Source organism: Phaethon aethereus (assembly GCF_964289735.1).
Source record: "Phaethon aethereus genome assembly, chromosome: 25".
Lineage (NCBI taxonomy): Eukaryota > Metazoa > Chordata > Aves > Phaethontiformes > Phaethontidae > Phaethon > Phaethon aethereus.
In genome coordinates, this window is record NC_138601.1 from 4,991,345 (window position 1) to 5,255,682 (window position 264,338).

Consider the following 264,338-nt stretch of genomic DNA (forward strand, 5'->3'; position numbering starts at 1 on the left):
TAGAAGACCACAGTTCTTTCTATCTAGAAAGGAAACACATCAGCCCAGAGGCTGAGACTTCCTATCGAAACAGGTAAATGAAAAAGGCCAAAGGATATTTTCAGATGAGGTAGAGGAAGAAACCAGCTCACACACTATTTTTTCCTTATGTGTGGTAATTGCCTTGACATTAAAAACTGGAAGGGAGGGTCTTGGTTTGCAAAGGAACACAAAAGAGAAAGCTGAACTTCTGATTTAAATGCTGGTAGGCCTTGTATGATTTTGGAGTACTTTAGGAGACTCGAGGCCTTGCTATTCAAATTGGTCTCAGAGCTGTCAGAGTGGAAGACCCTCCATAAGGTCCATAAGGACCTCATGAATTAAGAACTCATCAACTTACAAAACCAGTGGCAAACCTGTCCTTTCCACTGTTGTCTTTAGCAGCCTCAGAGAGCAAGATCAGGGCTCACTTTACTAAATGTGGGTGTTTGTAACAACATCACTTCTGTCTGGGCTGGCTTCTCTTTCTAATCACTGGAACTGTAGTGAATACAGAGAGCGGAATCCAGGGCACCATCCATCTCTTTCTGGAGAAGGTCATGTCTGGTCAGGTGAATCACCCTCTAGATTTCACTGACTGTATTGATGAGATCTCTGCCGACTGTAAAGAGTTTCTGGACAACCAGCTTAGATGAAGATGGCTACAACCAAGGCAGTGTTTCCTCCTTGGAAACTGGAATGCCCCAATTCTTGGTGCAAATTGGCAATACCTGATCAAGCACAAACTCACACGAGGAGAAAGCACAGTGGACAACCCAGAAACAATGACTGTATCAAAACTGTTTTATCTTACAGGGGAGTGGTGAGAGGGTATAGAACTATCTCAGGCATAGGGAAATGAGACTGACTTAAATTCACCTTTTCCTCCTCCCCTTCCGTCCATGCAGAAGTGGACAAACTGATACCCAGACGAGGCCAATCAAGATCCTGGTACTAAACCATGAGTCAGCTAAGTCTGTCATGATTTGCACAGGTGTCTTACAAAGGCAGAGCAGGGAAGATCTGGGAGATCGTGTGCTGCTAATGGCATCTAGACCAATGCAGAACTGGTCCCCATAGTAAATTCCCTACTTTTTTTCCCAGTCAGCTTCATAGTATGTCTCATAAGTCTGTGTTTAAAAAAGATCACACGTTAGTGTTTTATCTCTGGTATGTGCTACCCCATGTTTTCCCCATTCACAGCGTATTAGCCTCACACAGGTGGGGAGAAAGCAAAATAAACATTATCAAACAAGGGCATCAAATATTTAGTGTAGAGGTTTCTGAGTGCTTCAGGATGAGTGGGACTGTTTAGATATCAGATGTTCTTCTGCCAGGTCAAATGAACCACTGCTGAGTAATGGCTAAGTTCCCCCAACCACCTTTGGCCATCAGTGCATTATCACCCCTGCCCTTTAACTTTCTGTCCAGAGCAAGAATCACTTTCTTAATCCAGCATCTCAGCCTAAAGCTGTTTCAGCTGAGACAGGGGATTGTTTACAGAAGGTGCTGGCTCCCTCCTCTCCACCTGGTTTCTGTCTGGGCCACACTGTTAGGGATGAGGGCAATACATCATTTATCTTGGCTTCATTTCACAGGCAGGTCCTGCTGTCATTGTGCTGTTGGTGTCTGGAGGTGCAGCATCCTGATAAGCACACTCTGCTCTCCAGTGGGTGAGTAGCTGCCCAGCAGTCAGCAGATGATCTGTGCTTTGCTTGATACCCCCCGGTGTACAGAGTGCTGCAGGACATGGGATCCAGCTGGCAGGGGCTAACAGGAGTTTATGCAAAAGGGTCAAGTGGTTCTTGTGTTCAAGGGACCAACAGATACTAAATAGGGGGAATTTCTGCCCCCCTGCCCCCGGAAAAAGGCTAGAGAATGATGGGAAATTGTTCATGTCTCGAGGCTGATTTAAACTCTGGCATAACCCCAATAGAAGGTATTGTCTGCTTTTTCAGGGCTTAGGGTTTCAAAAGCAAATGGATAAGCATATGGGTCAACTTTCTAACATGGACATTTGAAGCGACTGCTCTTTGACGCAGTCCAGGTAAGAAACACTGTCCATACCCGATAATAGAGAAAAGGAGGGAGAGAGAAAGGAAATGTTCAGACACAGAGTTTTGTAAAGTTTATAAACCTTCATGCTGAATGGTATAAACTAACCTCTAACTAATGGGTGTCAGGGAGAAAGTTTCCTTGTGGGTAGGTGATTTGACAATTGCATTTGCAGAGGTTTCTTGTACCTTCCAGTACAGCAGCTGGTGCTGTGTCTCCTGGAGAGAGTCTCAAACCAGAAGAAACAATGGTCTGATCCAGTTCCAGTTTTATGACACTGTAAATCCTGTACATCACTTCAGACAAATTGTTTGCTCTTTTCTGTGCTTGTCATAAGAAAGCCTGTGAACGGATGGTGGTGGAAAAACTGAATTTAAACCGAACATTTGTTCTGTGGGACATTGTCCAGGGTGTTGCATGAATTTTCAGCCATGCAGTTAGATGCTGGCCTCAGATACACCTATTTTAAATTACTGGGAGTTCACTGTTTGTTATGGGGCATGGGCGGCAGCACTACGTACAAGCGACAATTATCCAAAGCCGATACATGGATTGGAATGAGGTGGAGAGGATGTGATATCTTTTTAGCAATAAAACCCACTCATGCTTTAGGACTCAGCCATCTGCATTTTTTCACTCTTTGACAGCATTTTTACCTGTGCAACCCTCATTCACCATTGTGAAAACATGTAACATGCAGGTCACATAGAAAGGACAAGGCAGCAGGAGACTAGGCTCAATAACTTTAAAATGGTCTATTTTAAATCACACATGCCCGCTTCTCTCATCATATTGATTTCCCTTTTCTCAACAAGTGCTCTTGGCTGCTGAGAAGCTGGCTGAAGCATTGAAATCTCTGAGTAACTAATATATTGTGTCAGTTTGCAGCATTTCATAGAGAGAAAAATGGCAAATCAGGAAAGCAAGCCCAGACTGTTTGCTTAGATTGAAAAAAAGAAGCCGTGTCAGTAGGATGACAAACATGGTCATCTTTCTATCCCAAAAATGCAGGCTCATCTTGTTCATAAAGATGAATGTTATGATTTCAACCAGCTGTTGGGTCACTTCACAAATCATTGAACAGTTGGGCACAGTCTATCAGGCTTCAGTTGTATGAAGGGGCAGAGCAGGATTTACTAGAGTTAAGAGAGCTGGAAAGAAGAAGAGCTGGATCAGAGAAGAGTTACTGGTGTGAAGAAGGACTGCTGATAGCTGGCAGACTTGACTGTAGACACAGGTGGAGAGAGCAGAGAGTTCTGCAGAAAAAGGTCATTGGCATTGTCAGATCCGGGGTGGTGAGATGACTGGAGAGGCTGGGATTGCCACAGGTTCAGCTGCAGCCACCGTGGCAGTTGCAGGGAAAACCTGAGAGCCACCAGAGTAGCAGTCACAAAGGAAGGGCTGCACAGTATTCTCGCATGGCTACAGGCAAAGAACAAAGTATTCTGACAGCTAAAGAGGTGGAGTTTTGTGGAGGTTAAATCTTCTCATTTCTATTTTTAGTGTGAGTTCATTTTTCCAAGTCAAAAACATAAGTTAAAAGATTAAAAAAATAATTTATCTACAGGACAGTTTGGTCCACCTGCTACTCTATCTTTAGTGCCTGCTTATTCCTTCTGTGGCATACCTAAAGAGGGAAAAGCAACAGGGCGATCATGTATTGGTTTAGGATTTTAAATTGTTGCCTATCATAGTAATAGCTGAATGCCTTTTACATACGAACAAGCAGCAATAGCAAATTGACCAGCAGATTTTACCAGAGGGACTCATCTTTGCTAACTTTAGATGCTTACAATGTGTATGTTTTCGCCCAAACTAGCCATCCAGTCTCCTTTTATAGCTGGTGGAGAGCAATTGGCACTTTGCCTGCACAGTTCAGCTACACTCTGGCTCAGGAGGAGATGAGCCACACCTTAAAAGTGCTTGCTTCCCTTGAGTTGTTCTAAAGAAAGCATGAACCACCAGCTCAGAGGCAGACATCTACCACATCCATGATGACTCACCTGTAGTATTATTCATATTGCTCCCTGTATGGATGTACCAGTCTGCCTAAGGCAATATTTTAGAAGTTACTATAAGGCTTTAAATATTTTCTGATTTTCCCTGGATGAAGTTTTGGGTGAAAAAGGAGATTTTCTTTCACAACTGGGATGATTTGCCTTACACTACCAAAGCTTTTGGAAGGAGGAGCAGCATCTCCCAGAAATGGCCAGCTTCAGAGTTTGGGTGAGTGCCTCTGAAAATCTACCCCTTTCCACACTAACACTACAGCATGCTGACAACATTGAGAATTTGTTTTCTGAACACCTGATTTTGCAGACAAGATGCAGATAAACAGCAACAGCTCCTCTTAATGAACACAGCAGCATCTCCAGATAAACTGTCACCACTTATGTCGTGTCCAGCTTCAGTATCACTAGGGAGGAAACGCCTCAAAGCTTGTAAAAACACATTCCCCTCTTACCCTCCCTTTCCCAAAGTTAGAAACCATGGAAGTAGTTCTCTATGATGTTTTTTGAACAAAGTAGAGATGAAGAGGTTGCTGTTGCTTCCACCTAATCTATCCGTGTACAATTAGGATGCACAATATTCTAAATTATTACAGTTTCTAGAAGTGTAGGTTGGCTCTAAGGTTAACCAAATAGTTTACAGTTCCTGGTGTACCACTCTGTGGGACTCCTGGACATCAGACTGTATACATAAGGTGTTATGTTTGGAAGTTTACTATTATAAGCATCTGCAAAGAGAACTGTTATGCCTCAAGTGAATTAGACATTTTTAAATCAAACCACAGAAATCTGAGAGCAGTATGTGTAAAAATGTGCTTGAATCACTGCCTCCACACAAGAAAAAACAAGCTGGGGTTGAAAACACCATGCATCCTACATTGCCTCCTGCTTCATGAGTCTCAGAGCTTGAAGTTGCTACTGTCACAGCTGCTGTTTCACCATAGATCAAAGGGAAAGAAGAAAATCCTAAACCTGGTCTTTGGGTGATAAGTTAATGCTGTGCAAAATAGGAAATATTCTGGACTAAACATCTTCTTGCTCTTCTGTGCTTGAACATAAGGTCCTGGACTCAGGAAAACAGCTTCTAGATGCTATCACAGCACACATTAACAATCAGGATAATCAGGAATCTGGAGGCAGAGTCTGTGGCTGTCACAAGGGCTATTGGTGACAGAATTTGACATTTATATCAGACTTATACAGATAAGTTAATATCAGGGGTTTTGGACTACAATCAAGAAAGGTAAGCTAACTATATTGATAATCCTCATCTGCCTGGAGAGACTGGCAGTCTGATTTTCATTCCTGCCAAGGTCCCTTTACATAAATTGCTTTCGCACACACGTTAGAGGCACTTTTTTCCAAGCCAGAGAATTGTAAAGGCAGTTTCATGTAAATGAGAATCAGGCCATCAGTATGAACATTATCCATGTCTGCAAATGTTTGCCAAGCTTCAGTCCCTCTATAACATCTGCTGAGGAGAAAAAATTCGTGAGCCTCAGCAGTTAAGGTTTTGGGGTTTTTTAAAAGCCACATCAAGGTCCTGGTAAGCTGTGTGGTGACTGTTAAGCTTATTGACAATGAGTGCATTTCTTTGCACAACATCACAAGGAAATGTGAAATGGAGCAGAGATTAAAGCACGGGTGGATTTTGAAAAATGTAGACTGGTTTAATGCGACCAGGTGGAGACTGTCCAGTGCTTGGAGCTTTTCTAGGCCCCTTTGTTAAACATCTCAGTCTTTCCACTTCTTCTTTGAAAAGAAACTGTTCCCCATTATTCTCTGTGGTTTACAAGAGGTTGTTGGAACTGAGCCAATTTATATGAGCTTAGAACCTAGTTAATTTAACTGCAGTTTTCTCAGCAACGTTGTGACACGCACCTGAGATTCACGCAGTTTTATAGGCTCTGAAGATCCATCGAAAAGCTATATGTACCTTTGTTAGTCTTTTATCTCCTCTTTACATGATTTCCTACTCATTCTGTTTCTTCCTTTTGCCTCTGCTGCATTTATGTTGGTCTGTAGCCAGAGCTCCTGGCTCCTCCATTCACGGCTAAGTTTAGATGCCCAGAAAAACACACTTGAAAGAGGAGGAACATGCCCCACAGCCATAGTAGGTTTACCACCCATCTAGAAAGAAATCTAGGGCCTGTTTTAGCAGGATTTTTCGCAGGCAGGTTGATCATTTCCTTTTCTTGCCTCCATCCAAATGTCTGTCAGACTAACCTAGGCCCCTATCCACAGTTCTTTGACATTCCCCCCCCAGCAATAAGTGTTTGGAGATCCAGGGAGGTAGGTATACTGTTAATGCTGCTACCAACAGAGTGCCATTCTCTGGTCTTGTAGCATATACCCATATATGTTCTCCCACTCCAAGTCACCAGGCCATCTTGGAGACCCTGGTTTAACTGGACAGCTGGCAAGTCTTGACTGCTGCATCATTTTTGGCATTTACTTCCACCTGCCCATGTGCTGTCACTGTGTGGAGCCATGGTAACCATGGAAAGGGACCCTTGGAAGGTGGTATCTAAGGCAGGACTCCACTCAGGTGGTTTTTTTGTGACTATTGCAGGCAAAATTGCCCTCTTCCCTGTTCCAATAGCTAGGGCCAGAGCCCCTCCTGTTGTGTCCCTTCTGATTGTCTGGGTATCTGTATCACACAAGGGGGTAGAATCCATGTTTGAGTTTATTGTGCTCAGATGCCCATGAAAAGCAGGCTTAGACTGACAATGTTGCCCTCCTCTGCTGTAAGAATAGTGTTCAGTCTGTGATTTGGTTTCAGAATGAAAGAACCAGTCATCTTTTCAGATTGCACAGACCTATAATCCAGGATCCTAAAATTCAACCACCACGGATTTTGTCAGTACTTTTCTGAGAATCCAAAGGCCTCAGTCACGTTTTGCACTGTACCCCACCTTCGTACACAGACAAAATGAGATTCCAGGCTTGGCAAGAGGTTAGAGAACAGTCCAGAGCTTTTCTGAGTGTGCATGGTGTTTGAGTTCAAATGCTGTTCACTTCTGCCTGCAGAGACTGCATGGCTGTCAACAACCTCTCGGCAGGAATCTTGCCTCACTCTGGAGAAAGGGGATGCTGGGTCCTTGGCACAAACCAGCCCATGAGCTCTGCAGGAATCAAAGCAACTCGGCTAATGAGAAAGAACACCAGTAAATCTCTGGATGTGTTGAGTGAGACAGCAAAAAGAGGCATTCAATGAAATCAGAAAAATGTCTATCATGGTGGCTGAGGATGTGTCAGTCAGTCTGCTGGGTGTCTCTGCCCTTTGCAAATTCTCAGTGAAGATGCCTTCTAATGGCTTTAAATTCAGAAATTGCAATGAGGCAATGGGCTAGGATTTCGAACACTTCGAGTCTTTCAAGGATGAAGTCATTTCCCCTCCCCCTTCCCCAAATGCACATATGCCTCATCACAGTTATTTCTCTGGAAGATTTTTTCCTTTTGGATATACCATCTTTCCAAACTTGGGAGGAAAAAAAAAAACAAACCAAAGAAAAAAAGCAGGAGACATTTCAGAGGTGAAACTGGCCAGCTGGCAGTTGATTTATGAAGTGCTGAAAAGCATCTTTGGAGCTGTCATTTATCTTAAAGCTCTCAATCTAAATAAACAAAGAGCCCCCCTTCCTAATTATAGTTACAGTAGAAACAACCCCAAAGCCTAATAGCTGGCATCACAAAACAGCACCCTTCAGACATCCAGCCCACAGATGCACCCTAGTGGACCAGCACTTCCAGCCTTTCCTGGATCCAGCTAACCTGGCCCTTCTCTGCCTCGCCTTCCGAAAGGGAAATCAGATTAAAAGCAACAGGGAAACCAAATCAAAAGCAACAGAGCCATCTCAGTCCTGCTGAGGAATTGCAGATCCACAGCATGCTGGCAAAGAAAACTTGCCTGGTCACTGGCATTAGATCCTACCCAAACAGCAAAGGTGCTCCCCATGACTTTGTTTTTAATGTTGACTGATGATACTTTTTTCCTGGTATTTTGCTGCATTTACCAGCCTAAGGGATCTTATCCTCCTGTTTCAGCTAAGAAAGGATAATAAGTCTTTTGTAATTCCTTGTTGTCCTATAGGGTTCGGGCTTTGTTTTAGTTTTCCATCACGCTGAAGTCTATACAGATGGAGTAAAAATCCACATTAGAAGGAGCTTTACCTACTGTGTAGGAATAAACAGGATATGGAAACATCTTGGCAGCTGATGACTCAGTGGCAGAAAAACTCCAGCTGTATGGGCCTCAGCACCAATCTACACAGACACATAGAGCAGAAACCACTCTTTCAAAATTCCTTCCAGGACCTGATTTTCCTGATTTTTCCTTGTAGCAAGAGTTCACAGTAGGAACTGGATTCTCTTCTCAGCTATTGCAAATAATCAGAATTCCACTGAAGGACACAAAATTCCCCCAGCCTGGGGGATGAAGGCATACCAGGATAGAAATATGCCATTATAAAAACAGTGTAATAAAACAATTCTACCGTGTCCACACTCTTCATCCCTCTACCTTCTCTACTGCCATTTTTCTTATATTCCCTGCCACACTGCTAGCATTGGAAAGCTCTTTCTCACATGACACTGGTCATAAATAATGTTTACTTAACCACCTTCGTCAGCAAATACCAGGTTATGCAAAGATAAAATGCAATCAGAAGATAAGAGAAAGACCAGTCCTGGTTTTCTCTGGTAGATTTCAGAAATGTTATCAGCGTTTTTATGATTTTATAATTGGAAATGTAGGGCCAGGCAAAGTGAATTGCCCATAACTATCTAGCAAGCTGACCTGCAAATAAAATTCAGATCTGCTGAGTCCCAGCCAAGTGCCCTATCCCTTAGGCTGCACTGTCAACACAGCTTGCTTCTAAAGTGTTAATATAGTAAATATTAAAAACACTTGAAAATACAAAATTAGATAATTTTGTAATAAACCACCTCTCCCTGAATAGCTTGAGCAAACCTTTTCAATTTGGATAGCTAAGGTGACAGAGAACTTGAACACCAGTTGAATGCAGCTGGCTGCGCTTAGAGAATCAACGTGAAAGGAATGAGGCCAGAAACTATGGGTGACCAGAAAAATTTTACATCAGCAGAACAAGTGCCCAGAAGAGCAATAATGGAGAAGCATATGAAGCTGCTCTTGAACTCTTCTCATCAAGAGCACGCTAATTCAAATTAAAGACAGGCTGGATCTAATTCCCAACTGTCTGAATCACCTTAGTGCCAATATCCCTAATCCTCCTCTGTCAGGAACAGTCCCCAAATCATGCTGGCAAAAGCCAACAGATATTCACAGCAGAGAGGTCAAGAATAGAAGAGGTCATAGATATTATATTTTCTTCCTGGGTAAGGAGAAACTGTTTCAGGGGCTTAGCCACAGCCACAAGGATGCTTACAGGGAGGTCCAACTCCCAGGAGCAAGTGTTGGAAGAAAGGCTTCCTCTTGTCTCTTGTATTAGGGTCACTGTCAACCAGTAGTTCTTGTGGCACTACCAGGAGGGATTCTAGACTGTCAGTTCTTTCAGTTCTTCTTTCAAGGGAATTAAATGTACTATTAAATTAGACCTTTCTTAAGGCAGAAAGGTTGCTGTCACTGGGGGAGGGGATCAGTGACAGTGCCACTTTCATAGCATTGGATAATGGATAAAAAAATCCAAAATCACTAGACTGTCATGGTTATAGTATTACTACTGTCTGTATAATACAAACAGGCCTGAGATTCCCTCTCACACGCTGGAGAGTTAGAGTTACCTTCCATCTTCCCCAAGAGCAGAAAACAATGCATTAGCAAACCTACATTCTGAGTGAAAATATTCGACAGCATCACTTTAACCTCTCAAAGCAGCTGCATATTTCTCTGTTCCTGCTCAGTTTGAACACATTCTTATCCATGTCTCTCAGATCTGCTTTCAGGGAGAGCAAGAGCAGCCTTTCCTCCCTCATATCTTTCTCTACACCCAGCATCCCACCCTGTAATCTCAGTTTCTCCAAACTGCATGAGATTAAACACTTTGGTCTATCAGCATTGCTAAGACCCTCCATACCTTTGATCAATTTATAGCTCTTCTTTGTACCTTCTCCAGAATTTGTAAATCAGATAACTCCTCATATCTAACAGATAAGTGAGTGAGTCCAGATGCACCAGACTCACCAAGAAAGCATAGGAGATAATGTTAGGGATTCCACATGCATGAAATCTGGATCCTTGTCTAGTGGAAGATACCAGTGTTTTGGGACTTGTTAATTGTTGTTTTTTAAACACAGCATCCTATATCAGATTATTTTCGACCAGAAGCCACAATTGAATGTCTGAAGGAAAAATAAAGGGAAGGAGAGAAGAGAGACAGACATGAGAATGAGGAATGGGAGGTATTTAATGGAGATAGGATAAATTGAAGTTGTCACTCTTCTGAGAGGGATTTATTGCACAACTTGCTTCAGAATACATGGAACTCTGTAAGTATTGAATTGCACCTGCTCATTGTGGGTGCAAAATTGTGGAAGAGAGAAAGGAAAGGAAAGGGGAAAGAAAAAGAAAGGAAAGGAAAGGGGAAAGAAAAAGAAAGGAAAGGAAAGGGGAAAGAAAAAGAAAGGAAAGGAAAGGGGAAAGAAAAAGAAAGAGAGAGAAGACTGAAAGGCAAGACTTATTCTGTTCTGCAAAGTCATTCTGGACTTTTTTGATTGCTTCAGTCTGTTACGGTTTTTGCACCAATTCAGCCTACCTATTTCTGCTTACAGGAAGAGAAAGAACTGAATCTCTTCACCCAGAAGAAACAGAAGGAGGGAATTATCCTGGGCTCAATTGAAACTACAGCCAGCAGAAATTTGTGTCTGTTTTTTCCTCCAGCTGCGAGCCATCTGTAGTTATCCCTAATTTTTTTTTTAATCTGTAATAAATTGTTAGCTCCAAGGAGTGAGCACACTGCAAGGCAGAGAAACAGATTTTCAGGTTGCCATCAAGAAGTGGTTCAAATGGATCAAATGAGAAAGGAGGAAGCTGGCTACTCCTGACAGCCGTTGTAACAAGTCATATGGCAATGAGGCAGTGACATGTCATGTCCTGGTAGCAACGTGAGCTATGGGGAGGGGGGACAGGAAAAGAGATATATTTGAAAGCAGTTTGTGCAAGTCTGGAGCCAACAGACTCCAGGGAATGTGTATATACATGCAGGGTGTGAAGATGAGGGTGTAGGAGAAACATCTGCCTACTGGAAGGTTTTACATACTCCTCCTGGTGTCTACTTCTGGCTCCTGAAACAAATGGGATTGAATTCAGCTTCGTCACCTTAGTATGCCAGTGTTCTCATGTGGCCCTGATGGCCTGTTTCTTGGCTGTTGACACTAACAAGCAGACCTGGTGGAAATGAAGAGTTTGCACCAGTGTGAACATAAGAATTAATAACCAAACAATGGATTTGAAAGTAATTGGGTGAAATGATATCTCAGCTTTTAGCTACAGAGTAGATTCATGTTCCACTGGGCCTGTTTTACTGCCAGTCCAGCACAGCTCTGGGCATTTCTCAAGGCTGGCCGTGCTTGTTGGCTGTAGTGTAAGTCCTCAAGGTCATGCCTGAACCTCGGTTCTAAAGCTCACGGGAAGGGGAAAGCCCCGGGTAAGCAAGCATCCAGGTTCTCGTTCATGTAGTGCAAAGGGATCAGGTACATCAGATGAAGCCAACTGTCCCATAGCCTAGTCCATCAGCGGATAGTCTAAGGTCAGCTTTTTCCAAGTACAGTGCAGATCTCTGAGTCTGAGTGGAAGCTGGCCTAACAGATGGCTGTGTGGACAGAAAGCACGTGAGTCACATCTGCTCTCAAGCCCATCCTTCATTTCCCAGGAGAGACGGAGCCCTTCTGCCTCACCTTATCACCATATACCTTGTAAAGATGGAGAATGCTGAGTCTGTACGTCCTCCTTTGCATTACATGTCACATGGCCACAGACCTTTGTGCAGCGTGCTGACCCGGCAGCATCACACATTTGCATCACACAGGTGTAAACAGGACTACTAGAAATCAGGTCCTGCAGCTTTGCTTTGGTACCTGGAAGCAATGATACAGAGGAATGTAACACTGCTCCAAGGTATGGCCATCCTTGAAAATGGGCACTTTTTTCCAAGGGAATGCCAAGCATTTCTGAACCTGAAACCCTAGCAGCTTCCCTTTAGATCAAATGATTGCTGAGCATTTCCAGGAGGCTGACTCAGTAACTTTGTGAAATCACTAATGCCAAGCGCTCCTGTGTTGACAGGCAGAGGAATAGCAGTTTATGGTCTTCCTTGTTCACCAAAAGAAACCTTATCTCTGATCCTATAGTCACCCTGAACAAATGCAAGGCCTTTCTGGGGGAGATGTGTGTGTTGTGTTAATTGCATATTTTGCTGAGATGAAAGGTCTCAGCATCTCTCAGTAACTTCCTCTGCTTCCTTTTGTTCTCTAGAAGCGTCATTTTTTCCTTCCTAATATTTATTCATGAGGATTTTTGCTTTCAGAAGCTTCAGAGCAGCTGCTCCTGGTCTGATGGAATTCACTCAGCAGCAGAGATGTCTTTTCATCTGTTCAGTGCAGCCAGCTTCACCATCGACAAGCATCTGCTTCTCTGGACAGAACTCCAGCCTCAGCACCATTAATATGCATTTTACGGAGTGCAATGGAACACATGTGCAATCTGCAGGCTAAAGCATCCGCATAGTTTTGCACATATGCACACCTGCATGCAAAGGACATCTTGTCAAGACAAGATCTCGGTCTTCACAAGATGGAAGTGGTTTCATGAACCACATGACACATGAATATGGTACACACATGAATATATCCTAATACCGATATTCGGACTCTTGACTTTTTTTGGTATATGTTAAAACTGGCCAAGTTTATCTTTGGCGTCACTCCAAAGTCCAGATTTTTAAAGTAATTAGTCTGGTTGTGAGTTCAATTTTGATGACTCAATCTCTGAAAGTAGAAACAGGCTTCAGTTTTATCATGGCAAAGCAAAAAGTGCTTTACCTATATGGTCCTGGAAGAAACTTTTCTCGCAAGAAGGGACAGACTAGAAGTTCTGTTGTCATTACAGTTTTTGTAATGCAATAGGAGAAGATTCCGCCTTTTGTACTTTGGTGCTCATTTCAGCACACACCACTGAATTAATCTATACATCATGGATGTGCAGCTGATTTTGAACATGCAAAACATCTGGTCTCATGGGCACATCTGGCAGCTGGAGAACCAACCACCTGCTGTGCAAAGTGGTAGCTGCATGTAGGGAATGGGGATGTACCACTCAAAGAGGAGTGAGTGCACATGTAAACCAGAGGATGGATTCAGGGTCAGTATGTGCCATCTAAATACCTCACCATTTTCTGGAGATTTTAAGCACACTTCCTTAGCTCAAGTAAGCATAACTGTTGTAATTTCCTCACACATTAGACCTCCTAATTGAAAGTAGCCAAAGTTAGGAAATTCAGAGTTAACAAACAAAAAACTTTTCTGAATCTTCTGCACCCTCAGCCTGTTATCTTCGCTCATAGATGGAAGGTAACAGTACTTCCTGAGAAAAGTGAATTTTGCGGTTTCCAGGCACAAAAGAATGTGGGGGATGAGTTTGGAGGTGCCTTAGTATCAGTAGCCATGAATTCTTGATCCAGTATAATATATGACCTGTGTGAAACACAACTTTCTTTTGGTATGTCTCTAAATATCCCGAGACTTCTTTGACTTTATTTTAAGAATCTCAGCTCTGAAAATATAAAGGAAAAGGAAAAACAAAAAGAGAAAGAGAAAAGAAGAGTAAGACTGAAACATATGGAACAGGTTCTGCTCTGGGGCAGAGTTAGTCTCACAGAGATGAGTGAAACTGGTGTAATTGCTTCATTCTCCTCCCACTTTCCCCAATAACTTCAAGAGAGGAACCTCTAGGTAACAACTAGAGTAGGATGACTGTATCAGTTGCACCTTTCAGAAACACAACCCCCTGATAACTCTGATTCAGTTTTCTCACTGGTAATAAAAGGAAATAAAACTTGTCCCCCCTCCCAGAAATTGTAGAGGTCCCCAGGTGAGTCACACTGTGGAAGTCTGAATTACTGGTGTTTAATTACTTCAGTACTTCATTGGAGAATTTCAGTGGAGTCTGGAGAACCAGGATGGGAGGTCCCCAGATCCCTGCCAGCATGGAGATGTCTCCTAGGGGAATCCAGAGCTCCGCATCAACTACTTCCAAAAGGAAATCTGTGGAGCTGCAGGGCTTGCACTGGGGCAATGGCCAGAGTCTCTGCCTCGCCTGCCAGGCCTTCCATCTGGATGTGTCAGAGAGCACTGGGGAGCCACCGAGGCAGAGACAGATGCAGTGAAGAGGGAGCAATGTTTCACTAGTCTGTCAACATGTCATTAGGCTCTCATGAGGGAACATAGAGCAGAGGGGTGTAGGGAGGAGGGGGGCGATGACGAGGGGAGAGAGAAAGAAAAAGAAAGAGGGGCAGAGAAAATGACAGAGTACTGGAGAGATGGAGAGGTTGGTGCCAATGCCATGTAAATCACTGCCAAGGGGAGAGCTCCATCAAACACAAGGCCAGTACTATAAATCAGCCCATAATTAGGTGCAAAGAGAAAGCTTTAACATCCTCATCAAATTGATTAATACATCTCGTGGCTCAGGACAGATGTAGATGGTGTTTATGAACAACTGCAAAGCAGCCAAGGCTGTGTCTGGGGCAGGACGAAAAGGGGCTGGAGGGAGGAGTGATGGATCTGAAAACAGAAGCTCCCCTTCTCTTCATCACCACACTCTCCTGGGCAAGGGCTGAGGATCTCCCCTGCCTGCAAGCTTTGTGGAAATGAAGTAGTTAATGTTAGCACAGCATGAGGGCAAAGGAAAACCACTATTCTAGGGGCTCTTCCAAAACTATCAGTGTTAAGGGGCATCTTCCCGTTGATTTTAGTGCACTTTGGTTTAGATCGTTAATAAGCACGATTACAGGTAGTCTTGGGTGAAGAGAATAAAGAGCAAGCTGCTGGCTATGAGAAAACAGAGATGAAGGAACAGAAGATGAGAGGTCTGAACTCTGCTCACCTTCAACTCAGCAAATCTACCACTGATTTGAATGGGTCAAGAGTTCAGCCCAGATCGCACATCCTAGAGGGGAGGGTCAACAACAGAAAGTGCAAAAAAGGACAGGAAGCGTGTTCCCAAAACTGAGATCCTGATGTCAGTGGCGGCTGTGAGGCAAAGCAAAGCTAGAAATGAAGAGCTGCAAGCCACCCTCATGGCTCCTCATCCACATCTGTTCACAAACCGTCTTAAACAGAATCACAGAATCACAGAATCATTAAGGTTGGAAAAGACCTTTAAGATCATCAAGTCCAACCACCAACCCAACACCACCACGCCAACTAAACCATATCCTGAAGTGCCACGTCTACATGGTTTTTTGAGTACTTTCAGTGATGGTGACTCCACCACCTCCCTGGGCATCCTGTTCCAATGTTTGATCACTCTCCCAGTAAAGAAATTTTTCCTAATATCTAGTCTAGACCTCCCCTGGGGCAACTTGAGGCCATAAAGTTGTAATTTTTCAGTTTCTAGGAGTAAGGCCCTCCACTGAAGGAATATAGTTTTGGTAGTTGCCATGTGGTCAGCTTGAAAGTATTCAAAAATTTGGGGCAATGAATGTTATATGAATTCCATGCCATTATTATTCTCACTGTTGATGTATTTCAAATCCCAGTTTGTGGATTGCTATGAGTTGCTAATGCTCATATTAATTCATGATTACAAACAAGCACAGACAGTCCTTACCCCAAAGTGCTTACAATCAAAGGATAAGACAGACAGCAGGTGGATACAGAGAGATGGGAGAACCTGAGAAAATTATGAGATGATGTTGGTCAGCAGGGTAAGGCCACAGTGTCGGTGCACTTGCTGCCCAGATGTTGTCAAATGAGCCTGCAGAGTGCACAGGTGAGGTGGTCAAAAGCGCACGATGCAAACAATTTATCATGCAGCTCTGCAACTTAGCTGTTATTCATCACTTCTAGGTGTGTGTGCAGCATGCGTGCGTGGCCAGGGCATCTGAACACGGGGCAGGAAGAACAGCTCTGTGGAGAGCAAATTGCGGTAGAATCTCAAATCTGCAGCTTTTCTACCTGTTTTGCTGCAATAAATACAGCAATGTCCAGGTCTTAGACTGTTTTTTGTCACTTTGGCCACAAAACCCTTCATAAGGCATCACTCCTGCCTTTTTAACAAATGCAGAAACTGAGGCACAGAGAAAGTGACTTATCTGCCCACTATCATCCAGGTGATCAGGGCCAGAAGGTGAAATACATGCCAACTCTTTGGACCCCCTGCTCAGTGTTCTCCCACTCACCTTTCCCCCTAGACTACACTGCCTGGCATTCACAGACTATTCTGGGGTGCTGGGAGAGGGCCCTCAGCTTTCACGCTGGCTTGAGAGCAGGGATCCCCTACTCCTGCTGAGGAAGGCTGGTAAAAATTCTGGGATTTGCAAGTGAGGTGTCTATACTGGAGTGACAAGATACTTAACCTCTCAGCCGTTAGGAGTTACAGACGTGATGTGGTGTGCATGTGTCAGCAAATAATTCAGAGGTGAAGGGGTTACAAGAAACACAGCTCCTCCAGATCCCTCCCTTTGAGAAGACACAGGTTGGCTTGACTCTTATTCCAAAACACTTGCTTTAAGCCCCACATTGAGCTGCAGTGACTGTTTCATAGGACATATTAAATAAAAAATAAAAATCCTTCCATAGAAACAGCACAAGCCTTATTTACTGCCAAGAAGCACCCAAGAAAAGAACTCTTTACAGACAGGTTTTAAACACCACTGGTTCCAAGGACCTTTAACCTCTCTGTATTAATCCTGGCAGACAAAGACCTTGCCCATGCGTCATTATGGCAGAAGGATAAGGCCCCAACAGACATGACTTACAGGCTCCAAAAGCTACTCCCTGTGCTCACCAACAGACCACAGACTCCAGAGATCCCAGTAACAGCCATCCAGCCCCAAGGGATGAGCTACCAAAGGGATTTTGTCATCTTCTGTCTGCCTCAGAGAAGAGTTTCGAGGGAAATACAGTCTTAGCAATTATTCCAGCTCATGTCACCACCCACCAAACGTTATGAGCGAGCCTATGGAGAGAAGTACTGAAAACACTTTGTTTTTAAACTTAAGACTTCAGATTAAGAGGATGGTGCTCCATTTGGAGCTTGCTTGCTTGTTCTCTGCTCTTCTGCTGGAATTATATATTCTCAAAACACAGGAAACACAAAAAAGCAGAATATCCTTTTCAGCTGCGAAATCTCTCCCATCCACTTAGGCTCCCTGCCCACACTAAAGGATAAACATCTAATCCTTAGCTAGAGCAGTCATCCTTGCTGCAGAAAATAAATGCTTTGAAGGAAAAATAAATCAATGGAAATTAGCAAAGCTCAGGGTAAAAAATCCATGCCCTGCCAGTGTGATATTTGAGACATTTTTTTGCATGATTTAATGTCATATAATTACAGACACCAGTTCCCATTTTTTAATTGATTCTTTCCCTCCATTTATTAAAGTTTCTGATCACTGCTCCTCTTGTAGTCAGTTGCAAAAGGCTTTTAATTTAACAAGGACAGAATCTGTCCACACTGTAAACTCCATGGGCAGAGATGGTTTTTCCTCCTGTATATCCCAGTGCTTGTTGTTAACAGAGACCACTTTCTAATGGGAGTTCTTAAGTACTACTGCGATACATTCAAATGGCTATACTTCTTTTTTCTTTTAACACGTACATGTGCACTTAATGAAAAATAGCCTGTAAACATTATAGCCTGATTCCTCATGCTTGGGGAAATACCGAACAACTCTTTACAATCTGTAGACTTGCATTAGTAAAATAAGTAAAACCTTAAGGTGTCAGGTACATTGTTGGCTGACTGCACTATTGATTGCCATGGGAGTTTTACTTGAAATTAGGTCTAAATGGGAATTTTAGGATTTAACTCTATGTACATTCATACAGGATGATATAAAATTTACTCTTCAGGAATCAGACCTGGTTTTCTCACCTTTATCCTGATATTACTTGAGTTACTTTTGATTTTCAATTTTTAAAGTTATACAAGATCTGGGATTTAGAAACAGTTACTACCTCCTCAAAGCATAGCTTTGAAGTTGCTGCCAAATAAACTCTCCCACAGAGCAGACACTAAAGCTTCCTTTCTGTCCCAGTCATTGTATCGAATTCATTGGACATTGAAGCTTATGATGTTTCCCAGGTTAACTGACTTTACCAGTAACAGTTTTCAAACTTCATAATAAACAATAAAATCACGTGCCTAGGTCTCTCTCCCCAAACTCTGATTTCACTACAGAGTTTTCAGTCAAATTACTCCTCATTTATACCACATGAAGTCAGGCAGGAGGAAAAGTTTGCTTAAAAGAAGAAAGGGAGTGTTTGGATGTGAACCACAGGAGAGAATTTGCCATGTCCCATATGTCCATCCTACAGAGCTCTGGATGCAACTGGTGGTCAGGATCTCTGGTGGCCAGCTGGTTGAGCTGACTTAAACAGAGCTTCAGTCCATCATCTGAAGGCTCTACCTGCTCTAAGTCCATAGCACAACTGAGCCTGCCAATGCCCTCATGTTCCAAATCTTCCGTGTTAGTCACCCAAAAGATGACTAGCAATGTCCTGTTCCCCAAGACACGACCCCAGAAAAATAAAGGAGTTTAAACATTCAGAAGGCAAGTGAAAAGATTTCTCTGATGCTTTGGACAGCAAAGTCCAGTGACCAAGGGCCCCACTGTGGACTGTGCCCCAGCTGGAGTGACAGCACAACAGACAAGCCACTTTGTGTACCCTTCAGCCCTGTCAGGAAGCAGTTATTGATGAGTAAGGGCCATTCTTAAGGTCTCTGCTCCAGCCCCGTCCTTTGGCTCAGGCTCCATTGTAGGTCCAGCCCAGGGAACAGTTCACGAACCTTGATAAGTGGAAAAAAGAAAAAAAAAAAAAAAAAAAGCCTGTTTGTAGTGCAGGGAGAAGCCATTCCCAGTGGCTCTACTGGAGGAAGGCAAATGTGCATCATGCACAACAAGCCAGAGACATGAACTCCAAAAGCAAAGTACATGTTCAGCGATGCCACAGTTCTGGTATCTGTAAATATCTATGTGATCAGAACAGAAGGCTTGATCCTGCAAAGTGCTACTAGTCATCGTTTTTTGTCTGAACCCCCACTCCTGAATTCAATAGTATTCAATATTTTTTTTAATAACTCCAGCAGTGGAACAGAGCATATGTGCAGATGATTTCAAGATGGGGAAGAGGGACAGAGCTGCAAGCCCTTCAGAGAACAGAGTTTGAGTTCAGAAAGAGCAATAATCTGAAAATTCCAAACTTGTGAAGGAATAATCAACCATACAAATGTGAGCTGGGAAATAAGTGCCAAGAAAGCAGTTTTGCAGGAACAGATCTGGGACAATCATTGAGCCAAAACTGAAGAGGCATGAACAGAATTATGCTGGCCTGCATAAAAAGGATGTCAGATTTAAGATACACAAAGAAAACTCCTCACTCTCTTCAGCCCTAACAAGGGCCTCAGCTGGCCCAGTTTTGGACACCACAAGAGAATAGTTTAGAGGGAGAGTAACAAAATAATTTCAGATCTACAAAACATGACCCACATTGAGAGACCAAAAGTAGTGCCTGAGTGTAGGGAGGAGACTGAGGGGAGATTGATAAATCTTCAAGCATGTTAAAAGCTGCCACAAAAAGGAAGGTAATAAACCATGCTGCATGTTCACTAAGTATTTGACAAGGGGTAATGAGTTTAAACTGCACCAAGGGAGGTTTAGATTAGGCATTAGGGAAAACTTTCTGACAGTAAGGATGGTGCAGCACCAGCATGTACTGCCCGAGGGGGCTGTGGGATCCCCATCACTGGACGTTTTTAAATCTAAGAGGAGTTAAATGTCAGACTGAAGTAACTGTATCCATGTTTGAAGGACAGATTGGTTGATACAACTCTACCTTCTGTTTTTCTACAACTGTGGCTTCCAAGTGCCCTTGAGGTACATAAATGAAAACGTACATAGGCACAAACAAAGCAACATAAATTCTACCTGTTGTAAAAGCAGACAATATCAAGGCACTGAATTTGCCAGTGAAACTTTCAACAGTCATTTGCTTAATGTTTCTCTCAAACCCAGGTAATAAAAGTGGAGCAATTCCTTCAGCAGCTCAGAACCAGGCACCCTCACCCATGTGTTGCTCTCTTCAGTTTTTTTCCCTACTACCAAATCTTGTTGACTTAAACAATAATAAATCAAAGGGAATGGCTGCAGCTCATACAACACAGGCAAAATCACAAGCCTCTAACCTTCACCTTCAAGATTTCCCTACAAGGGTTTCAACATCTGGAGCCCATTCAGCTTGAAGTGATGACAATTTCTAATAAGCGTTAATGGGGGATCCTGCCCAGTCTATACTCTACGACTATAATTCAGTCTGTCTGTCCATCTGTCAGGGTTTATGACAGCCAGAGCTCACACACACAGGAACAAACTACAGCTACAGATTTCTTAATGAGCACATAATGAAGTCAACCTGCTTCATTTTTTTTCAGCTTGGCTGATCATTTCCACAGGGCAGACTTCTCTTTGGTCTACCAGCTCTTGGTGCCAGGAGCGTGTTGGGCTGCGGATGAGTTGATGGGGGCAAAAAGCCATAAATGGGAATCCTGGAAACACAAGGCTCTCGCACTTTTCCACAGGCAGCCCCCAAGCCCATGTAAATCATCAAGATGACTTTTGCTGCTTTTGGATCAGGCCCATAAGAAGGGGAACCATGGCACAGCCACATTCATTACCCTTGGGCTGATGAAACACCCCAGAAAGTGCAGGCAGAGCTGGAGAGAACACTTACCAAGCAACACTGCTCTCTGTTCCTGCATCTTGTGCTGTTTGAACTGCAAAGTCCCTCATCGCCTCCTCCAAGCATGTGCCCAGAGCAAAATCTCAGCATGGGAAGTTCCTGGCGAGCTGGCCATGGCTCCTTTCACCTCAGGCTGTGGCCATGCTGTCCCCGCACTGCAGGGAGCCTCACAGAGCCTAAGAGGCCTGGGCAGGGCAGGTGTCACAAAATGGTGGCCTAGGCCTTGCTCTCCAGAGCCAGCATTGTGCCACAGCCTGAGTCACCTCACAGTGAGGCAGCTGGAGTTGCCTCACAGTCAGCGTCACCACACCACTGGCGTTGCCTCACAGCTGGTGTCACCTCACTGCTGGTGTCGCCTTGGACCCCTCGTTGCCTCAGAGCCCGAGTTGCCTCACGGTCTGCATCGCCTCAGAGCCCAAGTCACCTCAGAGCCTGTCACAGCCTGTGTTGCCTCACAGCCCAAGTCGCCTCACAGCCTGCGTCGCCTCAGTCTGCGTCACCTCAGTCTGTGTCGCCTCACAGCCTGAGTTGCCTCACAGCCTGAATCACCTCATAGCCTGCGTCACCTCATAGCCTGCGTCACCTCAGCCTGTGTCGCCTCACAGCCCCCAAGTCGCCTCACAGTCCGTTGCCTCACAGCCTGTGTTGCCTTACAGCCTGCATCGCCTCAGCCTGCGTCGCCTCACACCCCGTCACCTCACAACCTGCGTTGCCTCACAGCCCAAGTCGTCAGACACCAAGTTGCCTCAGAGCCTGTGTCACCTCACAGCCTCATTACTTCACAGCCTCCTCACCTCACAGTCCGTGTCACCTCTCAGCCTGTCACCACACAGTCTGTGTCATCTCCCAGACTGTGTCTTCCAGCTTCCCCTCAGCTCCAGCCCAGCGCTGCTGGCCTCCGCTGCAGCAGTCCCCCCTGCGCTCCGTCTCTCACCACGGACCCAAGCACCACAACACCAGTGACATGACGGCCTGCTTTCTGCCTGGTAATTACACTTGGAAATAGCCCCACTGATCGTTTTAACAAAGAGCCTCCCACAGATGATGGTGTTTTCAGTCAGCTTGTAGGAATAACGTTGTCCTCCAGTGTCCTCCATTCGGGTACGTGAGGAGGCCTCAGGCGGGGAAGGTACCTCCTGTGGTACCATGGCCTTGCTGCTGTTGTGAGGCTCAGGAAAGCTTGGTGGCAGAGCTGAGAATTTCCACCACGCTAGGAGCCTTTGCCCTTCTTCTTTTGGGATTTTTCACACTGGTTTTGCTTGGTGTTTGAATTCGATCCCATTCATTCAACCCACCACCTGCTCAGGCAGCCTGATCTATGACTGTCTGAGTCAATGGAAAATTTCACTCTGATCTTGGTGGTTTAGGCTTAAGATAGTGGGCACTAAATCTGTTCTGATGGGGCTTAAAACTTTTTAAAAGTGCTTTGGCAGATTGAGAAACTGTCAAACTATTTGCTTCAGGCACAAAAAACCCCAGAACAAAATATCCCCTTACAGTTCAAACTGCAACTTGATACTTAATTTTGGTGTAGGTAATTTTTACCCTTTTATTAAGTAAAATGAAAGGAAACCTGAAAATGAAAAGAAATAACTCCCTCTGGATGAGAGTCCTGGGAAGCTGAGCTTCATCTTCGTCTGCTGTCCTGAGAGTAGGAGCGGTAAATGCTGCTGGGGGGCCCAGCAATGGCTGCTGCCCCCACATCCTCAGCAGAAGCGGTTGTAATCTGATGGGCAAAACCCCGAAATATCCCCTATTCTTGCAGCACATGTAGCTAGTACTTGTCTTCTCCATCATAGGCAAAGCAGTCAGCAAGGGCATGGGCATCCCTTACTGGGCCCATTTCACTGCTGTTCAAAGTACCCGTCCATTTTGTATAGGTCCTACTGCCAGACTTTGCTCATCAACTTTTGACACCATGAACAGGCAGAACAAATATCTGACCAAGTCTGACAGTTTTTGTGGTCCCAGAAAGCGCTGCTTTCCAACTTAGTGTCCTTCTGGTGAGGACTTGAGGTGTTTATTTCAGATATCTCTTGATGTCACATCTATAGCACAGGCAGGGCTGAGATACCAAGGTATCTTCAAACTACCCTAAGCTCACAAACCCACAGGGCACCTTGCTCTGCTCTTTGGTCCCACTACTGTGCATGTGGGTGCTATAGATATTTGCAAATCCATTCTACAAATCTCCATATTTGGTCTGTGAAATGGCCATTTAAAAGACTAGTTCTGCCTTTGGAAACATGGGGTCCCAATTCTACTCACACGACAATGAACACCCATTGAAGATCTCCACTTACATGAATACTAAAGCAAGCAAGATCTGAATTAAACCCCGTGTCCCTATGTTTTATCTCTATCTCCCTTTGAAAATGCTGTTGCTGTTCCTGAGTTTTCACTTGCTCAGTGAATCTCAGTGGCTCTAGATAAGGCTTCTCTCATTCCTGTTGAATAATCTCTTTTTATTCTGATTGCAGAGAGAAGAGATCTAGAGCGGCCTACTGGAATCCCTCAACCCACCTAACCAGATATCGAAGGCTGTTTATCAGCCCTAAGCCTGTCTGGCAGATGTAACAGAGCAAGGCTTTCTGCTTTTGAATTTAACTTACAGCACCTGAGCTAAGGAGTTCAACGGGAGTTTCTTTCCTGCCCAGTTAAAATGACAAATTGGTACATGAGTGTTTAATGAAAGATGCTGGAAACGTCCATGAAGATCAGAAAAATCACCTCTTGGAATTGACAGGCAGGCCATCTGCATTCCTGCGTTCCTATTAATTCCCTAACAATAAACGACAGGAGAGCCTAGAGGGTTAAAAGCTTAATTCAATCTCCTAGATTCCTTCCAGGGGCCTGTCTGCATATCGAATGAGAAAGACATTTATAAAACTGTTATTTGCACACTAGATTTTTCATATGGCTCCATGCACCAAATATCAATCACGCCCCTCTCAGCCATGGTGTCACCATGCATCACACAGCCCTGCAGAGACTAATGATGCGCCTGCCTGTGACATCTGCCACACAGATTGATGACATCACACCCACTGCACACCATGTGACTGCTGCCACAGCTCACATGGTTAAATTTGACCTGATTCAAGGTTTAATAATATTCCTCCCAAACTCTGACACTGAATTCAGGCCATTTTATTTACTGAATTATAAATAAACTCACACTCACATTTTGAGGAAGTTCAAAGCCAGGTTAGGATGTTATTTCACTACTGTCTTCACACTGATCATGGTTTCAGGGTAATTTCCATCAGTAAAATAGCAGTCCTCTTAATCACATCTTCTATAATCTCTGTATGGATCAGGCCTTGATGGAAGCTTAATTAAAACAACAGTCAAGCTCATTCTGTTACACACAAAGATTTGAGGAAGCCTCAGACACAGATTTTCTTCGCGCTTCAGTGAAGGATGACAGTCTCTCTGTTCTCTTTGCTATGTTTATCTGTTCTACTGAAACCATAAATTTGCAGGAAGCTGCAATGCTGAAAGTGCCTTCTTTTACTCCCTCTTCAGCCCTCCTTTCTCTTGCTCTATTACACACGGACACATGCACACATCCCTATCTGTGGGAACCCTTAGTTCTGTTTCTAGATAGAACTACTCTTCTAAATAGAACCCTGGTACTATTTACAGTCTAAAGTTTACAACATGGATCGAACTCTAATCTTAATATGAGAAATTACTTTTCCCCTTTCTTCTGTCTTGCTTATCAATTTTACTTTCCCACAGCTTGGACCAATGATGATTAAAGTCAATGTAATCCTTCTGTACACTCCAGTGGGCACTAGAACATGGTCAGAAAATAGCCAGGAGCTTTAAAATTTAGGTAATAGTTCCCCTAATGACATGATGATTTTATGAAGGGAGCTTTTGTCTATATGTGAAACTTATTCTGCAATAAAGTAAGGTGCAAATGTAAAGTAGAATATCTCACTGAAATAACTCATGTGTAGACAAGCGCTTACACAGTGGCATTAATTTCTGTGAAGAAGTGTTACAAGCATTGATCCTGCAGGCTCTTCTTGGATAGAGGAGAGAAGATTCATATTAAAGCATCTTGCCTGCCAGGGCTGGCCTTTAAAAAAGCACTCTCTGGTAGCATTAAGGATAAATACTTAAACCATGGAAAAACCTTTTATCCATTGCTGTATTAGTCAAACTGTCCCTCATGAGCAGGGAGCTTCAGCAGAAACCTGAGGACTTGGTTACTTGAGGAAAGATGGATGGAAGGAGTCTGCATATTTTAAATATTCAGCCAGCTGCAACGTGGTAAAGCTGCTGCTCAGAAGCCTGGTGTGCTCTGACTCGGTTTACTGACTGCAGTTTTATTACTGCTGCAATACAAGAAAGAGGGATGTAGCTATTCCTCTGAATGGAGGGTCCCCATATGCTTCTGCCCTTCTAAAACTATCAATTTTGTTTTGCTCTGCGTGTGTGTTCAGATTGCTTTCACTGCAGGAATCAGAAAAAGTCCTGCAAACCCAGAGGAGCAAGCTCTTCTCTCTAACGAAGGTTGCATGAGGGCAAGGATGGCCAGTCTGTAGCTCTTGAGCTACACACAGCTTTTCAGCACTTTAAGTGCTGCTCCTGAGTAAGATGACTTGCAGTGTGACCCCGGAATTGATGGCTAAGGTTGCCACAGCTCACAGGAAACTGTTAAGGCTGACACTGTTGCATTGCCTGGTTTCCAGGGAGCGCTGGAACACCTTTTATATCAACCCTTCCACCTCAGCCCTGTATAATGGTTAGGTTTACATGTATTGTCGGATCAACCAGGGAAAACCTTTTGCTGAAGTCAGAGTGCTGTGTAATAGGTTTTTACCAAGTCTTAGATTCTGAGTACTGGTGGAAAGATTCTTTCTCTGCTGGTATAAACAAATCTTTGACTTCTTTGGAAGGAAGGATTTCTGACAGAAGTTTTCCTTTCCTAATAACATGAGACTTGCATGACTAGATATCACTGCCAGATGGTCACCATTGTCAGTTCTCTCCAAGCCTGCTCACAGAGACTACAGTGGACCAGCTTCTGCAGCCAGCATTCCCCTGAGGGAGCATCATGACTACCTTCCTAATCAGCAAACTTCAACCCCTGGCCCAAATGATGGGCTACACGTGCTCAGCTGCCAAAGCTTTAAGTCTCCCGCAAAACTCAGACTCATGGCTGCAATTTTCTCAGCTGCTCTTCCACTGCAGCTTATTCACTGAAGATTTAGAGAATATTGTGCTGCTGTTTCTCAAGCAGTTGAGGTAATGCACAGCTGTGCATCTTAAAGCTTGGGAGGTAGCCATTAGCCTGAGGGCTGCCTCCACAGATTCACAGTCCCTTTTCCTAAAGTGCAAATTCAGATAGTTTCTAAGCTGTGATTGGCATAAGGGAATATAGAAATCAGCTTCATAAAGGCCTGTGCTAGCTAACGCTTCCCACTGGTGAGGAAGATGGATGATATCCTGTAGTGTTAACATGTGGAAAGTGCTAATATTTCATCCAATTGTTCAGTCTGTAAGAAGGTGAGACACAGGCCCAGAGCTTCCCACTCATGGACATCTTGAATAAAGCTTTTCTTAAATTATTTCCATTGGAACTAATTCTCCTGCCCCTTTTGTCAGTGGCCCATCCATCTCTCGTTGCAGCTCTGCACACTTACCAAAACGTCTGGGACACAGAATACAAAGTATTCAGAGGAAAAATAGTGAATGTTTCTAGGGCTGGAACCAGGCTGAGAACAGCTTAGGAAGTCTTTGATGAAATACTGTGTTAGAATTGTTTGTGCAGGTACGGCATCCTGCGATGATGCTTGACAAAACAGATTTTCCTCCAGATACCAATAGAATTACAGCAGACATTAATTTAATCAAAGTGTATTGTACCTGACCACCAGCTGGGCTACTTAGTGTGAAGTGATCCTGATTTACATGAGCAAAAGACCTACACTATTGAATGTTATGTGTATCTGCCTTTCATGGAAACACAAAGGAGGAGAGTAATTCTCGTCCCCCAAAATCTTCCCCTGAAGGGGTTGATTCCTCAGAGCTTCCTCCATCCTAAATCAAGTTTCAGCTGGATACTAACTACTATGAACCTCGGGACTTTGCCCTGAGTTAATAATAAGACATGAGACAACTGGATAGTGGCAAAAATATACAGACACTTCCATTGATGAGGACCAATCTTTGAGGTCAAATAGGAAAAATGGACTTCAAGAGGGAGGCTGAAGACAGAGGCAACATTGGCTCACAGGCTCTGTACGGCAAAAATATTGGCTTGGAAGCAGATGCATAATTAGAGAGGGAGAAAGGAGAAAGATCTGAAAGGAGAGAAACGATATCAGAAAATACGGATGATATAAAAGCAAAGGAAGGGCAGGTTTATGTAAATTATTGGTGACAAGAGCAGCCAAGCAACTAAGAATGATTCTTGAGGGAATGAAGAGACAGAAAACACAACGCCACAGACAGCTAACTGCTATCAGCAGGACTGGAAGGAACATCACAGGCTGGCAAGAGGCTGAGGATACTGTTTGGATCAAACAGGTGGGACACACACACTTTTCTCTGCATAGCTCTGGGAAAGCAGGTTTGGCTCACAGTACCTTTGGTATTTCGGCACTGTTGGTCTCACGCAGCTCCACGAGGGATCCTTTTCTGACCCTGAACATCCGCTGCCTTTCCATTGCCAGCCTTCTCCCACTGCCATTTCAATTCATCTCAATCCTGATTTCCAACACAGCTGTCATTGCAGGACTTGGGCTCCCCCTGACTCCTTGGAGGCTGCCAAGCACAGTGAATTGTGCAGCAAGTTCTGCTTTGTTTTTTATGATGTGGACAAATGTCTGCTAGAGACTGGCGACCGGAACAGCTGTCTTTCAGACCCAGCACCATTTAAGAACAGCACCTCTGTTACGCCTTCTCTAGGTCACATGGATCTTACTTGGTGCTTTGTGAGATTTATTCACTGACCTTTCCAGGTGCAAAACCAGGAAGGTGGCAGTAGGAAGGGAAGGGGAAATCAGCTCTGAAGCGGTTAATTTTACTGGCTCCAAAATTGATAAGTGGTGGTACGTCAGTCTGAAATGAACTTGCCTTGTTCAGTGGGGTTCTAAGACAGCGGAACTCAATCAGCAACGGGCCACATGGTTCAAAGCTGCAATTCATCCCACCGCGCCTCTGAAAAATGGGAGGTGACAGTTCATTTTGCCAGTGACAGTCTGTCGGTCTCGCTCACTGCTTCTCCCGTCGATTGCACTGCTGAGGTGAAGTGTGAGCTCTGAGACACCCTTGCTTTGTATTCCACTCAGCTGAACAGGACAATCCGAGGATCAAAGGTGGAAAAAACCTCCCCTAGCCCAACCCTATCCACTTCTATTTCTCCCTCCGTACTTTAAAAGGGCTTTTGCAAGCCAGATACCAATAGCCCAGGAAAGCCCTATTCCTCCCATTGGTTTCACCTCACTTGTTTGGGTTAACATTTGTCCCAAGCATGTATGCCTCTTACCATCAACACCTAGGTGTGCACAGAGCAATTCACATGACAAGCTGGCAACTCAGGCCCGCTGCTCTGAAATGCTAAACCTGCTGCACACAACGAGACAGGATAATATTTCAGGTGATGGGGTTCTCTCAGATGCACAGGATCCTGGCAGAGTTTCCATTCTCAGCCCATGCACAGTGTGGAAGCAGAGGAAGCAAAAGAGATAATAGAGACGACAGGCGAAGAGATTTCTGGTCCTGAGCTTTGTCTTTAGCAATCGATTAGTTCCTCTCAAAGAGCACTTGCGTGAATGTACTCAGCAAATTCCTCCCTGAGCACAGCGATGGCACTGGCACAACATGGCGTAGTGAACGTAAAGGACTGAAGAGTTGGTTGGTACCTGCTGCCAGTGTAAGGGAAGCACAAACTGGTAGTTAGGACACTTGCTCACATGCTGAAAATCTTGAATGCTTTCAAAGCATTCTCACAGCCAAGGATTCAAAGGCATAATTTCAAGGAATCTATGCATGCCACGTTAGCAGCCCAGTCAAATATGAGTTTGACTACATGTGAAAGTTAATCTGAAATTAAAGGCTATAAAGCTACAGTGGAATGCCATGAACTCTGGATGAACAAGTCCTTTAACTATTCTTTTGCAGTATCTGTCAAACTTGCTACGGTTGTGCTGCTCTGCAGATCTGACAGCATTCAGGGACTGACCCTGAATGCATGTGGCTCCTACTAGAGAGAAGCTTTTAACTTCTCTACACTGCAAATGCACAAATACACAGGAGAGAAAGCAGTAATTGCTATTTGACTTCCAAAGTCATCTGTGCAAACTGTTGACTCAGAAAATGGAGATCTGCAATACTATTACAAGCTGGGCTTAAAATATTCTTGGCTTAACTTAATAAGAGAGGAGACGCCAGTAATTAAAGCTTATTAAACACTGTGCATCACTAAAACAGCCTGGCACATGCAGCTGCTTTTATCTTTGAAGATGGGAACTATTCATTTCTTATGCATCTTAGAAGCAGATAAGCTGAGGCTTACAATGCAAGACAGATATACAGCCAGAAAAAGAAGAATAAAGAAAAGCATAAAGCTGAGAACTATTGGAAATACTCAACATACAGCACAGTTGGTAAATATCCAGTAAATATGTCATAAATAGCCAGAAATTCTGTGTCTCATAAAGTGCAACCTCAGCCCAGACCCTATAAACATTCAGCACGTGCCCTTCTTGTAAATCTTCAGTATAGTCAGTAAAACCCCCCGGGTACGTTCCCACAGAGCTCCTCTGCAGCACGTTTCATAAGAAATGCTCCTGCCCTACCGAAGAGCTGTCTGACTCCCAGACAGCAGCGAGGTACACTGCTCTGCTGTATTGCACTTGGCATGTAGGCACCGTGGAGACAGGCACATTACAATGCAATACCTGTGTATCCAGACGGAGAAGGAATGAGCGACCTGATAGATGTGGAGTGGAGGGGACGAAGCTATGCCTCCAACCTTCCACCTGCCCGGGCAGCAGGGATAGGGAGCTGAAATGAGAAGAGGCGGTGGGCAGCTGGAATGATATGAACGGGCTTTTGCAAAGCCTGGAGCAGAGGATGTTGGGCCATGCCAGGTCCCAGATGGAATTGCTCTGTCACTGCTTAAAAATTAAGGTGAGATGGCAGGTGTGCAAGAGGACTGGCCATAGGCAGCACCATCCCGAAGATAACAGGTTGTCTGTCAATGTGAGGAGCTTATGTACATGTTGGACCACAGAGCTCCCACTAACGGAGAAATTAAACTTGTCTCCACACAGCAGTCCCAGTGCTCTGATTACATTTACAGAGGTTGTGACCTGCATCCTGTCACCATGGAAACCTCTCCTGCTGCCGATGTACAGTCAGGTTGTTTCTGTGGGTGGCTGATATTTAAAGGTAGAGGCTATGGCGTTGTAATATCGAAAGCCAGGGCACCAAGTTTACGAGCAGCCGAGTGGCAAAATTCATTTCACTCCCTTTGACACCTTGTAGTCTCGACTGGCAATTCCAGGAGACGCTGAGAAGGTGGTAAAGAAAGAAGAGGGGAAAAGAAGAAAAGGAGAAGAAGAAAAGAGGAAAGGGAGGGGAGAAAGAGCATTCACTCATCTTTATCAAGCAATTCTCATGCATATGGAAGGTAATTTGTGTATTAAACTCATTATGAAACATAGCACTTTTCTGGATCCATCAAAATAGCCTTCCCCTTCCATTCCCCCCTTCCAAAACAGGCTTTGCATCCAGCCCACGTCTCTCCTGTGCCAAACATACCCTTACTCCTAGTGTGCCTTCATGTGAAATGATCTTTTAATTTCCTTCTACGTCTCTCTCTCCTATATATTTGGAACTGAATGTACCCTTGGTATAACTCCCTGACATTCTATGAAATCAGGGCTATTGCTCTGGAGATGGGTGGGGTCCTCGGTCCCCGACTGAGAAACTGGACTTCCTCCCACGCTGGGCTATGTATCTCAGCAGTTTCATCTTCTTGTTAGCTAACTTGCTGCGTGTGCGGTGCACCGGTGCACATGGATGTAAGTGGAAACCGCAGCATGCTGCTGTACAAGGGGAGTCCCCAGTGGCACTGTTACAAATACCAGCACAGAGAAAGAGCACGAGCAGGAGGACTCTGGGGCCAGGACTGATGCTCAGCACGGAGATGCCTGACAGTGTAGCTGACTACCATGTCAGCTTCTCACACAGGCGACAGACACTACCTGACAGGCAACTACTTAGCTTCCAATTTTCCCTGGTATAAAACTATTCTGTTAAGCAATGGAAGGCAGTGCAATGAAGGTAAATAAAACTGACACAGGACCCAGACGCTGCTCTCTCTCTGCTCCTCTCGCAGACGTGATTCTCTGATCGTTTGGTGGCAGACAGAGGAGAGCTGGGAGCTGGGGACTAGCTGATGGAGGCAGGATGAAAGGAGATAAAGTACAGGAGAAAAGCACTTGTGGTGATAAGGGCATGTGGCTGGGAACCAGAGCAGTGCCCCACAGAATGGGAAGTTTGTAGTTGAAACATTCATTGGGATCTGAAATGACCTTGCTTCAGTTCCAGATTCTTCCACGATTCTCTGTGTGATCTCAAGTGGGTCGGTTAAGGTAAGCTTCCCCTCCCTGAACATTAGTTTCTGCGAGTTCAGTTTGCAGGCAGTTAGCCAGGCTCTCTCCAGAGACAGCAGGGAGCGAGAGCTGGAGATGTAAATTTAACATATACGGTACAAAGGAAAGAACCATCATGATTATGACTGAACCAGCACGAGGCAGTGTCATGGATTTACCTAACCGGAAGGGTGTGACAAAATGTGAACTGTGGCAAGGAGAGTTGAATCAAGGGGGACAGACTCAAGAGCTAGAAGCAAGAAACAGCGTGATACATAGAGTGTACTTTGTGGTGTGAGGTGTCAGGGATGCTTCCAAGGAGCTGGACAGGCTGGGGACCAGTGCATCTAGCTGAATTTTCCACTAGACTCTCATCCCTGCATCCCTTAAGGTCCTACCTCTTTGTTTCCCTCTCTTGTCCCCTGCCTTATGCATGGACTGTAAGCTCTCTGGGGCATCTCTTAGCCCCTCTTGCCTATCCCAGCAGAAATCTGCACTATGAAAGGATTCAACAAAGCTATCATAGTACAAAGAATAAGAGTTTGCATACCAGCTCAGAGCCCCTGGAGCCCAGCTCAGTGTAAGAGATCCATTGTTTAGGCACCACAAGAGTGATTACTGTGAGTGCTGTAGACAGGGGATGCAGAGCCATGACTAAGAGATCAGTTGGTTCAGGAGGAGGTGAGAAAGAAAAGGCATCAGCTGGAATCCCAGATCAGCTTGCTCTGCGTTGGGTATCTGACCTTTGTAATGCTTTGATTTGAAATTGTAAACCCTTGTAATCCTGGTGGATTACATCTCCATAGCCTTTAATATGTGCATCCCCCAAAGCCATGCAAATGCGGAGTGAGAGAGAATGGGGCAGCGCAGCAGCACCACCGATGCAGGGTACTTCCCCACTGCCCTCTCTTTCACCTTGAATAATCTCCATTTGCGCTGGGGTAGAAGCGGAGAAACTGAGAGTGGGGGGTAAAAGTAGGGGGTTGCAGAAGTTTAGAGAAGCGAAATACAAAGTAGTAGATAATTACGTCAGAGGAGATAAGAGAAAAGTAGACAAGGAAAAGAGTGGGATGATCGGACACTTAGCTGGCTAAAGATCTCTAGTGTGAATAACCACTCCAAAAGGCACACACCATTGTTTAGACTAATCAGTGACTCTAAAGAAAGGCCGAACTTTTCACACAAGTTACCACCACCCTTTTCAAGCTGAAACGGAGGCAGCAGCGAGGCACTCTTACTGCCTGCCTGGATCTGTTTGGAAGTGATAAGGGGATGAAAGAGAGGAAGCCCTGCTGCAAGTGATGCATTGAAGCTGTATTTAGGAGGCCCAGGTTTGATTCCAAGCTCTTCTACAGACTTTGACCAAATCGCTGGAGTAGACTGGGTCCAGACAATGAGTTGTAATGTTTATCTTATCTAGGTTGTCTTACTGCAGTAGCGGCTAATGCTTCTCTGGTCTGGTTGCTCTACTCTGCCACGGGGACCTTGGTTAACTTTGCTGCGTAATTTCAGCTGTGAACATTCAGCAGGAAGCGAGTCAGAGCTGCAGGACTGCCAGGTGCTTCTTCATGGCTGGAACCATAGCTCAGCACGAGTGTTCATCGGAGTAGGGAATGGTAAGAGCTGTGGGTGAGAATGTCAGAAATGTGCTCCTTACCCAGAAACACAGGAGACCATCCACTTTTGAGATGGCAGCAAGCTCTGAGCACAGTTTGCTGGTGATCCAGTTCTAGATCTAGGCCATTGTCTGAGAAGCCCAGTTCAACACTCACTCCCAGAGCGCCTGTGCTGTGCCCGCATAGCATCCAGAGAGGCTGTACTTGCTCTTTCTGTACGCAGTCAAGCATGGACGGCCTCTACGGCCAGTGGAAGAAATGAGCCGCTCCGGAGGACGGTTCAGATTCTGGTGCAGTGAGGCTATGGAAGTGCCACCCTCTCTTTCTCCACTGCTGATGGACAGAGCCTGGCATGACACGGCTCCTAGTGCAGATGCTTTTGTTGTCTTGCCTTTTCCCGAGGCGGGAAGCACTAATTAGGGAAACTGTGCTATTTTCTTTTTAAAGTACCATTTCCGCTGTTTTCAGTTAGACAATTCATAAGCTTGGAGTTAATCACATACTTAAGTGCTTCACTGGACGAAGGCCAGAGTGCCCAGCACTTTGTAGAATTGCACCCTTGGAGGATACCCATTGCAGTAGGAGCTGCTAGAAGAGGACTCCGGTTTTATACTTTAAAATGAATTGAGCTAGTGGGAAGGGCACTGGGCTGAAACTCAGACGACATGGGCTCTGCTCCTCATTCTTGCACTGGCTCAAGGTGTTGTTTAGGCAAGACACTTCCTTTCCTTCAGCCTCGGTTTCCTCTTTCATGAAACGGGGATTGCATTTTTGCACTCGGAATGTTCTGAAATCTGCGCGTGACGAGTGTAAGAGCTAGGTGTTAGCGCTGTTAGTTCAAACATGTCTCCAGGGTTTCACCTTGAGAGCAGCTCTGCCATGTTTGAATTTGTCCTTTACTTAAGAGTGTTCAAAGCATCTGGCGGAAGGGAGCAACATAATAACAGCTGCGCAAAGGTTTGGGGTATTTTCAAGCCGAATTCTTTTGCATCTGCAAGTTTTATCCTTTAATTTCATAATGAATGAACTGTAGTAACACTTTGCGTTTATAAACTGTAGCATCATTCATTGGAAGATCTCAAAGCAGTTTACAAACATTCATTGATTGCTTGACAAGCATGAAATGGAAGGGTAACTGTTTTACAAAATGACAGGAATGAAACAATAAGCTCTTGAATTTAGGGAACACTTCTGCCTTCCAGTTCTTTTAGCAGATAAGATCGCCGACTAACGGTAGTCATTTTTGTGTTTAATTAATAATGTAATGCATCCAATATCCAAGCTCGCAGATAATGGGCTTGTAATACAGCCTAACATGCCTCCCATATCATTAAGTTTAACTGTCACACTAAATATCAGATTGTCACGCCGCCTTGTCAGTTTTTCTTTCTTTCTTTCTCATGAGTATGGAACAAGAGCAGCTGTGGGGAAGGAGAAGCTGAAGAGCTGAGATGATGCAGTGTGGCAGTAAAAAACCCTTGAGGGACAAAAATCATGGCTTATTCACCATCACAGCTTTGAAGGAACAGTGAGTCTGGGAACACTTGCAGCCAGCCCCTGGTGTTGTGTCCGTCACATTGCAGGGCTGCTTCCGAGACTGTCTGGATTTCTTTTTGCTATTTTTTAAAGGCAAAAAAGAATGAGTTTTTTCTTTTTTTAAGAACAATGGTTGCTTTCTAAGGATGATTTTTTTCCTTCTTCAACAATGAAATACCCTCAGTTACCTGGAATGGAATGTGTTTCAACTTGTAAATATTACTACATAGCATATTACATCGGACATACTACGTTGCAGTACTCTATATAATCATTTACATGGGCCCTGCACTCCCCTCTCCACTCCTTGGCTGTTTCTCCAGGATGTGCTGTGGCCCCTGAGGACATACTCTCCTTGCCAAGACAGGTCAAGCACCACAGGGAAGGCAGCCTGTCTAAGGACCCTGTTGACAGCCCGAAACACCCAAATTCCTACTTCCATGCAGCAGAACAACCAGAGTTCCGAGGCAAAATACTTCAGATGAATATTTTGGTCTTAAGTCAAACTAGCCTGAGTTTTAAATTTCTACCAAAATAATCAGTTTCTTTATGAAATTATTTTTGACCAAGTGATTGCTGTGCTGCTTGCAGTGCTGAGCTTTCATTCCCCAGGCCTCTGGCTCTCATTTTTCTTCATGAAGATTTATAGTAATTTCTCCCATATCACTGATTTCTTCATAAGAGAAAAGATCACTTCAGGGACCTACTTCTGTCTCCAGCTACCCTGTTTAACACCTCCAAATATTCCTATTTATGAACTAACATCTGGGTCAGTCTACATAGCATAGTTTGAAAGCCATTAAGACAGATGCCTGCATTTCATTAAGCAAGATTTGATAAGGTGGGTAGGGTTACAGGGCAAGATTACTATGGGAATTCAGTGAGTTTAAACCTTCACTCCAGTTAATAAAATCAAACAATACATCATAAAAGTGTCTGGAAATTGGCTCAATAATTGAAATAGAACTGTGTGATGGATGGAGATTTATGGATGCTAATGCAGAAGCAGAGCTACATTAGAACATCATAGCTGAGTCTCTTCTGAATCCAGACCAAGTCCAAGTCCAAATCTGCCTTTTGTGCTGGTTTTAGATAGGAGATTCTTTTCTAGAATGAAGAAAACCTCACAGAATGTCTGGTCCAGTTTTAATCTGAAATGTCACTGAACTGTCCACGAAATCTCAGGACCATCAAGTGTAATGTTGTGATTGATGTTTACACAGATGTCTCTGAACTAGCCTTAAACGGAGCTGTGGCAGCATGGATCTCAGGGCAGGTGAGCCAGCTATATAACACTAGTTTGGCAGACTGTACCAAAGCCAGGACTATATGACTGTCTGCATTCCTGTGCACGGGCGTCCGACACATGCTGCCATCACCACCTTCCACAGCGGTGTAGACATACTGTGTTGTTATTGTTATACTGAATAGTAAAATCAAGGGTAAATTTAGCCATTAGCCACCCAACATTTTTTAATCTCTCATCTTCATCCTGAACTGAAATATTCAAGGAGCTCTCATGTCATGTCCTTTGTGTCCACCAAGACTTTTCTCCAGGACTGATCTCTCCTTCCTCAATCCACTGCTTCACAGATCATGTGGACTTTTGTCTTAAATCTTTGTTCTCGCTCAGGAGCAGGCAGGAAGCTCTCTCTCTTCTAGAGAACTATGGATACTCCCTCAACTCCATCCTTCTCCCTCAGCCTTGATGGCAGCCCTTGGTCCTAGCTGTTTATAGGAAGTGTCCACTCTGCAGCCTTAATGAAGTGTGTGGCAGTCCTCCTCATTAAGACTCAGCATTGTCAATAAAAGAGTCATTAAAGTAGTTTGACGAGGATTGGGAGAAAGAGAAGAGGTGCTACAACACATCTACAGGGCAGAGGGCAGCTCCATCACACATTGTAACCAAACAGCAAGGGATCAATATCACCTTTGCATTAAACTGAAGCCCATCCGTCAGCCTGAGGAACAGCAGCCTCCACAGGAGCTCAGCTCACTGCTCATTTCTGGCTTCCTGTCTTTCTAATCTTTCCCTTTAACAGTGTCCTTCCCTTCCTGATGCTGGCCAGCTTTTGCCAGAGGCCACAGAAATGCTGCCTCAGAGCTGTGTCCTGCTTAGAATTCCAGTGGTGTTCCCCACATCTAGCTTCAGGATCACAAGCTTTCTGAGGAGATGCTGTTGGGGGACGCCTCTTCCATGTTGTCACCTCGCAGACCACCTCCACCCCACTGGTCACTGTAGGTACTCCCAGAGACAGACCTCCTTGCCACATGCCGCCTCCACAAGGGAATGCAGGAGTGCATGGACCAGTGGAAGCCATCACCCTGAAAGTGAGAGGATGTTTGTGAAAAAGAAACGTGTGCCCAGTGCTTCACTGGCTCACATCCATAGGATTACAGCGAAGGGCCATGTGGCAATCACAGATGAATCTGGACTCCAGACTGAGGCCTGGACTTGAACTTGGGCTTAACATACAGTCAAATGCTGCACAGGAAGAACGATGCAGGGGAGGAAACCTGGGCCTCTCCACTCCTGGGTTAAGACTCTGAGCTTCCTTCCTCCCTCTCAGCTAACAACTGCTCCGAGTCTGCCTTTCCCTCTCTGGGGTGCTGTGCACAAAGCACCGCTGTTGGCAATGGCAGTGTGGACCTGGAGAACCTGAACGCTAGCCCAAGCACCAACACTCTTGTTTATTTTCCCAGGGTCTTCTCTTGAGATGTTCTTGTGTTTCTCTTCTATACTTCACCTCGTCCGGTCAGACTATAAACTCTTTCAGGGGTTTATGTGTGCTAGTGGAACATTTCAGTGGGGTCCTACTGTAACTAGTGTGTTGGTGTGATGAAAAACAGTTACTATACATTCACAGATCCTCTAATAAATACATCTCAACACACCTGCTTGCTTCCAAGAAGCCTTCACAGAAGAGAAAACGCAGCATGTCTGGAAGGTAAATGAATCCCGAGTCTGGCAGTCTAAGCCAGGAGCAAGGTCCAGTCATTTAGTTTTGCTTTGGGACCGGATCTGTTTACCATAACTCAGAGCTGCTGACATATTTTTGTTTCTCTTTGGCTTCAGAAGCTGATGAACAGTAACCTGCAAGCCCTTGTGAAGCAGAGGTGCAGAATCAAATTATGAAGACAACCAAAGACCACTTAGCTTTAAAAAATGAAAGAGGCTTTATGAGCATTGTAACCAACTTCTAACTGAATGACTTAGTCACACGAAAAGATACATGAGCTGTTGGACAATGAAAATGACACAAGCATGTAAACTCTGGGATTACAGCGGAGCATTAGCATGGCATAGCTGATTAGTAAAGCAGGAGACATTATTCAAGCAGTCAGGTGCATTACCAGATTGGAAAGTTGCCTTTTTTCTGAGTTGTTGGTCACTGTCAGAGGCAGCAAATGACACCCAGTGGCCCAACAATTTGCCCTGGAACGGCAGGAGCTGTGATACAGAAATGGATGGACTAGCATCTGTTCTGAAAAAGCAAGAATTAGAGTCTGCTCTGAATTGGCAGGAGCTACAGTACCGGGAAGAGAGGACAAAAGGGCAAGTCAGCGCACTATCCAGGGATATTGAGCAAGATGAATAAAGGGGCTGGAAATGTACTTTCAGTGCTGCACCACCAGACTAGGTGAACAAATAACCTGATCCAGTTTAATGAAGCCTGTGATCCTCCACCTCCTTTGTGGAATGGGTGTCCCAGGGTCAGCGTGTGCCCGCACGAGCATGCACACATCCTTATCTTATCTAATTACTAGAAGTTTCAGATTAATTTCAGTGCAGCTGCTTGAAAGGGCTGTTATCAGCCAGGGCTTTGTGGTTTAACCTTGTTATCCTTTTGTTGTTAACCTTTCCGAATGGCAGCGAGGGGACGGCTGAGACCCTGATGTGCTGGAGGAGCAGGGAGGGGGCAGATGGGAACTGGCGAGTCCGCACCCCCCAGTTTTGTGCATTCAGCCCCAGTTCAGGCCGTGTGACAGGACAGCCGGCTGCTTACCTCCGCTGACAGGCGCTGGTACCCAGCCACACAGAACAGTCCGTAACAGGGACCCTGCCAACCTCTCCGCATCCTTTGATATTTCCGACAGCGCAGGAAAGGACTCTGACTCTCACGTTTTACCTTGCACCGCTCAGCTCCTCTCAGGCTGCCCTGCTTTGTTTCCATAGCTACACCCGATCGCATCTGGCTTCCTGTGAAATTGGATTTCAAAGCAAGACAAGCCTTCAAAGGAATTTGTCCATTTAACAGAATATCATTAGGAGAGAGCCTGTCTGCTGAACTTGGGACCTAAAATGATTAAGGTGGGGCTTTTATCATGTAGGGAGGCAGCTTTACATCTAGAGCCCATAAAGCTTGATGCTACATAACAATGATGCAGCGGAAGTCACCAGTCACTGCCGGACTCCCCCATCTCCTCCCCAGCTGACCACTAAACTAAATTGGTAACATATTCACACATTCAAAAATGAAAGTGGCAAGGAAAAAGGCAAGAAAAAAAAGGTTGTTTGCCTGGGAATCAGTCCTCCTGGCTCTAGCTGCAGCTGCGTGAGGTTGAGCGGAAGGTTTGGCTCGGTGCTCGGGTAATAGCACCTATGCTTCCATGGCAGCTGAGGCTCTATGCCTCAGTATTCCTCAGTAAAATGAATTTAATAATAACAACAGCTGCTGCATGGTCAACCTGGTCTTGACAAAATCTTCCTGTAGGGCCTGAGGGGAACACTCCAGGTGCTGGGTCCTGTCTCTGGCTGCTGGGACCATGGGATGGATGTGTGGTCCAAGAGCAACCAAGGTGCAGCTGTGCCAGCCTCCACACATGATGCTATTTTCAGTGCTTTATGATAACGTTAAGATCTGTAGCAACCAAAAATATCAACTGCAATACATCTCAGAAGTTGAGCAGAAAAGGTCTAGAGCTTTACTGATGCTGTAAACACTCCAACAGCAGGAAATTTGTTGGATGAAAACCCCATATACGCTTAAGCAGTGATCACACCCAAGGCAGCAAAGGAAGGCAAAACCACACAAAACACCTGCAAAACAAGTCACTGCTAGTTTGACACGAGGAAGAATTTCTTCCAGACCCTAATTATGATAAATCAGTTTAACTCTTGGGTAAGACTTACTGACTAGGTACCTTCTAGTTCACTCTTTACAACACCATGCTTTCAGACTATTATGTGAGCTACAGAAATGCAGAGAACGTGCGAGATGACCCTTTACTTTGCAGTTGCATGAACATTTCTTCCTCTGAGATTTGCATTGATCAGGTTTTATTGATCTTTCTGGCATATCTGAAGGCAGTTTCTTCCATCTAAGGGACCTAGTTCTTTCCTTTATAAACTCATTTTTAAAGTTAGTCAGTCTCAGAAAGCAGCTGCTTTTTATTTGTAGTCTGTAATGAACTGACTAGGATTTCTACACACAACTGTTTAAATATTTATCCCTAAACACCTCTAGGTGAGAACACATATACGGATCCATCTACTGTACACATCCACCTACACGCGCTGCCATTTCTTGCATACAATCAGAACCACTCAAATGTGTCAGGAGCCTCAGGCAGCTAACAGAGATTCACGTTTTGCTCCCATAGGAGACTCTCAATTTTCTAAATCCTGACTCATGAAACCCTACCTGACTAGCAGATGTAATGAGGAAGACTACTGCACTGTATATGCTTTCTAGCAAGGCAGTCTCCCTCTGAACTGCAGCAACATTTCCTGTGCTTTAAGACCTCTGCATCCACTGAAGAGCAATTTCTTGGGCATGTTGTCCTAAAATCAAGAACATGTTGCAGCGGTGTGGTCAATAGTGGGCGAGCCCACACAGCGGAGCACAAGGTAAAGGGGGAAGGACAGGAACTGAGTGGACTTGTTCAGAGTAGGAAACCTGGAAGGTCTGGATTGGCAATGTCAGATGTGAAGTCTGTCTCCAGGTTGTTCTGACATTACATGTGCGTGCAGAACACAGCCAAGTGACGCATCAGAAGTGGTGATGTGCTGCTTTTCCCAGATCTGGGAAGCAAGTGAGCCTCCCTAAGCAGGAGAGAAACCACACTGTCTTCTCTTCTTTGCGACTGGACGCCAACTGGCAGCTGCCACTTCAGCATTACTACGCGGAGAGACTCTACAGAGAGAACAGTGTCACGTCACTTCTCTGGTGAATCAGCTGCACACACTAAACCTGTTCATGGTCATGGTATCTTCACTTCTCCTCTAAAACCATCCCTTCTTGACAAGTGTTATTTATATGTGAGTTACTGAGGTGTTGTCCCCATGCACGAAACTGCATATGTCAACTAAAAAGTCCCCAAAAAACTTTTCAGCTGCTTTGGTTTTTTTCCCCCTTTCACTCCACAATGGAGACAATGGACTAGAGTTGCAGGCACAAACCCAAAACCAAAAACCACAAAGCACGATGCTTCATCTTATACCTATTCTTTTTCTGGTGTGTACCGGCCAGCTAAAAGCATAACAGAGTCTTTTCCCTTGTTTCACTCACAAGTCTTGGGAAGTGGGTCACAAAGCGTATTAGCAGCTGTTACATATGGCGGGGCACCTCTCTCATATATTTCCATTATTCCCGTATCTGAGCCTTTGCCAGTATAGCTCTTACATCACATATGTGAGATAAGCCTGAAACACAGGGTTTTTTATCCAAGGCCTGTCGCCAAATAGCTAAACCTTTATTCCATCCAGGTGAGCTGTAAGAATCTGGTTCTGCAATTATTTGGAAATATGCTCAGCCTCACGACATGGCATTGTCCCGCTGAAGCCAGTGGGTCTGTAGTGCAGTGTTTGTGTTTCTCAGCCTTTGCAGGCTGGGAGCCCAATACACGCTTCTTTTTTTCTTTTCCCTCACAGATTTTGCTTTGCCAGCTTGTGATAATTACTGTGGCAGGCTGGCGTGCCCAGAGCAGGAGGATAGCAAAGCAGCAAGAGAAGCAGTTTTAGGAGGCCTCTTTGGAGACTTGAGTGGTCCTTCCTCATCGCATTACGATACACCTTAGCACACAAACCTGGCTCTCCACTGTCAGGAGCTGTGTTGTGCCCCTGCTGAAAGCAGCAAGCACTAACCTTCGTGAAGCTATGTGGTTTTGTATTTGTGGCCGACAGAGCTGGATTGCATCCTTTTTTTGCCATCTCCAACATTTGCTATGTTGGGAAAATATAATTACAGTTCACATGCCAGGCACAAAATACCAGAAAAGTAAAAGTGGCAAGCATGTTCAAAATAACCTTTTCTATGTGCTATGATAATAAATATTTGTTTGATAGCAGGATATTGCAAAGTAAGAACTGGATTCTGTACACAACCTATGGGAAATCTTTGGATCTTTGGAATCATTGGTGAGCTTCAGATAAAGAAGATTGTCTTTGGATTTGTCAAATATTGAGCCTAAAATTTGTGAATGCAAGAATGAAAAATAATAGTGGTATCCTCATAGTCAGCTTGTGCTAATTCATTTATATAGGAGAGGAGCAGATGCAGGGCTGTGGGTTAATCTAATGCAATGCCATTTTTGTTTTGTAGAGTGCAGTTTGCATTTATTGCCTGTCATAAAGCAAGTGAAAGTGCGCAACCCTGTTATTTCTCCAGGCAAGGCATAGAAATATGAATGGCTATTACAATCTAGCCCCCTTCCCATGCAGGATGCAGGAAGAGGGGAAGTTTTATTGCAGAACAGCCAAGTACCCTTCTCTTCCCCCTGCGCATTAGAGGAGGGAGCCTGCCTTTGCCTGGCACAGCTCCAATCCCCTACTCCTGTTGTGCCGGGCACGGGCACAGGAGGTTAAATCAGTGGCCACAGGGTCTCGCAGTGCTCAGGGCTCTGCTCTGCTGGCAGCTGTGCTGAGTTGTGCCATAACGAGGGAGATGAACGCCCAAGTGCCGCTGGTTAAGGTGCCAGGGCAGAGCAGTTGCTGGGGTGGGTGGGGGTCAGGCTCCTTTGCAGCTCCTTGGCTGGGGTTCTGGCTCTCAGGAGCACGGAGGTGCTTGGGGTCCAGGGCAGTGAGGCATCCTGGCTGCCTGCAAGGAGGGAGGTTGAGCTGGCTGGGGCTGTAAGAGGAGGAGGAGGTGGTGGTGGCGGCGGCACCTGAGTGGAGCCGGGCAGTTCCTCCTACCCTTTTTTGGGGTGTCCCCACCCTCCCTGCATCCTTTGTCCCTGCCCCTGAGGGACAGGAGCAGTAGCAGCAGATTTGAGCCTTGTAGAAAGGAGGTGGCAGGTATGATGATCCCAGAGGAGATTCAGAGGCTCCTGGAAGGTAACCATGAATTCTGCCTTGCTTCCCTTCTGCTTTGTGGGGGAAATTTGCTGTGGTTATGGGGGAAGAAGCTGAGAAGCTTTCTGCACCTTGCTGTGCTGGGCCAGAGAAAGGAGTGGAAGGACTGTGGGAACTACTTCTTATCTAAGGTTGATGGTTTTGGGGTCCTCAGGTTATGCATGCCTTCCCTGTCTCTAACCCCAGTGAGAATGGAGGGGATGTGGCTGCCTGTCTTGGTGTTTTTGGGGCTGCCCTCCTGTTGCTGAGGAGCTGGTAGGTGGGTCCATGCCTGTGTTAGGGTTGGGGAAGCCCCCCGGTGGCTCCAGACCCGCTGTAAGGGGAAGAGAGAGTATGTAAGATGGAGGGGTGTCTTCTGGCGTGGTCAGAAGGTGTCCCTGCTGAGTGCTTTCATTAAGGTACCGAGCGGCTCCACGGGTGAGCCTCACTTGGGCGCAGCATGGGAGCGGGTACAAAGGGTAAAAGAAGCTCGTGTGCAGCAGCGAGCTCCCTCGGCGGGCGTTTGTTGTGGCTGTAAAGGTTGTGCAAGCGTTGCGTGCCGTGCTGGAGGTGCAGCGAGCAAGCTTGCTCGGTGGTGGTGGTGGGGCATCCTCAGGAAAGCTTCAACCCCACTGAGAAATGGGGTACAGCTGAGAGTAGTGCTGGCTTCGGGCCCCGCTTCTGCTTGATAATTTGAGTGTGACCTCATTTGAATGAGGTTGTGGCATCTGCGTGAACGAGCTGTGCGGAGAGCTGACAGCGTTTACTTCTGTGCGTGTGTAAGATGGCAGGTGGGAAGCTCCTGAAGTGGTTTTTCCTGGGTTTCTTCACAAACGCGAACTGTCACACCTCCCCTCGTTGAAGTGGTGGGTCAGCCAAGCAGAAACCACGCTACGCTCTTCCAGCAGAACGTGCTTCACAAACACCTTCTGCACAGACCTTCGCAACCGCCGCTGACCCCGTGGTGCGGCAGGCAAAGGCTCGGGGAGGGAAGCGCTGTGCAGAGGTGACTACGCTGTAACCCCCCCGTAAATAAAACTTCAGCAGCAGCGTTGCGGGCTGGTACGACGGCGTTAGCCCGCGTCGCAGGCGTGGGTGGGTGGGGGGGAAGGAGCCGTTAGCATCTCGGGGCTGGCCCCGTTGCCACAAGGCTTTGTGACCTTCCGTTTCCGACTGCGGCGGCTCGCGGCGGCACGCAGCCCTCGCCCCTGCCCCTCCGAGCCGCGGGGTAACTTCCAGTCCCGGGGTCTGTGGGTCCACGAGCGCGTGCGCAGCCTCCGAGCCTGTCAAAGCTCTCTTCCAAATGCTTTGTGTCTTCCCCCAGATGTAGGTGTAAATTTTCTCCTCTGTTTTTTAATCATGGGGGCTTCGGTGAAGTTCACCTTTCACGGTTTTGATGTGCAGCACTTTATTGCTCAGTGCTGACATTTTTGTAAACAACTCATTTCTGCACCTGCCACCTTCCTTTAACTTAGATTATTTTCTTGTTAGCTGACTGTTTTTAATTGAAGGCTTCAGATCTCCTTCTAAAGCACAGCCTTTGTTTGCTGACAGGTATAGCAGGCTATGAATGGAGATTAATTGCATGTCACATACCTCTGTATCAAACTTGCTGTGTCTTAACAATCTATACGGTCTTGAGGTCTTCCAGCGGCTGAGAAGGTTTCTACCTATGCAGGCTGGGAACGAAGGAGCTTCAGCTACCGCAGCGTTTGCAAACTGCACCGCCGTAAGAGTTCTTGTGTTTAAAATAAAAATTACACCTGGAGGAGGAAACACGTGCTGATGTACTAGTAAGGTTTGGCCCGTAGTGCGGGATTGTTTGCGGGATACACAAAAGCAGGTAGTTGATGGCTTGCTGGGAACGGCCGTGTTGCTGTCACCAAAGACATCTCTGAGGTCGCAGCGGTTGAAAGCCAACACAATATGGCTATTCTCTAAGCTGCAATCCTGCAACGCTTGCGAATGTTTGTTATTTTCTGTGTGTGAGTACATGTGGTTGCAGCAGTTATATTAATTCCAGTTGCGCCTTGCAAATAAGCAATCTAAGTTCTCATTAATGCTGTGTTGTCAGTTAATTGCACAGGGTTTCACTTTTAGCTCAGTCAGGTTCCTTTAAAAACTACTTTTGCTGAAGGGTATTTCATGTTTGTTTAGCACAAATCTCCTCTGAAGGCTGAAACAGTGGTTCTAAAAAATGTGATATATCTCTGACAAACCCAGGGCTTCTGGTTTTGTTTGTAGAGGCAAAGGCAGTCTGACAGTCTGATTATCTTCCCGTCATCCGCCTTGCTCAATCCTCTTCGTTTCGGGTGGTAGGTCTGGAAAGCCTGGCTGGGTTTTGGACAACAGGAGGGACGGGGCAGGTGCTGTGCTGGGAGACTGCACCCGCGCAGCCTGACAAAGCTGGTGGCTGCTGGTTGCACGGCCGGCAGCCTCACTGCTCTTTTAGAAATAAACAGCAAAATGCGGTGTTTTGTGAGGGCTAATGAGCCACGGTCACCATTGACATAGCATCATGAGTAGTTCTGGAATTTAAATATCAGGGACTCTGGGGTTGAGACCTGGGAGCTCTTCTCAGTTCCCCCGTTGCAGAGGGGAGAATGTCCCACTCAGTCCGTTGCAGGAGGATGGATGAAGATTTCTTCGGGTCTCAAGGTTTTCTCTGACTCAGCCACACAAAAGCAAGGAGGGGTCCTCTGAAAAATGTTGTTTCACCATTAAATCATTCTTTCTTGAGCTTGCGGAAAAGTCAAGAAACGCAGTGTGCGATAGTTCACGGCTTTTATTTTGACAAGCAGGAGAGGGGAAGATACAACTAACCTTCCAAATCCCTGGCTGTCTCAGGATGCATCTTCAAAATATTAATGCAGTCTCACAGAAGCTCAAGGTATCTGCATTCTCTGTGTTGATAGGTGTCCTAAACTTTTTTACAACTAATTTTTCCCAGCCAGCTGGGGTGATAAACTGCAGGAGGGATTGTGTGAAGCATCAAATAATTGTGATTCTGTGGGACTAGCTCCTCTGTGCATGGAGTGTAGGATTTCTCTTGGCAGCCTTCTGATGGCAGAGGAGTAGAAAAGAGCAAAAAAAAAAAAAGTGAATGTGTGTATGTGCATGGAGAGAGTACACATGGCATCTTAATACCTCTCAGCTCTGCTCATTGAGTGCTGATTAACTCCTAGAATTTAGTGCTGCCATTAAAAGGTTATTTACTACCTGGGCTTCAGTGGTTGTGACATAATTCTTATGATGTTGTGCATCTCCTGCAGGATTAAAGTGGATAACTGCAATTGCCTCTAGAAACTCCCCTGAAACACTTGATGAAATCTCAACTATTTTTTTTTCCCCCACTCTTACCTTTTTAGCTGCAGGAAATGAAAAGGAGAGTCCTGTAAACTTTCAGAGTGGATCGCAGAGAGCAATCTATAAACATCAAGAATATAATGTTACCGACAAGCAGTAAAACTAACATTAGGGTGATTTACTCTAGAGCTGCTTACATATTGCTCTTCCTGATCCACTTTGAGAGTTTATGGTTAGGCTTTCTTTTTCATTTCCTGGTGCTATAAACATAGTGGCTGGCTCTGAAAAGGGCTCTGCCTGGTTTGCAGAAGTGACCCTGGTTCTACTATAACTTATCCAGCAGCTGATCTGTGCTGACATCCCGGTAAGTAAATACCGTATTAGAGCTAATCGCATACTCACGGAGCTAATCTGCGCTTAAAAATGACAGAGGGATGCAGCTGATATTTGCACAAGTTCTGGGAGCAGTTTGTTTTTCGTGCTTGTTCTCTTTCACTGTGGAAGCACAGCCTGTACGTAGTTTCTCTTGCTGACCTGTTTCTACTGTGCTGTTTTTAATGCCCGTTTGTATATAATAAATTGTCCCCTTAGCCTCATCTGTTCTTAAGCAGCAAGCTCCTCGGAGCACAATACATCCTTTGTGCTTAGATATATGTACTTGGGTACTTTCTGTGTAATTTGTAAGTGGTGTAAGCCTCAGCATTGTTGGCTTGTCATAAGCTGGTACCGTACCTTAGATGTACGGTTAAAACTGAGTAGAGATGGACTGAAAAAGAAACTTAGCCTAAGGATTACAGGGTTGGCCTGGGCTTTAAAAAGCTTCACTCAGCTGCTCTGGCAAAGCCTTTGTGTTATCCCCGACAGGCCATCTAGGGCTAAATTACTAGCAGTGGACTTGATATTAATAGGCATTTTGGCCTGACACCTCTGCGCTCCTGGAGCTCCCAGAACCGCCGCTGGGTGCGGGCTTGGGAGCGACGCTGCGAATCGGCATTCCTGCCCGTCCGCTGGGCCGTGGCACCTCCGCATCCCCGCGCCAGCGGGTTGTGCCGGGATGCTTCGCTGCCTCGGAGCCGCGTGCGGGCTCGGAGCTCGGCCGCGGCCATGAAGCGGTGGCTGCAGGCGTGAGGCACAGCTGGCCCAGACCTGGCTCTTGTGGGTCAGGGGCCCTCCTGGTGGGACAGGCAGGGAGACGGGGGAAGGAGCTAGTGAGGCCCCGGAGGACTCTGCTTTTGGCTGAAATGTGCCTTATGGGCGAGTTCTCCCGTGGAAACTTGTGCTTTCAGCTGCGTGCATCGAGGAAGGAGAGCTGGACTCAGGGAGACAAGCGTTGTGCTCTGGTTTCACCGCTCCTTCCCGGGCTGCTGTGGGCAGGCTTGGGTCGCCCTGGTCCTGCCCATCTGTCGCTCTGAAGAGGAGGTGGGAAGAGGGCCCCGCTCCTGGGGGATGCCGAAGCATCAGCCTTGTTCTCCTCCATGTTCTTCCTCATGTTCCTTGCTTGAAAGAGCTCCTTTATTTTATATATATTCTCAAGCTGTAAGCCTTTTTTGAGTGTGTCACGAGCAGGCAACAAAAAGAAACGAGGGCTCATGATTTTAGCAGAAAAAGGTATTAATTTCTCTTGTGGCATTTTGATCTTGAAATGTGCTTGCAGGTGGAGGAGCTGCTTTTAAGGAGCTGCGCGGATTCCTGGGGTGTGCTAAACAGTGCTGGCTGCTGTACTGGCAGCTGAAGCATAAGGAGCTGAAAGTCTTGCGAGCAGGATATTAAACTGACATTAGTGTCACAGTATGGGGTGCAAGTTAAGGGTTGGAGAGGCCGGTACAACACCGCAGCTTTGAAGCCAATCTTTTCCCTGCTAGGGGAAACTAGCAGTACAAGGATGACGGTCTCCTATACAGAGCAGCGCGATTGGAACGGTTTTGTTTCCTATGGGACTTTTTCTTTTTGAGGTTTCTGTAGAGAACATAATTATTTACACAAATAGAAGACACTTAATCCTTTTATCTTCCAGTTCAGGTTGAATTTCTGCATATAGATGTGGTTTCCAGGTGAGAGAATACCATATTTACTTTTGTCTAGCTGTCTCTGAGCGAGCACGGGACGTAGTACTTCAGCAATAGCCTTGCGGGAGAGCCAATGTTGTGATACAAGTACGTGTAGGCTAGTGTGCAAGCATCCTGTTGTTCGGTGCTCGTCCTTTACAAAGATCATCCTTGTGAAAACCACAGGTTAGGGTCTCCTTGAAGTGTCAACGGGTATCTTGCACTGGTGTTTTGAACGTGCTTTGGATCCTCCTCTGAACGGGATAACTCCTTCTGTGTCCTTCCTTAATGCCAAAAGCTGTTCGCAGCAGATTTTCAGGGCTTGGGGCGGCAAAAAGGCAGGCGGAGTTGCACTGTAGTCCGATAGACTTATCCATGTTCCACCTTCCTCTTCCTTTTTTCTGCTTGGTGGTTTCTTTGCAGTTGCTTATTTGCCTTATACCGTTGCAACTAGAGAGAAGCTCTGTAATCGCATGCGATACTTAGATCCTCTTCTCTCCGCAATCAGTTCAATGTCTTACTTCTCCAAATGAAGTCTTCAGGTTGACTTGTGTCTCTAGATCAGACTGCTTGGTATGGGGCATCGAGGGCTTCCTAGTGCACTGCCAGGTCCAGGTTTCTTGGCCAAGAACATGTTAGTTTTAACCTGTAATTCTCTTTCTCAGATGCTGAAGTTTACCTGGCGGATGGACTGCAGAATGAAAACTTGAGTGCTAAAGCAAGGGAGCAGAGGGATGCAATTCTCTTTGGCTTCCAGCAAGTCAAAGCCAGGTTTGTGTTGTCTTCATTACTTCCTAGTGAAAGTGCTTCAGAATAGTGTCATGCCTTGGGGTACTGCATGCTGTATTCAACTAGCTGGACAATTGGCCCACGCTTTGAACGTTAATGGACATTCAGGGCTTGGAATAACGTGAGAGCGCACCGCACACTGGTTTGTACGCTCTCCTATTTAACTATGTAACTATACTTAACCATATAACTATTTAAGTTGTATGGTTGTCTGCAAAGCTGTCATCATTTGTGTTTGGAAGTTGTTTTGTGTTTCAAGGTAAAAAAGTATGTCTTGGGCTGTGTCTGTACAGCTCTTTGCAGATGGGTCTCTGATCCTGTCCTGTTCTTCCTTCTCCCTTGTGCTAGAGAGGATTTTGTGGAAAAAAGATCCATTATTTGATACTTAGGTGTGTGGGTAACGCAATGAAGTGAGCAAAGATTTGTGCTGCTGGCTTGCTGCTGAAAGTATCTGTTTCATGAGTGTCTCCTGAACTCAGATGTGCATCGCCTGGGCTTTGATACAGTGAAAAGCAATGAAGAGGATTTCTGGAGTTAAGAATCAGGTCTGAACTGGATTCCAAAATCTCATGTCTTTGGCACTGTTCAAGTCCTGCATGAGAACATGAGCCGCATCATTTGGATGTGTGAGTGAAGCAAACAAAGGTTGTTCTATTGTGCTAGGGGAAAATTGAGGAACATAAACAGAGAACAGGCTGCTGGAAGCTTAAATAAAACTTTCATCCTCAGCTGCATTGTATTTTTGGCTAGAAACATGATCCAGAGCTTGCTGTTAATGCTCTAGTTATAAGATATGAGTTGTGTCACTTGAAGTTAAGACCTGACAATAAAACTCAGGATGGCTGGCTGATCTAAGCATCCAGTTTAAATAAAACTACTGTTGAGTCCCTGAGAAGCAGAGAATTTTATCCTTTGGAAGGGCACAGCCAGAGTCTATTCCCTGCAGTCCCACTGAAGAACTTTGCAAGATGCCCTGCTGTATCTTAATCGATCTTTCCTGCTGGCTAATTAAGCATCAGTTTTACTCAGCAACTCGGGACTGTGTAACTATCAGCCTGGGTTGCCCTGAATAATTGAAACAAGCTGAACGCAGAAGATGGAAGCCTTTGGAAAATGGGACAGTAGCATATCTAATGGAAGAATTGTGTGTGTCTGTGTAACAGTGTGTGTAATATTGCAGAAGAAAGGGCTTGGTTGCATGTTTATAACAGACTGGTGTGGTTTCTCTGAAAAATTCCCACTCACTAGCAGGTATTGATCTTGGATGGAAAGAGTTAAGTAAGCAGAATTCTGAACCTGAAGTATGCAGACATCAAATCAAGATTTTTTCAACTGTCCTGAGAGCACCCAACTTTAAAAATGACAACTCTAGATCTTCATGTAAGGCAACTCTAGGTCTGTTTTTTAGTGAATTAAAAACAAATAGCGTGGAACTTGATGAATGTGAGGTACTTGGCAAACTTTGAAATACTAGACTGTTCTTGCTTCCTGAAGTAGGTGGTCCGTCTTCATGTGCCGTTAGAGTTGGGAACAGAGCTTGAGGAGAGGGGAAAGATGCTGCTACGACCATCATCCTGTGGACTTCTGGCTTCCCAGAGGTGGTGTGTGTCTTTGGTGACTTGCTCAAGAAGGAGCAGCCTTTAGGGTCTTGGGGCAAACACCGATTCTGTGACACAGAACTCAACCTTGGCTCTTAGCTCTTTCTCAGCTTAAGAACACAATTTAGGATAAAGCTTTTGGAACAAAACCATCTCAAACGAGCAGGAAATTTGATGAAGCAGCCTCTGCATCAGCAGAAGTGATATGCAAGTTCCTTCCGGATGCTGGGGTTCAGATGTGGGCCTCCGTCCTGTTGCTTATTGAAACAAATCGCAGGTACTTCTGGAGGGGAAAGTGAGACCCTGGAGCAAAGGCTACAGGCACTGCTGATTTCCTACCGGTGTTTTATTTCTCGGTGGCATTTGGAAAGGGTGAGAAGAACAGAGTACACAGATGTCCTTGCTCTGACCTGAGCCATTAACGCAATGATTTGCGGTGGGAGATTACTGTAACGATGACTGTATCTTTTTATTTGAGAGGATCTAAGCGGGTCTTGCTCTTGGGGATGAGGCGCGGGTTTGTCTCTTCGGGGAGCTTCCTGTGGCTTTTGCGGTGGGTGTTCAGGAAATCGTCAGCCGTCATCTTCAGGAAGCGCCTGCCTCCCCCGAGGCTCTGCCTTTCGCCTCTGCGGGGTGAAACACAACACGGCGTATAGGGTTGCATTATTTGGGTTCATAATGGACATAAGTAAACTGCTCAAGTGCTGGGGAGAGACACATGTGTCTCTGAAAGGGAAGAGCTTCATCTAGTATGATTATCCCGAGCCAGTCTCAATAACTGCTCCTGTAACTTGGCCGTCAGGTCTTTATATCGCTGCTCTCCCCGTGGCCTCATAACATTCCCCCACCAGGAGGTTCGCTGATGACTATAATGTGAACAAGTGGTTGGGCTTTATGTCTCCATGTGCTACCTGTGAGGATATATTGTTCCCGTCTCGCCGCAAGAAGTGCGGTAGGTAGGGAGCGGATTGTGTTTGCAGGTTGTAATTTTTTCCAAGGCAGTCTGGGGTGTTTTCGCTGGAGGAGCCGTGTCGGAGGCATTGCAGGCGGTGGCTGTGGGGAGGCTGTCACCGAACGGCTGAGTTATGAGTCCCCGTACTGTTTTACTTTCAGAATTCATTTGGTTATTTAAAGTGCACTGTTGTGTTGAAACAGTTCTCCTTTTTCTTTCTCTTTTTTTCCCCTCCCTACTGAGTCGGATCCAATTCCACTTTCTAATCTCTTATATGTAAATCCTGGCCTGGCAATTTTTTTTTTCTTAACCATCTCTTTGGTTTTGTTGATAATTTTTTTTTTTAATTGCTTTCTCTGATTGCTTTGCATAGCATCCAGGAAAAAAAAGCCACAGAACACAACTGGAGGCTTGGTCCCCAGGAATTATCTCTGTGAGGGATGAGGATCTCGCAGCACGGTAGCATGTACAGTTACCTGTGCCCTGACCGTAGGCTGAGGACTCTGCTCTAGCCCTGAATGGAAAAACAAAGTGTTTGTAACGGATAAAAATCGCTCAAAAAGCAGCTTTGGTTTGGGGGAGGGTAGGCAGAGGATGTGGTGCTGGGGCAGAGTTTTGCTTGTCTTCCAGAAGGTTGTCAGTCGCTTCTGTTTTAGGTCTGCTGGTGCTGAGGGTTTGATTCAAGTTGTTCCTTGGGAACGTCGCTGCTGTTTCTTGTGTCCTAACAAAGCTGGCTGCAGAGCTAGCAGCAGATGTCCGACACCTGGGATGAATCGGATACATGACTCCGTGCAGGAACACAAGCCCATTCTTGTCCTTTGGCAGGAGCAGTAACAAAAAAACCCCGTCTTCTTGCTGTTAAATGACCTCACCTCAGCGTTTCGACATTTACAATGGCAGGGGGTGAGATGGGGAGAATGGGATTTATTTAAAAATATGGAGATAAATAGTTCCTCCAACTCCTTGGAGTCAGCTAGTCATTTAAACTCCCTGTAGGAAGGCAAGTTTGCATTGATGGAAACAAATTCTAAGTATTTTTTTTTTTTCCCTGAGGCGAAATGTAATAGTGCTAAAAGGAGGGCAAGGCAGACCTGTTGTATATCAAAGCAGAAATGAAGAGAAAGGGTCTTAATTAATGTTGAGTTTCTCACATACACCCACTAGGAAATCCAAAATAGACACCAAAACTCTACCTTTAATTTGCTCTGCTGTGACTACAACACTGACATGAACCTGAGGCCCAGTTCCTGCTACTCGTAACTAATACACAAGGCCATTTTTTGACATTCCTACCAACAGTGGGAGCTGCAGCGTAGACCAGACTCTTCACCTCTGGATAACAAGCCCCAAAACCTCATTTTACTGCCTCATTGTCTGATCGTCCTTAAAGTTTATGTCAATATTCCCAATGCTGTTAGCATGCTATCACTGGGGAAAAGTCTGCATGTGGTCTTTTAGCTCTGCAACGAAACATCTTGCGTATCAGACATCTCCAGAGGATGTCCTGGCCTGCTAACGAGAGCCTGCCAAGGCCAAGGTCCTTCCCGGACCTCCACAGTCGCGGTGCTGCCAGGCTGGCGTCTGTGTGCAGCGTCACAAACGCAAGCCCTGTGGCCAGCAGTACGTTGGGATTCCCAGCCCGAGAAGTGGATTCGTGCTCCCTGCCTGGTTGGGTCATTTAGGTCTCTGCCATCAGCCTGGGATGAGGTTTTAGACGTCTAATTCTGCAGCGAAACGCCATGGCTGTCCTGCGTTTTCAACCAGAGGCTGGGCGCTGCCTCCGCGAGCCTTGCTCGTAATGCCGAGGTTCCGGAAAATAAATACAGCCTCTAGCTTAGAAATTGCTCACCCTCGGTGCAGAGACGCAGCATACAGAGCGGGTCCGAGCTGCTCCCAGTGCCTGGGATGTGTTTCCATGCTCTGTTCAGTCAGAGCAGCAGAAATACTCGTTTTTGGGGAAAAAAAACTTGGGTAACGCCCTCACCTAGCTCCTGCTGGGTGCTTTGCCGCGTCTGGCCCGACAGCGTTGCTGTCGGTAAGAAATCCCGCGCTTGCTGCTGAAGCAGGATGGTTTGACCCCAAACGGGCGCCTAAGGGTACAGGCGACACGGGGACCGCCTCTGGTTTGGGCGTCCTTGAGGTTGTGCTACGAATCTCAGCACGCTGTTGTAGCATGTGGCTCACGCACACTGTCACACACCAGTAAGCTACTGGTTCTGTTGGTTTACAGGTGTAGCTAAGCTCTAGCTATCGCGATACCAGGGGAACTTTGCCTAATTATCGGGTTGAACTTGACCCTTTCTGCGGCAAGGTATTACAGTAAGATTGTAAAACAATCGCTAATGGAAAAACTATCCAAAATTCCGTCTAAAACAATCTGTTTTGCCTGTTTTAATAAACTTCTAACCCTACTAACTACAATTATTACTTCAATTTTCAACCTTATTTTAAAGTTTTAAGATTGAAATGAAAGAAAATGCAATTTCAGGGTAATTTTGCTTGATTAGTGTTAAATGCACTGCCTATAATTCCTACCAATATTAAACTCATTATGCCGAATAACGTGTGATACCAAGATAAAAAGGAATTTAAGAATGTGACCTGATGGGCAGATAATTGAGCTCAGCACATTAATGCAGGGGCTGGACTATAGCCCCACCGCATTGCCCTTAATTAGGCAAAGTGCTGCTTTCCTCCTTCACATTCTTCAGAGCTGAAATTTATTCGCTCAGCAAGGAAATGATCTTGCTGAGCAGGATTTCACTCACACTTACTTTGGCCATTAAACACAGATTTGTTCTGCGAAAAATAAGAGCAAGTCCCCGGCCCTTCAGAAGTGCTTAGCCGTTTTTGGATTTGCTTTTTTTTTCTATCTTACAAAGGAGCTCCTCAAGTTGTTTTTTAGCTTCGTGCAGGGGAGACGTGGCCCTGCTGAGGGCGGGGGGGGCACTGCCTTGGGGACAGGAACGTGTGCGCTGCACCAGCTGGTGTTAATGGAGATCTAAAGCCTCCCACCACCTGGCACCAGTAAATCTGCACCTGGGTGTGTGTGAGCGCAGGCATTCCTGTAGTTTTCAACAGTCAAGTTTAATACTGAGCGTGGTGATTATTTCTTTTTAAAGTCTGGTAAAGTTTCTGTTAGGATGTTCCCAATTTATTCTGTAATCTCGGTGGGGGATTTTCTTTTTTTTAACTCCCCTCCTTTTGGGGAGTGCTGAGGAAGGAATTCTCCTGTGTTACTATATGGCATGGCAGGGGCACAAATTCAATTCAGCTGTTATCACATTCTACCTGCTTTTATACCTGGGGTGAATGTGGCCACTGGCTCTGCCAGTAATGCAGTTTGGTGCCTTCTGGGTTAGACTCCTTTCAGTAATTTGCATCATTTTCCATTCCAGCTGATAAAATTACCCCTGTTTCCCCATCCATTTCCTTGTGAATGCACTGTTAATCTGAAACCTGAGGACTGTAAATGATTGAAATTGTGTAACCAGAGTCTTTGCATAGCTGCTGCTGCTGCTTCTGTAACATTGAACCGAGAAATGCATTTGAAGTGGTTTGTAACCGACTTTGCTAATGGTGAGCTCCCCAGTCCCATTTTCATCTTTTTTTCTGCTTGCAATCTTGTACAGCATTGATTTTTTAAAAAAAATTTTTTGCAAACATTAAAAACCAACAAATACCGTGCACCAAACAAATTAGACTGTCTTGAAATATCTAATTTAATAACATCTGTGGTGATATTAGTGTTCTTAATTGGACAGGAAAATACAGGAAATTTGATTGAAACCTGACTTTATTTTATGGTTTCTGCTGAAATTGAGTCTGAGAGGAAAGTGGGGTTTAGACTTTTATAGACTTTAGAGCTGCAAAGAGACCATTATAACCATCAGGTTTGACCCCCTGCATAATACAGACCGTAAGATTTCAGACAGCAATTTTTGCTTCTGGCCCCAAATGGGTCTGGTTTGCCTCCTGCAGCTCTGGGACTTGCTGCAAGCAGTGGATGCTGGTCAGCAAACTCAAGCTGTGGATGGGAGGAGCGGGTGTCTTCATCGTGTATTTTACTGGATTTGTGTGACACGCACCCCCCAGCCCCTCAGTGCGACAGAGGACTGAGGCCGGGGGTAGATGTGCTGCTTGAGTTTTGTGTAAAGGTTGGAAATGTAGGAATAAAACCAGATTGCCTTAGTGCTCCAGGAAAACACAAGTCCTGCACTCGTACCAAAGGGCAAATCTAGACCTGGTGTGGCAGGAATAATGCTGACGTGGGGGGGGATTTCATCCTTGCATATTCCGGGGCTTAATCTGCCCTTCCTTTTGGAACAAGAAGGGGTGTTTCTGGGTTTCCCTGGTTTAACCAGTGCTGCTGAGGTGATAGGGGTGTTGAAGTAACTTCTTTGCTGATAGTCCTGCATCTGCAAGGAATGGAGTCCTGCCTAGTCAGGCCCGGCAGCATCACCGTCCTCAGGTGACTGCTGTTGAGTGAAAGAGCTATGAAGAGCAAACTCTGCTTTGATGAAGGTGAATCCGTCATACAGTCCGTCTAGGAAGGGTAGGATCTGGAGAACTTGCTTTCAAACCTCTCAGGTGCCTGGCTGGTGCTCTTGGGGTTGCTTCCAATCTTGCTTCTGTTACAAACCGGTGCAAGGATAAGATCCGTGATCAAGGTCTTGGTGTGTCCTGGAAGAACCTTTCACTTCTGACGACCAAGTCCTGGCTCTGTGGGAGGCAGCAGAAGGCTCCGGTCCTTACAGACTAGCCACCAAGAAATGTTAGTTCTGGCTCAGGGCTGTAAGGACAGTGGGTTCCCGCTGGGAACGAGGCTTTCTGGCAAACCTGCTGGCTCTGACTCGTCTCCCTTTCCAGCGTGACAATAAGCATTTTCTTCTACTCTTGGTAATTCGCCCACTGAGGTCTGTTTACACGGTTGAGTTGCAATTTTGATTAGGTCCAGTTGGAGACACCGCTACTAGGAGGCTGATGAATTAGAACTGGGATTTGCATGTTTTTCAGGAGCAAACAACATAAACATTTCCAGAAAAGCCAGCCCCTCCGCTTGAGTGCGTAACCTCAAAGGCTATACGATCATGAGAAATGGCTTGTGTTTTGAACAGAACAAATCTGTGGCTTCTTCCTGTCTAGCCCAAAATATGCACCGATGAGGTGAGAGAGGTGGGTGGTTCCTTGCGAACCATGTGGGGGAAATACTTTAACAAAAGACATCCGATAAGTATTGGCAGCGCAACACTCGTTCTTTGGCTTTGTAATGGAAATCAGATATTTTTGGGTTAGTTCCTTGCTTTACCTATTGCATCAAAATTCTCAGTCGATTCCTTTGTGAGCTCATTTGGCTGAAGCTAGTTAATCATTTGACAAGTTTTCCCCGTCTTCCTCCACTTTCTTAAGGTCTGATGTAGATTGGACCTTCCTATATGGCTAAAAACTCTGCTATGCTTTGCCTAAACTAGTTCCCTTCTTGGTGGATTCCACCCGCAGCTGGTGGACGGGAGGTTTTTTTAATCATGTGCTTAAAGGAACAGTTAAGACGTGACCAAATATATCAAATAAGGCCTCTGGTTTCTAACTTACACTGTCTGGCTCAAGAGGGGATGCGTATGGAGCAATTAAAATTTTTTTTTTTAATTACATGCTGTGAGAAATTATTGGACTGTAATTTTCAGGGTAAACCTCCTGCAAAGCTAAAGACCAAAACATTGTCTGACTGCCTGTTACCCACAGATCGGGCGCGTTAAAGGCGTAACACGCTTGTCAGTACTGTCTTAATTGGGAACAAAAATCAGAATTGGCCTCAAGCTCTGTACTTTGGAGAATGGCCCAAGATGACTAACCTGCTTCTGCTTGCTGGGTTCCTCCTCTGCTGCACAGAATCGTGCTTTTTTCTGACTCTCTAAGCATGCGCGTGACTTAGGGCTATAGATTATTTGAACTATAGCCCTATTTGCTACCTAGGTTGTTGCAGCAAAAATGGGTGTGTTGCCCACATAATTGCGTTTCTTGGGTAATGCAGGAACAAAAAAAGAATATTCTGGCCGCCTCTGAAAATTGTGAAAATATAATTAGCTGATTAACTAAGGCTGAAGTTACCTGCAGGAAGGGGTGGGGGAAGCATAGATGCTGAAAGTCGTGCTTACCCCCATCCTCCTAGACATGTACAAAGCATCAGGGGGAAAGAAAGAAATCCTATAAGTGAACATACTGAAAACACTGTGGCATCGTATGTGGGTGCCTTTTAAGCTCTCAAGATAAGTAATTTGTTCAAGATTTTCATGCAGTCAGTGGCAGATGAAGGAATTAGATCACTATTCTTTCATCTTCCGTAAGAACAAGACCATCTTCCCCCCACTCCCGATTAAATTTTAAACTAACTTTCATTCTCTGCTTAAGCCTTTCCAGAGTGAAAATGATCAAAGCATGAGATTAAAGACACATCCTGATCTGATGAGATTAGAATTTTTGACTGTTTCCTTATGCCCCCCCCCCAAAAAAAAGCAAGGCATCTTTTTGGTATTCCTTCCTCCCTCCCCCCCTTAAATTTAATCAGAGTGAAGCTAACATGGACTTGCTGGTCCAGTAGGAAATGGAACTCAATTGTACATTTTTTTTTTCAACCATTTTACTGTATTAAAAATGACAGAGGTTAGAAACAAAGCTCTTATACTTTTATTGAACTGGAATTAGAAGTGACAGAAAATCATTTTGGTCCTAGTGCAGTAAATGTTATCACTAAAACATGTTCAGGGGAGATTAGGACAGTCTCTCAAGCACAAGAGACAAAAGTTCACAAAACAAGAAGTGATTTTGCTGTCCTTGTCTCGCAGTCATCTGTTCAGGAGACAAAAGCATTTCAGCTCGCGGGGATGCTGGATTTGGGGGTTGGGGAAAAATGCTGGTACCTCTTGCAGAGAGGAGGTTGAGCACAGGGAGGGAAGGTTTCTCAAATCGAATGTTGACTAAAGTTTGAATTCTCAAAGCAAATGTTGAGTAGCTGCTAATGCTGACTGGAGACGAGGATGGAGCTGCTCTGACGGATGCCCTGACCTTGGGCAGACAGTGTCACTTCTCTGGGCTTCAGAGAGAAGACGTAGCTGCCGTAGGATGGATGGGAAAGAGCTCGTCGTGAAAATGGGGGACCACTGCCAAGAGCATCCAAAGGCCCCCAGAAATCTGCCGCCCTCTCTCGCTACAAGGCACAGTGGTGTGGCTCTTTCCAATATAATACAGCTGATATTTATCACCAAGCCCATTCTCCTGGGAAAGTTTCTTCTATCTGTGCACATTTTTTTTTTTTTGTTGAAAACAAACAAGTCAAATAAATATTATGCCCTTAATCAGAATTCTGTTGTTGTTTTCTAATTAATCTGTGTCAGTAGCTTGAATGTTTGTGTTAAATCATTTTCTTCATGAAAGCTTTTAATGAGGAAACAAATTGATTGGATTTTTACATACTGGATTCTTGCCACTAATGCCTATAGACCAACCCTTTGTTACACATCTTGCCTGTGAATGGGTCACTTTGTGGTTTATCCCCAATCCTTCATCTGTTTCCAAAACTTGCCAGTGCTAGTCCCTTATTAAAATGATGCAGATGTCAACCCAAGATGTGCTGAAGGTACAAGAGATGAAGAAATCACGGAGGATTTTTTTTTGCGTGGCCAAAAGCGGGCAGCGTGCGCACGGCCCTCTGCAATGCTGCTGCTGGAAGGTGTGAGATGAGGTGAATTAAGGCTGCAAAGCAAAAGGTCACGTAAACCTCTGCATCTGGGGAGACAGAGATCTGTTTTCAAGGAAGGAAGCTGTGAGCCTCTGAAACTCTTGAAGCGGAGGAGGTCTGGTTAGCAAAGGAGGCTCCGTGGGTAGCGGAGGATGTCGCGGGGGCCAGCTAGCATCCATAGGACTTGCAATTTCTCCTAAAGCTTCTTGAGCAAAATGTGTATGTTGACCATTCACCGGATTCCTGGCGGTACTTCTGGTATAATTCTCCCATCTGTCACTTATTCATCAGGCTGGAACAAATCATTAAGAAAATAATGTATGCTTATGTCTGTCTTTTTTTTTTTTTTTGTCTTTTAGGTACCACTTGGAATTTCTTCCCCGAGGTGAGTACAAGCCAGTGGGGAAGTAGAGGTGATTTCTCGTTGCTATGAGCTTGGGAAGCAGGGAAGGGTTGGATGTGTGCGGTACTTTCTATGCAAAGCCAACAGGGAGAAGAGCTTAAACTGAATATATAGCTGCATGTGGCAGTTCTTAAGGGTGGGAAGGGGCAAAGCTGCAGGGAGGACTGTGGCAGGAGTTGGAATTAGTGTTCTTTCTGGGCAGCAGAAGTCCATTTCTCCTTACCCTTGAGAGCAAATAATACAAAACTGCGTGGTGCTGACATAAACGTATCGTCTTGGACAAGCGCAGGATATTTTTCTGCAAAATTTCTGTCTCCAGAAAAGGCTTAAAGTTCAGAAAGGGCAGTATATTCCCATGAGCCATCGGAGCAAAGACTGTCGGGTAACCTTCAGCAAGCTTCCTCTGGTCTCATTGCTTCATGTTAACCCGAACTTGAAATTGAATCAACCTCCAGGTGTAGACAAATGGTCAGGCTGCAAATTTTTCAGGACCGTGACCATCTCTTGTTATGTCTGTTAACAAGCTGGGAGATTCTGATTGTGGCTTTGATCTTCATTTCCGCAATAATGTGGGTGATGATTTAAACTTTCCAGGGTGCCTGCAGGTCACAGGCCGTGTCAGTGGGTACTTCTGCATATTTGGGTCAATTGATGGATACGTATTTGCTCAGAGCTGACCTGGGGCTCCTTCGACTCTGTGTCGGGTCGGCAGAGCTCAGCTCCGATTCCTGATTTGGGGCGTTGGGCACAGCCAAGGCGTGTTGTTCGGTGGGTTCCTCCTTTTTCCTTAAACAAGGGTTGCAATACGTGAGCACCGACAGAAGGATCTGCCAGTGTTCAAACAAGATGGGAGCCGGGGCTGTAATAAAAATCCTTGCGAATGTTCCAACTCAGCTAATCCTTCATTTACTCCAGGAATAAATTCCAGTATGTTACCTCCTTGATCAGGGCCCACTTCCAGCACATCCTGTCTGTCTGGCAGCACAGAAATGTCAGAAATGCAGCAGCGTTGCAATTCCCACTAGAACAGTGTTATCACATTTTAATATGAGCCTCGGTGCAGCCTCGGTGCTTCTAATTGCTTTCAAACCATTGTTTTCATGCGTTTGGTTGATGAACCCAGCATCTGGCATCATTTGAGAAAGTACAACAGACAGCTGTGTTCAAAATTAAAAAAAAAAGAGTGAGAGAGGATTAGAACACATAAAAGGGCTCAAAATTAGATTTTTAAAAAAAATTTTAAAGTTCATACAATGTAAAGGGTAGAGGAGGGATGCTTTTGTTCTTTTGAAATATTCTTTATTCTTTTATAGAGTCAGAAGCCTAAATAATATTAGGAAGATTGGTTTGTAGCACTGTGTCCAGATTAGTAAATGAAGTGCCTAGCTCGCTTAAATGCCTGCTAGGAATTACTGTGCAAGCGTTTGGGTCTTCAGGTGTGTAGGTATCTCTAAATGTGTCCCTATGTCATCTTGGGAACTTAATACTATTCGGAAAAAATGTACTAAGGAAACAGGACAACCTGGGAGTGAAAACATGGGCTCGGACACCACCTTGAGAGCCTCACCTCGGTACCTTGCTTGGGGAAGGAGTGGTGGTGACGAGAACTTGATGCACGCTGAATGGACAAGAGCCAGAGAACTACAGTGTGGGGCTTGGTTCTGAAGAAAAAAATAAATGTCATGTGCCTGCACATATTGGTAGGAGGACTGCGAAAAACAGGTACAAATTAGCTGCCTAGCCGCACTGCCGGTGCATTTAAATAACAGGGTGATGTGTTAATGGCTTCTTCTAAGAAGGTTTGGGATTTTCTTTGTAATATCTAGTAAACAGCTTTTCTAAAGGGGGTAAGTACAACTTGTAACCATATCTGGTAAAGACAGTTGAGCTCCTTGAACTCAGAGCCATGCTGAAATCCTTCTGAAGACCAAAACCTCAGTGATTCCAGCTATCCCAACCTGTTCATGTATATGAACCAGGAGTCTAGGTCTTGTCTTGAGGATGAGTTGGGTAGACCAGTGCAGTTTCAGAAAGATGTAACTGAACGGAGCGTAAGACGCAGGATGAGTTGCTGTACCCAATTCATACGCACCAAGCAATGTTGTTGACTGTAGCATGTAGCTGCAAATTATTTTTGCCTTGTTCCTTAGGTGGTCTTTGAACAGAGCCCCAGGGTGTCTCATATTTCCTTTTGGAGGAGGGCTGACTGCCTATGTAAAGTATTTTATACACTTAATATATTTTATACGTGCATGCCCTTGCTGTCTTGCAGCAAGCTCCCCTTTGTGGAAAGAGCGCTAAGGAAAGTTGGCAGAGAAAATCTGGAGAGGACCTGGGTCAGCTGTAGCCCTCCCCCAAGCTCCTTTCTGCTGTTTCCATCTCTCGTCACAATTCAGTGCAACGGAAATGTTCTGCCACAGCTTTGGTTTAGAAGAAATGGTCTGCGGAAGCGGCGACAGGCCGTTCCGGGGTACTCCAAGGGAGCCCAGCACTAATGAGGAGAGAGATGAGTATTTGGGAAGAGACTGGAGGGTGAGGGAACAATGCAAAAGACAGGATTAAAGAAGAAAAAGGTGCACATGTGGCTAAATAAAAGCTGAGGGTCAGGGCTGGAAGTCTGGCTTTGCCGGAATGGGACTTCACACTAAGTAATGTTACTGTCACTGGTGTCTTTCAGCTTCCCCGTTCCCACACCCAAAAGACAGGCAGAGATGGACAAGTGTAAGAAGACAGTATGGCCATTGATAGAAGTGAATTAGATTAAATCCTTGATGTTTCTCCAGTATTTTGAGATACTCAGGAGCATAAATCGCTCTAACACTTTGCTTGGACATAGGCCTTCAGAGCTGGAGAGAACGTGGCTCTGCCCGTTGAGCCATCATCCCCGGGGCTGATGAAGAATTGTCCCTCCAAATCCTGCTGTGGGGTACCTGGGCCTTCCTGCTGGGTGGGTGTCCCCTTAGCAAGGCATTGCACGGAGAACTCTTAACTGCTGTGTACTCGCTCACGCTAAAAAACCGCGCAGCGAATGCAGTTGTAGGCAATGACTTTTTACTTTTTTGAAGAAAACAACCCCAAATAGATGAAGAAACCCAGGTTTATTTTCATTGAGCTTATGATAACATTTTTGCTTTTCCATCAAAAATACACCCAAGATGGTTTTGTCTGAAGTGCTGCAGGAGTATTTTCTGAATAGTAGTGTTCCTCAAAATATTCATACGTAGTCAAAATGTGCGAGAGCGCGAGATTGTTGTTCCCGTTTATTAAATTTAGGAAAACTGAGGCTCGAGAAATGTGCTTAAGGTACCAGAGCATCCACAGGCGTGTCCAAGAACTGGGTCCAGATCTACTGCTGCTCCCAGCTCCGCGCCTCAACCCCAGAAAACGTCGCCTCCCTGAAGCCCTGAGGAATAAATATAAACGTACGGCGGGGAGGTGGGTAAGGGACACGCCGGGATAAAACATGACTTAAAAATTGGGAGCCTTCATGTTGCGTAAAAGGATTAAGTAAGTAACGGTGTGGAAAGTCTTAGCAGCCCTCTTATCTCACAGCATATACTATTTAGATGAAGTGCGTATCGTTTTGCCTCTCTTGGCTGTGCTTACTTTGGCTCAGACGCTGAGGACTTCATGGGTCGCCGGTTATTCTCGGGGTTGGATGTCGTAGCAGTGCACGAGGTAGGTATATACCCGAGGCATGCTTGTAGTTTTCTTTCATTAACTGGCATTACACAAAGGCCTCAAGTGTTAGATTTATGAAGTAGCTTTTCTATATAAAGCCTCAAATCTATTGAATTGAACCGAAGCGGAGCTGGATGGGAGACGGAACCGTGCATTTCCCTAAACCACTGCTCCCTGGTATTGCATATTTGGTTCGTGTAGTTATGACAAGTACAAGTAGCAAATCATTAAAGCAGCAAAAACACCATCTTTACTGTAAAGATCCCCTTTGAAGCTGAGGCAGAGTGTTCCTGAATTAATGGAGTGCATAGTGATTTTACTAAGTTTTATTTATAAAAAGCCCTCTTTGCGTTCATGCCAAGAGTCTCCAGCTCAGTGGTAAGCAGGGTTCATACACGGAAACCTAGTCTAGATTTATGATGTGTTTGAAAACGCAAGGGAAAAAATATCGAATTGACAATATTTGTAACATATTGTTAAAATATCTATTCTATCGCCATGTGTGGAATTCCCCCGCTTTATAAACACGAGTGCTAGCTACAACCCTTGAAATGTCATAACACGGAGAGACAAAAAGAAAACAAAAAAACTTTTGTTAGAATGCCTTCTAAAGTCCAAGATGTGTTTGGGTGGTGCGTGGAACAGAGAGAGTTAATTAATGAAAAATAAAATAAATACACAAAGGCATATGTTCTTTAACTTAAAAAATAAAAGTTTTAATATCAACACTTCTGACAGCTCCCTTCATCAGTGCTGAAGCTTTGCTTCCTGCAGCTCCGAGCGTGCAGCTCTTTGCCTCCGTGCACGTATTATATTCTGGGCAACCTAATTTGTGTAGAGACAGTATTTTTTGCATTGAAATCCCTCCCGTTTCATAGTTTTGCAAACTCTGAGCAGCTGCACGGGTTTGCTTTTATATGGACTTATAAATTATTCCGCTACCTAAGGTATTGCGCACAAATTCGGAGGCAAGTTACGATTATAGGAGAAAACAGAATGCTCTGCTTGGAAAAATGTCATAGGTAGGAGGCAAGCGTCTGTGCTCCGGGACGGACTGAATGGAGCTGTATTTGCATTTTTATTTACGTATATACATTGAAAAATCACTTTGAAACTGTTGCTGTTGCATTTTGAGTGTTCAAAAACCGAAACCAAGCTCTCCCTTGTTATGAAGCTTTGAAATCTTTTAAAAAGCTGGGAGTCCACAACACGCCGTGCAGCACCCTTCCGCTGCGGGGGGCAAGAAAACTTGGCGGAGGGCTTGAGTGTGCTGCCATCCAGCCTCGTCCCAAGTGAGGCTGGGATGAAGCCTCTCAACGCGGACTGCTCCAACGAGCCTCTCTGAATGTGGCTCTGCTGTGGTCAGAAATACGGTTAGCTGGTTGTGAGCGTAGAGTAATTAAGGGGGAGATGTTTACCCTTGATTGGAATTCTTATTGCCGTAGCACAAGGAAATAGAAAACACAGTTTTCCCCATTTTTTTTGAAAGCCCTAGGTACTTTTTTGGGGTGTATTCATTGCATGAAATCAAGGGAAAAGAAGGGAAAAGCCTCCAAAAAGAAACATGTCACTTGATTTTTTTTTTTAAAAAAACAACTTTGGTTCACTGTTATCAACCTTTACTTGGAGCCAGCAGATGAAGAACTTACAGAATTTATAATAGGATTGAAAGACCCGGTAACAGCAACTAGCAGTTTGGCTGGGTTATTCTGCAGTTAATGTCAAAACTTTCATGGCCTTTATTGAGAAGAATTAGCTTAATGAGGAGGGCTTTTGAACTCTTTTTAAACCAGCCCATTGATTTAAAACTTCTTACAAACTTGAGGAAAGTTTCCTGGTTTGGATTACTAGGTGCTTTTTGGAGATCTCGACTTCATAAATCAAAGCATTCAAGTTACCGAGTCACCCGCAGTCCTTTGAAACCCATCCGAATTGTAGCACCTTGGGGCAGAGCGTGCCCTCTTTGTTCACGTTTAGCAGTGTCCCGCGCTTCCCTCCCCAGGGAAGTTCAGAGCACACCAGACTCTTAAGAACAAAGCAACGCACCGTAAAGAAGGTATAAAACCGTCAGTAAAGATGCTAAATATACGGCAGTTTGGGGAGCCCCAGTAAGTTAAATATTAACAAGTTCTATTGCTCTCACTTTGGTCAGTTAATAAAATACTCTAATTATTAGATTGTCTAAATTGCCTGATGTGCAGCTTCGGAGGTAGAGAGCCTGCTCAAATGAACCCTCTGTGTTTTCTGAACTTGTTTGCGTAGTAGGAATGCGCCGCAGCTTTCTTTTTATGAAGAACTCTCAGGGGCTATTGCGATGTGCTCAGATGAACGCGCAGCCCCAGCGTTGCTCTGTGCTCATGCAGAGCAGGAGAACGTTCAAGAAACTGCCCCGCCGGGGACAGAGCACGAGAGCGTTCATATATACCATCACCTGAGCTTTCTCGCAGCGAGCGGTAGACCCTCCTGCTCCACAAAAATGGGGAAAAAGGGATGTAAATTCTCTGTTTTGACCACCAAGATGTTTTGGAGCCCTTCAGAAGAGCCGTGCCCTGCCGTGTACCTTCGAGCCTCGCAGGGGAGCGGGGAAGTCGGTGCCCTCCGCGTCCATGGCAGGAGCAGGGCGGGGAGTGCGGTGCCGGGCCCCGACTCCGGGGTCTTCCAAGCCTTCAGCTTGCTCAAATTTGGAGTCTTTGGTTCAAGTTTGGAGTCTTTCTCCCCTCTCTCCCCACAATGACTTCTGCGTTGTTTTGGTTTGAGGAGCAGTAACCCAATCCAAATCACCTCTGAAGTAGTAATTCTGCCCGTTAGTCAGACTCCATCCTGAAACACAACTGCAAAATCATCCTCTGCGTTACCGTAAATGCCTAATGGGCATCTCCTCCAATCCCCAGAGTGCCTATCGCCCTGCCCTACGCTCTTGTCTTTGCATTCGCTGCCCGTACTTATTTTTTCTTAACGGTGAAAATTGCTGCAGATACGGGCAAGACAGCCTCCTTGTGTCTTGTCATTGGAATACGCTCGCTGAACGCCAGCTCCCTCGTGGGTTGGTTCTGTTTATTCCTTGTGCGCTTGGAAGGGTTTCGGCTAAGAAAATATGCTGAACCTCCTGACGCCGCAATGGACATTACTCAGGGCTATTTGGCCTGTAGTCTCCTCTTTTGTACCAATGATGTTGACATTTTTTTTTTTTAGATCACAGGCTGTATCTGCAGTTAATTATTGCACTGCGCAAGCGTGGGGTCTGGCTTCAGACACTGTTTTGCTGTGTTCCTAGCAGAGCTGGTACCTTAGAAGATGAACCATTTGCGGATTTGTGATCTTCCTCTGCCTCAGTATCCCCATCCTTTAAATGAAGACCTTCTCTCTTCAAAGAGGCTCATGAGGAATAATTTATTAGTGGACCCAAATACAAACTATTGGTAGCTTTAGGCTGGTTTTGCTCACACTGGATGGGCTTTCTCTTTTGCTGATGTGTTACTGGGTCACAAAAGGAAGAATAAATCTTGTTTACTTGTTTACATCCCGTGGGAATCTGCTGCTGCTCTGGGTTTCAGGCTTGTTCCTAGCAAGGCTGAAATGTGCTGTGCCTCCCCTGTCAGGCAGCTGTTCTGTGTAGCTGCTGCCCACTTGAGAGGCAGAATGTGCGGTGCCTTTACTGAAAGGGTGCCAAGGATTGCAAGAGAGCGGCTGGAGGGAGGAAATTAGGGAGGGAGGGAGAGAGCAAACCCACAGCGAGAAAAGGAAGGGCAAACTGAGGAGGAGAGCTCAGCTGGGGGATGACACAAGGGGCTGGCAGGATTAGAAAATACAGAGTAATGGGAAGGATGCAGTGTGAGCTCAGAGGGGCATATCACCCCCCCCCAGCTTCACCAGCTATTTGGATTCGTGAGAATGAGCTTTGCTGTCATACAGAGCAGCCCTGCCAAAGTCTTCTTTCGGGCAAGGCTTGCACGTTGCAAACCTCAGTGTCACTTGTGGGGTGGCTTTGTTGGTGTGTGAGGAGGACTTGGGTTTTCTAGTGTTGTAGCTTGCTGTTCTCCTTTTTAGAAATAAAGCCATAATCAGTTGCGGGAAGGCTTTGGTTTGAATATCTGCGTGTCAGATTAAAGATCCACGAATTAATAACTTGCAGGTTATTTTCTGTTTTGTATAGTCGTGCAGTTTCTTTGCTATGTGACACAGAGAGAAAATAATTTCATCCCAGCCTGCTCTGAGCTTCTCAGCCTCCTTTGGGTTTGTTCTCTCGAAGCTGAGAGTTGCAAAACTTGAATTCTGTTTGGTGTAATAAAATACTCGGACCCTTTGCAGGGCTTTGCTGGGGTGGGGTGTTGGTTTTTTGGGAGTGTGTGGGGGTTTTTTTGGGCGTGTTTTTTGTTTTTTTTTCCCCGACAACAGGAGTAGGTTTTGCACCCCGGAAAGCTTTCGGAAGCCTACTGCTGCACTGCTCCTGCCTGACGGACTTGATTAATCCCCGGAGGTTCGTTGCCCTCCTCCCGCCCCAGCGGTGCGCGGCTCCCGCCTGCCCGCACCGCGCAGCGCCGGCTGATGCTGCGCGCTGCAGCCCGCCCTGCTGGGCGCCCGCGCTCACTGCAGCCCCGCACGGCGGCCGCCGGCCTTCCGCGGCACAGCCTCCCGCTTCCGAGTCGGTTTTTAACGGAAGTGGCATTTTTAGTGGACCGTTAATTTGCTTTACTGCATGTCACTCGCCAAAAAAAAACCCCAAACTAAAAAAACCCCAAAACCTGGATACCGAGTGAACAAAATTAGGCTTGGACTGGATTCACTTGTCAGCCAGCCAAGACCTGTTTGGGTCGACATTTCTAAAACGACGATAAATCATCTCCTCCTGTGTGCGAGGAGGTCCCTCACTTTGCTTTTGACCCTACTGCCGTGAGGTAGACCTGTCCTGCTGATAAAATACAGCGTAATCAGCGACGGGTCCTGCTCTCGCCATGGCCTTGTTTGCCTTGTGAGCCAGGGACAAAGTTATTTTCCTTCTCTGTGTGATCTCCGCATCCAAGAAAATATTTATTAAGCAGGATAAACACTTTGAGATCAGTAGATAAAGAAATTTCTCTTGTCGCTTGTTAATAATACCGCTGCTGTTGGTACAGCCTGGGAAGGGGAGGGCGGACAGGCGTGCGTGTCGGTGATGCGCGATAGAAAACGTGGGATTTTCTGGTAAATGTGATGTTACTCAAGCACTGGCACTATAAGGAACTCAATAGTCTGTATAAAGAGGGTGCAGAAAATCTGCATCCACCAAAACCTCAGCTATTCCCATATTAATCACAGGGGCTAACCACATAGATCCAAATGGGTGCTTAGGAGCCAATGAAGCCTTCAAGGCATTCAAAAAAGAAACAGCGTACATTTTCTAGCACATAAATGTGTTTAAAAAGGTATATAATTTATAACAGCAATGTTGACAGAGCTTTAACTACATTACAAAAGCTAAACTATAATATATTTACATGTGAGCAGTACTTACTGTGGGGGTGCGTCTCTGTTGATGTGTTTCCATGTGATTCTCCATAATTTCAGCAAGTGATTGTAGTAAGGGATATTAAACCATAGTATTGATAATACTTTTACAGCTCTGCTTTGGGAAATGCATTACTGCTAAATTAGTCCCTGAAAATCTAGAGATATTAACACTGTCGAGCATGAAGGCAGATGGGATTTGGATCGGAGACCTTTATTTGTAGTATGATACTAAGGAGTCATTACTTTAAAGCAGGAACTTCGTTTCCTTGAATATTAACTTGGGTTGGGGATTTTACTTCCGCTTTGGCATGAACGAGCGTATCATAAGAGAGTAAATGGAACTCGCCTGGTATTGATTTTTCTTATGCTCTAAAAAGATGCTTAATGAAACTCTAGGTACCTAGATAAAGACCTTCACTGAATGCAAAGTAAGCTTAATTGCAGTTCCCTTAAACAAGCTACTGGAGATAAATTTTTTTTCCACTACAAAGCCCTTTCACCTGTTTAGATTGTTTCTCTTCCTGTGTGTCAGGATGCATGAATTAACTTTTTTCTTTTTTTTTTTTTTTGTCTATGAGGGATGAACTGCAGCTTAAAGAAAGGAAAACTTTTTTGCTAGCTTTTGTATGGAAAAAATGTCGGTCTTGATTTTCGAGGCCTAGATAAAAGGTGTTAACCTTCTTTTAAAAGAAGAACCGTTCCTCTCCCTCTTCTGCTGAAGCAGAGTCGGGCATGGAGGCATTTTCCAACATTCCACAACAGAAGTGTAGCAAAACCAGAGCCTGAACCGAGGTTTTTATTTAGCATTTGTCCTAAGACCTGTCATCTGCTGGATCCTACCTCTGCTCTGGCATAGTTGCAGGGCTTTTATTTTTACCCTCCAGCACTGCAAGCCCCAAAGCAACTGGGAAGGGTAGGTTCAGATTATTCCCTTCTTTGCAGAGAGCAGCATTTGTGCTGTTGAGGTTGTGGAGGAGGAAGCAACAGTGTGTTCCCTCATCGTGGTGACCCTTTCTCCTGTTTGTGCTGCTTGCTTGGAGCCCTGTTAATGCTTAATTAGGGTCTTTTCATTCTCTTGGTAATTTTTTTTTCTGCTCCGGTGCAGGGGGTCTGCCCGAGGCTGCGTCTCTGCCCGATGCCAGGTCCGTGCGGTGTCTGCGGGTCTCGCAGGGACCTGGCGTGACTGACGCGACCTGCCCGCCGCTGCTGTCCAAAGTCACCGCGCTCTGAACTGCCACCCCCTCTTCTGCTGGGGACACCCCGGTCACCAGAGTCACAATCTGTCCCCTCTGCAGTTTGCTCAGAGTCGCTATGTACAAAGCGTGATATCTGCATTAATTGCACAGAATGCCTTCAAGCCCCTCGTTCCGCTCCTGTGCGAGAAACCGCTTCTGCAGAACATGTCAGATGGCTAAAAGATGGCATAATTTCTTTTTTTTTTTCTTCCTGTGCCACGACTATCATGAAGCGAGAAAGTCGGGTATTTAGCACACTTGGGGGTAGCCAAGCAGTGCCAGTGGAGCCCCTGGATGAGGTGTAAACCCAAGAAACCTCTTGCTCTATCCCTTAGAGTCAATCTTGCTTTTGTTCGTGCTCCGAAGAGCGATAAGTTGGGGAATTTTGCTGAGGATTTGAGTAGGAAGATAGAGCAGCTTTGCGTCAGGTGCAGAGTAATTATTTGCTGGGGTTCTGTGCTATTTGGTTTTTATTCCCTGTGTTTTCATTAAAAGCTAATGAGTTTTTTCTTCATTCAGAACAATAGCTTGGCCCCTGACAAGTTGTTGGTTATTTTTTCTGCTTGGACTCAACTAGCTGTTGCTGCTCCATAAACTTTATGGAGAAGCGGATTAAAGCACAAGAAGTTCTCGTAATGCAAACCCAAATGGAAAGGAAATAGGATTTGTTTTAAGCAGCTACGTGTGCAGAGGGTTTCGTGATCTCTTTTTGTTACTGGAACTCTGAGCTGCGTTTGAAAACGTTCCTAATGCTGAACCAAACCAAATGCCTTTGTTGGTATTGATTTGTGTTGCAGCAGCTCATGCAATTTGGAGTCCTACTGTGCTTGGCATGATACACGTATGTTCATAACTGCAGCCTGGGTATATCTGAGCGGGTTATGGGAGCTTGCGTGAACACATGAACCCCCGGGTTCCATTCCTGCGTGGGGACAGCGAGGAAGAGCACATCTGCGGTGATAACCCCCCGCTAGGACACGTCATGCTTGGAATTACCTTGCCAAAACGGAGACCTGTGGCTTGACTCTTCCACGTGGTTTACATGCGGTACAGCTTTTCCTGCCCTTCAAGCCAGTGACTTATTCTTGCAAGTAACTTTTGTGATCGGGCCCCGGTTCTTGTTCCAAATGGCTTAGTGCAGCCACGCGCCGGTGCGCGAGCCGTGCCCCCCCCGCGCGGCGGCCGCGCCGCGCCTCGCCGCCTCCCGCTAGCTGGAAACCAGAAACGGTTTTCTCGCTATCGCAATAATCCTGCACCTGTATCTCGTTACGGGGACCACCCGTTACCTCGGCGCGCCTTGCAAAAGCCGGGTTTAACACGGCGCTGCTTGGTTGGAAGAAAATGTTCTTTTTAAGGGGCTGAACGGGCTTGCGGAAACTGTCTGACACCGCTGGCGTCCCCGCATCACTGCAGGCAGCCGAGCCCGCAACGCCGCGGCGCGGCGCAGAGGAAGGCTCCTCATTAGAATGAACGCCGTGTTTTGCGACGCCGCTGAGCGGTCGCTGTTCGGTAGCGGCTTTTTAGAGCCTCTTTATTTGAGGATCTCAAAGTGCCACAGGAAGACAGGGAAGAAACACATCCCCGCGTCACACACAACCGAGCAAAGCACTGGAATGACTCCGCCAAGGTCAGGCGGTCAGTGGAGCGCTCACGGATGTGCTCCGCTTCCCAGAGGCTGGCCGGCCGAGCGGGGGATTTCAATCTCTGCTTTTTAACCCCTAATTGCTTCCCCCCCCCGCCCCTCGTGGAGGTGCATGCATGAATTTCAGTTTGCTGTAGTGTAGAGGAACGTGCTTTGCTTACTCTCCGTGACCGAGAAGTAGTCTGTGGATGGAAGACTAGTGCAGTACCACCTCTGCTGAGGTCTGATCCCGCAGGAGGGATCGGAGCCTGCCCTTTTGGGCCGGGGACCTGCAGCTGGCTTCTTGGCATGAGAGACTGGTAACGCAGACGCTGAATGATGCACCTCCCAAAAGGAGAAAAGATATTTTCTGAGTTTCCTTTTTCTCCGTAACCTGGTGTTGCGCACTGCGTGCTGGGACGGCTGCCGGAAGCAAGTGAGCATAGAGCAGGGAAAAGATTTGATGACAATGTGCTACTTCTTGGTCTTTTCCCCTGTTAGGAAAGTTGCACCGGCTTAAAGAGTGGACTGCCAGGGACCCCCCTGTTCTGCCATCGACCCCCCCAGACCTTTGGTAAATCTCAAAGTCAAATCTTCAATCAGTTTTTCAAGACCTTTGAGCTTATCATATCAGCAAGACTATGGTGGTGTCTGGTACCCAGTGTGATTTGTTTTTTAAGGAACTGGTCTGTGGGAGGGCAATCCTGTGCGCGTTACGTTCTTGACAGCCAGATTGTTCCTTTTGGCAAAGGATCGGAGTTTTCTTGAGAATGTGCCCTTGAATGCGGGAGCTTGGGGTCTCTGAGAGCTTCACACCTGGAGCAAGCAAGGGAAGGTTGCAAACTGGGATGTTGAAAATAAAACACATCCAAAATAGCGTCATGTCTTTCTGCAGCTGGAGACTTAATGGGGTCTCCACTGTGCTTCTGGGTGGGAGGAAGAGCGTTATAACCCTCTGTTCCAGGCCTTGGTACCCTTTCATCAGTGCTTCATTGAAACTACGGGGCACAGTTCCTCTGTTTGCTGAGATAAAACTTGTTTTTAGTGTTGGAACACAATTAACATCAGCTGAAAACTCACCTTTCTTGCTGTTTGTTATGTGTTGAATGAGTAAGCAGCTGTCTTTACCTCTGTTATCAGCAGTCTGGGGTGTGTGTATTCAGGAAACGTAAGGCAAAAGCTTTGAAAGACCACTTTTTCGCTTTGGGTTGAGTAGTATTTTCTTCTACAGGTAGGTTAGCTGCACTCCATTTATATTAAAGTTTGATATTAATATCTGTCAGTGTAGTATCTGCATAAAATCCAGTATCAGTAGCAAATTCCCTAGCAAAATGTCTGCTTACAGAAAAATTCAATGCAACATCAAGTATGGGGAGGTAATAGCTCCTGCCTCCACACACGGACACGTTGCTTTGTTAATTTGTATGTGACTGCCTGTCATAGGGAGTCAATCTTTATTCCCTACCACCCTTCAATTAAGGATCTCAAAGCTTTTTCCTACAATGTAGGGAGATTCTTCATTCTAGTGGAGCAGACAGCGCAATCCTTCATTTTACAGACGGATGACTTACGCAGAGGTCATGTACTGAGAGGGAGGAATTGGACGTAGCTCTGGTAGTTTGGCCCCAAGACTGGTAATTCCAGCCTCCTCCTTGTATGCCCTCCAGGCGTGAAGTCTGCACATGGCCAGCATGAGTGTTCCTGCAGCAGGAATATGCTGCCTTGGCCTTAAATGATGAATCTGGCCTTAAACTCACAAGAGCGGGTTTGGGTTTTGTGGAGCACTTCAGTGGACAGTGGGAACCAGGAGGAAACCTGTCTCACAGCATGGCAATAAGATGTGGATTTAGAAATGAACCCTTTTCACTATCAGGTGGTTCTTCTCTTTCTAGGAGAGGATCAGCTCAACGCCGTCTTTGGACAGGACAGTTCTGATGAAAATCAGAGCTGGAGTTTGGCCCCTTCTATGACATCTGATGCTTCACTTCCATCAGACTTCCAGGATGATGGTAAGTCGCTGATGTTTTTTGAAGTCCTTGAGTGAAGAAGGTGGAAAGGTAAGTGCAATCTAGTACGACTTCCTCGTTGTCATTCATCCGTCTTGTAACGTTGGAGGTGTGTTGGTTTTTTTTTTTGTGGTTTGTTAACTGGTACCTGTTTTATCAATGACCATAAAATGTTCCTGAATTTAGTATTGCTAAGTTAAATGTATTTCTTGATTTTCTTGGTGCAAGTTGGAGTTGGTTTTCTATTTTGGATTGACAACAGTGATGGAAAAGAGCAGAATCTGACCTGGTGGCTAGCGTTTCCCAAAGTTAACATGCGACTTTTTGGTGCGTTTCTTCTTGGATGCTCAGCCTTACACTATAAGGGGTGTCTTCTCAAACCTTGTCTCACCCCACCCTTCGAAAATTAGGCCTGTTCAAAGAGTTCTGCTTCAGAGAGCCTTTGGTGGGACCTTCTAGTGCATGGGAATATGGGGCTCCTTCCTGCGAGCGCAGATGGATGGGAGCCGAGCAGTGGATGGGAGTTGGCATCCAAGGCCAAGGGCACTTTCCAAAGCATTAAATGTCAGACGGGTTTGCTGGGCAAAGAGCTGCTGCGACGCTCACGTCTCTTGTGAGTGGCGATTTAGGAGTGATGGATTTGCGATATGCTATTGAAACTGAAGCCTACAGAGCTGAGCTGGTTCTGATCTTCTCAGGGGTTATCTTTGGGCTCTAGTGAAGGCTCGATTGCTTTGGTGTCAGATTCTCAATCTCCTATGCTTCCCATAGATCTTGTTTCCTCCTCCTCTTTCACTTCCCTTGCACTTTTCCTCCATGCTTTCTTAACCCCCCCGCCTTGTCCTTCCTCTTTCATTTTCTCTGCTTCCATCCCTCCTCTTCTCCACCTCTCTGCTCAATGTACTCTTTCATGACTACTCCCACTCTTGCTAGGAATGGGTAGTCATCAGTCAAGTATACAAAGAAATGAGGATTTATTTGGGACGAGGCCATAAGAGCGGATGGGCACCAAAGTTATCTTCTTTGAGCAGTGCAAAATGCTGGGCTTATCTGCTCTATGTGCTGATTTATGCCGAAAAATAAATGCCTTTGTTTAGACTGATTAAAGACAAGGTTGGCCTGATGGTTAGCTGGTAATTGCAGCATGAAAAGAGGTGTGGAGTTTGGGCTTGGTCGTTTTAAGTAACCTGTGTGCTCAGATACGATGCACTTACGCAGAGTGCGGATGGAGAACGTGTGACAAGGATAATGGATGTTGGCCTAAATGGGACATGAAAGGGTGCTGAAGACCTCAAGTTTGGCCTCGCCAGGCGAGCAACGTCTTTATGAAGTCTAGGGTTTCTCCTGGCGTGTTTATTAAGCTTGTCTAAGGAAGTATTTGCTTTGCTAACTCTGAGTGGTGGTTTTTGGCAGCTCTAAGGGGCAGAGTTTGATAAACACTTGCGAGGTATGCAAACACTTTGGCACCACTGGAAGTTTTCAGACACAGATGAAATGCCAGGCTCGATCGAAGGATGCCCAAATGGGTGAATGGCAAGGAGATGGATAGCGTAGAAAAATTACATACTGCAAAAAGGAGGAAAAAAAACTGGCATTGAGAGCAGTTACATTAAAATGAGGTGTTGGTTCTTGGGCACTGGGAAGAGTAACAGCAAACCACGGGCTTGACTTTGTGTGTGTTCGCTCTGGATGAAAGTTGAGCAGTTTTGGCTGATTGGATGCAGGCTGGTGGTAGTCTGAAACAGTAATATTAATGGGAAAAAAGACTGAACACAGGATTTTAGAACCTTTTTTTTGCCAGGATTTGTAGGGGCATCATCAGAGTGAATTTTTATAGGTATCTACCGGTGGGATGGATATGGATTGGGGCTGTGATTTCCTCTGGATTTTTAAATTTCTGTGATGACTCACTATCAGATTTTTTTTTGCTTGATTTCTTTGCTTGCTTTTATCACTGTAGAAGGTGAAGGGAGAATGATTTTTTTTTTTTTTAAATAGAGGGTACAAGGGTTTTTTTTATAGAAGGCACAATGATTTTTTTTAAATGAATATGAAGTCAGTCACCTGAGAGTTTAAATCAGTACTTCTGAGAAGTGGATTAAGACAAAGGGTGTATCAAACAGCCTTGATTTCTGAATTAGAACATCCTTGTGGGAAAAGTAGAAAGTTTTAAGATTGCATGAACTGATTTTCATCTTGGCTTCTCCGAGTGTGCACACTTGACTTCTACAGTGCCCCTTTTGGCTTGTGCACTCTTGTCCATTTAGCCAGCAAGGTCCCTGGGACAGGCACCCTGCTCCCGTGTGCTGGACCCTCGGGGTGCTGCTGGCACAGATGAGCGACCGAAAGCGGCTCCCTTCAGGCGGCACAGGTGGCTGATGTGGGGGTGATCCATCCAGCTACGGCCAGAAGAATAAATTGGCTGGTTGTAGGGACATACTTACCATTCCTGTGGCTTTTTCCTGTCCCTTCTTTGCAACAACAGGAGCTGCAAGCCCACAGCACTCTTAAAGGCAGCTATGTCAGCCTTCCTGAATTTCCCGACTTTATTAATTCAAGGTTTTAATGGAAGCAGCTCTCTGGCTGTGATGATGCTGGCAACCCGGCTATGAAAAACGGGGGAGTTTGGAGGCAGGGGAATGCCACCACCATCCCTTTGGAACAGGCTTGCTCTCAGCTTCTCGTGGGAGTCGGAGAGAACCTTCAGAGTTGTCTCTGGAGGGAGCAAGAGGGACCGAGTGAGTTGGGGATGACTTTACTCAATGAGGCATGGCCCAGCTCTCTGGGATCGTCCCTAACGAGTGATTAAGAAGCTAATGTTTGTACAGAGCTGGGAGGCTGGGAAGCGCTGTGGAAGTGCAAAGTACTGTTATAATGATAAGTATTTCTTAGGAGACACTTCCCACGTAATGTACTCTGCTCAGACCACTCGAAGACTTTTCAGAAACGTAGCTCGCTTAATTTGCTGGTGTTTGTTCATTTAGTTTTACTGAAGCACCAGGCAAATGCCACAGCGTCCTGAGGGGTAGGAGTTGGGCACCTTTGATATTTAGCGCTTCTAGATACTGCTTTACCAGTTGGGGTTTCCCCGTGGCTCCTTGGCGGTGCTTCTGCGGTCGTGGCAGAGGGTCTGATCTCTTGCCGGAGGGATGCTGAGCCAGGACCCGCGTGATTCACGCGGTGTCACAGCGGGATCGCAGGGAGCTGAGGGGGTGAGGGCCGCCGCGGCTTCTGCCCCCGCGCCCGGCTAGCGGCTGCGCTGCCGTGTCACACCAACGCAAGCGACAATATATTTTCTTTTATATTACAGAGGTACCGGTTAGCACGCGGAAGGGAGCATTACTCACAGGGACAGGAACGTACTTTACGCGTTCTGTTAGGCATGGTCTGTGGGGTAAGAAATCTTGCCTCTGACTTCTGAGATTTTTCCGTCACGTCAGCAGAGGACTTTGGCCAAACGTGCTTACAGCTCATTCGGTTCCGTGTGGTGGGGTGGGTTTTTTTAATATAGAAGTTCCAAGTGTCTTAAAATCAAACCCTCTAGCAAAATTTCCCTTTGGTTTATAAAAATGTGCTAGAAATGGCTTTTATCTTAAAAGGTGAGGAGGGTGGTAGGTGAGAAGGTACTTCACGGTGCCCCGGTGGCTTGGGGAAAGGGGGCACACAGGTACGAACGCGACGTCATACTTCAGCTTTTGCGGGGGTTAGAAGCTGCGCAGAGGTGGCATCTCTTTAATCCACCTCCAGGTACTTCTTGAACCCCCTTGCGTCCTGGAGAAGGCCCCGTTTGCTCACGTTTGGCTTTCCGGTGCACAGAAATGGGTCGGGAAACAACCAAATACCAAAGCGAGTTTTGCACGTAACTCTTCAGAAAGAAGATGCTGGTGAGCCAGCTTGCAAATCCGGGGGAGGAGGCTGTAAACGTCTTCTAGAAGCTTCTCGCCTGGTCCGCGGCAGCCTCCGGCCAGCCTCTGCACGCGGCTGACTGTGCTCCTCTCTTTCAGGGTGTAGTGTTTTATCTCTTGGCTGTATTTTGGAGCACCGAATCCTTTCTCCCCGAAGGGTGTAGCGATCCGAGCGACACGCGCTTCCCTGCTTTTAGGTGGTCCTTGCCTTTTCGTTTCCCTGCACTTCTCACACGCTTCTAAACGAAGGAGTCGCTTAAGTGGCTTAAAATACGGAATTAATTGCTTAAAAATCCAGCCTGCAGGAATGTTTTCGGTGGCACCTGGGGGTCGCTGGGGACGTGGGTGGGTGTGCGGCCTTGCTCCGGCAAAGGTGGGTGTGGAGGTGGGTGTGCACCGGGCGTGCGAGTGGGCACGCCGCAGCGCGGGCGTGCGGGACGCCTGCTGCGGGCGGGCGCGTGGGCGGGTGGCCAGGGCGTGCGCCCTGCGCGTGGGGGCGCAGGACGGGCGCGCCTCGGAGGTGCCAGCGGCCTGCAGGGCGCGTGTGGGTGGCTGCTGGGGGGCGGGGGGTGTCAGCGGGTGCATGGGGCGGGCGGGGGCGCGCTCCGCGGGGGCGCGCAGGGCCGGGGCGCGGCGGCGGCGGGAGCGGAGTTCTGCAGCGCCCCCGTGTGGCGCAGGGCGGCTCCAACTCCCGCGGGGCTGCGCGACGGGAAACACGCGTGGGCGTCTTTTGCCTTTTTTCCCGTTACTTTTAGTTAGGGAAAAAAAGAACCCAAAACCAACCAACAGAACAAAAACCCCCAAACCCCCCAACCGCCGAACCAGGTGCTTCTGCAAATTTCTTCTCCCCACAGCAGGAGTTTGGCAGCTCCGTGTGGGCTTGAATTAAGCCCTTGTGTCGATGGAGTAGCAGCAGATCTTCTCTTTTCCAAACCAAAAGCGGCAATTGTGGTTTTCTTCCCCAGAGGCAGCCTGATGCCCGCTGCACCGGGATAAAGGGCGGTGGTGAGGCACCGAGGGACGGGTGCAGGGGAGGGCAGCGTGGCCTGCGGCTCCCAGCCTGTGCTGTGGCCCCCAGGAGCCGCTTGCCCAAAAGCTGCTGAGTTTCAGGTGTAATAAGAAAATATGTGAAATAAAATATAGGCGAAAAACCTGTTTCAGAAATGATGAGTATCTGCAAGTTCGATAGTCGGTGTAGATCAAACCCCGAATGCCCGCGGATGAGTGGAAATGCCTCTTGTGCTGGAGTTGAATCCTTTACATTTTTCTTTTCAAATACCATTAGAAGCAATTATCTCTGCCTCCCTGATGTCCAGAAATGTCTTTTGTTGCTCTTGACCAGGTTATTATAAACTTGCCGTTGATATACTTTCAAGCCTTATGAAACAGCATCGGGAACGCTTGGGGAATGGGTTTGTGACAAGTGCGATTGCCGTTGAAGGTTTCTCCTGGCTTCTTTCCTTTCTGATCTCGGGCATCGTCCAAACGAGCCTGGGGAGCGAGAGCTTAAAACACAGATGAGTTATTTCTCCCGCTTCCTTACCACGGCTTCGAGCGGGTTTGACCAGTTCAATGTGAGTTTTGCCAAGGGGAGGAGAACAGGCACAAATCCATGTATAAGAAAACAACAGGTTTTCTAAAAAATATCTGCTTATACTACGTGACAGTTTGTAAAGAAATCAGACTCCCTTAAAGCTACAGAGCTCATGTTCTTTGATTTATCGTTTTCTGAATGGAAATGCACCATAACATTAGTGCTTTCAAGCCCAGTGTGATAATGTCTCTGGCATTGTGCAAATAAGTTCCTGGAACGGTACTCTGGCTGGTCAAAAGGTTTGGCTATATTTTATACGGAGCAACTCGGTTCACCTCTATATTAAGGATTATTTGTTCGGGGTGGAGAGGAGGAGGGTGGGTTGCTTGCAGGCTGCCAGAAATAGATGCATAAATTATATAGGAGAGCTCAGACCTCTGCAGAGAACAAGCAGCAGTGAGGCTAATGCTACCAAGATTTTCAGCTTTCATTTAAAACAAACAAATGGAAAAAAAACCCCACTCAAACCAAAACCAACCCCAAACTCCAACCCAAAGTGGCTTCATGTTCTCATTTGGTATTTTACAGCTGCAGCAGATTGCAGCGCAAGTAATGGCTGCAGAAATCCTATCTGACCTGTGGCCACAGCTTCCATCAGCCGGGGACGTCCAGCTGCACGTGCTGGCCCTGAGGGCAGCCGACGCAGCCCGCAGTTCTGTGGGTGCCCGCTCTGAGCTCGCAGTAATCTTTCCCCAAGCGGAGCCGTCTGGAAGTTGGTCTCAGAGAGGCTGTTCCTGTGCTGAGGGCGTCCGTGGAAGAGTGGGCGATTTCAAGCGTCTCCTGCCTTGTCTGATCTCCCTCCTTATTATCCCCTGCACCCCGTAAAAGCAGTTCTCTTTGATAAGGTGTTGAAACGTAACCCGTCGGCACTGGCTGACCGGAGGACCGGAGGGCGAGTCGCCGCTGATGCTCAGTCCCGCGCGGGGCCGGCAGCCCGGATCTCCTCGGAGCGTCCTGCCTGGTGGGTCCTTAGCGCTTTTTTGGGACATAATCCTGACACAAACCAGATCGGGCCCTGAAATGTTTTGGTCCAGCCTACCCCTTAAGCTCCCACATCTAAACGGGATGCAATTTCATGGTGGTTATTTGCAGTTGAGGACTGTCAACCTCAGGATTCAAGCACTGGCTTTAAAAGCACGAGTCGCTTTTACACAAAATAACGTGTTTGCGATTGGGTCTTTGGGTGTTGCAAGCCTCGGTTTGTGGTTTGGAAGGGGCTTTCTGCCCAACCGCTGGGATGTTTGTTTGTTTTTTAAGCTGAGATTCTCAAGTAATTCCTTGATCACACGAGCTCTTAAGAAAAAATGTTATGAAACATGTGGGGCCCCAGACAGGAGTTATAATTCAAATCGCTTGGTGAAATGCCGATAACTTATTAATGTGGCTTTTCTAAAGCAAAAATCCTCCTTTCTTCGCTGTTTGCCGACAGGGGAAAAGCGTAATTAAAATTTCTTTTTGTATTGCTTTATAAGTGCACGATCAGATGAATAGATTTATTTTCCGTACCTAGAGGACAGTCTTTAATGACAAGGTGTTATGTGGATTTTTTTAGTAAGCGGGTTAACAACAGTGAGCTTGCGTGAAAAGAGGGAGCGTTGGCTTATGGTCGCAGCTTAAAATTAATGGCAGTGGAGGATGCCCTCAGCCCGCAGATTATTCCAGCGGGAGCGGGGGGCTCGGCGCACGGACGCCTTTGAGCTGATGCTGTGGGGTGCGTGGTCCTGGGCGGTGTGGCAGCTGCCAGGAGCCGGGACGGAGCTTCCTCTCATGGCGAATTGCACGTTCTCCGTGTCAAACGCACGTGAATTATCAGTGCGCGAGTGACTGTTGCGTTGGGGGCTGGGATAACTTACACACCCGCCTCCTAAAGGCCTTTTTATTCATGAGGATGTAAATCCAAGGCATAAACGCTCCGTGTCTCTATATTCTCCCCAGCAGAGGGATCAATATGCAGGAAACGGAAGTTAACAAAGCGTCGGGGTGGAACTTCATTGCAGCTTCTCTCCTGCCCGCTTTCAAAAGCGATTCTGGTTTCCCCAACGAGCAGGCACCGGGGTCTCCCGCTGCCCAGCGCGGGGTTTTGCCCGCAGGGGGGTGCTCGGGGGGCAGGGGGCCGAGGCGCGGCGGTCGGGCGGCGCGGCGGAGGAGATGCCAGGTTTGGACCAGCCGGTCGGTGCCCTGTGGCTGTGCAGAAGCATCCTCGGGATGCCCAGAGCCGCCGGCTGGCACCGCGGACCTCGCCCGGACTTGGCGTTTCGCCCTTGCCGAAGCGGCGGGGTCGAGCGCGCTCGGCGCCGGGAGGGATGGGGTTACGGCCAATCTAGAATCGATATCCTTTCGGCAGACGTACGAACAGTAAGATAAAATATTTGGTGGGTTCTGGACGCATACTTCAGCAGGAGCAAGGGTAGGAGATGGGCTAGATTAAGCTTTTGAAATGTATTGAGGTTATAGCAAAGATTTGGGTTCCGCTTGGTTTGTATCGGAATTTTGAGCGTAACGAGCTCATTAGCAAGGGAAACGGAGGAGGCTCTTCCTCTGCTCGACTGACCAGACGACTTGTCTGCAACCAGGGTAACCTTCTCTTCGTTCCTCCGTGGGACGTGTTTGCGTGACAGCTTGAGGACGAAAAGGAACACAAACCCTGTGCTTTCCCCTCTTCCCCGTACACGTGCGAGTGGAGCCTCGAGGCCCTTCTTCCTTCGGGGGGAAGCAAGATGTTCCAAATACAGCCAGCCTCATCCCACAGAGGCTTGTCTGCTCACCTGGACGGAGCTGCTGGTGGGAATAATGGTGATTGGACCTGCATCTCGCAGGATCGATCTCGAAACACTAACAAGTCCTGAAATACAAAAGTCCCAGCTGAGAGAAACAGTCTGGACAGCAATAAAAACCTCTGCTATAAATATGTTAACACATGCTAAACTACTACTGACTTCATTCCGACTTAAGCATGTGCTTAAATGTGTGGTTCAATGTGAGCCACAGGGAATACATTAAATGATTACTCAGGTTATGTAGCGCTGAAAATCACTACGTGCAAAAATAAGCCACTGTCCTGAAGAATTTAATTTAAAGACTGGTTATAATAAATTCTAAAGTGAAATGCGTTAAACGACAACGGGAGGGAAGAAAAGGCCTTTTTTTTTCCTTCTCATTTCTTTCATTTCTCCTTTAGATGTAAGGAGTCAAGTATAACTTTACTCAGCAAGCTTCTCCCCAGAGCTGTTGTACCTGCCTGCGGGTTTACTCAAGCAAAGAGGCTTCGTTGGACGTTCTGTCATTGTCATTTTGCACGAAGGCATTGTGTGTGCGTGCGCGCACATGTGTATTTTAAAGAGTAGCTTTGTTTAAAGCTTACGGTGATGAACTACTTCTTAAAACGAGTTAAACTCTTATTGTTTAACCCTCAGAGAGATGTGGCAGTTGAAAGAGATTGGGTGTCCAGATTGATTTTTGGTCTGTGGTGAAGGGCGGCTGGGGGCGTGCGGACGCGTACCTGCGTGCGGCGGGGGCAGAGCCGGTGGGGCATTGAGCAAACACTGGGACTTCTTCTAATCCAGTGTCACAGGAAGAGCAGGCGAAACAATCGGCATCATCCTTCACCCTGATAACGCTTTCTCGCCAACTAATAGCTCCTTGTTCATCAAGGAAACGAATGTGTGTGGAGGTGACACGCTCTTCACCCGCTGCTCTTTGTTCTAGGGTCCTCCAGACTGATTGTATCAGCGCCAGCACTGACAAATATCCCCCCAAACTTTAACACTATGTAAAATTGAGTTATGGGGTTTTAAGGTTAGGCTCCTCTGGCTGAAGGTTGATTGTCTCCGAGAGATAAAGGAATCAGTACTCAACAATAACAAAATCTTTGCCATAGGATAATGCCTGTTATTGAGCTCACAGCGCTCTTTATTTGGTTACAAAGCTTCACCCCTATTTTTTTTCCTGCACTCATAGGTTAAAGTGGGAGCTGCTGTTTGAAATTGGTGAATTGCTGCTCTTCCTCCATCCACCCTCACCCTGCACTCGAACAAACGCTCTGGCAGATAGATCAATTCCTTGAGACATCCCGTCACCCAGGGCTGTGTCTCGGCAGCTGCAGTTTTTAACCACGTTGCCCTTGCGATGGCACCTTCCCAGCAGCGAAGAAGTGCAAAGGTGCTGCTGGCACTTGGAGAAAGAAGCCATGACTGCCTTGCCTGGACAATCCCAAAGAGCTGACTAAGCCAATCAAAGAGTAGCAGGAGGAGAGCATTAGCCTGGTTTTAGAGTAAGATTCATCCGTTGGAGTGAAAGAGATAATTCTCATTGAGCTGGGGCCGATGGATTGCAAGTGGCTTGACTCGGGTCCAATACAGAGCCTGTGGTGTAGGTGGCAATCACATCTTAATGCCTTGGAGCCCCAAACACCTTGTTCAGATTCTCTGGCCAAAGAACTGTTTTGCATTAGTAATGAGACTTGGCCATCTGCTGTAAATGAGAATGGTTTGGCATCACTCTGCGGAGGATCAAAGCATTAACACAAATGATGGAATTGGGTGGAAGAGACTGGAAGTTTATTTTAACTTGAAACCGATGGTATCTGGGGCAAAGGCATTTAGTGCTTAGACAACCTTACGTTGAGGGCAACAAGAGCCTGCCAAAAGAGATGCCTAGGAGGGGTTGTGCCAGCAGCGGGTGAGGAAGTCGCAAAACCTAAGGGAGGACAAAATTTAGTGGAAGTGAAGCTCCCTGTACTCTCTGAACTCCTTCCAAATCTTGGAAGCACTCTGCCTTTCCTGATAAACACCTGATGCATGAGGTGCGTAGAAAGGACATGCACGATAGGGATGAACTTTCCTTGAAGATTTGGAGCAGGCGGGCGGTTGGTCTCAGTCTTTGAACGTATATACAGGGTGGTGCTCTCCACCCCCATAACTTGTATCTCTGTTTTACCCGCTTTTAGTTAACTAAAAGGACAGACCTCTGCTGTCCCCCAAAGGCTGTGGCCTGTAGGTGTCTGCAGAAAAGGTCTTTGGCTCAGTGGAGCTTTCAAGTCTACCCTGACTTTTGCTTCCTTAAATCAAGAATTTCTCTCTCGGTCTTTATACCCTAAAATATTAATGCTGCGTATGGCACTTAGTGGGTGTTATAAAGGTGTGCGTTAGATGTCTTGTTAGTTTTGAGACTTGGGTTTTAGTATCCCTCCAGCCAAGGTGTGTTGACCTGCTAACTTTGACCCAAAGTGGTGTTCTGGCTTTCTGTGGAGGGGATGCACAGGGAGAAGGACGGAGGTTGGCATCCGAGTGTTAAAGCGCTTGGAGATGTGACTTATCCTTATGCTTCAAAGCAGACCTGATTATTCCGGCGAGCTGTGGACTACAGGATGAATTTGGAGATCCCCTGCCTTTGACCTTGGAGGGAAATGGTTTCCGTCCTGTTCCCCTGTGCACCCTTTGTGTGATCAGTGTATTAGGTGTGAGTTGCCAAGATTTTGGGCCAGATCCAGTGTTGGGGTTTAGCCTGTGTTGATGTTGCATCATTGCTGGAAGAAGCCTACTGTTATCCTGACTGCCCTCCTCTCACTCTGTGGCAGTGTGTACCGTGCAACCCATTTATTTTTGAGATCCTCAATTACGTTGCAAATTCTTATTTTCTCCCCTTTTACTCCGTAATATTCCCTGGTGCTGGATGTGCTCTGGAATATTTTTTTGTTGCCCTAGTTTATTCTCTAGTAGAATGAATCTCATTTTATTATTCTATCCATATTCTTAACCTCTCTGTGTCCCCTACTATTATTTCCTCTGCTTTCACTTGATATTTGCATTACCACCTAATTTAGTATCTTCCTGCTCATTGAATTAATGGACTGTTTACTTGCCTTAGATAAAACGGGGACTAATACCCTGCAGTACCCCAACACAGACGCTTCTCCCCCACATGACAGAAAGCCATTTATCACCAGCTTTTGTCTGTGGCCCTTGGGCCAATTTTCAGTCTGTGACGATTGCTTCTATCCAAGCTGAGGTAAATTAATTTTTTCAGTGAGATTTGCTGTGGCACCACATCAAACGCTCAGTAAAGTCTCTAGATATATTGCATCTTCCACATTACCCTTCGTCTGCTAATTTTGTAGCTTGAGCAGAAAGGCTGTCCGTATGTGCCTAAGGTCATTCGCTCTTTACAAACCCAGAGGTTGCTTGTTGTGAAGAAGGCAATTATTGCCTAAGTGCTCATAAAGTAATTTAGTCCCTTTTTGATTTTTTCTTTTAAATCTGTTCTGTTCTTTTATGAGCGTGACATTAGATTTGAACATTTTTCAGAGCTTTTTTCAGCTTCACCTTGGTATTGTATTTTTACATTCGGTGCTACCTTTGATTATTGCCCTCCCTGTATCTTTAGCCCTCTGCTCGGATTAGAAGGAAAGGCCAATGGTTTGCTAAGTTTGGGAACTTTGTTATCATAATTCCTGTAAGACTCCGTGCAAATGGAGATTGGTGGGAAGGAAAGCACGACCTTAGAAGTACAAAACAATAAATGGGTACATTTGTCTACCCCTTTCCACGCTCACACCCTGTCCTAGCCCTAGTCTAGGAAACCTATAGCTACCTGAGTAATCTCTGTAGCCATCAAGGAACAGAACATGACTTTGGCTCCCTCGCGTTGTGATGGTGTCCCCCACGTAGGTGAGAAACCTTTGCTGCCAACTTCAAGCTCCGTTCATCATCTAGTGGACATCAGGATGGTGACAGTCCTCTTAAGATGAGTTTCCAGTTTGCTTTCTGCCAAGGTTGATTTGAAGTGGCTTTATTTTCGCCTGTAGGTGGAAATTCTATGTCTGCTTTGAGTGCCTCCCTGGATCCGCTAGCTCTGCTGGACCAGATCCATCAGCTTCAATTATTTTATTGGGGAAAAAAAAAAAGCATCATATTTTGAATCAAGGGAAAATTTTGCCTCTCTCCTCTCCCAGCCGGTCTAGGAGAAATCCGGGTTAAAAAAAACCCCAAACCCAACCAAAAAAACCAAACCACAAGTTTTCTTTTCAAATGCAATTGGAATAAGTTGATCAGAAATGCTCCAATTTTATATTTAAGGTCTTGCAAAGCCACTCCTAATTTATTTAAGAAAAAAATCCCAGCCAACAGAAAAGCAAAGCAATAAAATTGAAAACCACAAACTTTTACGATGGAAAACTAACCAGCCCTACCAAGGGAAAGGGCAGACAATATCAGTATTTGAATATTCTCCTTTCCTTCTTTTCTTTGATATGCAAACTTGCTGCTGATCAAAGAACTCTGGGAGGAGGAGGACAATAGTGCGGACTACGGTGACTTTGGGTTTTGGTCCCTCGGTTTGATCCCGTGATGGCGGGGGTAGGCCTGGGGAGGGGGACGAGCGCCGCTCCCCTCCCCTCCCCCTCGGTCTTCCCGTTCAACCCCTGAATTCATGGCGCAGCAGGGGAGCTGAGCCGCCTGCGCCAGGGGCACCGGCACAAGCCCTGAGGTTGCAGAAACTGCCATAAAATGGCTATAGCTCCGCCGTCTACAAAGCCTCCATCCCTCTTGGGTACCCCAGTATGCTAAATCTGTGGGTTCAGGCTTGGGGCAGGTGGTAGGATTTGCTCCTTTAATCTTCAGCGTCTATTTATTACAGCGGAGCTCCGGGGCATCTGAGCATGGCCTTTCTCGCCAAGAGACCATAACAAATGGATGCACTACCTCTTCGGCGCAGAACCGAGGTTCGCGCACCACCTATCTGCGCAATTCGGTGCCGGCTCTTTCCGTCCCCGCTTCTCCTTTTGTTGTGGTGCTTCTAAAACGGAGAGGGAGCGGGAAGGGATTGGAAGGCGAAGAGCAGCTCCCGTTGACCGTCCACACCTGCCCTCCCCTTCGCTCCCTGGCCAGGCTTCGGCTAATTTTTCACGGGGGGGAAGCTCACCTTGTGGGTGAGCAAACGCTCTGCCCCAGGCCATGGGACCATGACTTAGAGTAACCCTTTTCCCTTTGTTTACTCTTAGGTATTGAACCCTTTCGCAATTGCTAATTATTTTTCAATTGCCCAAGACAAATGAGAAGGTTAGGGAGATGCCATTTCTCAGTGACCCTGCCTGTCAATCGCCGTGACTCTTTATTAATGTTGGAGCTGGTTTTGTTAGATTTTTCTTGTTGGTTTTAAAGAATAAGAGGAGCGTATCTTGGATTGCAGAGGTAATTTAAGCCTTTCTCTGCCTCTGAATGCCATCAGAAATTAGCAGGCTAATGATGCTGGTGGGGCGTTCCATCCTCTCATCGCAACTTAGTTTTATTTTTAAGGGGAAAACTGTCCTTAAAGAAGGTGGGGATCCACAGCAAACCTCAACCTTACACAAGAAGGTACGACAGTCTTGTCCTAGTTTTCTGGAAGATAATTCTTACTGCAGTGATATTTTTGTGGTACTACGTGTGATGTGCACGTGAGTCCTGGGCTCGCCATAGTGACTGTTGGAGCTGAAAATACCAATTAGCTGATGACGTTGATTCTTGGCAGTTGAGTGACCTTGGCTCGCAGGCGAGGTGCTTTGCTTGGATTTGGAGGAAGAGGGGGCTGCGGGGCCGCCCAGACCCAATTCTTTGTGCCCGCGTTCTCGCTGCAATCCCGTTGCTCTGGAGCTACAGGAAACGTTGGCTTCCATCTCCATGTCAGAATTCCTGTTCCCTGGAAGCCAAAAGCTTTTAATCCACACATGCAAACAACCCAGGCTTCCCTGGGTGGGGGGGAACTGGTGTGGGGTTTCACTGTGTGGGGGTCCGAGGCTGCCCACCGAACCCACGTGCTCATGGTGGGTGACGGGCGCACATAGCGCGCGCTTCCACGGGAGACAGTTCTTGGCAGCCTCGGGCAGAGCTGAATCTCCCGGTTCCCTATCGAATGGGGGAGCTTGGGAAAAACCCTGTGCTTTCCAACGCGAGATGCATTTTGCAGCGTGTCTCCACGCAACTTGCAACCCGAAGGGCATCACCGAACGCGCCAGCAACGAAATAGCAACTGGGGGGAGGGAACAGGAGGACAGAGGAAGATGGAAAACCTCCTATACGATAATTAGAATAAAATTGGGGTATCAAGAATACAGGGGTCAGCTTCTGTTCACACCAATATGGCTTTCACCTTGTAGAGAAAGGCCTGCACCAGGTAATTAGGTCAAGTCAATGATTATATATCTTTAAGCGAAGTGGAAGGGACTGTAATTGTGATGAAATTTGTTTGAAGAGGGAAAGCATGGGGAATTTTGTTTAAAGGTAACGAGTTCAAAGGGTAAATGAAGTTCAAGGTTCAGTTCCTGTTCACTCCTAACAAAAAAAAGAAGAAAACAACACCCACGCACACCAAGCAGCCAATATTTCTACCAGACGAGTTGCTTTATCTTTTGGGGAAGGGAATGGGATCATATCCCTGTAGGAAAACGGGAATTAAACCAGTGTCAGCTCTTTAATGGGGCTTTCTTTCTTTAGGAGCCAACAGAAGGGTAAACCTTGTGTAATTTTTTTTTTTTTTTTCTCCTCGTCGGTTTATTCTCCCCTTCGGAGCGCGCTGCCGCACGCAGCCACCTTGCACGCAAATCAGCGGCATCCCGAGATTGCCTGGGATGCGCAAATACCCGCGCCGCTTCTGGGAACTTTTCAAGAGAGGGGAAGGCAGCTGGGCCACGCACGGTGGGGAAAACGGCCTCTCCTGGGGGATTTAACAGGATTTCAACTTTTTTGGTGGAACAAAAAGATGTTCCTATTCATGCGTCTGAAACGGCCTGTTTGCCTCCCAGTAAATACGCGGTGCTGGTGGGGGTTCTGGTTTGGTGGAGGGCAGGAGCAGATTTCCCTGTAGCCCAGCGGGGAAGCGCTCGGGGGTTCTTGGACCCGGGAAGAAAAGGCACGAGAAGAAATAGCCATGGCTGCCCTTGCAGGGGGTTCTTCCTAAATTGCACGTGCAGGCGCGGGAAGGTGGGCTAACAGCTACGACGCGCGTCGGGATCGCTGGCCTCGTCCTTCCAGCACCGTTACGGGATCTTGGAAAGAGTTTGGAGCGTGGCACCAAGCGTGACCCGGAAACCAGCGGCGCGTCCGTTCCGGGGGGCTGGAGCCCCGCTCCTTGCTCTGGCCGTGCCGGGTTCCCGCGGTGCCTTGGCCACCGCCGGGCTGCGAACGCGCACCCCTGACCTTTGGGCCCCAAGAGTTGGCCACGGGTGCTTGGAGGTGGCTGTGCAGGAAGATTCGGCTGTGCTTGTCATCCCCTTTCCTCTGTGGAAGCAACGAGGGGTCGCTGGTGGTGGTCGCGTGTTTTTCTCGCATGGGTCTTGAGCCTCGTTGCTGGTTAATCATGGGACAGGAGGCTCATTCCGAGCACAAAACAACGTCGTTTGACCTCAGCTTGAAAGTAAGCTGCAGAAGTTGAGTGCTCCCCTCACTTGAAGGGGAAAAGTACCCAAGCAGCTCCCCAGGAAACCCCTAAATTGGGTAGAGGCAAGGGCAGCCCCCCAGACATCTTGGCGCGGTCAGTAAAGCTCGCCTTGAGCTTGGCCCGCAATCCTGCCGGCCTCGGCGCTCGCGCGGCGCCGGCCACACGTGAGCGCGGCTCTGGGGACGCGCCGCGGAGGAGGACGCGGGTGACGCGGGTCCTGACCCGTTGCCGCTCTGCGCCGGCGGCACCGACGGGCCGGTGACCGGAGCCGGGACTGGGGAGGGCTGGCCGGCGGGGTGAGGAGGGTAGAGCCTCACCTCTGCTGAACCCCAGCTGCAAATATTTCCACCCTGGCAAAATTTAGCAGAAGTTCAAGGAGCAACACTGCAACAATATTAATGACCTCAAAGGCCACGCAAAGTTCAGAGTTCGCCTTCTGTTTACACCGCTGGTGCTTTTCTCCCTTTTCCTATCGCGCCCGTCCCGTCTTCCGTATAGGCTTGATGTCACCGGTCGCTGTTAAGATCTGTTTTGTGACATTTCAATCTGGTTTAGTGGGGTTTTGTTTCTTTTTTTGTTGTTGTTTTTGGTTGGTTCCCCCCGCTCCCCTGAAAAATATCCAGTGGTTTTGTGTGGATAATAGAGGGCGAAGGGTGGGTGTCGGGGTGGAGGGTCCACGGGGGGAGCAGGGTGCTCTTGTGCTCAGTTCAAGGTTCACTCTTTGTTCGCGTGTTATAAAAAGTCTTCAGTTATCAGGTATTTAAACCCAAATCAGCGGTTCCATATCCGTAACCTGAGCTAAGCGTTCCTCCGTCTAATGGCCGCGCGGCTGTCGTTGGCGGCGAGTTGGGTGACACTCGATTTGTACTCGGTGACGGGAACAGATGGGTCTTCATTGTGAAAGCCCGCCTGTATGCAAATGTGAACGGAGTTTCACCCGCGCCCGCGCCTGACCTGACCACGCACAGGCATTTACCCGGCGCGCTCAGCCGGGGGGGCGGCCAAGGGCGATAAAAAATGGCACTCGGATAGTACCAGCGGCAGGTCAAGTTTACCATCCGTCTTTCAGCGGGACCGAGATGGCAACGCGGTTATTTAGTTTCAGTGTTGATGTTGGTTGCAATAAACTCCATCATTTCACCTGTTTATGAACCCGACCTCGTACCGGTTTCTCGGCAAAAAAAAAAAAAAAAAAAAAAGAAAAGGCAAACGAGCGCCGGCCATCGGCTTCTTGTTTCTGCTGGGACGAGGGAAGGTCCTGCTCTCTGATGGGGGTTTTTCCTCTTTTATTTGATCCACAGTCCTCACCGCTACGTTTTTGGGGGTTTTTTTCCTTCCCTGCCCTTTATTTTGAGGTTTTGGTTGTTTCTTCAGAAGAAACAGAAACCCGTCTGTGCTGAAATGGGCTTTTTTATTATTTAAAAATAGAGAAAAATGATAATTGATGCCAGAATAAACAAGCAGCGTTTTAGGCGTCGCTTAACAGCGCTGCACGTACATAGGCGGTATACAATATATAATAAATCTCACCATTTAAATGTGCAACCCTTCATTAGAGTGAAAATATGAACAGCTGTAATCGCACATTTACGCCGGCGACAGAGAAAAATCTGGTTACAGTTGTAATTTTTCATGCTGATGAAGAACTGGGAGCAGGTCTGAGCACTGATTCTGTAACTGGGTGGAATTTTATTCCTCCAGCCCCTCTCCCCCCCGCCGCCTCTCCCCAGCCACATCCAGTAGTGTAGCAAATTAGCGTCTTTTGCTCACAGCGATGCTCCGTTTTTATATTATTCTCCGGCTCATCAGAAAAGGAGATTTCTCATGCCAATTGTGGAGCCCTCTTGGCTGGCGGCTCCTGCGGGACTGACCCCCCAAACCGCGGTTAGGATGAATGGCTGCGCGTCCCCAGGACATCTGTTCTTCGAGGGATGCTGTGAGCCGGAGTCTGGAACTGATATAAAAGAAACACTCACTACAAATATAGTAAAAGCTTCTCGCTGCAGTAAATCTTATTTCTTGCAACTTGGCTTCCAGCGAGTGACGGGCACATCCTGGGAGAGGAGGGGGGCTGAGAGGGCGAATACTTCTTTTTTTTTAATATTTTTTTTTTTTTAATGGTGGAAATGTCCGTTTTGCAGAAGCAGAGCCTGAAATGCGGTAGCTGTAACTGTTGCGAAGGGTCTTGAAATCTTCCTGTCTTGTTTTTATAGTTTATTGTTCCTTCTGGGGGGGGAAGGAACTCGTATATATTTTTAAGCAGTTGAGCCTCTGCTCAAATCATCATGAATAGAAATGAACGGCCAGAATTCGAGCCGCTATTTGTCCAGTCGGCACTTGTCATAACTGACAGGGATGATGAAAATAAGGCACGTCGTACATATCGAGAAATTGAGGGCTTCCGAAATGGTTTTATTCCCTCGTTTTTAGTCATTGAAAAGTGGGTAGATCATTAATTTCCCGTCCTGGAATAAGGAACTGCTTCGAACACGCGGAAGGTTTCGTACATGCGTCTGTAACACAAACACACAGTCGTGCTCTCGGAATATTTGACCTAATATTCTTACCTTAATACGCCAAGGTCTTTATTAAACCATTACTTAGGCATTAGTTGCATGGGCTGCGGGTCACGGGCGAAACTCTCGGTGAAGTCAGAATAATTACTAAATAAAACTGAATAAAGACTCGAGGATTTGGCCCATTCTTTGTGACCTTGAAATTGCTCTCCGAGGAAATTCTGGCAGGTAAAGAGAATTGGATTTATATTCTGATGTATGAAATTCTGGTCGTCTTACTTCAACAGAAAACTGACTGTAGGTTTGTTCAAATTTATGGGACTAACTAAAGAATTTGTAAATGATTTTTTTCATTATTTTCTGGAGGAAGAAAAGCTAAGGGTGACTATTAGAAAATTATCGATCACCTGAAAGCATCATTTTTACCGCTGAAAGCAGCTTAGAAGAGACCGGTTTAAAAGAAAAGAGAAAAAAACTTTATTTCGAGCAAGTTGATCTTATTAATTGCTGCCTTACCAAAATGCGTTTAACAGTTTCCTGGTTATATGCCAGGCTAAAGGCGCTTTTTATAAGCCAGGCTATTTTATTTTAAGAAAATATAAAATCTTGGGAAGCTGGAAGTTGTTGCTAGATGCAGGAGTGCATATGTACTTATTACAGACGAGTGCCCTTTGGAAAATAGCTGCAGTATTCGTCCAAAGTGCAGCAGCTTCTCATTACCGTCGACGGCTCAAGCACCCCTTAAAGTGTGGCTGTTTCTCATTAAACGAGTTATAGAAACAATCTGGCTAATTTTCCCTAAAAGGCCGCACTGTGTTTCCAGAACACTCAAATTTTATTATTTCAGCCTCATCCCGCCGGTCCCGGCGCGGGTGAAGCTCTGGCACCTCGCTGGAGGGGCTCGGGGGGACCCAGCCTGGCTCAATTTTTTAATATCTGCCCATCACATAATATCACTTTTAATATCTGCCCATACCGGGGGTCTAATCCAGCCCCCCGGGGAGAAGGGGCACCCGCTAGCCATCCTCTGGCTCTCCCCTTTTCCCCCCCACCTCTCCGCTTTTTCCTGCCTCCTCCCCCAAAAAACCCACTCAGGTGAGCTAATAATTAGGGAAAAACAAATTATTTGACTTTTTTTTTTTTTTTTCTCCTGCCGTGCAGCTGCGGGAAACCTTTCCTCTCCGGCACTGCGGGTGCCCTGCTATTTTTTAATTTTGAAATAATATTCCATTTTTTCTTCCCCCCCCCCCCCCTTATTTCTTAAAAGCAGCAAAAGGCAGTTACGGGGGAGCCTTGTGCGCAGATTTCGGCAGCGCTTGCGCTCGGATGGGGCGGGGGGCTCTCCCTCCTGGCCGGTGCCGCGCGGCCCCTTGGGGTCCCAGCGCGTTTCTGGGCCCCGTGCAGCCCCCGGCGGTGGCCGGAGAAGGGGTCCAGGAGCCATCTCGTGGCCACGGCGCCGAGCCGCAGCCACCCCGCTTGGCTCCAAAGGTGGGACCTCAAGGAGAGGCGAGAAAGGGGGGAACCGCGTTCAAATATAAATCAAAGCCATCAGTCACCGGGAATCCGGCGCAAGCGGCACGGGATATAAATAGAGGCTATAACTGCGGTGACAAGCGGGTCTGCAGTTGTAAATACTCATTATCTTTCTTAATATGACACCGTGTGGATTGGGAGAGCTCAGGAAATTACAAAGAGGGGGGGAATTAAAAAGCGGGAGAGTGGAATGTAGCATTTTTAAACCTAAAATCTCTGTCCCGCTTTCCTGTAAAACGATGAAAGGACACCCCCCCCCCCAACATTTATATATATTATTAATATATATTAACTTAGCACCCTGTCTCCTCCCCAAAGCTGAGTGAAAGCCCCAAAGACATCTGTTTGCATACATTGTGTGTCAGGCAACATCAGATCTGAATAGAATTTATCTAAATTTTATATGCATGGCTTGATGTAAATTGAAATAAATTGTACAGCATACTCTGCCTGGACATATTGGTTTTTCCTTCGCTGCTTGAACTTTTAACCTCGGGGTTTGAGCCGGTCACACGCTGACCCGTCTGAACTCTGCTGGTAGAGCCAAGTCTGGAAGGATGACCTTGCAGCCATGGCAACCCCCAAAGATAGGCCAGGCCTCCTCCATCCCCCCCTTCCCCCAGTCCTTAAAAAAATTCCAACAAATTGGTTATATCGCGGGCAGTTCATCTCGGGCCCCTCCGGGCAAAGACGCAAGAAGTTGGATTTTTTTCCCCCTCCTGCCAAAAAGCTGTTGTGCGAGGACCACCAGAAAGGGGATGGGTGCTGGGTGGGCAGGATGGGTCCCCGGTCCCGCCTCTGCCGCTGGCTTTGGTGGGGAGTGCTGCGGCGTCGCTCGCCTCCTCTCCATCGTGCCTCAGTTTCCCCGCGAGTCACCCAGCAATAATCTTTTGGGGCGTATTTATTTATTTTTTTTTAAAGCTTTGAGCGCCCGAGGCGATGACTTCTAGGTACTCGTTCTGCATCTGCCTACGGGGCGGTGGTGGTTATTGCTGCTCTACCTGGCCCGCGTGAAAGTACAAATTCCCTAAAATTTGATGGGGGACGCAGCCGCCACCCGATTTCTGGGCTGCGGGCTGCCCGGCTGCCGCCCTTGCCGGGGCTGAAGGGCTGAGGAGCGCAGCTCTGGTGGCTGGTAGCTCGGCACCGCGGCGGGTTTTGGAGACCGGCGCTCGGTCGCGGTTTTTGTGCTGAGGAAGGGCTGCGTTTCCCTTCCCGAGCCGGCGTGCGGAAGCTGCCGGGACGCCGCGCCGCGCCGGGGAAGGCGGCTGGAGTTGGCCGCTCCCGGCGGCGGCCGCTCCTGCTTTAAGCCCAGCGGAGCGCAAACCCAAGCCCCCGCGAAAGGGGCGACCGTGGCGGCTCGTGCAACCGCCCCGTAGCGCGCGTGCTCTGCGCGTGCTCTGCGCATGCGCGTGCGTGCTCTGCGCGTGTGCGCGCGTGCTCTGCGCGTGTGCGCGCATGCTCTGTGCATGCTCTGCGCGTGCGCTCTGCGCGTGCTCTGCGCGTGCTCTGCGCGTGCTCTGCACATGTGCGTGCGTGCTCTGCGCGTGCTCTGCGCATGTGCGCGTGTGCTCTGCGCGCGTGCTCTGCGCGCGCTCTGCGTGCGTGCTCTGCGCATGCTCTGCACGTGTGCGCGCGTGCTCTGCGCATGCTCTGCGCGTGTGCGTGTGTGCTCTGCGCGTGTGTGCGCGTGCTCTGCGCGTGTGCGCGCGTGCTCTGCGCGTGCTCTGTGCATGCTTTGCACATGTGCGCGCGTGCTCCGCACATGCTCTGCGCATGCTCTGCGCACGTGCACACATGCGCGCATGCTCTGCGCGTGCTCCCTGCATGCTCTGCGCGTGCTCTGCGCGTGCTCTGCGCGCAGGAGCAGCTTCCGCTCCCGGTCGCACGCTCAGGTTGGAGCCGGGCACTCGCACCCAACGCGGTCTGTGGTTGTCGGTGTGTTTATTCCGTTACAACACGCGCGCGTCGCGGTCACCGTTCTGGTTTGTGGCTCATCCTCCCCGGCCAACCGTTTGGTCGACGCGCTTCCGTGCCGGCTATTTTCCTCGCGCTCTGTGGGAAAGGAGAAAGCGCTCCGTAACTCGGAGCGACGCCCAGCACTGCGAGGCCAAATTCGGGTGAAGAAGATCTGCCTCAGGAGCACCGGTGAGTCTCCAAACCGCGGCGGTCCCGTGCAGGCGGGGGTGCTTTGGAACTCGCCGGAGTCAGGCAGATGAACGGGCTTCTTGTCTTGCCGGCTCCATGGGCGTCTCCGCCGGAGCTGGTACTGGTTTTGGTATGAAAATCCGAGGAATGCCGCCGGCTTTGCGTTGCTGACAACATAGACGTTACCTGGAAGGAGTGTCCCCATGCTCAGGTGTTCCCCTCGACCCTTCTGGTGAGCTCCCGTCCCTGCGTGTCCCAGAAGAGACCTGGATTCGGCTCTTCTGAACTTGAGAAACGTCGGCGTTTGCCGCTGAAGTTCTTTTGAAGATAATTACGCGCTCTCTCCCTCTCTAAGCTCCAGAACAGAGAATGATTCGTCATCAGTACCGCACGTAAGCATATGCTTAATTGCTTTCCCGAGTTTAGTGTCTGAAGGGCCTGACTGCATCTTCCGAAGACCTCGGAACAGCTGTGAAAACACTCGCGCGCTCGGAACGACGCGGATACGAGTATTACCGGCGTGATCTACGCGGCCGAAGGCCTCGGGGACAACGCTGAGCCTCGTGCCAGCGGCGCAGCTCCTCGGGGCAGCCGGGCGCGCGGGAGCCGTGCTCCGGTTGCCGCGCCGCCTCCGGAGACGCGGCCCGGTCCTCCGCCCTGCCGCCATCCCGGGGAGCGGGACCTGCGCCCCGCGCGTCTCTCGGGGCGCAGGAGGTAGGACGGGGGGGTTCTGGAAGTGCCGGAATGGGAATTAATGAGCGGAGTGGCTGTTTTTACCCTTTACGTGGTTCTGCTTGACCTGCACGAGGACCTCTTTGCACCTTCCCCCAGGTCACCTGTGGACGCGCTGCCGTAAAGTTTTAAAGCTTCGCAGGGTCGGAAATACTCCGGGAACCTCGGGCGGAAAGTGCCATAGGGCTCTATTTCTGCTCCCCACCTGGGCCGTACTTTGACGTTTCGGTGATGTGCGGTGTCTTCCAGACAACAGAACTTACCGATAATTTATTTAATAGATGCGGTATTAAAAAAAAAAAAAAAGAAATCCTGCTTCCAGCTAAGTGAGAGTAAGTCGTATTTCATCATTACAAAGCAATAAGCAGGCTATAGATCCCTGTTTATGGCCTATTTTATCAGTGTGACTTCATTGTCTTATTTTTTTTAAATGTTGTTATAACCCTATTATTATAAATTAATAGATATAGGGCCGTAACCGTAACGTAAAACAACTTTTGCAAACCCACTGCAATCTGCGTGACCGAGACCTTCTCTACGCAAGGAGCGCAGCGAGGGACCGCTGGACCTTTGCCGACGTCTGTCGCCGCGCGGGGCCGGCGGAGTCAGCGCTCGAATCTCTGCAAAAGTACGATATATCAGAAACTTGGAATAAAACGACCCGGAAACCCTTACAGCTCCCCCATATTCTTTCCTCTTGTGTCGGTTATAAACGAAATCTTGCCCGTGCAGGAAGGCACGAAGGCGCTCCGTAAGGCACAGGCTCTTCGCGTTTGAAGGGCTCCGAGGTTTCTGTAAGGGAGATGGGTGCAAGAAAGCCGGTAGCACCCTTTTCCACGTGCGTGGTGCTCCCGGCGGCGTGAGCTGTCACCGGGAGGAAGCCAGAGCCCCCGCGTCTGTTTTGTCCTCTACCTTTACGGCTGGGGATGCGCTTGCTGGGGGGGCAACCGCGGAGGTAGAACCAGCCCAGCAATTAATGTCACCGCTCCGCGTCGGTAAAATTCCGTTTTTGAAGTTATTCGCGTTGCCTGATGTGTTTTTAGTGCACTAACATGTCATCATAAGGGCATAACTATGCCGGGAGGCTGGGACGTGGATTGTAACGTGCCAGGACGGTTTTGCGAAAACTCCATTCGTAGGTACTTCGGGGCAAGAAAAGCCTGTTCTGCTTCCATCTCCGCTGGATCCGTGCCTGAGATGCGCTCCGAGCAAGGGAGCGGAGCTGCTGGGAGCGGGCAAGATCTTCGGTGATGCTCTTCTGACAAGTACTAGACCACTTTATACTCTTTCCCTGTGCAGGAGCACAGTATCTTTGTGTGTGTGTATATACAGAGTATATTTTATGGTATCTTCGCCTCTGGTTTAGTAAAAGAGAAACTGAGAGAGGAAAATAAGTTGCCTAAGATGAAAGAGATTTAACAGCAAAATTTAGGGGAACACCTGGAGTCCTGACTCCATCTCTCTGTTCATTCTCCGTGGTTTCCTCTACTCCCCCAGCTATCACTCATTTCATTAAAGCCCTGTGGAAACATGATGGGATTTTTCCATCCTTCCGGTTGCCTTTTTGTTCTTTAGCGGCTGTTTTTCTACACGTCAACCTTACTTTGAGTGGGAGGGTTAATTATTTGGGCAATGGTGGAGCACGAGGCTTTTCTGAAGCTGCTCCGGATACAGGCAAACACGCGGCACAAAATCTCTGACTTTCGGAGTTGTGTCGAGGTTTAGGCACTGTCACGACGCCGGGGCAGGCTCCGTACCCAAGCAGAGCCAGCGTTGCCTCGGGAGCCAGGCAGTTCGTGTTGCTGATCTCTCCGCTTGGCAGCTGGTACAAGTGGAAAATTGCACATTTTTGCTCATGTACACTAATTTTTGGAATTCTGTCAGCTATGCCCAAGACGGATGGGGATTTTTTTGGCTATGACCGTGCGGGAGCCAATACCATGTATGTCAGACATTGCTGTTTTCGCTCTTGTGGTGTTGCTGGTAGACTAGGTAAGAATTATCTCCATTCCGCAGAGCGTGTGGGGGTGGAGGACTAGGAATTGAATCAGAGAAATATAAATAATTGTTAAATTAAATCCTTAAACGCCTTGCAGTCCCTAACTCGTTGCGTGCCCAGGCCAGCGGGCTATGTCACCTGCCCTTGGTTTCGTGTGTGTGTTTGTCCTGTGTGTACCGGATAGACCTAATTAGAGCACAGTTCCGCACATCATTTCTCGCATACTTGGTTTTCTGACATTTGGTTTTCAGCATTTGCTGAAAACAGGCACCGTCGTGCTGTGAACCTTTGCTTCGGTCCCTTTGCTCGGTAGCTGCCGTTTGAGCAAGTGAGAGGCAGGTAGCTCATGGCTAATGGTTTCTACTTCTGTAAAATAGAGCGTGGAATTGCAGATGGTCACTAGGAATGTCAAAATCCAAGCAAGAGAGACGTCTCGCCCTTGCTCCTGATGTCAAATTTTGACCAATTTGTTTCCATCATTTTCCTCGGTTGTAGCCCAGATGAAATGCTGACACAAGCCTCTTTCCTGTAGCTGCCATTTAGCAGAGCACCGGCAAGTTTTGGCACATTAGTACCAACGTGCAACCCAGCGGGTTTTGTGGGTTACAGCTGAGCATCCCCCCAGGTCCTGCCTTCTTGTGGGACTTACCTCGAGGAAGAAAGAGTGTTTGCTCATAATACCCACCTCAGCATCATTTCCTCCATCGAATTCCTGACGCTGCTTCTCTCTGGGCCGACTCCTTCCTCTCCCCCATTCCTTTTAGACACCATTAAAAGCTCTGAATTGTTTATAAAACTTGCCAATACCCAGTCCATGGGATTCAGAGCTACCGCCTCTCTTATATTCTTAGGTGGGATGGAGAGTAGGAAGGAAGAGAGAAGCAAGGAGAGAAAGAAGGGAACCGTGATCTTTCTGACCTATCGAGATCCAAGTTCAAGTGTGTTCTGGGGTTTTTGATCGAATATGGTGGGTTTGCCTCTGGTGGGGAGCTAGTCCTGTCAAAAACCCAGCCCAGCGGAGCTGGGTTGGGAGGGTCTGGTTTAGAAGGAACCTCAAGGTGGCTTGAGGAAAACCCAGTGATTCTTCTTGACTCCTTTAGAAGAGCGCGGTCCTCGTGAGCTGAGCACGAGGCGCCTTTTGGGGCAGCCCGGGTGAGCCTGGGAGGACGAGGCTGGAGGTGGCTCCATCTCTCGAGTCTGACGGTCTTTTATTGCAGCTGATGGGAGGCAGATCCCTCCTGGCTCCCTGGGCGTTTCTTTCAATACCTTGTGTATGCTCAGCCAGATATTCCATCATCAAAGGACTGGAGGTGTGGGGGTTACTGAAATACAGCGGTTTTACCCCGGCGTACACCCCCAACGGTCAGCCAGCTCTTTCTTCCCAGCAGGGTCTGAGCAAACCCCCTCACTCTAACTGGATAGTTCAGAGGCCATAGAGTGAGAAATTCGGGTAGCGGGGCTTTTGAGTCTTGAAAATAAACATTTGCATGCCAGTGGGTCGTGCGGCGAGTCTTGGTCTGACTCGGGCGGCAGGTCTGGCATCCCGAGCACAAAACCTGCTCCTTCTGGCACGGCGCGGGGAGGACATGAATTAGGTTTCTGTCCGTATTGTTAGTGTGGGAATGGGGGGAGCTGGCTGGGGGTAGGGAATCGGAGCTCTGCATCATTTTCTGTGCTGTTTGCAAACCCCTCTGAATAGTGAAAAACAATGCGATTAATTTTCTCTAGCGCAATCATGCATAGATTTAATAAGCATCCAAAGGTAGGATCCATCTGTAAAGTACGCACTGCATGCTAAATTACTTCTCTTCTGCAATTTTTTTTCTTTCCAAACCTTAATTAATTGAAGAAAAAAAAATTGTTTATTAAAGTGGGAACAGGCTAAGCTCTGTCTCTGCATCTCTGGTTCAAAAGTTCATACAATTCCCTGAAGGCTCATCTGCGTGCGTGTGTGTTTGCAATCGGGTGTGTGTGCGCGCACATCTCTCTCGCGCTCCCAGACTTGCTCGCTCTCTGCTGAGAGACAGATGCCCAGAAAGGTGCTGTACTTTAAACAAAGGTTACTTTTTTTTTTTTTTTTCCCTTTCCCCTGGAAGAATCCTAACTTGGTAGCGCCCTTCCTCCTCTCCCACCCCTGCTTGTCCTTTATCCCCTTTGGCTCGGGAAGGTAAAGACACTTCCAGTACGTGGCTCGAAAGGGCGTAAGCGAATAAACAGGGGGAAGGGATGGGGGCCGGGAAGTTGATTCCGCAGGTGGATCCACGGTGGGAAGCGCCTGCGTGCGCGTGAGAGCGAGCGGCGAGGTCCCACGAATGCGGAGGGGTCTGGGCGCGCGAGGCGCACGCGGGAAAAATACCCGTCGGCGAGTGGAGCTGTGCCAGGCGAGGACGGGGGGAGAGCAACGTGCGTCTTGCCAAAACGACTCCCCTCTCGTCTTCTCCCAGCGTTGCCGTCTCCTCGAATCCCTGCCCGCCTCCCTGTCTCCGCCAGGCTCCCTGTGCCCGGCTCTCAGCCCTGGCACGCTGCATCCTCCGTGGGCGCCGTCTCCGGCTGCAGCCCGGGCTTCTGCCGGCTCAGCTCCCTTCGCCTTCCCCTCCAGGCTGTCTGCGCCCCGTCCTCCCACGGCCGCTGTCCTGCAGGGCCGATCTGCGCCGGCCGCCGCGGCCGACCTGCTGCCCGCTCGCTCCCCCCGCCCCGGTTTCCCGGTTTTTCTCGCTGCCTTTTTCCTCTTGGCCCTCGGCGCGCGGCAGCACCGCGGGCGGGCAGGCTGGGTCGGCGCCGGTTCGCTCTTACCTGCCCGGCGCGGGAGGACGTGGGGCTGCTTGAGGGCGCGAGATGCAGCTCACCCGCGTACGCCCATCCGAACGCCCGCGTCCGCTGCGACGCGGGCGGTGGTCTCCCTGCGGTGGGTGGTGGGAGGCAGGTACTCCCGTGGTACCACCGATCCCCTTTTCCTCAGGACAAGGAGTATCTGTCCCTCCCCAGTGACTCCAGACAGAGCCCAGTTAGGTAACTGGGCTTGGGACGGGTAGGGCTGGGCAGGCGCATCTCAGGCTGGAGGAGGCAATCGCTGCAAAAGCCTTCGGAGAACGTGAAGGCTGGGAGGGGAAACACCAAAAGATTGCGCAGGGGGTCAACAGCCGACGTCAGAAGGAGGAGCGGGGCCCTCGGCACCCCTCTGTCACGACGGTGGGACTGGTGCGGGGGCGAGGTGGGACCCATCACCCTCCCGTGGCAGCGCCCGGTGCGTCGCACCCGCCGGCTCCCGAGAGCAGAGGAGGAGACGGGTGGTCGTGGACCTCTCCCCGTGGACCTCGGCGGCGGCTGCCTCAGCGTCTCCGTCTACAGCAAGGGAATAACCGCCCTTCCCGGGCTGTCGTGAAGACCCGTGATGGTTTCAGAAGAAGGCACTGACGTGCGCTGTGCATTTCGATTGTAAACAGAGAGCGAAGATACTTTCAAAAAGATCTTTAAATAGCTATATTGTGGGTGAGGTGCCACAGACACTTTGTCTAATGCAGTTAAATTTGTGCTCAGTCAGCTGAGATTTTTCAGGTTTTGATTTCCACATCCCATCTATTTATTGCAGGAATCCTTTAATCTGAAATAACGGCGTGATTTTTATTTTTTTCTTTTGGTGGTGACAGTTGGCCAAGGACTCGGAACCGCACGCCACAGATGGCAAGTATAGCGTTGCCTTGGATTATCCAAGTCCTCCAAAATAAAAACTGCAGCTGGATTTTATAAGCCACCTGGATGAGTGATTTGAGAGTGGAGGAATGGGCTATTTCACTTTTCCAGTAAATTTAAAAGAATTTGTAAAATAATTGCCGCTCGGGTAGCGGAATTTAGCTGTACACATGTCTGTGCTCAGTAGTATCTTTATAATCGTTCGCTTGAAATACCATTCAAACTGGTGCTGAGTTCCTCTGAAAATCATGCACTGACCGCAATCCCAAGCATTCAGAAAACCGTGAGATTTTTTTTCTTTTTTAATGGTCTTTCCTCCCTTGGATTCAAGTTTCCTGCTCTTTCCCACAAACGAGGGGACGAGGAATTTGGGAGGAGTGTGAACTGAAAGTTGAGAATCTCCTGCGATTGTATTACTCCAGTTGTTGGGATTCCTGGAATATTCCAAATACAACATCTTCCAAAAATTAGCAGGAGCTGCTTGTCCTGCCTGTAAAGGTCACGCGTCCAGCAGTGGAAGCAGCGCAGTGGATTTCCCTTGGAAACCTCCGGCAAAATCGCGAAGGGTCTGAAGAACGAGAAGTTGAGGGGTGGCCTGGCATGGGGAAGAGAAGTTTGGGGATTTTTTCAGTTAGAGGTAGGAATGATGACACCACGTGAAGGTTTGAGTGTGGTGGGCACCAGCCAAGAGGGGTCCCGGTCCCCCTCCGGCGTAGCCGGGCTGTCCTCAGGACCTGACAGGGCATCGCCCGCCGTGCGCCTGCGCTTGCCCTGCTCTGCCGCTCTCACCCCAAAACACTCGCAGAAGAGACGCCCGGTTGGTGCCTGCTGTCCCGTGCGCCGCGGAGGGACCGGTCCGGGTCCCCCCGCCCCACGCTCGCCCCGCTGGCTGCCCCCCGCCCCTCCCACGCCAGCTGGCGGGCACCAACCTCTCCGCGCCGCCGGACGGCTTCGCGGTCGAGCCCGCGGTGCTGGAAACCGCGGCTGAGGAAAGGGGGTGGCGGGAGAAGGGGGGGGAAAAAAAAATGTTGAGGCCGGTGGCTGTAATCATCCCGGTTGCTGTCTCTCCGCTCAGACTAATAGCGGAGCGATCGGAGTCGGGGAGTTCAACCAGAGGTTATCTTTCCCAGGTACCATCTCGCCCAACGAGAATTTGATTTTTTTCTATAGGACTTTACTCCATTAGATTAATGAAATTTCAATGAGAGCCCGGCGCCCCCCGAAGCTTTGTTAACAAAACGAATGGGGATTCTGTAGGTGTGACAGCTTGCGAGGAGAGTTACGAGAAGGTGAATACATCCTCGCAATCCACTCAGCCTGCAACGCATTGATCTCTATTTAAAGCCCCGATCGGATTTTTGTTAATTATAAATGATTGATCTGCAGTTCTCCCCGCTCCCATCGCCACCCGCCCTTCTCGTCTTGCATGTGCTTTCCCCCCTCCCCAAGCCCCCAACACACTTGGAACTTCTTTGCATGCTGCATGTGGAGCTTTTTTGTTTCAAAGACAGCCCTGGAAGGCAAATTGCAGCAGCGCCCAATGGCAGTGCTCTGTCTTTACCGTTGCTGTCAGCACTTTCATTGCAAACCCCATGTTTTTCATGGTTTATCAGCTCAACGTTAAAATTAACTCTGTGCCGGGCAGAGTATTTTACAGGTTTAACAAAAAAAAAAAAAAAAAAAAGAAAAAAGGCAGCCCTTTGGAACCAACTGCGGTGCAGTAATTAAAGCGAGGAAAATACATTTGGCTTCTACTAGGTTCTGAGTTTACATCTGTAGGAGCCGGGAAATTAAACTGCCCGTCTTAAATCACCGTTTTAAACCCGGGGTGTCAGGGGGGTCACAGTGGTGCATGATCCTACACACGGTGCGAGTGGGATCCAAAGCCCGGTGGGAGACGAGGGTCCGGCCACCTCTGGTTTCGCCCCCGGAACTGGGAGGTCAATTCTGCCTTTGGCTCCCTTTTCATTCCGGTAAAGTTGCTCCGGATTTGAGCGGAGTCCGGGAGAGCGGCCCGAACTCTGACCGCTTCAAAAATACATTTATCCGACTGCTAATGCTTTTGAAGAGCCGTGGGGTTCTCAGTTTGCATCAGGGCTGCCCAGTCTGATGCTCAGGAGTGCTGGAAGTGGTCACCAGTGGCCCAAGAGGACCAGGGGCTGGGTGGTCCTACAGAGCTGCTCCCTGTAGACCTTAAGAAACTTCTGTAGCTTCATAAATCCCGCTTATTTCTTGGGGAGGTGGTCCTGCTTCCAAGGCACTACGAGCGTAGGATATTTTTCATCTTCACATCATCCCTGTTTATGATCTTTATTTTTGCTGTGGCTTTCTGAAGCTGGCTTGCTTTGACTGCCGGGAGTGAGGAGGAGGAGGATGGTTGCGGTTCGTCTTCTCTTTCCTCTGATGGTTTCTTTTAAGCATGGGGCTAAATGCGCACAAGGGCCCTTGGAGGGTACCACCATGTAAGTCAGGACCTACTCTGTGCCCAAGTCCTTGTGTTCCCGAACCCTCTCAGGGTCAGTTTGGTGAGTTGTGGGATTTGCTTGACTCTTCTCAACTGCTTAAGAAAAACCACGACAAAAAAACCAAACAAAAGACAAAAATGGGGAAGTGGTGCTTCTGTGACCTTGGTTCTGGAGAATCCATCCGAAATCCTGTTGTCTTTCCTTGTACCCTCCAAAAACATCAGCGTCCGCGGAGCTTGGCCAAACCCATGGCCCCCAACAGCGAGTTGCACGATCCTGCTTTACGAAAGACGGACGAAAAATTAATAACTTGAATTAATGTGGCAACATTTACCATAATAGTGATATGGATGGTGGAAGGTGTTATTACAGATGTCCCCCCTGAGATACTTAGTGGGGGAGAGTCTAAATTAAATGTGCTGGCTTTATTACTTAATGCTCAGATAACAACTTGAAGCAAGTGTACTTAATTTTGCTTCTCTCTGCCTCGTGCGGACCCTGGTTGGGTTTCCGGCACCGGGGTCTTCTCCAGGAGGAGAGGGTACAGTCCAGCCTTGGGGGTTGAGCTCCACCATCTCAGATTTCCATGGCTGGATCACGTGTTCCAGCTTCAAGGAAAGACACGGAAAGCGTTTGGCGTTTTTTTCTGTAATTAGGAACTAAATTCTGCCTCTACTGATGATGATAAGAAGGTGTTTAATAGTCTGCTCCCCTTCGGAAGGCAGCAGCGGAGCTCTTCAAGGGACTCCAGAAATCGGAACGGAAAAAAGAAAAAGTATTTTCTGCAAAAATGTTATATAGCTGTCTCAGACGTTTTGGTATCGAGCTCTAAGCAGCACCGATGTGGGAAAACAGATCGTTGTGCTGAATTATCAAATATCTTGGATTTTAAATATAAAAGAAGAGTTGATTTTAAAAGATACTTAATTCTTTTCCTGTTGTCTTTTTGAATAGCCTAACTAATGATTTTCATTAGTGGGGCTGTAATTTATGTGGTCCCAGTGGGCTCTACCAAGGTTAAATAATTTAAAGAAATAAACCCCTTATCTGATGTAATATAGCTAATGAAGTATATTAGATACTTCGCGCCGGTGCCGTGTGAAATACATCTCCGAAGCAAAACAGCAGCCTTGTGCGAGGACACAAATCTCAACATAAATATCCAAATGCAGCAAGATGCTGCAAATTTTTAAAGATATGCCATAAAATGAGATTAACGCGGGGACGCAGCCCCCGTTCTCCCAAATTACAAAGGGATATCACGGGATTGCAAGCGACATTCACATAAATAAAAAATCAATTCTTAATGATGAGGCAGGCTTGTTTTAGCACATTACCCAGGTTAAATGGGAGCGCACAGAAACAGCAAGTCCTATAAGACCAGTGGAATCGTTGTATATTAATATGATTTAGAGAGCTGCATACCCCGATGGAATAATTGTTATTATATCTATACAGCCAGATGGCACTTGGTGTAAACAGCCATCGAGCACCTCCGACACCAGTGCTGTCAGTGGCTCTCTCAGGTGTTCTCCTCATCCCCTTCACTCCTCTCGTCGCTGCAATCTGCGTTCCTGTTTGGAAAAAATGCTTCAAGCCTGCTAAGCAGATGCATTTTTCAGACTTACCCTCCACTTAGTCCCTCTCTCTTTTTTTTTTAACTGAATTTTTTTTAATTAAAAAAAAAAATCTCGGCTACAAATGCTCCCTAGAACTTACGGAGCATGAATTTTGCCTCTGCTGGGTAGCACGGCGAATAAAGACAGAGAATTCACTGCTGCTTGGTTTTGTTTTACACATTTACGATGACAGATGTTTTAAAAGTCCTTTCAGCTGAAGAGCTTCGGACTTTTTTCCTTCCTTCCTTCCTTCCTTTACAAAAATACAAGAGGTGAACATTCAAAAACTTAGATTAGCTTAAAAAAATAAACGCTCAGAAATCAAGACTTAAAATCGTCAAGCTCTTGTTAATATTAGTAACACTGAATTTAAGCTAGCCAGGTTAGATTTTGCATTGCGTGGCTTTTTATTTTAATGTATTTTAACGTCGCTGGTTTTTTTTTTCCCTGGGCTTTTAAAACATGCGGTGCTTTGCAGACAGGGATCGTGAAGGAGTTATTTTATTTTTCTTTACCCTTTGCCTCCTATCACCTTCCTTCTGGCTTTTTCCTGCGCTCCAGAAGATTTTGTTCTGCTGTCTGAAAACACCAGCTCGAGTCTCCTGCTCTTTCCCATCTTGGGTGGCTGAAATATCGCCCATCCGTTACTCTCCAAGGGTTTCCTACCTTGCGCATAGTCTACTACAGGCGTAATGCATTTAAATTCAGTTGCTGAGTTCTTCTGGTCTGAGTTGATCCGGATACGTAACCCTCTGCTATTTCTTGTGCGGCTGAAATACTTGTATTTATTGCAACTGTCCGGGGGACACCTGTGGCAGGGAGCGGGGTCTCCCGCACGGAAAGCACGTATGTGCTCCGCACACGGAGACGGCGTATTTTATTTTTATAGAGGGTGGGTTGTAAGGAAGGGGCCACTTCCCTGATAGTTTATCTATAGATCGATATAGAACCCGACCGTCACATGGCGAGTTCGCGGCGCCCGGACCGTCTCCGGATGAAAGGGTTTACACCGCGCCCTTTGTTCGGGTCCCTTTTTGCCTGGATTTTGGAGATATTCTGTGAAATAGCCAGGGCTCGGGGAGAGGGCTCTGTCGAGAGAATCGCAGGAAGAGAATCGGAGATAGAGACTGATGGTTTCTGTCGATACGGCGGCGTTGGGAAAGCGCCGGCGCGGTTGTGACCCTGGTCAGCCGCGCAGGGCTATTGTTCCAGTGATGGAAGGGACTGTCAGCAGTGAAATATGGGCAGCGTGGCTGGCTTTCCTGTTTGAGGGAAACAGGAAAAAAACAACCCGCAGCCCAGAAGAAAAGCGAAGCCCCTTTTTTAATACTATTTACATCTTTGCTTACTTGTAGATCATTTTTCCCCCGCATGTCTGAGAAGCTTTTTATTGAATCCCATCCTTCAGCTGAAGGGGAGAAGAAAAATCCCGTCGCTCAGGAAGGGACGTCGTCGTTCCTTCTCCTTTCTTTCGACAAGGGAAGGGTTCTGGGGATTTCTTAAAGATGTTTGTGCGTGCTCTGCAATGAGCTCTTAACTTAAAACTAATTCATTCCCTCCTCCCAGTATTTCTCTTCATTAGGTGAACAGATCCTCAGCTGCTGTAAATTGTCATAACTTCATTATGGGGTTTGGGCAATTTACACCAGCTGAAAATCCGCCTGGGAGAGTTTTGCCCGGAGGGAGAAGGCACAATTCTGTGCATGGCATTTTGACCCTGGCATTACAAATGTCCTGGATGCCTGTGATATGTTACCCTCTTTGCCTCATATATTACTGAACTTCAGCGGGAGGACGTGAAAGGCTTTCGCTCTTCATTTTGAATTTCCAAGTATTTTCCCTTTTGTGTCATTATCACTAGAGGACGTTTTGTCCCTTTTCCTTTTGTTTAAAGAAGAGGAGTCTGTGGTAAAGCGATTTTTAGGGTGACGGTTAAAGGAAGACAGCAGGCTCGTGGTTCCCACCGCCTTGGGGCAGGGGTAAACTGAGGCACGGAGCAGCCGGCCCAAGGACGTCGAGCCAAACCGCTCCCTGATTTAATGCCCCTTAAAGTTACGGCATTTCATCCCCAGTAACTTTCCCCTCCTTAAAGGGATTCTCTAGGTTGGTTCTTTTTTCACTTGCACATGGTAAGCGGTTAACAAGACGTTGCTCCTCCCGCTCGCAGCCCAGTCCCCGCAGCGGCCTCGGTACCGCGACTCCTCAGCACAGCAGCTCCAAGTTCCGTGGCCCCGACTGCCGCAAAATATTTAAGCATATGCTTAAAACAGCCTTTACTTAACAAATTAAGCCGGCGGGGCTTAACCGTGTGTGTAAGTACTTTCTGAATGGGGATTGTCTTTTTAAAGAGTCAGAGCCTCCCTTTATTAAAGGCATGTCTGCACGCTCCCGTGCCGTTTTAACGACGCCTTGAGACGTACGACCCGTTCACACGGAGGCACTGGTACCAGAATACTTCCAGAGGAAGCGAACGAGTTGTACCAACATAAACCAGATCCGTTCTGGTCTAACAACGCTCACTTTTGAAGTATGTACTAATATAATTGTTGTAATCCAGCCCAGATAAATCACGGCAGGGGTTACAGCACGCAAAAATCCATTTCTGGACCAAAGTTTTTTGCCAGGACGGGGTTCGCTGATAGATTAGATGCGTGTGAAATCCCGAGTCTGCTAGAAATACCGCAAAGACGCTGCTATCTCCTCACTGAAGGGAAAAGCGAGCAGCTTTTTGCCACTTTTGGGCTCGACGCAGGAAAACGTGGTTAAAGAAGAAGCAGGGTTTCTTTTTTAAAGCTTCCAAAGGCGAGATAGAGCCATCATTTAAACAGCTCTCTTCTTTTTGTTTGGTTTTTTTGGTGTTTTTAAACCCATCAGTCCTAAATCCCGGCAGGGTTTTGTTTGGTTTTAAGTCTCTCCAAAGCATTGCCGCGATTCAGCCACTCCAACCGCCCGACCCTCCGCACGCCTCCCCCCTCTCGCTCCGCTTATACCTCTCCGCGCGCTCAAGGGAAGGCAACTACTGCTAATTTCGATGAAATTAACTTTACACTGTTGTTTTGCTGCTCAGTAATAATTTTTACGGGGTGCCCCAAGGGCACCTCCGTTCCCTGTTATAAGATGTCACCGTCTCTGGGATACAGCATTGCCGTTCAGCTTGACTTCTCATTTCTGTTGCCTGGAGCTGTACTGCTCTCGGGGAACCGTACCGTATAAATCGAGGCATCCCTGGGCATTGTGTACACATATATAATTTATCTATCTTTTTTTAATATTTCATGTATACTTTTAAAAGCTGCGTGTTGCTATTGTGTTTTTCTCACCTCCAATTATTTTTGGAGGTGCCCGAGGGCCGTATTTAGCCCGGTTTTCCGCCGCAGCCAGACTGAAGCGAGCAGGGTTGCACCGGTACCGCCGAGCAGGGAATTTGCCCCAGAATAGCAGTTTAGCTGCGTAACCGCGCGGGTTATTTTCCGGAGGAACCTGGCAGCGTTACACGGCAGTATCGAGCGAGGGAGGAACAAGATGCTTCGGTGGCTGTGGCAGTGGACAGGACCTGTTAGAGGATCTGAGCGCGGCGTCTGGCTGAGCATCGGATTCTGCATGTGCAAATTATCTTTATGTCTCTGTCCCCACCTGCAAAATGAGGTTCATTATCTTCTGTTTAAAATATAATCTCCTCTGAATATAGACAGCCTTTTTCAATGTGTACATAAAACACCCTGCGTGATAGGGCCCTGATCTCTGCAGGGACCTCTACTTCCATACCGATGTTATTTATATATGGGAATTTTTATAAGACGTTTGAAGGACTCTGGAGATTAACCATCCTTTTGTGCCATACCTGATATTGCGTTTTCTGTCACGCAGCACGGTGACAGTCCCGTAGTTCTCGGCAAGGCAAACCTACGGAGGTCTATTCCGTGGCTTCAAAGGGGACAGTCCTACAAGGAGAAACGGAATAAATTCTCCCAGGCAATTTTAGCCAAAGGCTGCAAAGTGAAAGGCTGCGTTGCACGACCCTGAACTAGCACTTGGTAACTGAGCCCAGCCACAGAGCCAGAGGGCTTGAAGCCGGTTTCTAAACGCCTTCGTCCCAGTGGGTGCAGTCGCCCTGGTATGGGCGCTCCTAAATCCGCGTGACGCCCTGACGTGTGTGGGTGCTCTTAAGTGATGTGCTTTTGTGTGCAAAAGGCACCGAAAGCCAAAACTACGTGGGGGGGGCTCGGTTGGTTTTAACTGGTTTGGTATCCGATCGCGGAGCTCCCGCGCGAGGTTAACTGCCCCCGTTAGCTCCTCCTGATACCGTGCCCGTGCCGGGTGTGTGCGGTGCCTCGTGTCACGCTCCCAGTTAATAATCCGTACCGGAAAGCTTTTCGGTATTCGCATTGCGCTTTATCGTGCCTCCCAGAAATCTTTTAGTCAGGGGAAAAAAAAAAAAAGGCAACTTAGACGAATCTTCCGCAACGCTTTCGCAAGAGCCGTCGTCGCCTTTCCTTCGTCGATAAAATGGGGGGGGGGGATAATTACTGCGTTTTAACCTGGTTCCTGGGACTCTATAGGCGACTGGCTCCTAGCGAGGAGCTAATGCTTGCTCAGCTCGCTCTATAAAAGGTCATGCAGCTCGCTCTGTCTAAACATATTGCAAATATTTAGTTAAAGTGGGAATGCTTGTAAAGAAGCAACTGGATGTTTTTCCTTTCTCTTGTCCTGCAGTGCGTGTGCGCGTTATCTGGTCTTTACAGACGAGGCTGTAAAAATTTGACAGGCTTGTCTTCTGGTAGGGGAATAGTGGATGTAATGGCTCAGAGTCAGTCAGCTCTCCCAGCCAGGCTCAGAAATTGTTAATTCAGGAGCCAGACAGATGTGTCTGGTCCAGGGAGCTGTGTTTATCGAGCATACGTTTAGCTTCATGCGCTTATTCTGCAAAGGATGCTGAAATACTTTTTTTTTTCCCCCTCTTCCAGTAGAAAAAAGTTACAGAAGTATTTTGTATTTTGGCCTCTGCAGCAATTGCTGGTTTTTGGTCCCAGAAGGTAACTTCTATCCCAGAAGATAACTTGGTGCTTGTCCCGTCTTTGAGGATGGGTACTATAGTATGCTTGAGAGACCCCAATTCTCAAAATCCACAGAGAAATCCCAGTTCCCCAAGCTAATGAACTCCCAGCAGAGGAATCGCGTGCCTGGATGGTTTAGAAACTGCAGGGACTAGACCTTGCCTTGCTCGAGGGCTGCCACGGGCACCCTGTTAAGAGCAAGGGCAGCTCTTCCTCGGGCGGGGGCCTGGGCCTCCCCCGTTTTTGCCAAAGACGTTTTGTGAGACTGTGCCAGCTCCGCACGGTTAAAGAGATTTAATTGCTGGGTGATCGGTGTCACAGGCGAGTCAGCCAGGGGTGGGGACCTTTCCCCATCAACCCCCCATGCAGTGGCCAGCGTGGCCGTTCTTTCGGCTCTCTCTTTTTCCCAGTACATTATGCAGCTCCAGGGACCTTACGAACCCCTCTCTTGTTATCTTCATATCTTTCTCTCCATACCGGCTATACCCCGTGTGATGGTCGGGGAGCAGAGGCATGTTGGAGGTTCAGTGATGTGCCCAGGGCTGTCGGGGACGCGGTGGCAGAGCAGATGTTTGAGCCCAGTCGCCCCAGTTCCAGTCTGGTGCTGGCCCCAGCAGACCGTGCTTCCTATCCATCAGGTTCGAGCTGCTCATGCGAGGCCACGCCGAATTCCAGCTCCTGATGAATCGCTTTCTTCCCAGCAACACAAAACGCACACTTAGGCAGCGTACGGGTGACTGGTTTTGTGGAAACTTTCTAGAGCCGGAATTAACTCTGAAGCAAGCAGTAAATATGTTCTGTGTAATGTTTAAAGATGCCCGGGTGGCACTGTTAAATATTAATCCGGCTGTATTTCTTTGTTTCGGCAGTTTGTACCACCGTGAGGGCTGCAAGCCACAGGTGTGCTGCGCCGAGGCAGGTGAAAAATGAGGCACTGAGCTGTGGTGACATTCCTGTCCCCGTCCGGGGGTCACTCCATGGCCGGGCTCCTGGGTTTGGTTGTGCTCGGTGCCCCCCAGGTATTTATACCCGGAGAGATCAAACCGGGAGAAATGTTTACCGCACCCTTCGCTTCCTGCCAGAAATCTGCAACTTTAATTTTTGCTTTTAGCCGGCTTTCCCGAGGAGGGTGAAGCTGATCCCGCGCCCCACCTGCCCGCGTGTTACTGCTTTCACTCTTACTTTTTTAACCCGCTGGCCCGTTTCAGCCAGGTTTAACAGCGCTTGGGTTAAAAAATTTAGTATCTTGAGGTTTCTATGAAATGCTGCGTCTGACAGAGAAGAGGGAATGAGCAAGTGCCCGGCCTTGGCACAGGGATCGTGGCCGTCGGGCTCGGGTCCTCTGGGACCCCGGGGTGGCCCAGACCCCCTGCGCCGCAGCCCTGGGGACGGCTTTGGGCCGTGGTCCCGTCCGTGGGCACCCACCCGCCCTCCACCCCGGGGCTGCTCGGCCAACGCGCTTGTCCTCGCCGGCGCTGGGGGTCCGTGCGTGGCGCGCGCCCCAGCCGCTGGGAAGCTCGCTGCCGTAAACGCCTCGCCGTAAAAATAGTCTCCTTAGCAAAAACGTTCAGGTTTTGCGTTCAAATGGAAAACTAAAAAGTTTTGGTTGGGGAGCTGGTAGGACGGAGAGAGATTACCTGAGGTTGTAGTCCTTGACCCGGACTTGCCTGTTGTATGAGTTTTGGGGTTTTTTTTTTTAAACTCCAGAACTTTTTAATTAAACTAAAACTTTACAAACGTGAAGAGCTGCCCCTTCCCTCTGCAATACAACTCGCCGCTACTTTTTTAAAAAAAAGAAAATGGATCTCTCTGGCAAATAGTTCATAGCGTGGATTAATCTTTGTATTAAAAACAGGAGAGGTAAATGGCCAGATGTTTCATTTCCGAATGGGTCACAGTGCACGAGCAGTAAACTTCTTCACGCGAAGTGCCCTGCGGTTTGCGAGCGCGGCCTCGCCGCCAGCCTGCGACAGCTGCATCGATCCAATTCGGAGCCGTTACTGTCTGCTGGATCAATGATCGGCGGCGTAAAAAGTCACTTAGTGCCCGTGACACAGGCTGTATCGTTAGGACCTATCGTGTCAAGGAGCCTGGTTTTATTAACTCTGTAATTACCTGTTAAGCCAAATCGGCCAGTTTTATTGCACATTTTCTCCTACCTGGGCGGGGACCTTTGCCTCTCTATTAGAGCCCTGGGCATCCCCTCATTTTTCTCCGCGTCCTCTGGGGTCCCGTGCGTTACCGCTGCGCAGGCTGGGAGCGCGGTGAGCCGAGCGCTCGCCTGCCGGCGCCTGGGCTGAGCCCCCCGCGCCCGGCCGAGCGCCGCAGCCCTTGCTGCAAGGCGGTTTCCCAGCGAGCCGGGGGTGCAGCCCGGCGTGGTGGGCGCTTTTCCCTCCGACCAAAGCCTGAGGATGGGGTTCGAGCAAAGTCGGGTGACGGGAGGAGAGGGACTTGTGTGGGAGGCTGCTTACAGGGTCTTCTCCGTGCTCTTCGCCTTGAGAGCCCAGAGAGTAGGACAGGAACGTCTTCCACGGAACAGTATCGGCACGTTTCGGCATCTCTTTGGCTTCCGAGTCCGGTTATAATTATTTACTTACTTACACGCTCCTTTCTACATCTTTTCTTCCGCTCCTGAGGAAGAGGAGGGTGGGCGGCCGTCCGAGGGCGGCGGGCGGCTCTGCCCCGCAGGCAGGTCCCTGCCTTGAAGTTCTTCGCAGGTTCTTGGGAAACTGCGCCGCGCGTAGCGCAGGGTAGCGGCCCCTCGCGCGCCGGGGGACCTTAACGACCGCAAAGTGCTCAGGCGGCTCCGGCGCCGGGGAAATACACGGGGGAGAGCCGCGACGCTGCTTAGCTCGCTAGCCCTTGCCATTAACCGTCCCGGCGGAGCCGTGCCTTGGGGTCTGGGGGGGACAGATGGGGGGATGTCCACTGCTGTGGCCTTGGAAACTACAGTTCTCGGGGAGGGCAGGTTGTGGAGTAAAAGGGGCTGTTTAAGAAATCCATCCAGGGGAATTCACTAGCTTATTATCAAGTATAGCATCTAGAAAATCAGATATTTTTATCGCTAATCTGTGCTTTGGGCATTTGAGAGGACAGAGGAGCTGCAGGCCTGCTGTCATTTATGGATGAGCTAATTCTTGCTGTGCTGAAATTAGATGTTAAAGTAGTCCCGGCTTATACCCAGCATGCATGCAGAATTCCTGTTACGGAGCCAGCTGTGCAGATAGAAAATCTGGGAGCCCAGAATTAAATTTCTCGTTCAGACCCAAGAGATCGGAGCAGGATCCTGTAAACAGCCTTCTCCACGAAGGGCAGCCTGCATGCCAGTATTAAGCATTTGGTGTTTCCAAACACCAAATTTTTGGTGTTTGGGGAGGGGAGGGGAAAAAAAAAAAGGGAAAAAAAAAAAGACAGATCTGGTGATGCTGAGAAAACCTCGTTAGGGAGCCGGGGGTTCGGTCCAGTTGCTGAGCCAGGAGCGTCACGGTCTGGGACTGTGTTAGTGCAAGAGGATAGAGACACCGGGAAGGTGCTTCAGGAGACGGTGGGCTGGAGATCCTGGAGCTGTGTGGACTCCGACGTGCACGCAGCCCCGGCCACCGTGGGAGCGGAGGAGGCTGGATGTGCCCCTCTGCTCCTCGATCTCCTCTTTCGACAGCATCGATGCCTTTTTTCTCGTGCTGCCCGTATCCCCTCACGACAGCTCTTCCCTCAGCGATGGGAGCTTGGGTGGTGCTTGTGGAAATCCTTGAGACTGCTTGATGCAAGAGTGCCCGTGACGTTAGGTGTGAGTATCTATAGAATCGTGGAGTAGTCTGGGTTGGAACGGAGCTTTAAAGGCCACCGAGTCCAACCCCCTGCAGCGGGCACGGACCTGCTAAAGCAGGTTGCTCAGAGCCCCGTCCAACCTGACCTCGAGTGTTTCCAGGGACGGGGCATCTACCACCTCCCTGGGCATCCCGTGCCAGCGTTTCAGCACCCTCACTGAAAATTTTCTTTCTTATGTCTAGTCTCGATCCCGGCTTTGTTGCTGGTGTCACCGGCCGATTGCACAGGAGCCAGGGCCTGGGGCAGGGACGGCTCTTAACTTGCAGCGTATGATCCGTTTACCTGGGTGCGGAGCCGAGGCGTGAAAACGAGCAGGAGAAAAATCCTGGGGACAAAGTCGTCCCTCGGAGAGCTGGGGCAGGACGGCGCAGGTGAACCTCCGCTGCGGCGGCTTCTCACCGGCGGCGCCACGTCCGCGGAACGGAGCTCATGGCTCTTAAAACTCCAGACAGGTCCTCGGGGACTCCCCGCTCTGACGGGGAGGTGCCGGGGGGACTCGGTCTCTGGGGCTGGCCGGGGAGCGGGGCCGGCCCCCCGCGCCCGCAGACCCTTGCTGAGCGAGGGGGGGGCTGCGGCCGGCGCGGAGCAAACTCGCTGTAGAATAACTCCCTCGCTGCCCACCCTTGAGTGTTTACTCTGCGCGTGTTTTAGTGCTGCTGGGGTCATTGCCGCTGACCCAGGGACTAGTCTATCTGGCACTGATGTCGAGAGACTGACATCCATAAAAAATTAACAAACTCCCGTTTACCTACAGACTATTCCTTGTCTCAGAGGCAGGATGGGAGGAAGACAAGAGCAACGGGGGCAAAATGCCAGAATGATGTCCAGGGCCAAAACCGGGGCGTGCACTCCCTAGGAAAGATGAAAATTTCCGAAGATTGTTTAAAGAGCTCCTGCCTTAACGATGGGATTTTGATTTTGATTTTTAATCAGACATGTCTGTGCTTTGCTGGAGAGCAATCTGGAAATTAGGGAGAAGTGCAATAACGACCTGAGCAAGGGCACCTCCGTGGGGCGGAGCCCCAAGCCTCGCGGCGCAGCCGCCCGCGCAAGCGGGGGGGTCCGTCCTGCCGCGTGCCGCGCAGGCGGTCGCGGGATCTGGCCGCGACGCTACTTTCCCCGGGACGTAGTTCCTGCCTCCAAGAGTTTAGCCTTGGTGGGAAGCCCCACCTTGGGGACAGCCCAGGCTCACCCGTGTCCCTGGCCTGATGCAGCCTTTTGGGGTCTCCCATCCCCTCTCCTGCACCTTGCCCAGCACTGCTGAAGGGCGCTGCCGTTTCGCACGCCGGCTCTTCTTTAGGATTTATAAGCCCATCGCCTCGTCCGGGTGCTAAGGGACCCCACTCTCCAGCCCCCAGAGGCGCACCCCACACAGTGTAGCTCCCCCATAACAGCCAACCTCCACCCGCAGCCCCTCGGGCTGGGACCCCGACCGCTACCGGCCACAGCATCATCTTCCGTGGGAGCGAGAACAAGCCCTTAATTCCTCGGCTCCTGCTACGGTCTGCGGTGACCGTTACCCTGCGCCGAGCTCCCACGCTGTGCGTTCCCAGCCCTCCCTCCACTTCCCCTGGATTTAATGGGTCTCCTCCCGTACGCTGGAGGCTGTGGGGGGAAGCTTTCGGCAGGGCTGGGTTTGTAGAGTGCTCTCAATGGTCTGTAACGTGCAAGTGAATCTCAGCTATAATGTAAAGCGTAATAAGCAGTTTGCGGGCTATGAATCTGCAATTAAAACAGTTATAGTTAATTTAAATAGTAGAAAATGAGGTTGATTTAATGCTTATTGATTTGGTAATGGGCACCGGCTGCATGTGACCAACTGACTCTGGGTCACGGCGGCTCTCGTAAAACCACGGCGCTCCGCTCTGCCGCTGACTTACCCCCACGCCTCGCCGGCCCCCTCTCGCCCACATAGCCCCTCTCCCCAAAATGAAATGCGTCCGGTCGTCGGGCGCTGTGACCCTAACCTCATTTAGAGGTGGCTGATAGCCATAAGAGGGTTCTCCCGGCCCCCAGGGCTTTACGTCCAGCCCCCCCGTTAATAACACGCGCTGCTCCTGGTGGAAGGTCCTTCCTCGCGTGTCCGTGGCAGCCAGACCACGCAGATCGTCCAGCCAACAGCAATGCTCAAAATGACCATGTTCAGCATTAAAGCGGTGTGTTTTTAATTAAAATTGATTTTGGACTAAGTCCCTAACTAGTGTTTCTAATGGCTGCCATTTTTTTCCCTGATTGCAGAAACTTGAAGTTTGGAAAAAAAAAGAACGAGGGAGCGACGGGCTGTTGGGGAAGGGGGGAAGGAGCGAGGTCGAGCTGAGCAGAGCAGCTGCCTTGGATTTCAAGTGTCAGAGCCTAATCGGGATAGAAAAGCTCTGCTTTTGTAACTCAGCCACACTGACTGCCCTTCCTGAAGTTTTTACACAACTTAAGTGCCAGGTTTTCGGCGAGCGGAAGAGATTTGTTTAACTGCGCGAGCCGGAACATCAAAACCACAGATCTAATGTTACAACGTTATTTCTCTTTTTATTAATTAATTTTTGGCAGAGTCTTGATCAGGATTCTTTTAATTATCAGCCCTGGGTACGACGTTAATCCTGTGAATATATTTAAGTTAATTCTTGAGTTATTACGTGCTTTAGCCTGCGGGAACCAAAGCTCAGTTGTAATTCGTTAATGAAAGTCAGGATTTCTCTAAGGTGCCTGTGGGTGTTGGATCCTCACTCCCAGGTAATTTGGAGTTGGATTCTCCACCTTCGTCGCAAAGTGCAATTCTAGTCCTGTTAAAATAAATAAATGGGAGGTTTTCTGACCCTCTCAGGTGCGCTCAGCCTGCGGAGGAGCGAACGCCACCGCCCCGCGGTGCAAGGGCAGCTTTGTGGGTATCGGCGATCGGTGCCGGCGTTTGTTTTTAAATGTTACTCATCTAAATGAAGCAGAAAACCAGGAATTTCACGAGCGTGGCCGCATGTATCTGAATGTGAATCCTTGTTCCTTGGGCTACCCAAGGTTTCCTGGAGGAGGCAGGCGGGAAAATCCCCAAGCTATAGGACGGGGTGGCAAAGAGCTGTTGAAGCACACACAGCTTCATTTTGTCGTTTTCCCCCTTTAATTTAAGCCAGTTTTAAACGGCAGGCCGGTCACTGAATGCCACCATTTTGTGCCCAGCGACTCCCAACCCGGGGTTGAGGATTTCTCGGCAGTTCCCTGCCGCTGCAAATATTTGGCTAATTGCTAGAACATGTATAAACCCAAACAGAGGCTGAGGCTGCAAATCCGCACGCGCCCGGGCTTGAGCATCCCTCCGGTCGTGCTCCGGACATCTTCAGCCACTAATTCCCTGTTAAGGAGATTCCCCAAAGAATCAAGGCACGCTGCTGTTTTCGTCCAAGTGGAAATGCACTCTTCCACGGTACAGCCCCCACCCAGCCCATCATTTGCCCCAAATCCCTCACGGCTGTAGTTTACCAGTACTCGCTGCGATCGGGCAACTCTCCGTCCTTAGCTTGTCCCTTAAGCAATACCAGCAGCATCTTATTGTCCCCACAGCAGTGTTGGCTATGCCAACTGCTGAACGGGGACTGGGGACGAGATGGGATAGACAAACCCTCCTGGGGAAGGGAGGGAATAAAGGGCCGGATTATTTTCTTAACCACTGCAAAGGAAATTCAGAGTATAATTTAGTTTAAGTCACCGCGGATTTGTGCGGGTTCAAGTCGGTCTAAATTTGCTCCTAATGCCCAGCTCATTGTGCTCAAGCTAAACCCTCTGCCTGGGCAGAAAGAGTTAATTTTTAAGCTTGTACAGAGGGAGAAGGGGGAAATGTGCCATACTGCAAACTTGGATAAAGCAGAAAAGATGCAGATGGGTTGGTCTTGCAGGAGGCATTCTGGAGACAGGCCAGCTGCATTTTCCACATGCCGTAGGAGTTAGTCTTCGGACAGATGGGACTCTGGGGTCACCCAAGAAAACTCCAGTGAAAAGGTTACCTTGTCGGAGCATTAGACACACTTCTCGCCGGAGCGCAGGGGTCAGGCACACTCTACTGTACAGCCACCGTGCTAGAGAAAACAAACAGCCAGCAGCCTGCAAAATGTCAGGGACTGTGGGAAGCAACTTTAAAAAAATAATTAAAGGCGCCTGTAAGGTTTTCCTGGACGTAGAGCAGGCTGGAGGCACCCGAAGTTCTTCTCTGCCTCCTCTTAAGAGGAATAATAATGCTCCCCGTGTTCTCGGTCTTCACGAAACACGCGCCGGCGGGGAGATGGGGCTCAGCCCTTTGCAACTGGGCTTCTCTCCCGGCACGCGGAATCGGGCTGAGGGCTCGCGGTTCCGATGCAGCCTCCTCCCGGAGCTTCCACCTGCAGCAAGGAGAAAGTCCGGAGGCTTCGGCCCCGGCGCTGCTGCCGCTGCCCGGCCGGGCTGTTTCCAGCCGGAGAGGCTGGGTTCTGTGAAAGTGGCACTGGGGATTCAGGCTCCGGCACCCAGTGCCAGCTTTCGGAAAGTCAAACAGATGTTTCCTCATTTAGCTCAGCATAGCTTGTCGGTCATCCCAAGAGGGAAATTAAAACGGGCTCGGGACAGGCAAGGCTCTGTCTGCTGCAGCCACTGAAAAGGGAGATGAAAAGCTTTATTTTTTTTTTTTCCCTTCTTTTTTTTGCCCCCATGTTGTGGGCTTGGCATCTGTATTTATTTACTCATTTTTAGATGGAATGAATCGCCTCTTTGGGGCTGGGGGCAGAAAATCCCTCTCCACACTGCCCCTTCCCCATCAAAGCGTACTTTGTCGTTTCGTATTAATTTTGCCAGCAGAATTCAGCGTCTTTTTAAGCTACTGGTACGGGCAAGAGTAAATGTGTATAACAACAGTGCGTTTGTAGCAATCTGTGAGTTTTATTCCCTTCCATCTGGTAGTCTTGGAGCACTTAATAGACGTTCTTTGTGATAAACCTGGTGAAGGAGGGTTAATTATTTTCTTCATTTTTCAGTTGGGGAAACTGAGGCAGCTCTGGGCACTAGTGGTTTGCTCTCAGTCTTGCAGCAAAGGGACAGAAGAATGAAGATATTGCGGAAATTCTGGATCTGTTGAGGCAAAACACCTCTGGATATCTACAGACCCTTGATTCCACCTAAACCTCCTGGTCCAAATCTCATTAAAGGCAGTAGAAAAAAACCCTCTCGTCATCTGTCGGCTCAGGCCTCGGTTAAGAGGTTAAAAAACAGCAAGGCTCTCGTTTCCCTAACCTTTGTGCTGCTTAATTTTGCTCTGGATTAATAGGTTGTTCTGGTCTATTAGCAGCAGGGCTCATTCGCTCTTGCCTCATTTTGCTTGGAATAATAAGACCAAAAAATTATGCCTGGGCAGAAGAGAGGGGGGCAAATAAAAGGGATCAGGATTTCACGTCCTCTGATAAAAGAGCAGCACGGCCGTTCCCAAACGGTACCGTCAGGGATGTTGAGTGTTTTTTCGGGTTAGAACCCCCCCGCCCAAGCCCAGCATTGGGAAACACAAAGGGAGAAGAGATTTGCCTCTTCCCTTTTGTTGCGGGGCGCGGGGACGGGAACGTGGAGCTCCGTACCCTCCTTTCCCGGGGCTCCGTGGCGCGTCATGGTTTTCTCAGGCTTGGGGAGAACGCTTGGGGTTTCGGGGGCTCTTTGTGAAAGGCGAGCTGTCGCCTTCCCTTCCCCAAATGAATTCCCCCTCGCCTTAGGGCCCATAACCCAGCGGGCAGGGTCATGGCTGGTTTAGATGGTGCGCTCGCTCGCTCTCCGCGAAGCAGCGGAGCGATGTCTGCGTTTCGGGAAAAGAATGTGTGTTAAAAGGACTAATGGTCCGACTGTCCATCAGGCCGGGCAGCCCTCGAGGTCATCTGGCGGTCAAAACCAAATCGCTCCAGCCTGTTCCCCATGCGGCCGCTGGCCGCGTGGAGTTCACTGCCTCGCTTCGCTTTGGTACCCAGCGAGGGCGAGTACCAAAAATTAGTATTTAAAAATACTAATAAATAAAATTTAGTATTTAAAAATACTAAAAAATTAGTATTTTTAGGAGGACGTGGGGAGAGCAACGTTTTCTCCTTAGCGACTGCACTGGCACAGAGCCTTGCCGTCGAGACCGGGGCTGCAGAGGGGCTGCAGCGCGAGCAGCGTTCACCTTCGCTTCGGGAAGGAAGAAAGCGCGGTGTTCCCAGCCCCGGCGCTGACGAAGAGGCAGCGGGATGGATCCTGACCCCCGGGCCAGCGCCAGCGCGGGGGGGAGCTCGGGAAGGCTTCGCGCTCGCTGCGAAGAAAGCGTCGGCGCGGGAAGAGGGGCTTGTGCCGCCCTGCCCCGTGCCAACGCCAGCGGAAACCTCTGCTGCCCGGCGGGGAAGGAATCGGACCCTGGGTTTGGGAAGGGAGGGGGGTTTGTCATCGGGGGGGAAAAAATCCTGCTTTCTGACTTCTGGGGGCTGTTGGCGTGGGGTTTTCTGCGTGGCCTTCATTGCCCTCTGCCGACAGCGGCGGAGGGGCCGGCCGGGACGCGGAGCCTCCGACGGATGCAGGTGGCGGAGCCAGAGCCACAGCCAGGATGCAGGGCTTGTCCTGGGGGGTGGAGGTGCTTGAATTCACCCCGGCATCTGCATCCAAATTCTGCAAGTGGCAGCAATTTCTGCAGCGGTCCAAACTCCTACAGCCAGACTGTTTAGTACATTTAAAATCCCAGCTCTAGTTAAAAATGTTTATGTTTTAAAATCGTCCCTAATAAAGTCCAGTTTAAATTCACAAAACTGCAGAGAGAGACATCTCATCTTCTCCCGACTCCAATTTCAAGTTCTCAGGCTAAATTAGTTTCCCCTGGACAGGGAAGCAGGTCGGACCTGAGGGGCTCGTTACGCTTCTTTCACTACTTCATCAAAATCAGACAAAGCACATCGCTGTCCAGACCCCGCCGATACCTCCCACCACGGGACTGCCCAGACTTTAAACTGGGTGATGGAAAGGACCATTCCCACCAGCACGTGCAGGATCGGGTCCGTCCTGGCTCCGGCCAGTGGAAAAGGCGTTAACTGGAGGAACGGGAAGATGCTAAAGATAACGCTCAAGTTCCGACAGTGTCTCTTCCAAGCACATCGCAAGATTTTCCTCTTAGGGGTTAAAACCTCCCTTTCCTGCTCAGTTCTAAATCAGATCATCCTTTTTCTCCGTTGTGAAATATTTCCTTAAAAAACGCCTCCTGCCTCTCCACCTTCTCTTTGTGGCATTGCTGCTTTATTCCTTACGCCGTTTCCCAGATGAGACCACGTGCCGGAGGTTGGGAGCCTGTTCCGTCCTTTAGCCAGTCCTTTGAAGTCTGTTAATTGCACCGGGACACCCTTTGGCAGTGAAGGCATTGGGTAAACTGTGAGTTCATCGGTGTATTCAATTGATTCTTTAAAATTTATGCTTAATTACAAAATGGATTAGAATATAGCACGACCTCTTCTTGTAAAAGGCATTGCATTAGTTATGATTAAAATTGAATGACTGACTACGCTGGAATTACACAGAAGAAAGTCCCAGAGTGGTAATAGCGATGCTTGGTCTCCTCCAGTGCGTTATGCGTATTCCCGTAGTACCTTCCGGACTCTTAAAAATGTCCTTCCAAAGCACTGTGTAAATAGAAATTGTCCATAAAATTCTGTGAATTTGGTAATTCCTGTGTCCCCATTTTCCACGTCACGTGCAAAGTCCAAAGTCAGAAGGAGGTCCCCAGATCTGCTCCAGGTTACGAAGAGCTTGAGCATCAGACTCGTATCCATCGGGGTGGCCACGGTCACCTGCTCTTCTCCTAGTTGTGAAATTTTAACCGTAACACACTCTCTGCTTCCTACTCCGCTTTGCAAGTGAGATGTAATGGTTGTGTTCTCCCCCCCCGCCCCATTTTTAATATCAGCCCTCTCTCATCTCATGGTACCACAAGACACCACTGGAAGTGGACATGGACTAAAAAGAGCAGGTTGTCTTAATACTCAGGCTTTTTGTCCTCTGTGGGACTGAGAAGTGTTGGTTTCCAACTTTCTTTTCAACCATGGCTGCCAGACCATTGCTTAAATGATGTCCAAGATCCTCAGACAGTCTTGTAACTTCAGGAGTTGGGACTCCAAAGGTGGCGAGAGCCAAACGCGCGGAGCTGGTGGTGCTGCTCATCCTCTTGACGTGCCTGGGGAACTCCTCGGAGATGCTGTGAGACACTGACCCAAAGAGCTTCTCTGAAGCTGTCCCTGTTGGGAAGGACAGGCCAGTCCCAGGTCCTGCTCTCAGCCAGGTGGAAGAACTGCCATGTTTTGTGACAAGACTCTTCTCCATCACCAGAGCTTGAGATCTGGCGGTGAGGATGGATCTTTCTTCAAGAGCGCAGCCTGGCAGGTCACAATGAGGGAATGAAGGAGGAGGAGGGTGGTGGGAAGATGGGGTGCCACCGTTTTAACTTGATCCGTAGCTAGCCAGGGAGACCTTTCATGTGATATTTAGATTTAATGATACTTTGCAGCTTGATTTCAGACCGCATTCTGCCATCTCTGTCACCTGCAAGCACCAGAGCATCCCGTTACCCCCTCAGCAGTTTTCTGATCTTCTAGTCTTGATATTTAAAATTATGTTGACTGTCAAATAGGCTAACCATTGCTGTCCATTCAAGGTTGCACTTCGTCTTCAAGAGTCTCCAACTTTTTATTGGGACCATGCTCTTTTGGGAAGGGCACGGGAATGTTGGGCAACTAGAAGATGCTTAATCAGCCATTCACCAAAACGTTGTTGAAAACATTCGTTTGGACCCTACCGTCAATGACACAGTGAAAGATATGAAGCTTATGGGCTGCATCACGGTGAGCTGTGTAGTACTGCAAGCAGATATATTTTCTCGCGGCTTAAAATGAGATTAACAGTTAAGATTGCTGGTTTCTGTTTGAACTCTGACGGTGAGTTCCAGACAAGAGTGGAACCTGTTTTGCCTTGGTTTCCTCATTGATCAAACTGGATGACAATGTTCAACGTTCCTCTTCCTACTCTCCCTTTTCCCAGGAGTAATTTGTTAACATTTCTACTGTGTTTTGATGTGCTCTGGCAGGAGCTGCTAAATGTAAAGAAAAATTCCCCACTAAAGAGCCTCCGCTGTGGAAAACTGCCTTGTCTCTGAAGACTCACCCAACTTTTCCTGGCCCCTCTTCTGAAGACACAAGTATATTTGTTATATTTCTGCACTGCTGCATAAATATAATAGGATACTCAGTCTGTGGCTCCTAGTTTTCCTTCTTCTCCTCAATCCCTATATCACCACTGTGCTATGACTTTTTCCAAGGTCTAGTACAGCGATTTTGGTATTGTTGGATCAGACTTGTGAAGAGACCCAGCTTGGAGTTCTCCCATGAATACTTCGTCTCCCCTCCTCGCTCGTCAGTCCGCTTCTCGCCGTACTTCGTCTGCTTGCCGCCCCTCTCTGCTCATCCCTTCGGTTCAGGCTTGGGAGCAGTCGTCAGAGCAATTGGTTCTTGGTCTCAACTGAGTAATTTTGAGCAAATGACTTTGCATCGCTTTCTCTATCTGTGAAACGGGATTAATGCCATTAAGCCTTCTCATATAAAGAACCTCGAAACCTAGGCATAAAAGCCCTGTACAAGAGCAAACACTGTGTAATCCCCGAGTTGCTGCTTTGGCTGCTCTAAGAGATTTGCAGTGGGAATCCATTTTTCTCAAAAACATCAACCTGTCATTCTTTGCCCATTTGGCAAATCCTGGAAGTTGTCCTGCTCCAGAGAAACACAACTGGGTTTGCTTAAAAACATTGCCTCTTGCCACCCATTTCAGGATGAGAATATGTAATGAGCTTCCAGCGAGTCTTCAATCTTGCCCTCCCTTGTCAGCCGCAGGTTCCACTAATTAAAAAAATGAGTGAAGTTGCTTTCCAGATAATGGAGGTGGCTCTGTTATTCTTCCTTTAACACTTGTTCTTCTCATCACATGGTGGTTATTATACGCGTGGTATATCTTTCCCCTCTGTCAGTCCATTTACCTGTCTCTTCTTGTCTTCGGTGACAGATATATGTCGTCAAGTGTGTCCTCATGCTCCCTCCAGTTTCGAGTCTGACGTCCACTAGTCTATTCAATTAGGCTGAATTGGGAGTATAATTTACTGACCCCTCTCTCTCCTTAGCAGGTAAACTAGAAAATCATATACATGCATCTCCCGCACTCGCTGACCTTGGAAGGCAAATTTAAGAGGATTTATTGTTATCAGCTGCGGGCAAATATTGAAAACGCTACGTTTTGTCTGAAGGGGGATGCCGTGATGTTTGCGCGTGTGCATTGTTTAATAACATTTCACTTAACTCACTATGATTAATTCAATTGATATTAATTGCGTCGCAATATAGGAGCAGAGACCGTAATACTTTTTCATACGGGTTTCCACCGATGAATCATTTTACATGTGGCGTTTGCTAATGGGCCCTTTTTAAAAACATTAACGGACACTTACAACGGGAGGCAACCCGATCTGCGGCGGGGCCGCGTCCCGGCTCTCCGCGCCTCAGCAACCTGCCGGCGCGCGCAGGCTCCGCTTTTAATTTTTTAAGCGACGGTCGTCCGAATCTTCAGATCCATCACGATATTCGCGTGGTATAAAAACCCAGCAGATCTAATTTCCTTTCTTTGACTCTCTTTATTAGGGTATTGGTTATATCTCGTGTCCCTGCAGACTGATATTTTATTAGCTGTTAACAATGATCTGATAGAGGGAAAGAAGTTAACGTTTCGCGATGTTATTTATTTTTGCGTGTTTGTTCCTGGGTGAGGGTTCTTCTCCCCCCTCCTTTCCCCGCTTTGGACATTTCCAGCTGAGAAGCCTCGTCGGGAAATGTCGCCACTGCCACCTGCTTGCGGAGCCGGGACTGACACGCTGCGGGACGCGGGGTGCGGGACGCGGGGTGCGGGAGCGCCCGCGGGGCCGGGGTGGGTGCTCCGCCGAAACCCGCAGCCAGTCTCTTAGCTGCGGGGGCCGCTGGTTTTTTATTTGTAACGGACGTTTAAAACCTCCTCCGGGACGCAGATTTATAAATACCTGCCCAATTACGACGTTAATTCTATTCTTCGCTTCCCCAAGCCCACCTACTGCTCCCCTACTATCACAGCAGACTATAATTTTTTATTATTAGTCGGATACTCGGCGACGGGCCCCGGTTTGATATATACGTCCCCGTTCATATATCATCTCGCTCCCAGATAGCTCATTTCTTCTTCATATTGACGTCAATGGGAATTTTGCCATTGACTTAAATGGGAGCAGGATCAAGCCCGAAATGATTCAGTGACGGGATGACAAAACAGTGAGGTGTGGGGAAGGAGAGACCGTAAACACAGCCGCGAGATGACACGGTTACTTGGCAATGGCCCATGCACGGCGCGCTTGAACTTTTTTAAAATTTATGATAGCATTGTATAAAATAAATGACTCATCATATAAAAGAAAATAGTCTCGAGGGATTCGCTTCTTGTGGGCATCGCAGCAAAAGTGGGTTTTAAGAATAATGATGAATGAACGGGGTTTAGCCTTAAAAAAAAAGAAAGGAAGAAAGGAAGAAATGTGCAAATACACGTTTTTGCAGGGCTGGAGCTGGAAGCCCTCCCCAGAAATGCCTCTCGCTTCTGTTATTTATAATGCGACCGTTTTCCCAGTTAACAGTTTAAATGAAGGGGCTGTTTCTTAAATGCTTTATTCATATTATACAGCGATTACCAGCTATAGCCATATTCCTTAATAACCTGTTATAAAGCATGTTATAAAATCCATTAGTGATGATGCTAGGAAAAGCTGTTAGGAAGCATAATGCACGGTAATCAGGGCTGTGCAAAAGTGACAAAAATGTTTGTCGTTTCATGCCGGGGTTTATATAAGAGCTAAATAATTTATTTTGTGATCAAGGCATTTTGGGTTGACTTTTTTTGTTCCATGGAGTGTTTTCAAAACGTCCCTTTTTAACATGAAAAATAAACCCATTTCAGCTGCTTAAATATTCTGGATTTGATTAAAATAAACACTTTTTTTTCCTCCCTCTCACATACGATCATTTGTGAATAAATACATAAATAAAAGGAACTTTTTTCCACACTTGAAAATTTTTTGCATAAGGGAATTTTTGAGTAAGGTCTTCCTGTGCAAAATTGAGTCATTTTTCACAAAGCTGAAACGTACCTGTGCTCCAGGTTCTCGGTGTACTTGGAGACATTCGCAGTAGACGGATTTAAATGGGCCGCTTATATATTTAATACCTAGCTTTGTGGCGTGGACACCCTGTTTGCCGTTGCGCTTAAATACCTCCACAATGTGTCCCCAGCAGCATTTGCTGTTTTCTGGGGAATTGGTGAAATCGGTGGCAGAACGAAGCAGCACCCGCTCCTCTGCGCTAACCAAATCCTCCTGCTCCGGCTTCCTTATTTATTAGGAATTAAGTGCTGAAAGTGATACCAGGAATCCACCTGGAGCAAGGGGAGTCCGGGGAGCTGCGCCCCGTTTCCTCGTCCCGGCGGGATGGAGGGGCCACCCCGCCGCGGCGAAAGGGGGTCGGATCCCGGGACGCGACTGCGGACGGGCTCGGGGCTGAGGAGCTTTGGGGGTATTTGAGAAAAGCCTAAAGCCCCCGTTTGCAGGATTTCTTTGTGGTTATGTGGGAGCTGTACTCCGCCGAGAGAGGGTTGGGGAAATATTCTGAAGCGAAGGAAATATTATGAGGGAGAGAGAGAATTAGCAGTGGAGGGGTTGGCGTACAGAAAACACAGGAACAAGACGCAGGATTAAAAATAGCACTGGCAGAAGAGAAGTCCATCTAAAGCAGCACATTTTAGGGTTGTTTCAAGATCCCTTCTCTCACATTTTCTTCTCTTCAGCCTGCTTGCCGCTGCCGAAGCGGCTCTTTCAGCCTGGTTTGGCCTCTGGGTTTGAGGATGCTTGTGGGAAGAAGGGGACGGGTATTATCTGCCGAAAACGGGCTCCGGATTTGCTCTCCGAAAAATGCTGTGCATGTGTACGGGGGATTGCGCGAAGCGAACGCCCCGGCGTCCCCGCACCATTTCACAGTCTGCAGATGCAGATTGGGTTTTATTGTGTGTGCAAATTCGAGGGTCACTCGGAAGCGCCGTTTAAAATAATATCCACGGCAAATTAGTCTGTTAGCAGGGTTCGTGAGGGCAAGCGAGAGTTTGGAGCTAGGACCGGGGAGCGCGGGAGCCCCGGGCACGCCGTCCGTGTATGTGTGTGGTTGCGTGTATCTTGTCACATTCTCATCTCGCCCGTTTGTTTTTAAATCTCTTTTGTACAGTTTGGACTCGACTGCTGCTGCCGTTACACAGACGTAAACCTGAAGCGACGCCGGTGAAGTAAATAGCAGTACTCTGGACCCGGTCCCATTTTCAAATGGGGAAAAAGAAAAAAAAGGGCTTCAACCCTCTAAACAACAGTTTTAAAAATTTTAAAGTGTTTGTATGGAATAGCGACGGGAAGAAAACAGTCCTTTGGAAGGGGCTAAGGTGCTGCACGGGAGGTACGGGAGCGTTAGGTACCAGGTACTCTGGGGCTAATGATGTGCTTAGGATTGAGGGCAGCCATAAGGTCCTTTTACATGAAAGCATAAAGGTGCTTTATTGTACTTGGAAAGCAAGTCCAGGTTTTTAGGGAACTTTTTTGTGGAGCTCTGCACAGCTAAGGGCTTGCTTTGAAGTAACGTCGCGCAAAGAAAGTAGCAGCGGCTTAAATTTTCTTCCCCCCATCCCAGCGAGCCTAAATCCTGTCTAGTTCTTCTGCCTGTTATCAAATGCCTGAACTGAAACGCTGTTCAGTCTTCCCTCGTTGCTCCCTTCAGCCCCACATAAAATAAGCCCTGTCCTCCCCCCGGGCTTTCGGGAGCGAAGGTGAGGGAAGTTTTGCGTTTTAACTTTTCGGTTTGCATATGGCAAGTGAGAACTTTGCTTCCTACGGTACCGCTAAACCACGGTAAACGCCTGTTACCTCTAGGGATGCGCTCTCTTTTGGTGCCCGGTGTTACAGGAAAATGCTCTGTCTTCAGCTTTTCCCGCTGCAGCATATGGCTGGGGGGTGTTGGAAATTAAGCTGTGCATTCTGCTCCACCGGCTTACAGCTGCGCCTGGGCACGCCACGTCCTCGGTGTCAAAGGGACCCGCCGCAGAGGACGGCTCTGCTGGGCCGTGGGAACGAGGGCAGAATTAAACCTCAGCCTAAATTTTTCCAGGTTGAGATGGAGCTGCCTGGGGGGGGGGAGCGCTCCCCTCCCTTACCCCACCCTCCCCTCCCAGCCCGTCTCCCGCGGCGGTTGGGTCACTCATCCCCATCCCAAGGCGTCCGCCCCGGTTTGGGAGCGTTTGCACATCCCGGACACGCGGAGATGGTCCCAGCGCCTCGGCTTGTCTGCTGCCGGAGAAACAAAGAAACTGCAGCTAGCAGAGTTATTTAAAAGGAGCTGTAATATGTTACTGTTATGGGTCATTGCGGGGTTTTTTTATACTGATATTACCATTATTATCCTCTCCAGCCGTAAAAATTGATTGGTGAGATGAGCAGCCTGCGATAACTCTCTGCTTCTGGCTGTGGGACTAAATCTCCCCATCCAGGTGGAGCAGGGGAGGGACAGAGACAGCCCCGTCCCTGCTCCCCCCCAGCCCTCCACGAGGATCCCCTCCACGTACGTATACGTTGTTCACATCCATACCATACGTGCCAGCCGCCGCGTTGGACCCGACGCCGAGGTTTCCCATCGGTAAAGCTCTTGCGAAGGGCACCGGGAACTCGATGTGGGCCCTGTGAAGATGCTGGTTGGGAATTCCAGTCAGGAGCGGGATCATCTGGTGCATACCCCTGTTTTCAGGTGTGCAAGGAACCGAGGCTGCAAGTGGATTTGGGGAGGCAAAAGGGAGGGTGCCTGCGAGCAGAACTGGCCGCACGTCGATGCCTTAAAATAAGGAATAGATAATAGCGTGCAGCGATGCTCAGAGAGTGGTTTTGGTTTTTTTCACCACAGCTGCTTTTTCAAGATGACAGTAGCGTTATTTTGTAAAAAACAAAGGGAAGGCTGAAAGCAGAGGGAAGCGAACTGAATCATCAAGCTCAAAAAGACGCGCACGGAGCTGGCAAGAGAGTGCGGGCGTCCTGGCTCGTAATCCGTTGGACCAGAGCTGATCCCGAAGCAGTGATAAAACCCCGGAGTCCTGCCTGCAGCCCTCGTGTGCTGCCTGCAGCCCTCGTGTGCTGCCTGCGCAGCCCCGGTGGCATCATACCATGTCTGGAAAGGCAATTCTGGCCTGCGCTCCAATTACTTCGGTGGAGTTAAGCCAGTTGACGCCAGCTGATGAGCTGCCCTCCTGTGTGTATAATTATTCATAGAAGGAGACCCAGGAAAGTTTAGATTAAGGCCACGGGTACACGAATGGGTCAACGTGAGGCATTTCAGCCTGTCCTGCTTTTTAAAAGCTGTATCCCCATACTGCAACCCCCCGAAAGCAATTTAACCCCAATAGTGACGAATTTAAACCCTCGAGGAATCAGGGCTAAATTTGTCACGTTTTTTTTCCAGCGCTCGTTTCGGCGCACAGCCTGCGCGTTTCTCGCGCTGCGGTTTTCCTCCGGGTTTACGCCTCGAGCTTCACAGGGCTTGTAGACGGAGTCACGGGGACGACGGGCACGGGCCGGTCCTCGAGCGCGGAGGGGGAAGGTGGGCTGGGTGGTCCCTAGGTGTGGGGGGGAACAGCAGATCGGCTCCGCTGCCCTCCAGCCCGGAGGATGCTCCTGCCCGGACCCTCCTCCCCTGGGGAGCCCGAGCGGTGGTGGAGCCACCCAGTGTCTCGTGCCACCAAAGCCCGGTGTCAACCCGGTCTCCGCGACCTCAATCTCGCCGGATTTCTGTTCGCTTCTCTGCAAAATAAAGGAGAGTAACACGTCCCTCCGCCTGCTGCGTGCTTCCACCTTCCACCGCCGCGGCAGCGGCCCCGGGCGAAAAGCGGGTCCCCGCTCAGCAAACAGGCGCCGAAGTCTTCGTGACTTCGGCGCGCCGATGAGCACGACCTAAATGAAGGTCTTGGGTCCTGCCATGGGAGATTAAATCCGGCGTTTAGTGAGTCTCCAACTCAGGTGCTCTGCTGGTGTCTGGTCCCAGGGCTTGGCTCGTTTAAATCCCTCTCGGTGATGTTGATCCGGACAGATTTTGTTCTGTGTCTTCGCCGTGCTCGGGTTTCTTTCTTTCTTAACCCAACGTTTTGCAACGCGCATACCAGAGAGTGTCACCCAGGCAAAAACCTTTCCCCATCTCCCTTGCAGCGACCAGAACTCACTATCAGGGTTAAAAATAAAAGGCAATTTTACTCATCCAAACCTGGACTTGAATCTTACGATTTCAAATTCCACAGACCTTTAGCGATGTTGAGGGCAATGAATGAATCATTTTCAGGATTGACTTTTAATTTTTTTTAACCTGTCGTATTAGTCGAAATGGTATCAGAATATATAGCAATCATGCCTCAAACAGGAGGCATGTGTCACGGTGAAACATGCAAAACCTGCTTATTATGTAATGAGGTTTGCATTGGTTTGAAAAATACCCTGTGCCAAAACCTTCACACGTTCCCCTGCTTTACAAAAATAAATAAAATAAACGGGGAAAACCTCAGGGAAAAATTTCTGACAGTCCCCGAGTGCTGCAGGGAGACGCCAGCTAGTTAGGAAATATTGCGGTGTCAGTCTGATTTCATTTATACAATTTATTTTATTGAGAAATATTGGCTAAAATAAATTTCCAAAACAAATGTTATGACTTTCCATCCTCGGCGAGCGAGGTGTCTGGATTTCTCATCAGCTGAGTGTGTAGGTCCCCTCGAAAGCGAAATGTATTTGCGGGCGGCGCGGCAGCGGCGCAGCTAACGGGGAGCGAGGAGAAAGGGATTTGCGAGCGTTAAAATAACATTGGGTCAGTTCTTTAAGGGTTGCGCGGTGCCTGATCATAGGATTATTATTAATATTACCACCAAGGGCCATAACGTCGAGTGCCGAGATGGAAAGTGCCGCCGCGCTGACGCGGGGGGACGCCTGAGATAAATTTCCATTTAGAGGAAGCGCTTTGGGTTTATATCCTTCTCGCAGCCCAGGTCTGCGTGCGGGGACGGTGCAGGGCACGGACACGGGTGGCTGCCGCCCCGACACGAGGGGACGTGGTGGCTCCTGCCGTCCCGGCACGAGGGGACGTGGTGGCTCCTGCCGCCCTGGGACAAGGGGACGTGGTGGCTCCTGCCACCCTGGCACGAGGGGACGCAGTGGCTCCTGCCGCCCTGGGATGAGGGGACGTGGTGGCTCCTGCTGCCCCGACACGGGGGGACGCGGTGGCTCCTGCCACCCCGGTACGAGGGGCTGTGGTGGCTCCAGCCGCCCTGGGACGAGGGGACATGGTGGCTCCTGCCGCCCTGGGACGAGGGGATGTGGTGGCTCCTGCCACCCCGACACGGGGGGACGTGGTGGCTCCTGCTACCCTGGGACGAGGGGACACGGTGGCTCCTGCCGCCCCGACATGGGGGGACGTGGTGGCTCCTGCTGCCCTGGGATGAGGGGACACGGTGGCTCCTGCTGCCCCGACACCAGCTTCTGCCTTTCTCACCCTGCCCTGGGCAGGAGCCGTTGGGCTTCCCAGGCTCCGGCACGGAGCAGCCAAGCCTTTTGGGCTATATTCTGCTGAAAACAGGTCGTTACCTGCCTTTTTCGGGTCTGTTGTAATCCCGGGACGTACTCAGCTCCTGAAGCAGTAGGAGTCTGAGGGTTCCTCTAGGAGGGGTTTGAGCATCTGCTCATTTTAAAAAAAAAATTGGGCATTGCTTGTTTTGAATCACACAAAAAAAATCAGGTCTGGGAAGCTGCTTAGAAGCTTAGCTTGCTTCCCCCCCGCCCTGTCTTCCGAAAATTCCCTGTACTTTTGCTTTGTTTTGCTCAGTTAGTCGCGATGTTGGAAATGGGGTTTACTTCCAAGCAGAAACACAAATATTTTCATCCCAATTTAGATACCGAGGTCTTTGGAAAAAGGCAACAGCCACGGCCCCTCATGGGCACATGTGGTCCGAGAGGGAGGAACGATAATTTGTATTAAGACTTGGCCTTTAAAGCTTGTTTCATATTTCAGCCTTAAAAAACCCCACGACTGACCACTCTCACGGCTTTCCTTCCTACAGGCAGAACCGTACGGGCTCTAAAGGAAATACGGAATTATGTGCTTAGCTCTGTGCACGCAATTAGATGGGAATTTGTCAGGACTTTAAATTTCTGGGTGCATCAGGGCTTAAAAGTAGGTGCAGGCAGTGCTGCCTCTTGTACAAAGGGTTATTTTACTGCTCCAAACCCCCCGAAACTGGTGGGCATCGGTGTGGTGGGACAGTCCCGGAGGACAGCGGGTGCTCGGGATCAAGGGGTGCTGGTGTAGGTCAGAATATGGTCCAAATAACTCAGACCAGCTTTTGGGGTACGGGGGGGTGGTGGTGATGGGGGCTGAATTCATGGGCAGTGAATTTACCCCGTGCAAAACGAGCGACGGCAGGTTGAAACCCATTCTTCCCCGGAGTAAATCACGGAGAACGGAGCCCCTGTTGCATAAGTCAAACCTAGAGAAATGTGAAGACATAAAATAATTACAAAAAAAAAAAGGAAAAAAAAAAAAAGAAAGATCTAAAGTATGCAAACCGTACTGAAAACTTGATTAATTAATTACAACCAGTGGACTAAATTCCGCTCTCAATTAACACGTGCAGCCCCATTGAAATTAATGGGGTTGCACATGTGCGCGGGCAGAAATTGGTGCGATAGGTTTATTACCAGTAAATGGCAATTAATAATGGTTTTCCTTTTATATTTTCTATTATAGCCTATTAATATTTCCAGTCCTTGGAATCGCACCGCTACCGCGACAGCAGTTATGAATTAGGAGCTGGGGGAACCCCCCTTTTTTTTTTTTTTCCCTGAAAGAAGTTTCTGTTACCAAAAGTTTGCCTAGTGTTATTTTTATAGCCGAGTGAGAGAGAATTTACAGGGAGCTGAAATCATTGAAGCTAATTAGCTGAATGGCCCTATTATTTATCCAGGGACACGTAGTACAATAATTGCTATTGCAGGTTTGAAGCATCTCAGGGATATTAATTCCAGAGCTTTCATGTCATCTCAGTACAGTAAAACTTCCTAATGGCACCCTGAAGGTGCATAATCTCATTTTAAAACTACTTTTTCTTCTTTTTTTCTGAGGGAACTGGCAGAATCTCCTTCCATAAAAGCTGAAAAAGGGGAAGAACTCATAATATTTTCCTCATAAGAAAGCAGTTATATTTTCTTATTATTTTTTCCACTCTCTGACCTTTCTTGCTTCCCGATGATGGGCCCGCCAGAGCACTCCATCAAAAGTTTCCCTAAACTTTGATCTTCTGCCGCTCGCGGCGACGACCGTTTCAGCGGCACCCTGGGGTGGGGGGCGCGGGGGGGCTCGCGTCCCCCCGCGGGGCTCCTTCAAAAAGCAGAGAAGGGATGAGCAGAGGCCCGATGTCCTCCTGGAAGGGAGCTGCCGGGGTCCGGCTCAGTCCCGTGCCGTGGAAGATGTTGGGCTTCACCTCCTCCCGTGGGGCAGCCCGGGCGCTCCGGGGGGTCGCCCGGCCCAAGGACGGTGCGAGGAGCTCGGGGCAGAGGCTCTGCCCCCTCCTCCTGCCGCTGCGCCCCGTCCCCGGCGGGGGTCACTGCCCACGCGGAAGGAGGGAGTTTTCGGGAGCGGGGAGCGGGACGAGCTCCGCACCACTTTGCGTTTCGTGTGGCTTGAGGGTGTTTAGCTCTGCCCGGGGGGGCGCGGCCCGGGGCACGTCCCCTTTGCTGCCGGTCCCGCCGGCCCGTGTCGGCTGCGCTGCAGCCGGTGCCTCAGTGCAGGAGCCAAGTTCAAGGCAGCCCCAGCCCGGAAACGCTCCCAGCCCGGGCACGCAAGGCCAGCGCCGACGGGAGAGGGCGGCGCAGGCCCCGCAGGGCCACCGTGGGTCGTGTGGCACGCACAAAGCCGCGCTCTCCCCAGCTCCGGCCCCAGACCGCGGCCTCCCGACTACGCTCCATCCCGCCCGGGTTCGCACCGTTGTGGCTGGCAAGTGCTTTCCAGCCAGTGGGGCTAAAACAAAGCATCCGCCGGAGAGGGGAGCCAAGGTGAAGGCCAAGCTTCTCTCTTCCTGTAGTTGATGGATGGCTCAGAATCACGGAGTCATTAAGGTTGGAAAAGACCTTTAAGATCATCAAGGCCAACCACCAACCCAACACCACCGCGCCTGCTAAACCGTGTCCCAAAGTCCCACGTCCGCACGTTTTTTGAACACTTCCAGCGATGGTGCCTCCACCACCTCCCTGGGCAGCCTGTGCCAACGTTTGACCAAATTCATCCCCCCTCACTTCAGGCTGTCAGACGGGAGCCTGGGTGAAGACCCTGCGACCTTGGGGCAGAGCGGGGCATCCCCAGAGGGAGGTTTGCATCTGGCAAGAGGAGGAGGCGTTTTTGCTGGGGAGACATTTCATCTTGGAATCAAAAGTTAAATGGGCTGAGCCCGGGCTTTAGGCAGCACAGGACTGGTCCTCCGCAGCGGCTGCGTGATGAGCAGCGAGGACAGGTCCTGCACCGAAGTCCTTCCTGGAGCCTGGTCAGGCTCTTCCAAAGATGCTTATCCACCAAGAGGATGGGTCGTGGTACCCGCGTCGGAGCGTGGCACCTCAGCGTCTTCATAGCCCTCACAAGGGTGGGGGGCAGGTAGCCGGGAGGTGCTTGCGTCGCCGCGCCTACGGCTTGGGGCTGGACACTGGCGTGGAAATAAGTGTTTTGCGCCAGCCAGGGTTTGCGACAGAAACGTTGATGGGCCTTTAATTAGAACCGTGTGAATGGCGCTGCTTTCACTTTAATTTAGCTTGATTTAAATGATACTCGTGGGCCAGATGAACCAAAGTCACTGGAGCTACACCAATTTACACCAGCTGAGGATTTGGCAGTAAAAGGAGGGGATGAAGGTGATTCCCTGTACTTTGTTTTAACCCAACAATCTTTACAGCCATCCATTAAGGCGCTCCACCAGGCATTTCTCCTTCTGCAGAAGAGGTTTCAGCGGAAGAAATAAAGCTGTGAAGATTCAGTTTTCACTTTGTTTCTCGTAAAGACAGTCAGACTCCAACATAAACAACAATTTACACCCAGCATTTATTCTGGAAATTACAGTATCGTGCAGCTAACGCACACAGATAAATAATGTTTTATGGGATTCTGTGGAGTCCTTTCAGGGTAGCGGATGTTTAGTAGAATTAGAAGACTTAGAAAACGGAGAGCTCCGGCTCTAGCTCTTAATCCTGGAAAACACAAACGCAGAGCAGGCTCCCACAATTAAAAAAATAGAAGTAAAGTCTTCCGTGTTTCCATGCTTTTCTTTAAAAAACATCGTTATTAAACATTCACGGGGACAAGCCTTCAAACCTCCCAACGCAGGGAGAGCTTTGCATTTGCCGTGTTTCGAGCTCGTGGTGGGAAAGACTGGTCAGGGCGACTTGGTCCTCTGAAAAAGGTATTTATTTAGCGATCCCCACCTTGTCCGAGCTGTCCTGGTGCAGGCTGACCCCACGCAGGACAGGTAACCTCTCCAGGCACCGCTGCGGCAGAAGCGTACCCAGGCTTTAATGCCTTGCGTAAAATACCGGGAAAAAATGGCTGGATGTAAAAAATCCGTCTTTTTTGCAGCGGACTCGATACCAAAGGGAGTCAGTATGGGAAACTTCAGCATAAAACCCCTCGACGTGTCCATGGATGGAGGGAGACACGTGGGCTCTCTGGCAGGAAAGCTCCCGCACCTCCCCAAGCCCAAGGGGAGCTGAGGCACCTCTGATGCCAGGTACTAAGGGGCCTTAAAACGCCGTATCCTCTTGCGAGACACAGCCGGTTCCTAGATCCTTAATACTCCTTTTACCCTTGCCAAAGCGGCTGATGTGCCTGAGGGGGCAGCTCTGCTCTCGCCAGGACTGGTAGAGACTTGGTGTCCCCGTGGCCTCGCAGCCGTCCGGGCAGGAGCCAGGATGCAGGGCTGAGCTGGAGCATCCTCCCTTAGGGCTTCAGCAGAGGAGCGCTGTCGGCTCGTTTCCTCCTACAAAACTTTCACCCTTTTAGCTGAATACCTCCAAAACACACTGTTCGTAAAAGCAAAGGTCGGGGTCCAGAGCATCCATTCCCCGGGCAGGACGAAGCAACATTTAGTAAACCGTTTGAACAAGAGTCCACTTGTCCTAATTAACGTCAGCCTGTCGCTATTATTATTAGTTAGGGGTTTTTAACTGCTTCGCCCAGAATTTGTTCTTTGAAGCACGGTGTCTGCCGCCCGATTGCAGCTTTGCTGTAGAGGGTCACCTCCTTGCCACAAACGTCGCAGGGGTCAAAAGCGCCGTCGTCTTGTCAAGCTTCTCCCGCTCGTGGGATGGTGGAGGCTGAAGGTATCCGTATGCTGCTCAGGCTGCCTTTCCTGTTTAGTTTGCTGCTGGCTGCGGAAATGCAGTGTTTAGGGTAGGGCTTGCTGGCCCCCGGTCCCGACCCAGCTGCCGTTTGATGTATGACCCCGCAGGAGTCTCCGCCGGCTCCGAGCTCGTCGCTCCACGGGCGTGCGGGGGGACGGCAGCATGTTGTTTTGGCTTTATGGCACGTCTATCATAAGAAGGTGGATGTGGCAGCAGGCTAGGAAGGGCTATTAACGCTTGGCATTTAAAAAAATAGGGAATTAGGCTGTGGAATTGACTCTAGGTTTTGTCCCCCGCGTGGGAAAGCGTCAGCCCCAGGAGTGACCGTGTGCAGCCGAGGGTGGGTGAGCCCCGGCGGCTTCTGAATAAGCTGTTCCTCCTGCAGAAACGCTCACGTCCGTTCTGGTCCAGAGTTGAGCATCCCAGAAAGTACCTGGGGTGACACGAGTTGCCTGCCCCCAATCTTCAAACAAGTAGTAAAACTAGGTCAAAAAGGTGACGGTTTCCCCATCCTGCTCAAGGGAATGTTTGTTATACCAATTATACCAAATAAATAATAAACAATAACATTAAAAAACAGAGCCTAACGGTGGCTTTTCCAGTATAAAGTTGTGGAGTATCAGGTCTTCAAAACAGAGGAGCTCCCTCTCTTTCGGTGCCCAGTGATACAGCAAACCCCGATCTAACGTGAGGTCCTCGCCTGCCACTGCAACGTACAACGAAGACCGTGGAAGTGCGGGACGCGACGCAAAACGAAGGCTATGGAAATGCGGGATGCAATATAAAATGAAGACCATGGAAACGTGGGTTCTGCCAGCTCACATCAGACTTGTGGCCCACCTCGTCCAGTAGCCGAGGGACCAGCACCAGCTGCTTTGGAGAGTCGCAAGAAAACCCCGTAATGGACAGTGATGGAATAAGTTGCCTGCATTGAGAAATTCCCTCCTGACCCTTACTGCTTTACGACTTGAAGCATAAAGGTTTATAGTCCTTAACTTTTATCTTGCCTAATGAAGCTGCAGATGTTCGTGCTATTCCTGTAAATATCTAACCCGTATCAGCGCAGGTAAACAAGAGGGTACATTAATCCCTGCCACGATGCCTGTGATTTAGATGTGCTAATGGGGGTTGCCCAGATCTGGGGAGGGGGGGGGGTAATTTTGGTCCCATCAGGGATGCTGGTGGGTCCTCCTGGTCTTATCTCCATCCCATGGACATCTCATGGGGGACTTCATAAACCCGTGTAGGAGACGGGTGTGGGTTTCTTTCCTTTTCGCTTGCAGATCCCGTTTTCTTTTCACCCTTACCCTCTCCTTTCCCCCTCTCGTTGGTTAAAACGAAGCCCGAGAGGAAGGGAACCGGCCTGGCGCGTCCCAGCTGCGAGAGACGGAGCGAGAGGCATTTACAACCTGACAGCAAGATAAAGATAAAGATGAATCTGAAGCTTCGGCGGCTGTTAGCGAGGGGAGGAGGAAACGTTTATGGCCCCATCTGCCGGCGTTTCAATAGGATGGGACCAGCTTTATGGCAGGAGCCTCCAGTGCCACTTCCTTCCATTTGGGGACAAGGATCTGATTTCAAGCTGTTCCCGGCGGTCCCGCTGTTTGCCCCCGGGGCCGGGGCAGGAAGGAAGGAAGGGAGGGGACGGCGATGCCGCGGGGAGCCGGTGGGGTCCGTGGGCACGGGTCTCACCCATGGCCTCGAATTCCGGATGCGCGGCGGTCGAGGTGGCGGAGCCAGCCTGGAAGGGTGGTCTCGGGGGTATTTGTGTGGGAGCCGGGGAGCAGCCCCTCCGCCGCTCCCTCCTTCCCAGTCACCGAGTTTTATCAATGGTCAATGATATCCTCAAGGATCAATGAGATCCCTGCGCAAACAGCATCGCGCCTTGCACGGAGCTGCGGCTTTTTTAGACCCGGAGGAGCCGAAGCTGTTCCTGCTCCTGGGGCAGCTCGTGCAAGAGAGTCTAAATCAGGGTGGACGAGGATCAGCCCCATCTTAGTTTCTCTAATAACAGGGAAAAATTACAGTCGTTTTCCTGTTAGGACAGAGCACTTTACATCGAAGATTATCAAGCACTTTACAGTAGAGGTTAACTGGTGTTATTCCTGTTTTGCAGCTGGAGAAAATTGATAGTTAGAGAGGTAAAATGGTGTTTTCAGGGTCACCGGAGAGCTGGGAGCGGCGTCCTGGGGGGTTTGCTGCACTTTGCTGGGAGCCGGCACCGGGCGCCGAGCCCTCGTGCAGGGCCATTTACCGAATTAGGTCTGATTTTAAATGGCACGCCAAATATTTGGGGTTTGCCTGTATTTTCTGCAAAAGCTTGCACAGAAGAAGTCGTACGAGTTTCTCCAAGCAGACGGTCTCTCCCCTCTGCTCCGTGCTGGCTCTGTGCTCGGCTCCGGGACTCCACAGCAGCTTCCACAAATATTTGCTCCATAATAGGACAAGGTGCCAAAAGGGACCCAGAGCAGCAAGAAAATCTCTGGGAAAAACAATTACGACACACCTGCGATTTTTTTTTTTCCCCTCCAGTAACCATAGCAATAATCTTTTGGTATCTTGGGGTTACCAGGCGGCTTTCGAAAGCCTTGGAAATTGCAAGCGGGCGAATCCTGCCAGGTGCTGAGCAGGTCGGTGGAGGGGAGGGCGGCTGAGCATCTTGCAGGAGCAGAGCCCTGGAGGGTTTTAAACCACGTAACCTCCCACCTCACGGCCTCGGCAAACTCCTTATTCGTGTGAGCAGCCCTCCCTTGAAGTGGTTAACTCAGCTGTGAAGCCTTCTATCAGCCGTAATAGCTTCAAGGTGGGGAATAAAAAATGGAGAGTGTTTAAATTGTTAATGGGTTTCATGTTCTTGTCACTGTTGAGGGTTTGTTCCCTTTTATAAACTCATAGTTTTTGGTTGACATTGCTTTTATGTGAGCCATCAGCCGGTTGGTGATGGTGTTCCTGTGTTAGACCATTACTGCCGGATTGTATTTGCAGTAAAGAAAGAGAATGGAGGCCGTAAATCTACAGCCGGAGATTTAGGGCTCTGTTTCTCTGCAGTTTAGGTCCATGTGCTCGGGAAGTCCATTCTCCTCCGGCAGAATTACGCCCCTCGAACGCTCCTGCTCCGGCGCTGATGGACGGCGCTCGCTGCCTCGCCGCAGCCCGCGCGCTTGAGCCTGGAGGGCGGCAGCGGGTGGGAAGGCGGACGCCGAGCAGGGGAGCGGTTTCATCCTGCTCCACCTCAGCCCCTTAACTTCCATAAGAGATGAGGAAAGCGAAGAGGAGAAGAATTGCTGCGGGCAGGGCAGATCCTGCTCTCGCTCAGGATGGGGGGGGTGTGCATTAACCCCTTCAGCTCAAGCGCTCTGGGCTCGTTGGCACGCTCGGCAAAGGGGCGGAGGCGTTTGCGGCGCGTCGGGATGGCCCGGGCACAAGCGCAGTCCCCCGGGATGTCCCTGCCGTGCCACGGGGGGTCACTGACAGCAGCGGGGCCGGTAAACCTGCCACCACGGTGAGTCACGTCCCCGTGGCCCTCATGTCTTTTTTTTCTCACCGGGTCTCCCGCGATGGACATTTTGCACCAGGAATCGTCTTGATGGTAAATTGTGCCTTTGCTGAGACTTCCCAGAAAACCGGGAACGGGGACCCGAGCGCTTCCGAGTTCTGGTCTTGGCTTTGCCCACTGGTTTATTGTAAACTGCATAAAGCACGAAGTGAAGGTGAGGAATAGGTGGTGGGTTGTTAGAAGAACGACTTGCCTGCCTGGGGCCAAATTCTCATGGCCACTGGCACGTTAGCCCAGGGTTCGCCCTGGCAGAAGCACCTGAGCCGAGCGCTGAGTATTTGCGGGCACGGCGGGGACAGCGGGTTTCGGAGGGAGCGCGCGCGATGCCTTTGCCCCGTGTTCCTGCGGAGCAGAGCTGGCGGTTGGATGCAGAGTGGTCCCTAAATTCCCCTCCAGCACATCTGGGCTCGCCCCCCCCTCCCCGTGTCAGCTGCGACACCAGCGTGCAGGATTTAATTGCACGCAGCCGCTGAACCCATGCTGGCCCATTAGGGGCGTCAGATGATCCCTTCATGAGCTGTCCGTCCAAATTGAGCCGAAAGTCTGGTGTTTAAAAGATCCAATTTTCATAATTACCCGGGACCGCTCCTGCCTGCCTCCGTCCCTCTCCCCCTCTTGTCACCCATCCGCAGGCAGAAGCCGCGCCGAAGGGCACGCTCCCGGGGGACTCATCGCTGCCTCTGCTCCGGGAGCCCACGGAGTTCATCCCAGGGTCAGGCGCGGATCCTGCACGGGGAGCCGGGGGTGCTCTTCGGCCTCTCGGGCTGGTGCAGGTGTATTGTCAGGGGGCCGAGGCCAGCAGCGTCGCTTAGTCCTCCTTTTGGAGAGCGGAGGCGTGGGAACGCCCAATACAGCCCGGATGGGGCTGGTCCTTCCCTGTGCCGGGAGCCTGAAACAAAACGGTCAGCTCTAAGCACTGCAAAAGCCCAAGCCAGCCTTCCCCGCTCTTCCCCTTCTTCTTCCTCCCCCACAATGAAAAATGATGACTTTTTGGCTTTCAGAGCACATGCTGCCAGGGAGATGGATCCAGGCGGCCGGAGTCGTGTGTGCAGCCCGGTACTCTGCGACAGCACACCCCTCCCTGCCCTTCAGGTCGCGGTGCTGCCCGTAATTCTGAAATGTTGTAAATGCGAGGTCTGGCCTTGTTGTCTGTCTTTTCCCTTGTGTTTCAAAGCTTTTCTTTCCTCTACAAGGAAAATGAAGCTGTGTGTTGTGTATTCACGGGACTCCGGGAGCACAGGGCTTTAAAGGAAACCTTTACGGTATTCATGATGCAATTGCGCAACGGGCAAGCGATCGCCCCCGCAGCGGGGATCCGTGAGGGTCCCCCTCCAGCCCGCTGCCTGCTAGTTGCTGCTCAGGGTGGTCAAAGGGGGAGCTTTGGAGTCTGACCCTCTCCCCAGGACGAGATTTTACCCTCTGAGATGGGGGTCAGGGGGTGCTGCACCCCTCGCAGGCCCCCCGGGCTCACACAGGCTGAAGCATTTGGCGCTAGTGCAAATACTGGCCATCCCCGGGGGTCCAGTTCTGCCCCAAAAAGCCCCCAGGCGCCTGTCACCCCTGCTTAGGGCCGCGCCGCCTCTGGGACTGGTTCCCCCCTGCCCGAGTTACTGGTTTCGGTCCCTCGTACCAGCCCAGGACAAGGCGTTTCTCGCTCCGCCTGCCCCTTGTTTTGCTCTCGAGGGGCTCAGGCTGCAGCGAGGGGTCCCGCAGGCAGAGCGGCGTGGTGGTTTCCTGCGCTCGCGGCCCTAGGTATATATACATGTCCGTATATATGCCTGTATATATGTCTGTATGTATGTCTGTAGGCACATATGCATATATGCATATATATTTATTATCACAAGTGAAGGTTGAGCACATTACTCAAACCTCAGCTTTTCCCTGAAGTCCATTGTTTACAGAGACAATGCCCATCCCTGGGGCTCATTCCCATAAAACCTTATTATCATATATTCCAGGACATAAACTTCAGACGTCAGCGCCGGCACGAAGGCAGCCTTGTTTTGTCTTCCATTTTCCTCTGGTTTTATTCTTGCTGCTGCAGCTTTTATTTTTGTTAGGATATTTGATCTGCACACTGATATACTTCTTATTCGCCTCGTAAGATGGGAAATCCTGGGAGACCGTTAATGGACCCTGAATACCTTTATCTGGAGCCTGTGAAAGGTTTTAATACCGCACAGGCAACACGGTCGTCAAACCTGCCGTTCCAATCCGTACATCCGCTGCGGATCGGGGATGGGGACGATGCTGGGAGCTCGGCGGAGCCGCGCCGGGTACCGCCTGCCATCGGGCCGGGCTTTGCTTCCGTGCAACGCCGCCGATTGCCAGAAATCGGGAACGCGGCCCCGTTCCCCGGCCTCCATGTTAATGTTATTGATGTCGGTTATTTAGTGCTGCCGTTTCCATCCTCCCTCTCGCATCCCTATCGCCAGCGCGGGGCCGGCTCGCTGCTGCTTTATTGTTGCCGATGACCAGATTTCATTGATGCCCCTGTGTTTTCCGAGGGGTTTTTTTTGCGTTACTTGACTCTCTCTCCCCATCTGTAGCGATAGCTCAAGCCATGCAGAAACCTCTCTGCGTGGCCTGCCAGCCTCTTGCCTTTCTCTAGAAGGCTAATCCAGCATTATAATATAGTAACAGCAAAAAGACCCCTCCTTTTGCTCCCCCCACCCTGTTTCATTCTTTTTTTTTTTCCCTTTTTCTTTTCTTAATTCACTGTCTAGTGAGTTTCTGATTGACTCAAAGACCAATTAAAGTAAAATTTAATGGGAGAATAGATTAACTCCCTGAGGTTCCCCTGCCATCCATCACATTTTTATAGCAGGAGCTGTGAAGAAGCTCATAACTTCATGCTGTGAATGTGATAATAAAGAGGGCACGGAGAGGATTCCGATTTACTGCCGGGCTGATGTGCACCGGGATGGGATTTACTGCCCCAATCCCGTCCTCCTTTTATTTGGAGGGAGGTCACCGGATCTGCACCCAACACCGGCTCACGGAGGCTGGAAGATGGGAGGGTTGGATCCTGCACCTCCACGGCCCAGATACCCCTTCTGCTTGTCGCATGCTCAGTCGCAGTCCCGGTTGCTAATAATGACAGTGAGGTTGGACACGAGGTGGGGTTTCGGGGGGCACCCCGGGAGAAGTGTGTGCGAGGCTGCCCCTTGCCATCAAGGCAGGCACGGGCGGTGGCAGGAAGATGGTGGCGGGCAGAAGTGACATGCCCAAGGCCAGGCAGGACATCAGTAGCGCGCCTGACACGGGAACCGGGTGGGACTCTGCGCCGCAGCGTCAGGGGCTGCGAGGGGATGTGTTTTTCTTAGCTGAGGGTCAGGAGAAATGTGAGGGTTACAAAGCAGCGTGCTTCCTCGGGGATGGATTATAAAGGGGTTGGGGAGGGAGAAGGAGGGGGGAGAGACAGGAAAAGATGCATCTCCCCTGGTGGGTTTCAGTGAAAAGGTTTGCGTGCGCAACAGCAATGATCTGAAGAAGAGAGAGAATTTATCTGGAAATAATAGAAACTATTTGTTGGATTTTCTAGGCTGAAGATCTGGAGTTAATCATTATTCCGCAAAACCCTGAATGATGTTTCTTGCAGCTTTCCTACACAGATAGTGTTCCGGTGGGAGTGCTCCTAACGGTATTTTGTCAGGCACTATCAGCAGTATTGAGCCAACCTGGGCACCCGATTATTAATCCTTTTCTCCCAGTGACATGACGGCAATCGATGTCTGAACAAGCTATTGAAACTGCAGCAATCAGCTGGACTCCAGTTAATCCAATGGGATCCTGACTTGGGGCCTGGCAGAAAAAGGGTATTTTCGGAAAGCCTGAGCTTGGTCCGAGCTGCGCCTGCTCGGCAGTGATGTAAATACGAGCAGGAGCTGCGTCCTGCCTGGTGGCGGGAGGTTTTAAGGTGTTGTAGCACCACGTATTTCACCTGCATTAACGTTATTAATTAATTACAGGCGTTAGTGCATCTTGTTGCCCCAGGTGAGGAAAAATAAGGGATTTCTGCATGATTTTCACGTGCAAAGGATCCCACTAGATGCACACACGTGGCAACACGTGTGTGTGTGCGCGCATGCCAGGGGCTGTTTCTAGGGTGAGATTTATACACGGGAGGATGCTTTTCCCCCTCCTGCGCGCTGAGGTGCTGCGGGGTGGTGGGGACACGGGTGGCCGTGGGCGGGGGGAAGGCAGTGCCATCTGCTGGTAAATCCGCTGTGTTTTCACACGGGGATTTCCAACTCGGCGAGTGGAGCTGGTGTTTTTCTGTGGGGTGTTGTGTCGTGTGTGGGTCTGCTCCCGTCCCCGGTGCATCCCTCAGCATCCCGGCCGGAGCCCCGGAGGGTTCGCTGACCCTGTGGGTAGCGCTTGCGGGACAGAAGCTCTGTAGGAAAATAGAAATAGAGGAAGAAATGATGCAAAATCTTTTACTCTTGCTGGCTGCTTGGGACGGGAGCATGTCCTGGCTGGGCGATGCCCACCGGTCCCTGGGGCCGTTGGGTCCCCACGTTCAGGTCACCTCCACGGCCCTGCTGAGAACGCAGCAAAGGGTTTGTAGCTGGAATTTGGGGACTTGAGCAGGTGAATGTCACTGCTCAGCCTCCTGCAAGGGCTCGGTCCTTGAGCCGACCCATGGGAGGGCAGAGCTCGGGGCAAAACCCATTTCTTGATGTGGTGGCCGGGCTGTAGCTGTCGTCTCTCACCTACAGCATGAAAAAAATGCCGTATGAAACTGAAAAAAGAGGTGTGAGCCCTGCGCAGGTAAATGATGCGGCGGAGTCGGAAGCAGGGAGGGAAGGGCAGAGAGGATCTTTGGTTTTGGGATTGTTTGGGAGCCTCTGCACCAGCTCGGCCCTACAGAATGACCGTGATGTTAAAAACCAGCTCCCCGCAGACCCGTGCCCCGTCCCGGGATGTCGGGGTGGGAGAGCAGGGCTGGGAGAGCGGCTGGGTCTCGCCCCACGTTGCTATAGATATCCGAGGTGCAGGGAGACGGCGGGTGCCTCGGGGGTCCATGGCCCTCGCCTCCAGAGCTGCGGCAGCACCGTCCGGCCACCGCCGGGGCTTTATGGGTGCGCCCGAAGCGCTCAGCCACGCTGGGGTCAACCTCGACGGTCGGCGAGCGCCCGCGGCTCCCCGCCGGTGCCCGCCGCCGCGCGGGGCTGAGTCCGCCGAGCCCACCCCCAGCGCCCTCCCCTGCCGGGGGGACAGCCCGTTTTGGGGAGCGCCGGGGCGGCTGCCGCGGGCTGTCAGCCCCGGCCAACGCGTACTAATAAGGTTGGCCATTAAGGTGGGTGGGTGATGGATGGGCTGCGTTGCCGTGCCCCAGCCCGGCGTGTGCTGAGGCACTCCCTGACCAGCAGCTGCTGCACTGGCTGCCTTGTTAAGGGTCTCTCTCGGTGACATCAGCTATACATCAACCTGGCTGATGCCTTTGATTATTTGGACAGCTCTTGGCATGATGAATCGTTGGGATTGATCTGTCTTTTCTTCACGTTCGCTCCTTGCCCCGTCTCTCCCAACTCTCTCTGCTCTTCAGCCACAAATCCTTTAAAGGTTAGCACCTTCCGGCGTGTGCCACTTAAACAACTCCGGCGTCTAAATCGTGGCGCTGAGGAGTCTATACGCGCCGATATAACGTCCCAGAGAGAGAGCGAGGCTGAGGCAGGGTGGCAGGGAAGGGCAGGTAGCTCCGAGCTGGCCCCGGGGAGAGGCGGCAGCCGGGGGGGTCGGCTCCGTCACCCCGTTGCCACCTCGGCGATCCCCGTCGCGTGGCCGCTTCAAAAAGGGGCAAGAAGCACGCGTGCCTCAGCTAACCCTGGCGCTTATCGCAGCCCGGGGAGGCTACAGCACAAAGTGCTTCCTGCAACCTTTCCCCTCCTCCCTGCTTAGCGGTAATTATCCCTTTCAGCTTTCGGCGATCGCTAGGTATCTGTCCGTGGCTTGTCAGGAGGCTGCGACGCTGGGCGCGATGACGGCGTGCGCGTGGTTGCTGTCCCGCATCGCCCTGCGACGTCCTCTCGCGGGCTGCGGTCCGGGTCCCGGGCAGGACCTGTGCCGCCAGCATCCCCCGGCAGCGTGCCAGCCCGCCCTCCCTGCCGGGCACTCGCCGGGATTTGCCTCTGGAGGCGGCTCACCACGCTGGCACGAAGGCGCTAACCCCTGCGGCCCCGCCAGCAGCGCGGGTAGCGCCGGGCAGCGGCTCCTAAACGTCCCTCCGACGAACGAGTCCCACAGCACGTTTGGGACCGTCCTCTGAAAAGAGGAGCTGCCTGTACCGGCGGAGTCGGCGACGCCGACGGGCATTTTCGACTCCTTTCTCGGAGCTTTTGGCCTTGTTTTTTGTTGAACTCTGTTAGACACCCAGGGCATTTGCTCCAGCTACGATCTCCGGGGCCATCCTGTAGCAGACAGCTTCCAGCGCCTATTTTTCTCATTCACTGAGGTTTTCCCTGGTGTGAGGGCTCTGGCGAGCTCTTCCCCCGCCGCGGTTGCTAAAGCCGGACCAAAATGCCGCGAACGGTGCCCGAAAGCATCACGCCGTCTCCAGCAACCCAGGCTGGAGGAATCTATCTGCCTCCATCACAGACCCTCGGCAGACACGGTTGCTCCCGGGGCCGTCCTGGCAGTCCTGTGGCCAACCTTGCACGTTTTATACGCTGCGGCACCCATCAGCTGAGAGCACCTTTGGCGGCAGGCTCTGGCCGGGTACCGGCACATGGCGGGGCTCAGGGGCGTTGCAGAGGAGAGCCCGGAGCCCTCCCCACGGATGCGTCTCCCCTGCCCCTTGCTCCCGGGCTGCCGTCGCCGCGCTGGAGCCCGGCGCCGCACGGAGGACGGCCCTTCACCGGCTCCGCTCGCTCGGTGCCGGGAACCGGCTCCCCGGGTGCGCCGCGGCTGGAGCGGCAGCCGGCACGGGCTGTCTCGTTGCGTCGCTTCGAACTCTTCTCTGCGGCGTCTCCCGATTTGCGCCGGAGCAGACGGTTGAGCCCCATGCGGGCCCTGATAACCTTTCTCGTGTTCATTAAGGGCCCACTTAGTGCTTTGCGGGACTGAAGCGAGACAGTCTGGAAGAGAGAAGCAGCACAGGGCTTTTAGCCTGGGTAATGCAAAACTTCATCAATAATCTTCCAAACACAAACCCAGAGCTTAAATACCACCCTGGCACTCCCCAAACTACCCCCAAAGAAAGAAAAACCCGCAAGGTTAAGACGGAGTGTCTCCTTGTGAGCCGTTGTGCGTGGGGAGGGTGAGTTTGCCCAGCTGCGTCCTTAAAAGCACCGTGTACGTATGGGCAGATTAACTCTTTGGGGCAAGGACCGTGGGTTTCGGGTGACGGGTGAGATGGTCTTTCCTCGCGGATGTTTTGGGAGTGCTGGTGGGAACGGCACGCTACCGAGAGCCAGCAGAGAGCCGCCGGGGACGGCGACCGGGGCAGGCTGCAGGGCTTGCACGAGGGCGTTGGTGCAGCGAGAGCCAAATTATTTGGTTCAACATTTCAGCAGTGGGACACAGATCTGCCTCGCCTGGCTTGAGCACGTCTGCTTGGACGAGGGTTCCCTCTGCCCTCTTGGCGTCTCCGGAGGCTGTTGAGATCTGTGGGGTTCCCAACATACCCACCCTGGGGCCGGGGGGAGCCAGGACCTACCTATCCCCCTCTCGAGTGACTTGTTCTGATTTTCAGCCCAGCGGGAGTTGAGCCAGAGGCGGAGGGGAGGGAAACACCCCTTAAAAATTGTCTAGGTAATGGAAACAACCTTTAACTATCATATTTCAAGCATAACGCCATAATAAAAGTAACAGGATAATGATTTTTTTCAGTCCAGATATTAGAGGCCCAGATATTGATTGGTTGTTTCCCTTGTCGTTCTCGCCTCTGATGGAACTGCATTTTTTGACAGAGAGTGCAATAAAATGTACAGTTTCCAATTTGAGAGCCCTATAAATGTCATCTCTACATGCACGGTTACAAATTCTTCATGATGTTCCTCTCCCTCCCCTCGATGCCAAGAGGGTCCTCGGGGATGGAGGAACACACACCGTCTCCCTTCCTGGAGGAGAAAGTTTGCAGTGAATGCGTCCCAGCTCAGTTACGTGCTGTAAAGATGAAAAGATGCTTCATTGCTGTGGGAGAGCTCCCTCGGGGTTAGAAGGACTGAGGTTACAGAGTTAATATATCCTGTAGTTTTCAGATGTATAGATTCTGGGGCAAATTATCAAGCTTGCCACAGCCCCTGCTCGTCCGGAGTTGAGCTGTCAGGAGGTTCCAGTTTGGTTCCACTGGTTGGAATTTTATTTTTAATGTTTTTCCTGCGAGAACGTGGTACCTTTTGGGCAAAGGTCTGAAGAAAAGCTGAAAATTTACAGGGATGTCAAGGGATACATGCAGGGTGGTGGCATACATGAATAGCATGGTGGTGTATGAAGTTATGTGAGCCCTTTTGCTCCGTGCTTATATTTTTGCGGGTTCAGTTTGTTTAATGCCTCGATGGCCTGCCTGGGCTTCCTCCTCGGTTAAGAAAGCCTTTCAAAGGAGGCTAAAAAAGTGAGTGCTCACATCCTAAGAGATAAGATATCTCCTGTGGAGATAAGCCCTTTGCATCTTACCTCGGATAGGTTTCAGGAGGATACAGCCTAAGTCCTCTTGCATTTTCGGGTCGGCAGAAACGCCTGTGCTAAAGGCTCCGCACACCCCGGAGATGGAGAGAAGAGGGAGCGATGCTCCCCGGCCGGGTCAGGCAGGTTGAGGGGCTGTTGGTGGCGGGTCCTGGTGGGGAAGGACTGACCAGCGGCTGCGCTCATCCCGGAGGCTGTTCTTTGCCCTTTTTTATTTTATTTTTAAACCCCTGAACAAATTCAGGGCTGGAAAAGGGGGTCAGCTGCAGGTGCCTCAAGTGAAGTAACAGAAAGCGGGGAAAGGCGGAGTGGCCTGATGAATGTGCTGTTCCTCCACTGCAAAAATAACAATAATCAGTTTTATATAAATCTCTTTTCCACAAAGAGACTTGAAACCACCAGCACCATCCCCAAGGTGCAGGGGGGTACCCCAGTACGGGTAATGAGGGCAGTCACCTTCCATGAGATACGCTCACGCTGTGACCTTCCGTTAGGTTTAATGCAACCTTTTTATTTATTTCCAATAACTCTCCAATCAGTCAGCACTCTGCCAGGTTTCCTCTAACCTCAGATCACAGTCTCATAACCGGTTTTGGGGCTTTTATTGGTCTCCGAGGTAGCCAGAGCCATTAAGCTCAGTGTTTTGATTTGATGAGAGACGTTTCAAGGGTCTTAGTGTCTCTCTCACCTTTGCCTAAACATTTCAGCCCTGTCTCTACGCCGGGAATTGGGATTGCAGAGCCCAGCTCTGCTATTCCTCAGCTCCCCCTCTGTCAGGCAGGGGTTTTAAGGCTTAATGTTAAAGGGGTGCAGAACTGGCACTGCAAATTTGCCTTTTTCTCCCCATTTTCATAGGGCAGATTACATGTTGTTAATGCCAAATGCCTAATCGGAGCCTTTACCCGGTGGGGTGCTGGAGGTTGGGTTAAGGTCCGAATGTCACCCCTGGGTCCTGAGCCCCCAAGCCAGCCTGGATTTGTAGCCAAGGATACATCTGATTAACCACATTTGGTGCTTTTTATAATAAACTCCTGATCTATAGCGTCCTGGATTTATCACTTGGTGGGTATCTGAGATGTAATAAGCAGCAGCTTCTTTTTTGGACCCGGCATTCTTTATACAGCCCTGTCACTTTCTTCTATTTCCAGAGGTGGGATACAGCCAACCCGATCAATACTTTATTTTATCTCCTTTTACCAATAATTTTTTTAATCATAGCGTGTTTCTCTCATCCCCCACTGTTGGATAAATAATTACAGTGAAGCAGTGCCGCATTCAGCACTTTTTAGAAAAGTCTGCAGAGAAAAAGCGATGAAGTCAGGAGAGGGGAAGAGCAGGAGCGTGCTGGGCCAACCGCTGGCCTTGGCATCCCCATCACGAGCAAAAACGGGGCCGTGAAGGTACAGCTGCGCCGAAAGCTGCGGCAAAGTGTGCCGTTACCGACCTGCCGGGGGGTCCTAGGCACCCCGAGACCCGGTGGGATGGGGCTGGGGGCCAGCCGTCCCGCATCCCCCGGGCTGGGCTGAGGGTGGGTTGAAGGAACGTGGGACTGGGGGAGGATGACAGAGGTGGGACTTGGACAGTCTAACCTGTAGGACACCAGACTGGGAGCTGGTAGAGCCCAATTTTACCCCCAGGTCTTGTTTTAGTACCTCTTTGATTCTGCCCAAATCTATCTCCTCACCAGTCCCCTCCTCTCCAGGTTTTTTAGGATAGAAAGGTTTTTAGTACCTCTTTGATTCTGCCGAAATCTATCTCCTCACCAGTCCCCTCCTCTCCAGGTTTTTTAGGATAGAAAGGTTTTTAGTACCTCTTTGATTCTGCCGAAATCTATCTCCTCGCCAGTCCCCTCCTCTCCAGGTTTTTTAGGATAGAAAAGTCCAAAGCTGGGACCAAGATCTCTGAAAATTATTTTTCCGGGCGATGTAAGAGCCCCCCATCTTCCCGCCTGCTCTGTGCTCCTGGGCACCCCCAGGGCCGGGGGTCCCCAGGGGCAGGGTGCTGGACTGGCCGCTTAGGGAGGAGGTCAGCACAGCCCCTCTTTGGGGAGGGCAAAGCGGGGGGGCGGGGGGTCGCACCGTGCCCCCGGCGCTGCCGCCGCCGTGCCCGGGCCGGGGCCGCACCGCGCGGCGCTGGGCGCCGGGCTTCAATCCTGGGCTTCTGCTGCTGCCTTGTGGCGAAGCCGCGGAACGACACGGCCCTTCCCCGCCTCCCTCCGCCCGCAGCCCCTTCCTGCCCCAGCCCTGCCCGGGCCCGGCGGCCCTGGCCCCCGGGAGACGCCCCCTCGCCCCCTGAGCATCCCCTGGGTACCAGCCCCACAGGCTGGGGTCCCCCAGGCTGGGCTCCCCCCGCCCTGCAGCCGCAGGAGGGAAGTGCCTCACCCCTGCCCATCCCTGCGGTGACCTTTGCCGGGTGCTTTATAAGTCAAAGTGGGATTTCTGTCTGGGAGCCCTTCCCGGAGACCGTAAATATGCCAGAGGAGCTGATGGAAGCACTTGATTTTAGTCGTATGTGTTTTTAAAGACCCAAAATGTAACCCTGATGTCAAGATGGGAATTCATGGGATATTTATGGTGTAAAGCTTTTTTTCTCCTTTCCTTTTCCCCCTAATTTTAGTGTCAGTGCTGCTCAGGATTAAACATGGGCTTCCTCTTCCCCTCTGTCGGACACCCGCAGTGATAACCCCCCTCTCGCCTCCCCAAAATCGGGGGTATTGCCCTGGACTGCCCCAGAGAGCAGCAGAGCTCCTGCAGCAGCCTTGGGGCTGGCACGTGTCCCCTTCCCCTGCAGAGACCCCGCTGCGGTGCTCAGCAGGGACAGGGAGAAGGGGTGGCCGGGCAGGAGGAGCCCCGCTGGGGTCTGGGGACCTGCCCAGAGCCGGGCGGAGGGGAAGGGTTTCTTCCCATGTCTCAGCAACGCTAATCCTGTTCATACGTCGCCAGGTGATGCTTCGTCCCCGCGGCGTGACACTCGTGACTCGTGTTGGGCTCGTGAACCGCCCTAACCCTTAGATCCGTTCCTCCGCTGGCGTCCGGAGGGAGAGGAGGGTGGGACCGGCGGGGCTCAGCGTCCCCTGGGCCGACGGGTGCGGGGGCAGCGGGGCTGCCAGCGCTGGGCTGGGTCTCCCAGGTGCCCCGTGTCAGCGCCCGGCTCTTTTCCACGGGGAAGATTAGGGAGCACGGCGCAGGCGGGAGGGATGGGGGGCGGATGACCCCCCGCCGCCCTCCTCCGCTCGCTCGCTCCGGGGCTGCAGGGTGAAAGCTGAAAGTTGAAGAGTACAAAACCATCAACCCCTGGCTCTCAGCTTGTGATGGGAAATAAAAATATTTGGATAAGCCGCGATACGGAGCTGCTGCTATTTACAAACCTTGATCCTGTGGCCTGCACATCAAAAGGCCTTCTTTTCTAAAGCGCGCTCTGCTCTCCCGGCTCCGTTTTCGGGCTGTCAAGGGCATTATTTGATGTTCCTCTTTTGTTTGTTTACATTAATTAAGATGGGCAAATCCATCACTGTGACTTTCTCCCTCCGCGGCGGCGGGGCGGCAGCGGCCGGGGCACACGCCTGCCGCAGGTGTTCGGCGGGTTTTGTTGGGCGGGTGATAAAACACACATTTGTTCTCCAGGTCGTGTGGACAGACTGACACTTTCCCGATAAAACCCCCCCGCCCCGACACCCACCCCGCCCCACGGTGACAAATGATTTTCTTATCTGGAACAAGGAAAAGCGGTGGCCAAGTTTCATCTCCGCTGCCCGCCCGGGTGCTCGGGGCAGCGGGGCCGCGCTGCCGCGCTGGGCTCGGCTCGGCTCGGCTCGGCCCGACGCGCCGGCGTGGCTGGAGGTTTAGGGAGAGCACGTAACCGGCTCGGCGCGGAGCCCTCGCTCTGTTGGCCGGCGCTGAGCTCCATCGCTGCTGCCAAGTGCAAGAAACACTAAATTTCCTCCCTCTTTCTCCCCCTTGCAGAGAAGCGCCCCAGGTTTGCCGCCTCCAGCATCCCCGTCGCCGCTTTGCCGAGCCGGGCTTGCCCCCTCCCCGCTGCGGGGCCGTGCCTCGGGGGGCTGCTTTGCCACCGCAAGTGCCCGAAGGGGGAGCGTACGCGGAGCCCGAGGCCGGGCCCGGCGCCTGCTCTGGGCGCGGCCTCGTCAGGCTGCGCAGCGCTGTCGTTCCTTCCCGCCGCTCCCAGCCCTCCTGCCTCTGCCCGGGGGCTGTTTCGGGGGGTTCCTGCGGTCCCCCGGCCGTGCGGGCCGGAGGGGGCCGGGGCCGGGTGGAGGGGACGGAGCGGGGCTCGCCGCGGGCGCGGAACGACTCGCGCCGTTGCTGAGCTGGAGCGGTACGAGCAAAGCGGCGTCGATCAGTCAAATGAGCTGACAGGAGAGAATCGCCGTGGTCCAGCGGACTTTGCGCGGGGCAGCTATCCCTTTCCAGCGAGTTCCCGCGTGTCCTGCAGGAAGCTGCGCGCACTGGGCAGGGGGGTGAGCCGGGGGGCTGCTGCATCCCCCGCTCCCTGGCACGGTGATGCCCAGCTCCCGTAGCGGCGAACGCCCCTGCCCTTCCCGTGCGCAAGGCTTTACGGCTGCAATCCAGTGCTCCCTAAAAATTTGCCCCACCTTCATCATTTCCCGGCTGTCTCCCTTTAACACACATCCTTAATTTTTTATTAAATACTCCGGTTTCCTTGAAATAAGTTTGCAAGTACGGGCCACGCCGATGCTTGAATTTTCGGCAGGGGACTCGGGACCCCAGAGCCTTTCCAAGAGGAAGCAGCTTGCTCTTTTTTCCTGGGTTTTTTTTCATTTTTCTTTTTTTTTTTTTTTTTTTTGAAGGAGGTAACTGGCACTTCATTTATCTGTGGGTTTGTTATGACTCTGGGCTAACAGATACCACACTTAGCAAACTCTCACTCCTCACTAATGGAAGATACTTTAATCTAATTGCCCCGTATCAACCAACACCGGAGCCTTGAGCATCCTCCTCCCACGGCAGCGCAGGCTGCTCTTCCTCCGCCGGAGCGAGCGGTGGCTCCTGGGGATGCTTCCCCATTTCCCAATTCCCGCATGGCTCCATGCCCAGCCACGCCGGGACCGCGGGAGGTGGGAGCCTGGGAGGACTCACAGACACCAGATTTACTCGTGTCAACCTCGCCTCGGGGTGCCAGACCCCGGAAAGAGTTGAGGAGGGGAAATGCAAAGGAGAGAGGGTTAAACCACAGCGGTTGGGAGGTGGAAGTTGCTGGAATAACGGTGCCGGATTGGGAAAAATGAGGTGTGAAATCTGCAGTGAGCCCCGGCTCTTGGCTGGTCCAACGCTTGCAGCTCGAGGAGGGCGAAGGAGGGCGATGCTCCATCTTGGCACCCCGTCGTGGGGTTTGGGGGTCTCCGGCTCCGCCGGTGGCCGTGCCAGGGGCTGGATCCGGCGTGAGCGGTGCGGAGGGGCCTTGGCGGCGGGATGCTCCCCCCGGGAAGCCGGTGCTGAGCCGCCCCGAGCACCACCGGGTGCTGCGGGGTTTGTCGCAAGGCCATTGAGGAGTGAGTTGATGGGTGTATTTTAAAAATCCAAAGACATTTTCTTTAAAAATGAAGCTTTAAAAGAATTGTTAAGACTCAAAATAAAAAATACATAACCCCAAAACTTGTTGCTTGCCAAAGTCTTAAGCGAGGCACTGGAGAGTCCCGTTAGTCCCAGGATTTCTGAAAGGTCCTAGACCAGGCTCAACATCACAGAGGCGCAGGGATAATATTTTCTTGAATTTGATATACTGCGGCAGCTTAGTTCACATTCTCATGCAGAGCCAAAATCTGGAAGGCTGAGAAAGGCAACCTCTGGTTTTGTTCAAAATTTAGAAGAGGGAGGCAAGGTTTGGGAGGATGAGATCTGCCAACTGGAAGGATGTGATATCCAGGAACCTTAAACCCCATCCCATCGCTACTGGCAACACTTCCTTTCTTAAATAAATCAGCTTTAAATTTAATAGGATTTATTTTTTTTCCCTCATTTATCCATCAAGTTAAAAGTAAATTTATCTTACCAATAAAAGTCGAAACATTGCTTTTGTATATTTTTATTTGAATCTCAGTCTCAGACCACAGAGCGTTTAACATTAGCTGTGAATAAAAGTTAATAATCACTTCCTAAAAACTGCATCTTTCACCATTTTGCAACATAATACAAAATTTAAGTACCCGAATAAATGTTTGTTAAGCTACATAATGACCGAAATATTTTTGCATCGAAATAGTGTGCTCTGCTGGTTAGCTAAGAGAAATGTTAAATTTACCATAAAAGCGAACTTTATCAACATGTTTTAATGGTTACCAGCTTTCCTTAAGAAAGTGAGTAAGAAGTACAAATGCAAAACAACATTGAAATGGATGATTTCAATCAAGACGTCTTGCCCGATGATTTAAATCGTCGTGAAAATCGACGATTTAAATCACTTTGAGTTAAATCAACCCACCCAGGGCTCCGGTTCCTGCATCTCTGCTGGGACCGCTGCCACCCAGAAAGCTTCTTTCATCACTTGGGCTCCTGCCCGCGGGAGCCCGAGGCTTTAAAAGGAAACATCTTTGTCGCAGACCAGCGCAGAGCAGGATCCTCTAATGAGCTCCAGACGCTCCCCGTGCCCTTGCTCCGTCTCCTCCCGGAGTTGCACTGGGAGCGACGAAGTTGGGTTGAGGCTTGGGAACAGCACGGGGAATCGGGGGCAGGAATTGTTCCCATCACCTGCCGGCGGCTCTTTGTACGCCGTGGGAGAAAGGGCCTCTTTCTCTCTCCGATTGCCGGGGAGAGCCGAGGGCAGTAGCCGAGGGCAGTAGCCGAGGGCAGTAGCCAAGGGCAGTAGCCGAGAGGTCCGCAGATGGGTCCTGGGCCGGGCTGCTTGTGTAGGTGGCTGGCTTAGGGCCGGGAATGCCGCCCAGATCCCAAAGCCCTGCTCTCCGATGGAGACAAGGAGGCGCTCGGAATATTTCTCAAGCTCTTTCAATTTTGCGGAGTTTGCATCTTATGTAAAAAAAAAAAAACAAACCCCAAACCTCAGACAAAAAGCCATCTGGTCAAAAGCTCTTTCTCGGGGAGGGGTTCCTCAGTCCTGGCAGTCCCAGCCCCAGGTCCTGGGATGCTGCAGAGGGAATGTGGTCGCATCAGGCTCCTGCAGAAGCTCATGTCCCGCTCCTCATCTACACATGTCTTTAATTGTGGCTGTGGACAGACAAGACACTAAAAACCAGTGTAAGGTACTTAGGAGCGAACAAAAGCATGTGGTACAAAGCCTTCTGTCAGTACAGATTGCCTTGGCTGAGTCCGATTTGTGCAGAAATAATCCTGAGGTTAAGGCCGGTCTGAAATTCATTTGGCAGCTCTGGAGATCATCTCTCCCGTCTGGTGGTGGCTCCCGAAGGCGTCCCTGTCGCCGTCTCCTCTCGGTTGTGCGCCCGCCGTGCGAAGCCTCCCTGCGAGGGGGGTCCAGACCCGCTCAGACTGGGGGTGACGCATCAGACAAGGCAGCAGGTTGGGGGCTTTTTGCCCCCCAAATCAGATCTGCGTGGAAGGGAGCTGGAGCAGGACAGTCCTGTGTCCCGGGGGGCTGGGGGGACCCCGAGGGCTGCAGGAGGTGTCGGGTCTGGGAGAAGGAGCCGTCAGTGCTGGCTTGCGTTTCAGCGAGGGTTTTGCTGCTGGTTTTGTTTTTTCTAAACAATATATCTGTATCCAGATTGGCAGTTGCTCTAGCACATTCATTTTGTAGAAAGGCATCACTAAATGGGAAAAGAATAATTTATACTGACATAAAGCACCTTTATTTGGTTATAACTATCTACATTAAGGGGGTTGGATTGCTCTCACCGTATCAGTATGGTGTAGTTGAAGCTCTATTACTCGTATATAAGCTATTCCTGGCTCTGCTCCTGATTTATTTGACTAGCAGAGCTAGGCTGGGTGTGTCTAGATTCATGTTGTGTTGATATCAGAAAATCAACGTTTCTTTCGTAATCCAAGGTATGTGATGTAAATCAAGAGGGCTCCAGGGAAGGCAGGGGCATTTTATCAGTGTAAAACGAGAGGAGAAGTGAGCCCAAGGGGAGGATTTACCAGAGAACGTGCTTTTATCATTTTACGACCTGTTGATTTTACTTTTCTAACAATTACTCAGAAGTAGGAAGCAAGGAAAAAATAGACCTGCGCCTAGATGAAAGGGAAGTGGGAGAACCAGGCTACTTGTTTGAAATGTAAGAGCTTAATATATACGGGAAGGGCGGCTTCCTCCCACACGTTGCCTGGAGCCTTGGCAAGGACCTTGCTCATCGCTGCAGGAGTCTCACAGATGAGACAGCAACTTCCAGCACCAGACTTGGCCCTTTAAACCACGCCGGGGAGCTCGGGGATTCGGTTTGCCTTTTGGCTTCGGTGGGTGCAGCCCTACCCCGCAGCCACGCACCCATTAGCAAATGGCGTTTGCAGGGGGGCCGGTGCCCGTGGGGCCGCCGCGGCGCTTCCCATCGCCGAGGGACGTCACCGGCGCGCTCCGGCAGCGCGGCGTGGAGGTGCAAGGGCAACGGTGCCGGAGAGCTTTTGCCGGGGAACCGACTGCCGAGGCGCCTCGACCGGCTTTTGAGATGAGACCAATGAGATGAGGCCATTGGCCAAATTGGAAATAGCAGTTAGGACTAATTACCTGCAGGATTTGTTTTTAAAGAGTGATGCTGGGTTTGAATGGTGGAATAATGATCCCGCTTAACGCTTCGGTGGGGTTTCAGGCTTGGGAAGCGCGGTTCAAACAGCAGCTAATGATGCTCTTGGCGTCAGCGGCCAGGTAAAGGTGGGCTGCCTGCTTTCTAGAGAAATGCTGCCAAGAGCTTGGTTAAATATGCCTAAAATAAGCTGATCCGACTCCCCAAGACTTCTTGTTAGCTTCCTAGCTTGCTGTGGACATGAAAGCAAGACTAAAACCAGCCAGCGTGGCTCAGCTCACCAAGGTAACCCTCGTCGGCGCAGCCGGTTGCCCCCCGGCCCCCAGCCCGTCCCAGCTGGGCAAGGTCGGGCAGGAGCGCCGGGCACGGGCAGGCTCAGGAGGGGGTTTAAGCTGTTCTGCTGCCCGGTCTGGGTGAGCAGACCCAAAGCTGCGACTCAGAACTTGACTGCCATCAGTCGCCTGCCCGTCCCCGCCGGCTGCCTGCTCCTGCCTCCAGAGCCCCGCTCTTACCCCAGGTCTCTCTTAAAATCTCTCTCTGCCGTGTCCGGTGCTTGGGACCGAGTATTTGGCCGTGGAAGGGGTTTCTCACAGGGATGGCACCAGGCTGGCTAGGCACCAGGCTGGCTAGTTGCCGGGAGAAATAAATCCATTTGTAATTAGGGAATGACGCCCACCAATTTTCTGGGGGTGACCACATCGGGTGCTGTATAATCTGAATTCGGGAGGAGGCAGCGGGACGGCTCTGCCCGAGCTGGCGTTCAACGGCCGGGGAGAATGTGGCAGCGTGTTCGTGTCAGGGTTAGAGAAACAGAAAAATACCCACAGGGTTATTATTGAGGTCCAGGGTGGAGCAGCTCGCTTGTGCACGCACCATGCCCGCGCATCAGCTGTGCTTCTCCGGGGGCTGCAGATGCATCCCCAGCATCCGGGGTGGCGGTGGCTTCCCGTAGCCCCCGTGAGGTCTGTGATCCCTCTTTATCCCATGAGCTGGGCATCTTCCCGAGGTGGTAACGGGCTGAGGTGCACCAAGAACCCTCGGCTGGTTTTATTCTTTCTCTGGCATTCGCTCACTCGCCTCGTCCCCAGCGACAGGATGTTCCTGTCTTTCTTCCCCCGTACACGAGCAGCCTTGCTGACCTCTTCCTTATATCTCTTTGCTGGACTTGCACCAGTTTTGGTTTGCACGAGGCCAGGAAGGATGAGCACAGCAAGTTTGGGCTGCGGATTTCGTCGTGCCCCTCTTGCTCCCCTCCCAGGTGGATGCTGACTGTCGGCATCCCCCTTCCCCGCGCCCTCCTGTTCGTTTTATACACAAATTGAGGTCTCGAGGGAAAGTTGTTCTTCGTATGAAACACAGCTCTACAGTTACAGGAGAGAAACCAAGTAACAATGAAAACCCTCAGGGAAATCATTTAATATTTCCAGCCTTCTCACATGGGTTCTTGACACTCGGGTCTGCGGAGGGGAAAAACTGATTTATGCCGTCAGTCGTTAGACAATGTGGAGGTGAGGTCAGGCGCGGGCATTCCTCATCTCTTCCCCGGCGCTCAGAGATCCCTTGGGCAAGGTGGAATCAAAGCATTTCAAATGGTAGAGGTCACGAGAGTGACACTGTAAGAGGTAAAAGAGCACAGCCTCCTGCCTCCTACAGAATGGCTGACGCCTATATATCTTCATATTGCCATTGTTTCCGCTTGAAAAATTGCATGTCGTTTGTTTTACTTTTTCCTAACCCTCCTCTCTCCTCAAACCCTCTCGATTTTCCGCCGTGATCTATAGGAATCGTTTGTGTCAAGGCTGACGATTATGTGGTACGGAATTTTTATCGGAATGAAAGACCTAAGCCCTAAGATGGGCTTTAGCCAACAGGTGTCTGGTCTTTCCGCAGCCTCGCCGAGACCCTGGAAATTAAAATCACATCTGCCCTTTGGGAATGTTCCTGCGCTGAGTTGTGGCTGCAACGAGGGCCTCGGGTCGAGCGGCTCTCGGGCACGGCCTCGCGATGCCGGATGGCGGAGCACAGCGGGGAGGTACAGCGGGATGCCGAAATGCGGTCTGGTTTGGCCCCCCCAAAGCCAATACCCCACCAGGAGCCCAAGGAGACGTCCCGGGGGGCTGAGATGCTGCGGTGGGCTCCAAGAGTTTGCGTTTGCTGCTTGGGTCCCTTCTTCCTGGTGTTCCCATGGTTGTTTTCATCCCCATCATTTGTTCCTGGCAGGAAAGCTCATGGATGAAAGATGGGAGGGACCAGGTGGAGGGACCCTGGTCTTGGCAGACATGGGAGGGTGTCTTCTGCCCTTGGTGTCTTCTGGGGGTGCCACAGCCTTGTGACACCTCTGCAGGGTGGCTGAGCCCCTCCAGGTGCCTGTTTGGGGAGAAGGGCCACGGGGGATTTCTGGGGTTGGTCCCAAACAACCGTGCTGACAGCGGGACTGATGTCCTACCACAGTACGGGGTGAGCATGACAGCAGTCCGAAACTCCAGAGGAAATTCAAGATAGTGAAATATTTCCAGTGGGAAACTCCTTGGTAGGAAATTTCCTTCTGTTGGGAATTAGGAGAAACGGGCGTTGCAAACCCCATGGTCCCTGTGTTCGGTCCTGCTAGTTCAACACGCGGGTGTTCAACGAAGCCGGAGAAGGGCTGAGCATCCTTCCTTCCGGCAGAACGTCGCTTAGCTGCACCTTCATCGGCACCCCCGGTGCCTTTGCTCGGGGGGCGGCGGGGAGGAGAAGGGTTCGGGCTTGAGCACGCAGCAGCAGGGCTGCGTCTCCTGACGGCTCCGAGGTCCCCCCATGCCGCGTCCCATCCCCACTCTTCCACGGCTTCGCTCTTAGCTCAGCCCGGAGGAGAGGAGAAGCGTCTCTACAGCCCCCCGAGCGCGCGGCGAGGGGACGCGTGTGGCACCGGTCGCTGTAGGGACCGTCTCTTTTTCGTGCCGCTGCGGCGGGGTCCTGGCTCGAGGCTCCAGCTCCCGGGCGCTGCCCCACCGTGGGGACCGGGACATGGGGAGGGGGAGCGCGTCTCGGCTGTGGAACAAGCACGTTCTTGTCAACGTCCTCACTGGCAGCGCCGCGGGCACGAACCCACCGGCGCCGCTAACGGCTCGGATCTGCGGCTCCTGCTGGAGCCGGTGGCGTTTCCATGCGAAGACCTTGTTCATCGCGGGTGGTGGTGCTGCTGGTGACTGCATCCCCACGGCTCCCATCCCCAAAAACCCCCCGGGACCCCTCCCGAGACCCGCTGCGGGGCGAAGGGGGACGGGGATCAGCTGGCCCCGCCGTGCTCCCCTGCGCCGGGAGGGTTTCGATAAGGCTGCGGACGTCAGGCTTAGGTTTGCAAGGTGGTGGTGTGACATCAGCGAGACGCAAATATTTGGCCAAGTGCACCCTGAGGTAAGCCGGCGTCCGGCGTAACCGCACAGCGTGCCCATATGTTATTACTTATCCATCAGCCTCTTTGAGTAACGACGTACAGGGCCAGGGCGAGGGTTGGCTTTTGTCAAAGCATATATTTCAGCGGCGTTTAAATAAACTCATCGAGCTTGCACGTCTCGTGAACTTTCCTATTCCATCTGTCTGCGCCGAGCCACCCGTGGAAGGAAATGGATGAGGCCTTCAAACCTTCGCCAGTGCCCGGAAAATGAGCCAGTCCAGTTAACAATAAATGGTGGCCGGTTGGAGCACACATGAGCGGTCTAGTGAAGACGAAAAGAAAGTTGAGCTTAATGAAGTCCCCGCGCCTGTGTCCCTGCGTGTGGACAGGAAAGGACGGGTGGTTTATAACTGTTTATTGGAGTTAATGGTAATAAATTCCTCACTTGTGATGCATTAACTTTAATGTTTTCATTACGTGATGATTTAGGTTTTCCCTTTTCACGTTGTAAATCATGTTGTCCCGGTAGCACAGCAGGTCGAATGTCTGACATAATGTTATGTTTGGGGGAGAGAAATAACAGGGGAATGAGTTACACAGATTATATATTTATATATTTCATACATTACGCCTTTTTTTTTTTAGAGGACTTTAAAAAATCGCATCCTGGGGAAGCCTGCGGACGGGTGGACGGGTGGACAGACAGACCGAGCAGGGATAAGCGAGATGCGGCTGCGAAGGGCCGGTTTCCATAGCAACTCCCCAAATCCACTTGGTGCGGAAGGGGGTTTTTTCCCTCCCTCTTTGCTGAGTGTGAGCCCTTGGCTAATGAGCTGTGCAAATAGATATTGAGATTTAGTGGTTTTTATTTTGCAATTATAGACTTAGTGATTTGGAAGGAAACTTTTGGGCCAAAGGCTCTGCCTCCTCTTTGAATTTTCTTTTCTTTTTTTCTTTTCCTTTGGCAAAGTTGGTTTAACTTCAAACTTGCTGTTAAATTTTCCAGGCAGAATAAAAAAACACCAATAAAACTTCGGAGGCTTTTTTTTCCACCCTCTCAAGCTAAATCCCAGCCCAACCTACAGTCAACTCTTCGCCATTGACTGTCTCTTCTCTTGTTTGCTTATCAATCATAAAAACCACAGTCACGGACTCCTCTGAAAAAACGATGACAAATCCAACACTAACACGGCGTCTAACAAAGGTCTGTCTGTACGGCCCCTATTTATTTGCGTTCGGTCATTAATTACGGGCCAACGACATTAGGGACAACGCAGTTAATTAGGCACCGTTGAACCCCAGGTGAGAATCGCGGTTTTCTTGGGCGACTTCCATGGATTTTCTGTTCGCTCCTGGCTGTCAACGCTTGTCAAAAGCCACCGCCGTTGCCTGGGACCAGTTAATCTCAGTTCCCGCCTTCAATACTGGTCTGTACTGGCTGCTACAAGAGAGTGTTTAGCAATTCCCCGCCTGTCCCGAAGGTTGCTCTGGGTTTAGCCGCAGTTTTTGGATGGGCTCTTTGAGTTGGGATGCCTCGTCGCACCTGAGGGCTCCTCAGCCTGAGGACGGCTGATCCCGAAGCTGAACACAGGGATATTTCACTTGATAATTTCCTCTCGATGATTTGTTGCCATTGATTTTCAACTGCCTCCTGCTTGCTGACTAGCTTTCAATGTAGGTAGTTATCCCGGGGTGGATGCCGACACTCTGAATTTTGCTTACTAGCCTCTTCTGAAAAGTCAAGCTGAAGTCCAAATAAATCTCTGCCGTGCCTTCCCTTTTCTTCATCTACTTTCTTATTTTCCTGCTCAAAAAAATGCAATAAAATTAGTCTGGCGCAAGATCTATTTCCTATGATCCATGTTGACAATTGTTTAGTTCCCCATTTTCTTTGAAATAGTTGCTCATTTCGTTCCCGTCGTTATAAATGATCCCCAGCCGCTTCCAAGGCGCTGAAAGGTTTGGCGACATTCCCGAGGAGCGGAGGCAAGTGTGCCCGAGGGGCACCGAGGGCCTGGCAGCCAGCGAGGGGATGTGCCGTGAGCCGGAGGCGGCGGCAGGGGCCGGGGGACACGCTGATGGACGCTGGCTCCCCTCCCGCGACGGCCTTTCTCCTCCTGCTCCGTTCGGTCGGGACGTCGATCCGTGCCCGTCGCCGGCTTCTTCGCCGGGCTGCAGCGTCTGGAGGGTGCCGAAAAGGTCCTGCCCAGCTGTGCCAGATGTGTCCAGCCTCCGTCAGCCGGAGCCTGGAGCCAAGGGGCCAAGCTCGCGCCCGTCCTCCCGCGGCGGACTGGACCGGGGGCGTAGATCTTGCTGGTGACTTTGGGGGAGGATGCCTGGGAAGAGGGTTTGGGGGACCTGTGCCCGCGGGGATCGTGATGCGAGAAAGCAGAGATGCTTTCAGGATCCTCTTGATCTTGGAAAAAGGTAACGGTTTAAATGCAGGAAGCGTTATCCGCCCATCGGAGACCGAAAGGAGCGTGGCTCACAGACAGCTCCTTGGTTTTGCCTGTATGAAGCTTGTGTTTGAAGAGACCCACAAGCGCCGCTCGGCGGTGGCCATCGGGGCCGTTAGCCCCCGCAGCCACGTCCCGGACCCGTTCGCTGTGGCAGGCTGTGGTGGTGGGCGAGATTTCCAAAAGCTTTCAGCGTTTCCCCAGTCCGTCTCGCTTTGAAGGCAGCAGGAGGGGTTGTTTGTCTCTTTCTGATTGTTTTTTTCCTCATTAGCTTCAGTGGAAAAAGAGCGCAGCCACCACGGAGGGCTTTGGGAAATCACAGCCGATTGTGCTCTGCTTTGAAATGCGTTTGGGTGTTCCCCGCGAAGTCCCCGGGAGCGGAATCCGCTCTTGGCACATTCGAGCGTGGTGAATAAGCTGGAGGACGGGGAATTAGCTGTAACCGTCGTGCCTCCACGCTTCATCCCTTTGAAGAGCCGGTTGATGTGACAGCGTGGGCACCGACGCGGCCCCCGGGCGCGTTTGGCTGCAGCTACTGTGACATTTTGTGCAGCTGGTGTGCGTGACTCCGAGACCAAAGGGGCGAGAGCTGAAATCCAGAGGTCCTTGAGGACGCGGCGAGGACGGGGCGGGACGGCAGCCGAACTCCTAGAAACTTCGCCCAAAAGATGCCGTTTGGGCAGCAAAGCCAGGGTGACCCGGGTCCACCCCCATGCCAGGCTGGTGCAGGAGTGAAGCCTCCGAGGTTGAGAGCATCCTTCGGAAGCTCCTGGGGGACGCAAGTCACAGTAAAGTTTGAGGTGCGATAAGGAGGGGAAGGGAATTTGCTGGCGTCTGCTCCAGCACCCGTGAACGTGGGTCTCTGGCCCCAGATTTCTCCCACTCCTGAAATGCTACAGCTTTGCATCCTCTGCGGAGAAGTGGTCTCCAGGATTACGGCACAGAGCTATCCCCAGTGCCACCGACGCGCCGCCCTTCTGCGGGAGGTGGAGTGAGGTGTCCCCTCCATCGGGAAATTCCTCCGCAGGAAAATCCTTGGGGCTGAGCGGCTTGCAGAGCCCTTGGGATTCGGGCTTGAGAGGCTGCAGGTGGACGAGAGGCCACGAGGGCTTCGAGGTGCTGGTGGCACTGGGCAGCGCTGCCGGTACCAGCCGTCTGCCGGCCAAGGGCGGGCTGGGGGACACGCCGGGGTGGAAGGGGCCACCGAGACCATCCAAACACAGCCGCAGCCCTGCCGCGCCGTGCCGGGAGCGACCGGAGGGGGGCTGCGTGTCTGGGAGAGCAGAGACATCTCTCTCATATTAATTTAAGGCCTTTTCTTTCTCTGTTTTTATAATCGGTGAATGGCCATTAGCGGTTGGAACAGATGACCGGGTGACGGGCTGGCTTTTCCGTCACTTGGGGTCCCAGATGTGGTGAGCTGGGGTTTACCTGCCAGCCGTGTGGCTGCCTGGGCAAATAAACCCTCTGCCCTTAGAAACCGGAGAGCTTTCTGGAGCTGGGCTCCCACCTAGCCTCGCTGGTCCTTTTGGGTGTCCGTTGGGACGGTTTAAAACAATAAAACCCCAGGGACTGTCTTTGCAGGTTAATTTAGCTATTTGCCGCTAGCAAAAGCCATCTGGCTTGTCATTAGGGGCAGGCTGGGGACACAGGGAGGGACGGGACGCCTTCGTGCCACGTTCTGTAAAACTTAAAATTCCCAGAGCCCTGTGCAATCGAATCAGCCCTCGCAACCCCTCCTTAATTGCATTAGTTTGTCTGAGCAGCCACTGAGTATTTAAGAAGGGGCTCTCCTTCCGTTCTGATTTTTCTGCTGGGAAACTGAGGCACGGTGTCTCTTGCAGCGCGGGAGAGATTTTGGGCTCCCGACGGTGCTCTGGAGGCGATGCTGCAGCGGTGCCCCGGCCCCAGCGAGCTGCTGGCCCGGCAGATCCTGGCACCCAGGGCCACAAATAACCTGAAACACGGGATCTACACTGAAAGGTGACCTCAGGCAGGGCAAGGCACAACCGGGAGGGCAGTAGCTACCCCAGCGTTCCCGCCTGCTTACCGGCAAACGCCGGGAAATGGTGGGCGAAGAAAGAAGGTGCGGGGCTGGAAGAGGTTGTTCCCGGCTCCCATCGCCTCCGTGCTGCTTCCCTGCTTCGGCCGCTCTTTGTGGTGCCTGAAAGGTCCTTGCACTCCCCCAAATCCCTCTTGGCAACTGAGGAAAGAGCAGAAAGCACATCCCGAAGAGGACCAGGATGTCCGGACACATCCCTGCCGCGGCTGAAGCGACAGCAGCATCCTGCACGCTGGCGATTTCTGCAGCCGGTGTTCTTGGGGGAACGGGGGCAGAGGGAAGCCCCATGCTGATAATGTACTGAAAGTAAATGAAATTAAATAAGCGAAGCAGCACTCGCAGCTCCTGCCTTCCCCCCCGGGTAATTCAATTCGAGCGCTCGCGCTGATGGGATCTCGCCGGGGCTGCCTCCGTCACCCTGCTGGGGCTTGGATTCCGAACGTCTAAATAAAAGTTTCACTCAAGCATTTTTTATGCTCCTGCCAGCGGGATCAGCGAGCTGGCGTTGGGCACATTAATGTAATATTCATACTCGCAGGGTCTCCCTGTGCATCCGGCAGCACCATCCCATTTTCATAATTATAAATGTCCCATAAAATGACATTTAGATTTGCATTAGCAAAAGGGGTCGGGGCTTGGACTTGAGAAGACGATGTGCCTTTTTACAAGCAGATGCCCGGCACTGCTAGAGAAAAGCCTGAGCACGTTTGTGCGGGGCAGGTGCTGGAGAGAAATGAGATTTCTCTGCGCGGGAAAGGGCCGTCCGCGTCCTCCGGGCATTGCAGAAGGGCAATCCCACGGTATCCCCGGCTTCCCCTAACCTGAATCGTCTCAGACAGCTCGGCACAAGCCGAGGATTTGACCTTTGAAGGATCCAGTTTCCGGTCACGAGAGGAGACGGACGCAGGGGAGCCTTTCCACCACGCCTTCGCGTGTCTTTGTGTCTGCCGTTCGCCCCGAGACCCACTTACGGAGGATTTATAGAGTTTGCAAAGTATAAAACACAAACCCAAAAATAGCCCGTGAATGAGGGAGGTGACGGGGGACGGATTGGGCCCAGAGCTGGGTGTTAGCGAGACACGCTAAGAAAACAAGAGAAGCTTTTGTGACCTGGGGTTCTGGGAACAGGGGAGGTGACTAGTGGCATTTAGTTAGTCATTTTTTATTGTGTTTTAGTACAAGTTATGACGGCAGGAGATGAGCAGGAGAGGAGAGGGAGACCTCAGCAGCAAGCCGTGGCTTGGGGACGCCCTGACCCCGATGGTTTTGGGGAGGAGGTGCAGCCATCGCCTCGTGCAGCCTCTGCCACAGCCCCTCCGCGAAGTGCCGCGGTCCGAGTCAGACCAGACGCCGGACAAAGGGATGGGGTTTTCCAAGTCCCTAAACCTGAGCAGAGCCCGCCTGCTGCCCAAGGCTCCCGGGGATCCAGAGAGCCTTGGCCGGGGGGTCAAGGGCTGAGCAGGGGTCTGCGTAGCTGTGGGTCGTGGTCCTGGTTTCCTTGAGGACTTCTGGGAGCCTCGCAGCCAGGATTGGGAACAGCTGGTGAGATCATGACAGAACGTGATTTTCACCTCCAGTGGCCGGGCAGCCTCTCTCAGGCTTCGTCTGCGGAGAACGGGGCTGAACATGCGTCATGGGAACGGGAAATCCCAAGGTTTGGCTTCGCTTTGCTCTCTCTAGGACTGGAGGAGATCACACTGAAGCCCGTTCAGGACACGGGGAACGTTCTGAAGCAGGGATATCTGGAGAAGAGGTCCCGAGGTAAGGCCCGACAAGTACGACATAAAGTTCGGGGATGTCACCTCAGAATTAGCAAGAATGCAAATTTTCAGATGAAGAACAAACAGGAAAATACATCTTTTCTGCAGATTTGTCTGTAGGCACATGCAGAACCTTTCAGGCTTTTCTTAGGCATCATACACACAGAGAGGGCACAGCCCTTATTTATTCTCCTTTGCAGATCATCAAACTGCATAAGGATTAAACCCCAGAAATTGAATTAAGCAGCAGCCCAGTCCTCTAAGGCAAGATGTGCCCTTCTAACGGGCAATACCTAATGAGGATAAAATCCTGGTGAAGACAAGGTAGTTCGTAGCATCACACACATTAGCAAGTTAAGATAAGGACTGTGAGTCAGCCTCAAGTTTATCTTGATTTTACTGACTCCTGTGAAAGCTACAAATTATTTCCTCATCACTCAGATTTTATCTTGATTTATTTACTGTATGACAGGTGGTATGAGGCAAGAACAGCCTTTTTTTTCCTCATGGCCATCAGCTGAGCTGTTTAACTGGCCCTGTGCATGTTTTAGCTTGCTCCAATTACAGAGTACAAGACATTTGCTTAAACCTCAATTAGGGAGGTTTAACCCAAAGCTGTGTTCCCTCCCAGCTGGCAGGATTAAGGCTCACGGCAGCTCAGCTCACCTGGAGAGGACAGGCTGGTTCTCCCTCCCTTGGTTGAGGTTTTGTATCTAAATTTGCTTGCCTGAGCTTTATGCCAGGAATCTGCAGGATGTTGTTGGGGAAAAAAGTCTTCTTTCCCCTAAAGATTTGTCTGAAGCATGCAATGAAAGAACAGAAATTAATTTATTTTTTACTCTTTTGCTGTACTTTTCTTCCTAGAGCACAGCTTTTTTGGGTCGGAGTGGCAGAAGCGGTGGTGTGTCCTCAACAGAAGGACCTTTTACTACTACGCCAATGAGAAAAGTAAGTGGTGAGATATCTGTCTCGCGTCCCCAAACTGTGGGTGGTGGCTGAGGGCATGGATGGGGCGGGGGGAGAGAAGGGGAGAGCCCTTGCTGAAGGACAGGCTCATATCTGACGAGAGAACAGCATAAACCGTGGGAAGGTTGTAGTTCCCTGTCAAGGCGTAAGGTGCAGGTTCTCCTAGAAAGGTAGATCTCAGCTTGCTTCCCCCCCACCCCAAACACCTTTATGGTTGTGGAACAAGAGAAGAGAGACACAGGAACAGAGCTGTGTGTGAATAAAATGATGTACGAAGTTTTCCATTAGCCATCAGCTGGGCTTCAACCCCCTAAGTGACTGTATATAATCCATGTGTCAGCGTATATAAATATTTTGCAGTCATGCTCCATCAGGTACATATAAACAGACAGCTAATATCTCCAACAGAGTTTGGCATGATTAGATATATGGCCTTCCCCTGTTCCACCCATCCAGAAACACGGCATGCTAACGGCTTACAAAATACACACATACATCCTGGGTTTACAACGACCGAGTCTGCAGCTAGGACAGGATTAAACTCCAGCGGGTCATGGGGATGAAGCTGGGTCATTGTCCTTCTTCCAAATCCTTTGTCTGAGGATCTCGAGCACTTTCTCTTTCCAAATATGCTTCCCAGCCCCTCTCACCTTGGCGAGGTATGTGCAGGGGTGTGAACTGCTTGGGCTTTCCCACCGAGCCGCTAGCAGAGGCGGGTGTTGAAGCCGAGGGTTGACATTTGGTTGTTTCTTGGGGGGGACAAGTAGTTGTCATCTTCCAAATGGTCTCCAGAAGACAGCAGGGTAAAGCAAACCTGTTATCGACGGGCTGAAATCCTTATATAGGGCTTGGCCTCACCCCTGGAAGTTTTTTAAGGATCTGCAAATCAAAAAAAGGTTAAGAGCAGCTGCCTGAACCATACTCCCACGCTTCGTCAAGAAGATTCATAAGGAAATAATGAGCTGGGATAAATAAAGACGCCTCAGATGACTGCAGCGAGGTTCCCCCTCTCTACCCTGGCTGACACCGGCCGTGCATGTGCATCGGCAAGGTCTGTAGGCCAATTCTCAAAGGCCCCACTAAGCATTTCTTCCTCTACGCCAGCCCGTTAATTCCTTACCAGCAGAATAATCATTGGCGTCGCATTTCCCCAAGTACACGGTGGTCTCCGCTTCATTATAACTGGCTCATCTCACCCAACCCTCTGACCTTGGCAACCTTTCGCTGGCTGCTCGCCGCCTCTTGAGGCTTAAAAGGGCGTCCTCTTTACTGGGTCTTCATGAAGATTTTATAATATTCCCTTTGGATTTCCCAGGGGTGGACATGCTTAGACTAAAGGGGTTTTTTTCTGGCCGTCTCCCGCTGACGCGTGGTGTACCTCGCTTTCCCTGTCTGAGCAACGGACCTCTGCACCACCCGGCAGTACTGCCGGCTTGCTAAAAACACACAAACTCCAGATTTAGCACGTTTCTCTTCTTCCAGGCAAGCAACCTAAAGGCACCTTCTCCATTGAGCACTACAGCGCCCGGCTGGCTTCCCATCTGCGCAAAGACTCTCGAAAAAGATGCTGTTTCGAGTTAATCTGCCCCGGCAAACGCACCTATGAGGTAGGAACTGGGGGGAGAAACGGACCTTCTGTGCTGGTTTGGGGGCAAAAGCACACGCTCCCGGGTCTGGGGTGCGGGCTGGACCCGCAGCCTCAGGGCGGCTGTGAATCTCCAAACCCGCTGGTAAAACAAACCAAATGGCACCGCAGGAGGTGCCGATGCTTCTCCTCCTTGGCAGATCGTCTCAGCACGGACCTTCCCTCTGCACTTGTGGGGCACAAGGGTTAAGAGAGAGCATGGGTTAGAAACAGTAGAGGATTGGGTTTGGAAAACCTGTTTTTAGATAAGCTGTTCAGAGCCAGGTTAAATTTAAACCTTCAATTTGTTGAACATCCAAGGGAGAGCCTAAAAACTGCTGTAATAAAAAACCTGGCCCAATCCACAAACTGTGCAATGAGAGCCTTCCCGAGCTTCAGGGAGATTTGGGATGTAGAGTCTTGGTTGAGAGTCAGTATGGTATATTCAGTGGGGATTGTGGTTTTCATCTGAATTATTTTAATGAATTAGGCTTGACAGCCTTCCTCTGGGATAGTCTAGCTTTGTTCCGCTTCTGTTTCCCTGTTTGGAATGGGGAGATAAAGAAGTGAAATGACTTTCCTAAAGTCACAGGGTAGAGAGCGGCAGATCCAGGATCTCCATCCCCTGTTCCAGTTGTAAATCTTTTTTCTTCTTCCTACACGCAAGAACCAGCACAATAACGGGTGAACCTCTCTCCAGTTCACAGCCCCAAGCCCAGCAGAGGCTGAAGACTGGGTAGATCAGATCCAGTTCCTCCTGAAGGGTGAGTCTGGCCGCGTGGTCCAAGCCAGCGTGCCCGCTTTGTTTGGGCTGATCCTGGCAGCATCATCCCACCCAGCCTGGGCTGCTCCTTCCAGCAACGGGTGGGCTTGTGCAATGCTGAGACCTTGCTGGGGTCCCAGTGTCCCCTCTTAGCAAAAAGAGACTTTCTGGGGCTTTGGTCTTCCAAGCAGGTGGTTAAAAAGAAGCGGTGGTTTGGAGCCCACGGGCGTTTGGTTTCGACTTGAGAGCTTTTTGGCTGCTTTTAGAGGATAGCTGTGTGCGAAGGCTGCAAGTGTCGCCAAGTGGGGCGAGAAGAGGGTGGGAATCGCTCCTCACCGCCGGGGTTGCAGATCTGCTGTTCTGTCCTTGGCTTGGGGTTTGGCTTCGCCGGAGTTGTTCCAGTTTGAGACCAGCAATGCTGAGACAAGACTCCGGCCTGAGGAAACCCGCTGGAAGCCATAGGCAGCTGCCCAGGAACGGGGCCAGGCTCAGTTCCTTGAGGCGCTTGTTGAATTTGGCTTTGTTCTCTGGTATTTGCCATCCCTTCTTGGGCTTCTCCTTCGGTTTAGCCTATTCTCGGCTTCCATCCCATTTTCTCTACTCCAGGTGCTCGTGGGCCAAGCAAGGGGACAGTTCACCCCCGGCCAGCTCCACAGTGAGCACAAAGTGCGGTGGCAGAGGCTTTGTTACTGGATTTCAACTCACGGAAAGTGCCAGCATCCAGCTGGTACTTCGATTTGCTCTGTTTCACCACGCTTTTGCTTTCTCCGGCCAGACCTGAGCTCCCTCACTATCCCATGCGACGAGGAGGACGACGAACCCTGCAATGACGTGGACAGTTTGGACTCTGCGAACACAGCATCCCAAAATACCACCCTGAATCAGGATGACCCAAACATTGAGATGGAAGAGGATGACATCTATGAGGTTTTGCCAGGTAAGCGACCAAATAAGCAGGTTAAAACCTGAGCCACCCCTAGCCTTAGCCCCGCAAACATGGCAGGAGACCTTGGCCACGTCGTTGATGCTCATGGATGGGAATGAACACCTAGAGCTTGGTTGAGTTTAACGGAGCCGTAACTCAAAGGTTTGGCCCCGTTTCTTTGTTCAGACTGGCTGATGGACCACGAGAGCAAACCCTTTCTGTTCTGGTGAGGTGGAGGCTTTGTAAATTCAGGTGGGGAGGCTTTTAGAGGTTGTGGTCCGTTCAGCTCGAGTGATATTAGGTTTGGCGAGAGTGGAATCTCTGGGCTGTGTTACCTGGAAAATCAGACTTGAGATGATGAAAATGCTCCCTTCTGGGCATGCAGTCATGGCTGTAACACAATTACCGGCCCTCCAAGAGATGATAAAATAACTGCATTAAAGACCAGTGCTCGTTCACTAACAGTGGACGAGGTCTGGAGGTGGCATGGCAGCGGCTGCTGGTTAGAGGAGCCAGGAGCAATCTTCCCGGCACAGAACCGAGCAGCCTGCGAGGGTGACACGGTCTGCAACTTTTCTCACCGCTACAGCAGAAATCACGGTGTGACGTGCCCCAGGGCTTGGTCAAGGGGTCACCCGAGCCTTATTCAAAGCCTCTGCGCTGAGGTTGAGATCACCCAGCTCTGCTCCCCATCCCCGAGCGCAGGGTCCCTTGCTGTCTGTGTTTGGAGGTGCAAAATAGGTCCTTGTTTCTTCTTATTTATTTCAGAACTTTATATTTGTAGTGATTTAAAAAAAAAACAAACAAAAAACCCCCACATTAAATAATGAAGCGCACCAGAAAGCTTTACGGTGCCCGAGATCTTTGTCTCGTTCTTGGTGCTAAAGGAAATCTGCTCAGCAGTTCGCACGTGGCATCCGGACGGTTGCCGGCAGCGGAGCTGGGGCTGCGGGGCCGCCTGCGCAAAGCCTCGGCTCCGTCCATCTTTCACCTTTCCTTCCCGACCTTCCCTTTCGTTTGGGCAGCAGCTTCCTCTTCCTCCGGCCGTACCTAGAGCGGTCGCCGAGCCCCGCGGGAGCCTCCCCGGTCGCGGTCCCCGGGCCGGCGCGTGTGAGGCGTCCCTGGCTGCCCCGGCGGCTGCCTTGCGGCTACCAGCGCCGTGGGGCAGGTATTAGGCGTGAGCTGTGTGCCACGCGTGGCTAACGGTGACCCCGCCAGGAGCTGATTTAGGGACAGACCCCCACCGCCCCGTTGCCCCCGCCCCGGGATGCAACGTCTCGGGTTCCCACGGACGTGGCTCTCCTGCTCCGGCGCGCGGGTCGGTGCCTCCTGCGCCCAGCATCGCGGCCGCGCCGAGCCGGGGCGCGGGCAGGAGCCGCGGGGCAGCCGCCTCCGCCCGCGTCGCCTCCGCTCTCCGGCCGTCGAGCATCCAGCCCGCGGCGGAATCGCGCCCACGCGCAGGGACGCGGCTCGGGCACCGCGCGGGACGCCGCCGGCGCGAAGCAACGCCGCAGCTCTCCCGCCTGGGTGCGTTTTCGCCCCCCGCACACCCCAATTCCTGGCCGAGTCCAGGGCAGGAGGCGGCGGCACGTTGCGGCGGAGCGGATGCTCGGCCGCGCGAGCGGTGAGAAACCAGCCGCAGGGCTCGGGGGCAGGTAGGACGGGTCTGCTCTGCCCTGGGCTCATCCCCCCAAAGCCCTTCGCCCCCCTGGGACCCCCCCAGCAAGCGCAGGGAAAGTCCCGGTCCAAGCTGGGGTCTCCTCCGGGCCCGGCTGCCTCCATCGCGTCCCGAGTGAAAATAGAGAGAAAGAGGATGCGGGGAAAAAAGAAAGGGGCGGGGGGGGGGGAGATGAAGAGATAATTTCCTCAGCAAGTCATCGTTGTTAATGAAGTTTTACAAAAACAGATACAACCAAGGAAAAATAAAATTTCACAGGTGATAAATTTTTCCAATTTCCCTGGCAGAATTCGATAGGATTGTTAAATTAAGAGTGAAGGTGTCTGTTAGGAAGCAACGAGCAGTGATGGGTAATTTTATAGAGTGGAAAATTGAATCAAATTGCTACATTAAAACGCAGCTCCTCTGAGAATCTGCCCAATGCCCCGGCGGCTCGGTGCGGCGGTGGGGTGCACGGCCCGCCGGCTCCCGTGCCCGGGGTGGGGGGCTGCGGGGGGCTCTGGACCCCGGGCGTGGGTGCCTGGGGCTGCCCATGGGGATGTAAGGACATTTTCTCTAGGGTGGTGTGGCCGAGGCTGTGATGCTCCGCACAGGGGGGAAGCAGCACAGCCCCCAGGGTATGCATTTTTCAACATTTCTCTCTGATTCATGGCTATAAAATCCAGATATTGGCTGCGATCAAACACCCAGGTCCTGGGAAGGCAGAGCATCGCTTCCAGACTCGGAGCAGCACCTGGATGCTACAGGCTGCCGGGCTGCGGAGCGGAGGGGAGCTTCTCGCCTCCCCGTGGGTGCCCCTCAGGACTTGCACAGCCCAAAATCTGCAGGACCGTGGCCTGGACCCAGCACGCTGCAAGACGAGCCACGGTGCAGGCAGGGCTCAGCACCCCCCCAGGATTAGTGCCTTCACCGCGGCCCCCCCAGGGTGTCTGTGCCCCTCCGCGCCGTCGCAGGAGACGACGGAGCTTGGCCGCTCTCCGCCGAGGGGAAGCCGCGCCAGCCAGCTACCTCCCCACCACGTTTTCCCGAGAAAAATCCCATACAAGTTTCCCCCCCCCAGACTTTCCGCAAAAGCCTCCGTCCATCGCAGCTCTCGCAGCCCATCAGCCTCGAAGCGCTCGCCGCGGGGCGGCCGGGCGGCGCGAGGACTGGGCACCGCCTGGGGTTTTCCCCCGAGCACCTTTTGCAATAGGCACAGGGTGAGTGGTCAGCAGGGAAAGAAAGGGAAACTGAGGCACAGAGGACGGATGCCTGCCGGGCATCCTCGCATGGCTGCTGGAGAGCGAGGACGTGGGGGAGCAGCAGCCAGGACCCCCAGAGCTGCCTGAGCTGGTGAGGGGCCGTAACCGTGGCTCCCCAGTAGCTGTGCCAGCAAGGGGGCCAGCTCTGCCGTCTGGGGATGGAGGAAGCGGGACAGCTACATCCCCCCGGGATCATCGGGGCACCCGCAGCTGCCCAGCAGCACGTCCCGGCAGGGAGCCGGAGCCGGGCAGGGAGCCGGAGCCTGCAGCGCCGACCTCCTCCATGTGCAGGATTCACACGGCTTCGCTCATCTTGGAAACCCAGCGGCAGCGTTGCCTCCGTGGCACGTGTTTTCCCGCGTCAGCGCTGGCGGCCGCTTCCCAAGGGGCGCGTGCGTGTGCCGGGAGGCGCGAGAAGGGCTCTGGGAAGAAGTTTCCCGAGGACGGCCCGGCGCCGGGGTGGAAGCGGTGCCTGCAGGACGCAGGCACGGAGGCGAGCCGGCGGAGCGTGCCCGGCACGGACGGGAGGAGGGGTGGCCGTGGGGACCCCCTGGGTGCGGGTGGGGGGACCGACGCTGCCCCTCTTTGCAGGGTGGCTCCGGGGTTTTCGTGGCACGCGGGCGCGGGAGCTGGTTTGACTGCCCTCCATCCCGTGCCGAGATGGGATTAGGGGATTTGGTGCCGTCGGTTAAAGTATAAAGGAATCCGGAGGCGAAGGTTTGGGGCGCGTGCGTGGGAACGATGGGGGGAGCGCGCTGTTACAGATACGTTGGTGTTCTCTTTTACAAATGCAAAGAGCAGGCAAAAGCCACTTTCAATAATTTATTTTAAAATCAATGCTAATGAGGTTCTGTCTCGTCAGTGGCCGAGTTTTACAATAAAGTCTGATTTATTTAGAAAAGATCTTTGGTGCCGCTTCCCGTCTAATGGGGGAGCAGTTGCAGTGACCCTCCGACTCGGGATGCAATTTGTAGCTGGCAGTGGAGATCTGACCTGGTTTGCATTGATCAGCGCCGGGGCCGGGGCCGCGTCCTCGGAAAGCGCGTCGCTGCCTTGCGATCGGGTGCCGCGGGCTCAGCAGAAGACCCGGGCTTGGGTTCTGTTGGTTCTGCCTAAAGGTGACAGCAAAGCCGCGTCCCCCGAGGTGCCCCAGGGACACCCCTTCTGCACCGGGCTCCCCGACAGCCCTTCGCCAGCAGCCGTGCAAGAGGTGCAGATGAGCAATTTGCCTGAGCGTTGGCTTTCTGCAGCGTTTCAGAATCGGGTTTTATTTGTATTATTTTTATCAGGTTGCTTCTAGTCTTTACGGCTGCAGAAGGAAGCCCGGGCTGTGACGGCAGCTATTGTGGGTGCCGTGCACTCGACTTGCCCCAGCACCCAGAGCAGCTCAGGCTGGATGGGTTGTACCTGGCTTGCTGTTAAATAATCTTATTTCAACTTATTTGTGTCTAGATCCTTGCTCCCGTCGGTCACTAGCCATTTTCACAGGGCTTCCCTGTGCCTTCCAGCCCCTCTGTCCTTAACCTTTTCCTTATTACTTTCTTGCAGCCTCTTTCCCCATCCTCCGTAGCCGTGCCAGCCTGCCTGCCCTTTGCTGCCCGGGATACTCTTTCTCCTCTTTTATTTCTGCTTCTGTTCCCAGTCCTTCCTCACGTTTCTGTCCTGGCATTTCTCCCCGGCGTCCCGTTTTCTCTGAGCTGCAAATCCGGCACAGGAAGCATCTCTTCCTATAGGGCACTCGGCAAAGTGCTGCCTAAATTTATGAGGCTATAATAAGTGATTTGTTTTTACCAGTGTTAACAACAATTCATATTTTTATGCAACATGTTTTAAAATATTATCTGTGACTTCCTCCTTTCCACTCTTCACAATTAAGCCGGGAATTTATTATTCTGACAGTCGGATGCTCTCACAGCCCTCTGCCTGCCTGGGGGTTTGGTGCAGCAGTAATGCTCACAGCCCTTCCCCTGACTTCTGTGCTCTGTTTCCCCCCAGAGGAGGAGCTGGACCCCCCCTTCCCAGAGGACGGCGAGGATTCTGGAAGCAGACAGAGAAGCGGTAAGAGCCCACCCTACTTTGGCCAACCCAAAGGACCTCCAGGTCATGGTTGGGGGCCTGAGTCTGGCCACCTTTGAGTGTCCTGGGGTGCAGGTGGTGACGGAGGGGTGTGTGGAGGATGGGAGGGTCCCCAAGAGCAGACCGACGGGTGACGGAGGAGAGACGGCAACTCGTGAAGTTCGGACAGCTCGAGTCTGGGGAGCTCTCCCCATCTTCTCCACACGCGGGGATGCCTCTCCTTTTTGGACAGGCACCCCGTGGCGGGTGGCCTTGGTGAGCCCTCCACGGAGGAGCCCCAACGCCCATCCCCTCTCCCGCCGGATGAGATCTGCGTGCGGATGGATGTCCCACGGAGGCACACCCATCCCTGTCCCCCGTCCCATCCTGGACTGCGGGGAGGCAGCCAGCCCTCCCGGCGCACCCCGAGGGGCCGGGGAGGGGAGCTGGGGCAGAACCAGCCTGGAGAGGGGGCAGGAAGCCAGTCACGGCCCAGAGGAAGCCGCCGCAGGGAGGGATCTCGGCGCGGGAAGCCGGAAGGACGCGCACCACCACCCCAGGAACCAGCGCCGCCCGCCCGGAACCTGCCGCGGTCACCAGGGCCCCCACCCCTGCTTTTTCCTTAAGGACCTGCACCGTGGGATGGGAGCGGAAGATCCGTTTCCGCCCCGGTCCCACCTGCTTCGCTTTCCATCGCCGCTTCCGCCCCGGCGCGGGAAAGCAGAGCTCGTGTCCGAGCAGCCGGGGCTGGACCGGCCGGGGACTTCCTGCTGCTCCGCTCACGCCTCGCCGCGCGGGAAAACACGTCGTCCTGGCAAAGCCCGGCTTGGGAGGACTTCCCGCACCATCCTCCTGCTCCGGAGCTTGGAGGAGACAGCCCCATCCCAGCCGGGCACCCACAGCAGGCATCCTGCTCGTGGGGCGATGGAGACCGGAGGGGTCCCGTGGTGGGTGCTCTGGATGGGGGGTAGCTAAACCAGCTTCACTCGTGCTCTTCTGAAGGCACGCGCACCCCGAGCGTTGCTCAGCTGGTTTACCCCTCCCGGTGGCAATTCCGGAAAGCCTGCTCCAACATCCAGCGAGCCCTTTGGCCAACATCAAACCCCCTTGGATGTTTCCTGGGCGTTATCCCCAGCCCAGGAGGGTGCTCAGGCCTGTTTCTACCGAAACCTTGGTAGCACAGGCAGGGTTGAGACCCAGCTCCTTGCAGGGACCGGAGCACGTCGGTGTTTCTCCGCTGATTCGGTTTTGCGGAGCTTGTTTCCCACCCCCCGGCACGATGACTTATCTGGCCACCGGAGCGGGTGGCAGCTGCAGCCGGTACCAGCACCCAGAGCTTGGAAAAAAACGACGCCCTGGTCTTTATAAACTGTACTGTGGTCGTAAAGCAGGACCGCACGCTTCTCCTGGAGCCGCCTCGGCACGGGGGAAGGAAAGCAGACGGAGATGGGACATGCACGTACACGTGCACGTTTTTCTTTGCCTTTCACAACCGCCTCAGCTTTTAAGCATCCGAAGGACCAGGTGGCAGAAAAGCAGCTCCCCCGGGGGTTTTCCGGCTCGAGGGGGGGGTCAGTGGGGTGCGGAGCACGGCTCCGTGGCAGGCTGGTGCCAGCGGTGACGATGAACCTGCACCCCAAGGCCACCCCCAGGATTTTGGCTCTCGCCTGTCACAGCCCTGCCAGCCATTTAAACACCCTGCTCATCCTCATTAGCATCTGCCTGGCAGTTGTAATTGTTGTTAATAGTTATAACTGGTTTAGTTATTAGCATTGTCATGATCGCTTTAAGTCCTGCCTCTGTTTTTACGCTAAATAATGGATTAGACTCTTGCTTCTGAAACGCTGGGCTGCGTTTCAAGAGGGAAAGGTTATGGCAGCGCCGGGAACCCCAGCCCTCGTGCCTTTTGCCGCGGTAATTTGTGCTTCTGCCCAACTGGAGCAAGGGCGAGAAGAGGTGAGGGGAGTCCTTGAGCAGAGGGCCGGGCTGCGGGGAGGGAGGGAAGGGGCTATTTCTGAATTGTATCACACGGCCCAACTGCCAGATGAGCATTTGGCTAATGGAAAACTATTGTTTCTAATTTCTAAGAGCCACAAGGATGCCACGATGCTGGAGCAGCCCAGCAAATCCAGCTGAGAGCTTCAGGCTGCTCCTGCCAAGACGCCCATTTGCTTCGCTCAAGGCTGCTTAATCCCTGCCTTCTGCGCCGGCCGGGCGTCAGGGCTGCTGCTGCGGTGCGAGCTTACCAGCCAAGCACACACAGAGCGAAATTCCTCCGCTTGGAAAACGAAAAATCCTCGCAGCCTGCCTCCTGCCGCAGTCCCCTGCGCTTAGCGCGGCGGGAGGTTTCACCTAGCATGAGCACAGCGCTGGAAACCCCTGAGCTGCAGACGGTTGTCATTAGGTTTCAGCATCAACAGGCTTCTGAAGCAACACGCCCGAAGCAAAGGGGTTGGGGAGGATCATGCCTCTCCCACAGCCCCTGCTCGGGGCTGCTCAGGCCGCAGAAGAAAATGATGCGGTTGTCACATTTGGCTGGTTTTCTTAATGACCCCCAGGCCCGTAGGCATGGGAGCAGGCTCTCGTCCCACTTACATCGGTGTAAATCAGTTGCACTGGAATCACGGCTCTGCCCTGAACGCAGATTTAAATGTCTAGACAGGGCACTGGGGCTTTTTAAACAAAACCTCTTTTCTGTAAAAGCGAGCAGAATTAACGCGGGGTAATGCAGGAGTCCTGGGGTGGCTTGTCTGGATCCAGCCCCCATCCCACCGGCCTGGAGGATCACGGACATTCGCCGTCCCACGTGGAGGCGGCACGTTGAAGTCCTCCCTTGCCTGGCTTTATCTTGAAGTGCTAAAATACGAGCCAGGATCCCTCTTCCGCAAACGGTCTTAGTTTTAACAAGGTGTTCTCGGCCGCTGGCACGAACATCTTCGTGGCTTTTGCAGCTGCGGCCGGGGACGAAGCGCAGAGCCCGACCGCGCTTTTGGCGTGAGGCTTCTCCCCGGTCCGATGCAATTAGTGCTGACCTGTGGAAGGCAGGGTGGAGGGAGGGATGAGACCTTCCGTCCGAGCAGTTGACATAGCTGGGGAAAAATCCCCAAACTTTCGGGAGCGTAAACCTTCCTGCGGGCTGGAAAATTTTCTCCCTCTGTGCTCGCAGAGCGTCACGTCCGGGCTCACGCGCACGGCTGCCGCAAAGTCTCTGCTTTACCGACGGCCTCTCCTTCCTCCGCTCCGTGATGGGGTGGCGAGCGGCCCCCGAGGTCCTCTTGTTCTTCGGATGAGCAGGAAGGAGGAGATTCAGGATAGGGAGGCACCTCCCAAGCGTTCCTGGTAAATGGGGGACAACTGGGACAAGGCTGGCTCCGGCTCCCCGGCAGCGTCATGGGCGAGCGGGCGGCCGGGTCCCCGTACCGGGGAGCTCCGGGAGGGCGATGGATGCTGTCGGCTCTGGAAGCATCTTGAAGGAAGACGTATTTTCTGCCTCAACCCGAACCTCCTTCCCCTCCCGCTACCTTAGTGACACAGAGCAGAACTCTCTCTGAAGAGGAGCGGAGGCTGATTTGGGGGATGGCTACGGTTAAATCTCTTTGCCAGCAAGTTAATGATGATGCTCCGTAGAATTACTGGTATTCCCGATACCACCGAAGCAGCCTTTCCCCAGCCTTGCCTCACCGGGCACACCAGCAGGTCAGTGCCTGAGCGCCGTCCCCACGTACTGGGTTATTCTCTGCATCACGGTGTTGTCCTCACACCCTCCCGTAACGACCCTTTGTGTTAATTACACAATTTGTTGGCTCCTACCAAAGCTGCTGCTTGCCTCGTCCCCCTGCTCAGAGCCCGCGCGCCCTGATATTTCCTCTGCCTCCAGTTCATAACCTCTGGTTCCTGCGCTTAGCACGAGCTTAAATAACTCAGTAGCTCCTACTCCTCCTATTCCCTTCACAATCTTTTCCTCGCCACTGTGTGCTCCCCCTTTAATACTTTCCAAAGGATGCAGACCTACTTTTTTTTTCTCCCAGCCTTTCTATTTAAGTTCCCCAAGTCCCTGAGTCATTCCAGTTGCTCCCTGCTGTGCCATTATCCATGTCTGTAATGTCCTTTTTCATATTTAGGTGATCAAATCTGGGCACAGTACTCCAGATGCACCCTTATCACTCGGTCCCTTATACCATATTAGAAACATTTCCTCCAACATGTGCTCGATATTTTCTATTTATGCTTTCTGGGCTTGGTTCAGCTGCGTGGCAGAGCAGCACAGCTCGCTGGTACAGCCCCGGTGCTCGAATCCCTCCCCCGGCAGAACGTGGTTTTACTGGGTTTAATTATCCATGGGGGTCACATCATGGAGATGGCCGTGTCGTGACATCTGGATTCACCCCCGCTTCGGTGCTGTGCCATCAGAGCAGTCTCCTGCCTGAAGCCTTTGGTCCAGGAGCATGTTTTAAGAGTCGTCTTGTGTGCTTGAAAATGAGGGATCTGGGTTATTTGGGGGGCGGGGGGTGATGCTGTGAAGGATCTGTTGGATGTGCTGGCACAAGCTGCTTCCCTCGTCCTTGTTCAAGCGTCTCCTGCGGGCGTGAGGCTCTGCAAGACCTTGGCATCAGGCTCATCTGGACCCATCACAGGGCAGGGACCCACCTTTCGTGGTGGCTCTGGTCTCTGGGCCAGGTTCTGGGGTGGGAAATGCCATTCTGAGATGGTGAAGAGGGCAATGTTTTGTTCTGGAAACGCCGCTGCGCCGTTTTCCAGAAAACCCACGCGCACATTTAGCCCAGGGCAGACCCCAGCCTGGGCACGCTTTGCCAACAGTCTCGTCAGCCCAGACCCACGGCTTTCAGCAAACGGATCATTTGCCTCTCCAAAACAAAAACACAAAAAAAAAAGGAAAAAAAAAAGAGTTTTCTGGCTCATGTTGCCTTTCTGCAGCAGGCTGTGACCACAGGCATCGAGCAAAGGCTCTGCCTTCCCAAACTCCCGGCTCGACGGGAGGATCGAGACCTGAGCGATCAGATTATATCGTTCCACGGGACCTTCTCGGACCCCGCGGGAATGGGGGATGAAGGCAGATGTCTGCTCCCTGCTCTCCTCCCGTCCCTGTTCCTGCTCCGGGCGCTCCCGGTCAAGCAGTGGGTGCCGTTCGCTTGCTGAGCGGGCCCTGCTCCATCGACTGCAATCCCCTGCTTGGCTTCTGTAATTAATTAATAAAATTGGCTGTCACCTTCCCCGGCAGCATCCTCCTTGTGCAAGTACCGGTGTTAATTAACGGTGTTCCTCTTCCGTGGCCTCTGGCATGGCCGTCACCGTGGTGGGGACACTGCCCAGCAGAGCTGGCGCTGGTGCCACGTGTCCCCTCCTTGCCCAAGTCATGGATGTCCACCTCGGGGACAGCTTGCTTGGAGCCCGAGAAGGAGATGAGGGACTTGGGAGAGAGGGACGGCGTCTTGGGTTCCCTCTGTGGTTCGTAGTAAACAGCTTTAATTCAGGGTTTTCTGAAACAGAAACTTTTCCCAGTGTGTTTTCCTGTATTTACTGGTAGTTATTGCATTTATTTATTGACCAGCCCCTTTTTCTTGCAGTACCTGTTTGGCATCGGCCTTTTAATTGAAATGCAAAATGAGTATTACCAACATTTCCTTCCTTTCCCCAACAAATACCAGCCCCTCTCCCCCAGCATCCCACCCCACAACCCCAGTATATCCCCATATCATTCCCCATCCCCCTGACCTCTCTTTTTTTTTTTCCCCAGGAGGTCCCTGGCGAGATTACGCTAATTACTACCAAGGCATGTGGGACTGCAGCAGCGAGCATCCCGACGAGCTCTCCTTCCGCCGTGGGGACCTCATCTACATCCTGAGCAAGGTAGAGCATCGCCGGCAGCCCCGTGTCCACGGTCGTGGGGCTGCGGCTCAACTGCAAGGTCAAGGGCTGATGAAATTGGTCAAAATCAAAGTCCAAAGCAGAGATAAATTAACGATTTAGTGGAAGGGGGAGTGGGATGCCCCAGTGATGCCACTCCTGCCTGTACTCCCTGCCTTCACACGTGGCATTTCACATGCCCCAAAGCAAGATTTTTGATTTTTTTGATTTTTTTTTCCACGGTAATGGAGTCTGTACGTGCTGTTGCTCGGGTATTACAGGGGTAATTGAGTTGCTCGGCCGGGTGTGACCAGGGCTCCCTTCGGCAAATGCACGTAGGTGAATAAATTAAGTGTTTGCGTTAGCAGGTCTGCGGGGGCAAGAGCAGAGCCACCGGTGCCTGTGACCCTCTCCTTGTCCCCGCAGGGCTCTGTCCTGGCTCCCAGCCGGTCCCTGCCAGACCGTGGTGGCTCCGGCTGGCAGCGATGAGCTGGGGCGGTTGCATTTTATGGGGGATGTTTTGGCAATGTACTCTGCAGCCCGGTCTGGCACGGGAACGGCAATGAACTTGGGGGGTTGTATTTTGTCGGCGATTTTTTTGCAACAGGCTTTGCAGCCCGACCTGGCACGGGGACAGTGATGAACTCGGGGGGCTGTGCTTTATTTTGCAATGCGCTTTGCACCCCAAGGACCGTGCCGAACCTGGGGGGTTGCATGGCGCGGATGGTGCTGTGCAACGCGCTTCGCACCCCGGTCCGGCACGGGAACAGCGATGAATTTGGTGGTCGTGCCCCATCTGCCCTCGGCGGGCACCCTCTCGGGGTGGACCCGACGTGGGGAAGGGTGGCACATGCAGCGGTGGCTCAACCATGGTGAGTACGGACCTTTGGAGACGAAGAGCACCTCCATGTCTCGGGCTTGTCAAGACCAAGGTCGTGTTTTACAGCTGAGAAAAAGCGCCTGGGCTTTGCCGTCCCATCCTGGAGGGCCGCGACTTCCCCATCCGTGGATCCCAAAGCACCTTACAGTGCTATTTAGCGACCCGCTGCCCCCCGGGACGGGGCTGACGTGCTCCGGGCACTGAACCCACAGCCCCAGCTCGTCACCCAGTTCATCCGGTGGGGGGGTGGCACCAGGGGCAACCCACAGCCGTCCCTGGGGGCGATACCCGCAGCCCCCCGACCCCACGCCACTTCCAGCCCCTCGCCCCATCCCGCCGACGGCCGAGCGGGTCGGGTCCCCCCGCCCCGCGCCAGCTCGGGGACACAGCTTGGAGTCACGGCAGGGTTTTCGCTCTCTTCAGTGGCTCCAGATTGCGACTCTTGTGCCGGCTTCCTCACACGTAACCGATCGGTCCTGAGAGCTTTTCCCCCGTAAATTACTTCGCGCGACGGATGCTCGCGGCCGCCGCAGAACGGAGGCGGCGCGGGGCCGGGAGGGGGGAAAGGAGGGAGGCGGCGAAGGGAGGGGGGGGAAAGGTGTTTGAAAAGCCTGTTCACTCAGCTGCATTTTAATTTCCTTTTCAATCTTGTCCCAATTAATTTCGCAGAATTAATCTCACAGAAGCAAACTCGGGAGCGTCGAGGCTGCCGTTCTAGCGGTGCGGTCGCTCTGTCTGAACATGAAATAGTAGCTAATATAAAAATCCATCTGGTGTGTTTGAAGCACACGCCGGCTGCTGCTCGGGTCCTGTCTGACATTTCGAGCATCGACAGCGGGGAAAAGTGATTTGGGGGTTAGTGGACATCAGTAGCTGGGGGGGGACCCGGCAGCCCCGAGGCTGCGGGCGCAGGGAGGGTGGGGGGCTGCTGCGGCGTGGGGGATGCGAGGGCAGCATCGTCACCCGCCGCGTCCCTCTTCGGCGTGGTCCCTTCAGTGCCGCGGCCCCGAGCCCCCGGCTGGGCACCTCTGCCAGCGCCGGGAGGCTTTGACCGGGAGCGCAGGGAATGCCGCTGCCAAGGGCTTTTCTTGCCGTCCCCCTCAACCTGGGGGGTCCTTGTTGCACCCCGGTGCCAGCAGCGCTTCGTCGGGCCCCGGTGCTGCAGGGATAACAGGGCCGAGGGGGGTCACGCCCCGAGCTGCAGAGCCTGTACCCCACCTCGTCACCCCACTTTGCAGGGACCCCGAAACACCGCTACCCTGCTCTGTACACCCCAGCCCCGTTAATACACGGGGAAATGAATTTGGGGAGGGGGAAGCAGTAATGCCAGCAAAACCCCGGCATCGCGTCCCTTTCCCGGCACCGTTCCCTTGTCCCCTGGCTGAGTGATTTGTACGTTATGATAATTATTTGAATGCAGCGAGACTTCCTATTTTAAGTGGGCTTAGTTGGATGTGACAAGCAGGCCATAAAACCGGATAAGTTAATTCTCTCAATTGCTTTCAATGAAAGCGGGGGGGGGGGGAAAGGGGGGCCATATTCCCATACCCCGCACCCCGAGCGAAAGGCGTGTGGTGACATCTAGTGGCATTTTGCCTGGATTTGGGGCCATCTCGCTCGCGGGGAGAGGCCACGCGGGTGGCCGCGGCCCCCCCGCCTCCCGCGACGCGCTGTACCTCGTGGGTGATGGAGCCAATGTGTAACGAGCCCGGTCAGGGCTCAGCGTGCGGCCGCACCCCGGGGCGGTGGGCTCAGCCCCCCGGGCCGCCGGCGGGGTGGGCTGCGGAGATGGGCTCCCGGGCGGCGTTCGACTCCCATTAATAACCCCTCTGGGTGGCTCCCGAGTTGGGAGGGACGGGGATGGGACGGCGGGGTCAGCTGGAAGGCAACGGTCACCCACCGGTCAAATTCAAGCGAGGGCCATCCTTCCCCCTCGCCCCCCCGGCGGGAGCCAATCGTCCAGAACGAGCCCCTGGCAGCCTCATTCCTCCCAGGTAATTTTTATAAATGAGGGGACACCCATCGCCGGCGAGGACAAAAGGGTGGCCGAGCGCCGGCGAGGCAGCGCCGATGATGATGCCCAGCGCCCATCCGTCCCCGATGCCGCATCCCAAATTTTGCCCCATCCACGGGGGCTCCATCCGCACATCCCCGATGCCGCATCCCAAATTTTGCCCCAGCCCCGCTGCTTTCACCCCGCACCGAGCACCGCGCCAGCTCCGAGCCAGCCGTCCTGCCCTCCGCGGTGGGTGACCCCGGTCCCCACGGGGCAGCGGTGGCTGCGGTGGGGCCCCTTCCCCACGGTCACGGGACCCCAGAGCCAGCCCCGGTGGTCTCGGGGGGCTGCTGAGGTGCTGCCCCCCGGCCTGTGAACTTGTCCTGGGCTGGCATGTGGTTCTGCTGGGGGGGGTTAAGGCGTACTCTGACCATTTATTTTGCACTGAAATTTATAATAAATGCTGTTAAAGACTTTGGCTTTGACAGAGGTAATAATAAATTCACTGTTAAAGACAGTAGTTTAATTCCTTATACCCTCCAATACTGCACAGAATAAACTATATTCATCACCGAGTAATTTTTTACCACATAAATCTTTAAAACTAACCGTTGTAGGCTGTTGAGGCTGAAATATTGTGAATTTATTAGATATGCCCATGTAGTATTGGATTCAGAGGTTTCCATTCGAATATATTACAGGGGAAATTTGTGTCTTTAAGTGTGACAATCCTTCCATTTTCCAAAGCCAGCGTTATAACCAGCAGCTCCTCCAGAGTCAACTCTGCCTTTATTAGACAGAGATTTAGTAACGAGCCCCTCGCTAATCTGCCGGGGAGGTGGGGGGTGACATTTCCTGTGATGCCCTGTTTCAAATGGGTGGCAAAAGAAAAAAAAGGAAAAAAAAAAAAAAAGTGCTTTTTGTTTCCAGCGTAACAAATGCGCGGCGATTTCCCAGCTTATTTCGTAAATGGAAGTGGAAATTTCACTTGGGGTTGTGACAATGGGAAATATTAAAGCGGAGCCTCGTCGTTAAACGCATCCCTCCCCGGCCATAACTTTCACAGGCTGCCGTCGTTTTATGGATCTACATATTATATACATATATACGTGCGCGGGTAGATGGATGCGAGTCGTTTTTATTTGGGGGGTGGTTAACCGTCAATAGAGGGAACGAGGGGAGACCTGAGGGCGAAACCCCAATTGCAAAATAGATCAGGAAGGTTTTAAATCTGGCGTCGATTTGCCAAGAGGCGACACCTCTGCCACCCTCACAACTTGCGATTTTTATTTGCCTGAGCCTGTTGAGCACCCGTGTTTCGAGCAGCCGTCCTTGTTTCCTTTGCTAATGTAAAATACCAGCAGACAGTAGAAATCTTTGTTCGTTAGAGAGAGACGGAGATAATTATAAAACCATCTCCCGGTTCATGAGGCGCGGGTAACATTTAAACCAATTGATGTGGTAACATTTAAAGCAGTTATATTGCAAAATGTCACGTACGGTCTAGTTTCATTAGAGACGAGATAATAGATGGGTGGAATCGAAAATCCCAGGCCTGGGCATAAAATAAAAAGTTTCCCTTTGCCGTAACTCAGTGTCTCCGGCCGCCGCCGTGCCCTTCCCACAGACCCAATCCCCAAAGGTCTAAAACTTCCAGCGCTTCGTCCTCTCTGCAGCAGTCGCAAACCAAGGGTTAAAAATGAGAATCATGGACAACTCCGAAATCCCACGGCCGGGGGAAGGGGTGTTCGGAGGAGCTCGGTCCGGAGGATAACGGTGACGCGCACAATTAATACTCCGCATCCCCCGTGAGTGCTCCTCTCCACCCGAGGGTGCTCACAAGCCACCGGTGTTTCGCGCTCGCTTCTGCACCCGTCTCTCCTTTTCTCCCTTCTTTTTTCCCCCCCTTTTCCAAGCTGCTCCATCTGTAAATGAACAAACATCTCGATTTTATAGCCTTTTGCTTTGTAACACGGAGGGGTGGAAGGGGGGGGGGGGAAGTAGTGGAATGCCTAAGTAAGACTTTAATTCCAAATTCATTTACGCTATAGCGATGAAGTTGTCACAAACCATAATGCAGTATTTAATTAAAATAACAGAAGTGTATCTAGATATGTCCTGGGGTAGCTATCACCAAATTATAGCCTGCGCTACCCGGATTGTATTTATGTAACGGCGGTGCCTAAGGTACGGCTGAGCGGGTGCGAAAGAGGAAACGTTTAAAGCATCGTTCTCGCAAAGGCTGCGTCGCTCTCCCTCCTCTCCTGCCCTTCCCCGCCGCGCTTCCCCACCGATTCAGGACCCTCAGCGCGATTTCGGCTGCGTGGGGGCTCTGGGAGCCCCGGCTCTGGCTCCCGGTCCTGACCTGGGGTGTCTGGGGGCTGCCGGTCGTTACGGGAAGGGGCTGGAGCCGGCGGGGGCTGGGGCAGAGGGGGCACCCACTCCCAATGAGCCCCTGCCCCGGCTCAGGGCCCTCTCCCAGCCCAGCAGCAGTGGGTGCCCCCACCTGGGGGTCCCTTGCTCCCTCCCTGGGGCCCTCCCCCCAATCCCCGGGCGAAAGGTGGGTGGTTTAGGGCCACCGCTTAATTGAGAGCGTAAACCCTAACGGAGGAACGGAGCCGCGACTTTGGGCTGGGGTTGGGCTTGCTTTGCCGAGCGGGTGCGAAGAAAACGGACGTTTTCGCACGTTCTCGGTAAAGTGGCGGAGCCGTCGCTGTCGCCGAGGCCCCTCCGCTGGTCCCCATCCCTCCTCCCGGTGCAGCGGCCACAGCCAGCCCCTCCGCTGTCCCCCTCGTCCCCCTCTGCCTCCCCCGGTCCCCTAAGCCCAGCCAAAGAGTTATGAACCAAGGGGAAATAATTGCGGTGACCTTTGCAGGGAAGCGGCCCTGGGGGTTACCGTATAAAGATATTTTGATAACACCCATCACATAATTGGCACTGGCTGCTCCCATCCGCACCCCCCCCGCTCCCCCCTTGCAGCTCGGGGAGTCGGGGATGGATGGCTCCTCGCACACGCGTGTGCACACGCACACGTACGCAATTATTTCGAGCCCTCTTCACAGGTCACAGGCAGAGTTTAACTCAGATGGCTGCTAATTTTCATCAGGCGTGAGCGTTCGGGACTTTAAAGGCGAAAATAATTGGCTGCAGAACAAATTTAGGAAATGGAGTGTGCGATAAAGCAAATAAAAATCTCTCCCGGCTTTTTTTTTTTTTTTTTTTTTTTTGTCTCCCCCCCCCCGCTCCCGGGGGGGAGGAGGGGGAGAGGGCAGGGAGAGGTGGGAACGGGCCTGATCTTATTTTACCTCCCTTGCAACTTTGCCATTAAAGTTGCACCTACAGCTAGGAAGTTTGTCCGTGAAAAATGGTCATTTTGTTTCCCCTGCTCAAAGCACGTTATTAAAATGCTAATTTAAAAGAAAAAGGAGTTAAATATCTAGCAATGGTGCAGTCTAATTGCAGCCATAATGAGCTCTCTAAATGTGAGTGCCCCTGACACACAGAGAGCATAAACAGCCAGCAAACACATCATTAGTGCTCACGTTCATTTATTCTGCCGACCCGCCCGTGACCCCGCGGCGGCCGGGAAGGAGCAGGTGGATCCGGCCCCCCGGGATGCAGGAAGCGGAGCCGGGAGCGGCTGCCATGGCAACGCCGGGATGCAACACCGGCCCGCCGCGCCCCCCGGTCCCCCCCGCGCATTCCCCCTGCACCCCGCGCATCCCTCCTGGACCCTGGGCACCCCCCGGACCCCACACAGCCCTCCTGCACCCCGCGCATCCCCCCTGCACCCCGCGCATCCCTCCTGGACCCTGGTCACCCCCCGGACCCCACACAGCCCTCCTGCACCCCGCGCATCCCCCCTGCACCCCGCATATCCCCCCTGCACCCCACGCATCCCTCCTAGACCCCAGGCATCCCTCCTGGACCCCGGCACCCTCCAGACCCCACACATCCCCTGAACCCTTGCGCACCCCCTGGACTCCACACAGCCCTCCTGCACCCCGTGCAACCCCCCTGCACCCCGCACACCCCCTCTGCACCCTGCGCATCCCCCCCCGCACCTTGTGTATCCCTCCTGCACCCCGCGCATCCTCCCTGCACCCCATGCATCCCCTCCAAGGCCCCACACACCCCCCACCTCACGCATCCGCTGGATCCCGCACGCAGCTGTGGAGTGATGTGGGGGTGGCAGCACCCAGCAGCCCGGGGAGGGAGCGGGGGTCTCCCAAGTGGAGATAGAATCGTAGAATGGTTTGGGGGGGAAGGGACCTGTAAAGGCCATCTAGCCCACCCACCCTACATCAGGGTGCTCAGAGCCCCGTCCAACCCCACCGGCGACGTTCCCAGGGATGGGGCGTGGACCACCTCTCTGAGCAACCCGGGCCAGGGCTTCCCCACCCTCCTTGGGAGAAAGTTCTTCCTTAGATCTAATTTAAATCTGCCCTCTTTTAGTTTCAAACCGTTACCCGTTGTCCTGTCACGATAGGCCCTGCTGAAAAGTCTGTCCCCATCTTAGAAGCCCCCTTTAAGCGCTGAAAAGCCGCGTGGGGGGATTGGCCTTGGTGTAACGGGGAAACTGAGGCAGGGAGCGGGGGTGGCCCTGAGCTGGGGCATCTCGGCTCTAGGTCCCGGTTGTGCCGGCCGGGGGGACCAGCGGTGCTGGGCTCAGCCACCCCCACCCTGGGCTGCCGCTGCTTTGGGGTCTCCCCCCTTCCCCAAGCATCCGCGCCCGTTTTGCACGTGGGGCCCTCCGGAGCGAGGAGTAGCAGCAGCCGCACGTGAAGGCGAGCGGCCGAGGACGGAGATTCATAAAAGCGGTTCTTTGGAAATGATTTTTGCTCCATTCCAGCCTGTTTGCTCCTCAACAGCCTCGCTAACCGCCTCCCAGCAACAGCACAATAACTTCTCTCTGATTTCCAGCCCCCTCCTCTTTTTTTTTTTTTTTTCCTTCTCTCTTTTGCCTGTCCGAGGGGCACAGGAACACCATCCCTGGGAAATATTTTAAAATAAAAAATATCCCAGCCGACACCCCCGTCCCTCACCCTCCCCTGCCTGCACCCCCCTTCTCCCGTGCACTCTCGATGAACCTGTGATATTGTAGCAATGGCCCTTGAAGTGCAGTGGGGAGGTGATTTAGGAGAATATTAAAGGCAATGTGGAGATTCGAAGGCGCCTCTCTCAGGGAGATCTGGAGAAATACGCAGCACAGATGGGCTGAGCAGATTAAACATTTCCGTCACATTGTTTTCAAATTGTGTTTGCGGTGCCTGAGGGTTGGTACTGCGGTCAGAGCGCGGCGGAGCCGCGCAAAGCTGGGAGCCGCGCGCTTTATGGAATAAATATTAATACGGCAGTTTCACACGGGCTCCCAATCCCATCAGCGCCGCGGATCCGATGCTGCCGCCGCTATTGTCTCCCAGCCCGGCCCCGGCGGCTGGCCAGGCTCCAGCTGCACCTTCTGCCCGCTCCCGTGCTGCATGGGGGCCCGGCCCCGCCGTCTGTCCGTCTGTCCGTCTGTCCGTCTGCCTGCCCCGGCCGTGTGTCCCCCGCACCGGCCCCGTGGCTGCGGCACCCCAGCGGGGAGCCGGCCGGCCCCGGGGTGCCCGAAGGGACGCGCGTCCCTCCTGCCCCGGCCGCGTCGGCACCCACAAGCCGGGTCGTGCCGCCGCCGCGGCGTGCTCAGGGCTGGCTTGTCATCGGGCGCCTCGTCCCGCGGCGCTGCCCTGCCGGGTGGGTTGGTTGCTTGTTTTTAACGGGGAACGGCTGATGGGCTCTATCCTGGAGGCCTTCGATCCCGGGGAAAGCCTGGGAACTCATCTCGAGGAGGAGCTGCCCTGCCGTCCTTGCCAAAACTGCCCACGTGCCTCCCCGAGCCTGGGCGGTCGTTTCTGCCTGGCCTTCCCCAGCTGGGCACCATCACCTTCCTCTCCCTCCACCTCCCTTCTTGCTCTGAGCCCCTTACGTCTGTTAGCTTCTTCCCCCGGGGCCAGGACACACGGACCCCGGTGCGGTGGGACACACAGACCCCGGTGCGGTGGGACACCGCAGCCACCCCGGGCGATGCCGGAGCGGGCACGGCAGACGGGACGAGGGGAAGGAGCAATGCCCCAGCCCCAGCCCTGTGTCCTCAGCTCCTGGCAGCAGCTGGGAATTGAATCATTGGAAGCAAGTGTGAATCATTTATTTTTATAGGGTTTTGCCCTACAAAAGAGCAGGGCGGGGGGGCAGGTAATAGTAAGCCATGATGGGAAGCAAAGGGTGAGCATCACCCAAATGAGCTCCTCCGTGCCTCCGGGCTGGGTGACGTGCCAAGGAAACCGCATCCCTCAGCGACTGCCGGCTCCAAATCCCCCAAGGGCAGGTAGCCCCTCAACTTCGGAGCTTGCTGCAGCTCCGAGCTGGTTTTCGAGGTAAATAGATGTATAGCTGACCTGGTATAAAACTCCCCGGTGTCAGCCAATCCCTCGCGTGCCCGCCATACCTCATCTATGAATTAGATTCCTCCATTTTCCTAACAATAATGTATGACACACAAGCGCTAATAATGGGGCCGAGCAATCATAAACCGATAAGTCCCTGACTGATTGGCTTTTCCTTCGGCATCCATCAAAGCGTCATTGATCTTCTGTGCGAAGGGGGGTGATTAATGGTCTTCCCGAAGCTCGATGGGGTTGTTTACGAGGGCTGGCGAAGGAGCGCGGTGGCAAGGAGGGCTCGGGAGCAGCAGTGGGGAGTAAATACCCTCCCTGTGGCATTCGGTGGAGGAAGAGAGCCCATGCTCCTGGGTGAGGGGCAGGAGAGATGTGGAATGGGACAATTTGAGGTCGACGGAGCCCGGGAAGTGCTGCTGGAGGGACGTGGCTGCATGTTTAGGGTCCCACGAGGCGGACGTCCACCTGGGGCCATGCAGGGAACCGTTGGCCACGTTCCCGTCACTGCCTCTGCGACCTTGGGCTTGGGCTGGGGGACGTCGTCCCTGTTGGGGATGGGGGGAATCTGCAGTTGGATCATTCAGGGACTCTTCCTTCCCCCTCCTCGGAAGAGCACCGTCTCTCCCAGGTGATGCTGGAGGAGCCGTGGTGCGAGGCAGGGAGAAAAACTGGGTTGTGGTTGTCGTCTTGTTTCTTTTTTCCCCCTTTTCCTTGTCGATGGAGATTAGCAGCATAAAGCCTTTTACGGCCCCGTGCACCAACCCGCCGTAAAAGCCCCGACTGCGGCCGATTATCTGAGCGAGCGTCTGCTTCGGGTTTGCTGGGCGCCGGGGATCTCGGGAACGAAGCGTGGAGAAGGGCTCTGAGGGGTTTTCTTCGTTCTGGGAGAAAATCGCAGCACTTTGGGAGTGGAGTGGGGCCGTCGTGGCCATGTGGAGGATGGTTGGGTGGGGGGGGATGGTTGCCGGGGTGTTGGGGTGACCCCCAAATCCAGTTGCCTGTTACACGCCAGCCTGGAAAGAACGCCGGATTCCCAGTTTCTCGGTCCTGCTGCATTTCTGGAGACAGGGCAGAGCGACAGCTTTGCTCTGCCTCCTGGCTGATGCCCGGAGGCTGCCGGCATGGCATCAGCACCCATGGGTGCTGCCTCCAGCGCCTTGCCGAGCTCCTGCCACGCAGCACCTGATGGAGGCTAAGCGGGCGGAGGGGGCAGAGCATCCTGCTCCCCTCTGCGGGTGCCGCTCGGGGCCCACCGACCTCGCTGGAGCAATTACCTTCCCGATTAGTGGGTTTTCAGTCCCTTCTGTAAAGTCTCAGCTAAATTACTTCCCTCCTCCCCCCAGTCCAGGCAGGTACTGAGCACAGAGGCCCCATTAGCGCGTAATTAGGTAGATTCCAGCAAAACCGTGCTCAAGCTCCCTCCTCCTCCTCACCCCCCTCCAAAACCCGGTATCAGGCATCAGCACGTTAGCGAGATGTAAATTAGCACCTCCAGACGAGAGCAGAGTTCACCCTGCACTGGGCTCTGCCTTGCTGTGCCAGTGCACTCCTCGTTTTAATAGTTTAATAAAAATTAGCATAATTAACGAACATCTGTATGATCCAGAGTGGTGCAATTTGGCACTTGGAAACGAGGACTTAAACATTATTGCTGGGAGTTTAATGTTGTTTTAATTCTTTTTGGCACTGCGCAGTGAAATAAACGCTCGGTGCCGCGAGTTCTCGGCTGGCTCTCATTTGCATTTTCCTCCCTTTGATTATGAGCAATCGCGGACTACCCAGCAATTCATCAAAGCAGAAATTATTTTAAAATACCTCACAGCGTTCAGGCTACGGCAGAGCTGGAGGGGGGGAGCGAGCGGAGGCTGGGGGCTCCCCGTCACACCTGGGGTGCATCTCGGCCCCTCTGTCCATGAGGCTACAGCAAATAGACCCCAATTTTTTCCTTCTGGGTTTGCAGCAGGATTTTTCCTCCCTGGCTGCTGAGGACAGCAGGGCAGGGGGATGCAGCCCCCATCCCTCCCCGCTCCTTCCTTTCCAGCAGCATCACGGGGGCTGACTGGGTGCTGTTTGCTGGGGTGTGGGTCCCCAGGGAGCATCGGGACCCCAACCTGCGGAATGTCGTGGCTCCTGGGACCCTTTCCTGGCTCCGGCAAGGGCAGCACCATCTGCAGAGCTGGGAGCAACGTCTGTCCCTGGTGACCCTCAGCCCCCCTCCCGAGCAAAGCCCTTTCCCTGTTGGGAAGCAGGGATGAGCTCAGGGACCCATTAAACGCCCCAAGCAGACTGGGGGGGTCAGAGCTTGCGTGGGACACGGGATGGGACGTTCTGCTGTGCACATCACTCTTAACATCTCCTTTAAAAAAAAAAATATCTCCTATTTTGATGGCAAACTTCTTAAGCCTGTGTGTTAACTCCTCCTCTTCCTTGCATGGTGGCGTGGAGGTTTTCTCTGCTATTATTTGCCTCCAAAATCTGCTGTCAGAGGGAAAAATCACAGGTAAATCTGGAGAGGGGATGGGTTACCCAGGCACGATCCAGCCGGAGAGGCTTCACAGAGCTTCAGGCTGGAGCCTGGGGCATCCCGAGGGTTGCCATCTGTAACTAAAATACCCCAAAATATCAGGGTGTGAACTAAATGCTGTTTCTGAGCAAGCCCCAAGCCATGCCCCACAGGACCCGGAGCGATGGGGGAGGGCAGGGCAGGACGAAGGAGGGGTGTTAGGGAGGGCAGTGAAGGATTTATAAGGGGGAGAGGTGGGACTGGGGTATTTTCTGGTGGGAGTCTGGGGGCTGCTCTCTGTAGGTCCGGGTACCGAAGGGACCTGAGCCACGTCCCCTGCGCCGGCACTAAACCCATGTCGCTCCGGTTGTGTCTCCCCAGGAGTACAACGTGTACGGCTGGTGGGTCGGAGAGCTCAACAACGTGGTTGGGATCGTCCCGAAGGATTACCTGGTGGCTGCCTATGACCTGGAGGAGTGATGAGGACCACGGCACCCCAGGTGAGACGTGGCACCCCGGGGTGCACCCGCTGGGGGTGGGGAGGCAGCTCATTTCCTGGGGTGCCCCAGCGTCGCTGGGGTGCTGAGCCTCAGGGACTGTCTTTGGCTCCATCTCCTGGTCTCCATTTTACTTGGGAGCAGGCGAGACCAGGAACCACAGCCACAGTTCAGGGACAATGCCACCCTGCCCACTGTCCCTCCCTGGATTTCGAGTCCTTCAAGCTCCATGGGAGGAACCTGCTAAAATCACGGCAGCCACCTCCATCGGACCCGGAGAGCTATGTGTCACCAGCTGTAACACCAACGCTGACACCAAGCAGTGTTTTTCACCCAAACAAAGCCCATTATGGAGGCATGTGCCAGATGGGGAAACTGAGGCACGGATCAGGGCTGGGAGAGTGGAGGGGGTCTGCAGCCGAGCTAGAAGCAGAGTCCTGGCACCTGCCTGGGGCAGCGAGACCTCCACATTCATCCGGAGATCTCCCACCCTCCTTAACCCCCCTGTGCCTGCGAGTCACCATGTGAGGCTGCGTCACCTGTGTCTCTGTGTCCCCTTCCCCACCGTCACCCGTGTCTCTCCCCCTCCCCGAATCCAGGTGCTTCTCTCCCGGGCCGCGCTGAGATACCAGTGAGATTGTCCCCACCACCCGCCTGCCCCTGCTACGGGCACCCGCAGAGATCCGCGTCCCATCACCCGGCCACGCACCCGTGGCGATGCCGATGGCGGGGGCGTGGGGGGCTGGCAGCTCGCAATAAAACCATTTTCCTCTCCACGTTCGGCTGCTCCAGACTTCCTCGCGGGTCTGGAGCTGGAGCGGGGTGCGGGCAGTGGCCCCTCGCCTCCAGCCCCAGCTCTGAGCATCCCCGCAGCCCTCTGGTCCAGGCCCATCCCGGCCCGCGACCGAGGATTAACCCAGCGCATCCTCCTCCCGCACTTGGCTGAAGGGCCACTAGATGGTGGTAAGTACCTGCTGACTGCAGCCTTCCCGGGGAGGGTGCCCAAACCCCCTGGGCTGCGCCGGAGCAGCCCCCCGGCACCCACCAGCCCTCGGCCGGCAGCGGCTGGGGTGCTTGGTGCCGAAGCAGGAGCGTCGCCCGCGGGGTGATCCCAGGCAGCGGCCGGATGCTGCTCCCAAGCACAGCTTTGCAGATGTTTGGGCACAAGGCACAAGCGGGGGGACCCTGTGGGACCCCAGCAGCATGCAGGCGCCCGTGGCTTCGCTCGCACCGGCGAAGGCAACTCCCCGCCGGGCACGTCTTTGGGGTGGAGGATGGCTTTGGGACGCCCAGAGCTCAGCTTGGTGGAGCACAAGCTCGGCTCAAATCCCTCCGGTGCTCCTGCTCCCTGCAGCGTGGGTGACCCTGAGCAGCGGCGGGAGCCCGTGCCGGGGCAGCGGGGATCTGCGCACCCTCGGCGCGACGCTCAGCCCTCCCTTGTCTCCATTTCCCCACACATGAGCATCTCGCCCAGGGCTGGTGCATTTCTGAGGCAGCTGCAGGGCCCGGTATCCATCTCTCCATCGTCGTTCCTGGGAACCCTTTGGGATCCGGGCAAGAAGGAACTGACGCTCTGGTGCGAAAAGGACCAGGGCTTGGGACTGAGCGGACACACCTGCCCCAGCCCCACGTATAGGGAAGGGCCTGCCTGTTTGCCCCACTCCTGAGGCTTGATCCTGCCCCGGATCCACCTGGGCTGAGACCTTCATGCTCTGCTTGAGGAGGGGCTGGGGAGACGGGTGAGGGGAGCGGGATGCTTTGGCCAAGCCTGGGCCGCTCCAGCCCCAGGTCAGGGCAGGAGCCTGCCAGCACAGCGCGCTGCGCGGGGAGGGGAAGCACCACGGTTTGTTTGCAGAGACTTGAGAGACAGCCTTGCTGGGGGGCGAGGACGCGCTGTCTGGAGAGCCTGGCCCGCTTCCGAGCTGCAAGGCTGTTTTTTCTGGCAAGGCGGCAGGGAGGAGAGAGATGTGCCAGGCTGCGAGGGCGCGGGGAGGGGGCCGAGCCTGCTCCGGGTGGGGAAGGTTACCTTGAGCAGCTCCGCACACCCACCCCGTCCCTGACCCCACACAGGTGACGGGCTGGCAGCTCCATGCCCAGAGCCGATTCACCAGCTGCCGTAACCCCCGGCACGGCACTCGCCTGCAGAGAGTGGGGCCTCGAGGGGCTGAGCCAGCCCCGTGCGTGGCAGAGGGGACAGTCACCCCCACAGGGCCATTGTCCCCCCAAAGCAGCCCGACACGGTGCCACCCAGGCGGGACCCCCACCCCGGGGGCACCGATGCTCAGCTCCCCAGGAGCAGGGCTGCCTGCCCCCGCGGCCAGGGCTGCCTCTGAGTCACTGTTTTCCCGACAGCTTTGCAAAGCTGATCAACACCACTAAAAATAATTTCTGCCTGGCTCGGAAACGCAGCCAGCAGCGGGGCTGCAGCCCCGAGGGGGAAGGATGGGCACCACGGGGCCCTGGGAGGAGGCAGGGGAGGGGACAGAAGCCTCGCTCCAGCCTGGCTCCCGCAGCCCCATGGGCACGGCTGAGCCCCACGGGCCGCCCTTTCCAAATCTGCCTTCAGAGGGAAGCCCCGGGGCCGGCTGGCTCCTGGCAAGGCGTCAAGCGAAGGATGCGGCAGTGCCAGGCCGAGCTCGCCATGCAAACCGTGCCGGAGGACCAGAGGGAGCCAGGGGCAGGATACGGCCCCAGCTGAGGGTGCGGTGGCCTGCATGAGGCTGTGCACAGGCAAAGGCCACGCGTGGGCACAGGCACGGGTCCGTGGGCACAGCTGGCCTCACAGCTGCGCCATTTGGAGCCGCACGCTCATGAATACACATGAATATGCATGAAGGGCGCAGCCAATGGCAGCAGCGCTCCGGCGTGCCGGCAGCTGCCAGCCTTCGCAATGAACTTCTCCTGACATTTTGGATGCGCCTCGATGGGTTTCCAACCCCCGTCTCCCCATCCGCGGTGCGTCCTGTCCCCCGCGTAGGGCCGAACCCCCCTGCAGCCTGGTCAAGCGCCGCAAAACTCACTTCGGGACCGAGGTGGGACCCCTCAGCCCTGCCTGTCCCCTGCCACCACGCTGGGGCTGGCCCCGGGACCTCTCCGCTGCCCAGGGCAGGGTCAGCCCCGGCGGCTGCAGCAGCTCCAGCCCCGCGGTGAGAGGTGCAATAACCCCCCGTTCCCTAAAGCCATCTATCCGCAATTAGCTCGGGCTCGGCTCCCGCCGCCCACGCAGCGAGGACACACATTGCCAGCAACCAGTAAGTCTCTTCTACTTCATTTTTATTTCAAGTCAGAGCACGTCAGCTCTGCCTTCACCAGTGCTGAGGGTGGGAGGAAGGGGTGCAGGAGAGCGCAGGGAGCGGCGTCAGGAGTAGCCAGAGCCCAAGCGCTGCTGGATACCAACTCCGAGGCAGCTACATGCTCCTTCTTTCCGAGCAAACTAGATCCTGGCTGTTGAGGCCCCCCTGTGCCTGGCAGTCGGTGTGCAAGGAAAGAGCCCATCTGGAAGGGGCAGCCCCTCAAAAGGGCAGGGGAGACAAACTGCCCCCCTCTACCTCCCCACCGACTCATTCCCGCACTCCCAGGGGGGAGCTCATCTCTTCGTCCCAGCTGCAGGAAACCTGCGGGGCGAGCTGTGCCAGGAGGCCCCAGGTGTGGATACGGTATCTGCACCCCACGTGTGGGCTCTGGCTCGGCGCAGCTGAGACCACCCTCCCCAGGAGCTGCACAGTGCGGCTGTTAGCGGGGAAACGCAGCCTGTCCTGCCTGCAGCACGGAGGGGAAAACGGGACTAAACTTGAAGAGACCCGCTGGGCAGCAGCCAGCCCCTGCTCCCAGCCTGCAGCTCCTTCCTCCGTCATGCATGTGATCCCACCCTGCCCTGGGCCAGGGACATGCCTGAATGTCCCTGACGTGAGAAGAACACAGAGCCTCGCTGGCACTGCCACCTAATCAAGCCCTGCTACTGCTCCAGTCAGAGCGCAAAGGCCATGGGAATAACACACACAGGTTTCACTAACCACTAGAGCTCTTCTCCAAAGAGAAGAGTGATACAAACACACTGCCTGGGACATCAAGGACAGTCGAGAGGTCAGCAAGGAGAGAGCACGTGAGCCCCAGGCACCAGAGAGCCCAGTTCAAGGCCATGCTCCCAGTGCAGCCCCAGTCCCACCAGCCTGGACATCCCTCTGGCTCAGCAGCGGTCCTCTTCCAGCAAGGGCTGCAGGGCCCGGGGAAGGCAGGCGAGGCTGCTAGAGCCATTTACTGCATCTCACGCCGTCCGCCCAAGGGCTCGGCTGGCTCATCCGGACTGTCCGAGTGGGTATCGTCCATGCCGAAGTCACTCCAGTATGGGAAGGACTCTAGGCAGCTCGGACCCTGTGGGCTTCCCAGGCCGGCACAGCTGGAAAGAGAAAACGGGTCAGAGCGGAGAAGGGATGCGGGGAAGATGCAGGGCCCGAGCTGCCCGCATGTCTCCACGTCAACTGCTGCCTCCTTGGCACAACCTCTTCTGTGCAGCAAAGGCTGCGTCCCCTCCACACAGCCCCACCACAGCCCTCGGCTTCCAGCCAGCTCAGCCACAGCAGCAGCCGCTCACTCTTGCACGCGAGCCCGGAGCAGGCAAGGGGGGAGAGACTGCCACCAGCGAGGGGCAGACGGCGCGGGCAGCTGAGGGACGCACGAAGCCGCACTGCCTGGGTATCTACCCATTAGCCTGGGCTGCTGCATGCCCTCAAACCCCTTCCTTCAACCAGAAGGGCTCTATTTAAAAACAGGGCTCTCGCTGAAGTCCAGACACCTCTTTCTTCCTGCTATTTGAAAACCAAGATGAAGAAACACTGGCACTGGGTGGTGCAGGCGACCAGACATGGCCTCCTGCTTTAGCAGGTAAATACCCCATTTGAGGTACTGAGCACCTCTGCCAGGGACCCCGCGCCTGCCGCAGGACTCGAAACACGCAGGTGATGTCTGCGCTTGTTCAGCTTCTTGCAGGGAGCTGCAGCAGCGGCAGTTTGAGGATGCCCTCTTCTTCCACCAAGTCAGCTGCCTCCCCGGGTACAGAAAGCCCTCAGCTGGCTGCAGCGGGGGGCAGCCACCCCACGGGGAGGTGCCCGGTTAATTCCTCAGCACGCAGCAGGCACTCTGGAGCTCTGATGGGCATTAGGAATTACAGAAGCCACTCACGCTGCGAGGACCGAGGCAAGACACACAGAAAGCCTGAGCTTTGAAAGCCTCCAAAGGCTCCTTGCTCCCCAGAGATTAATGGGGGAAAGCAGCCAAAGACCTTTGTAAATCTCAGCTTAAGTTCTTCTGAGAGACTCCAGCTCTTTTCTGCTAAGCCTTGGCCACGGCCAGAACAGGTCACCCTCCCAGGCAGCCTGGAGGGCAGTACAGGAGACTGCTGATGACAGCCCGAGACGTCCAGCTCCGCTTGCCTGAGCCCCAGGAATCCTGCCCATTTGGTGTGCAGGACCGGGGAACATATGCTCAACTTCATTCCCTCAAACAACTCTAACAAGGATGGGACAGAAAGCTCAAAAACATTCATGGGTCTCTAGAAAGCCTGGCAGCTCCTCTGATTTCACAGCAGAGGCTGTTTCCTACTGGTGAAAGTCCCTTGCACAGACACCAACCATTTCAAATCAGGCTGTAGCCAGCCCCACAGCTGCAGGCACTGACGAGGGGAGGTGCAGCCAGCAAGTCACCAGCTGGCCCAGAGCGCTGCCGGTAGCCAGGCCTGCTCCAGCCAGCACAAAGCAGCTCCAAGCAGAGCAAGGGAAGCTGGGGCCTGCCCTGCTGGCGGCACTCCCGGCACGTCCTTCCCTGCCTGTGTTACCTGCCGTGCAGGTCTCCTCCCGGCAGCAGCGTGGGGCGGCTCTCTTCCTCCTGCACCCAGCCGCAGTTGGACATGGCGTAGTGCAGGATGGCTTCTGTCACTGTCTGCGAGCCCTGGCCTTGCACGCACGCCTCTATCTCGGGCACCGAGAGCTGGCTCTGCAGGAAAAGGTGCAGCCGGCTGTCGGAGAGGAGGACCACGTTCTGCACAACCCTGTGTACAGAGAGAGGAGGGCGAGTGAGCACGCTGAGTCCTGCCCCACCAGTGTGCCCCACACCAGCAGGGTGACCATCAACAGTTCCACGGCCACCTCACAGCCAGCACCTTCTAAGGAAGACTGAAGCAGTGTGCTCTCTCCCTCCATCCCGCCCTCACAAATGCTCTACTCACTTCTCCAGGAACTGCTGCAGCCCCTGTCTCCGCTTCTCAATGAACTCATCTGTGCTGCCCACGAAGAAGGTGGATTTCCCGGGCAGCTCTGGGACAGGCCTGCAGGCACAGAGGCAGCAGTTCAGGGTCAGATCACCCCGGCGCCAGAGCAAGGAGACATGGGGACACCATGGCAGAGGCAGCCAGGACCCTGCTTTGTGCAGAGCTGGATCCCAGGAGCTCAGGTATCCTGTGTTAATGTCTGGGGTTTCTATCCAGATCTGTTCAGAGAGCATTTGGGATCCCCAGGGCAATGTCTGGCTGCAGGTGAGGGAAAGGAGGGAGCACAAGGCATGCTTACACCAAGCCGGCATTCTTCTGGAGCTGCCTCCTCAGCCACACGAATTCACGGTACCGGCGCCGCACGCAGGAGGTCTTGGCAGTAAAGGCCTTGCTGTTGGTCTGCAAAAAAACCCACCACAGAAATAAATCCACATGATTGAGGGGTAGCAAAGCAGAGGAGGGCAGGATCTTGCCTGCACAGAACCCTGAGCTCAGTGACTACAGGATCCCCTCAAAGCACTGGGCTTTGGGAGCCTTGGGGCAGCTGAAAGCACCAAGAAAATCTGAGCAGGCTCCAGGGCACGGAGACAGCACAGAAGGAGGGATGGACTGCTGAGGGTTCCCCCTTCGCGGCTCCTTCCATCCCCACTCAGCACAGCCAGACATGGCCAAACAACCCCACTCATGAGCCTCAGGTTCAGCACAACTGAGCTCTGCAGCTCACCTCTCTCCCCCCACCACAACTCACATGGAGGAAGATTTTATAATCCACATAGGAGTTCCAGGAGCCTTCGTTCTGCACCCGGGGGTCCTGAACACGCACCGTGGTCAGCTCCTATGGCACAAACGCTGCCTGAGCCTGGGGAGGCAGTGCTCACCGCCCCAGGCCAGCGTCACCCCCTTCGCAGGGCTCAGCGGGGCTCCTGGGGACAGGTGCCCATGATCACGCTGGCTTGTCCAGCCATCCTGCCCCAGAGAAGCACCAGTCTTTCCCATCCCTATAGCCAGCGACCCCTCAGCTCCACCCCACAGACCCTGCCCAGCGTTCAGCACCTCTCACCCCTCAACGCAGCACTCAGCCAAGACCACCTGCTCCAGTGCTGACAAACCCCAGCCAGGAACAGATAAAACCCGAGTCAGAAAGGGTCTTACTTCCTCTCGGTTCTCCAACATCCTAGAGCCAGAGCCCAGCGGGAAACATCTCTGCAGAGAAAAATGGATTTAGTAAGTAGAGATGAACACATCAGGGTCTCCCACGTACTCTGCATCCCCTCCAGGCACCTCACACCTCTGTCCCACCCAGCAGGCACCTCTCCAGCCCCTGCATCTGCACTCGGCTGATCCTCTCCCCTCAGTCATCACAAAATAAAGAGGATGCATTCAAATCCAGCAGCCCACAAGGAGAGAGCATCCAGCGTTAATCTCCCATGTGCTCCTGAAGCGATGCAGCCCGCTGGGCTCTCGCTGAGGTGTGCTGGAGAACATGCCATGACCAGAGCCGGAGCCTGCAGCACTTCTTCCCTCCACGGCTCATGTTCAGGTCATGTCTGCCCACAGCGAGGCACCGGGATCCTCAGGCCTTCTGGGATAACACTCAAAAATCCCTGGGTCACAGGCAGAGGTAAGCAGGGCTCCCAGCTCAGACGGGCTGTAGCCACCCAAGGATGGGATGGGGCAGCTGGGTGCTTCTGCTGAGCTGCCCGTCCTCTTCTGCCGCAGCACATCCCTGCGCCCAAGCAGATCACAGGGTCTCTGGGAGAGCCAGACACAGCTCCGGGAGAGCTGTTCCCCCAGTGTAACTCCCATTAGCCAGGAACGGCCCCCTCACTGCACAGCACCGAGACCCCAGGTCCCCAGTTTGCTCCTGCAGAGCCAGAACTGGCAACGGGGAAGGCAGAGAGGGTGGAAGGGGCTGGCCCACTCCCTGCATGAGCAGGTTTGCACTGAAATGCCAGGGGAGCCGGTTCAGCTGGGGAGGAGAAAACCCTACTTTTATCACAGCTTCCTTCTCCCATGGGCCTCCCTCTCCCCTCGCTGCCTGCCCAGCACGAGCTCAGCTGGGCCACCCGCCAGGCCCCCACTGCCCCTCGCCCGAGAAAACCTGCTTTTCTCCTGCATAGATCAGACCCGTTTCCCAGCTGCCACCTCAGTAAGTCTCCCATTAGCACCAGATGCAGATATACCATTTCTCTCCAGCTCTTTCAGTCATTTCTCTCTCTCTATTCAGTCACCTGAATAAGCAGCAAACTTGGTACCACCATCTCCCCGTCCGGTTAGATTTGGCCATTGCAACTGCCTCTCCCTCGCACCCTTCCCCTTCTCCCAGTGGGAGCTGGGGGGCCGATGAGCATTGACGAAGCCCGCAGGGAGCTGCAGAGATGCCCGGTGCCCCCCGTGCTGCCCAGCTTTCCTGGCTCAGCTGCGTGACGAGCTGCTCGCACACTCCCATCACACCAGCCTCTTCCTCCGCCACATCCCTCTGGCGCTCCAAGGTCCTGCTGGACTGTGTCAGCTAATTTGCTGCACCATTACGTGCTCCTGCAGTAATTCCTGTTCTGCAACAACACCGTGAACACGGTGCCAGGGCTTGGAGGAAGGAGGGGGACAGCCAGATAAGCCCCCCATACCCAATAAATGCACAGTCCAGCCAGTGAAACCCCCCCGAGACAGAGTCCCCCGAGTGCATCCCGCTGCAGACACACTGTGCAGACAGACCAGGAATACTCGTCAGGGGGAGCTGGAAGACCAAGCGTGTCCCATGTCCTGGTTTCACCTCCTTTGCGGGATTGTTTGCAAGAGGTTTTGGAGCCCCTGGGATGAGCTGGCAGCGCAGGACTTCGCCTGTCACAGCCCAGGCTCCCGAGGGACACGGCTGCCTGATCGCAGAGGCGAAGCAACCCTTCACCTGTTCCCCATTCCTGGAGCCTTGCCTTTTAGGCCATGAGAGCTGCCAAGTGCCAGGCAGCACTGGAAACCCAGCCTTTATTTATACGCTCAGACGTGAAGCAAAACTCTTCTGAAGACGAAGCTAATTTTAGCCAGGACAAGGGGAGGGGTTGAGCTACAAACCACACTTTAAAAATCTGGCTCCACCGGTTTGCAGGTACTTTCTGCAAGACTTCAGCCCTCCGATTCCATTTGGAGAGCACAGAAAGCGTTAATAACAGCAGAGAAGAGTTTTGGGATAGTCAGCAAGAGACCCAGGCCCTCTCCAAGCAGCTTCGGGATGTCTCCAAGTAATTGAACTCTCGCTGGAGTTGGGTCAGGCTGCTGCTGTTTCCAATTTGAGCTGTAAGGGGGAGGGTGAGGGGAACCTACCAAAAAAAAACCCCAAACAAACCCCACGCTTCAGCACACATGATTCTTCCCCTGGGGAAGGAGGGGAGCGAAGGAGCCAAATGTGACATGAGTCACTTTTCTCAGCGCAGTAATGGGGGAGAGCCGATCTCCCCCGTGCTGGGGGCTCCCAGCCAGAACCAGTTCAGCAGCAGAACTTGACCATTATGTTCCCTGGCCTCCCCAGGGGACACTGCCGCCGTCCCGTTGCTTTTAAAGCTCCTTGCTCTGCATAACAGCCCTGCCTAGATTAAAAATGCAGGAGGGAGAAGAGAGAGACTCAGAAATTGCCTAATGGAACAGCGGAGGGTTGCCAGGAAGAGGAATTTAATTTCCCAGCTACTGAAAGGGTGCTCCGAAGAGCAGAGAAGCCCAGGGGGTTGAAGATGGCTCTCTGCAGTCAGCAAGGAGGCAGACAGGCTGCGGGGAAAACCAAGATCAGGGAGTCTGAGCGCTCACGTCTTTCACCTATACTTTCATCCAGAGGTGTACCAAGAAACGCATAATCTTATTTACGCTTTATTTGGAGTTAATTGACCTTAGCTTGATAAATCAACTTAAACCCAATGGAGAAGGCAGCTCTGAGTTAGCTTTAAACAGTTACAGCAAATCCTCTTTCAGGGCTTTTGCTTAAAGCCTCAGTTTAAGGAGCCCTGGGATACGTGGTTTGGGTTTGGTTTAATCTTCCTCCAATTTGCATTTCAGTGTTTCCAGGGCTCGCGCTTTCAATGTCTTCTAGCTAGAAGGACGCGAGAGGTGGAAGCCGCACTGGAACGCCCCACATCCACGCTCCTGGAGCCTCACCACTTTCACCTGCCCAGGACAAGGCAGTCTGGGCGTTTAACGAGCCACAGACGCGGTCCGACTGCATGCTGCCAGGTGGATTACCTCCCCCAGCCTGCACTCACACTGCTGACAGAGAAAGTGTCAGTTTTTATCTCTTGCTTGCTATCTTTTATCTTCCTTGCTGACTCAGACACATCCTTAGCAGCGGTCTCTACTCCTCCAGAACAGCACATCGAATACTCTTCCCTACCAGCACACACCAGTCATAGTTCTTCATCCTGCTCGGAGCTCCCTCCCCAGCTCCGTTCCCTACCCAGCTCCAGGCCGGCCGAGGCTCCACGTCCAGCCGTGCAGGCACAGCACCGCTCCACACATCCAGCCACGCAAGAGTCTGCGAGTTTTGAGGAAAGCCTCACAGAGGAGCTCCACAGCAGGACAAAAAGGGAACGAGTCCCGTTTGTTTCTGCTTTTGCCCATCATGCTTGGACAGAGCTGTCCACAGTGGATACTGGAGAGGATTTTCTGAGGTTGTTTTTCCATCTGGGAAAGAAAGGGCTCCCCATCCCCACGGGTGCCCCAAATCGGGACCCCCACGGTCCACGGGAAGGGGATGTCCTCAGCCAGCCCAACGCCACAGCACATCAACACAAGGGCTGGACACTCGACCACACGAACGTCAACTCACTCGGGCGGCAGCGGCCCCGCCAAGCTGCCCCCAGCTCGGCAGCACCGTGAGTGTGAGCTGGGGCCAGGCCCCGCCGCTGCTCTGCCCACTCCGCGGCTCCGGCCCGGCCCCGCAGCAGCCGGCCCCGCGCTCGGGGCTCGATGTCAGGCGGCTGGTATGGTCACCGCGGCCTCGGCCCAGTACCACCGGGAGAGGCCGCAGCGGCGGGTAAGGCCCAGCCCTGGCGCCTCGTCCACGTCCCCGGCCAGCCCCGGGCCCTGCCCCGCCGCCGCCCCGAGCAGGCCAAGGATCCCTCGTCAGAGGCTGGGCGCTGCCTGCCGCGGGGCCCAGGCCTGCCCCCACCGGGTCCCCCCCGAAGGCCCCCTCACCTCTTCGCGTAGGCCGTGGCCCCTTTAAGCGGCGCGGCGGCGCGACGGCCTTATAGGAGAGGGCGGTGCTTCCCCTTCCGACGCGGGGCATGCTGGGAGTTGTAGTCCGCCCCTCCAGCAGCGGGGCGCGGCCCCGGCCCTTCAGCTGTGGGCGGCCTCCCCAAAGGACCCGGCCACAACACGGCGCGGTGCGATCCCCAGCGGGGCGTCGCGCCTAGGCCTAACCAGAAAGGCCGCGCTGGGGCGGGCGGGTGGCGGCAGCGGAGCTGGAGACTACAGTTCCCAGTACACCAAGCGGCGGCGGGGGGGAGGGGAAAACTACGCTTCCCAGCGTGCCCCGCGGCGGCAAACTACGGCTCCCAGCGTCCCCCGCGGCGAACGGGCGGGCGCGGGTCGCGGCGCAGGCGCAGGACGCGCGGCGGGTACTGGGGCTGGCCGGGCTCTTTTGTTCGAGGGAGGCGGACGGAGAGCGGCCAGGCCCGCGGCGCCACCCGACCCGCTCCGCCCGCCCGCCCCCGCGCCCCGCAGGCCGCTTCCCCTCGGCAACCGTTGGCGGGGCTGTGCAAGGTGAGCGGGGGCCGCGGGCGCGCCGGGGGGGGGGGGCGCGGGGGGAAGAGGGGGTGCAGAGGGCTGAGGGGGGCGTTGGGGAGCGATGCTGGGGAGGAACTGGGCGTTACTGGGTGGGGTGGGGGGTTCCGGAGGGGTGTTGCTGCGGGAGACGGTGTTTAGGGCGGTGAGACGGCGGTGGAGAAAGGGTGGGATGCTGGGGGGTCGATGTGGGGGCCTGGGGATGTTAGTGGAGGGGCTCTTGGGGTACTGGGGTAGGGCGTGTTAATGGAGGGGGGTCGGGGTGCTAGGAGAGGGAGTGTTTGTTAGCGGAGAGGGGTGTTTGGGGGTGCTGGGAGAGGGGGTGTTAGTGGAGGGGGGCGTTTGGCGCGCTGGGAGAAGCGTTGCGGGGGTGGGGGTGCTGGCAGGGCCGTGCCCCTCGAAGTGGCTGCGGGGGGCGGGGGGGAAGCCGGGTCCCGGAGTGAGGAGGGGCTGGGCCGGGGACAAAGCTGGGCCTGAGGGGAGAGGAAGAGCTGAGGGAGGCCCTGAGGGCGGGGGGAGAGGTGCGGGGGTGCCATTGGGCAGAGAAAGATGTATCTTGGGGTGCTGGGGGAGACTGGGTGCTGAGAGGGGGCTGGCGCATGAGGAGAGAACAAGGGGCTGCTGCAGAGGGGCTGGAGAAATGGGGGGGGGTCTGGGCTGGGCCGGAGGCTGCGGGGTGAAAGCATCCTGTGGGAGAGGAGAGTCTGGAGTAGGGTCTCCGCTCTGGGCGGGGAGGTGGCGTTTGGATGGGATGGTGGTTTAAGAACCACTGATGGAGCCCCTGGGGTGAGGGGAAGGGGAGGGAGGTGTTCCCCCGGGGGCGAGAGCTTCAGGGAAAGGGGGCGGCTGAGGGAGGAGGGGGATTTGGGCTTTGGCTGCTCTGAGAGCGGGGAGGGGACGAGTGTCAACTTTTGGCGGGGAGAATGAGCGGGAAGCCGCTCGACAGGCTGCGGGAGGGCAGGGAGCGGGACGGACACCCACCCCGGGGGGCCAGGAGGAGGAGAGCTCTTGGGGAACAAACTGGGAGGCCGGGGGGCCTTGGGGCTGGGGGAGAGCTCTCCTGCGGGGACCTCGGCATGGGGATGGCAGGAGGTGGAAAAGGGAGGTTGCGGCTGGCAGGCTGGAAGCAGGAATGTGCTGGGGAAGGGGAGGAGGGAGATGCAGCAGGAGCTGTGTTTGGGTCGGGTCCCGGCTTACCCGCAGCGTGGGGTGGGTGTTGGGGCAGCTCCCCGGCAGGGCTGGCTTTCTCCGGCCCCTTTGCTGGGGGAGGAGGTTTGGAAGCTGGGGGAGTCGAGCTGCTCTTGGAATGAGAGTTGTAAAGCGTTTGGGAGAAGAGTAGGATTTCTAGAAAGGGAAGATGATGGAGCCAAAATGGGATTTGTACCTCCGGACAAGGAGGCGGCAAAGCTTTGCTGGGGAAGGGGCAGATGTGGAGCTGCCCCGGGAGCACAGGGGCTGGCCGAGAGGGCAGCAGTGGGGTTTGGCTCGGGGTTGTGCTGCGAAGCTGACCCGTTCCCGTGTGGCGTGGAGGAGACAGCAGGGACTGGAAAGTGGCCTGAGTTTGGGTGGGGAGCATTGGGGACGGGGGGCTGAGTGTGAGGGTCCCAAAGATGGGGCAGTGCTCTTGGCATTGGGGTTGATCAGTCCGGAAGCAGCAAGCATGTATGTTGTCCCTATAAAACCGAGAGATCAAAGCATTAGAGAGCTTTCTGGCTGAATAATTACAGTCTCTATCTTTGAAAGATTTTACTAATTTAAAAAGAAAAATCCCTTGCACATATGAGAGAGGAAGGTGTTTGCGATGGGCATGTTTGGAGTCAGCAGTCCCCGTTGGGTTTGCGACCTAAGCACGGTCTCCTATTAGTGCTTGAGATCCTGGTAGTGAAAACGATGAGAAACAGATGTGGCTGCTTTAACCCCGCTGCCCAGCGCCAGTGAAATGCAAAAACAACCAGGTAAAGAGCCTGCGAGCGCTGTCAGGCAGCTCCTGGCCGTGGGGCTGCTGGGGGAAATGCCCCCAGATGCGGCCGCTCCATCCCTAGGGATGAAGACTGGCAGGGGAAGGTGCTGGAGGGGCCGGGACCGCTCGTGAAGAGGGAGGCAGTGCAGTGTCGGGGGCACTGGAAAGCTGGGAATCCTGCAGCACCTGGGGCAATGTTTTCTTGTCTTTATACGAAAGGCAGAGGAACACAAATCCCCGCTCCGCTTCCTTGAGCGTTTATCTGAGCTAGAGAAGTTCAGAAGTTGTGTCTGCCATCACATAACAAAATTCCTGTCTGTGTGATGGGATTTCTTACCTCAGATTCTCTTTTTTTTCAGCAGGGAGGTAATGCTCCTCCTGTTGCATGTGTGTTTCTCTTAAATCCAGATGTGCATTGTCTCATGGATTGTGAATGTAACTGGAAATGATGTGGCTGCCCTTGAAGGTTGTGGCTTTTCTTTAGTTTGGTCTCTGCTCAAAGGCTTGAGCTTTCACTCAAACTTTCCAGAAATGTTTTCTGCTGTTTTCAGGTTCTGGAGAGTGGAAGACTTAACATGCTTGTTCCCACTTCAAAAGAAAGATGCCTGCTGCCTTTCCCTGGCGCGTGTGGAATAAACTTGGCGTGCTCATAAGTCTTTAAAGAGCTGAGTGATCCTAGCCAAGTTTGACGAAGGCAGGAGGAGGAAATGTTTTAAGTTTAAAATTCATTAAAGCTGAGCTGAACTGTTAATCCTTTAAGATGCAACTAATGGAACTAGTCTGTACTCGGATTAAACCTCTGGGTCTCCACATTTTTTCTTCTTAGGCTGGTCTTCCTTTCCTTTGTTAAACTTTCTACTGAAAAGATTAGCACCAGGCATCATGGGATGGTATTAGGTAGAGCTTCACGATCTTCGGAAGAAAGTGTCCCAGACAGCAGGGCTGAGTGTATTTGCCGAGTGGTGGTTTCACTGCCTGGATGCTGTTCTCCAGGATATCTCGTGATACCAGCACGTGCTTCGCTCTGGTCTACTGTGATGACCTGCTGTCAACACTAGCTCTTGCTCCTCCGTCTGTTCCTGCTGCCCCAATAACGCAGGTTTTTGTACGCACCTTCGTGCTGGGCCTCTTTCTTCATGGCCTTTTACTGGAGTTTGAATTCCTTTCAAGTGGCTTAGGTGTGTCTTGGATCCTTTTCCTCATAGCTTCAGACCATGAAGTTATCCTTTTGGTCTCGCTCTGTTCTGCTTTCCCCTTCACAAAGGATTTCAGCTTTGCCTTGAGTGTTAGGTAAGAAGCAGCAAATGAAAATGGAAAGATCTGGCATAGGCACATCCTGAATTTGTCTTGAAATCATATTTTTCGGTATAAGCCAACTTTTTTCACACATTAAGTATAGAAAATTGAAGCTGAATTTTAGGAAACATACTACTGATGACATCTCTCTCAGGCAGGCGTCATCTGGCCCTAAATTCTATAGAAATGAGACCGCTCATATAAATGTAATGGGAGTTCTCTGCCCTCCCCAAAAATGGCCAGGCAAAATGAAACTGCTTCATTCTGCACCTCTGCACGCAGGAACTCAGTGCGAGTGAAATGTTTTTATTTGAAAGCTCTGGAGATGAGGGGGCAGAGCATGGGGTACGTCTTCCCTGCGCTGCCTTTCCGAGAAGATGAGGATTGTTCAACCTCTCCCCCTTCCTCCAGAGACTATAAACCAGCCAGTACTTTGGGTGGCTGTGGTTTGTTTTTAATAACTGAAATTGGAGGGTTTGGATGTTCCCGGTCACAGAAGGCTGAAATCTTTGTTGAGCACTCTGTTCCACAGAGGCATTCCTGCCGCGGAGGAAGAGGGTGTGGGGAGCAGCTCGGACGCTTTGCAGATAAAGCCACACGCTGAGTTCGTACCCCTCCCCGGGGGGGCTGAAGTCCCTTTCTCACACTCGAGCTGCATTTTTGACTGCAGTGCAGCCAGAAGCCTGTGCAGCAGCTTGTCTCTGTGCTGCTGGCTCGAACGCTAAAATCTGTACCATGTCTAGCAGCAGACGCTGTGAACTACAGCTTGGCCTTATCCGCCCCGAGCACCTTTCTGGCTCTGGAGGCAGAACCAGACGTCGTCCCCGTCGCAGGGATGAATGCCGAGGGGATGGCTTGTCAGCAGGCAGCTGGGTGCCAGCCCTGTGCCTGCACGGCAGCAGACATCTTGAGAGCCCACAGAGGCAGAGCAGGTCCGTGCGAGGGGGTGACGCTGGTGTTCTGTGGTGTAAGTGCAGAAACAGGGAAACATCTGCTGAAAGGAGCAGGCCCCGAGTGTCTGGGGACTTCAGGGAGGTTGCTGCCTGCCGCATGCTTAAGGTATGGTTGCTGCAGCCCTTTGCACTGGTGTATTCATTCCTCCCCTTGGCAAGCTCTTTCTCAAAGTGCTCCTGGCCTTGGATTTGCATTTTCTCTGCCCAGCGCTTACCACAAAAAAATAATGGATGCGCAGCGTTGCATTGCTCTATTGCCTCTATTTCCCTTTCCACGCCTACCTGTCCTACACACCACCTCTAGTTTTAGCAGCTCCCCTCTGAGCTCATCGTGGCCAGCCTCCACCGTTAGACTCTTTGATCCAGTTGCCTTCGTACGAAGCCGCTCAAGCGGCCCGGTGATCCAGCTGAGCATCCTTAAGTACCTTAAAAAGACGTCCATCTCCAAGCGATAACCGCAGCGCTTTCGACTGAAGTCCTGTCGGCTGCAGCTGACCAGAAGTCCCCGCTGAGAGAGGGGAAGCCCGAGATCTTGCCCCTCCAGGCTGTCTCGGAGTTTATTTGCTGGTACTAGTCAGAGCTGCGACAGCACCTTCTTGGGAATCTCCTCTGCCGTGGTGCGCTCAGCTCTGGCCCCCTTCTCTGGCAGCCATGTGGTGCCAGAGGAGGAGGATGGAGGGGAGGAAGGCTATCCTGCACAGGAGGAAGGAACTGCCTGAAGAATTCCAGAGTGAAACACGATCTCTCGGCTTCCTGCTGCAGCGCTGGCTCCTGCTCGGCGATTAAATGCTGGTGGTGGGTCGGAGGCTTTACATTGTTGTATTGCCCACCAGCTGAGGCGGTGCCAGGCAGCCTGGCCTCCTCGGCGAGGCCGCAGGCTACCGGGAGCCTCGCAGCTTCGCGTTTGCCTCTGTCTGCCATCTGATGAAAGATGCTGTCAGTGTATTTCAGCACAGGAGTTGAGGAGGAAAAAGCTTCTCCCATGCATGTTCTTGTACGGCTCTGTTTTAGTGGGCTGTTTCCAGGTGGTTGGTTTTTTCCTTACCCCCATTGAATAGGGCAATAAAACTTCACCCTTGGGGGGCTGGATGTCTTCTGGCTTTGAATAAAGGATCCGGGGGGAAGCACTGCCTGTCTGTGCGAATATCCCTACTGCCACATCAGCTGCTGGTCCGTACAGGGCAGGGGACTTCTCACTTCGTTGAACACTTAGAAGGGGTTTAGTTTTCACCTTCACAACCCCCCAACTTCCTCAGTGACCACCAAACACCCCAAGACAGTAGCAGGGGGAAGGTGTTCGTTCTTCCTCCTACCCCGACGTTGCCATCGAGTGAGGCAGCTGCGGTCGCCTCATGGCCAGTGCGTGCAGGGAGGGGGTGTAAAGGGAAGATATCCGGCCACCAGCAAGTGCGGACAGAGGCCAAACGCCCTGCGGAGCAAGAGCCCGGGTGCTGGCACAGCTTGTATGCCGAGTTCGGGTTGAAAGCAGCAGTGCAATAGTGGGGTCCAAAGTATAAACACGTTGGTCCAGTGCCTGCCAAGCAAAGAAGTGCTGCTTTCTCTTTCTGCCCTCTTCCACGCTCCTCAGCTGCCCTCAAACCCTGTCTGTGAGATAGCAGCAGAGGCAGGGTGGTCTGGAGCGTGCCGGCTCGGCTGTGCTCCCTCCCGTCCTCTCTGCTGTGGCTTCTGCTGCTCTGAACTGGCGGTACGTCTTTTGAGCTTTGTGGGGCTTGGTTTTAAGCCTTCTCCTTTGAACGATGCTCTAATGGCAGCTGCACAGCTCGGCAGCGTCTTGTGCACAAGGGAGCTCATCCAGCTGTACCCCGAGAGCTGAGAGTTGCTGAACTCTGACATCTCCTTCAGCCAGTGAAAACCTGCAGGATTTTTTGTTTTGCCATATAAACCAGCCCCAGTTTGCATAGATTTTGCCAGCTGAAATTTATTCTACACGATTCACGATAACCTGAGTGGCAAAACTAGAGTTTCCGGGCAGGTAATGTTTGACCTGCTCACCATTTTTTCTTGGCAGAAAATCTGTATTTTACTGGAATAAAAAAGAAGTGTTCCTCAGTGCTTAGGCTCTGAAAGCTTCCCGGGCAGCAGTTCAGCAGGGTGGGGTTTTGGGAGGCTGAGGTACAGAGGTGGTTTCAGGCAGTCTGGGTCCCGTTGCCAGCTTTGCCAGCGGCTCTCCATGACGGCATAGCTGCTTATCGGAGCTAACGGATGGGGACACTTGGAACCTCCTGACCCTTTGGTCAGTCTAAATCGCGCAACTTGCTTGGCGTGCTCGGCTGGCCGCCCAGGCTTCTTTGGAGCAGAGGCTGGTGATGAGGTCAGGGTACTAGAGGACTCTGTATTTTTCTTGAACCTAAAGAAAAAACCCTTCCTGCGCCCCTTCCTCTCTCGAGCAGATGCTCGGTTGGTGCCTCCCCTCCCGGGGCTGTGTGGTGGCTCAGGATCTGGGCTGCAGGGCTGGGACCTGTCGGTGTAACTGGTATCAGTCAAGAAGTGGCTGGAGAGCGTTTGCACGGACCGGGGGTATGTTTAGCAGAACCGCTTGCCCCACAGCAGGGACACTGGGCAGGGATGAGATGGACGGCCATCCCCGCCAGCAGCGGGGAGAGACTCTGACCCTGGATCTGCCCGCCTGCGGTGCTCTTTACTGGTCCGAGCTGGGTTTCAGCAGGGAAGTGGGGCCTCTCTGTGGTTTTTGGCTCTCTGAGGTGTTTCGTTTCAGCCTGGGGGAAGCGCCCAGCGTGTTGGCAGGGCTGCTTCTCCTCTCCAGTCCCCCCGCGTGAGTGGAAAGTGGAGAGCTGTGCCGAGGGCCGCCCCGTCACTCGTTACCTGTGTGCTGCGGCGTTTACGGCAGGTAGCCTTGGGCTCTGTCAGGCCACTGAGTTCTCCTCGCTCTGCATCGCTTCTGCCTCTTTCCAGCAAGCACTGGATATATATGCAGGAATTTTTGACTGTCTAAACAGCTCTGGAAGATAAGGAGAAAAAAAAAAACATTTTCTGGATTGATGAGTTAGATAAATATCCAAGAGTGACATCCATGAACCAGCAAAGAAATGAATGTGGGGAGCTCGGTATCAGGGACTGTGACTTGTATTTAACTTGAATTAACTATTTATTAACTTTTAGTTAATATCAGCGGTGTGCTGTCTCCCTCCCGCTGCTGTACAGCTCTGCAGATGCTTTCTGCAGCTCAAAGCAGGGTTGAGCTAAGCTGCAGAGCAGGTCAGCGAGCTGAGGAAAGGGGAGACAACAGGTTGAGGGGGGACACGCAGGACTCGGCAGAGGAAGGACAAGGTGTGGAGCATCTGACCTAGGATGCTGCTTCGTTTCTGGAGGTTGGTGGGCAATACATGGGAGCAGCGAGGTCGAGACATGGTGTGCTGAAAACAGGGACAAAGTATGGGTAGAATCAGGCAGAATCTTGATGGAATTGGTGAAATAAGGTGCTGGGGAGACAAAAAGGCTAAAGCTGTGTGTCAGAAAATCATCGTGTAAATGCAGCAGCTCCTGCTGGAGATTCCTGTTTGCCTTTTTGGCTGGCAGGACCATCCTGGCCCATTCTTCGTGTGTTACCTACTTTGTACGTGCCCGTTTTTCTCCAAAGCAGCATCCCTGCACCGTGCTTTGCCTCGGCGTATCCAGTGTGTCTGCTGCCTGGCAAAGGTAAACCTGGCCTTGACACAAACGTGTGGTTCTCTCTCCTCTTCAGCAGCGTCGCCCGTAAGCTGAAAAACTGGCCAGCACAATGGGAAAAAAACAGAACAAGAAGAAAGTGGAAGAGGTCTTAGAGGAAGAGGAGGAGGAGTATGTGGTGGAGAAGGTCCTGGATCGGCGAGTGGTAAAGGGCAAAGTGGAATACTTGCTGAAGTGGAAAGGCTTCTCGGAGTAAGTGCCTCCCTGCCTGCTGCTGCGGGGTGGGTGCTGGGCTGCTCCAGCATGAGCATCTCTTCTGCCTTTGGCTCCTGAAGCCTCTCCAGGCAGGTGGCTCAGTCTGCCTGTGCCTCTCCTTGTCTGTAAAATGGAGCTAGCAGGCCAAGGGCAGCCGTGATGATAAAAACTGCGGTGCTAAATGCCTCGAGCTCTAATCAGGGCGACAAGAGCACAGCCTAGGTGAGAAAGTCCCATTTCTGTCTTGCAAACAGGCTGAGCAGTGCCCTGGTGGGTCTTCCTCCCCTTTAGCCTAGTGTGAAACAAGCAGCTGGATAAAATGAACTGCATTTCTCTCCTGAGAAGGGAAATAACCACCCTGCCCTCTGGCATCCCTGCCTGGATCAGGGCAGGGTCCTGTTTCGTGGGGTGAGGACACCCACATCCAGACTTCTGCTTCTCTCAGCATCTCCACATGACCCAGTGTCCAGAATTTTCCTGGGCAGGGAAAGCTGCAGCAAGCTGCCCGTATGTAAAACTAAGCTGTTGTCTTTGATTGCAGTGAAGATAACACATGGGAGCCAGAGGAGAACCTCGACTGCCCAGACCTCATTGCAGAGTTCCTTCAATCTCAGAAAACCGCACACGAGAGCGAGAAGTCTGAGGGAAGCAAGCGCAAAGCGGAGTCTGACACGGAAGATAAAGGGGAGGAGAGCAAACCAAAGAAGAAAAAGGAGGAGGTGAGGCAGGGTGGAGTTTCTGTGCTCGCCAGCCTACCCCTGCATTCGACACGGTGTCTAGCAGCTAGAGCAGCCACGCTCCAGAACCTCAGTCACACTGTCCTCCTTCATGGAAGGCAAACTGTTGCATATAGCTGAAGTGCTTTTGAAAAGCTGTAGCTTTCAGAAGGAGGCATGAGCTGTTGTCTAGGCCAGGCCTCTTCGTCAATCCAGAGCCAGTTCTAGCACTGAATTGAAAGGCCAGTTCTTGAACCGAAAGGGTACGGAGACCTAGCTTCTCTTGAGCCCTCCCTCTTCTCTCTTCTCACACTCCAGCACAGGGGGTGAAACAGGAGGCAGGGAGTTGCCTGTTGTCCCTTCAAGAGGGGGAAGAAGGTGGAGCAGAGAGCCTCCTGCTCAAGAGGCTCATACCTGCTTAGGAAAAGGGACAGTAAAAAAGCTCTGCAGTCTGGTTTTTATCCCCGGAGCTGCTGAATCTTGGCCAGTGCTAGAGTTTGACCAGCAGGGCCTTGGAAATGAGATCCTCTGCTTGCAGCGTGAGCAGGGCACTCCGCAAGAGGTCATCTCAGTGCAGTGGGTTTACACCTGAGTGGTTGTCACCGTTCCCCACTGGCTTTAGTCATTATAGTCTGAGCAACTGATATGCAAGAACCTTTCTGAACAGCCACCAGTGTGTCCTGGTGACCAGAAACAGGGCTATGACCGTCATCCTGTGATGCTACAAGTGGAACCTTGTCTCTTTTCAGTCGGAGAAACCGCGAGGCTTTGCCCGGGGATTTGAGCCAGAGCGAATCATTGGTGCCACGGATTCCAGCGGGGAGCTCATGTTCCTGATGAAGTGGTGAGTGTGTCTTTGTGTCTGTCACTTCTTCACTTATTCTGTGCCAGAGAGGGAAGGACCTGCGCCTGGGGAGTCCCTGCTACCTGGCATGAAATCTCTTGCGATGGCGCTGCTGCCTGAGGTGACCCTCTGCGCTGAGGCTAACGTGGATGTGAAACGAGCAGGTAGGGCCCTTGGGATTGCGTGGCTCTTAAGATGTCCCCCCGCAGCAGGCGCGAGCTTGGGGAGAGAGAGGGGCATGGTGTCATGGCGCGGGCTGCAGTTTTGGAAGGCTGCACCCAGAGGAGAGCCATGATGATGACCGCGTCCCCTTCGGCTGTAGTGACACAGGTCTTGTTGCTGGCGCAGGTGGGACCCAAACCGGTCAGGCGTAGGTGTGGGAGCCGTTTGCTTTTGCACCGTCTCAGAAGTATGGAGTGGCTGGGGGCACGGCCGCAGCTTTGATTCGGCTTCTCTCCCCATCCCCGGCAACCCAGAGCTGAACTCACGCCTGAATTTTTCCTGGGCTCACGTGCTGCTTCTCCTTGCTCCAGAGCCACTCAGGAAGGGGTCGCTTGGATCCCCTGAGCAGCCCAGGGACTCCATTTCCCTGCCGCTTCTTGATTTTTTTTCCTTCGGTCTCCATTCTTCCACCTCTCCTCCACAGCCCCCTAACTTGCACCTCTGCTCTGGCCTGTAGGAAGAACTCTGACGAGGCCGACCTGGTCCCTGCCAAGGAAGCCAACATCAAGTGCCCCCAGGTGGTCATCTCATTCTATGAGGAGAGGTTGACATGGCATTCCTACCCCTCAGAGGACGATGACAAGAAAGAGGACAAGAACTAACCCCTGGCACCCGCTCTGGCCAGCCTTTGTATAAAGATCTGAACTGTGGGTTTGAGCAAGAGGGAGAGAACGCAGCTCTGCTCGGCTGGGAGCGTAGAGATGGCTGGAGAAGATGCCCTTTGAAGAGACCAGTATGGTTTCTGTGCCCTGCAGCTGCTCAACTGCTTTATGCAGCTTCATGCTGTGTACAGATTCAAACCAGCCCGGCTCAATTTGGGGGGGGAGGGAAGGGCAGGGGGATACTAGGGGTGTTGGGGGGATGAATTGGGGTGTTTGTTTCAAGGCTGTCTATTTTGCAGCTTGTGGGAGAGGAAGCAAAGCCCCTTCCATGAAGGACTATCACTGGTGATGGGTGGGCTGGGGAAAGGGAGTGCAGATGGATACTGCTTATTCTTCAAAGACCATCTCAGCAACCCACAGCCTTCTTCCCAATAGTGTTAACTCTGCATTTTTACGGCGTAGCATGTGTGTAGGTTTTTGGTTTTGGTTTTTTTTTGTTTTGTTTTGTTTTGTTTTCCTTTTGCTATTTACTGGTGTATTGGTTTGGGGGGCTGGCGGGAGGGATGTGAGGAAATTGGTCTCTTGTTTAATTGGGGAGGGAGGGAGATGAGGTCTGGTGACAATGTTCCAGATCATTTCCAGATCTTTTTTAGAACCTGAATTCAGAAAAGAAAAAAGAAGGGAGGGGGGGGAAGAGCCCAGTATTGATGACAGAACTAGGGAGACAGGGACACTGACATGAGACTGAAACTGTGAATGTCCAAATCTCTGGAGCCAAGATCCTCAAAACCCTGCGAGCAATTTTTAGGGGGGGCGGGAGGGGTGAGGGGAGACTTGTGAAAATGCAAACTTGTGATTCGTATTGTCCTGAAGCAGAACTGCCAGTTACTGACACATGCATTGTATGTGGAAGGGTGGGGTGCGGGGCGGGAATGGATTTTAACCCTTTAAAAGCCTTTCTACCCTTCTTTCCGTTATAAGGTGCTATTTCTCAAAATTGGGGCGGGAGGGAGAGAGACTTCTGACTACTTGTTCCTTTTCTCACCTTAATTTGACTGTCCAGCCCAGCAGCACTGGGAGCCCTTTAGTTGTGGGAGGGAGAGGAAATCAACAGCAGCACTAGGAAAAAAATCAATTCCATATTCTCCCATAACAAGTGGTTGTTTGTAGGAGGCCAGACGTTGGCGCTGGAGCCGGATGTGTTACCCTGAATCTTCTGAGGTGGTTTTTTTTTTTAAATCAGATTTATTACAAATACTGAACTATTTAATGTCTGGAGTCATGAGCCCCACCAGACTCCTGGCACCTCCTTGTAGGGTGGTATGTATCTAGACTTGCATTGTACAAACCTTTTTTTAAAAGCATGTGTTTAGGTTTCTGTGAAAACGTTGTTTAAATGTAAAGTACGTGTTTGGATTTTAACTTCATACCGAGCTCTGTCAGTTTTTTGTCTCAATAAAATTTTAGATTTATAATCCTGATTTTTTTTCTTATCTACCTTGCTCCTTCCTCCAGCTCTTTGTCCATAAGATGAGTGACGAGGTATAGAGCAGGTCACGGAGGGAAGTTAGCCTGCGGTTGTGGTTCTCTCTGAGCAAGGCTGGCTCTGATGCAGCCCAGGTTAGCCGGTGGCTCCGATCCGGGTGTCAACAGCAGCAGGAGCTTTGGAGCAGCTGACAGCAGGTTCTGATTTATGTTGACTTCCATCTGGAGAAGAGAAGTGTCGTAGAGGTTAGTGTCTAGAGGCCCGAGTCGAGTCTCGCCCCTGGAGACAAGAGGACTAGCTATGATTCGGGACCTCGTTTGACATAGCAAGACGCTGCTTGAGCTGGAAGTGTGCGCTGCGTGTGTTCCTAGCCAGGATCCGGCACCAGAGGTGGGGTAAGTGACCTTTACTTCAATTCTCACCTGAACGTTGAGCAGACTTTGTCACTTTGCATTTACGGACGGGTTTTTAAAGCTCTGGCAATGGTTCTGGTGGTTGTTTGGCTGAAGATGGAGGTGGCCTCTCTTTATTCTTGGTACGGACTTGCTGAAGGCCGTAAGCTCCTGTGTGTGGAGGAGAGGAGACTCGTCCTCCTCTGCTCAGCCCAGCTGACGCTCCACGCAGCAGTACAGACAGCAGAGTGGGCTGAAGCGTTCCTGGGAGGAGGATTGTGGTTCCTGGCTCAGGGGTTTCTGCTGTTCACAGGGTGCAGGATGGAGCAGGGAGGGGCAGGGAGGTTTTGGGTGGTGGTCAGGGCTGTGCCAGCCCCTTGCTGGCATTCAGGGTGGCAAAACCATGCAGCCAGTTGAAATCCAGGTTGTTCGCAGCAGCACAGCCTGTACCCAGCGGGACGGTGAAATGTCTGCCCTGCCCCAGCAGCCAGCAGAAGCAGCAATTAAACCTGTATTAATCACTAGAGATGGAAGGGGTAACGTCCACTTAATTGAACGTAAAGAAGGCTGCAGTTCCCAGGGGAGGCTCTGGGGCGATCGATCCCAGCAGGTAGCTGGAAGATGCACGTTGCTTCATCCCGGGGCTAGGACTGCGGCCGCGCCGAGCGCGGGGGGCTCCCGCGTGAGCTGCAGGCACCACATCTCCGGGTACCACGCGTGTCTGGCCGTGGCACTAAGTGAGATGCAACATCTCTCGAGAAACTGAGGCACAGGTAGATAATCTCAACGACCCTCGTAATGTGCTCAGAGAGGTCTGTGGGCGACGACGTGGTGGTCTTTGCCTGGACTTAGTGCTCCAGGCTGGACCCGGGCTGCCAGAAGCGGGGCAGGGCAGGGGCAGAGGCAGCTCCTCCGTGCCCCCACGCCGCAGCGGAGGCTGGCAGAAAAGCGGGGTCTGTCCCGGGCAGCGAGCGTGCCGGCGCGAGGCTGCCTGCCTGCCGCGCTGAGCGCTCGGGCAGGAGCCGGACGCTGTTCAAAGGGCCACTGAGCCGTGGCTCTCCCCGAGATCAGAGGCACGAGGCCCCGCTGGTGGCTAAGTGCTTCCTGCTTCGGAAAACGAAAGGTCTGCACTTCACCTGATTACAGGCTGGCAGGCAGCCTGCGCCTCTGAGCGCGCACGGCATGACACGCAAGTGACAGCAGCGGGGGTAAGGAGCTGGTTCAGCTCCCATCTCGCCTGCCCCTCCTCGCTACCCACAAAAGGCCGGTGCCCAGCTGCCCCACACGGGATGTGACAGGCGCCAGCAGGGAGCCAGAGGGGAATGGATTTGGTCAGGCTTGTTCTCAGCTTGGGGCTTGCTGCTCTGAAGCTGTACCGGAGGCTGGGGTAGAGCACTTTGCTCACCTGTAGCCTCCCGCCGGGGAGATGGGGGTTTGCTGGCGTGTTTCTGCATGAGCAGGGACATGGGTGAGCGTTGGAGGGGAGACAGGAAGGAAAAGGTCCCGTTCTGCAGGGCTGAGGCGGCAAAGGGAGACTAGAAGCTGGGTAGAGCGGTGCGTCCTGCCGTCCTGCGCCCGTGCGCTTGCTGACCCTGCTTCCCCGCTCCGCTCAGGGAGGGGGCAGTGACCCCACCGGGGGGGCTGTAACCTTCTCACAGCATCACTGGGGCGGGGGAAATCCTTGTGGGTTTTCTTGCAAGCCGGTATTATGTTCTACAACAGCCCCTGAAGGAATATCTGAAATAAATACCCTAGAGCTCAGGAAGAGAGCCGGGAAGCACCTCAGAGCGTGTATTTTAACGCCTCACGTTCCCTTTGGCTGATCTGTTGTCGTGCATAGAGCTGGCCTGGGCTCAGCTCCGGCAGCAGGAGTAGATGAACTCTTCCAGTGCCGTAAGGAGAGGTTTAGTCCCCAGGAAAATGACATTTGCCCCATGGGAACGCCGGTGGAAGACTGTTGGGCCGGCAGCACACTTTCTGCTTGCTCTTCTGGTTGTGTCTGGCCGAGGGAGGTGTCCGAGGCTGGGGGACACAAGGCTTTGGTGCCCCCAGAACGGTGTCTGCCCCGGGCGGCTGGCTTTCATCGGTTGGCTCTGTTTATTTAATGCTCGGTGCAGGGGTGCGGGAACTGCTCCATAATAATGACGCCAGATGAGACAGCACCTACAAGCAGCGATGCCCATAAGGCGGTGGGTATTAAGGCCTTAGAGAAAGGCATCTATACCTAAAAAAAAAAAATATATATATATATATGTAAAATATAGTGCCGAGCCACAAGGAAGGCATCCCAAAAAGCTACTTTTAAGTGCAGCTGTTCAGCCGAGTCTCTTACTGGTGCACCAGCAGTTCCCAGGAGCCGTTTTCCGTACCCGGTTCATTCGTCTGAGCCGAGCATGGCATCTTCTGCCGGGCCTGGGTTCCTGCCTGGCCCAAGGGGGAGGCTTTCGGCAGCAGCCTGTCTGCCACGCTGCTCCCTGGTGTCAGCCTTGCCTGCACCCGCAGCCCTGCCCCGGCAGCGCACAATCCCTCGCACAAAAGAGCAGCAAAGTCAGGGCCTGCCCTTGAGCCCGGCTGGACGCAAATGGAGCTCTGCTGAGCCCTGCCTGGGCAATGGGCTGCGAACCAGGGGCTGGAGCCAGCGCCGGCTTGGCAGCTGCCCGCCAGCTTGCAGCCAGACCTTCTTGCTAGCCACCAGCCCAAACAGGCAGAGAGCTGGGGACGGCCGCGGCGCGGGGAAAAGCTGAGCCCGGGGGTCGGTGATGCCCCTCCGTCAGCTCCGCCGCAGGACCAAGGCGCTCGAAATGTTTATTTCTCCAGGCTCGGTCTCCTCGGGCCTGCCTGGGCCTCATCCCGCAGGGAGGGGGACAGGGCAGGAGCTGGCCTGCAGAGCCCGGCATAAATTGATCGAATAAACTTTGGCTCCGTAACCAACGCTACAGCCAAAACCTGGGGGGAAGGTGGGGCTTGTGTACCAGCAGCGGGGCTGGCTGGAGCTGCAAGAGGCAAAGGGAGGGTTCGAGCTGCGCCGGTGCCGACGCTTGCCCAACAGGAAAGCAGGACGCCACGCTCCGGCTCCAGGAGTCGAAGCGCCGAGGAGGGGGATCAGGCTGTGCCAAGGCAGCTCTGACCCACAGCCACACACTGCGCCCGGCCGGGCCCCGGCCTTTGAACTGCAGCAGCTTTGGTGGCTTTGGCCAAGGGACCCACGACTTGCTCTGCGCAGCTGCATGTTTAACCAGAAACACACTTTTCCTTGGCTTTCCGTAAGAAGATGCTGTTGAGAAGGAAAAAAGCAGCTGAGCCAGAGCTGTTTCCCACAACCAAGGAACCTTTTATTTCCCTCCCCGCTGAGGCTGTTACCTGCAGGCCGGGCCGACAGCGACTCCCTCCCCAGACCGTCGCTGGAGGCAAACCAGACCTGCTCCAGGCTCAGCACAGCGGAAGACAGCCAGGAGCTACTGGGAGTGAGAAGGATCCACAAGAAGAGGCTGTTTCATTTCCCTGACATGCTTAATCTTCTACAAAAATAAAAAAAATCCATGAAACAAATGCTCGTACAGTGAATAAGCCATTTTATTTTTGTCCTGTGCTCACACAATCTCTCTTCTTTCCCTGACAGGTCACAGATCATTAAAACAAAGTTTCTAAGAGGAAAATAATTTAAAACATACACGCAGGGCTCCCTTCCAACCTCCCCACACCCACATCTCCACCACTTGTGCTTCGTCTCATGCGTAAGTAAAGCCGTTGAATCTCAGGAGTCCGGGATGGGAGAGCCCGCTGGGGTCTCGGCGAGTCCCTCTCGCGCAGTTCGGGGCCACAGCGAACGCCCCGAACACGCCACGCTGCCCTCAGAGATCCAACTACCTTCCCCGTAGCCTGGAAAACATGCCCAGGGCCACACATCTTCTGGGCTGCTCCAGGCCTCCTGCAGTACCAGGTTTCCTTCCCTTGAGTTACCACCCGAGTCTTCCCTCCGACGCGCCACCCTCACCCCGTATCACATGCACAGGACTGGCTAGGAAAAGCCATTTTTTTAAGCTTTTTCAGTTGCTGGTAAAGTCAGTACACTCCCAGCTGTGCTATATTGTAAATACAGCTTCTAGGATCGTCTCCATGGCGGAGACCAACAGTGATCAAGGCACTACCCCCACCCCCCTCCTGAAAACAAAGGAAGTCAGACCAACACCTAGGGACAGAAGAGAATCCTATAATGTGATCACACGGTTACACTGAATCTTTATGGCAAAGAGAACATTTAGCAGCTTTGAACGTTTGGGCTTCTCCCTTTTTACTCAACACAAGCACTCTAGACCCTATAAGGAAAAACAGGGCTGAAGCCCTAAAAATCAAAGCGTGGTTAAGAAACAGGAATCCTAACGGCTGTCTAATTTCTATAAGTGACAAGCCCACGGCCTGGGGTGGGAACCCTCCGCTCCCCTTGTGCTGTACGCCGACCGGGAGGGCCCAGCACACCTCCCCACCCTCCTCCCCGAGCAGTTTCCCAGGCCGTCAGTGGGAGACGACAGCGTTTGCATGCAGGCTGCTGCGTGTGCCGTCTCGCATCCCAGCACGGCGCTGGCTCGGCGGCAGTGACATGCTCTGAGGGTGGTGGGGGATGCGCATCGCACTGGTTCTGTTAACCCTCTCCAGTTCCAGACTCCCCCCCTCCTCCCCAAAATCCTAAAGCTCTACTTGTGCCCCTCCCAAGGCGTCACAGCTCCTCCGCTCGTGTACAGTGACGGTTCTCCTGTGAGCCCCCTCTGAGCTTCCTTGGGCTGGAAAGGGTTAATGGAAGTCACACCACTCCTCTTTCCGTGTGTGCACCGGTCTGATCTAGGAAGGGATGTTGGTTAATCTGGAGTTAAGTCAGATTGAATCACACACACCGATGTCAAAACTGGTTCAGGAAAAGGGGGAAAAAAAAAAAAAAAAAGAAAAAAAGGAAAAAAAAACCAGCTACCTGAAATCACAGAACTTTGGAAGTTCAGAAAAATGTCTCTCCTATAACTTGTTTTAAGTTCATTTGCTTAAATCTCTTTTCTTATTTAAAGCCAGTTCCTAACAGTAGTTTTTCCACCTCTGCCAATCTCACCACCAGTGATGCCAGCTCATTTCCTGCACTCAAAAGGATTCCAGGTTGTGGAAGGCGCCGGGCTCGCCAGTGCAGGGTCCGCTCCTCCCCGTCCCTCCCCGCAGGGAGCCCTCAAAACTCAGCCTGCAGGTCCCGCGGTCTCCCCCGTGCACCGACCGGCAGCAGTCACGTTTTTTTGAGAAGATATATCGGATAAGAAGGCATGAAAGTTCCTCTAAGTACTTCCAGGCTCAACCCTTCTCCAGTTCTCACTTGAGCGAGTGTCCCACTCCTCCCGCGTCGCCATCCCTTCACTTCCTCCGGTCCTTCTGTTTGCGCTCCTGCCGCCGGGCCTGCTGGTCAGCCACGGCGCGAGGTATCAAAATGACGCTGCCGTCGCTGGCGTACTGCAGGGCGTACTGGCTGGGGGAGTAGGGCTGGCCGTTCTCGTCCCGCAGGCGGCCGAACACTTCCTGGTAGAGGTTCTGCACCTTTTGCTTCATCTGGCGGATGGATTTGAGGAATTCCACCTTCTCCCTGAGCAGTTTGGACTTGTCCCGTTGCAAGTCCTCGACGTCCCGTTCCAAGTTGAGGATGGTGTCCAGTTTCCTCTTGCGGCAGTTCTGGGCAGCCATCTTGTTCTTGCCTCGCCTCCTGATGTCGCGGATCAGGCTCAGCTGCGCCTCACTGAGCTGGTACTTGGAGAGGAGCTCGTTGAACTCCTCCACCGGCAGGTTGATGATCTTGTCGTTGGTGAAAGGGATCTTCATGGCTCTGGCTCGATGCTCGTCCCTGCTCATCTGCTTATCCAGGAACTCGGACGGCTTCTCCTTGCTGCTCTTCTTCCCCGCGCTGGGCAGTTTGGGCTCCTCGGGATCCAGGGCCCCCGGCGCCATGTTATAGGTGTGGTTGTGGCCAACGTGCTCCAGGTAAGGCAAGTAATGGAGCTGCGACGGGTCCTGGTAGCTCATGCGGCAGAACTTGCTGTACTCTGGCTGGTATCCAACCGCCCCTTCCGCTTCTTCAAAGTCCACGTTTTCAGAGTCTGAGCTGTAGCCAACAGCTCCTTCCTCAGTAAACGAGGAGGAGGAAGAGGATGAGGAGGAAGAGGAAGACGAGGAAGAGGAGGAGGCTTCTGAGCTGCTGAGAGAAGCAGGACTGTGGCCAGAATCCAGAGAAAGACCTGAGTCTGAATCAAACTCCTCTTCCAGCTGCGAGGCCTGCACTGGGTTGAAACCTTCTTCAATCGCCAAGTCCATCAAGCTGATCTCATCAAGCATGGCTTCATCTAGAAGACCTCCCAGCGGGTCTGGCAGCTCGGGGCCAGCCGTCTCGTTGACCGTGCTGTTCAACTGCGGAGGGAAGAAGATGCCGCTCAAGTTGGTGGAGCCAAAGGTGGTGTTGAGGCCAGTGGAGTTGTCCGGCGCCAGCTGGAGCAGGGCCGAGCTGCCGGCCATGGAGGGGCTTTCGATTTCTGAGCTGAAGAGGGAGAAGTCCTGTGAGCAGCTACCCAGAGAGGCCTGATGCAGGCTGACATTCTGATTGATGGGAGTGTTTGGAGCGAGGCTGTAGTTAGAAGTCAGCAGGTCTCCACTCGTGCCGTTGTACAGGGTTTCAGCGGTTGTGTTGTTCACTTCCATAGCCTAGAAGAGATGCGAAACAGTTCAGTAAGTGAGCTGCGCTCAAGCCCTGCCTTTCCTCGGTGCCCTTCGCTCCTGGCGTGTGCCAAAAAGAGAGAGGACAATGATTCTAGATCCCACAGAAGGAGCTCTCTCCAGCAGCCCAGCATCATCCACCAGCTGCAGGAGGGTTAAGACAGCAGCAGCAACCGCCATGCAGGTGGCACCATGTCACCAACGCAGCCTGGGACAGAACCAAGCCAGCTGCGACCCACCCCAACCACGATTGTCCAGGAACTGGGTGCTTGGGATGGCCATCGAACTTAAATTCAAACGGAAGAGCAACACGCTGCTGGAGGGGCCAGCGCCTTCCCGCAGCCCGCTCTCGAGCTCACCTGCATTTCCATGATAGACATGAGGTCCTGCCACTGCTGCTCCAGATCGAAGGGCGACTCGGTCTCTGTGAGGAGAGGAGACAGCAGGCTGGTCTGGATGTCCGCGGACCTGCTCTCGCCGGGCACGGCTTCGCTCAGGGTGGAGACATCCGCAGCTGGAAACTAACCACGTGAGGCACAGTCAGTCCCCGGCTGATCAGCCGCGGCCAGGGAGGCAGCAATCCCGAATGCCCTTCCACCTCCGCGCGGGCAATCGCTTCTCCTTTGTTCAAAGCAAACTGGTTGCAGCTATTCCTCCACAGTTCACTATGAACTAATTAGAAGCAAAGCCAGAAGTCTTTAATTAATTGTGACCACCCCAGCACCCACCCCTCTCCACTGCCAGTTTCGCAGGCATGACGCCTGGAGCCTCCTTAAGCAGGCTAACCCAATTTACTGCCGGTTCTGCGGTCTGGGTTAGGGGTAAAAGCAGCACCAAACCCCGGCGAGCGAGCAAGGAGAGCCGCCGCTGCCTCCGGATCTGCTGAGGGCTGGAAGCCGTTGCCCCTCTCCACTCACCTCCGAATTCTCCCCGAAAGGGAAGGTGGCCTCCAGCAGCCTAAGGCACTCCTCCAGGGACAGGGCTGTCTGATCCTCCGCACCGGGCACCTGATGTAAAACACAAGCAGCCGTAGCCCCGGGATTAGGGAGGTGGTGATGAGAAATGAGCTCCTTACAGCAGGGCTTTATTACAGCGCATCCAAAAAGAGCCAGAGGCCCCACCCAGTGCTTCGCAGACTCCATCCTCCTGCTCCGGAGAGCGTCAGAGCGGCCCCCGAGCACAGCGGGGAAGGAAACGTGCTGCCTCTGCTCCCAGCGAGCCTCACCTACTGCCAGCGCAAGGACTCGGCTACCGGCTGGAGGGGACTCTGCGCCTACCCGCACGCCACTGCCTCTGCCAGACAACCAAAAGGCACAGCAAGAACCGGCTGCCCTCGTCCTAGCGCCCTGCCGACGGTGACATGGCCATTACCCTGCCTGTCTCGCTGCGGCTCCCCAGCCCAGCAGGCAGCCTGCGCTTTCCCAGCATCAAAACCTCCTGTCCGCCCGGACAAATCCTTATCCTGCAGCTCAGCAGATCCCCAGTGACAGTCACAGGCGATGCTGCTCGTCCCGATGGCCGACCAGAGGGCCCCTCGCCTCCCCTCCGCCTCGGCGGGAGCACAGACCCCCGGCACGCTGCATCACCGCAGGCACAGACCCCAGCCCAGCCGGCCCGGGGGTGTTACCTGCGCAGGGAAACTCTCCCCAGTCTCTCCATCAACTAGTAGGTTTCTATCCAAGATCTCATTCCCTCCGCTCCTCCAGCTGTCCCCACGCTCCCTCCCATCGCTCAGCTCTTTGTCCACTTCGCTCTCTTTCTGACGGTGGCTGTAGTCAAAAATCTCTCGCCCAGCGCCGAGATCAATATCCTGTCTCCACAGGATGTCAATCAAATCGATGTCCTGAAAGACAGACCACATTTCCTTCAGCCCTGGGCAGGGTCCCCACCCATCGGCCCCTCCCAGGGGACACCCCCCACCCCAACCCGACCCGCAGCCCACCCGCCGGGCAACCCGCTCTTCCGCCCGCCTTCCCCCAGTGACCCGGGGCTGTTCTGCCTCCCGGGATCCCCGAGAGCGGCTCTGCGGTCTCTGCATGGCGGGTGAGGCCGGTTCTCCGTTCCCCACCGCCCATGGCCGCCCGTCCGTCACCGGGAGAGGCGGCTGGGGCCGCCCGGGCCCACGTCGCGGCGGTGGCTGCGCCGTGGCCGCCTTGCATCAGCCCGTGGTGCCATCCCGGCCATTTGCATAAGGGGTGGGGTGCGCCGGCAGGAAAATCCCCGCATTTCCACCCACCTGATGCAACTTGAGCCGCCGCCGCTCTGCCCGCAGCCCCCCGGGCACCCCCAGCCACCCCCCCGGCACTTCCGCCCGCCCGCGCCTCCCCCGGCTCCCCCCGCCGGGTCGGCAGCATCCCCGCAGCACCGGGGAACGGCCGCCCCCCCTCTCCCGGAGCGGCCCCCGGTACCTTTCTCATGTCCCCCAGCTGCCGCCCGGACCGCGGAGCACGCCGATCATGGTCCCCGGCGGCGCGGGGCGGGGGGGAGGCGGCGGGGCGGGCTGGCCGGGGCGCGGCGACGCGCACGCATCGCCGGCCGGGGCGGCTGGGGAGCCGCGCTCCGCCCCGCCCCACCGGCCACAGGTGCCCGCGGCCCCGCTGCGGCGGCAGGAGCCGCCCCCAGTGCGGCGGCGGCGGCGCCCCCCGCTCGGCTGGGCCGGGCTCAGCGGGGCCGGGCTCGGCTGGGCTCGGCCGGGCTCGGCTCCCGCCGCCCTGCCCGCCCCTCCCCTCCCCCGCCGTTACCTTGGCTGCGGCGGCCGCCAAGCCCCGCCCCCTTCCCCCGCCCCGCCGGGATGCGGCGCCGCCGCGCCACGCCCCTTCCACCTCCGCCAATGGCCCGCCAAGCCCCGCCCCGCGCACAGGCGGCGGCTACCGCCAATCCCCACCGCCGGGGGCCACCGCCCCGACCAATCCACGCCGACCGGCACCTCTGCCTCGGCCAATGGGCGGCGGAGCAGCGGCCGCGCGGCGCCCACCGGGACGCTCCGCCCCGCCCTGGCGCAGCGGGGCCGTCGCCCCCCCCCCCAGCCCCCCCCCTCCCCGGGCGCGGCCTCGCCCTGCACCGCGCCGGCCCGCACCGCCGGCGGGGGGGGGCTCGTCCCGGAGCGGGGGCTCCCCGGGGACGCAGGGAGGAAAAGCAGGCCGGGGTGACCTTGGCTCGCTCCCCAGGGAGCCCCCGGCCCGGAGGGGGCCAGCCTTCTTACCCCCGCCCCGTGCAACGCGGGGGCAAAGCCCCCGCTTTGTCCCGCCCCGACCCTCACACCGGGCACGGCCCGCCCCGGGACCGAGCAGTAACCACGGCCGCTGGCGAGGCAGGGCCAAGTGTAAGGAGATCCCCCCTACCCCGGCTTGGGCGGGGGGGGCTTTGTCACCCGGGGCCGAGGTTGAGCCCCAGCAGCTCATCACATGTCTGACGGCGGCATATTTTTATCCTCCTGTTGTGGAAACGGCGCAGGGCAGCGGTGCCTCCCGCCTTCCCCACCCCCAATGCTGCAGAGGAAAGTACTCGGGATGAGACCTAGCTTTGTCTTTAGCCTAACAAGGAATGAGCACCCCCGGAATTGGAAGGAAAAAAAAAAAAAAAAAAAAAAGGAATTCCCCCGTTTTGGATGACCCCCAAGCTGTCAGCCAGCGCCCACTGCAGCACCCCAGAGCCCTGCACCGCACCCAAGGGGGAGCTCCAGCTCCTAAAATTGTAACAGCCATATTCCCCGAGCAAGGTCGTGCCTGGCCCACACGACTCACGGGGAGTCGCGAGAGTTTAAGTGCCAGGAAAAGTCATGGAAAAATTTAAACCCCAGCCCTAAAGCCGTCTGCATATAATCATCGTCCACCTAATGAGAGAGGGGGAAGGATCGAGCCCTGCAGGTGCCTTCCAGAGACAGGAGCTGCATCGCTCACACAGTATTCCCATCGGAAAAGGCTGGGCGGCTGCTCAGCACCAAACCAGGGAGTCAAGGTTCCAGACAAAGACACCAAAAAAAACCCCAACAACCAACACCCCCAAAAAAACCCCACTGGGGTAATGGTTTGAAATAAGACTCGGTGCTTTGAAGCCTCACACCAGCAGCGAGTACGGTCTTGCTGGCCCCGGGGGGGGGGGGGGGGAAGAGAAGGCGATGTGACGGTGCGACGGTGTGACGATGTGACGTGGGTGTGCGAGGCGGGCTCGGCAGACGGGATTTCCTGGCGCTGGGTGCCCGGGCGCTGTGCCCCCGGCAGCGCAGCACACCTTGCAGGTGCAATGACACCCTCCCCTCCTGTCCAAACCAAGGGTTTGGGGGGCAGGGGGGAAGGAAAAAAAAAAAAAAAAAGAGATGGAAAATAGAGATCTGAGGAAGAAGACAGATGCCTGAACACCCGGATCAGGGATGGTGCAGACTCAGATCTCCCCACCCTTCCCCGAAGGAGCGACCGGAGTGAAACTGCAGCGCGGATGAGCGTGCTTCCCACCCGGCATCGCCCAGACCAGACAGGAGTTTTACATGGCCCGAGCTGGCCGGGTTTGCAGCTGCACCCTGTGCACGGGGGCTCGCAGCAAGCATGGCATTCAAGGCAAGGCTCTGTTTTAAGACAGAAATAAACAGGCCTCTGGAAAACAGCAGCGTTACCGGCCTCGCGCCATGCAAATCTGCAGCATTTCTCTCTAGAATCTGATCCTGGTTTCTCTGTAATGCACTTGAAAGGCTCCCCAGACCCAAGGCCCTCAGCCAAGAACACCAGACTTGGGGAAGGACAGCAAAGCCTTTCACGGGCTGCGCGTGACCTTGTACGAGGCATTTCATCAAATTCATCCCCATTCTCAAGACAGGGAATCACCCCTCTCGATTATCAGGAAGAGGCTGAATGTGTGAACATTTGCCTTGTGTTCTGCGACCCTCTGCCCAAAGCTCCTCTCGTTGAGAACTCCAAGGTCACCGGTTGCAAACCCAAAGCAGGGTTTTTTACTCCTCCGGCATCAGGAGATCCCCGTGGGAGCAGGAAATCTGCCCGCAGGTACAGCCGAGGCACCATCCACGCTTCCTACCATGGCATCTCACTGATCATCTGTCAATACTAGACCCGAAACAATCATCACCTTTGTCCCTCCGGCGTGCATGCGTTCACACCGCTTTCCTCACTCGATTCCCTGCCTGCTGCTGCGCTGAAGCCACATGACAAAAGCCCCAGGCATCCACGACAGCTGCCTGCAAAGCTGCCGACCCCTCGCTGCAGGGGACAGGGGTGGCAGCAGCTGAATTCGGCTCTCCCCATGCCCAGACGCCTCAGCAGCTCATCCGAGACACGATTTACGAGACGCAAGAGCGACGCTGGAAGGACCCGACGCTGCAAATCAGCACTAACATGCCCCACACCACGGCCAGGGAGACGCTGAACATGCCGTGACAAAGAGAGCGGTGCCAAAAAGGAAAAAAAGAGCAGCAGCTCCCGGGGACCAGCATTGCATCACAGCCTCCGAAAGGTTGTGCTCAGACAGAAAAAAAAATAAACCGCTTTCCAGTTCACCTCTCCCCACCCGCCTGTGATGAAAACCAAGCAATAAACATCTCCACTGGATGAACTCCAGAGCCAAGTAACCCAACCGCCCGCTCGACACCTGGGATGAGGCTGTTACCCAATGCCCCTGTTTATTTCCCAGCCTCGTTTCATGGGTTTCACAACACAAAGCTATGCGCACAGGTTGAAATGCTGACCCCAACCCTTTCCCCCTCCTTTCGCTATTACTCTCAGACCAAGAATAAAACAAACCAAAAGGAAAAACCACCTCACACATACTCCTGGAGCCCTCTAACTGAACTGTAATTTAGTATTACGCCATTCCCAAGAGAGGACCCACTTTTCCCAAGTGCTAAACACACCCAAGGTACAGAGCACCACTCCCTCGGATGGGTACCAGCAGGCAAGAGCCCTCCTAAGGGGTCCCCTTCCCTCCCGCCACAGGCGAAAGAAGGTCCTGCCTACCTCTTTGGTCAGGTCTCCGTTTGCCGGGGCAGCCACCGCTCCCAAATCTTCCAGTTCTTCCCCAAAGCCCTGCTCGGCTCCGCTCTCCCTCACCCCGTTGTCAGGACTGCTCCCATCCTGCAGGCCGCTGCTGTTCTCTAGGGCGATGCCGGTGCTGGGCTGGCTACCAGACACGGAGCCTTCGGAGTCTCTGTGCACCAACCAGGCGCTGACTTCAGTGGTGGGCACCTGAAACCTGTCCAGGGCCCTCACCTGGTTGAGCAGCCTGCGAGCAGTGAAGTAATAGTCCAGGTCTACACTTTTTGGGTGGATGCCATATCCATCCAAGGTGTTACGCAGGTTATGAAACTGGGTCTGGGTGTAAGCGGAGCTCTGGCCAAGAATGATCTCCCGCAAAGGGGGGAGCTGCGAGTTCAGGTAGGTGTCCACGTCCACGCGAACGCCGATCAAGCTGAGCAGGATGGTGAACTGGATGAGGCCTTCGGTGAAGTATTTCTTCAGAGAAAGCATTTCTGGCGGAGGAGAAAAGAAAACAGGTGGAGGGTTTGGGAATTTAAAAAAAAAAACACGACACAGAGCGTCTGATGAATTCTCCACACAACAGGTTGGTTGGGTTTGTTTTTCCTCTGCCCCACTTTGAAACAAACAAAATAAAGCAACAACTTTGGCATTCAGGTTATCGCTAAACAACAGGATAAAAGTTTAAAGAACATCTAAGTCTTTGGGTTCAGGACGACTTTGTTTTTCTTTTCAAATTCTGGAACTCACTGGTCAGCCAGCAGAGTGTAATTAAAGATTTAAATCTCGAGAAGCAACAAGCCCTCTCCAGAAGACAGCCTCCACCCTCCCTTGCCCTTTCCTTTTCTTCAGAACTGTTTTACAACACAGATCATGCAGCTACATAAAAATCCACGTGACTTACTGTCCAAAAACTCCACATACAGCCACTTCCTCTCGCCCCCCCCAACTCCCCACGCTCCAGGACGGGGTCTGCTCCCTCCAGACAACCGGCTGCTCTTCTTTCCTCTCTTCTGGTCTGCGAAGCTTCTTGAAGGAAGCCGTTCAGGAGTCAAAGTTCGCGATCATGGCGAGGTCTAACGACTCCTCCGCTTCTAGCTGCAGTTTCAGCAGCAGCTGGAATATAAGCAGACAGCGAACGCGGTAACGCGCCGACCGGGCACCACCCTCCGCGCTGCACATGGACCCGCTCCACCGGAACACGGCGGGCCCCCACGCGCGGGCCCCTGGGGCGCCGAGCCCGAAAAAGTCCCTGGAAAAGCGGATTTTCCGGACACGACGCGGGCACAGCCGCACGGCGGGGTTACCTTTGCTGCCCATATTGTCCATACTTCCCCTCCCTGCGCTATTCTTAGGCTGGTGCGTCAACTTCCCCTCTCTCTGAAGGAATCCGGCTCCGGCTCCCTTTCACTCCTGAGCCCAGTTTCCAGCGGCTCTACAAAAACCCGTCACGGGCTTTCCACGGGAGGCAAAACCTCCCGGGCTCGCCCCCGCCCGCTGCGGCCCTCCCGCCCCCAGCCCGGCGGGGCGGCTCCCGGTGCCCGGAGGGAGCCGCCGGGAGCCGCCAGGCCCCGGCTCTGCCCGCTCTCCCCTCCCGGGGGGTCCCGGCGCTGCCGGGCGGGGGGGCGGCGGGACCATGTGCGCCTGCCCCCCCCCCCGGGCCCTTTAAGATACTCCCCCGCCCCGCGCCTCGTGACCCGCCCCCCCGCGCGGCCTCGCCGTCCCTTCAGCGCCGCCCCAGCCCCGCGGCCCGGCCCGCACCCCTCGCACCGCCACCGCCGCCGCGGCGCCAGCCCAATCCGCGCCGCCGCCCAGGCCGCTACCCGTTCGCCGCCGCCGCCGCCGCCGCCGCCGCTCGCTCCCGGCCCCGGCCCCGCCGCCACCGGCCCCGCTCCCGCTCCCCGCCCTGGCCAACCACCTCCCCCTCCCGCCTCGCGCGGCGCCGCCGCCAATCGGCGCCCGGGAAAGGGAGGCGGGACGAAGCGGTGGGCCAATGGAAGGTGGCGATGAGGCGTTGCTCCCGCCCCCGCCGCCGCCTGGATAGGCAGGCTGGACGACCAATCGGCGTGCGGACAGCGACGCTGGCCCCCGTGCTTGGCCCGGCGGCTGCACGCTAGGCCCATCGGAGAGGAGAAACGAGCCAACGCGACCCGCCCCCCTCAGCGATTGAGTGACAAGACGCCCGCCCAATGGAACACGAAAGCTCCGCCGAGCGACAGCGGCAGCTGCCAATGAGATGACCTGCGGGAGCCAGCCGCCCGTCTGGGCGCTTGACTGGCAGCGGCGCGCACCAATCCCTGCGACGCAGAGTCACCGCCCCTTCGCTCCACAGCTGTTGCCATGGCACCGGGTGCCCCAGGCCCCTAGCGCAGGGCGAGGTCCAGGGCCGCCATGGCAAAGTCTCCATCGCCCCGCAGGCCCCACCACCGCCTCGGGGGCCCCCCCATGTCCTCAGGGCCCTGAATCCCCACACCTCCTGGGGGCAGAGGGAGCTTTGGGCTTTCTCTGGGGCCACACCACAGCGGGGCCTGTGGCAGGAAAACAGCTCCTCGGCCTTGTCTGCCCCCCCAGAGCAGCCCAGGGGCCTCCCCTGCACTGCCACAGGCCCTTGGGCTGATAAGGCTGTCTAAACATGACCCTGGCCCGCGCTCATCCGCAGCCCTCGCAGGTCCCCGGCCCCGCACAGGCATGAGGCAGCCGCTGGAGCCACTTGCAGACGGAAGGACTGAGTCAAAGCCGAACCCAGAGCTTCGCCTCAGGCCTTGCAGTGAGTCAGTGGCGGGGCTGGGAGCAAAGCCAGGGCATTGCCTGTTAACCCCATGCTTTACTTTCTTCATTGCTCCAGCCCTTCGCTAATTAAGAGTCTTTAATTTCATGCTCGGGCAGCTGCCCAGCCAGCATACCCCTGCTCATTACGCCCAGGCCTGTTTTCGGGTTGAGAAAAGCAAGCTCTCCTGGTCGGCTGCTCCTTGCCTGTGGCAGTGGGAGCTGCCAGAGGAGCAAATGGCCGTGTCAGGGAGGGGCAACTCCCAGCCCTGACCTGGGCTGGCCAAGAGCCATGGGGAGGGGCAGAGCCCCGGGGGGGCACTGTGACCCCAGGGTGCTGGTCCTTGGAGCAGGACAGGGCTCCCCACCACACAGACAGAGCTGACGCCTTTTGGCTGCTCGCAGCCACCTGCAGCTTACGTGCCAGGGACTGTCCGTGTGTCTGGCCATCCCTTGTCAGCCTAAAACAGTTGTGCTGTCCGTGGATCGTCCCACGAGTGCTGCTCCTCATCACGGGGAAACCCACTGGCCGGTTTGAGCTTGACCAAGCAACCCAGTTCTTGACATTCAACGCCTTTTGAGACAGCAACTACCCAGCAGAGCTGAGGGAAAGACTGCAACTCATCCCAACGACCTTACCAGGTGCCCGCCATGCAGCCAGTGGCTCTGAAGCCACTTGACAAAACGCGCTGGGATCTCCCAGTTGAGCCACAGGAGCGGAGGCAGAAAGGTGCTGTGAACGGCCACAGGAGCGGGGCCAGCATCAGGCCCCCGTCCCGTGCTCACCTCTCTGGGATGATCACCAAATCACCGACGGGAATTCCATAAACTATTTAAATAAATAAGCACAGAGCGGGGTCGGTGTTAAAAACCCGTCACCTCTGAGCAGGTTATTTATACCTTCATCCATCGATTGGCGCAGGCTTCCTGCCCAAATCAATGCTGGCGCCCATGGGCCAAGGGGCAGCCCCTGCCAGACCTGGCAGCGGAGGCGGGCAAGGTAGGACGTAAGGGCAGCCAGGCAGCACCACCCCTGCCTGCTATTCCTGCGACGCTGCAGCTGCCCGGAGCAGCCGCAGCTGCCAAAACCAGACACCCTCTTCCCTGCCCCAGAAACTCTCTGGGACAAACAGGATGCCAGAGACAATAGTTCATCCAAAAAAACGTGGAAAATGAGCACAGGCTCTGACACCTCGCAGCACGGTGAGGTTTCCCAGCCAGGGGTGTCTTCCCAGGGCAGCAGCAGGAGCAGATCCTCCTTTTTTTATGGCAAAGACCAAGCTTGCCAGCACAGCTGAGAGATGGGGGACAGGCTGCGCATCCCCCCCGAACCCAGAGAGCCCCCACGCTGCGAGCAGGGATGCTCCAGAGCATCCAGGGAGACAGGCAAGGCAGGGAAGGGGACCAGAGCACCCAGGGGAAGGTGGCGAGGAGCATGGAACATCCGGATCCGAGTAATTTTGGGTCACGGGCTCGCTCTGCCCAGGCTGCTCCGTCTCCCTAATCTCCTCCTGGAAAACAAGCCACCAAACACCCACGAAAGCCAGGGTGCGGCCCCAGCCCACGTCGTGCCACAACCAGCAATTTGCTGAGGCAATGGCGGCGGCCCCGGCGGGCGGACGGGCAGGGCCCCATTGCCAAAGTGGCTCTCCCTCGATACCGAGCCCCGCCGTTCGGTGCATTACATGCTGGGTGGGAAATTCGGGGGTGCCGCCAACCCCGATGGCCACCGAGGGTTTGCAATGCCTCAGATTATGGGGGCACCATCTCCCTGTCCCCTCGCTGCACCCCACGGGAAAAATGGGTGTATGGGAGCGTCCTAAAAACTTCTCACCGCGTCTCCCCGGGGCTGCGGTCAGCCTCCCACCAGCAACCTGAGCCGAGCTGCCCCTCGTGGGGTTATTTATAGTGCCCCCCCACAGGGGCTATTTGGAGGGCTGGCAGGCGTCCCCGTCCCCGCACCCTGCCTGGCTCGCAGCCCTCCTCCGCCTCGGGTGGGCAGGCGAAAGCCTTTCAGTGCTTGGTGCCGGTGACGGGGGCACAGAGCTCCTTCCCCGGTGACCCCACAGGAAAATTGCCCCCCCAGTTCCTCTTTGGCCATGGCCAGTGGGGACGGATAGGGACAGCCCAGGGAGAGAGCCGGTGGGACGCGGTGGGGAGTTGCTCAGGACATGGCGTGGCCCGCTGCCCCTCGCTCCAAGGCCGTGGCCCAGGTTCCCCCGTGGGCTCAGCCACCACTGTGCCCTCACCGTGGGGAAAGGCTCCAGCCCCACAGGTTAATGCAAACAAGGGCGATTGGGGTGCAACCAGTGAGTCACCGGCAAACATCGCCCAGAGAGGTCAGGCGACGGGAGTGGGGGCACGGGGGGGCTGTGCCCCACGGCCGGCATCACCCGTGATGGCGTCCTGGGGGATATCGACCCCCCGGTGGAGCCCACAGCCTTTACCGGGGATGAGCTTGGTACCCACCAGCTGGCCCCTGTGCTGCCAGGACCCCCCACACCTGCCCCAGATCGCCAGGGTGGGTGACCCTGAATTAAGGGCAGCAGAGGGGTGACCCCTCCCTGCCCACTGCTGAGCCTTCCTCCGCCCCAGGGGCTACCCCAATTTGGGGTGCGTGGAGGTCCCAGCCTCCATCCCACCCCACAGCCCCCCCCGCTCGGTCCTTTCCCAAAGGGGGGCACTGGGGGATCAGCCCCCCATGGCCACATGTGTCCCGCCCCATTCTCCCACTGCAGCCATGCACAGTGGGGTGCAGGACCCCTGCCCGGGGGACCCCGGTTCCTCCCCAAGGGCCGAGGGGGGAAGATGGAGGAGGGGGGGCCCTGGCCCGGGGGGAGGCCGGTCCCGGGGTGTGGGGCCGGGGCGGAGCGGGCGGGGGGCGGGCACGGCAGAGGGGGGGGGCGCGGGGCGGTGGAGCCATGGAGCCCGCGGGGCCGGTACGGGTGCGGGGACGGGAGCAGGGACTTCGTGGGGCTACGGGGGGAGCGGGGAGAAACGGGGTAAAACGGAGGCGGGGGGGAATGGGGGAAAAAAACGTGTGGAAAAACACTGTGGGGGGAAACGGGGGGAAAAAAACACGGGACACCGGGGGGAACACCGGGAGGCCATGGGGATAAATGCAGGGGTCCCGGGGGGGAAAGGGTGGGCAACGGGGGGGGGCCGCGGCTGGGAGGAGGGGAGGGAGGGGGAGGACCAGGGTGAAACGGAGGGAGATGGGGGTCGGAGAGTGGGGAGCTGGGGGGGAGAAGGTAGAAATGGGAAGAAGAGGGGAAATGGGGAAACGGAATTGGGGGGGTAAGGGGGAGAAAGGGGGGGCAGGGCGGGGGGCAGGGGCGGGACAGGGGAGCAAAGACGGTCCCCAACATCCAGAGCTGGGGGACCCAAGGGGAGGGGAGCCGGGGGAGCCCAGGGTGGGCTGGGGCGGCTGAGCCCCTCTGGCCCCTCGCCCAGGAGCCCTCCCTGTACACTGTGAAGGCCCTGCTCATCCTGGACAGCCTGGGGCAGCGCCTACTGGCCAAGGTGACCCCCCCCGCCTCAATTTCCCCGGAGGGTGCTGCCCAGATCCCCCAGCCCCCCCGGCTCCCCAGCTCAGGCATCTCTCTCCACCCCGCACCAGGCTGCGGGGTCCTGGCAGTGACCTTGGGGGGTCCCAGTGGGGGCTTGGGGGGTCCCGGCACACCCCGCACACCATGCAGGACTCGTGCTGCCCACCCTGCCGGCGCTGACCCCCCACCCATCCCCACAGTACTACGACAGCACCTTCCCCACGGCCAAGGAGCAGGCAGCCTTCGAGAGGAGCATCTTCCGCAAGACCCACCGGGCGGGCGGTGAGCGGGGGGCTCCCACTCGGGGGCTTCTGCAGTTGAGGGGGGACACGGGGCTGGAAAATGCTGGGGTGGGGGGGAACCAGCAGCAGCAGCAGTCCTGGGGAACTCTGACCCTGTGCTGTGTCGCCGTGCCACCCGTGTAGGTGAGATCGCCTGTCTGGAAGGACTCACCGTCGTCTACAGGAGCAGCGTCGATCTCTTCTTCTACGTGGTGGGGGGCTGCCAGGAGAACGAGGTAGGTGTGGGGGGGCAGCCCCGGGGACCCCTGCAGGCCCCCTGACGCCCCTGTTCTCCCGCAGCTGATGCTGTCGGCCGTGCTCGCCTGCCTCCTCGACGCCCTCAGCCACCTCCTGCGGTGAGTCCCCAGGGCCACCCAGCCCCAAACCCACATGCCGCGGGTGGGGAAACTGAGGCAGGGTACAGGGCGGCAGCTCATCCCAGGTGACACTGTGAGCTGGTGTGAAACCCCTGTCCCCTAACACCCCGGGTGGGACGGGGCCAGAACTGCTTTGGGATGGCAGGGGTCCTGGTCCCAGCACCTTGCACAGGACCCCGGGCCATGACCGTGACCGGGTGCAGTGATACAGTGACATCTCCCGCCCACTCGCCGGCAGGAAGGAGGTGGAGAAGCGCTGGCTGCTGGACAACATGGAAGGGACGTTCCTGGTGGTGGATGAGATCGTGGATGGGGGGTGAGCTTCTGCTGGGGGGGTGAACAGAGGGGGAGAAGCGGCCTGCAGCTCTGGGGGTTGCAGGGACAGGGGGTGGCATCATCCCCCTGGGTGCTGGGAAGGGGCTGGCCCCATCTCAGGGTTCCGAGGGGGAGCTGGGCACCCCGGTCTGCCAACACTGCGGCAGCTCTTCCTCAAGCCTTCGTCAGGGCTTTGCACAGGGAGGGAAACCGAGGCACGGGGCGGTGGTGGGGATGCCTGGTGGGGTGCAGCCAGGATGGGGAGGGAGCTGTGCCAGGAGGACCCCGGTGGGATAGTGCCGGCCCCGTGCTGCTCCGCAGGGTGATCCTGGAGAGCGACCCCCAGCAAGTGATCCAGCGGCTGAGCCTGCGGGTGAGTGCGGCCATCCCATGCCATGGCCTTCCTCCACCCTCCTCTGCCTCTCCCCACCCTCCTCTGCCTCTCTCCTCACCCAGGTCCCGGAGCCGGCGGCGTACGGCTTCGTCCTCTTTGACTACCTGGCAGGCGGCTCAGAGCGGAGGGACACGGGGGACGCTGGCAGCCACGAATAGGCAGCACCGAGGAGGTGCAAACCCTTCCCTGTGCCGGGGGTCCGGCTGGGAGGGCCAGGGATTGGGGTTGGGGTCTGTCTGCTGCCAGAAAACTCCCAAGCGCAGCGGCTTCGTGGGTGATAGGCACTGAGCAGGATGGGTGCCGAGGGGCTGCTCCCCGTGTTGGGGCACCCAGTGGGTCCCTTCAACCCATCGCCCTGCTCCTAAAGCTGCCCGTCCCCTTCCCTCCCCCAGGTTGATGAGAACCCTCTGTCCGAGCAGAGCATGTCCCAGGTAAGTGCTTCGTTAGCCTCGCTAATGAGGGGGTGTGCTGCCCAGCTTTACCCAGCAGGATGGGGATGGGGCACATCTTGGGTCCCACTCCTGTTGTCATCACAGCATGGGGTCCCACGCACCCCTAATTGCTCAGCATGAGGTGGGCCTCCCCTCTCTGGCCAAGGGAACTCAGTCACCTGGCTGGGAAGGGCACCCCAAGGTCAGCCTGACCCAGTCCCCATCCCTGGGGTCTCACACCAGGTCCTGCAGCCCACCGAGGAGCACATCAAGCCACCCCCACTGATGCGACAGCTCCGGGGTCTCCCCTCGGGGGGGCTGGCTGGGAAGGTGGGACCCCAGCGCTGGGGGACGTCGGGCGGCAGGACACATGGACCTTCCCTGGCATCCCCCGACTCTGACCCCAGCCCAAATTTCATTTGGCTCCTTCTCACTCGCTCCCAGCCAGAACTGGCCACAAATAAAGTTTTTCCTCCCCGATTTGCTGTCCTTTCTTCATCAGCCGTGTTGGGTGGTGGGTCCCCGTGGGCGCATCACCCATCGAGGCCAGGCTCTGGGGGCTCAGGGGAGCCACCACTGAATTTTCCTTCTCAAAGCATTTCCTTTGGAGGCAAGGGCAATATTTATGGGATTTTCTGTTAAATCCCACTTGCTACGGATTCGTAATTTCAAGCCACCACAGATCAATGGGGTCCAGCTTGCGGTTTGGGTCTGGGCAAAGAGGTGAGGAACCCCCCACCCTCTCCCTGGCCATGCCCAGGGTGGGGATGGGTGCATACAGCTGAGCACCCAAATGCTGCCCACCCGTGGGTTACCATGCACGGGGCAGCTGTGGTGCTCGCACCCAGGGGTGGGCATGGTCCACCCTGCCACGGTCATGCTGCACCAGGGATCACTCCCTTGCTGGGAACCCCCCACCCAACAGACCTTCCCCATCTTGGGACACTCAGCTTAGGGACCCCCCCACCCCACCACGGGTCCCCCACCGCCTCTTGCGCGACGCTCCCTAACGCCGCGGCTGCGGCGCGGCTCTTGGTCGCCGCTCCCTGGCGGGACCACGCCAACCTTTGCATAGCCCCGCCCCGCGCCGGACACGCCTCTTATACGGGTGAGCCCGCCCCACCCATCTTAGCCCCGCCCCGTCCCGGATGTCCCGCCCCCACGCGGACTGCGCATTCGCGATCCTGCAGCGCCACCTGCCGGCAGTCGTGGGGGGAGTGCGCGGGAGCCCCCCGCCCAGAGACCCCCCCAGCCTGGGACGCCCCAGCCCGGGACCCCCTCGGACCCTCCCCCCTAAACCCTCCCCATCATAGCCCTTCCCTCCTTGGGATCCCTCAAACCCGAGGGAACCTCCCCTTGGGGACCCCGGAGTTCTAGCGACCCCCCCATCACAGGGGCTCCTCTCCCTTGGGACCCCCATCCTGAGGATCCCCCCTGCTGTGGGACACCCACCCGCACGGCTCCCCCCCCCGTCACCCCACTCACGTTTCCCCACCAGCCTGGGGTCCTCCCGGGACACCCCGACACCCCCAATACACCCCTTTCCCCAAAACCCCTCCCCACCTGCCCCAGCCCCTCCTGTGCTCACCCCGCACCCTGCAGCCACGTGGACCCCCACAGGTGCGTGTGTCCCCCCCAAAAACATGAGCGACACCCCAAAGTCTTCCCCACACACTCCCCTGCCCTGGATCTGTCCCCCAAAACGGGCATCAAAGGCCCGGGCTCGGTGGGACGACCCCGCCCCCCCCAAAACTGCGGTTGGCGGGGCGGGGGGGGCGGGCACGTGGTGGTTTCCCACCTTGGGGACCCCCCGCTCCAGGGACCCCAACCCAGAGGCGCCCCGAGCCCGGGGACCCCGGCAAGGGGTGGATGGGGCAGGGCACAAAACCCACCCCGAAACCCATCCCACGTCCCCACCTGCTCCCCACGGGTGCCCGGGCTGCAAGGGGGGGGCTGCCCCATCATGGTGGGGCTGTGTGCCCCCCAGCTGCCCCTTGGGGGGGGAGGTCCGTGTGTCCGTGTCCCCCCCAGCACTGGGGGGGTCCCCAAGGGGAGGATCCTTTCGATTTGGGGGATCCCAAGGAGGAGGGGGCTATGATGAGGGAGGGGGAGGATCCAGGGGAGTCCCGGGCTGAGGGGTCCCAGGCTGGGGGTCGCGGGCTAGGGGGTCCCGGGCTGGGGGGTCTCTGGGTGGGGTCTCCCACGCACTCCCCCCAAGGGGCAGCTGGGGGGCACACAGGGGGGGACCACGGGCCCCCCTCCCTCCCTGTCCCAGGCAGCCCCCGGCGTGGGAGCGGAGAACAAAGAGGAGGAGGAGGAGGAGGAGCGTGAAAGCCCCGCGGTCCCCGGCCATGACAGCTGGTGCCCCCCAAGTGACACGGGGACAAAGGCGCCGCGGCAGGCGATGGGCCCTGGGACAAAGGGGCTTCGCTCCCCGGGGACCGTGGGGCTGGGGGGGGCCCGAGCCGTCACGGACGGGGAACGGTGCACGGGGACTGACCGGACCAGGGGGCTTCCCCGGGAGAGACAGGACTGGGGGCTGCCAGCCCCACATCGCCGCTAGCCGGACCCACAGCACCCTGCGGCTCTGCCAGCCCCACAGCCACGTCACCCCCAAACCCACGAGACCCCGAAACCCTGGCAGCCTGTATCTGTGCCACCCTGCACGCCGACTCCCCGCCAGGCTGGGTCCACACCTCCCCCAGACAGTGCCACCCCCAGACCCTTGTCACCCCAAATGTTACCCCGTACCCAGGTCACCCCGTCCCTCCCCAACCCAGCTGGGACCCCCGAGTCCATGGGGGAGGTGATGGGGGTGACCGGGGGGGGCAGCTGTGCCGGGGTGCCGCAGCAGCAGGCCGGGAAGGGGATTCATTAGCGGGGGGAGAGGTGGTTCCAGCGGCCGCCTTGATTGATGGCCTGGCCTCCATCTTGTCAGCCGGGTTTTGTCTCCCGGCCGGGGGAGGAAGGGAAGAGAAAGGGAAAGAGGAGGGAAAAAAAGACCCCGGGGCGGGGGGGCAGCAGGGGTTGGGGTGCCGAGGGAGGGGGCCCCTCCTCGCCTTTCCCCGGGCTGTCGCGGTGATGGATGGCCCAGCCGGAGGCGGCATCCCCGCCGGGGGGGCCGTGGGGCCAGGGACCCTCATCCTCTGGGGCCGGGGGGCCCAAGCAGCCTTCAGAGACCGGCTGGGGGCTGCACACCCTGGCATGGGGGGCAGCGCCCGCCAGCCACACTGGGGGACTTGGCCACAGGATGAGTCCCCGTCTCCCAGAAACCCCTGGCTGAGTCCCCCCCAACTCATCACACTCATGGGTGCTGCCGGACGTGGGGGCGGGCTGCACGCACAGCCCCTTGTCCAGCCCGGATCGCTCCCCAAAAATAAACCCCGAGGATTTTCCCCTCTCCGGCGCCTCGACTCTTCCCTTCTCTCTAATTTTCACGCCCAGCCGTGGCTCCGGAAGAGCCCCCGAGCACCCGGGACCGGGTCACGGGGGGGCTCCGGGGGGTCACGGGCCAGCACTCCCCCCCCGGCGAAGTTGTCGCCCCCGGGTGACACATTCGTCCCCGGGCGCGCCGGGGCATCTGTCGCCCCGTTCCGTATTGTTTTAACGAAGAGATTTAGAGCCCGCGCAGCAGCTGCGGCGCCTGCCCCTGGGAAAGCCGAAGCTGGGGGGGCTCCGGGGGGGGCTCCGGGGGGGCGGGAGGTGCCCCCCCTCCGCCCTCCCCACCACCCTCTGGAGACCCTGGGGACGGCTTCTTCTCCCGCAAAATTGTCGGGGGGGGGGGGGCAGCGGGGAGAGAGGGATGGAGGGATGCGGGAAAGGATGCGGGGACGGACGGACGGATGGACGGGGGAGGCGACGCACGGGACAGGCGAGGGCTGCAGGGCCGGGCGGCGCGGGGACAGCGCTGGGGGTGGTTGGGGGGCGCGGGGGGGGCGCGCTCGGGCCCCCCAGCTGGCGCAGCCCCCCGCGCCGGCTCTCTGCTTGCGCCTCGCAGCTAATTGAGTGAAATGGCTGTCAGCGACGTAATTAAAGGGGAGCGCGAGCGCTCGGGCAGGCCTCAAACAGATGGAAGGCCCCTTAATTGGTAATTAAATTCCTCCCTGGCAGGTGAGACGGAGCCGCAGCCGGGCCCCCCCCGGCCGCGGGGGGGGAGGCAGAGCCACTCCCCGGCACCGCTGGAGCCGAGGAGGGGGTGCCACAGCCACGGGGCTGGGGGTCCCCGGCCCCAGCTCCCCTCTTTGTCTACTGATTTCTGGAGCGAACCCGGCCCCGAGCCCCCCGCGGCCCCCCCGTCCCACAGACATCGGGCGCGGGGACAGCTGGGCAGGGGACAGGGAGCCGCAGGGGACCCCAGAATTTTGGGGGGCTGCCTGCCCAGGCCTCCCTGCCATCCACACGTCCCCCGGGTCCACCTCCCCTCCATCCACGTGTCCCCTGACCCACGCGGTCCCCTCCACACACACAGCCCCTAGCCCCACGCACCCCCTGACCCCCCCATCCCAAGGGACACAGACTCGGGGCAGGCGTGGGGCAGGAGGGAGCGGGCACAGCGGGGTGCAGGCAGGGATGGGCAGGGGGGCTGGAGCCCCACAGGAGCCCCTGCTGCCCCCCCACCAGCCGGGAAGGGGGTGTTTTATTTTCCTGCCATTATCCCCCGGCAATGTGGCAGATCATGGGAACAGCGAGCGGCGGCGGCGGCCGATATTTCATGCGCGATGGGATGGCGGGGACGGGGCCCCGAGACAGCCATATTAATAACGGCCCCGCGCCACCACCCTAACGAAGCCCCTAACGTGGGGGGGGACACCCTGGGTGGCGGGCGCACCCCATAGCTCGCGGCGGGCAGAGGGGTGCGGCAGGGGCACCGCTGGCCTCCCCCATCACAGACTCATTTAATTCCCCATTAAAGCCCCCGTGGTGCCGCCGGCCCCCCGCCAGCCGTGACCTCCGGCGGGGGCACTGGCCTCTGCCCCGGCGGGGCCGCCGTGACCTGTGGGGCTGGCTGGGGGGGGCGGTGGGGTCAGGGGCCGGGGGCCAGGCGGCAGCCCCACGGCGGGGAGGCGTTAGTTCCAGCGGGGCGGCTGGATAAAGCGGGTTTTATGGCCAGGACCCCCCCGTGCCGGATGCCTTCCCCACCGCTCGCTATGGAGACGATGGTGATGGTGACCCCACGGCTGCACCGGTTCCCCCCCAGAGCTCCCTCTGCCCGTCAGGGTGGGGACCCCCCCCGGCCCCCCCCCCGCCCCACCGGCCTTGTGGGGGGAACTCCCGGGTTCCCAGGTCCGGCCGCGGGCAGGGAGGAGTTACAAACACCGTTTAATTTGCCCGTTAATCGCCGTTAAGTGGGGCAACGAGGGGCTCCCGGACACTGGGCTCTCTCCCACGATGGGGGGCACAACCGTGGGGTGCGAGAGCTGGAGCTGGGCTGGGGCAGCCCCACAGAGAGCCAGGGATCTGCCCCCAATCGCCCCACAGCCGGTGGGGACAGGGAGGGGATCCCACACAGCCCCAGCTCAGGCACCGACTGGCACAGGATCCCCCACGGGGGCCGGAGCCCCCACAGCCCCACAACTGGAGCCCGTGGGGCCAAGATCCCCCCGAGCCCATGGGGACGGGTGCCCCTGTGCCCCATGCTCACACACCGTGGGGCAGAGCCCCACGGCTGCACCCCCAGCCGCAGTGGGACGCATCGTGGGACCCTCCTGCCCCACGGAGCACCCAGCCCTCGGGGGCGGGCAGACCCACAGCAGAGCCGAGCCAATGAGCAACTGCAGGGTGGCAGAGGGCAGGACAAAAGAGGGACACGGACCAATGGCCTGTCTAGGGGGCGTGGCCAATGCAATGGGTGTGGCAGGCCCCTCCCAGGAGATGGGGGGGGGCTGTCCAGCCTCACCCAGCCCGGTATGTCCCAGTACAGCCCAGTACGGCCGGGGGGGCCGGGCGCTGACGGGAATGGATGGGGTGGTGGAGCCGGGGGGCGGGGGGGTGATTAATGGGGGCCATCGCTCACTGTCCGGCGGGGGCGGGGGGGCCCCCCTGCACGGCGATAACGAGCGGCAGGAATAATGAGCGATGTCACTCCACTTTTCATCGTGATGGAAAGTCATTACAGGCGTCACCGGCGGCGACAACCGGCCATGAATCAACTGCTCTGCTATGAAATTAAAATCGAATCGCCCACCCCTCCCCCTCACCCCACCGCGGCCCCCCCGGCAGGGGCTGGCGGCCCCGGAGGGGGCTGCTCTGCCCGCTGCTGGGGAGATCCCCCCACGAGGGCCACCCCAAGAGACAGGGCATAGGGCTCCCCCGTCCCTGGGGACCGACCCAGAATGAGGTATTTAGGGGCTCCTCTCCCGCCCCACGAAGTCCACATCGATGGGTGGGAGAAGGGCCTTGGCTTTATTCAGCAACATCCAGCCCCCAGTGAGGCCGTGGCCACGTTACCAGCACCCCAGGGCTGTGAACTGGGGGGTCTGGGGAGCAGAACCCCATTCTGCCCCTCGCTGTGGGTGCCTGGGCCGGGGGGCTCACAGAGAGACACCCATCAGGTTCACCGGCCGCCCGCTGTAGCGCTTGGAGACGTCTGCCTCGATCTGCAAGACAGAGCCGGGGGGCTCAGGGGGCGCAGGGGGGCCCTGAGGCATCCCGGCAGGGTCCACTTCCCTCCCTCACCAGCTTCTGGAGCTCCTTGGTCTTCTCCAGCAGGCGGTCGAGCTTGGGCTCCAAGGCACCCTGCTCTGCCAGGGCCTCCTGCCGCTTCTGGCTCATCACCTCCTTCTTGGCCAGCAGCAGCTGCGCCTGCTTCAGCTTCTGCCCGAGCAGCTCGCTCACGCGGTCCACGTACCTGTTTGGGGAGAGCCAGGACCACCGTCACCTCCCTGTCGCCCACCCCGGTGCCATCCCCACGCCAGGACACCTCCATCACCTGCTCCAGACCTGCCCCGCAGAGTCCCATGGTCCCCCCCCAGCCTTGAGCCCCTGTTTTTTCCCCCCACCGAGCGAAGACCTGGGGGAGGCGAGGATCATGAAGAGGTGCTGCATGCTGCGGGTGCAGAGCTGGCCCAGCAGAGCCCGGGTGGTGGCCAGGAGAGAGCCCACATGGGCACTGGTCTGGCCCTGCAGCACGGCGGGGGCCAGCTGGAACTGGCTCATGGCCACGATGTCAGCCTCCTCCTCCATCTCCACCAGGCGCTGGGACAGGAACAGCTCCAGCTGTGGGGACGGGGCAGGGGGACACTCTGGTGCTGCCATCCTTGGAGTGGTACGGCGGCAGAGCTGCCCCTTAAGTGGCTTCAGCCCCGGCTGCTGCGTCGTACTCACCTCCATGAGCTCATCGATGAACTGGCTCCGGGTCTGGGCGTTTTCCAGGAGTGTCAGGGCATCGGAGCCGCAGGCGACCCCCTCGGGCACTGGGGGACAAGCCGGGGTGAGCGGGGCGGGGAAGCAGCAGGGAAGGGATCTCCACAGCTCGGACAGGCTGGTCATATCCTCCCCCCCCCCAGCCCATCCCGCACAGGGTGCTCAGCATCGCCCCACGGGACTGTTCAGTGGAGTCCCCAACAGGCCTTCGTGCACAGCCAGGGTGCCCAGGGTCACTGCAGGCAGGGAACAGGGAATAAAGGCAGGGTGGGTGGTGCCTGCTACCCGCTGGGACCCCCTGTGTCCCTTCACAGCCATGCTCACCCTCAGTGCCGGCCTCCAGCACCGTGATCTGCACCCCCTCGCTTTCACCATCTCCCCAGTCAATGCCATCATCCTGCTGCAAAAGAAAGGGCACCCTGTGAGATGGGGGTGCCCGGGACACCCCCAGGTCCCCAGCCCAGCCCTAACGCAGAGCCAGACCCCAGGACCACACAGCCAGTGGTCACAGACCTGAGGATCGGGCTCTAGCGTGATCCCCCAGTCAATCTCCTCGCCCTGGGCTCCCCCGTTGGCAGCAGCACCATCGTCCACCCTGGTCGGCTCCAGCGTGAAGTCTCCCCAGTCGATCTGCGGGGAGAAGGACAACAAACCTCCCTGAAATTCTGGGGCCAAACCTAACCCTAACCAACACCAGGCAGAACCGGCCGGGGCTCTCCCCAGCACATACCGTGTCCTCCTTCGGCTGCTCTGGCACCTCCTCCACCTCCGGCCGCTCCACACGCAGGGGCTGGAGCCCCGTCCTCCACTCGTAGACGGTCGTGTTGCCTCTCTTCCCCACGTGCCGCAGCAGGGGCACCACCAGCTCTGCTGAGCTGGCAGCCACCGCAGGGACATCAGTGCCAGGCACAAGGCGGGGACCCCTCAGCACCCCCAGCCCCACCAGGGAGAGCCCCAGCCTGGGTGCAGCCGCCAGCCCAATCCGCTGTCCCCGCACGTGGGGAGAGGAGACGAGAGGATCTATCCCTGCATCCCCACACCCACCTCTCGCACACGAACTCCACGCAGGCCTGATACAGCTCGATGGCCTCGGAGAGCGCACTGGCTCCTGCCCCGATCTCAGACAGCAGCGACGGCAGGTCCTTCACCAAGGCCAGCAGCTCCTGGCGCACGTTGTCACCCTGAGGACAGAGCAGGGATGCATCAGGGCAGGGAGACAGACAGCCAAAGCACCCCTGGGTGGCTTCACCCTCTGCTGGCAGAGCTAGATGTGGGCAGGAAGGGGACAGAGGGCTGTGGGGTCACCCTACGCCCCCCCCCAGCTCCTCCCGTAGGTAAGGTGGCATTGCGGGGACATCCTCTGGGACACGTGGTGCCAGCTTGAGCCCCGCCGAGGCCAAGTGCTGGTGGCTGGGGGCTGCTTTGGGGAGGGAGGTCGCACAGCAGGACCCCCTGCGCAGTGGGGCCGGCTGCACGGACTCACGGTGATGCCGTACTGCTTGCAGGAGGTGAAGAACCGCTCCCGCAGCTCAGCTGCCCCCAGCTGACACTCCTCCTCACGGCGGGCGAAGTCCTGCTGGGCCTGCTGGCACCGGCTGATCTGCTTCCTCAGCAAGGGGATCTCGTAGCTGATGCTGCGCACCAGGAGGCTGGCGAGCTCGGCTGCAAAGCGGGTAAGGAGGGGGGCTGAGAGGCTGTGCCAGCCGCCCACGAGGCCCTCGGGGTGCCCCAGCCACCTCGGCTGCTGCCCTGGCCACGCAGCAGAGCCACCTGGAGGCCCTCACCCCAGCGGGACTTGGGAGCCCATCACGTCCTGCCCCTTTCCCTGTCCACCCCATCTTCATCCCAGTTTGGAGACTGAAAGCCACCCACTGACCCCCCCCAAGGGCTCCCCGGAGCCTGCCCGCAGCCAGAGCTGCCTTACCCAGGTAGGTGTTCTCCTTCTCGTAGAGACATACGATCTCCTGCCAGTCCTGGGGGGGAGGAAGCAGAGGGTGGGGGAGGCTGCGAACACGCCGGCCGCCACCCCCAGGCCCACGCTCACCTTCATGCGCCGGGACGAGTAGCGTCCAAAGAGGTTCTTGGTGGAAGCCTCAGTGCCCTTGAGGATCTCCACAATCCTCAGGCAGTGGAAGTAGTGCAGGTCTGTGTCAGAGGGAGGGACACGGTCACCGGGACCTCTGCCGGGTGCCACCCTCTCCCAGCGCAGCCCAGGAAACACGGGTCTCAGAAGGGGCCGTGCCACTGACTCCCCGACTCCTTCTTGGCTGGGGGAGCTGCCATAACCAAGCCCTCGGGAACAGGTTCCCAGTGTGACACACACCCTGGCTGCCTGTCTCCCAGCTTTCCTGGGACACCCCAAACTCCACTCACAGGCCCCCGCGAGCAGCTGCTTTATCTCCTCGCTCTCCGGCATGTCTTGGATGGCCACGTTGATCTTCTCACGGATGGCCAGCACCTGGCTCTGCCATTTCAGGTTGCAGTGTCTCCTGTCCACCAGCCAGTCTGTGAGGCAGGTGGGATGGAGGGAAACAGGGGGTCAGCGGGGAGAGAGACCCTATGGGGGCTCACCAGGAGGGGGTCACCCCCCAGGCTGCCCTGCGATACCAGATGGAGGCAGGGAGCAGAGACCAGTTCCCCCAGCGCATCCTGTCCCCACCAAGCAGAGAGGCCAAACACGGGAGTAAAGGCCCGGGTCCTTCCCCAGGCCCGGGAAGGGCTGGAGGGGAAAGAGGGGCTCGGGGCAGGGGGTCACCCCGCTGCTGCCTGGCCTGGAACAACGCACCACAGCACTGAAGGGGGTGGCGCTGGGGCCATGGTCTGCCACACGGAGAGGGAACAAACCCTCCCGGGGAAGAAGGACACCGCGCTCCCGCCCGTCGGGGAGTCCCGGCACGGCCCCCTCCAAGCCCCTGCCCACCCTGGGGGGCTCCCGCACGGGGGAAGGCGGGCCAGGGCTGCCGTACCCAGGAGCTTGCCGGTCTGGATGTCGATGGGCACGTTCTGGTATTCCTGGGGAGAGACCTGTGGGGAGGCAAGGGGCGGCGGGACGCGGCGGGGCCTGGCGGAGCCCAACGGGGGCCTGAGCCCCCACTACTCCAGCGCCCGGGCCCGACCTGTCCCCACTCCCCCGGATCCCTTCCCAGCGGCCCCGGATCCCTTCCCAGCGGCCCCGGCCCCGGCCCCGGATCCCTGCCCAGCGGCCGCGGCCCCCCACCTGCATGCCGCCCGCCACCGCTCCGCTTCCGCTTTCCCCCGCCCGCTCCCCGGCGCCCCGCCCGGCCTCAGCCAATCGCCGAGCACAGCCCCCCCGCAGCTCATCCAATCAAAACGCGCTCTGTCCAACGGGCCCCGCCCTTCTGCGAATCAGAAGGGAGCGGCGGAGAGACAGAGCCACGTGCCGGAGTCTCGGTTGGCTGGAACGAGGCTGGGGGTGGAGGCACCGCTAACCAATCAGAACGGGCTGGGGGGGGGACGGAGGGGGGGGGACACCGCGCATGCGTGCGCAGGGCAGGCGATCCCCAGGGCGGATCCCTCGGGGATCCCCGGGGGTCCCGAGGCCAGGTCCCGGCTCCCACAGGGCCGTGGGTGGCCCAGCACAGAGCCAGGATCCCTCGGGGATCCCCAGCCGCCCCTGAGGGATCCCGGGTCCCTCAGGGATCCCAGATCTCTCGGGGATACCCAGCTGCCCCCAGAGGCTGATCCCAGATCCCTCGGGCCCACTGGCTGCCCAGCACAGAGCCAGGATCCCTCGGGGACCTGCCTGCTGGGAGCAGCCGCACCGGCATGCCCACGGGACTTGGGGGGAGCAGCTGCCTCCAGCACCCCAGGGACGTCACCGCTCCCGGGTGACCCATGGCTGCCACCCAGCCCCAAGCCGGCATGTCCCCATGGGACGTGTCCCCACGAGCCGTGTTCTCGCGCGGGAGCAAGATGGCAGCTCTCCTCCCCTGTCACTCATGGCACCACCCCGTCCCCAGGGCCGGCGGTGGCCGAGCGGGGCGGTGGCAGCGTGGGGACAGCCCGGCGGGTGCCCGTGGGGCAGAGGGAGCCGGCGGCGAGAAGCGGGAGGCAGGAACCGGTCTGGCAGCCCGGCCAGCCAGCCGCCGGTTTCGGCTAATCCCGCCGAAAGCCAGAGCCACGTTCCTGCCAGCTACCCTTAACTCCTGGCAGCCCGAAACACGTGCCATGTGCCACCCCGGCACTCGCCAGGGACCTGCCCTCGAGGCCGGTGGGGCGGCAAGCCCGGCCCGGTGCCACGGTCCGTGCCAGCAGCCGAAGCCGCCGCGGGCTGGCAGCCACCGTCGGGGCTCAGCCCCGGGTTCCCCTGTCATGAATATTCAGCCGTGCCCTGGCCCAGCCCCGCTGTTTGCTCAGGCAGGAGGGGTTTGGTCGCGGGTTCACCTTGACGGGGAGCAAACGGGGCAGCGGCAGGTAGACGGCACCTACCTGCGCACCCCAGCCGGAGCCGTCCCGGCACTCCCGGGACCCCCGGGCTGGGCGGCTGCAGCGGAGGCGTGGGAGGCGCAGGTACACAGACGGGGAGCCCGCGGTGGGGAGTGGGACGTGGAAACCCTCCGCTGCCAGCCTGGGTCACGGCACAGCCACGGTTCGGCAATGGGTCCCGCGCAGCTTTGGCACGAGGAGGGGGCAGGCGAGGGCATGGTGTTGCGGGGGGACACAGCAAACCAGCCCAGGGGGCCACCAGCCGTCTTCCCTGGGGTGGTGGCCCCAGTCTCGGTGTCCTCGTCCCCCTGTCCCAGCACCCGAAAGCAATGCCGGAGGCACCACCCGGGAGGAGCCGGGCAGGGCTCAGTCTGTGGGGTCGGTCACGGCCGAGCGCTGCAGGGGCACGGAGCTGCGCTGGCTCCCGGGATGGGGACGGGGCGCTGGGAATCCCCTCCCTGCCCACTGCCAGGGAAGTGTTTGGCTCCTCCGCTCGGGAGCCGCCTTCCCCGTCCCTGCCCCGGAGCCACACTCCGCATCGGAGCCTTCCCGGATCGCTGGAGCTTTCGTGGCAGTGGCTGTGTCCCACCAGTGCTCCTGCCTGGCAGGGCTGGGCAAGAGGGAAACCCCGACCCTGGGGTGCAGCAGGTGGCGACCCCCCGGCAGAGACCCCGGCACCTCCGCAGCTCCCACCTGCTTCCCAGTTCCTGTTTCCTTACCGGGCTCCCTGCCTGCCCACTACACCCAGCTGATACGGCAGCTGCCGGCAGTGCCGGCAGCCTTTGCCCCGGGCTCGGCAATGCCCAAGTCACCCAAGCATCCCCTCCCGGTACCTGCAGAGTCCTGCTGCCCTGGGCCCCCCAGCCCCAGCCCCATGCAGCCCCCCCGGCACCCATCACGAGCATCCAGGCAGAGACAGCAGGAGAGTGCCAGAGCCGCCTTCGGCAAACACGGCACCGGGCTCCCTGCCAGCGCTGCCAGATCAGCAGTCCTTTGTCCATCCTCGTCAGATCTGGGATGGCAGGGCTGGGGGGCCAAGGGACCCCCCTGGAGGGAGTAAGACCCCCACATTCATTTCAGGGGCCGGCAGCGATGGCCGACAGCCACGGCTGGTGGAAGCTGACCTTCCTGCGGAAGCGCCGGTCAGTGCCCACGGTGCTGTACGAGAGCCCCGACGGCCACGCCGCTGCCGCCGGTGAGAGCCAGGAGGGGCCGGGTGAGGAGGGGCCGCCTGGCTTCACCGCCCGCCTGGAGAAGATCGTGGACAAGAGCAGTAAGGGCAAACACGTCAAGGTCTCCAACTCGGGACGCTTCAAGGAGAAGAAGAAAGTGCGGGCGACACTGGCCGACAACCCCAATCTCTGTGCCGCCGGCGAGCGGGAGGAGAAATGACCCGGCCGGTTGTCACCCTCCGGCCACCACCACCGGCTGCCCAGGCCGGCTCGGCTCCATCCCTCCCAGGGATGCTGGACTGCAGGGCTTCGGAAGGAGAAAGGACTCGGACTGGAGTTTATTTAAGGGGGAAGCAAGGACCCTGTTTAATTGCAGCTCCCCAGGCTCGTGGCACCCAGGAGAACCGGGGAGCAGAACCAGGCACAGCCCGTCCCTCCCAGCCCCACCTCAGGAGTCCCCCGAGGCTGACTGGTTCATACTGGGATGAAGATGCTCACCCCAGCTCTGTCGCTTGCCACGGACCACTGGAGCCCATCGTTCACCCAGCTCTGTCCCAAGCACGACGGCCCCGATCCTGTTCCCGATCCCTTCCCGCCATCACTTCTGTGGAGGTGAGACCGGGGAGACCCCCTGCTTGTCTCCCAAGCCCAAGGGGCTGCGTGGCCACAGGCAGAGCCACCGACATGGCATCTTTGCCAGCAGTCGCCCCCAAACCGGGGGATGTGACACTTCCCTGCCCCGACGGAACATCCTCAGGGGCAAAGTCCCCCCCGAGCTGCCTTCATGGGGACAGTGGAGGGCTCTGGGCTTCCCGGCAAGAGCCATATTCCCGCTGGTGTCTGGGAAAGAGCGCGGAGCCGGAGCCAACCCCTGGGGCAGCCGCCACAGCCGATCTCGGAGCCCCGGTGTTTGTTGGCAGCTGAGCCTTGAGCCAGCTCTTGCGATTGCTGATAATTAACTGCTGTTAATAAACCAGGTCTGGAAGCAAAGGCAGCTCAGGGGCGCGGGCAAGGGGAGAGCTTGACGGACCCCCTGGCCCCAGCCTGGTAGGGCTGAAGGGCTGTGGGTCCCTTCTGGGACCCCGGCGGGGAGCGGTGCCAGCCGTCATCAACGCAAGGGAATCCCCGTCGTGGCGCAGCGGGGGAACACGCGGGGTGGCCGTCGCCAGCGCTGCCAGCCCAGGGTGCCCTCTCTGCAGAGCAGGGTGCGGCCGTGCCTGAAGTCAACACGAGCAACCACTTCCCAGCTATGACAAAAGCCGGACGGTGCCAAGCGCCGGAGTCCAACCCCCGCTTCCCCGGCACAAGCCTTGCGCCAGGGCAGCCCGGGCCCCCGGCAGCCCCCGCCCTCGGCTCTGTTTGCTCTGCCCGCGCCCGCCGGCTCACAGGCTGCTCTTTGTCCCGGGCTGGCAGCACCGGAGGGATCCTGCCCGAGAGGGAAGGGAGGGAGCGGGGAGGAGGAAAGGCGTCAGCACGCAGCCGGGTGCCGATCGGCTCATTTACGCCCATCACAGTGGTATCTGTTCTCCTAATGCCGGGATGGGTGGGACACCTGTCCGTGCTGCCACCCCCAACCCCAGCAAAGCCCCCAGCCCCTTCCCGGGACATCAAGCTGCCACCTCATGCTGTCCCCTCGAGGTGACACCAGAATCCATGCCATCCCCTCCTGTCCCACCCTGGCGGCTGTCCCCGAGGGATGAGCGCAGCCAGGAGGGACCAAGACCACCCAGCGAGTCTGCGACAGCGGCACAGGGTGTGTGAGGGGCCCCCACGGCCACTTAACCCAGCTCCCCCCACCCTGACGCCAACCTTCCCGCTGCCACCCACCACAGGGCTTTGCCCAGCACGGCACGGCCGGGAACCCACCGGGGGACCCACAGCCACGGCAAAGCCCCGGGGCACGATCCTGCCCCGAGAGCCAGTGACTGGGAGAGCCAGCACGGAGCCAGGGAGGGTGAAGGTTATCGGGGCCCAGTTTCACTGGGATGTGGCCCAGGGGAGCCAGGGCTGCCAGCACACTCTGCCGAGTCCGCGGGACGGGATCCCCGGCTGCACCGCGCTCCGTCTGCTGGACAGCGCGGCCTGGCCCTGCGCGGGTAAATATTAACCCAAACCCACTGCATGGCTCTGCACCGATCGGGATTTATTTTTTTCCAAGCTTGGACACGCAGCGGCAGGGGGACGGGAAGCGGCGCCTGCCTGAACCCCCTGAACAAGCAGGCTGAGGGTCGGGGTCCCACAGCCCTGGGGAGATGGGGTGCACTGGTGACACCACATACAGCCAGCCACGAACACCGCCGACGCGGCGGTGACATTCAAGCTGCAATTAAATTAAGTTATTGCACAGACTGAGCACATTGCACGGTTCTAGCTAAAACACGAGCCACGAGTGGTGGCAGCAGCAGGACATGGGCAGGGGGTTCACTGGGGTCTTTCTTGGTCCCTCCAAGATCATTAACATGATTAATTAACCACCAGCGGCACTGGGAGTGGTCACTCCCCACGTGTTGGCAAGGGGAAGCAGAAGGTCACTGGGACCCACCTGCAACTCTCGCCCGCCCCAGGGAGAAGCGACGGGCGATGAGGGTCTCTGGGGCTGGACCTGAGCCCCCCACCAGTACCCCCAGAGCTCAGCATGCGTCTCCCAGGGGAGGGCAGAGCGAGGCCAGTCCCGTTCCTCGGGGCACGACGGGGGACAGGTGGGCAGCTTTGGCACAGGTGACGCTCCCGATCGGGTGAACACGGCCGGAGGCCTCACGGGGCAAAGCGCTCGAAGACCCATTCGCCCTCTCCCTGGTGCGTCATGTCTCCCAGCGGGGCCGAGCCGTCCCGCAGGCGTCGGAAGACAATACGGTCGTGCAGGCGGTTGGTTTGGCCCTGCCAGAACTCCATCACCTCTGGCTGCAGGATGTAGCCTCCCCTGGCAGAGAAATACAGGGCTTTAGGGGGGCCCTGCCGGCGGGCAGCACCCTGCCTGCGTTCCCCATGACTCACCAGTACGCCGGCTTCGGCACCGTCGCATCCCTGTAGCGCTCCTCCAGCTCCGCGTTCTTCTTCCTTAAATACTGTGGGGAAGGGGAAGGTGGTGAAGGCGAGGGCGGCCGGCGCAGTCCTGGGTCTCCCGGCCCCTCTGGGTGCTGCCGTGGGGAAAGGGACAGCCGCTCACCTCCCTGTCCGGAATGACGGTGCTCTGCCGGCTGACGACGGCCCCGATCTGGCTGCTCTTGGGGCGGGAGTGGAAGTACCTCTCCGATTCCTCCTCCGGCAGCCGCCTCACCGAGCCCTCGATCCGTACCTGTGCCAGGCACGGTCAGCCGGGCTCTGGCCAATGGGTGCCGAAGGGGCTGCGTGGGCTCCCGAGCGAGGAACTGTCCCGTCCCCCTGACACCGCTCCCCCCAAAACATGGGCACCCCCTGTCCCGTCTCAACTCCGGGGGCTGGGACCCATTCGGGCGTGATCCTCACCCAAATGTGTGAGCCCCAACATCCCACCCCAAAGCGCAGAGCACCCTCGGCCTGACACCGTGCCAAGGGCCTGACCGTGCTCCCTCTGCTCCCCCCGGCCCCCCACATCCCTGGGGGACCACGACTCACCTGCCGGTTGAGGGGCTCCCAGTAAAAGACGAGCGAAGCGAAGGGGTTGGCGTCCTGGGGCGCGGCGGGGGGAGAGACGAGCGAGCCGTCAGCCGACCAGCACCGCTCCCAGCTTTAAAAATCAGAGAAACCCCGCGCTTTGCTGCGGCAGGACCGGCCTACGGGTGGTGCTGGGTAGAGCCTCGACCCCAGCCGGGGCCGCTTCGCTTCTCCCCGGAGACCCTCCCCGGAGCCCCCCGCCAGCCCCACAGCCCTCACCAGCTCCTTGCCCTTACGGCTCTCGTGGTTGGTGAAGAAGCGGAAGCCATCCTGCCCGAAGCCCTTCAGCAGCACCATGCGGGCCGAGGGCTTCCCGTCCCTGCGGCACAAGAGGGGAGGCGATGACAGGTCCCCCAGCCGGGGTGGCTTGGGGACCCCCGTGCCCCCCCATGGCCCCCTGGCCTCACCTGGTGCAGGTGGCCAAGCACATGGCGTTTGCCTCCCCGATGGCCGGGCACCTCACGGCCTCTTCGAACCAGACCCCGAACTGCTGGATGGGGTCGCGGGAGGCCAGGTGCCGCTCCTCGAAGGCCTGGGGGACACAGGGGACGCTGTAAGTGGGGGGCACCCTGGCCTTTGGGGACACAGCCAGCACTGGGGGGGGTCACACCCGATTCAAGGGCAGGGCCAGCACAGGGGACGGGGTGACCCCAGCCCTGGGGGTGCAGCAAGTGCAAGGAGGGGGGGGTTACCCCAGGCCTTGGGGACAGCTTGGGGTGGGGGTCACCCCAATTCCGGGGTCACTACCAGCACGGGGAGTCACCCCAGGCCCTAGGTACAGCCGGGGGGGGTCACCCCGGTTCTAGGGCCACTGCCAGCAGGTGGGGGGGTGTCCCCCGGGCCTTAGGGACACCCTGGGGGGGGTCACCCCGGCCCCAGGGCAGAGCCGAGCCGGGGGGCCCCTTGATCCCAGGAGTCAGCCTCCCCCCCCCCCACCGCCGGTGCTCCCGTCCCCACCTCCGCGTCCCCCCGGTAGCTCTTCCGCAGCGGCCCCAGGTCCATCCCGGCCGCGACCGACGGGAGCTCAGCGGGGACAAACCGCGCGGCACCCCCCGCCGCGGCCCCGCCACCGCCCCGCCCCGGGGCGCGGCGTAACCCGGCCACGCCTTCCTCCCCCTGACAGCCAATAGAGAGCGGCGAAGCTCGCCCACGGCAGGGAGGGGCTGTGGAGCGCTGCCAGCCAATTGGAACGGGAGGCGGGGGCGGGACGCAGAGATCCGGAAGTGGTGTCAGGGCTGTAAACAGGCACATGGAGGGGCCCTTAAAGGTACAGCGTCCGCCGGGGCGGGGGGCGCAGGGGAGCGGGGGCGGGGCGGGGCAGGGGACAGGAACGGGGCGGGGGGGCACTGGGAAGATAGGTGACGGGGCTGAAGGGACGGAGGACACACCGAAGAGACGGGGGAAAGGGATTAGGGGGACACCGGGGGGACAGTGGGACGACACATGGGGCCGGGGGGGCAGAGACTGGGGGACGTTGGTCACAGGGAAGGTGGGGACGAGATATTTGGGTCTGGGGGAAACTGGGGGGATGGTGACAAGGGACAGCGGCTGGGAGACGGCGGGCAGGGATTCGGGGACATTGGGGACAGGGAAGGTGGGGGCAAGACGTGGGGCTGGGGGACGCTGGGGGGACACTGCGGACGGGGGGGCGAGACTGAGGGGACAGGGGCCTGTGGGGCAGGGACTTGGGGACCAGGCCAGCCAGGTGGGGGGAGGGCAGGGGAGCTGCCAAGGGGCCCGGGGGAGGGCACTGGGGACAGGCAGGGCCCTGGGGCCGGGGGGAGTGGGGACAGAGAGGGGACACGACAGGGATGAGGGGAGGTGGGTAAGGGGGGGCCGGGGGGACAGGACGGGGCAGGGAGCAGGGGGGTGCTGGGGGGCCACCCCATGTCCCCCGGCCAGGTCCCCTCCGAGCAGGAGCGGGGTCCCACGGCCCCGGCGAGGTGCCCAGGGGCTGGTGCGCCCTGACGCTGGCACCGATGGCCGACGGCGGGGCCGAGCCCCGGGACGAGGATGAGCAGCCGGGGGGCCAGGACCCCACGGCCCCACAGCCCCTCGCACCCAGCCCAGACCACGGCAGGTACGGGGCCTGCCGTGTGGTGGCACCCCCGGGTCCCCAAACCAGGGAAGGGGGTAGTGACCCCCAGGGCCCAGCGCTGACCCCATTCCCTCCCCATGCCCAGGGCCCCGCTGCTCGCTGAGGACATCGCAGCCAGGAAGAGACCCCGGCTGTGCCCGGGCGCCCGAGCCAGCCCCAGCCACTCACAGGGACCCGAGAGCCCCTGGGAGCCGGGGGGTGCCGGGGCGGGCTGGGGGCCGCGGGCAGGCAGGGTGACGGGGCTGTATGCCCAGCTGCTGCGGGAGCTGGAGGCGGAGGTGGGGGAGCTGCAGCGGGCGCTGGTAGCGCGCGACGAGGCTGTCCTGCGCCGGGACCGCCGTATCCGGCAGCTGGAGCTGGAGAACCAGCAGCTCCGGAGCCACGTCCGCAGCCTGGAGGAGGAGAACGACCTGCTCTCCTCCGGCGGTGGCCGCGGGGGACCCTTGGCCACTGCTGCCACCACGGCTGCTGCCACCAGGACCCTGCTGGCCTCGGGCACCGGCTGCATTGGTAACGGCAGCGGGCGGGCAGGGTGATGGCTGGGTGTCCCCGCCATGGGCTGGGAAGGAGACCCAGTTTGTGGGGTGGCATTGGGACAGACGAGGGTGAACGGGGACAGAGGGATGGGAGGGGACAGGGACAGACTGTCAGGACTGCAGGGGTCAGAGGGGAGCTGCCCAGTCCCCCCTGCCCAGGGACAGGGTCTGTCCCGCGGCTGAGCCGCCCCCCATGTCCCTGCAGGCGTCAGTGACAGCAACGTCCAGTTCCTCAAGGGGCTCGTGGGGCTGCTGGAGAGCGATGCCACTGCGCAGGTGGGTCTCGGTCCCCGTGTCCCCAACCCAAGCAACTCCTCACCCCGTGGAGGCTGGGGACAAGCCTGGCCCTGGCCCACAGCAGCGCTGGGGCGAGCGGGACACCCAGCCAAACCCCTCTGTCCCCGCAGGTCAGGGGGCTCCAGCCCTTCTCCACTCTCAGCCCTGGGGAGCAGGGCTGCGCCCCGGCCGACGTCCCACGGAGCCCCCCGGCCTGGCGGCTGCGGGCAGGGTTGCCCGGCAGCTTCCCCCCCTGCCTGGGCAGCGAGGAGGGGGCCGGCAGCCCGGCCGCGCTCACCGACACCGCCTGCCTCTGGGAGGAGAGCGGGGGGGACACGCTGCCCGACGGCACCCCGCTCTGGGCCTCGCCCGTCGAGGTGCGTGGGGGCCGGCTGGGGGTCCCACCGAGGCTCCCGGGGTGCCACCAGGGACCTGGGATCCTACCAAGGCTCCTGGGCTGCCGCTGGACATGGTGCTGTGGTTGGAGCAGAGGGGACAGGAGAGGTGGCCCAGGGGATCCCCAAGGGATGGAGGGGGTCAGGGTATCCCAGGGACAGAGCAGGGGGTCCCCAGGCTCCATCCAGGACCCAGACGAGAGCTCTCCCCCCTGCCGCAGGAGAACGGGAGGCCCAAACTGGAGCTGGTCCCCAACTCGGGGGTCTACATCACCCACCCGCAGCTGGACGACCTCTCGCAGGTCTCCACCGACAAGCCCAAGCTCATGACCCGGCGGCTGCTCGATTACTTCTTCTCACGGGAGACGCTGGCCCGGTCCTCGGCCACGGGGCAGCGCATCGCCCACAACAACACCACCATGGAGCGGCCCCTCCGCCTGCCCGTGGCCGTGGTCAGCGCCATCAAAGGTAGGGGACGGGGAGGTGGGGTCCCTCATCCCCTCCTGGTGTCACGTCAGCCACGGTGGTGGGTCAGGAAAGGCCACAGTGCCACCCCTCAATGGGGTCAGACCCTCGTCTGCCCTGCAGAGTATGTCACCAAGATGTGCGGCCATGGCTGCAACTTCAACGCCGTCATCAACAGCAAGTGCGGCACGTCCCGGCGGGCCGTCAAGAAGATGGTTGTGAAGATGGAGTGAGCTGAGACCCACGGGACAGCCACGGCCCTCCGAGCATGCAGGGGGACGAGCCCAGAGCCCTCCCATGCCGCAGACGGAGAGAGGGGACAGGGAGGGACGTGCCAGCAACGGTGGGATCACGCCCTCATGCTTACAGAGGGGCTGCGGCGAGAGGATTCACCCCGACAGACCGGCTGGCTCAACCCCACGTCCCTGTGGCTGGAGAGCCCACGGCCGTGTGTCCCGCTCCCTCCAGCAGCGGGGAGCGGGTGCTGGCCGGGGCGACGGCCGGTCGGAGCAGGGAGATGCCAGTGCCACGTGTCTTACCGGCTGGTGCCGGGATGGCCGGGCACGGGACAGAGCCAGCAGCCATCCCTGGCAGCAGAGCTCACAGCAGCAGCTCCACACGTCCAGCCACGGCCCAGGGCTGTTTCCCTGTAAATAAGTTCGTTTCCAGCGATAGTTGGGATTCCTGTAAATAAAGGCCACTTTCTCCCTGCCCGAGAAGGCCGGCAGCATGCCCTCCCTGCCGCCACGCCGAGCGTTTCACCTTCAGCTCTTCACCACCGTGGTGGGCTCCTGCTGCACGTCCCTCTGCGGATGCAGCCGGCACTGCCCCGGTCACGGTGGTGCCCAGCCCAGCACCACGGCTCGCACCGTGCCGGCTCGGGAGAGAAAGGACCCTCGGCGGCACACGCTGCACTGGATTTGCCTCTGGTGACTAAATTTATTTAGCAAGGAAAGCTCCCGGCTGACTCCACACTGGCCAACCAGTTACAGTTAATAAAGTATAACAGATCTGTCACGTAATCCAGAAACAACCTCGGGCAGTTACAACTAAAAAATAAAGTGGATTTGTTTAATTTAAAAGCTCAAAAATAACAAGCCATATGTTTTTTTTTTTTTAAACATGTGGTAAACACAAAAGCAATATAATCTATGATACAATGTACACTATACACAGTGGGGATGGCGGGCAGCACATGGGGGAGGAAAGGGGGGCTGAAGTCCCAAAATTCAAAAGGGAATGCCACGTCACTTGGAAACAGAAAAGTGGGGAGAGAAATCATCAGAGAAAAAAACCAACCTTTTCAGTATTGGAAAAGAAACGTTAGAAGAAAAGGGGGGCAAGAAGATGGGCAGCATCTTGCAGAGAAATTAAATAAAGATTAAAAAAAGCACTCACGACACAGTGTTCGTAACTGGGAGCGGGGAGCGTAAGGCAACGATCTCCATAGAAAAAAGGGACCTTCCAAAGGGAGTTATATAGATATTTATAGCTATTTATAGACTTTAAATATAAAGTAGGAATGTGCTGTGGAGCCTCTCCTGGCCCGCCCGCACCGGAGCACGCGGTCCCCTCCGTGCCTGGCTCCTGTGTGGCTGTGAGACGTTTTGCCAGGCGCCGGACCACCGCCGGGCCACCCCACGGCCCTGGGGATCCACAGGGAGCACCGGCCCCTCACACCCTTCCGAAAGGGCTGCTTCTGCGTGGGGGCCCAGGCGGCATCGGAGGGCGGGCAGGAGGATGTCCCCGAGGGCTCCTCTCCGCGGGCGGCCGTGGCCAGGGACGCTGGAGTGCTGCGGCCTCGCAGGCTGGTGCCCTTGCAGGGTCTGTCCGCACAGGCGGGGAGTCGTGGGGCAGCTCCCGGCCCTACAAGTTCTTGGTGACCAGGTGGGTTTTATAGTGCTTCGTCAGGTGGTCGCTCCGCATGAAGCGCTTCTGGCACTGCGCGCACTCGAATCGCTTGTCACCTGCGGGGAAGAGCGGCAGCGGTCAGGGGGTGGCCCCGGCAGCACCGTCACCGACCTGCTTGTGTCCCTGCATTCCCCTAAACCAGCCGCAGTCAGGACAGTGGGGAGCCCCCGAGCACAGTGATGCCCCAAAACAGGTCCCCTTTGCAGCCGCTGCACCCCAGCCCCCTCCCATGACACCTCTGTCACCACCATCACCCGGAGAGCCCCCAAGGCAGCAGAGACACCCCCCCCAAGTTGTTCATCCCCTCCCAGTCAAATTAACTCAGTCAAATCACAAGGACAGCTTGCGGTGGCCCAAGATAACCCCAGTCCTTGGCTCAGCCCATCCCCTTGGCTCCTGCAAGGCTCAAAACCCTGCACGGGCCGGGCCACAATTTGGGGGCTGCCCAGGGAGGGAGGGGGTTGCGCCACGGGGCCGCAGACCTGTGTGCGTGCGAGCGTGCCGCTGCAGCTCGTCGCTGCGTGTGAAGCGCTTCCCACAGAAGACCCAGTTGCAGACGAAAGGGCGCTCGCCCGTGTGCAAGCGCACGTGAGCGCGCAGCAGTGAGGTCTTGCGGAAGGTCCTCCCGCACTCAGGGATGTGGCAGATGTGCTTCTTCTTTCCTGGATCCCCTGGCCTGGCGAGGAAAGCCACCATTAGCCTCAGGGATGGGTGCCGGTCCTGCAGGACTGCCCCTCGCCCGCTCCGTGCTCACCTCTTCTCCCCGTCCTTGCAGTTGGGGCAGGTACATGCCATCCGCCGCCTCTTCTCCCCCGGCTGAATCTCTCCGGACAGCGCTTGCTCCATCTGGAGCTGGATCTGGGTCGGGCTCAAGCCACTGATGGTCAGGTTGTTGCCGGACACGTTCTGCACAGTCAGCTGCTG

The 264,338-nt window shown here is 53.6% G+C and overlaps 9 protein-coding genes across 11 annotated transcripts in view; 4 read left to right on the plus strand and 5 right to left on the minus strand.

Moving 5' to 3' along the window:
* Nucleotides 1-43,035: 43,035 nt before the first annotated feature.
* SKAP1 (src kinase associated phosphoprotein 1) lies at nt 43,036-196,017 on the plus strand (the record flags this gene model as incomplete). The annotated part of the gene is made up of 12 exons (XM_082010633.1): nt 43,036-43,069; nt 49,083-49,188; nt 59,851-59,876; nt 73,811-73,927; nt 168,396-168,476; nt 169,340-169,423; nt 170,924-171,048; nt 171,766-171,829; nt 172,604-172,765; nt 177,668-177,730; nt 183,483-183,595; nt 195,787-196,017. The coding sequence occupies 12 exons, from the start codon at nt 43,036-43,038 to the stop codon at nt 195,883-195,885; spliced, it is 1,074 nt and encodes a 357-aa protein (XP_081866759.1). The 3' UTR covers nt 195,886-196,017.
* Nucleotides 196,018-200,156: 4,139 nt separating this feature from the next.
* Nucleotides 200,157-203,337, minus strand: SNX11 (sorting nexin 11; the record flags this gene model as incomplete). Its single annotated transcript, XM_082010446.1, has 6 exons — nt 200,157-200,298; nt 201,733-201,945; nt 202,123-202,221; nt 202,463-202,563; nt 202,913-202,999; nt 203,317-203,337. 6 exons carry the CDS (start codon nt 203,335-203,337, stop codon nt 200,157-200,159), a joined length of 663 nt encoding a protein of 220 aa, XP_081866572.1.
* Nucleotides 203,338-215,896: 12,559 nt separating this feature from the next.
* CBX1 (chromobox 1) lies at nt 215,897-218,428 on the plus strand (the record flags this gene model as incomplete). Its single annotated transcript, XM_082010414.1, has 4 exons — nt 215,897-216,036; nt 216,581-216,758; nt 217,505-217,599; nt 218,279-218,428. The coding sequence occupies 4 exons, from the start codon at nt 215,897-215,899 to the stop codon at nt 218,421-218,423; spliced, it is 558 nt and encodes a 185-aa protein (XP_081866540.1). The 3' UTR covers nt 218,424-218,428.
* Nucleotides 218,429-224,701: 6,273 nt separating this feature from the next.
* NFE2L1 (NFE2 like bZIP transcription factor 1) lies at nt 224,702-233,500 on the minus strand (the record flags this gene model as incomplete). Of its 3 annotated transcripts, none has more annotated exons than XM_082010448.1 (5): nt 224,702-227,018; nt 227,390-227,551; nt 227,948-228,037; nt 228,658-228,840; nt 232,991-233,500. In XM_082010448.1, the coding sequence occupies 5 exons, from the start codon at nt 233,498-233,500 to the stop codon at nt 225,687-225,689; spliced, it is 2,277 nt and encodes a 758-aa protein (XP_081866574.1). In that variant the 3' UTR covers nt 224,702-225,686. The 3 variants fall into 3 exon arrangements, with proteins under 3 accessions (XP_081866574.1, XP_081866573.1, XP_081866575.1); XM_082010447.1 differs by having other exon boundaries at nt 228,658-228,873; XM_082010449.1 differs by lacking the exon at nt 227,948-228,037 and having other exon boundaries at nt 228,658-228,873.
* Nucleotides 233,501-238,172: 4,672 nt separating this feature from the next.
* On the plus strand, nt 238,173-240,995 carry COPZ2 (COPI coat complex subunit zeta 2; the record flags this gene model as incomplete). The annotated part of the gene is made up of 8 exons (XM_082010543.1): nt 238,173-238,295; nt 239,228-239,296; nt 239,523-239,604; nt 239,748-239,839; nt 239,904-239,959; nt 240,219-240,296; nt 240,617-240,668; nt 240,752-240,995. The coding sequence occupies 8 exons, from the start codon at nt 238,173-238,175 to the stop codon at nt 240,845-240,847; spliced, it is 648 nt and encodes a 215-aa protein (XP_081866669.1). The 3' UTR covers nt 240,848-240,995.
* A 6,655-nt stretch (nt 240,996-247,650) lies between these two features.
* CDK5RAP3 (CDK5 regulatory subunit associated protein 3) lies at nt 247,651-252,270 on the minus strand (the record flags this gene model as incomplete). The annotated part of the gene is made up of 14 exons (XM_082010544.1): nt 247,651-247,716; nt 247,796-247,967; nt 248,130-248,335; nt 248,444-248,532; nt 248,807-248,882; nt 248,996-249,112; nt 249,213-249,357; nt 249,527-249,663; nt 249,966-250,144; nt 250,407-250,455; nt 250,527-250,627; nt 250,856-250,987; nt 251,449-251,543; nt 252,164-252,270. 14 exons carry the CDS (start codon nt 252,268-252,270, stop codon nt 247,651-247,653), a joined length of 1,671 nt encoding a protein of 556 aa, XP_081866670.1.
* Nucleotides 252,271-254,020: 1,750 nt separating this feature from the next.
* PRR15L (proline rich 15 like) lies at nt 254,021-254,348 on the plus strand (the record flags this gene model as incomplete). Its single annotated transcript, XM_082010659.1, has 1 exon — nt 254,021-254,348. The coding sequence occupies one exon, from the start codon at nt 254,021-254,023 to the stop codon at nt 254,318-254,320; it is 300 nt and encodes a 99-aa protein (XP_081866785.1). The 3' UTR covers nt 254,321-254,348.
* Nucleotides 254,349-256,854: 2,506 nt separating this feature from the next.
* PNPO (pyridoxamine 5'-phosphate oxidase) lies at nt 256,855-258,738 on the minus strand (the record flags this gene model as incomplete). Its single annotated transcript, XM_082010748.1, has 7 exons — nt 258,691-258,738; nt 258,141-258,265; nt 257,953-258,052; nt 257,695-257,748; nt 257,267-257,395; nt 257,095-257,165; nt 256,855-257,020 (listed from the first exon to the last, which is right to left on the minus strand). Exons 1-7 carry the CDS (start codon nt 258,733-258,735, stop codon nt 256,855-256,857), a joined length of 690 nt encoding a protein of 229 aa, XP_081866874.1. The 5' UTR covers nt 258,736-258,738.
* Nucleotides 258,739-263,369: 4,631 nt separating this feature from the next.
* Nucleotides 263,370-264,338, minus strand: part of SP2 (Sp2 transcription factor) — a gene marked incomplete at both ends in the record, with an annotated part of 5,255 nt that continues 4,286 nt past the window's right edge. Inside the window, 3 exons of the mRNA XM_082010475.1 lie at nt 263,370-263,470; nt 263,897-264,090; nt 264,169-264,338. The exon at nt 264,169-264,338 is cut by the window's right edge and continues 5 nt beyond it. Coding sequence (XP_081866601.1) covers nt 263,370-263,470; nt 263,897-264,090; nt 264,169-264,338 — 465 coding nt within the window. The remainder of the gene's footprint in view (nt 263,471-263,896; nt 264,091-264,168) is intronic.